This window comes from Lepidochelys olivacea (assembly GCF_965140295.1).
Source record: "Lepidochelys olivacea isolate rLepOli2 genome assembly, chromosome: 23".
Lineage (NCBI taxonomy): Eukaryota > Metazoa > Chordata > Testudines > Cheloniidae > Lepidochelys > Lepidochelys olivacea.
The window spans coordinates 13062854-13301165 of NC_140433.1; the positions used below are offsets into that span (position 1 = coordinate 13062854).

At 60.5% G+C, this 238312-nt stretch overlaps 13 protein-coding genes across 25 annotated transcripts; 3 read left to right on the forward strand and 10 right to left on the reverse strand.

Annotated features, from left to right (window-relative positions):
- Positions 1-405: 405 nt before the first annotated feature.
- Positions 406-8959, forward strand: LOC311511732 (neuronal pentraxin-1-like; the record flags this gene model as incomplete). Its single annotated transcript, XM_084612573.1, has 5 exons — positions 406-957; positions 6600-6813; positions 7557-7804; positions 8043-8222; positions 8342-8959. The coding sequence occupies 5 exons, from the start codon at positions 406-408 to the stop codon at positions 8549-8551; spliced, it is 1404 nt and encodes a 467-aa protein (XP_084468699.1). The 3' UTR covers positions 8552-8959.
- A 1056-nt stretch (positions 8960-10015) lies between these two features.
- CYTH2 (cytohesin 2) lies at positions 10016-19848 on the reverse strand. The gene is made up of 12 exons (XM_084612581.1): positions 19716-19848; positions 18272-18419; positions 18000-18066; positions 17636-17754; positions 17276-17356; positions 16753-16865; positions 16352-16500; positions 16011-16122; positions 13688-13764; positions 13249-13320; positions 12001-12155; positions 10016-11670 (listed from the first exon to the last, which is right to left on the reverse strand). Exons 1-12 carry the CDS (start codon positions 19732-19734, stop codon positions 11583-11585), a joined length of 1200 nt encoding a protein of 399 aa, XP_084468707.1. The 5' UTR covers positions 19735-19848; the 3' UTR covers positions 10016-11582.
- A 4630-nt stretch (positions 19849-24478) lies between these two features.
- KCNJ14 (potassium inwardly rectifying channel subfamily J member 14) lies at positions 24479-32572 on the reverse strand. Of its 2 annotated transcripts, none has more exons than XM_084612580.1 (3): positions 32377-32572; positions 25620-26345; positions 24479-25059 (listed from the first exon to the last, which is right to left on the reverse strand). In XM_084612580.1, the coding sequence occupies exons 2-3, from the start codon at positions 26244-26246 to the stop codon at positions 24532-24534; spliced, it is 1155 nt and encodes a 384-aa protein (XP_084468706.1). In that variant the 5' UTR covers positions 26247-26345; positions 32377-32572; the 3' UTR covers positions 24479-24531. The 2 variants fall into 2 exon arrangements, with proteins under 2 accessions (XP_084468706.1, XP_084468705.1); XM_084612579.1 differs by lacking the exon at positions 32377-32572 and adding an exon at positions 32199-32368.
- A 5201-nt stretch (positions 32573-37773) lies between these two features.
- LOC311511762 (uncharacterized protein) lies at positions 37774-46416 on the reverse strand. The gene is made up of 6 exons (XM_084612615.1): positions 46262-46416; positions 39381-39499; positions 38875-38994; positions 38528-38555; positions 38252-38341; positions 37774-38077 (listed from the first exon to the last, which is right to left on the reverse strand). The coding sequence occupies exons 1-6, from the start codon at positions 46317-46319 to the stop codon at positions 38022-38024; spliced, it is 471 nt and encodes a 156-aa protein (XP_084468741.1). The 5' UTR covers positions 46320-46416; the 3' UTR covers positions 37774-38021.
- Positions 46417-46781: 365 nt separating this feature from the next.
- LAIR2 (leukocyte associated immunoglobulin like receptor 2) lies at positions 46782-56076 on the reverse strand (the record flags this gene model as incomplete). The annotated part of the gene is made up of 8 exons (XM_084612956.1): positions 55963-56076; positions 54350-54385; positions 53651-53935; positions 49368-49649; positions 48901-48987; positions 48618-48732; positions 47930-48122; positions 46782-46790 (listed from the first exon to the last, which is right to left on the reverse strand). Exons 1-8 carry the CDS (start codon positions 55994-55996, stop codon positions 46782-46784), a joined length of 1041 nt encoding a protein of 346 aa, XP_084469082.1. The 5' UTR covers positions 55997-56076.
- Positions 56077-58337: 2261 nt separating this feature from the next.
- LOC311511724 (alpha-1B-glycoprotein-like) lies at positions 58338-86460 on the reverse strand. The gene is made up of 16 exons (XM_084612545.1): positions 86317-86460; positions 85647-85930; positions 78702-78821; positions 73408-73443; positions 72330-72623; positions 71298-71582; positions 69870-70214; positions 65599-65634; positions 64301-64591; positions 62765-63055; positions 61109-61399; positions 60565-60672; positions 59970-59997; positions 59591-59640; positions 59026-59063; positions 58338-58797 (listed from the first exon to the last, which is right to left on the reverse strand). The coding sequence occupies exons 5-16, from the start codon at positions 72385-72387 to the stop codon at positions 58648-58650; spliced, it is 1971 nt and encodes a 656-aa protein (XP_084468671.1). The 5' UTR covers positions 72388-72623; positions 73408-73443; positions 78702-78821; positions 85647-85930; positions 86317-86460; the 3' UTR covers positions 58338-58647.
- Positions 86461-104697: 18237 nt separating this feature from the next.
- On the reverse strand, positions 104698-117234 carry LOC311511729 (leukocyte immunoglobulin-like receptor subfamily A member 2). 4 transcript variants are annotated; one of them, XM_084612569.1, is made up of 8 exons: positions 112436-112777; positions 111821-112099; positions 111099-111389; positions 109192-109476; positions 108312-108602; positions 107782-107844; positions 106286-106416; positions 104698-106194 (listed from the first exon to the last, which is right to left on the reverse strand). In XM_084612569.1, the coding sequence occupies exons 1-7, from the start codon at positions 112554-112556 to the stop codon at positions 106286-106288; spliced, it is 1461 nt and encodes a 486-aa protein (XP_084468695.1). In that variant the 5' UTR covers positions 112557-112777; the 3' UTR covers positions 104698-106194. The 4 variants fall into 4 exon arrangements, with proteins under 4 accessions (XP_084468695.1, XP_084468694.1, XP_084468693.1 ...); XM_084612568.1 differs by lacking the exons at positions 104698-106194; positions 106286-106416; positions 107782-107844 and adding exons at positions 113118-113801; positions 114484-117234 and having other exon boundaries at positions 107956-108602; positions 112436-112471; XM_084612567.1 differs by lacking the exons at positions 104698-106194; positions 106286-106416; positions 107782-107844 and adding an exon at positions 113118-117234 and having other exon boundaries at positions 107956-108602; positions 112436-112471.
- A 1558-nt stretch (positions 117235-118792) lies between these two features.
- On the forward strand, positions 118793-143464 carry TTYH1 (tweety family member 1). Of its 5 annotated transcripts, none has more exons than XM_084612335.1 (14): positions 118793-119061; positions 129164-129336; positions 132155-132266; positions 134545-134765; positions 135067-135162; positions 135600-135672; positions 137246-137321; positions 137439-137497; positions 138123-138215; positions 138309-138401; positions 138588-138730; positions 139197-139322; positions 141031-141109; positions 142231-143464. In XM_084612335.1, exons 1-14 carry the CDS (start codon positions 118936-118938, stop codon positions 142294-142296), a joined length of 1536 nt encoding a protein of 511 aa, XP_084468461.1. In that variant the 5' UTR covers positions 118793-118935; the 3' UTR covers positions 142297-143464. The 5 variants fall into 5 exon arrangements, with proteins under 5 accessions (XP_084468461.1, XP_084468464.1, XP_084468462.1 ...); XM_084612338.1 differs by having other exon boundaries at positions 139197-139245; XM_084612336.1 differs by having other exon boundaries at positions 137442-137497.
- Positions 143465-146047: 2583 nt separating this feature from the next.
- LENG8 (leukocyte receptor cluster member 8) lies at positions 146048-165984 on the forward strand. The gene is made up of 15 exons (XM_084612668.1): positions 146048-146491; positions 150468-150639; positions 151621-151731; positions 151978-152091; positions 152725-152971; positions 154228-154363; positions 156573-156758; positions 156979-157293; positions 157927-158061; positions 158403-158688; positions 160489-160590; positions 161529-161597; positions 161943-162072; positions 162555-162762; positions 164268-165984. The coding sequence occupies exons 1-15, from the start codon at positions 146451-146453 to the stop codon at positions 164428-164430; spliced, it is 2415 nt and encodes an 804-aa protein (XP_084468794.1). The 5' UTR covers positions 146048-146450; the 3' UTR covers positions 164431-165984.
- A 74-nt stretch (positions 165985-166058) lies between these two features.
- Positions 166059-169577, reverse strand: LENG9 (leukocyte receptor cluster member 9). Of its 2 annotated transcripts, none has more exons than XM_084612670.1 (2): positions 169254-169577; positions 166059-168679 (listed from the first exon to the last, which is right to left on the reverse strand). In XM_084612670.1, exon 2 carries the CDS (start codon positions 168658-168660, stop codon positions 167377-167379), a length of 1284 nt encoding a protein of 427 aa, XP_084468796.1. In that variant the 5' UTR covers positions 168661-168679; positions 169254-169577; the 3' UTR covers positions 166059-167376. The 2 variants fall into 2 exon arrangements, with proteins under 2 accessions (XP_084468796.1, XP_084468795.1); XM_084612669.1 differs by lacking the exon at positions 169254-169577 and adding an exon at positions 168906-169040.
- Positions 169578-170840: 1263 nt separating this feature from the next.
- Positions 170841-184899, reverse strand: CDC42EP5 (CDC42 effector protein 5). 4 transcript variants are annotated; one of them, XM_084612474.1, is made up of 3 exons: positions 184673-184899; positions 180060-180378; positions 170841-173445 (listed from the first exon to the last, which is right to left on the reverse strand). In XM_084612474.1, exon 3 carries the CDS (start codon positions 173443-173445, stop codon positions 172867-172869), a length of 579 nt encoding a protein of 192 aa, XP_084468600.1. In that variant the 5' UTR covers positions 180060-180378; positions 184673-184899; the 3' UTR covers positions 170841-172866. The 4 variants fall into 4 exon arrangements, with proteins under 4 accessions (XP_084468600.1, XP_084468599.1, XP_084468601.1 ...); XM_084612473.1 differs by lacking the exon at positions 184673-184899 and adding an exon at positions 183657-183784; XM_084612475.1 differs by lacking the exon at positions 184673-184899 and adding an exon at positions 183657-183775 and having other exon boundaries at positions 180060-180382.
- Positions 184900-188125: 3226 nt separating this feature from the next.
- EPS8L1 (EPS8 signaling adaptor L1) lies at positions 188126-208772 on the reverse strand. The gene is made up of 21 exons (XM_084612629.1): positions 208614-208772; positions 208092-208140; positions 207628-207662; positions 203323-203381; positions 202034-202186; positions 200386-200535; positions 199115-199197; positions 198413-198543; positions 198140-198183; positions 196496-196622; positions 196084-196172; positions 195664-195738; positions 194910-195058; positions 194219-194360; positions 193827-193855; positions 192633-192732; positions 191744-191893; positions 191069-191168; positions 190538-190700; positions 189590-189722; positions 188126-189317 (listed from the first exon to the last, which is right to left on the reverse strand). The coding sequence occupies exons 2-21, from the start codon at positions 208106-208108 to the stop codon at positions 189231-189233; spliced, it is 2016 nt and encodes a 671-aa protein (XP_084468755.1). The 5' UTR covers positions 208109-208140; positions 208614-208772; the 3' UTR covers positions 188126-189230.
- Positions 208773-214424: 5652 nt separating this feature from the next.
- Positions 214425-237049, reverse strand: PPP1R12C (protein phosphatase 1 regulatory subunit 12C; the record flags this gene model as incomplete). The annotated part of the gene is given in 24 exon segments (XM_084612282.1): positions 214425-216660; positions 216921-216971; positions 217170-217220; positions 218282-218386; positions 219410-219515; positions 219930-220015; positions 220348-220475; positions 221148-221238; positions 221710-221841; positions 222178-222268; positions 222632-222724; positions 223138-223223; positions 223803-223925; positions 224163-224339; positions 227544-227629; positions 227798-227937; positions 228836-228924; positions 229291-229365; positions 229588-229732; positions 231021-231180; positions 231264-231382; positions 232578-232708; positions 236775-237035; positions 237038-237049. Coding segments are annotated over 24 exon segments (2625 nt in total). The 3' UTR covers positions 214425-216573.
- Between the last annotated feature and the right edge of the window lie 1263 nt (positions 237050-238312).

Genomic DNA, 238312 nt, shown 5'->3' on the forward strand with positions numbered 1-238312 from the left:
GGGGGCTCATCCCCGCTGTCCCGGCGTGTCACTTCCCCTCCCTAAATCCCTCCCAGTTCGTTAGCATCCTTTGAGCTGCCAAAAGCCCCTGACCCCTGCCAGCTTGGCTGTAGGACGCCTGGGTCCCGTTGCCAGAGGCGGAGGGGTGGGGGGAGCTTTGCCACGACTCCTTAAGCCCATTAACCTGCCTGTCTAATTCCCCCGTCTCCGGGGAGACGGGCACCCTCCGCCCATCACCAGGGGATTTGGGAAATCAAGGCGGACGGGACAGTAGCGGGGGGGGGGTGGCGAGAAAAAGAAAAGTCCCAGCTGCTCGCCGAGCCAAGCGGCTGCGGGCACAGATCGTCCGGGCGCCTCCGTGGGAGGAAGGCTGGGGCGGTGGCGAGGGGTCCGGCGGGTGCCGGGATGCGGCTGGCCTGGGCTCTCCTCTGGGCCCTCTGCTGGGTGCCCGGCGGCAGGGGGGAGTATGCCCTGCCCAAATTCGTCTGCAGCCCCATGCCCCTGGAGCCGGAGACGGGCTGCCAGCAGGCCCCGCAGCCGCGGGCCGGGGGACACTGGGCGGGCACGCTGGAGGAGGCCAAAGAGACCATCCTGCACCTGCGGGAGACGGTGGTGCACCAGAAGGAGACCATCCTGGACCAGCGGGAGACGGTGCGGGAGCTGACGGCCAAGCTGAGCCGGTGCGAGGGCCGGGCGGGCGGGGAGCCCGGGCTGGATGGGCACGAGGACAACCTGAGCCACGGGCACCGGGAGGGGGCCGGCCGGGAGAACGAGTACCCCCACTTCGGGCACCGCGAGCACCCCGAGTCCCTGGGTGGTGCCGGGAGCGAGGCCGCCTTCCGCAAGGCCAGCGCCACCCCCAACACCATGGAGGACCCCCCCCGGGAGGTGCCCGCCGGCCCCCCCCAGCTGGAACGCATGCTGGAGTCGCTCAAGGAGAGGCTGGAGCACCTCCAGGTAAGGGGGGGATTGGCCCCCCCCAGCCAACAACCCCCCCGCTAACCCCCACCAACCCAACCCTCCCATCAACCCCCTCCTCGCTGACCCCCAGCCCCCCCACCATCGATCCCCCTCCTCACTGACCCCCGCCCCCAACCCTCTCATCCACCCCCCTCCTCACTGACCCCCAGGCCCCCCAACCCTCTCTTCAACCCTTCTCCTCACTGACCGCCAGCACCCCCAGCCATTGACTCCCCCTCCTCACTGACCCCCAGTCCCTCTCCCATTTACCCCCTCCTCCCAACCCTCCCATCAACCCCCCTCCTGACTGACCCCCAGCCCTCCTGACCACTCCCACTGACCCTCACTGACCCCCCAGCTCCCCCCACACCCCAACCACTGACCCCCATCCCCTTCCCATGGACCCATCCCACCTCTTTGCCTCCCCCTCTTACCTTCCCCAGCGACCCCAGGCCCTGCCTATTAACCTCTCCCCTTTGCCCACTGACCCCTATCATCTGCCCCCCCCCCACCAGTGCCCCCCCTCCACACCCTGGACTCATTCTAGGAGGGGCTGGAGCATCAGCAGATACTGTGGGGCCCCATTCACCCCACGCCCCAGCCACCTCCTCCCTAAATGCTGCAGTGGCTCAATGAGCAGCCCCCTCCCCCCCACCCTATCAGTCCCCAGCTGTCACCCCCATAACCTCCCTTCTCACCCTGCGGCAGGATCACCCCCTATGATAGGGTAGGGTCAGCCCCCTACCCCATCCCCCTGCATCCTTGGCCATTGCTTGCCCAGCCCCTCCCCCATTACCTCAGTTTACACCCCCCACCCCTTCCTCCATCTCAACCTCTCTTATCCCTCCCCCAATTAGGAACCTCATGGCCTGCTGCCCCCACCCCCCTGTGATCACTAGCCCCCACCCCCCTCCCAGAGCCAGAGATAGAACCCAGGAGTCCAGGCTCCCAGCCCCCTGCCTCCGGCTTTAACTAATTAAGTAGAAACAGCCCCCAAATCCGAGCCCGGAGGAATTACCTGATTGATCCTATTTCAAGACCATCTGCCAAGACCCCAGTTAAGACCCCTTTGCCCTTGAATTACTGGGACCGTTCTGGAAGACTAACGTATTCCATGGGGTCCTGGGATGCAGCCAGCCAGTCCCTGCCCTGGGGCCGGGTGGGAGCCGGCGCCCCCTAGAGGGGACGGGCCCCAAGCCCCGTTCCCCGCCCCCCCTGAGCCAGCCCACCTGCCCTGGAGCAAATCAGAGCTGGCGCCCCCAGAGGGCAAAGGCCCCATGCCCCATTCCTCAAGGCGCAAGAGACGGGAGTGGGGTCTAGTGGTTAGAGTCGTAGCTCCAAGGCCAGCAGGGACTGTTGTGGTCAGGTGGTCTGAACTCCTGCACAGCACAGGCCCGAGGCCGGCCCCCAGCTGTTCCCAGGGCCAGCGTTCAGAGGAACAGCCCAACGCTGCCGGTGAGGGAGAATCCACCGCCCGCCCGGCCCGTCGTCCCGCTGGTTAATGCCTCTCCCCGTGAGAAATGTGCACATTGTTTCCCGCGGGAATGTGTCTCGCTTCAACATCCAGCCCTGGGATCGGGCTCGACCTTCCTCTGCTACAGGGGAGAGTCCGTTACTGAATATTCGTGCCCCACGTAGAGGAAGGGCAGCTGGGAGTCAGGACTCCTGGGGTCTCTCCTTGGCTCTGGGAGGGGAGTAGGGTCTAAATGAGGATCAGGCTGCCTGCCCCCCAGCACCGTACAAAGGCTGCTCAGGGGGCATCAGTGGGTTTGGGGCACCTGCGTGGGAGGAGGGGGATGGATTAGCGGGAGCAGCTCGGGTCCCAGACGGAGCATTCAGCTAAATATAAACCCCCTTGGCTTCTTCCTTCCTGCTTGTCCCTTCTTAGCGCGTCTGGGAAACGTAAACAGCCTGGCTCGTGGGGGGTAGGGGTCAGATCCTCCCCCCCCATAACAGGGGTGTTGGGGGAGGAGATCAGGGCCTCAGCTGGGCACTGGGCCTAAATACCAGGCCAGGCGGGTCTGGGGGGGTCTCCCTTAATGTTGCGTCCAGCTGGGTTAGATCTCGGCTTGACGGCTCTGGCCGGCCTGCCCCCACAGCATGGTGGGAGGGGAGTGGGGCCTAGCGGAGGAGCTTCTCCCAAAATCAGGATTCTGAGGGAAAAAATAATGAAGCAAAGGCTGTGAGGGGAGAAAAAGCCTTGAGTTGCCTGTATAGCAAAGCTCGGCGCCTGGGTAACAACCAAGAGGCTTTGGCCTTGCTCGCATGTGGGTAATCTAGCTGGTATCACTGAAACCTGGTGGATGAAAGGGAAATCCACGCCACCAATGGCACGCCCTGTTTCCGCCTCAACACGGAAGGAAATGATCTACGCTTTGGGATCAATGGCCTAACAGATAAAGAACAAGAAGGGTTATTAGTTGGAGTCTGCTACAGGCCCCTCAAATCACACTAGGGACCAGAGTGAACAACAACTTATGCCCCCTATAATGTATAGGAACAAAAGCTGCATGATCACTGGGGCTTCAATTTGGGTAATATACTTTGGAGGCCATGTGCTGCCAACACAAAATCATTCTGGGAATTTCTCAACATCTTAGTTGACAATTTCCTATCTCAAATGCTGTAGCCACTGACATGGGGGAATTCTGGATAAAATTTCATCCTAACAGAGAATGAGGAACTGATCACGACATTAATGATGGCTCTGGTACAAGGGACCCAGGCTTTATGGTATTCATAATGTGCAAACAGAGTAAAGTCCAGAGTCCAAAGCTGAATATAATTATAAGCCAAATGAGCTGGAAGGAAGAATTTAATCAGAAAAATGTGAATGATCATTGGAAATTGCCTAAGAACACTAAATCAGAAGGCCAAAAACCACAGCTGAGAAAGAAGGCTGTGCTGGTTAACAACACAACCTTAGAGCGGAAGTGAAGGCAGATAGCGAGATTGATAGGTATAACAACTAGAAGATAGGGGAAGCTCATAGTAATCCATATAAATCAGAAGCAACGGGGAAGTTGATAGTAATGAATATAAATCAGAAGCAACGGGGAAGTTGATAGTAATGAATATAAATCAGAAGCAAAGGAGAAGCTGACAGTAATGAATATAAATCAGAAACTATGAATTGTAGAAAATTGATAAGGGAAGCAAAGAGACAGAAGTAGCTGTCTATGTCCAGCAGAGTTAGGTGCAAAAAGAAGGAAGGTTTTTTTAAGTATATTAAATATAAAAAGAATCCTGGCAATGGAATTGGTCCATTTCTAGATGGAAATGGTAGAATTATGAACAATAAAGCAGAAAAGGTAGAATTGTTCAACAAATATTTCTGTTGTGTATTTGAGGAAAAATAGATGATGGCCTATCATATGATACCATACTTTCCATTCCACTAGTATCTCAGGAGGATGGTAAACAGCAGCAACTACAGTTAGACTTTTAAAATCAGCAGGTCCAGATAACTTGCAACCAAGAGTTTTAAAAGAGCTAGCTGAGGTGCTCTCTGTGCCATTAATGTTGATTTCCAGTAAGTCTTGGAGCACTGGGAAAGTTGCATAAGACTGGAAGAAACCTAATGTGCCACTATTTAAAAAGCATAAAGCATATGACCCCGGGCAGTTCCAGGCCTGTCGATCTGACATCAATCCCTAGCAAGTTAATGGAGACAAGTATCAGAGGGGTAGCTATGTTAGTCTGGATCTGTAAAAGCGGCAAAGAGTCCTGTGGCACCTTATAGACTAATAGACATATTGGAGCATAAGCTTTTATGGGTGAATACCCACTTCGTCAGATGCATGTAGTGGAAATTTCCAGAGGCAGCTATAAATATGCAAGCAAGACTCAGGCGAGGGATAACGAGGTTAGTTCAATCAGGGAGGATGAGGCCCTCTTCTAGCAGTTGAGGTGTGAATACCAAGGGAGGAGAAACTGCTTTTGTAGTTGGCGAGCCAGTCACCGTCTTTGTTTAATCCTGATCTGATGGTGTCAAGTTAATGGAGTGACTGATACAAGACTCAATAAAGAATTGAAGGAGGGCAATGTACTTAAAGCCAATCAGCACGGGTTTATGGGAAATAGATCCTGTCAAACTGACTTGATCTCGCTTTTGGCTGAGACGACAAGTTTGGGTGCTAACGATAACCGAGTTGCTGTAATATACCGCCACTGCTGGGCGGCGTTTCGCGCGGGAGCACACGGCATTTTGATTAAAAACTCCAGACCGCTATAAACCAGCACGGCCCACACAGACGTGGACTAAAAACCGGCCAACGCTAGGTCTCAAAACATGACTGCAAACAGGGCGTCGCCATCGAGCGGGCGTGTTTCTACTGGAGTCCCGCAAGGATTGGCCCTGGTCCTGAGGCGAGTTAACGTTTTCGACCTGGAAGAAAATGTGAAATTGTCACTGGTGACTTTTACACAGGACACGACAGCTGAGGATGGGGGTTAACTTCGTAAAGGACAGGGCGCAGCTACAGAGCTGGCTGGATTACTTGGTAAACTGGCCGCAAGCAATGTGGGTTTTCACATGGCTCAATGTCCCTGTATCCATCTAGGAACAAATGCTGGCCGGACTCCCAGGATGGGGCAGGGGGCTCTCTTCTGGGAAGCAGGAACTCTGGAAAAGATTTGGGGGTGGGTCGTAGCAGCCAATCAGTTGAACCTGAGCTACCCTGTGTGATGCAAAGGTTAAAAGGGCTAATGGGAACCTGGGAAGCATCCCCAGGGGAATCTCGAGTAGGAGCAGAGAGGTGGTTTGGCCCTGGGGCGACGCTGCGGGGCTCCTGCATCCGGTTCTGGTGCCCCCCCGTCCAAGGAGAGCGTTGCTCGGTTGGCGAGGGGGCAGAGAAGAGCCACGGGGGTGATTAAAGGATTAGAAAACCCGCCTTAGAGCAAGAGGCGCCAGGAGTTCCAGCTATTTAGCTCGACAACGAGAAGGGGAAGGCGGGACTTGATCCCAATATGGAGGGGGAACAAATATTTAATAATGGGCTCTTCCATCTAGCTGAGGACCCGATCTGTTGGCTGGAGGTTGAACCAAGACCCAATTGGACTGGAAATAAGGTGACAGTGAGCGCCATTTACCCAGGAGCGTGGTGGTTTCTCCATCACGTCCACGTTTTCAGTCGAGCGGGGCAATTTCTCTGAAAGGTCTTCCCTAGGAATTATTGCAGGGCAGGTCTCTGGCCTGTATGATACAGGTCAGACTAGGTGAGCACACTGGCCCTTCCTGGCTTTGGGATTTATGACTCTATGATCCAGGAGGGTGGCAGGGGGTGGGATGCTGGGCTAGATGGGCCTATGGGGCTAATCCAGGGTAGCAGGGACGGGGCGGGATACCAGGGTAGATGGGCCCACGGGGCCGATCCAGGGTAGCAGGTATGGGTGGGATACCAAGGTGGATGGGCCCATGGGGCTGATCCAGAGTAGCAGGGATGGGGCGGGATACCAGGGTAGATGGGCCCACGGGGATGATCCAGGGTAGCAGGTATGGGTGGGATACCAAGGTAGATGAGCCCATGGGCTGATCCAGGGTAGCAGGGATGGGGCGGGATACCAAGGTAGATGGGCACCGAGAGGATGATGGGTCTTGCTCACAGTCCCCTCCTCCCACCCCCACCCCCACCCCCCAGCGCAGCCGCAACAGTTCCCTGTTCTCCATCTCCCTGCGTGACGCCCTGCAGAAGAAAATCAGCATTTTGGAGCATCAGATCCAAGAGAAACTCAACGCCACCAAGCACCATCACCACAGCCACGAGGAGCCGCACCATGGCCACGGGGAGCCGCACCACGGTCACGAGGAGCTGCGGTGGCACAAGAACAGGGTCCACGGGCCTCATGAGAAGGGTGAGGGGCAGGGTTGCAGGGGCATCGACAGATGGATAGCGGGTGGTGGTGGACATCAAAGGATCCAGACTGCAGCTGTGGATGGATGAATAGGACTCGCGGCAGGGATGGACGGGGGATAACGGAATAGACAGATGGGTGGAATTGTAGCTACAAAGCGAGATAGTTGCATGGATGGACTTATGGATGGCTGAATTGATAATTGAATGGATGGATGGAATCACTGATGGGTGAAGCTATGGATGGAGTGTTGAATGGATGGAGGAAATGGTACCTGGATGGATGGATGGAGCATTGAATGGGTGGATGAAATGGTACATGGATGGATGGATGGATGGAGGAAATGAGGGATGGATCAATGGATGGATGGAGGAAATGAGGGATGGGTCGATGGATGGAGCGTTGAATGGATGGATGAACTGGTACCTGGATGGATGGATGGAGCATTGAATGGGTGGATGAAATGATACATGGATGGATGGATGGATGGATGGAGGAAATGAGGGATGGATCAATGGATGGAGCACTGAATGCATGGATGAAATGGTACCTGGATAGATGGATGGATGGATGGATGGATGGATGAAATGAGGGCTGGCTACTTGAAGGAACAGCTGGAAGGAATGATGATTTGATGGATGTAGCAGTGCATGGGGAGATGGCTGACTGGCTATTGGCCAGAGTCCCCTCTCCCCCGGGGCTGGTTGTGTCTGGCCGCCCTGGCACTGACCTTGTCCCTCTAGGGCACAAGGCGGAGAAGCCAGACGAGGTTTTCCGTGTGGGCTTCCCCCTCCGCACCAACTACATGTACGTCAAGGTGAAGAGGACACTGCATCACGAGATCTTCGCCTTCACTGTCTGCCTCTGGCTCAAGTCCAGCTCGGCGCCTGGTGTTGGCACCCCCTTCTCCTACTCCGTGCCTGGCCAGGCCAACGAGCTGGTGCTCATTGAGTGGGGCAATAACCCCATGGAGCTGCTCATCAATGACAAGGTGTGGGGCTGGGGACTGCCATGGTCAGCAGAGGATGCGATGCTGCAGGGAGCTCAGCAGGGGGGCACTGGGCTGTGGGGCAGGGGGCGCTGGGCTGTAGGGAGCGGGACAGGGGGTTCAGCAGGGAGTGCTCGGCTGCAGGGAGCTGGGCGGGGGGGGGCTCCCATCGTGGGTGGGGTTGGTGGGGGAGAGGCAAGCACTGCCCTTAACCCTTTCCCCCCCACGCCCCAACCCCCAGGCTGCCACCTTGCCCCTGGCCATCCACGACGCCAAGTGGCATCACGTCTGCGTGACCTGGTCGACGCGGGACGGCGTCTGGGAGAGCTACCAGGACGGGGTGCGACGGGGCAGCGGCGAGAACCTGGCCCCCTGGCACCCCATCAAGCCAGGGGGCATCTTCATCCTGGGGCAGGAGCAGGTAAGAGACCCCCCCACACACCCCAGGGCGAGAGCATCCGCTCCAGGGTTAGCCCCCTTGTTGGGTGGCTTGTGCCCTCCCTAATCTACCCCTGGCCTCTCTGCTCTCCCCCTCCCCAGGACACGCTGGGCGGCCGGTTCGATGCCACGCAGGCCTTCATCGGGGAGCTGGCCGACTTCCACGTGTGGAGCCACGTCCTGGCGCCGGGCGAGGTCTACAGGCTGGCCACCTGCGCCGGCCACGCCCACGGGGACATTGTGGCCTGGGCTGAGGGCACCATGGAGCTGCACGGGGGGGTGGCCAAGCTGCCCTTCAATGCCTGCCACTGAGCCCTGGCCCACAGGGGGCTGGAGGCCCGGATGCCTGGGTTCTCTTCAGCTCAGGAAGAGGAGTGGGGGCGAGTGATGACAGCGGGGGAAGGACGGGGGGCTGGAAGCCAGGGCTCCTGGGTTCTATCCTTGCCTTTGGGAGAGAGGGGAGTGGAGTCTAGTTGTGTGAGGGGCTGGGAGGACGCCTGGGTTCTTTCCCCAAGTCTGGGAGAGGAGTGGGGTCTAGTGGTTAGAGCAGGGGGGCTGGGAGACCCCCTTCCTCTCCTGTTGTATATAGCTGTGGCTGTTGGCCTGCGGCTGGCGGTACATACGCGGTGTCCCGTGTTGCGTAGCTCGGCACTGTTTTATGTAGGATTCGATGCTATTTTCTTCCTCGGAAAGGACAGAATAAACCTGCCAAGGGAGCAGCAGCCGCCCCAGCGCTGTGAGTCAGTGCTTTGTCTGAGTGCGCCAAATACCCAACACGCCCCACCCCAGAAGTGGCCGCATCCCACCAGCGGGCAAGGGGTCCCCCAGTGTTCCCTCTACTTTTTTACCTCAATCTGCAGAATGAACTACAAAACTCATGTGGCAGGGGTGGGCCTGAAGGGTTTGGAGCATGGTGGGAGGCTCAGGGCTGGGGCAGAGGGTTGGAGTGTGTGGGGGGTGCAGGCTCTGGGGTGGGGCCAGGGATGAAGGGGTTGGGGTGCAGGAGGGAGCTCAGGGCTGGAGTGCTGCAGGCTCCAGGAGCGAGTTTAGGTGCAGGAGGGGGCTCCAGGCTGGAGCCGGGGGTTAGGTGGGGCATGAAGGCTCCAGTTGGGGGTGCAGGATTTGGGGTGGGGCCGGAGATGAGGGGTTTGGGGTATAGGAGGGGCCTCAGGGCTGGGGGTGTGTGAGGGCTCCAGGCTGGGGCAGGGGGTGTGAGGGCTCCAGCTGGGACTGCAGACTCTGTGGTGGGGCCAGGGATGAGGGATTTGGGGTGCAGGCTGCCCCAAGGAGAGAGGACTCCCCCCAGCCCTGTCTCGCCACAACAGCTGAGGGCCGGGGAGAGGCCCTTGAGAGTCTGCTGCCCGCGCAGCTTAGAGGGAACGTAGGTCCCTGGCTAAAGAGCCCCACGCCCCAGCACCCGGCCCCCGCCGCTGGCTAGAGGCAGGGGGGACGGACAGAGGTCAGCCAAGCTCACGGTGCCACGGGGTGCTCAAATCCTGCGCCAGAAGCCACCTGCATCATCCAGCCCCCCAGCTCAGTGTAACAGAACCCAGGAGTCCTGGCTCCCCGCCACCCCCTGCTCTAGCCACTAGGCCCCACTCCCCTCCCAGAGCCAGGATAGAACCCAGGAGTCCTGGCTCCCAGCCCCAAACAGAGTTTAAGCTGCTGCTGGTGCCAGGCCAGTTCGGTGCTCCTTCCCCATGCTGGCCCTGGGTGTTTGATGCCCTGAGTGGATACCCCCCCGCCCCCCCCCCAGACACCCAGCGGCCCCCTGGCTGTACTCAAGACTGTAGTGTTTTTATTCCGTTGAAAGTTGCATCCATTAAATCCTTAAATAACAATTACAAAAACCTGAACCCGCCCTGGAATCCCGTGGCAGGCCCGGGGCTGGCGCCTGCCCCTCTCTGTCCACACCAGCGCCTGGGGTGGGGTGAAATCCCCCTGCGTCGGGAGGAGGCAGCAAGTCCAGGGGGTCCCAGGTGTGGGAGGAGATGGGTCCCGCCGGCTTGGTCCTGTTGCCACGCGGTTGCCTCTGGGAGCCGACGATCCGGGGGTTCCTCCCAGGACGCCCTGCGGGGGCTGAGCCAGAAAGGTGGGGAGGGGGCCCAGGGATTGGTCCCGGTGCGGGGGCCCCACATCTGCTCCCGGCGGCGCCAGGCCAGGCTTTCCGACGGCGCCTCGCGCTCGTGGCAGGAGAGTAATCAGAAGGACGGGATTCCACAGCAGGCGAAAGCAAAGGGCTTTCAACCTCGGGGGGCGCTCCCCAGCCCCCTCCCAGTCCGTAGTGTACGTTCCTGGAGCCCAGAGGGGGTGCATGGAAATAGAGGGGCTCCAGATGGACCCCAAGCTCTAGAGCCAATAGTGTATACATGAGGGTAGGGGGGGCTACCCCCCGTTGGGGAGATTTAAAGATGAGCTGGTGAGGGGCAGGCCACGGGGCGGGCTAAAACTCCCCCTCCGCTAGCTGCCCCGAGGAGGGAAGAACTTCAGTTCCCCCTGCTGGCTGCCAGGGGGCGCTGCAGAGGGCCCGTCGGCATTGCCGGTGGGGGGAGGGGGGGAGGAATGCCCCCCACCCCATGCCTGGCATTGCTGGAATACGCGGGGGGGGGGGGGGGGGGGGGAAGACCCCAAAGACAGCAGCGCAGCTGCACCAGTGCACCATGGGACCCCGCTAGCCCCTGGTGCTGAGTGCCATGGTGGGAGCATAGCATGGGGGGGAAATTCCCAGCCAGCTGGAAGGGAAGGGGCGGCTGTCTCAGGGGTTGCTAGGCAAGAGCTTATTGCATCTCGGGGCTAATTAGTGTAGATAGGAGCTTGGCGTCAGCCAGTGAAAATCCAGAGACCCGTGAAGGAAAGTGCTGAGGATACGGAGTCAGGGCCAAACCGGAGTCACTCCTGTTTGCAGTGGGGGCAGGGCCAGATTCCAGAGTCCCTCCTAATTGCAATGGGGGCAGGGTCGGATTCTGATCTCGGCTCCCTCAGGGTGGATCTGGAGTCACTCCTGATCACAACCTGCTGCAAGGTCCTGAGCCCAGGGCATGGCAGAGGCCCCTGGCCCAGGCTGCAGCCCCCACGGGCGAGGAAGGGGTTGCTGGCCCATGGTACCCAGTGGCTCCTGGAGAGGGGCTGTATCCCAAAGTAGGGTCCCTGGGGGGAGTGGGGGTGGGGAAGACAGATCCGGCTGGCGGTGCACACAGATGCTGGGGGAGGGGAAGTCAGTGCTGCTCTGTCCGTCTGTCTGTCCGTGGCTGGGCCCCCCCGGCCCAGGGGGGTGTCAGTTTTAGAGGCGCCCAGGGAGGTGGGTTGGGGGGGCACGGAAAGGCAGCCTGCTGGCCAGCCCAGCTCACGCCTGCTCCTGTTTCTTCTTGACTGAGATGCGCTTCTTGCGGGCGGCCAGCATCTCGTAGAAGGGGTCCACGCTGACGGCAGCCCTGCGGGGAGCGGGGGGTCAGTGGGGGGCAGGGAATCTCGCTGCAGCCAGGTGCCTGCGAGGGGGAGGCTGAGACAGACCCCTGGGCTTGGGGGAGTCACACCATGGGGGCCGCACAGCCCCTCCACCCTTGCCGGGAACGCCCCTGCCCGCACATGCCCTGTCTCTCCCCCCCGCCACCAAATGGGATGGATCAGACTTCACCTGCCCCCCCCCATCACAAGCTGGAACCATCCACCCACAATACCCTGGGAGGGGGTTGGGAGCCAGGACCCCTGGGTTCTATCCCCAGCTCTGGGAGGGGGTGGGGGCAGGTGGGGGTGCTCCTCACTTGATGGATTTGATCCACTCGTCCTTCTCCTCCTGCGTGGGGGCCGAGATGCGATAGACCAGGTGGTTCCCTTCCACCACCCGTCCGTCGGCCTCCGTCTTGCAGGCCTTGATCAGCTGGCCCTTGTTGTTGGGAATGTACAGCTCAAAGCAGTTCTGGGGGGAACGGGGGCGGGGGGGGGAGACAGAATCAGCCATGGGCTCAGGTTGCGTCGATTCCCCCCCCCCCCCAGCCCCAGGAACGATTTGCCTCCCCCAACACACCCAGGGATGGGCTCAAGCTCTCAGCGGGCTCAGGCCACATCGGTGACACCCAGGGATGATTCCCCCCAACCCGCAGCGATGGGCTCAGGCTCTCGGCAAACTCAGGCAATGTCAAGTCATTTTTGCTTGAAATGAAAGGTTGGAGTTGAGAGCACAATGTGAGTGGAGCCTGATCTACAAGGGTCAAAAGCTGCAGGAATGGATGGAGGAAAGAAGGGGGATGCGGATGGAGGCGGGGGGTGCATGCATGGAGGGATGGATGGGGGGAAGGTGCGTAGGATGGACAGGGGGTGTATGAATGGATGGAGGGAGCGAGGGAAGGCGGGGAAGGTGTGTGGATGGATGGAGCGAGGAGGGAGGGATGGGGAAGATGCGTGGATGGATGGAGTGAAGGGTGTGGATGGATGGAGGGGTCAGGTGCGCAGATCGATGGGGGGAGGGAGGGATGGGTAGGATGCACGGATGGAGGGAGGAGGAAGATGCATGGATGGATGGAGCAAGGGAGGGAGGGATGGGGAAGACGTGTGGATGGATGGATGGAGGGGGCAGGTGCATGGATGGAGGGAGGAGGAAGATGCGTGGACGGATGGAGGGGGCGGGTGCGTGGATGGAGGGAGGGAGGGGGAAGATGCGTGGATGGATGGATGGAGGGATGAATGGAGGGGGCGGGGGCGTGGATGGATGGAGGGGGCGGGGGTGTGGATGGAGGGATGGAGGGGGAAGATGCGTGGATGGATGGATGGAGGGATGAATGGAGGGGGCGGGGGCGTGGATGGATGGAGCGGAGGAGGGATGGGGAAGATGCGCGGAGGGATGGAGGGGTGGATGTGGATGGATGGAGGGGGCGGCCGCGCGGATGGATAGACAGGAGGAGGAGGGCGGCCATGAAGGAGAGGATAAGGACAGGCTGACGAAGGACAGACAAGGTGAACATCGGGGGCAAGAAGGCCCTGAGGGGTGGGGGAGCACGGGGCGCTGCGCTCACCGGCTTGCGGGGGTCCTCCACCTCCCGGATGCTCAGGTTCTCCAGTGGGATGATCCCCCGCGGCTCCTTGTCCTGAGTGGGGAACAAAGCTGGAGTCAGGGGAGATGAGGAGCGGCCTGCGGGACTCCCTGCCACTGGCTATGGAGCTAAGTGGGGAGAGCCAGGGAGCCCCAGGCCCAGAAGGGCGAGTGGCAGAAGCCCCTGGGTTCCTGCAGGGGCTGTCTGTGGGGCCCAGCCCAACCCCATAGTGACTGGGGGCAGGGGGCTCACGCAAGGGGCAGGCGATTCCATCACTGACCACTAGGGGAGCACTTGGGTCTTCCTCTGAAGCCGGCAGCGCTGGGCATTGTCAGAAACCAGGTACCAAGGCGGGGGGGGGGGGGGGGGGGCCTTGTGGGCGGACCCCGTGGGGGCTGCTCCGGGGGGCTGGGGGGCTCACCGTGGTGTACTCGAAATAGTACAGGCAGTTGTCCGTCAGAATGAACCAGCGTCTTTTCCATGTTTTCACACGCCCGCCTGCAGGGGAAGCAGAGATTGGGGGCTCAGTGATGGGGGCTTCTGGGGGGGCAGCTATCGATCCTGTTGGGCCGGTCCACTCAGGGGCAGCGTGAGAAGAGGACCAGGCCTGCCCCAGGGCATGCTGGGATAGACACAGTACCCTCGCCTGGGCACATGGGGGGGAGGGGGGGGGACAATCTCAGGCATAAGACCCCACGCAGCTGCCCCTTGACTCCAAGCGGGTGACCCGCGGGGCGGAGGGAAGCCTGAGAAACTGTTGTCACTGGCAGAACTCTCCTCCCAGAGCTGGGGAGAGAACCCAGGAGTCCTGGCTCCCAGCCCCCGCCCCCCCGCTCTAACCACCAGGTCCCATTTGGGGGGACCCCGTGTGGCACGACTGTCCCTGAGACAATCCCTCATCCGGGACCTTTGCAACCTGTGCGGAGATTCCAGGGGGCTTCCAGCAACCCCCCTGCCCTCAAGGGGCCAGACCCGCCCCCCCGCACCCAGTTCCAACACTCCGGGGGGTCAGGTGTTGGGGCGAATCTCTACTGCGGTGATGCGGCCCTAACGGGGCGAGGCGCTATTTGGGGCTGGGATCCCCACCCCCCATTCCAGCAGCGGCTTCCCCCTCCGTTACCTACCTCCTGGGGAGGAACGGTGAGACCCGAGCACAAGTGGCATCAGCGGCGTGGGGGTGGGGGTGGGGGGGCCGTGGGGGGCGGGAAGGAAAACGGGGGAGGGAGAGAAAGAAAGAGGGGAGCGGGGGGAAGAGAAGAGAGAAGAGAGAGAAAGAGGAAAAATCAGTTATATCCATGTGAGGAGGAAAAAACACGGTCAAATAACACCCCTGCCGCAGGGATCAGCGCGGAGGGGGGGAATCTCGGGGAGGGGGGAGGGAATGTCCTTTTTGCTGGCTGTGGGGGGCCACAGGGGTTTGATACACAAAGCGAGGGAGTGGGGGGGCGGGGGGGGCTCTGTCCAGCTTTTCCCTGCGAGGGACAGCACCCATCGTCCCGGATGGCCATTCCCTGCCCCGGGGGCTGGGGATAAGATTAAATAGGACCCAGGAGTCCTGGAGCCCGGCGCTCACCTCTAACCCGCAGCTCTAACCACTAGCCCCCCACTATCCTCCCAGAGATGGGAGGGAACCCAGACGTCCTGGCTCCCAGCCCCCTGCTCTAACCACTAGCCCCCACTCCCTTCCCAGAGCGATGATGGAACCCAGGCGTCCTGATCCCCAGCCCCCTTCCTGGCTCCTGGGAGCTGATCCCTGCTCACCCCCCTCCCAATAGCTCTCTGCTGCCCCCTAGAGGCAGCAAGGGAGTCAGGCCTCAACCAAGGTCCATCCAGGTCTGTACCCACCTCCCTTCCCCATCACCCCCCATAGATCCCTCCGCCTACCCCCCCACCGCAGCAACCCTCCCAGTCTCCAGAACAACCCCACCCAGCTTTGGACACCTCCCCCTTACCCACCTGTGACCCCAATCCCCCCAAATCCAGCCTGTGCTTCTGACTGAGCTGCCATGGGGTCCGTGTGACCCCCATCCTGACCCCTCATGGCCCCGCTAGTCTGGGAGGCACCTGCGTTGAACCTGGGGGTGCTGTGAACTGGGATCCCAATGCCTTGGGGGTGGGGGGCTCCCCCTATAGCTGTGTAGCGCCCCCCCCGGAACACTCAACCCTGGGCGGGGGAATTGAGGGGCGGGGTGGTGCCCTCAAAGGCCCCGTGGGGAAGGAAGCAGAGTCAGACTCAGGTGGCCTAGGGGAGGCCCAGCGAGCGGGGCAGGGACAGACGGACACAGACAGGGGCCAACTGAAGGCTGGAGGGGTGGGGGAGGGGACCCAGGAGCCCTAGCTGAGGCCGGGGTAGGGGGCAGACCCAGGAGCCCTAGCCGGGGGAGATGGGGCGGCGGACCCAGGAACACGAGCCAAGGCCGGGAGGGAGCAGGCGGACCCAGGAGCCCTAGCCGAGGCTGGGGTCTGCGGCGGGGATGGACTCAGGAGTCCTAGCCGAGGCTTGGGAGGGGATGGATCCAGGAGCCCTAGCCGGGGTGGGGGGACGGACCCAGGCATCCTAGCCCGGGCTGGGCGGGGTTGGGGGGCGGGTATTATTCCTGGAGCTGCGGAAGGAAGGTCGGTGCTTTGAGGACACAGCGGGAGGTCGGTGGGACACAGAGAGAGGAGAGCGCAGAGGCATGCAGAGATCGCGGGGGTGGGGATGGGGAGTGTAGAGGTTCGGGGAGGGGGGTCCCTGCTCTCACCCAGCTTCAGCAGCCAGCCCTCCCGGTCTGGATTGAAGAACGTGTGGGTCAGGTCGTTCCCATCGTCCTCCGGGATCTTGAACGGCTCGTTCCGGATGCTGTCGTACAGGTTCTGGGGGGGGGAAGGGGGTGGAGTCAAAAGAGGCCACGCCCCACTCAAGGGGTGCGGTCAGAATAAGGCCATACCCCCAACGACAACAGTCAGAGCCCATACCCCTTTTCCTGAGGGGTGGAGTAAGACAAGCTACACCCCGTCCTCACCAGCAGGCCAGACCCATGGGCCCATGTACCCCAGTATCCCGCCCCCCGGATCAGACCCCTGCCCGGTATCCTGCCCTCACCCGCAGCAGCTCCTCGGGCAGGTCGCCCCCGTCGTTGATGCCCCGGTTCATGGTGATGAATCTCTCCACCGTGGGTTTGTCTCGCACGTTGGGGTTGTGCAGACTGGTGTTCAGCATGATGACGGCGAAGGAGAGCACGTAGCAGGTGTCTGGGGGAGGAAGGGGGGACGGTAGGAGGAATGCACCCACTAGACCCCACCCTCGTCCCAGAACAGGGAGAGAACCCAGGCGTCCTGGCTCCTAGCCCTCCCCTCACTCTAACCACTAGCCCCCACTCCCCTCCCTGAGCTGGCGAGAGAACCCAGGCGTCCTGGCTATGAGCCTCCCCCTGCTCTAACCATTACGCCCTACCCCCTTCCCTGGGTTGGGGAGAGAACCCAGGCGTCCGGGCCCCGCAGTACCTGTGGACTGGAAGACGCCGGGGTTGCAGAGACAGTAACGCTGGGCGAAGGCCTCCATCATGCGGTCGATCTTCTGGGCCTCCCCGGGCAGGCGGAAGCTCCATAGGAACTGCCTGGGGGGGGGGGCACGTAAGTAGGGGACCCGCACCAGCCTCCCCACCCCTGGGATAAAGGGGAGGGTGAGCTGCCCCCCGAGCCCCCTCCCCCCGATCCCGCTCTGCCCCCAAACCTTCCCACCCTCCCCCTCCACATCCCCCTCCCCCAGCCCCCCGATCCCGCTCTGCCCCCAAACCTTCCCACCCTCCCCCTCCACATCCCCCTCCCCCAGCCCCCTGATCCCGCTCTGCCCCCAAACCTTCCCACCCTCCCCCTCCACATCCCCCTCCCCCAGCCCCCTGATCCCTCTCTGCCCCCAAACCTTCCCACCCTCCCCCTCCACATCCCCCTCCCCCAGCCCCCTGATCCCTCTCTGCCCCCAAACCTTCCCATCTTCCCCCTCCACATCCCCGCCCCCCCAGCTCACCGCAGCGCCTGCACCAGGTTGAGGTCAGTGAACTCGTGCAGGTCGACGAAGGCATGCAGCACCGCGATGTTAAAGTCCTCCCTGCGGGGGGCGGGGCCGGGGTCAGAGGCGAAATACCCTCCCCCACCCCGGTCTGTCCCCCTCCCCATGAGACAGAACTCCCAGAGCTCCCATCCCTGGCGGAGCCCAATGGCTGCAGCCCCTACCCACAGGCCCGCACCCCCCCGGCTAGTCCCTGATGCCCCCCCCACAGCTAGTCCCCAATGGCTCCACCCCCGCCCATCTCCCCCCGGCTAGTCCCCAATGGCCCCAGCCCTTCCCTTCTCACCCAGCTAGCCCCCGATGGTCCCGCCCCCTCACCTCTCCCCCAGGTAGTCCCCGATGGCCGTCTTGTTGAGCCCCTCCCCCTTGTAGAGGAACCGGGCGATCTCCTCCGGCGTGTTGTGCAGCAGCTCATTCTCCACCAGGAACTGGATGCCCTGTGCCGAGGACCGAGCGAGTGGAGTCAGGTGCCTGACCGCACCCCTTGGCTCCCAGCCCCCCGCCCCAGCCATCACCTCCTCTTCCACCGGGGAAACTGATGCACACGGAGGGAAAGGGACGAGACATATAGCTCAGGAGTCCTGGCTCCCAGCCCCCACTGCTTTGCCCACTGGCCCCCACTCCCCTCCCAGAGCTGGGATAGAACCCAGGTGTCCTAGCTCCCAGCCCCCTCCCCTCTTACCTTTTTAGGATCCATGTTGAATTTCTTGCGGCCCATCCCTATCTTCCGGTTCCTCTGAAGGGTTTTGCTGTGGGTTGGATGGAGAAAAACCACAGGATTCAGCACTTGGAATAGCCCCAGCAGCGTACAAGACCATGGTGGGGCAGGGGCTTGGTATACAGGGGCCCAACGCTGAGATGCAACCCTTCTGGGGTGGGACATGGGGGCTGGGTATACGGGGATCCCTCGCCCAGCGCTGGGACACAGCTCCTCAGGATCAGCACATTCATTACCTGCCCTCATTCGCCTCCAGACCTTCCACCTCATTCATGGCCTCGCTCAGCTCATCCCGCAGCCGCTGGATTTCCACCAGCAGCTCTTGTTTCCGCCGCCGGATGTTCTCCAGCTCCAGCCGCTCCTCGGGGGTCAGGTCCGGGGGCACTGGGATGGAAATCAGAGGTTAGCCTGAGGCAGGAACCCCCTGTTCTAGGAGCGAGGGAGGAAGCGGGATGCATGTGAGTGTTTCTTGAATTTCATGTGACACCTGCAGGGTGAGGTGGGCAGAGGGGCTGTTTATACAGGGATCCCCTGCCCAGTGCAGAGACGCAGCTGCCATAGGGGGCAGATGGGGGGCATGGCCAGGGTGCCCTGCACTGCAGCTATTTCCTGCCCCTGCAGGGCCCATAGAGAGCGGTATTTTTACCAACATGGTTAGACCAGCACAAAATCTGTGCAAGTTCCAGGCCTTAGCTGTGGCAGGAGGCTGAGAGCTCAGGTTTAGTTGCCTTCCGATGTGACGTCCCAGGGCCTTCCAGGATACCAGCCCCGTCCCATTGTTTATTTGCAGTGCAGGACCACTGCAAGCCCCAGCCCCGGACCCCACGGCGCCAGGAGCTGTACACGGGTATGTATTATTTGGATCCTGTCGGCCCCTGGGAGCTCCAGCCCCGGATCAGGCCCCACGGCGCCAGGAGCTGTACAGGGGTATGTATTAGTTGGATGCTGTCAGCCAGGGGTTGTACAAACACAGAACAAAGCCCCCTGCCCCAAGGAGCTTCCAATTCATAAATGCTGCTAACAATCCGGGGGGCGGGCGAAGGACAAGGCCGGGGGGTGGGCAGGTGGGGAGCAAGTGGTAATGGTTCAGTCCGACACCACCCTCCCCATAGGGGAATAAATGGTTCAGCCCAACCCTTTCCTCCCCACCTCCCCCCAAAAGGGAGCCCACTCTCCATTATGAGCATTAATACAACCCAGCTCCTCCATGAGCAAGAGAATGGTATCGCCCAAACACCGGGAATGGTTCAGCCCAACCCCCCTCTTCATTTCCGGAATGGCACAGCCCAACCCTCTCCTCATTCCCCCTCTGGGAGGGAATGGTTGAGCCCAACCCCCTCCTCAACCCCTCCCGCTCTCCATTATGGGAAGCAATGGTACAGCTCACGCCCCATAAGGAAAAGAATGGCACAGTCCAGCCCTACACTGTAAGGGGGCAAGCTACCCATTCGGGGTGGGAATGGTTCAGGCCACCCTTCCCCCCCCATTAAGGGGAGGAATGGTACAGCCCTGCCACCTCCCGACCAGCAAGAGAATGGTGCAGCCCAAACACCCCTACAAAGGCGGGAATGGTTCGGTTCAGCCCAACCCAGCCCCGCCCCCCCGACAGCCAGCCGTGAATGGGCGGGGCCCCGCAATAGTATGGCCCGCCCCGAGAGTGGTACAGTCCCAGGCCCCTACCATAGACTCCGTCCTCCATGGCGCCCGCACCGGCCGCCGGGGCTGCTCCGGCCCCTCGGCTCGTCCCGTCTCTCCTGCCGCGGCGGCGGCTGCTTCCTCCTCCCGCAGCCGCCCGGCCCGGCACTGAGGAGAACGTCCCGCCTCCTTCCCCAGAACCAACCAATGGGGGAGCGGAATGCCAAGAAACCCGACCCCTGCCCGCTGGGGACAACCAATGGGAGGAGGCAACTCCCGTCTGAACCCGTCAGCTTGTAAGAATGATAGATAGAACAACCAATGGACTCCAGAGGTTTGGTTAAACTCCGCCCCACTTCCAAGATTGAGATGTAGATTGACCAATGAGACCCCGCAACGAGTTCAACAGCCTGCCCTATTAGTAATTGACATTCAGACCGGCCAATCAATGCCTAAGATCTAACAGGCTCACCCCCTTGGTTAGATCGACAGCTCAAGCAGCCAATGGGAGTCCGAATAGTCATAATTCACTCACTTTGGCTGTCAATCACTATAAATGACAGACAAGCCAGCCAACAGAAGATCGAATCAGCCATTCCTTGGCCTCCGCCCCTAACAGTGTCCAGATGACAGATTTGAAAGAGAACAATCTGTTACTAAGGGCCTACTGGGGCCTTGGCCGTTGCTAAGGGCCTATCTTTATGAATAATTAATCAGTGTATCGTGAATATTAATGATCCCTTATTAATATTCAGCGTACAGGTGGCATGAGCCCTGCCCCCCCGACCATCCAGGGACCCCGTCACCAGGGCAACCCGGTGTCCCCCTTGCGCCCCCCCGGGCCCGGCCCCCCCGGCTACACGGACAGAGACAGACCCCCCCCGTGACACCCCATAACTCCCCTCTGCCCCATAGACACCCCCAGGGACACCCCCATAGCCCCCCTCTGCCCCATAGAAACCCCCAGGGACACCCCCAGTGACACCCCCTCCCCCACAAACACCCCCAGTGACACCCCCGTAGTCGCCCCCTCTGCCCCATAGACACCCCCAGGGACACCCCCAGTGACACCCCCTCCCCCACAAACACCCCCAGTGACACCCCCATAGCCCCCCTCTGCCCCATAGACACCCCCAGTGACACCCCCTCCCACCTCCTCCCCCTCTGCTCCATAAACACCCCCCGTGACACCCCCATAGCCGCCCCTCTGCCCCATAGACACCCCCAGTGACACCCCCATAGCCTCCCCCTCTGCCCCATAGACACCCCCAGTGACACCCCCAGTGACACCCCCTCTGCCCCATAGATACCCCCAGTGACACCCCCTCCCACCTCCTCCCCCTCTGCTCCATACACCCCCCCGTGACACCCCCAAGCCCCTCTGCCCCATAGACACCCCCAGTGACACCCCCATAGCCTCCCCCTCTGCCCCATAGACACCCCCAGTGACACCCCCTCTGCCCCATAGACACCCCCAGTGACACCCCCTCCCACCTCCTCCCCCTCTGCTCCATACACCCCCGTGACACCCCCATAGCCGCCCCTCTGCCCCATAGACACCCCCAGTGACACCCCCATAGCCTCCCCCTCTGCCCCATAGACACCCCCAGTGACACTCCCAGTGACACCCCCTCTGCCCCATAGACACCCCCAATGACACCCCCATAGCCTACCCCTCTGCCCCATAGACACCCCCAGTGACACCCCCTCCCACCTCCTCCCCCTCTGCTCCATACACCCCCCGTGACACCCCCATAGCCGCCCCTCTGCCCCATAGACACCCCCAGTGACACCCCCTCTGCTCCATAGACACCCCCAGTGACACCCCCACAGCCTCCCCCTCTGCCCCATAGACACCCCCAGTGACACCCCCTCCCACCTCCTCCCCCTCTGCTCCATACACCCCCCGTGACACCCCCATAGCCGCCCCTCTGCCCCATAGACACCGCCAGTGACACCCCCTCTGCCCGATAGACACCCCCAGTGACACTCCCATAGCTGCCCCCCCGCCCCATAGACACCCCAGTGAAACCCCAGTGACATCCCCTCCCCCATAGTCACCCCCATAGCCACCCCCTCCTCCATCCTCCACCCCATAGACACCCCCATCTCTGACCCATAGACACACCCCCAATAACACCCCCTCCCTCCTCTGCCCCATAGCCACTCCCTCTGCCCCATAGACACCCCCTCCCTCCTCCACCCTCTCTGTCCCATAGAAACCCCCATAGCCACAGTCTCCCTCCTCCACCCCATAGCCACCCCCTCTTCCCCATAGCCAGCCCCATAACCACCCCCTCCTCCCTTCTCCACCCCGTCTGCCCCGTAGACACACCCCCATGGACAGTCCCATAGACAGCCCTGCCATGTGCCCGTGAGGCCACCAGGGGGCGATCTGATCTCACTTGCGGGGGTCTCTGCGGGCTCCAAGGGGACCAGCCGGGAACCTAGCTTAGATCCAGGGGCCCCGTCTACCCCCTGGGCTGGGAAAATGGGGGTGAACCCCCCACAGCTGCAGCTGTCTGTCCCTGGGCTATTCTGAGAAATGGCTATTTTGTGGGGGGAGGCAGAGCTCCCAGGGGTCTGAAATGACTCGGGGCTGGGGGGGGGGGGCGGGGAGGACCACTGGCAGAGCTTTGGGGTGGGGAAGGGCTGGCCTAGAGGGGGGCTGTGGATCGGGAGTGAGGGGCACCTCCAGGGCTGGGGGGGTGGGACTAGCGGGGGGCTGGGGGTCGGCAGTGACGGGCTCCGGCAGAGCTGGAGGGGTGGCCTAGCGGGGGGCTGTGGGTGGGATTGAGGGGCACCGGCAGAGCTGGGGGGGCCTAGCGGGGGGCTGTGGGTCGGGAGTGAAGGGCACTGGCAGGGGCAGCTGGCAGCATCTGGCTGGCAGCCTGTGCCCCCATCGCCCTGCCAAGCCCCGTGTCCCTGATGACGAGGGAAGGACCAGGCTGGATGCCCAGGGATGGAATTAGCAGCTGGGGCTGGGGGGGGCTGGGGGAACAGCTGGCCGTGTCACCCCCCCCCACACACACACTAATCCCCATCTCTGATCTCCTGCCCTCGGGCTCAGGAGGGGGGAGGGCTGGATTTGGACCGGGCCCCTTTCCCCGGGGTCACCCCTTGTTGCGGGGTGGGCCCGATCAGACAGTGCCGCCCCTCCCCCCATCCCATGACCCAAGATTAGGGGCACTCGAGGGGTTATTTTGGGCCTGCCCCTTATCGCCCGGACAAGGTGTGAGAGAGATGCCCGCGGCAGCGCCGGGCAGGGGCTGGAGTGGGTGCTGAGCACCGAGGTCCCCACACCCTGCCCCATGGATAGCCCAGGCTGGGGGAGGGGGATTGGCCCGGGCTGGGGGGACGGCGGGGGGGGGGTGGAAGGAGCCAGGCTGGGCGGTGTTAATAGGGCGCACTCTCCCCGGCTCGGGGGCCGGGATTAGTGATTGAAACTCTGTCAGCTTTAGCTGAGCTCCCAGACCTCCTCCAGCTTCCCTGAAACCCTCCATCAGCCCTCCCTGCATCCCTCCATCATCCCTCCTTCCCTCTCTCCCTCTCTCCATCATCCCTGCGTCCCTCCCTCCATCCCTCTATCAAACCTCTCTCCATCCATCATCCCTCCATCCCTCTGTCATCCCTCCATCATCCCTCCATCCCTCTGTCCATTATCCCTCTATCATTCCTCCCTCCCTCCCTTTATCATCCCTCTATCATCCCTCCATCCCTCCGTCCATCCCTCTATCATCTCTCCATCCCCCCTCCATCCTGTCTGTCATCCCTCCTCCATCCCTCAACTCTCTCCAAACTTTCCATCACCCGCCCCGCCCCCCCCCCCGCCGGGAATCTCTATTTCTAGTAAATGGGTTCTGCTGCTGGTTATTTTGGGCATCTGAGTCCTGGCCAGGAACCACCTGAACAGCCCCCGCCCGCCCGCTGCAGGGCTGGGGAGAGTGGGGGTCCCTGGGGTGGGGCTTCCAGGGGGGCAGCGTTGGCTGACAGGGGAATGCAGGGGGGCAGCGTTGGATGACAGGGTTTGGGGAGTCCCTGGGGGGTAGCATTGGCTGATGGGATGGAGGGATCCCCGGGGGGCAGCATTAGCTGACGGGGTGGGGAGGGTCCGGGGGGGGCAGTGACACCCACCAAACCCCATTCACCACCCAATAATCAGACGGAGCCAATTTCCCTCTCCAAATCCTCTTTATTTCTGTGTCACCAGTTGTCGCTTTGGGGCCATGTGGGGGGACAGACAGGTGGACGGACAGACAGGCGGAGTCAGGATCTGCCCAGTCAAGCTGGGGCTGCTCCTTCCATCCCAGCCCCAACAACCAGCCCCCAACGTCTGCCCCTCCAGCCCCCCAGGAACGGACCCCCCCCAACAAACACCACCCGGGAACTGACCCCTCCCACACCCCAAGGAACTGACTCCCCCAAAACCCAGCTCGCCAGGAACAACCTCCCGCCCAACAACCAGGCCCCCAGGACCTTCCCAAAACCCAGCCCCGAGAAACTGCCCCCCAACACCCAGCCCCCTAGGAATGGACCCCCCAACAACCAACCCCGGGAACTGCCTCCCCAGCCCCCCAAGAACTGAACCCCCCTGACACCCAGCCCCCCAGGAACTGCCTCCCAGCCCCCCACCAAGAACTGACCCCCAATAGCACCCAGGAGCCAACCTCCAACCCCCAAGGGAACTGCCCCCCAGCCCTTCCAACACCCAGAAACTGACTCCCCCAACCTCGCCTCCCCCCCAGGAACTGACCCCCAACCCCAACCTCGCCTCCCCCCCAGGAACTAACCCCCAACCCCTCCCCATCCAGCCCCACGGAGCGGCGCCCAACGAGCCCCCTTCCCCGCAGGGGCCGTCCCATCACATCTCCGTGGCCCTGTGGCCGCCCGTGGCCCCGTCCTCCTCCTCCTCCTCCTCCGGCTGCTGCTCGCGCAGGGCCAGCTCGTTGACGTAGCAGAAGGAGATGCGGGGGGCGCCGGCGGGGCCGGGGCTCTGCTGCCCCAGCTCCCGGGCGCTGCAGCGGGGGGTGCCGGGCACCGGGTAGGTGCGGTGGAAGTGGTGGAAGTCGACCTGGTAGCGCCCGCGGTGGCAACGGGCCAGGACGGGGGCGAAGCAGTGGCCCCAGAGCAGCTCGCCGGGCAGGTAGGAGGTGCGGCACTGCGTGGTCATGGCTGTGGCCTCCACCATGCCTTCCAGGATGGCCACCAGCTCGAAGTCGGCCCGGGCCAGCTGGGCCGGCCCCAGCCCGTAGAAGGGGCTGGTGTCGTCGATCCGGTGCACCACGGTGAGGGGCGAGACCAGGAAGAGGCGGTCGGTGCCGCTGTCGAAGCCCACGTCCACGTCCCGCTGGTCCAGGGGCAGGAACTCGCCCTCGGGGGTCACGCGGGGCTGCGGGGTGGCGACGGGGCGGGGGGGTTAGTGATGGGACGGAAGCGGGGAGACCCACCCCCCACCCTGTCAGCTCCCCGTCCTCGGCCACTGGAGCCGTATCCCTGCCCGCTTCGGCCCCCTGACCCCACTCCTCTCCCAGAGCCGGGGAGAGAACCCAGGAGTCCTGGCTCCCAGCCCCCTACCACTCCAACCACTAGACCCCACTCCCCTCTCAGAGCCGGGGAGAGAACCCAGGAGTCCTGGCTCCCAGCCCCCTCCCGCTCCAACCACTAGACCCCACTCCCCTCTCAGAGCTGGGGAGAGAACCCTGGCGTCCTGGCTCCCAGCCCCCTCCTGCTCTAACCACTAGACCCCACTCCCCTCCCAGAGCCGGGGAGAGAACCCAGGAGTCCTGGCTCCCAGCCCCCTCCCGCTCCAACCACTAGACCCCACTCCCCTCCCAGAGCTGGGGAGAGAACCCAGGAGTCCCGGCTCCCAGCCCCGCCCCCCGGCTCTAACCACTAGGCCCCACTCCCCTCCCCGAGCCCTCGCCCCCCCCCGCGCCCGCCGGCCCCCACCTGCAGCAGCTGGGCGCGGACGTGGGCCTCCACCAGGTGGCTGTGGCGCAGGTTGGCCACGCGCCACATGAGGCAGAGCTCGCCGTCTCGCAGGGCCACCACGGCGCAGCGGCTGAACAGCAGCGTCTGGTTGCGCTTCTTGGGCCTGGCCACCTTGGCCACGACGGCCCCCAGCAGGAAGGCATCCAGCAGGCAGCCGGCCACGCACTGCAGCCCCACAGCCAGCACGGCCGCCGGGCACGCCTCGGTCACGCTGCGCGAGCCGTAGCCAATGGAGGTCTGGGTTTCCAGCGAGAGCAGGAAGGCGCCCAGCAGGCCGGTGACCTGGGTGAAGCAGGGCGGGCGCGGGGCGGGCGCGGGGCCCAGGTCGCCGTGCAGGGCGGCCACCAGCCAGAAGGCCAGGCCGAAGAGCAGCCAGGAGAGCACGAAGGCCAGGGAGAAGAGCAGGGCCAGCCAGCGCCAGCGGGCGTCCACGCAGGTGGTGAACAGGTCGCCCAGGTACCGCTGGCTCCTCTCCCCCAGGTTGACGAACTCCACATTGCAGTGCCCGTCCTTCCTCACGAAGCGGCTGCGGCGGGGGGGCCCCCCGTCCTCCTCCTCCTCCTCCCGCAGGGGCTCCGGCCCCATGGCCCGGGAGGCCCCCCCCGCCCCGGCTCGGTGCCTCGGCGGGCGCGGGGCGGTTAGCGGGAGACGGCAGCTCGGGGCGGCCCCGGGGTCCTGCCCAGCCTGGAGGGGGCGGGGGAGAGAGAGATGGAGGGGCAGGGTTGAGGAGAGGGGGGTCGTGGGGCTCTGGGGGGGGATGGCAGGTGGCCAGGGCAGGGGTGTGACATGGGGCACGGTGCCCCGCTCTCCCGGATCAGCCCCATCTATCCCGGTATCCTGCCTGCCAGACCCATGGGCCCATCTACCCCGGTATCCTGCCCCATCGCTGCCCCCCTGGATCAGTCCTCTGGGCCCATCTACCGCAGTGTCCTGCCCCCTCCGTGCCCCCTGGATTAGATCCACGGGGTCATCTATCCCGATATCCCACCCCATCCCTGCCCCCCTGGATCAGCCACACAGGCCCATCTGCCCTGGTATCCTGCCCCCCTGAATCTGGTCCATGGGCCCATCTACCCCAGTATCCCGCCCCTTCCCTTGTCTAAGAGGGAATCAACAGACAGAGCCAGGGAGAGAGGTGTGGGGTGGGCTTAAACAGGAGTTTGCGGGTGCACAGAATAGTCCCTGGGGGGTTCTGAGAGCTGTGGAGGGAAAGAGGCCCCAGAAAAGGGAGGGGTTTTGAGAGACACCCCCCGCCCCAGGACCCCATGCTCAGGTCTGGCTTCCTAGGGTGTGTCTTCCCACAAAAGGCAAATTTATCCCCACCATCGCCATCACTAAGCAGGGACATGGTTCAGTATAACGTCCCCATTCTCCACAAGGGGAAACTGAGGCAGGGATTTGCCTAACACCATACAGCAAGGGAGCCAGAAGTGTCCTGGCTCCCAGCCACACCCCCCCTCCACTGTCCTAACCCCACTCCCCTCCCCAAGCTAGAGGTCAGGCCCAGGATATGACTCTGCAATGAGAATTTGGCAGGGGAGAGGGGCGGACACGTGTCTAGAGACCCCCCGCCCCCCCAGCAGGGACCTGGAATTGCCCTGAGCCATTCCCCCGATCCCACAGCCGCCACCACCCCGTCCCGTCCCCCACACTAGCTTTCGCGCAGCAGAGGGGAGGGGGAGGGTTGTAAGTGGCATTTCACAACAAAGTCAGTATCTAATCTCTGGCAAGGGATCCAGCCCCTGCCAGCCCCCTCCCCCAGTCAGTCAGTCCCCTGCCCTGGGGTCAGTGCCCCCTAGAGGAGAAAGGCCCCATGCCCCATTCCCTGCCCCCTGAGCCAGCCAGTCCCTGCCCTGGGGCCGGTACCCCCTATTGGGGAACATAAGAACGGCTATACTGGGTCAGACCAAAGGTCCATCTAGCCCAGTATCCTTTCTGATGACAGTGGCCAATGCCAGGTGCCCCAGAGTGAATGAACAGAACAGGGAATCATCAAGTGATCCATCCCCTGTCACCCATTCCCAGCTTCTGGCAAACAGAGGCTAGGGACACCATCCCTGCCCAGCCTGGCTAATAGCCATTGATGGACCCATCCTCCATGAACTTATCTAGCTCTTTATTGAACCCTGTTACAGTCTTGACCTTCACAACATCCTGTGGCAAGGAGTTCCACAGGTTGACTGTGTGTTGTGTTAAGAAATACTTTCTTTTGTTTGTTTTAAACCTGCTGCCTATTCATTTCATTGGGTGACCCCTAGTTCTCGTGTTACGAGAAGGAGTAAATAACACTTCCTCATTTACTTTCTCTACATCCGTCGTGATTTTATAGACCTCAATCATATCCCCCCTTAGTCGTCTCATTTCCAAGCTGAAAAGTCCCAGTCTTATTAATCTCTCCTCATTTGAAAGCCATTCCAGACCCCTTATCATTTTTGTTGCCCTTCTCTGAACCTTTTCCAATTCCAAAATATCTTTTTTGAGATGGGGCGACCACATCTGTACGCAGTATTCAAGGTGTGGGCGTACCATGGATTTACATAGAGACGATATGAGATTTTCTGTCTTATCATCTAGCCCTTTCTTGATGATTCCCAACACTCTGTTCACTTCTTTGACAGCTGCTGCACATTGAGTGGATGATTTCAGAGAACTCTCCACAATGACTCCATCATCTGGACCCATGGAAAAGAAGCCCTTGAGGAATTCCACCATGATTTCAACAATTTCCATCCCACCATCGACCTCAGCCTGGACCAGTCCACACAAGAGATCCACTTCCTGGACACTTCTGTGCTAATAAGCAATGGTCACGTAAACACCACCCTGTACCGAAAACCTACTGACCGCTATGCCTACCTACATGCCTCCAGCTTCCATCCAGGACACACCACATGATCCATTGTCTACAGCCAAGCTCTACGATACAACTGCATTTGCTCCAACCTCTCAGACAGAGACAAACACCTACAAGATCTCTATCAAGCGTTCTTAAAACTACAATACCCACCTGCTGAAGTGAAAAAAACAGATTGACAGAGCCAGAAGAGTTCCCAGAAGTCACCTACTACAGGACAGGCCCAACAAAAAAAATAACAGAACGCCACTAGCCGTCACCTTCAGCCCCCAACTAAAACCTCTCCAGCGCATCATCAAAGATTTACAACCTATCCTGAAGGATGACCCATCACTCTCACAGATCTTGGGGGACAGGCCAGTCCTCGCTTACAGGCAGCCCCCCAACCTGAAGCAAATACTCACCAGCAACCAGACACCACACAACAAAAACACTAACCCAGGAACCTAGCCTTTCAACAAAGCCCGATGCCAGCTCTGTCCACATATTTATTCACGTAACACCATCATAGGACCTAAGCACATCAGCCACGCCATCAGGGGCTCTTTCACCTGCACATCTACCAATGTGATATAGGCCATCATGTGCCAGCAATGCCCCTCTGCCATGTGCATTGGTCAAACTGGACAGTCTCTATGCAAAGGAATAAATGGACACACATCTGACATCAGGAATCATAACATTCAAAAACCAGTCGGAGAACACTTCAACCTCCCTGGCCACTCAGTAACAGACTTAAAGGTGGCAATTTTGCAACAGAAAAGCTTCAAAAACAGACTCCAAAGAGAAACTGCTGAGCTTGAATTAATATGCAAACGAGAGCCCATTAACTTGGGTTTGAATAGAGACTGGGAGTGGCTGGGTCATTACACATATTGACTCTATTTCCCCATGTTAAGTGTCCTCACACCTTCTTGTCAACTGTCTAAATGGGCCATCTTGATTATCACTACAAACGTTTTTTTCTCCTGCTGATAATAGCTTCTCTTAATTAATTAGCCTCTTACTCCACCTTTTCATGTTCTCTGTGTGTATATATCTATCTTCTGACTATATGTTCCATTCTATGCATCTGATGAAGTGGGTTCTAGCCCACGAAAGTTTATGCCCAAATAAATGTTAGTCTGTAAGATGCCAGAAGTACTCCTCGTTCTTTTTGCTGATACAGATGCAGCCGCTGAAGTGGGCTGTAGCTCATGAAAGCTCATGCTCAAATAAATTTGTTCGTCTGTAAGGTGCCAAAAGTCCTTTTCTTTTTGTGGATACAGACTAACACGGCTGCTACTCTGAAACCTTTCTTGAGGGGTAACAGGTAATTTAGACCCCATCATTTTTATATGCATAGTTGGAATTAAGCTTTCCAACGAGCATTACTTTGCATTGATCAACATGGAATTTCATCTGCTGGTTTGTTGCCCAGTCACCCAGTTTCGGGAGATCCCTTTGTAGCTCTTCGCCGTCCGCCTGCGACTTAACTCTCTTCAGTAGTTTTGTATCATCTGCAAATTTTGCCACCTCACTGTTTACCCCTTTTTCCATGGGGTCCCCCCTGTCCCATTCCCCACCCCTCTGAGGCAGCCGGTCCCCTCCTTGGCCCCCACATCGAGTTTAATCTGGCTAAACTTTCTCCCTGGGCCCATCATCCCCCACCCCCCCAGCTCCCAGGCCAGGGCTGAGCGCCCCATAGGTGGGGGGAGGGCAGGAGGGATGGAGCAGGGGCCAGTCTATGTCCCCCCACCCACTGCAGGAGCTTGTGGCCTGAAGCAACGGCTCTGATCAGCCGCCCCGAGTGACCAGGGCAGGGCACCTCCCCCTGGCCAGCCCAGATCTGATGGGTGAGCAAGAGGGGAGCACTTACGCTGGCATGGCTGAGGAAGGTGGGGTGCCCAGAGCCTCTGGCGTGGGGAGGGGGGACCCTGGTGTGGGAGAACAGGAGGGGGGCTGGGCATGGCGAGCACCAGCCTCACGGGCCCATCTACCTGGTACCCCACCCCCTCTCCTGGCCCCCTGGGATCAGCCCCATTGGCCCATCCACCCTGGTACTCCGCCTCCCAGGGACCCTTCTAGCCTGGGATCCCTGCCAGTGGGGCTGACCCCCCCCCGCCCCGCCAGGCCCCATAACCCCCGCAGTGCTGGGGAATTGGTTACGTGAGCAGTCCCCAGATAAGCCGGGCAAGTGCCCCGCGCCCCACAGCAAACGAGAACCCCACAGAGTCTCTGCTGGTCTGAGCTGGGGGGAGCCTTTCCCTGCCCCACATGTGGTGGCTGCTGGGACTGTGAGGGGCTGGGCAAGGAGCAACTGGCACTGCAGCACCCCCTCACAGCCCCCCCCGCCCCTCTCATTCAGCCAGCGCCCCCCCAGAACTGCCGCGGAGGGGCGGGGGCGGGGCAGTGCCGGGAGCGGCCTCCAGGCTCTGTCCTTGAGCTGCCGGCTGAAGGACATTTAGCGAAACCAGGCCGGTCCCTGCCGGATCTAGGAGGCCCTGCCCGGCGCAGTGGGGGGTCGCGTCACGGGAGGGAGGCCCCAGGCCCCTGCCCCATCTTGAGGCTGGGGGCAGCAGCACGTTGGTGGCCACACTAAATTGGTGGTTGTATCCCCTTCCCCTGCCCCCCTGCTGGCACCCCATTGGCCTCCTGTTCCCTTCTCCCCACGGGGATCCCTCCCATTGGCCCCCAACCCCCAGCCTGCCCAGTGGATCCCTCTCCCCCCCCACCCTCATTGGCTCCCAATCCCTGCTCCCCCATTGTCCATCCACACCCCCACCCCCCACCTCAGCCATCCATCTATCTCCATCCACCCCTCATCCATCTATCCCTACACACCCCTCATCCATCTATCCCCATCCACCCTCATCCATCTATCCCCACACACCCCTCATCCATCTATCCCCATCCACCCCTCATCCATCTATCCCCACACACCCCTCATCCATCTATCCACATCCACCCTCATCCATCTATCCCCACACACCCCTCATCCATCTATCCCCATCCACCCTCATCCATCTATCCCCACACACCCCTCATCCATCTATCCCTATCCACCCCCATCCATCTATCTCCATCCATCCCCATCCATCTATCCCCATCCACCCCTCATCCATCAAGCCCCATACTCCTCTGTCGAGCTAGCTATAAAACCTTCCTCCCATCAAAAACCTATAGTCCATCCATCCCCCCACATCTCCCATATCCATCCGTCCCCACACACCTCATCCATAGATCCATCCACCCTCCCCACACATCTTCTACCTCTCCATCCATACATCCATCCCCCAGACCTGATCCATCCGTCCCCCTCCACACCTCATCTGTCCATCCATCCATCCATCCCCCACATCTCCCATATCCATCCACCCCCACACAACCCTCTAGCTCTCCATCCATCCATCTGCCACACCTCATCCATCCATCTATCCATCCATCTATCCATCATCCCCCACACACCTCAACCATCCATCCATCCATCCTCCACACACCTCATCCGTCCATCCATCCCCCACACCTCTCCATCCACCCCCACATACCTCATCCATACATCCATCCACCCTCCCCACAAACTCCTTCTAGTTCCCCATCCATCCTTCCCCCAGACCTCATCCATCCATCCCCCCACACCGCTCCCTCTAGCCATCCATCCATCCCCACACACCCCTGTGTCCATCTCTCTTGGGCATTTATACCTGCCTGGTCCCTGGTGGTCTCCTTGTCATCCCCAGTGGGGACGGCTCCGATCCTGCCCCACGCCCTGGGGCAGCGATGGACCTGGCAGGGGCACGGGGGGTCAGGACACCCGATGGAGTGGAACCAGCCCCAGTGCCCCTGTCTCTACCACAGGCTCCCCAGCCAGGATCCCCTCACCTGTCCGAGATCAGACTTCCCTTCATCTCTCCGCTGGTGCTGATCCCTTCCCTTCTTTCTTGCTCTCCCTCCTTCCCCCCCTTTCCCCTTTCCTTGCTTTTCTCTCACTCCTTCCAGAGACTTTCTCGCTCCCTTCTTCTTGTTGAAGTCGGATGGTCTGGCTGGGTCTTGCTCTCTATCGCTGTGTCACACTCACTCGTTCCTCCCCCCGCCCCCCACCCCCCCCCACACACGTGGGAGTTGCAGACACTTGGCCCCTGGCCCGGCCCTGGGATGAGCTCGCTAAGCTGGGGGGTGGAAGGGTGCGGCTGGGTGGGGGGGGGAAGAGAGGGAAGCTGCCAAGTCCCACCCCCAGCTTGAGCAGGATTGGCCACGCCAGCTGCCAGTCTGCATCTGGAATCTGGTTGTAGGGTCGCTAGAGTGAGTGAATGTGTCAGAAGAAAGAAAGAAAGAAAGAAAGAAAGAAAGAAAGAAAGAAAGAAAGAAAGAAAGAAAATAAATTCCTCCTTCCCTTCCAACCTTTATCACTTCTTTCTTTCCATCCCTAGCTCTTTTTTTGTTCTTTTCCTATCCCCAATTTATCTTTCTTTCTTTCTTTCTTTCTTTCTTTCTTTCTTTCTTTCTTTCTTTCTTTCTTTCTTTCTTTCTTTCTTTCTTTCGCTCTCTGCTGCTCTGGCTGCCCGGCTGAGAGCAAAAGGCGAATCAATGGATGGAAAGTGCTCCCAGGGGACGGGCTGCATCCTGCGTCGGCTAAACGTCCCAGGCCCCGCTCACTCCTCGGATCGATGAATCGCGGCCCACGCCCTGCCTGGCGCCGAGAGGCTTCTGGGGTGGGGCGTGGGGGCTGGGTATCCAGGGACCCCTCGCCCGGCACTGAGATGCGGCCCCCTCTGGGGTGGGGCGCGGCGGCTGGGTATCCGGGGACCCCTCGCCCAGCACTGAGATGCGGCCCCCTCTGGGGTGGGGCGCGGGGGCTGGGTATCCAGGGACCCCTCGCCCAGCGCTGAGATGCAGCCCCCTCTGGGGTGGGGTGCGGGGGCTGGGTATCCGGGGACCCCTAGCCCGGCACTGAGATGCGGCCCCCTCTGGGGTGTGATGCGGGGGCTGGGTATCCGGGGACCCCTCGCCCGGCACTGAGATGCGGCCCCCTCTGGGGTGGGGCGCGGGGGCTGGGTATCCGGGGACCCCTCGCCCGGCACTGAGATGCGGCCCCCTCTGGGGTGGGGCGCGGGGGCTGGGTATCCGGGGACCCCTCGCCCGGCGCTGAGATGCGGCCCCCTCTGGGGTGGAGCATGGGGGAATACTGGGGCCAATAAACGCTCCCCTCTCTTTTTCTCTCTTTCTCTGACCCTCACGCTTTGACTCCCGCCGGAGCCAGGCCTGCAGCTCTGCAGGGGGCCCGGGGTGGCCCAAACCTGCTCCCGAGACCCAGGCAGTGCAAGGCCCTAAGTCTCTGCCCTGGGTTGTGCCCGGAGCCCTGCGGTCAGCAGGCGGCTGTCTCCCTCCTGTGGGCAGATGGGGGATTGGCAGCCACCTGGGTGGGCAGCTTCCCCCTTCTCCTCCCTGCGCCCCATTTCCTAAGGGGAGGGGGCGGGGGTTAATTTCCCCCCCTTGCAGAGTGGGGGCTCATAGGAGTTGTAGTTTTAGTCTGGGGGGGGGGTGGGCTGAATTAGAGTCCGGCTTCCTTGTGAACCCACAGCCCCACACCCATAGAGCCCCCCCCACACCCATACAGCCCCCTCCCCATGCCCATACATCTTCCCAGGGAGTGGATCTGGACAGGCTGCTAGGAGATGGCTGGGGGGACCCTACAATAACAAACCGGCATGTGTGTATCCCCCTGTCTCCAAGAGACCCTACAATGACAAAACAGTCTGTACAATCCCTTGCTCCCAAGAGAACCTGCAATAACAAAGCAGCCCGTGGGAGACCCTACAATAACAACCCAAAAGCTCCAAACCCCCCGCAATAAGAAACCATTCTGTACACAAACCTAGGCTCCTGAAAGACCCTACAATAACAAACCAAACTGTGAGCAACTCCCGTGCTTCTGAGTGACCCTACAATAACAAATCGGTCTGGGAGCAAGTCCAGTGTCTCTGAGAGACCCTACAATAACAAATCGGTCTGGGAGCAAGTCCAGTGTCTCTGAGTGACCCTACAATAACAAATCGGTCTGGGAGCAAGTCCAGTGTCTCTGAGAGACCCTACAATAACAAATCGGTCTGGGAGCAAGTCCAGTGTCTCTGAGAGACCCTACAATAACAAATCGGTCTGGGAGCAAGTCCAGTGTCTCTGAGTGACCCTACAATAACAAATCGGTCTGGGAGCAAGTCCAGTGTCTCTGAGTGATCCTACAATAACAAATCGGTCTGGGAGCAAGTCCAGTGTCTCTGAGAGACCCTACAATAACAAATCGGTCTGGGAGCAAGTCCAGTGTCTCTGAGAGACCCTACAATAACAAATCGGTCTGGGAGCAAGTCCAGTGCTCTGAGAGACCCTACAATAACAGACCAGAGTGCACAACCAAGAGCCCATGGGAACCCCTGCCAAAATACAGTGTCAATGCAATCCAGCGACTTGGTTTGGTTTCAAGCATCCGGCCATTTTATTATGAGCACCACAGATGAGCGTTGCAACGGCACCGTATTATGCAGCCACAAAGTCATGTGCAGGCGAAGACAATGCTTGCGAAGCGCTGGCCGAGAAAGGGTGAACTACATCGCTGTGGGGGGAGGGGGCTCAGAGGTGCCCCGGTTAATCCTTATTTACCCTTCCCACCAACAGGAGGAGAGGGGCGGCATTCCAGGAACTCAGAAGGCGGCAGGTTTCAAGCGGAGTCACTGGGGCGTGGCATGCGCCTGGCCTGCGGAACTCACCGCCACATGATATAGCCGAGGTGCCAGAGCTTAGCAGGATTCCAGCGAGGAGCCGGCATTTATTACGAGTATCCACGTGTTGCCATAGCGCCCGGGAGACCCCAGCCACGGAGCGGGACCCCCTTTTGCGGGGCACGATACAGACGCTGAGCTATTTATATGGGCCCCGAACACCTCCCGAGTTCCACCCATCGGAGCTGCGAGGCAGCTGTAAGTCATGAGAGAGAGGAACAAACTCCCCCCCTCCCCCCCAGGGCAGGTTACCCCCTCATCCGCCACGAGGTGTGGGTGGCCGCCCCTGAGGGGGCCGCCCCTTGACACTGCCAGAGACGGGCTACCAGATGCGATGGGCCCCCGGGCTGGCCAGCGAGACTTACTGGCGATCCAACACAGGGGTAGGGTTTGTAACCGGGTTTGGGGGGGGCCCTGTTCCGCTGGGTGTTGCACAGACACCCCAAAATGAGGTCAGCACCCCCCCATGAGATCATGCCAGGTGTGCACTGACCCCCCCCACCCCTCGCTTGACCGAGAGCGGGCCCCCATCCTGCGCTGACCGCCCCCCAGTGAGAGACAGTCCCCGCCTGGGGAGCTCACGGACGGACGATTCTCCCCATTATACAGAGGGGAAAACTGAGACACGGGGCTATGAAGCGACTTTCCCAAGGCAACACAGGAAATCTGTGGCCCAGCCAGGAAGGGCAGAGCAGACCCCACCTCGCCCAGGGATGGCTCAATGCCGGCCCCAAAATACCAGGGTATCAGGGTCACGCCTGGATCCAAGATCACGGGGCAACCCTATCATTAGTCATAATTATTATTCATTATTAATTAATTCATTAACCTGGGCCTCCACAGTGCTGGGGGCTGAGACGCAGCTGCCTTTGGGGACTAGGTATACAGGGACCCCCTCGCCTGACACTGAGATGCGTCCACCCCTGAGGTGGGGCATCGGGGCTGTTTATACTCACTTTCACGCTGAACTTCCAGTGGGACTAGAACCCACAACTCCCCCTCTGCTGCTAAAGAACCTCCTGGAGGATCCCCGCCTGCTCCTGGCAGTGCAGGGCCAATGACACACAACAGGCAGTGCCGAGGGTGTCCAGCAGGGGGCATCCACGCCCCTCCAGCTGGTCCCCCCTCATGGCACTCCAGTGCATCACAGGGCAATGGAGCCAGGTCTAGCATAGTGTGGGGGCGTCGCCCCCCTGTGGTAAGTGAGGGTTGGGCTGCTCCCATGCGGACATCACCAGATGCAGCTGCTGGTGCTTCAGACCCACAAGTTTGGGGTGGGGGGTCACCTCCTGCTGCTGCTAGTACATCTGTGATGTGGGGTGGGGGACAGGCCGCCCCCTTCTGCCCCCCTCCCCCGGCGGACCAGGGTTTTAAACTCTTTTAATATATGAATTAAAATGGATATAAAATAATATTAAAATTCTGTCTAAGGGGCTGCAGGGACTCAGGGTGGGCCACAGAGTCACACAGCAGGTTGAGTGGAGTCCTGGCTCCCATCCCTGCCCTGCCCTAACCATTAGACCCCACTCCCCTCCCAGAGTCAGGGACAGAACCCAGGAGTCCTGGCTCCCAGCCCCATGGCCTATCCACAGGACCACTCGGCTCCTCTATTAATGAAACATACGTGTGTCTGACCCTCCCTTCAAATCTCCAGCTTTTTGACCCAGCCCCATCCAGTGGCAGGGAGTTCTGCAGGTTAATTCCATGTTGCCGTGAAATGCTAATTACTGGCTCTGGGCCCAGCCATCTGCCTGCTCAGGCAGTGGTAGCTCAGCAGGGAAAAGGCCGCCCGGATGCCTGGGTTCTGTGCCGGGGCAGGGGGGTATATAGACCCCCATCTGCAGCCTCCACACTGCATGGGGAGAGAGGGGGGAATGAGATTGAGCCCCAAAGGGTTGAGGGGCTGCTGCCCTTGTGCCACCTGCAGCCTGCAGTACCCTCTGCTGCCACACGAGGGCACCACGTGGCAGGGACAAGGGTGCGCAGGTGTCATGCCGGAGGGGTGGGGGGGCGATGCTCCACGTCCCGGCACCTTCACTGGGCCGGGGCCCAGAGCTGGGGGAAGGGAGAGAGGAAAGGGTGGGTTCAGAACATCCCTGAGACATGCCAACATGCTTAGAACACGCCTAAAACATGTGAACATTTCCCCCCTCCCCTCAACCATTCCAGGCAGGCCATCGACCCAAAACCCCTGCGGCATCTTTGGCTGCGTCCCCACAGGCCCGGGGGTCAGGGCTCGGGCTCGGGCTCGGTCCAGCTGTCCTGGGCTCTGCACCATCACTCAGACAATCAGCACAGCTGGGGACGTGGGGGCGGGCAGGGCTGGGCTAGCAGGGGGCTGCGGGTCGGGGGTGTGGGGCACTGGTGGAGCTGGGGGAGGGGGGAAGCTGGGGGCTGGGCTAGCAGGGGGCTGCGGGTCAGGGGTGTGGGGCACCAGTGGAGCTGGGGGAGGGGGGAAGTTGGGGGCTGGGCTTGCAGGGGGCTGTGGGTTGGGGGTGAGGGGCACCGGTGGAGCTGTGGGAGGGGGGAAGCCTGGGGCTGGGCTAGCAGGGGGCTGTGGGTGAGCGGTGAGGGGCACCGGTGGAGCTGTGGGAGGGAGGAAGCCGGGGGCTGGGCTTGCAGGGGGCTGTGGGTCGGGGGTGAGGGGCACTGGTGGGGCTGTGGGAGGGGGGAAGCCGGGGGCTGGGCTGGCAGGGGGCTGTGGGTCGGGGGTGAGGGGCACCGGTGGGGCTGAGTTCTGTTCTGCAGACTCAGCTAGGAGAGGAGATAACGGGTCAGCAGAGAAATCAGGAGGGTTGCCCCGAATCCACCTGCAACATAAAGACACCATGGGAGAGGAAAACATTACTGCTCTCGCCCTCTTCCCCTCCCCGAGCCGGGGAGAGAACCCAGGAGTCCTGGCTCCCAGCCCCCCCTGCGCTCACCACTAGCCCCCACTGGCTCTGGGCTCCGAGCTGAGTCAGCTGCTGCTCTGAGCCACCTACCTGAGTTGCCGGGGGGTTGTCTCCAGGCGCTGCTGGGGTCAGAGCGCTGCCCGTCACTCTGGTTCCTGACCAGGAGGTTCCCAGGACTAGCTGTAGGTGAAAAGCAAGCGTGTGAGAGAGGCCCCATTTGGACAGGGTCAATCCTCCGGTCATTCAGCAGGGGGCGCTCTCTCCCGGGCTGGCCCCAATTCCCCAGGGGGGCGCTGGGCTACAGGGGGAGGAAACAACCAGGAACCACTGGGACAAATTCAAAGAGCTAAACCAAGTGAGGCTCACCTGTGTAGTGCGTCCTTCTCTCCTTACCCTGGGGAACAAGGAGAATATAATCAGGATTGACATCCCCGCCCGCTCTAACCACTAGTCCCCACTCCCCTCCCAGAGCCAGGGAGAGAACCCAGGAGTTCTGGCTCCTAGCGCCCCCCCCCCCCACCACCACTTGTCCACACTCCCCTCCCAGAGCCAGGGAGCGAACCCAGGAGTCCTGGCTCCTAGCCCCCCCCCACTCTAAACACTAGTCCCCATTCCCCTCCCAGAGCCAGGGAGCGAACCCAGGAGTCCTGACTCCCAGCTCTAACCCACTACAGCTTCCCCATTTTCTATCTGCTGCCCCCCATCCCCCTCACCGTTGCGTCGAACACAAGCAGGGTGAGATTCATGCAGCTTGTCACAGAGATTCCCCATTCGCCCACGTCCAGCACGGAGGGGAGATGCTGGCTGGGCGGGTAGGTGGCGATCGTCGTGTTCTGGGGGGGCAGAGATGGACCCAGTCAGTGATCAGGGACCTGCCTCCCTCTACATGTCGTGGCCACGTCCCCGTGGACAATGGGCTGCCGTTCATGACCTCTCCCTGGAGTCAACGGGGAATCGCTCTCCTCTGGTTGAGGTCTGGGGGGCTCTGACACACAGCTGGGCAGTTCTGGATCCATCCAGTAGGGGGCAGCAGGGACACACACACACAGAGACACACAAACACAGACACTCTTTTGTCCCATGTTAGATGCTGCTGCCCCATGCTCCACCCCAGAGACAGCTGCATCTCAGCACCGGGTGAAGGGTTCCCGTATAACCCACCCCTGCCACACCCCAGAGAGGCCGCGGCTCATCAGCTTCGTGCTCCGGAAAAGCTCACCCCATACACCCATTGCATCTTCCTGTCTCCTTCCCCGGCGTCCGGCGGGAGGTCGATCCGGTGCGAGGGAGCGCCGGCCTCGCATGGGTAGCTGCGCGTCTCCTCCTGGACCGTAGCCACTGCAAGGGCGAAGAAGCCCAGGCGTCGTGGGGGGGCCCTCAAAAGCGATCATGCAGCAGGGAAAGGGGTAAGAAAGCAGGCCAGGGCGCCCCCAGGGACGAGCAGCCAATGGGCATCTCTCCTGATGACTCCCCGGGCGATGCTCTGGACCTGCTCCCCATGAAGCCAGGCAGGACTCTGGGGAAGTCTCCTCTCTGGGAGCAGCCTGTCTGCAGGACACACAGCTCACCCGGCTCCACCTTCCTGGGTCTGACCTCGGAGCATTCAGCCTCCTCTGCCCCTCCGTGCGCTTCCCCCAGCGAGTCCACCCAGGCGGGGTCCTGGGGAAGCCAGAGGGTCCTGCCCCCCAACTTCGCAGTCGGACGTGACTCTCAGCCAGCCAGTAAAAGAGAAGGTTTATTAGACCACAGGGACATGGTCTAACACAGAGCTTGTGGGTGCAGAGAACAGGACCCCTCAGCTGGGTCCATTTTGGGGGGGCAGTGAGCCAGACAACCACGTCTGCCCTTCACTCCATGTCCCCAGCCAGCCCCAAACTGAAATTCCCTCCAGCCCCTCCTCCTCTGGGCTTTGTTCCTTTCCCAGGGCCAGGAGGTCACCTGATTCCTTTGTTCTCCAACCCTTTAGCTCTCACCTTGCAGTGGGGAAGGGCCCAGGCCATCAGTTGCCAAGAAACAGGGTGTCGGCCATTCTCTGTGTCCAGACCCCTGCACACACCTGCCCTCTAGGGCTCTGCAAAGATCATACACCCTTACCCCACCCCCTAGATACTTAAAAACTGCATAGGGGAAACTGAGGCACCCCCACACTATTCAGAGGAAACATTAAGAACAGTCCCACTCGTCACATCTCTCCCTCCTTCGAGATCGAACTGAGCAGGGTCACTTTAGCCAGTGACCTGGGGAAGTTCGAAGCCACCAACGTTCCCATGGATGCCCCAGCACCTCTCCCATTCCTTGGTAGGAGTTACACTAGGCCCTTCCAGTTTCACGCCCTCCCTTAGGTCGGGGGTGGTCGATAGCGCTCGCAGGCCACATGTGGGAAGGTTTATGTGGCCCGTGCCCTTTGGCCACCCCAAAACCCCAGGGGGTCAAACTGGGATAGGGTTTTCTCCCCAACAAGCTGGCCAAACACAGCCACCTGGTTATAGGACTGTTTAACTTTCTTAACTGCTTTCACTCCATCTGAGACCTTCTCAAAGCTATCCACACTGGATCTTTCAACAGGAAAGTCAGTGGATCCATTCACAACAGAAAATTTCTGGCTGTTAGGAACTGAAACTTTCTTGATTAAATCACTTTCACACCCTTCAGTTGCAGTAAACTGCTTGCAAAGACTCCATGAGGATTCCTTTCCCTAGGGCTTTTCTATGCAACAATTCACCCCCCCCCCCCCCAGAAATTCTGCTCTTACCCTCTTCACCTAGGGCTTCCTCTAGAGGGACACTTTCCTGAGCAACAACAGACTCTTTCTGGGTCTCCCTTACATCCAGAATTACCTCTGGCCCATCCGGCGGATTCCTACACAATCCCCCTTCAGGCAAATTTACAGACTTTTAGATAAAATGTCAGAAGCATTCTCCTTCCCTTTGCCACACACAAGTTCAGGAATCTTTTCCTTCTTGCTACAGGTTTCCACACCCTCAGTAGGTAACACAATCACATCACCTTCATGCTCTCTTTGTGCCCTTGCTAGGATCTCACCCTGATCAGACAGAGTTGCTGCACCCTTTCCAACAACACATTAGCAACAGGCAAAATACAAGCACCTGAATTATCTGGTCTCTGGGGTTTTACATAGACCCTAACTGGATGCGACCTAGTTACAGGGCCATTCTCCGAAGCAGACACAAACTTAGGACCCTTCCCTTCCTGGGCTTTAGCTGAATCCAGAACCAGCTCTGAGACAACTGCACGACCCTCGACCATCACAGGCTGAAAGGCCCCTTCTGTCTGCTCCACAGACCAAGAAGAGCCGGACACACTTTCTTCTTTACCAGACACCGAGCTTGGGATCTCATTCCCCTTGTCCCAGCACACAAGGCTGGTCGCAGACAACTGCTTGGAGATCAGGGTAGCTCCCTCCATAGGCAAGTCAATACCCCTGACAGACACAGGCACGTTTCCTTCACTGTCCCAATTCTCCACCCAGCTAACAGGTCAGGTATGGTCCAGGGACACTCATCTTCCACTCTCCTCGCCTTCCCACCCTGCTGACTAGACACAGCCATCAGCTCACAAGGCTGCCTAGGCTCATCCAGACTTTCCTTACCGAGCACCTTGCCACTCCCCACAGATCCCCTGCCCTGCCTGTGTCTCCCCCCACTCAGCTGGGGTCTCAGCTCCCTCTGTGCTCAGCGCTGCCCTTGCTGTCCCAGTGGGGGTAGGCAGCGAGCTCGCTGCTTTCCTCACTGCATCAGAGCCAGCCTGAGCCCCCTCTCTGGTGTACAAGGGGGGCGGGGAGCCCCAGGGGTCTGGTTACAGGCAGGCAGGTAGCCTGAGCCTAGCAGCTCCTCCCTGCTGCCAGCCAGGTCATCTGCATTTTCACCGACCATTTCCCAGTCCCCCAATTGGTTCCCTGGATTCAAATTCAAACCCTCGGCTGTTACAGGAGCAGGGCCTGGATCCTGTCCCAAAGAGACACAGTCACCCCACAACAGGGTCTCACAGCTGGTGTCCTGGAGCACCCCAACAACCAGCCAGCCCCACCCCTCCTGGGTCTGCACAGGGATCTGGGCCATACGCAGGGCGAGGGGCTTCATCCCTGGGACCCTCACCCAGCTCACCCAGCCCCTCAGCCTCTGAGGCTGCACCACCCGGGGCCTGACACCAGTTCTCTCTGTCCCAGGATCTCACCACCCCAGGAATGTCTCCCCACTGACCATCACCTTCTGCTCCCACTGGGGGTCCGAGGGGCCTGGCCCCAGGAGACTCCCACACAGACATATAGGTTGGCGTCAGGAGTGGGAGCCTGTCCACCTCCCCACCCATCTGGCTGATGGAGTCGATGGCCTTGGGACCCAGCAAGGGAGCTAGACACCGGGGCTTTTCCGCAGGGTCCCCCTGGTTCAAATCTCCAGCCTGCTCAAAGGCAGTGAGGTGGCATCCACATCCCCCCCTCCTTAACCAGGGGCAGCAATTTAGTCTCGAGGTTCCCTGCGGAACTGGCCCCCCGGGGTCTATCCCCACTCACCCCGGGGAGGTCCCCTAGGCCTCTCCGCTCCCCCACCGCCAGTTCATGCTGCTGCTGCTTCTGCAGCTCTTTCTCGGGCTCTCGCTGTCTCTCACAGTCCTCTTGCTCTCTCGGACTCAGGTCCAATCCCGTCCGTCTCCGATCCCCCGATGGGGAACCCAATCGTGAAGACCCTCGTCTGGTCAGGGACAGGAGTCTTGGGGGTGCCTGGCTCCCACTCCAGCTGCTCCCAGATCCTGCGATAGCCCCATTTGGGGTCAGGAATCTGCTCCTTAGAGCGGTCATCCTCCTCCAGCTGCACGATTAACTGTGCTTTGGTGAACTTTCCAACGCTCAACCCTCTCTTTCTGCACAGGGTTACAATGTCCTTCTTAAGGAGACGGTGACAGGCCGTCACTCCGCTCTTCCCAAGTTGTTGTGGACTCACAGGCCTGGGTGTCTCAGCTCCCCACAGTTTCCAGGTAGAACCCCTCGTGTGCCAGCCCTTCTCGAGGTCACCACCTCTTTGCCAGGGTCGAGCGGCAGACTCCTCCGCCCCTGGGACCGCTCGCTGCAATACCCCGGGGGACCCTGTTACTGCAAAAGTCCTTCTCTGTCCCAGGGCCAAGCTGCAGGCTCCTCCGCCCCTGAGACTGCTCACCGCAGTCCCCAGGGGGACCCCATTACTGCACAGTCCTTCTCGCTGGTCACACACTCCCAGGGGTTAACCGCTCCCTGAAACCGCTCCTCTCTGAGCCTTCAGCACGCCTGGTCCTCGTCAATCCCCCTTCGTTTTACTGCTCCCCAGTCACTTACTGCAGGAAGCGCCATCCGCGGGGTGCAGTACATCCCACCGCTGCCACCAGTTGTCACGGAGTCCCCGGGCGATGCTCTGGACCTGCTCCCCATGAAGCCAGGCAGGACTCTGGGGAAGTCTCCTTTCTGTGAGCAGCCTGTCTTCAGGACACACAGCTCACCCGGCTCCACCTTCCTGGCTCTGACCTCGGAGCATTCAGCATCCTCTGCCTCCCCATGCGCTTCCCCCAGCGAGTCCGCCCAGGCGGGGTCCTGGGGAAGCCAGAGGGTCCTGCCCCCCAACTCCGCAGTCAGTCGTGATTCTCAGCCAGCCAGTAAAACAGAGGTTTATTAGACGACAGGAACATGGTCTAACACAGAGCTTGTAGGTGCAGAGAACAGGACCCCTCAGCTGGGTCCACTTTGGGGGGCAGTGAGCCAGACAACCCCGTCTGCCCTTCACTCCATATCCCAGGCAGCCCCAATCTGAAACTCCCTCCAGCCCCTCCTCCTCTGGGCTTTGTTACCTGATTCCTTTGTTCTCCAACCCTTTAGCTCTCACCTTGCAGTGGGGAAGGGCCCAGGCCATCAGTTGCCAGGAAACAGGGTGTCGGCCATTCTCTGTGTCCAGCCCCCTGCACACACCTGCCCTCTAGGGCTCTGCAATGATCATACACCCTTACCCCACCCCCTAGATACTTAAGAACTGCATAGGGGAAACTGAGGCACCCCCACACTATTCAGAGGAAACATTAAGAACAGTCCTGCTTCATCACACCCCCCCCCCCCGTTCAGCTGGCATTTCATTGGCTGCGTGCACGGTCACAGGGCAAGCGGTGGGAGGGGGTGGGAGCATGCACCAGGCCCGAGCAAAACCTTGTGCACAAGAGAGAATGTGTGCAAAAGCCGGGGGGAGGAGGCTGCGCAGAGTGTCCCTCCCAGCTCTGCCAGTGCCCCTCACTCCCGACCCGCAGACCCCTGCCAGCCCAGCTCTGACCCCCTCACCAGCCCTGTCGGTGCCCCTCACTCCCTACCCGCAGCCCTCTGTTCGCCCAGCCCTGGGCTCCCCTGTTGAGTGTGCGGACGTGCGAGTGGGCGCACGTGGGTGCCTAGCTCTGCAGGGCCCTGGCCCGACATCCGGGTGCCGAGGCCGGGGAAGGGGGGAGAAGCAGCCGAGCAGCTGTGGGTTGGCTGGGTGCAGGGTGGGACACTGCCCGTCTAATCCGAGGCCCCTCATGTGTGTTTCCGTGACACAGACACGCCCGGGGCCCAGGGCTCAGCTCTGGGGCTCTGCTCCGAGCTGCACTTTCAAACCGCCCGCAGGATTTGCATGAGGTGTTGCAGAATGAATCACTTTCCTCTGCCAGGCTGAGCCCTGGGCACCCCAGAACAGGGGCAGGGAGGGAGAGCTCCCCGAAATACATGCACCCCGAGCCAGCCAGTCCCTGCCCTGGGGCCAGGTGGGAGCTGGCACCCCCTAGAGGGGACAGGCCCCGTGCCCCATTCCCTGCCCCCCTGAGCCAGCCAGTCCCTGCCCTGGGGCCAGGTGGGAGCCGGCGCCCCCTAGAGGGGACAGGCCCCGTGCCCCATTCCCTGCCCCCCTGAGCCAGCCAGTCCCTGCCCTGGGGCCAGGTGGGAGCCGGCGCCCCCTAGAGGGGACAGGCCCCGTGCCCCATTCCCTGCCCCCCTGAGCCAGCCAGTCCCTGCCCTGGGGCCGGGTGGGAGCCGGCACCCCCTAGAGGGGACAGGCCCCATGCCCCATTCCCTGCCCCCCTGAGCCAGCCAGTCCCTGCCCTGGGGCCGGGTGGGAGCCAGAAAGGCCCCGGATCCCATTCCCCAGAGGCTCCTTCAGCCCCCAGGGTGGGGGTCGGTGATAGTTCCTCCCACGCACTCTGGGGTGGGGGCGGGGGAAGGAGTTACGGGGAGCAGAGACGGGGCTGCAGAGGGGCAGGTTGCAAGTCCCGCAGCAGGAAGGGGGGCGCTGCACCCAGGTCTGGGGTGGCGCACCCAGCTGGCTGCAAGGGGCTGAGGCTGAGCAGTGCACAAGCCGGCTGCCAGCTACAGGCAAGGCCCTGGGACATGTTCAGACTTGAACTGATCATGACCCTGACATCCCACAGGCCCGGCCCCACCCACCTGCTCCAGAGCTGGGGATGGAACCCAGGAGTCCTGGCTCCCAGCCCCCCCCGCCCTCTACCCGCTAGACCCCACTCCCCTCCCAGAGCCGGGGATAGAACCCCGGCGTCCTGGACCCCACCCCACCCCCGCTCTAACCACTAGACCCCACTCCCCCCAGAGCCGGGGATAGAACCCAGGCGTCCTGGACCCCACCCCACCCCCGCTGTAACCACTAGACCCCACTCCCCCCAGAGCCGGGGATAGAATCCCGGCGTCCTGGACCCCACCCCACACCCGCTCTAACCACTAGACCCCACTCCCCCCAGAGCCGGGGATAGAACCCAGGCATCCTGGACCCCACCCCACCCCCGCTGTAACCACTAGACCCCACTCCCCCCAGAGCCGGGGATAGAATCCCGGCGTCCTGGACCCCACCCCACACCCGCTCTAACCACTAGACCCCACTCCCCCCAGAGCCGGGGATAGAACCCAGGCGTCCTGGACCCCACCCCACCCCCGCTGTAACCACTAGACCCCACTCCCCCCAGAGCCGGGAATAGAACCCAGGCGTCCTGGCTCCCTAGGACTCCACCCAGCATCCTCTTTGACGGAGACCCCACATCCACTGGGGGCTGCACCTTCCCCCCTCCCGCAGGTCTGGCAGGGCTGGTGCTTACCCCTGGTCACGCCTGAGCAACCCAGAACCACCAGCCACAACAGCGTCGTGGGCCCCATGGTCCCCCAGCGCGGTGGGGCCCGGTGGCGGATTTCGGGGGGGCTCAGGGGGTTTCCTGCTCTGCTTGCAAGAGCTGGGAATCAATGCGAGGGGCGACCTCTCGCAGCTAAGCACAGATTAGACTTACTTCCCCGTCCCGTGATGATTTACATCACATACGCAGGCTGGAAATTGCATCACTTTCCCCCCCCCCCGGGGCGGGGGGCCAAGTCCAGGCCTGCCTAGAGGAGCAGGCGGGGCCCGGCTTGGCTCCTGGCACTTACAAAACATAAACCACGGTTCAGGAAAAGGGGAAACTGAGGCACAGGGGTGAGCTATTTATCCACTCCCAGAGCTGGGAATAGAACCCAGAAGTCCTGACTTGCCCCTCCCCGAACCACTAGCCCCCACTCCTCTTCCAGAGCTGGGGAGAGAACCCAGGAGTCCGGCAGAAGTGCTCCCTCGTCCGTCAGTTCTGTTTATTAGTGAGGCTGAAGAGGTGAGAGACAGAGTCCAGGGACGGCGCAGGATCCTTGCTGGTCGGCCAAGCAGGGGGTTTAACGGAGGCTGCTCGGTATTAACGTCCCCTCCTGTCGAGAGACCCCGGGGGCAGCCACTCTGGGCTGGAGGCAAGTACTAGAGCTAGGTGAGCCCGTGGGTCTGACTTGTGGGGCAGGGGCGGGGGTGGGGAGTGGGGTGGGGATACCAGGCTGGATGGGCCCATGGATCTGATCTGGGGGGGCGGGGATACGGGTGTGGATGGGCCCATGGATCTGATCTAGAGGGGCAGGGATGGGGGTGGGGAGTTGGGCAGGGATACTGGTGTGGATGGGCTCATGGATCTGATCTGGGGGGGCGGGGACGGGGGTGGGGAGTGGGGTGGGGATACCGGTGTGGATGGGCCCGTGGATCTGATCTGGGGGGGTGGGGACAGGGGTGGGGAGTGGGGCGGGGATACCAGTGTGGATGCACCCATGGATCTGATCTGGGGGGGCAGGGATGGGGGTGGGGAGTGGGGCGGGGATACCAGTGTGGATGAGCCCATGGATCTGATCTGGGGGGGCGGGGATGGGGGTGGGGAGTGGGGCGGGGATACCAGTGTGGATGAGCCCATGGATCTGATCTGGGGGGGCGGGAACGGGGGTGGGGAGTGGGGTGGGGATACCAGGCTGGATGGGCCCATGGATCTGATCTGGGGGGGCGGGGATACGGGTGTGGATGGGCCCATGGATCTGATCTAGAGGGGCAGGGATGGAGGTGGGGAGTTGGGCAGGGATACTGGTGTGGATGGGCTCATGGATCTGATCTGGGGGGGCGGGGACGGGGGTGGGGAGTGGGATGGGGATACCGGTGTGGATGGGCCCGTGGATCTGATCTGGGGGGGTGGGGACGGGGGTGGGGAGTGGGGCGGGGATACCAGTGTGGATGCACCCATGGATCTGATCTGGGGGGGCGGGGATGGGGGTGGGGAGTGGGGCGGGGATACCAGTGTGGATGAGCCCATGGATCTGATCTGGGGGGGCGGGGACGGGGGTGGGGAGTGGGGCGGGGATACTGGTGTGGATGGGCCCATGGATCTGATCTGAGGGGGCAGGGGCGGGGGTGGGGGTGGGGAGTGGGGTGCGGATACCAGGCTGGATGGGCCCGTGGGTCCGATAGCCTCCACCCGTCCCCCCTGGTGTGTGTGTCCTGCTATCCCTGTCCCCAGTGACCGGGCAGGAATTTGGGGGGGCTGCAGGTCCAACACAAGCGTCTCCGTCTGTCCCTTGGGCTGCCGGCTCTGCTCCCTGCTGGGCCGTGGGGGGGTCAGCGGGTGGGGGGTCCTGGGGACGAAGCCCAGAAGTCTCCTCAGCAACAGGGGTCTTTAGCCACCACCCCCATCACCCCAACCCCCCAGGGCCCTGCCTGCCCCCACCCCCGTCCATCGACTCCCCCAGGTTGCCCACCAGACACCCCCCCATTCCAGCCCCTCCCCTCCGGGTGGGGGTGTGGGGGAGGCCTGGTCCCATGGCCTGGGGTGCCCCGCAGGACACCGGGGTTCAATCCCAGTCTCTTGCTCTCCGGAGCCTGGCGCTGGGTCTCTGGAGCCCGCCCAGGTCTGGCTCCTGGTTCCCTCGGGTGGGAGCCATGCGCCGGCTGGGCCCGATCCTGGTTTGACCCCGATACCAGCCTCCCCAGGGGAGATGGCCCTATCCAGGGCTCAAGGGCTCAAGGTGCCGTCTGGGGGATCAGTGGGGTCACCCCCCCACCCCCAGGGACACAGCAGTGAGGTGAGGGGAGCCCCCCATGTGCAAGGTCATCTCGTCTTGAGTCCTCACCTCTTCCAGCTGTACGCGGCTTCGGCCAGAATCAGCACCAGGGCCAGCAGGACCCCGACGGCCAGGGACAGACGGACGATGGCAAACGGGGTATAATCCTGACTTGGGGGGGCCCCTAGAGGGAGGACAGGGGCAGGAGGTGAATGCACCATGCTGGGCGGGGGGGGTTGTGTCCCCCCAACTCCCTATGGGAGAGATGGGCCGTCCCCCCCCAATAACGTCTCTCCCCCCACCCAAATCTATAGAGAGCCAGTTTGATCTGCCAGCCCAGAGACCCCCGTACCTGGCCGCGTGCTACCCAGGCAGGTGGGAGCCAGCGTGACTCCAGGCTGAGTCGGGTCGGATCCCCCTGTGGGGCCAGAACCAGCATCTGTCAGGGATGAGGCGGGTTAGGGGGAGAAACAGCAACACCCCCCCCCCCCGCCGCCTGTCACTGTCATTCTCAGTGGGGGAGAGTCCGGGGGAGGGATTTTAGTGCCTGGCAATGGTGCCAGCTGGGCATCCCCTGGATCCTGACTGCCTTGTGCATCCCCAGAGCTGGGGCGTCCCCCTACGGCTCTGCAGCTCTCCCAGGGGCAGGGATCCCCCCACCCTCCGCCCCGAACCTCCAGCAGCTGGGAACCCCCCAGTGACGCTGCTGGGACGCCGGGCTCAGGGCAGGGCCTGGCTCTGAGCGTCCCCTCGGTGCAGAGCCCCCCCCCGAGGGTCGGGCTGGGGGTGGGAACGGAGATGCCGAACCGGGCCCCTCACCTGCTACCACCAGCTCCACGGGGTCGCTGCAGGGGGAGCTGACGGGCGGCTCCCCCAGGCTCTCGTAGCTGCAGGTGTAGGTGCCCCCGTCCTCCCGCCGGACGTTGGGGATGTGGAATTCGGCTGTCAAGCCGGCCGGCTCCGTGTGCCACCGCGCGACCCCCGCCCGGTACATCTTGAACCGCATGCCCAGCCGGGGCCCGTGGCAGGAGATGGAGACGCCCGTCCCCGGCGCGATCTCCCCGCTGGGGCTGAGGGAGATGGAGGGCTTGGAGAAGTGCACTGGGTTCAGGGAACGAGAGAGAATCGGCATCAGACCCCACGTTTGCGGGGACCCTATAGCCTCGTCCCAGCCCACCTGACCTGCCATCGTCGGGGCGACGTCCTTGCAGAGCCCTAGAGGGCAGGTGCGTGCAAGGGGCTGGACACAGAGAATGGAGGGAGAGATGTGACGAGTGGGACTGTTCTTAATGTTTCCTCTGAATAGTGTGGGGGTGCCTCAGTTTCCCCTGTGCAGTTCTTAAGTATCTAGGGGGTGGGGTAAGGGTGTATGATCTTTGCAGAGCCCTAGAGGGCAGGTGTGTGCAGGGGGCTGGACACAGAGAATGGCCGACACCCTGTTTCTTGGCAACTGATGGCCTGGGCCCTTCCCCACTGCAAGGTGAGAGCTGAAGGGCTGGAGAACAAAGGAATCAGGTGACCTCCTGGCCCAGGAAAGGGACAAAGCCCAGAGGATGGGGGGCTGGAGGGAGTTTCAGTTGGGGGCTGGCTGGGGACATGGAGTGAAGGGCAGACGTGGTTGTCTGGCTCACTGCCCCCCAAAATGGACCCAGCTGAGGGGTCCCATTCTCTGCACCCACAAGCTCTGTGTTAGATCATGTTCCTGTCGTCTAATAAACCTTCTGTGTTACTGGCTGGCTGAGAGTCACGTCTGGCTGCGGAGTCGGGGGGCAGGACCCTCTGGCCCCCCCAGGACCCCACCTGGGCGGACTCGCTGGGGGAAGCGCCCGGAGGGGCAGAGGAGGCTGAATGCTCCGGGGTCAGCCCCAGGAAGGTGGAGCCGGGGGAGCTGTGTGCCCTGCAGACAGGCTGCTCCCGGAGAGGAGACTTCCCCAGAGTCCGGCCTGGCTGCGTGGGGAGCAGATCCAGAGCATCGCCCAGGGACTCCATGACAGCTCCGTCCCTAGCTATTCTGGGGCCCTATGCAGCCCCCCCGGGGGGGGGGGGTCTGGCAGGCCTCTGCGGGGCGGAGCTGGGGGGCTGCACTTCCAGCCACCAGTGAGAGCAGGCCCGGACCTGCTGCCGAGCTCAGGAGAGTGGGGGTGGAGCAGGGGTCGGGAAGGGGCAGGGGCGGGGCTTTGGGGAAGGGGTGGGGTGGGGGCGGGGCTGGGGCAGAGCAGGGGTGGAGCAGGGGCGGGGCTTTGGGGAAGGGGTGGAGTGGGAGCAGGGCAGGGGCGGAGCAGGGGCGGGGCTTTGGGGCCGGGGGAGTGGGGGCAGGGCTGGGGTGGAGCAGGGGCAGGGAAGAGGCAGGGACTGAGCTTTGGGGAAGGGGCGGGGTGGGGCGGGGCAGGAAGAGGCAGGGTGGGCGGAGCAGGCTGGGGCTTTGGGGAAGGGGCGGGGTGGGGCGGGGCAGGAAGAGGCAGGGTGGGCGGAGCAGGCTGGGGCTTTGGGGAAGGGGTGGAGCGGGGCGCTGGGGGGGGAGCAGAGCAGGGACGGGGGCCCTGGGGAAGAGGCGAGGCCGGGCCCGGAGCACCAGGCCGCTGCGCAAGGCACCAGGAAATGTGGTGCCCACATTTCCTGGGGCCCCCGCAGCTGCGCGCTTTGCGTGTGGGCAGCGAGGGCCCCGGCGAGAGGCTTCCCCTCAGGCCGCCCACTTCCCTGGGTCTTGTCTCGCAGACGGGACGCCCGAGGCGCAGACAACGTGACGTTTATTGGGGTTACTTTCCAAGCCAGCTTATTCTGAAGCCCTTCACACCCGTCGGGCTGATCTCAATTCGCTGAGAGAATCTGTTCCCCCGCGCCCCCTCCCCGGCCCCCACGCCGCAGAGCGTTTCCCCCGCGCTCCCTCCCCGGCTCCCACGCCGCAGAGCGTTTACCCCGCGCCCCCTCCCCGGCTCCCACGCCGCAGAGCGTTTACCCCGCGCCCCCTCCCCGGCTCCCGCGCCGCAGAGCGTTTACCCCGCGCCCCCTCCCCGGCTCCCGCGCCGCAGAGCGTTTACCCCGCGCCCCCTCCCCGGCTCCCGCGCCGCAGAGCGTTTATCCCGCGCCCCCTCCCCGGCTCCCGCGCCGCAGAGCGTTTACCCCGCGCCCCCCTCCCCGGCTCCCGCGCCGCAGAGCGTTTACCCCGCGCCCCCCTCCCCAGCTCCCGCGCCGCAGAGCGTTTATCCCGCGCCCCCCTCCCCGGCTCCCGCGCCGCAGAGCGTTTACCCCGCGCCCCCTCCCCGGCTCCCGCGCCGCAGAGCGTTTACCCCGCGCTCCCTCCCTGGCTCCCACGCCGCAGAGCGTTTACCCCGCGCTCCCTCCCTGGCTCCCACGCTGCAGAGCCTTTACTCCGCGCCCCCTTCCTGGCTCCCACGCCGCAGAGCCTTGCCGGTGTCCCTGCTCCCCCTTTCCTGTTCCCATCCCCGACCCCCATCAAACATGATTCCATGTTTGACCCCAGTTGATATCGTAATATTCTCAGCTGCACCTTAACTCACCTTGTACTGAAATTTAACTAACCAATCCTAACATTGTAACATAGTCCTCTAACCAATTAGATCCCACAGCCCTAATCAACTGACACCTAGCAAAATTAATTACCTAGCAGACAGAAACCATTAGAGAACCAGACAGATGAACAATAGGAAAGTGTTTCAGAGGTTTTCTCTCCCCCTACCCCACTCTCCTGCTGGTAATAGCTCATCTTAAGTGCTCACCCTCCTTACAATGTGTATGGTAAACATCCATTTTTGCATGGTCTGTGTGTATATAAATCTCCTCACTGTATTTTTCACTTTATGCATCCGATGAAGCGAGCTGTAGCTCACGAAAGCTCATGCTCAAATAAATTGGTTGGTCTCTAAGGTGCCCCAAGTCCTCCTTTTCTAATAGGAAAGCCGGGGCCATGAAGATAAAACAGTACAGGAAAGAGGATTTCACAACCCCAGCCATTGAGAAGTGATTTCTGGCCAGACAGGATGCTGGCAAACTAACAGGTTTCAGAGCGGCAGCCGTGTTCGTCTGTATCCGCACAAGGAACCGGAGGACTTGGGGCACCTCAGAGACTAACAAATTTATTAGAGCATAAGCTTTCGTGGGCTACAGCTGCATCCGATGAAGTGGGCTGTAGCTCACGAAAGCTTACGCTCCGCTAAATTTGTTAGTCTCTAAGGTGCCCCAAGTCCTCTGGTTCTTTTAAAGTTTTCTTTAACCGTCTTTATCCGGTGGTGACGGGCACTATGAGGGCAGGCTCGTCTTCCTGACAGCCCAGTGGCACCTTATTTCAGTGTGACTGGTTTGGGATGTGAGGAGGTGACCGCTCGCTTCCCGGCTTATGGCTGCCCGTGCTGCCTAGCCAGAGGCCTCAGCCCAAGATCCAGGCCTCAGGCAGTCCTAGTGAGAGACGATCCATACACAGGCAGACCGTGATTTTGATTCTTTGTTTTATATCTATACCTAGCTAACTGATCAAAAATACACCTAAATTCTGAAAGTATCAGCCTGAATATCCATATCCTAACACCCGTGTCCATTAATTTGGAATAAACTAGGGAAATAAAATAATTTTAAAAATTGTACGTTCGCACGCGATATATTTTGCAATGGAAGAAAGAAATACGTTTTACATGAACGGTTTCATACGTTTTTGAAATCCAACGTGTGTCTCCTTCATTAAAACCAGTTTGACAACATTCGGAAAGGAAATGAACGGTTTTTGAAAGACAGTTTTCGCAAGGCTTTCCTAAACTCTGAAACCGAATAAATAATTCGACTAAAAGCGGCGATAAAACCTTCTTGTTACAAACGAGCGCACGTTGTATTTGAAAATATCACGCCACAAGTGTAATATGGGAAGTGGGGTCAAATGGGTTAGAGCAGAGGGGGCTGGGAGCCAGGATTCCTGGTTCTCTCCCCAGCTCTGGAAGGGGAGTGGGGTCCAGTAGTTAAAGCAGGGGGGCTCGGCGCCCGGACTCCTGGGTTCTCTCCACAGCTCTGGAAGGGGAGTGGGGTGTAGTGGTTAGAGCGGGGGGGGGCACAGACCCAGGACTCCTGGTACTAGGCTATAGCAGACACCCCCTCACCTGCTACCACCAGCTCCACGGGGTCGCTGCAGGGGGAGCTGACGGGCGGCTCCCCCAGGCTCTCGTAGCTGCAGGTGTAGGTGCCCCCGTCCTCCCGCCGGACGTTGGGGATGTGGAATTCGGCTGTCAAGCCGGCCGGCTCCGTGTGCCACCGCGCGACCCCCGCCCGGTACATCTTGAACCGCATGCCCAGCCGGGGCCCGTGGCAGGAGATGGAGACGTCCGTCCCCGGCGCGATCTCCCCGCTGGGGCTGAGGGAGATGGAGGGCTTGGAGTAGGGGGATTCTGCAGAGGGGAGGGATAGCTCAGTGGTTTGAGCATTGGCCTGCTAAACCCAGGGTTGTGAGTTCAATCCTTGAGGGGGCCATTTAGGGATCTGGGGCAGAAATTGGGGATTGGTCCTGCTTTGAGCAGGAGGTTGGACTAGATACCTCCTGAGGTCCCTTCCAACCCTGATATTCTATGATTCTATGGACACAGGCTGTGAGGCAGAGCGGCCCCTGGAGGGGACAGGTCCCATTCCCCACCCCCCTGAGCCAGCCAGCCCCGGCCCTGGGGCCCACTGCCTGACCATCATCCCCTAACCTCCAATCTACCCCTCCATCCTGTTGCCCCTTTCTTCTGAGACAGGGTGTCCCACCCCTCATCATATCTCCCAGACCCCTCCTTGGACAAAGCTAGTTTCTGCAGGCGACTCACGAGCAGCAGCAAATGGGAGGCGGGTCCAGATGACACCTGTAATGAGAAGTGGGTGTTTGATGTGGGGGACGGGAGACGCGGGGACGACGACGATGAGATCACATCCTACCCAGCCCCGTGTGACATCATCGGGGCCAGAGTCATGTGCCAGCCCATGGTAGTTCGCAGCCATTGCTGGCCAGAGTTTGCAGCCAGCCTGCATCAGATGTGGGTCGCTACCATGGGTGTTAACTCTGAACCCTAATGATGATGCACCAAATGCTGCGGCTGGCAGCTATTTCCCTGGGGAAAGCAAGAGTTTTAACCCTTGCTCCACTGTGCACCTGCAGCCTGAGGGGGATGCAGAATCTGGGAATCTAGCCCCGGATGCCGGGGTCCGTGCACGAGCTAGGGCTCTCGCTGGGGAATTTGCACCCCACTAGCTGAGGAATCAGGGGTCCGGCTGTTGACTGAGGGTTGCTGTGCCTAGCCCACAATCCACAGGGCTTTGGGTGTGGGCCGGAGAGGGGACGGGGGCCACCGTGGGAAGAGTTGCCCAGCTGGCGGGGGGGAGGCGGTGCTGGGAGGCAGATTCCAACCTGGGGGCATAGACTAGGTTGTTGCGGGGGAAGCGGGGGCAGGACACTGCTTGTGCAATAGGGAGCCACCGCCGGTCTCATGCTGCCAACTTCCCCAAGCGCTGGGGGAAGGGACAGTCCAGCAGGCCCCCCCATGTCTGCCCTACCCAGGCACTGTCCTATGGGGGCAGCTAACACAAGGGGCTGGTGGTTGGGGCAGGGTGTGAAGGAGGACAGGGTCTGGTTGTGGGGGGCAGGGTGTGTGTTGGGAGCTGTGGGGGGAGGACCGGGGCTGGTTGGGGGGCAGGGTGTGTGTTGGGGGCTGTGGGGAGAGGACCGGGGCTGGTTGGGGGGGCAGGGTGTGTGTTGGGGCTGTGTGGGGGGAGGACAGGGGCTGGTTGGGGGGGCAGGGTGTGTGTTGGGGGCTGTGGGGGGAGGACCGGGGCTGGTTGGGGGGCAGGGTGTGTGTTGGGGCTGTGTGGGGGGAGGACAGGGTCTGGTTGTGGGGGGCAGGGTGTGTGTTGGGAGCTGTGGGGGGAGGACCGGGGCTGGTTGGGGGGCAGGGTGTGTGTTGGGGCTGTGTGGGGGGAGGACAGGGGCTGGTTGGGGGGGCAGGGTGTGTGTTGGGGGCTGTGTGGGGGGAGGACAGGGGCTGGTTGTGGGGGGCAGGGTGTGTGTTGGGCCTGTGTGGGGGGAGGACAGGGGCTGGTTGGGGGGGCAGGGTGTTTGTTGGGGCTGTGTGGGGGGAGGACAGGGTCTGGTTGTGGGGGGCAGGGTGTGTGTTGGGGCTGTGTGGGGGGAGGACAGGGACTGGTTGTGGGGGCAAGGTGTGTGTTGGGAGGCTGTGGGGGGGGGAGGACCGCGGCTGGTTGTGGGGGGGCAGGCTGTGTGTGGGTTAGGGGACTCTCCCTGGCTCCCTGCTCGCCATGGGGACCTACCAAGGACTCAGGGAGTCTGAGCCAACCCTGTCCCACCCCCTTGGGGAGGGGAGAAGAGCCCCAAGGGGGGCGCAGGGAGGGGAGAAGAGCCCCGAGGGGGGCGCAGGGACCCACTCACCCAGAGCGAGGAGCAGGGCAGGAGAGGGGCCCATGGCGCTGGGGCCCCAGAGGAGCAAGCGGCACCTGGGGAGCGACGCACGGTGCGACTGACTCTGGGGAGGAAGTGTCCGGCTCGGTGTCTCAACAGGAAAAACTTTTCCTGGGGCTTCCCACCACCCACAGTCTGGGTTTCACAAGAGCCTCCAGGCGAAGACCGCATGGCAGGGACTGGCTGGCTCAAGGGGGTGGGGGAAGGGGGCACGGGGCGTTTCCCCTCTCGGGGGTGTCAGCTCTGATCTGGCCCCCAGGCAGGGACTAGCAGGATCAGGGGGGCTCTTTAAGCAGGAGTTAAGGGAAACTGAGGCAACAGGGAGACAGACGATTTCAGAGCGCCCAGGGGCAGGCGGTCATGGGTCAGACGCGTCGCTCCAGGCCGATCTGTGGGTCCAGAGGCTGAAGGGGCCAAGATCTCAGGAGTGGGGGGCATCTCATGCAGGGGCCAGAATCTCAGGGTAGGGGGAGCATCTCATGGATTCACCAAGGGAAGGTCATGCCTGACTAATCTAATTGCCTTTTATGATGAGATTACTGGTTCTGTGGATGAAGGGAAAGCAGTGGATGTATTGTTTCTTGACTTTAGCAAAGCTTTTGACACGGTCTCCCACAGTATTCTTGTCAGCAAGTTAAAGAAGTACAGGCTGGATGAATGCACTATAAGGTGGGTAGAAAGCTGGCTAGATTGTCGGGCTCAACGGGTAGTGATCAATAGCTCCATGTCTAGTTGGCAGCCGGTGTCAAGTGGAGTGCCCCAAGGGTCGGTCCTGGGGCCGGTTTTGTTCAGTATCTTCATAAATGATCTGGAGGATGGTGTGGATTGCACTCTCAGCAAATTTGCGGATGATACTAAACTGGGAGGAGTGGTAGATACGCTGGAGGGCAGGGATAGGATACAGAAGGACCTAGACAAATTGGAGGATTGGGCCAAAAGAAATCTGATGAGGTTCAATAAGGATAAGTGCAGGGTCCTGCACTTAGGACGGACGAACCCAATGCACCGCTACAGACTAGGGACCGAATGGCTCGGCAGCAGTTCTGCGGAAAAGGACCTAGGGGTGACAGTGGACGAGAAGCTGGATATGAGTCAGCAGTGTGCCCTTGTTGCCAAGAAGGCCAATGGCATTTTGGGATGTATAAGTAGGGGCATAGCGAGCAGATGGAGGGACGTGATCGTTCCCCTCTATTCGACATTGGTGAGGCCTCATCTGGAGTACTGTGTCCAGTTTTGGGCCCCACACTACAAGAAGGATGTGGATAAATTGGAGAGAGTCCAGCGAAGGGCAACAAAAATGATTAGGGGTCTGGAATACATGAGTTATGAGGAGAGGCTGAGGGAGCTGGGATTGTTTAGCCTGCAGAAGAGAAGAATGAGGGGGGATTTGATAGCTGCTTTCAACTACCTGAAAGGGGGTTCCAAAGAGGATGGCTCTAGACTGTTCTCAATGGTAGCAGATGACAGAACGAGGAGTAATGGTCTCAAGTTGCAGTGGGGGAGGTTTAGATTGGATATTAGGAAAAACTTTTTCACTAGGAGGGTGGTGAAACACTGGAATGCGTTACCTAGGGAGGTGGTGGAATCTCCTTCCTTAGAAGTTTTTAAGGTCAGGCTTGACAAAGCCCTGGCTGGGATGATTTAACTGGGAATTGGTCCTGCTTCGAGCAGGGAGTGGGACTAGATACCTCCTGAGGTCCCTTCCAACCCTGATATTCTATGATTCTATGATTCATGCAGGGGCCAGTATGGGGGAGCTGAGGGGACATTTTCCTCCGCACACGGCTGAATGGCAGCAAAGCTTCGTTCAGTGGAAAACAGCCCCCACCCCCCCGGGCCCCCTGCAGGGGGGATGCAGAACTGCCCTGCTCTGTGTCCTAGCAGCCGCACTGCTTCCCACAAGTGGTGATTCCCACGTCACCCAAGGGGCCCTTCCGGGGAAGTCGCAAGGGGGGGATTAGCTGTGGGGCTCTCCATGTGCCCACGTTATCTGGCCCAGGGTCCCGAGGAGGGGAACATCGGGGTCACAGGGTGATGCCCCCCCAATCTCTCGTACAGGCTTCCCCTTTCCCCCCACCCGGCTCACGGCGATGGATCCCCCAGCACAGTGGGGAAGGGACGACCCCATGGAGGGGATGTAAACAGCCAGCGCCAATTGGTCACAGGCATCAGACCCCTCTGCAGCTTTGTCCAGAGTCAGGCCGCGAACCATGGCGTCCTGGCCAATTGACGCCCTTCCCCAGAATGGCTGCAACCCAGCGCGGGGTGATGGGTCCAGGTATAACCAGCCCCTGCGCACCCCCCATCTCCCCCAGGTGTTACACACATTCCCGGCACAGGGGGGCTGTGGGGTGCCCAGGTTGGGCTGGTTTGTGGTTCTGTCTTTATTACAAATCTGGAAATTAACAGGATGCAAAATAACATAAAATCTGTCTCAATGTGTCCCCAACCCCTCCCAGTGCTGAGCCCCCCACACTTGCCCCCCACACGTGCGTCTGGGTGGGGCAGGGGGACAGCAGCTCAGTGGGATGGGGCCGCAGCAGGGGGAGGGCAGGGTCCCCCCTAAATCTTCCCTGGAAGCAGAGTTCTCGGGGCAGGTGCTGCAGGGGGGGTGAGTCTGTTGTCCCCTGGGGGCCCCATGGCTGCGGGGGGCTCTCACTGCAGGGCCCCCTGGCTCACGTTGATTGCGGCGTACATGCTGGGCTGGGCGGGCTCGGGGGCTGGGGCCAGAGCCCCCCGCTTGGTCTGCAGTGCCTGGCCGTCCAGCTTGGCGTAGGTGACTTCGTCAGCGCCGGGGTCGGGCTCCTGGGACACACAAAGCACAGGGTACACACACAGACAGACAGACACACACACACCCCCCATGGGGATCCCGTAAGCCCACCCCCCTCCCAGCAGCCCAACCCCCACCCCAAACCACCGAGTGTGCCAGGAAAGGTGTATGTGTGTGGGGGGGGGCTGTGAGGGGGCTGCTGGGGCCCATGTGGGGCAAGGTTGGGGGTCAGGCCCCATGGGGGAACAGGGGACACTTACCAGGGTCTGCGGCTCTTTCCCCTCGTCGATAGAGGCGTCTGCAGAACAGAGACACCCGCTGAGCTGCACCCCCGGACGGCCCAGAGCAGGACCCCACACCCAGCTCTGACCCCCCCAACCCAGCCAGGGGGTTCAGAGACCGGCACAGCCACCCCTCCCCCCAACCCACAGCATGGGCCATGGTCATTAGCCCCGAGTGACAGAGAGGAAAACTGAGTCACAAAGATGTCGAGGGGGTTACAGCGGGGGCTGGGGGCTGGGAGTCAGAAGGCCTGGGTTCTCGCCCTGGCTCAGGAGGAGAGTGGGGTCTAGACTAGTGGTTAGAGCAGGGGGCTGGGAGCCAGGAGTGGACGGGGAACTAGAGCGGGAAGGGAGGGTGGCCCCAGGGAGATCCTGGGAGTCCAACACTCTCAGCTGACACCGGCTACCTCTGGGACCCCCTCCTTAGTTCCGCCCAGCAGCAGCTGTAAATCAGACCCTGCCCCATATGGGTGGAGCCCCCACAAGCCCCGTCCCTCCCTGGGGTCCTGCCCCACCCTGGTACCCCCTTGGGTGTGTTACTCACAGACGGGGCCTTGCTGAGCCGATGCCTTTAATGCCCCCATAGGGCTGGTGCTAAAAGAGAAAATCCCCTTGTAAATGTCATATCCCCCCACCCGCGGGGAGATTCCTCAACACATCCAGAGAGCGCCCCCAGGCTGCCTCACACTGAACCCAGTTCCCTGAGCCCCCCTTGCCCCAACCACCAGACCCCACCCCACCCCGCCTTAACCACTAGACTCCACTCCCCTCCCAGAGGCAGATACAGAACCCAGGATTTCTGGTCACCGCCCACTCCCGGCTCTAACCACTAGCCCCACTCCCCTCTCTCAGCCGAGGAGAGAACCCAGGAGTCCTGTGACCCAGGCAAATGGATCCGGAGCGGGAGGGGCCGGAGTTCCTACCTGCTGGGTCTCGGTGCGGCTCCTTTTCCTGCCGAGGGACACAAACAAGAAACCTCCATGAGCCGATCGGGATCCCCCGGTCTCAGTGCCTGGCCACTCACCCCCCACAGGGCAGCAGGGATGGAGGGTCTGGGGGGGTCCCCTCTGCTGCTGGGGCTGAGCCTGGATCCCTGCTGGGCTGAGCTGGACCAGCAGGGGGCAGCGTAACACTGTAGCATGTGCCGGGGGGAGGGGCAGATTAACTCGCGGGGCGGGGGGGGGCAGGAAGGGGGCCTTTCCTGTTCCCAATCCTCCCTCTTTAGTGACTCGTGATAACGAACCTGATCCAGGCCGGTTGGCTCCTCTGTCATCCCAGGTACCGGAGAGGCATGGTGCCGGCAGCTCGTTATACGGGGACCCCACGCCCGGCGCTGAGATGCGGCCACCTCTGGGGTGGGACAGCTGCGGTGTACAGGGGTTACACACGCAACAGTGCCCTCTGCTGCGCCCCCCTGCTCCTGGGCTTTCCCGGCACAGTCCCCCATCCAAGCCGTGACCCCATCCCGCCCTGCTTAGCAGCAGGTTTAACCCTTCCCTCGCTGGGCGGGGCACTTACTGGCTCGGGTTTTTCTGAAGCAGACGAAGGCCACAAGGAGGAGGAGGAGGAGGACAGCGGCTGCCGCGCTCACCCCGGCGATGATGGGCGAAGTCAACAACTCTGTTCCTGCGGGAATAGAACCAGGGTCCGTCAGGGCTGGGGGAGGGGCTGAAATAGTGCCTCAGTGGTCGCCCCACCCCCACCCCGCAACTCAGCATCGATTGTCAGGGTCATTCTGGGTGCGGAGAGGGAGATTGTTTGTGGCTGGGGCCGGTGCCGGCTGGGCAGCCCCTGAGCCCCAACTCCTCTGTGCGTCCCCAGAGCAGGGGCAGCCCGGGGAAGCATCCCCTGGCAAAAGCCCCCTGCTCTGCAGCTCCCCCTGGGAGCAGGGATCCCCCCTCCCTCAGCCTTGAACCTCCAGCAGCTGCTCCCCAGCCAGATGTCCCCACCTCTGAGCCCAGGGCAGAGCCTGGCTCCGAGCACGTCCCATCAGTGCGGAGTCCCCCCGAGGATCCGGCTGGGGGTGGGGCTGGGAGCGGGGACACTGAGCCGGGCCCCTCACCTGCTACCACGAGCTCCACGGGGTGGCTGGGCTGCGAGGAGACGAAGGGCTCTGACCAGGGCCGGTAGCTGCAGCCGTAGCTCCCTCCGTGCTGCCGGCCCACGGTGGGGATGCGGAACTCGGCCCCGTCCCCAGCAGGGTCCATGTGTCGCGGCGGGTTCAGGTCTCCAGCCTTGTGCAGGAAGAACCTCACGTCCCGGCGCTGCCCCCGACACCGGATGGTGACGTCTGCCCCTGGGGCGGTGACCCCAGTGGGGCTCAGAGAGATGGAGGGTCTGGGTAAGCTGGGATCTGCGCACGGGAGACAGGCTGTGAGAGTCAAGCCCCCCAGGGCGCCGGGTGCACACGCGAGTGGCTAGTCCTGCCCGGCCACGGCTCCATTGCTATTTTCAGCTCCATCAGAGCTAGCCCGGCTGCCGCCCGCCGGCCCCCCGCTGCAGGGCAGACACCCCACAACAGCCCACAGCTCTGGGGTGACCCTGGGGGGACGGCTCCCTGCCTCCGGCCTGGCCTCAATCAGGGCCACGCTCGTCTGGGCAGGGGACAGAACTTCCTCCGGTGCCGGACCCAGGGTGCAGGACGAGCTCTCCCAGCACCCAGGGACCCCCCAAACCTCCCCTTGTATAAGTACTTGTATAAGTAGGGGCATAGCAAGCAGATCGAGGGACGTGATCGTTCCCCTCTATTCGACATTGGTGAGGCCTCATCTGGAGTACTGTGCCCAGTTTTGGGCCCCACACTTCAAGAAGGATGTGGATAAATTGGAGAGAGTCCAGCGAAGGGCAACAAAAATGATGAGGGGACTGGAATACATGAGTTATGAGGAGAGGCTGAGGGAGCTGGGATTGTTTAGCCTGCAGAAGAGAAGAATGAGGGGGGATTTGATAGCTGCTTTCAACTACCTGAAAGGGGGGTCCAGAGAGGATGGCTCTAGACTGTTCTCAATGGTAGCAGATGACAGGACAAGGAGTAATGGTCTCAAGTTGCAGTGGGGAAGGTTTAGATTGGATATTAGGAAAAACTTTTTCACTAGGAGGGTGGTGAAACACTGGAATGCGTTACCTAGGGAGGTGGTGGAATCTCCTTCCTTAGAAGTTTTTAAGGTCAGGCTTGACAAAGCCCTGGCTGGGATGATTTAACTGGGAATTGGTCCCGCTTCAAGCAGGGGGTTGGACTAGATGACCTTCAGGGGTCCCTTCCAACCCTGATATTCTATGATTCTATGATTCCCCACCTCTGGCTCCAAGGCCAGGCGCCCTCCTCCGGCCGGCCTGCTCCCTTGTCGACCCGGGTCAGCGTAGCCATTGACCCCCCCAAACCGACCCTCTGCGGTGGGCACAGACCTGCCCCAGGGAGAGGACGAGAGAGAATGACCCACCCGTGACAGCCGGGGCCCCGTCGCTTAACGCTCGACTGGCAGGAGCCCCGACACCGCGGTGACCAGGGCAGCGTCAGACCATGTGCAGGGTAGGAGGCTGCTCTCCCCTAGCTGGGAACCCCCCAGTGACTCCGTCCCCGCTCCCCGGCCGGGCGTCCCCTCTGCTGGGCCCAGGGCTCAGGGCAGAGCCTGGCTCTGAGTGGTTCATTGGCGTGGAGCCCCCAAGTATCCAGCTGGGTGTGGGGCTGGCAGCGGGGACACTGAGCCGGGCCCCTCACCTGCTACCACCAGCTGCACGGGGTGGCTGGGCTGCGAGGAGACGAAGGGCTCTGACTGGGGCCGGTAGCTGCAGCCGTAGCTCCCTCCGTGCTGCCGGCCCACGGTGGGGATGCGGAACTCGGCCCCGTCCCCAGCAGGGTCCATGTGTCGTGGCGGGTTCAGGTCTCCAGCCTTGTACAGGAAGAACCTCACGTCCCGGCTCTGCCCCCGACACCGGATGGTGACGTCTGCCCCTGGGGCGGTGACCCCAGTGGGGCTCAGAGAGATGGAGGGTCTGGGCAGGCTGGGATCTGCGCACGGGAGACAGGCTGTGAGAGTCAAGCCCCCCAGGGCGCCGGGTGCACATGCGAGCGGCTAGTCCGGCCCGGCCACGGCTCCATTGCTATTTTCAGCTCCATCAGAGCTAGCCCGGCTGCCGCCCGCCGGCCCCCCGCTGCAGGGCAGACACCCCACAACAGCCCACAGCTCTGGGGTGACCCCGGGGTGATGGCTCCCTGCCTCCGGCCCGGCCACAATCAGGGCCACGCTCGTCTGGGCAGGGGACAGAACTTCGTCCGGGGCCGGACCCAGGGTGCAGGACGAGCTCCCCCAGCACCCAGGGGCCCCCCAAACCTCCCCACCTCTGGCTCCAAGGCCAGGCGCCCTCCTCCGGCCGGCCTCCTCCCTTATTGACCCGGGGCAGCGCGGCCATTGACCCCCCCAAACCGACCCTCTGCGGTGGGCACAGACCTGCCCCGGGGAGGGGACGAGAGAGAACGACCCGCCCGTGACAGCCGGGGCCCCGTCGCTTAACGCTCGACTGGCAGGAGCCCCCACACCGCGGTGACCAGGGCAGTGTCAGACCATGTGCAGGGTAGGAGGCTGGTCCCCCCTGGCTGGGAACCCCCCAGTGACTCCGTCCCCGCTCCCCGGCCGGGCGTCCCCTCTGCTGGGCCCAGGGCTCAGGGCAGAGCCTGGCTCTGAGTGGTTCATTGGCGTGGAGCCCCCAAGTATCCAGCTGGGTGTGGGGCTGGCAGCGGGGACACTGAGCCGGGCCCCTCACCTGCTACCACCAGCTCCACGGGGTGGCTGGGCTCCACCCAGGTCTTCGGATCTGAGTCGGGGGGATAATAGCAGGTGTAGCTGCCTCCCTCTGCCTGGCTTACTTTGGGGATGGGAAATGTGACCCCTGCCCTCACCCCGGCCCCCTCCCCGCTGGGGCTCAGGGAGATGGAGAGTTTGGGGGAGCTGAGATCTGGAGTGGGAGGGAGACGGGGCGTGAGACAGACCCCGGCACGGCCACTGCACCCCGTCCCCAGCATGGAGCTTCAGCGACGGGGCAGAGACAGGGTCAGGGTCTCCCCTGGGGTCCAGGCCACTAAGGCACCAGCCCAAGATCTCCTCCCTCCCCATCTTTGGGTGGCTGAGATCTCCTCCCCAACCCAACCTTCACTGGCTGGACGTCCCATCCGCTGGGCACCAGGGCTCGCTGAGACCCCCCCGGGGTTTGGCTGGGGGTGGGGCTGGGAGCCGAGGTGCTGGGCTGGGCCCCTCACCGGTTACAATGATCTGCACAGGGTCGCTGGGCTCCGAGTAGGCAGCTGATTCTGTTGTGTAGCTATAACGACAGGTATAGTTGCCCCCGTGTTTCCGTCTGGTGCTAGTGATGGGAAATTCAGCCTCAGAGCCAGCAGGGTCCATGTAATTCACATAGTTCTCCTTTCCAGCCTTGTAGAGGACGAACCTCATGCCCTGGCCCTGATGCCAACACCAGATGGTGACGTTTCCCCCCACGGGGATCACCCCACCGGAGCTGACGGAGATGGACGGTTTGGGGTAGGACCCCTCTGGATTCACAAACAAACAGGCAGTAAGTCGGGGTGACACAAACCGCGTCCGTCTGACACAGCAAGGGGGGAAGGAGATTTCCAGTCTCGGATTCCTTCAGTTCTCCAGGGTCAATTCAGCCCTGCCCCCGCTGCAGTCAGGAGTGACTCCGGACTGACCCCGGGGGCTGAGATCAGAATCACCCTCCTGTTTCTCTAACTTTGTAGCCCAGCGGCAGCTCTGCTGGGGTTGGGCTGAACATGGATTATTCTTTAAAATATTCTAAAAACCACATTTCCTCCAATTGTCCAGCAATGTGCTGTACACCGGGGGAGAGGAGGGAGGGGGTGCTTTCATGGGACACATTTGGGTCCTTTGAGCAAGAGGCTCCCAGAACAGGCCCCCCAAAAAAACATGTGTTTGCAAAATCCCCTGATTGTTCTAACATTTTCCGGCCCATCCCTGGGGCCCAAACTCCGGCTCTGCTCCGGCCCAAACCGCTCTCAGCCGCTGGGAGCTCTGCTCTGCCCGGTGCCGGGGGCCCCTTTGGGGACGGGATATTTCCAAAGCCATTCAGGGGACGTTCCGAACGCCAGGTCGGGCTGAGCCTGACCCACGAGCAAAGCGGTGACAGGTGCGTGTGCAGCAAGCCGAGGGTGAGACACAACAAGTGCCTTGCTCCAGTCCCGCTGTGTGTCCCCTTCTTACAGCCCTGCTCTGACTGACCCATTCCCCGGGGCTACGGCCAGCTCCCTGGGCACAGTTCGGGGGCGCTGTGGGGTGGCTGGTGCCTTCACTCTGTATTTCCTGGGGGGCAGAGCTTTGAGTGCAGGCAAATTCTCCCTGTGTGGTGCCCATCCCTGTAATGAGAGGGGTGAGGTCTCAGTCCCCACCTCTGGGTGTGGGAGGGAGCACAGGTCAGACAGGATCATCCCTTTAGGGGATCTTTGCCCCTCAACCCCGATCCACGTCCCTCATCATTAATGTGGAAATTCCCCCAGCTGCCCCATTCCCCAAAGATACTCACCTCCCGACACCCCACTCCGGCCGACCAGCCAGCAGCCTGGAAAGGAGACGGGCCATTAGGGACCAGATCCTAGAGTGACTGGATCCTACACCCTGGACTCAGATCCCCACATGGGCACACGCCAGGGTCTCGGATCCCCCTTCCCCCATGGGGAACTGTGACGCAGCAGGGAGGGGGGAGTGTTGCCCTGGGAATGTGGCAGGGGAGTTTCACTGGGGATGGGAGACCTGAGAGCCTGTCACCTGAGCCAGGAGGGGGAGGGGGAGGTAACACCTCTGCCCGGGAATGTGGACAGAGGCTACAGGATGGAGCCTGCAGGGGGGGGAAGGGGGTTTGGTTTCAGTTTGGGGCTGGGTGGAGGAACGCAGGGAACCCCAGGGCTGGGGTCTGAGCTCCCTGCTCCCCCAGAAGGACTGGACTGAGGGGTCCTGGTTGTACCCACAAGCTCTGTTGTGGACTGTGTTCCTGTTCTCCAATAAACCTTCCGCTTTACTGGCTGGCTGAGAGTCACAGTGAATCCCAGGAAGAGGGGTACAGGCCCCGGACTCCCCCACACTCCATGACAGGAACATACCCTGGTCTCAGATTCACCCTCCTGTGGGCACACGCCCTGGTCTCAGATACCCCCCCATAGGCACACACCCTGGGTGTGTCTGATACTCACCGAGGAAGAGGACGGTGAGAGCAGACGCCATGATGGGGCAGTGGGGGGCCCCTCAGCTCTCCCACAACACCCCACTGCTGAGCTCCACTGAGCCTGAGACCCGAGTGTGAGCGGAATGAGGAACTGCGCCGGGGGCTGCAGCCCCAGGAAGCCCGTGATGTGCTTGGCCCCTTTCTTCCCATCAGATGGTTCCTCTGCAATCTCCAGCCCAAATCTACCGCTGTCAGAGCAAAGCCAGCTCCCTGCAACACCCACCAAACCACATCCCCTCCTGCAGCTGCCTGGTCCCCCCCGCACCCCACATCACCTCCCAGCCCCACATGGGAGCTGCCCAGTCCGGGGACCAGCTGGGAACGGGGGAATCTCAAGTGGTGCCCAGGCTGCCCTGACCTTTTCCAACAGGCCCGTCTAGCCTCCCTGGAGCCGCAGATGAGAGCAGAGGAGGGATCCCCCCCACATACACACAGTGCCCCCCACGGAGTGACCCTCTCCCGTGGAGCAGGGCAGAGGTTCCTTCCTGACCAGGCTGGGGCCAGTGCCTGCCCTGGAGCATGAGGGTGGAGGGACCTGCCCAACCTCCCTTCCAGGTAGTGGCGCTGCAGACGGGACAGAGGGCTGGAAGTCTGGGGGGTGGTTTTGGGCCCCTGTGAGGTGGGGAGGGACGGATACATTTAGATCCTAAGTTGCTGAAGCAGCAGCTGAAAAATCCATGAAAAGGGGAAGTGTGTCCAGAGCCGGCGCTCACTTTCTTTTTCTGTTACTGCCACTGCCAGTGAAACTCAGCATCAACTTGATTCCCTGGCAGCGACCCTGTAATATACCCCGGCTCTGGGAGGGGACTGGGGTCTAGTGGTTAGAGCAGGAAGGGCGCAGCACTCCCCCACAAACAATCCCATCTCCCCTAGGTGTGACATACACTCCCGGCGCAGGGAGAGGGGGGCTGTGGCTACCTGGGGGGGCTGGTTTGTGGTTCAGTGTTTATTACAAATCTGGAGACTAACAGGATGCAAAATCACATAAAAGCTGCCTCAATGTGTCCCCTCCCTGTCCCGGTGCTGAGCCGTCCCCCAGGTCCCCAAATATTGTTCTGGGAGGGGAAGGGGGACAGCAGCTCAATGGGATGGGGCTGCAGCGGGGGGAGGGCAGCCTGGGGCATCCCCCCTAAATCTTCCCTAGAAGCAGGGTTCTCTGGGGCTGTCGCTGCAGGAGGGTAAGTCTGTTGCCCCCTGGGGTCTGGTGCCCCATGGCTACGGGGGGCTCTCACTGCGGGGTCCCCCAGCTCACATTGATCGCGGCGTACAGGCTGGGCTGGGCAGGCTCGTGGGCAAGGGCCGGGCTCCCCGGCTTGGCCTGCAGCACCGGGCCGTCCAGCTCGGCGTAAGTGAGTCCGTCGGCTGCAGGGTCGGGCTTCTGGGGCTGGGAGGGGAGAGAGTCACTGGGGCGTGTGTGAGTGTGTGTGAATCCACCAACACCCCAACACACCCACCCCTGCAACCATAGAAGATCAGGGTTGGAAGAGACCTCAGGAGGTTCTAATCCAACCCCCTGCTCAAAGCAGGAGCAACTAAATCATCCCAGCTGGGAGCCACCTTAAAAACCCTCGAAGGAAGGAGATTCCACCACCTCCCTAGGGAACCCCTTCCAGTGCCTCACTGCCCTCCTAGTGACATAGTTTTTGCTAATAAACTCCCCCCACCTTACCCTCAAAAATGCAATTTGAGGCGTTCAAAAAGAAAACCAACTGCCTTTTTTGCTTCGGGCGGTGCAGTTGCGTGCACCGCATGTCATGACGTTTCAGATTTGGAGCTCCATTCTGCAAGAGGGGTCAGCATCTCTCCAAAGCGGGCCTCTTGTGAAATAGCCTCGTACGGAAAGAATAAAGAGACAGAGAGGCCCTCCCGTCACAGACAAATAAATGAACATAAGAAATCTGCAGCTCACATGGCGGCTGAAAAAATTCAAGCCAGGGCTAAGAGAGAAACTCTTTTTCCTCTGACTGCTAAAAGCGAAGAAGCAGCATTTGAAACTACTGCTCGTGTATTCCGAAGAGCCGACTACATTGCCAAAACGAATCGACCCCACAGTGGCCACGAGAGCCTCACTGACCTGCAGCAAGTCAACGGATCGGAAATGGGGCATTTGTTGCATAGTAGAATAGTTTGTGTAGACATCATCAATCACGTAGCCACTGAAATGAAAAAGAGAATTGCCAACACAATCATCGACCATAAGGGGAAAAAGACAGTACTTGTCGACGAATCGGCTACTCTCGCTGGCAACTCGACTCTCATCATTTTTTGGAAACCCAGCAGAGATGGGATCATGAGGCCTCTTACGTTTCCTCCGGACTTGATCGAGCTCCAAGCGCAAGAGCAGCAGCCATTAAAGGGGAAGTCTTGAAATGCTTGCTGCATTGCGGGTTCACTAAAGAACTGTTATTGGAAGTGAGGGTCAGCTTTTGTGGTGACGGTGGAAATGTGACATTTGGAGTCAAAGCTGGTGTTGGAGAACTACGACAAACGGACTTTCCTAAAGTGATATTGTGGCATTGTCTCAACCACAGACTGGAACTTGCTGTTGATGAAGCTTGTTCAGACCCTGGGTCTGTGTTTGCAGCAGGCTTGAGTGTCTGGCTTAACAAGGCAGGGTTCTGGAGGCCCAACTGGCAGAGAAAAAGGGCTCAGAGGTACTTTCAGCACATCAGGGGACAGTCCCAAGGGGATCTCTGTGACTGAACCCATCACACCACTGTCAGGTTGGGAGCTGTTTCAGGGGAGGGAATCTCTGAGGCAGGAGTGTTTGGGAGCCGAGGGGTTTGTGTCGGCATCTCAGCACCCCACAGGGAAGCCACTTGTCCCCCGGGGAGATTCTCTTCCCTGCACAGCCAGATCCAGGATCTTGGAGGCACAGAGAGATGGCAGGTTAGAGGGGCCCGTGTTGGCCTGGGCCCAGCCCCTGGGGGGAGCAAGGAGCACAGAAGGGGGGGGTCATCTCACCTAGGGTGCCCCCCTCGGGCGGCTGTAATAGGCCTCTGCCAGGATCAACCACAGGACGAGCAGGACCAAGGCACCCAGCCCCAGGTGGGCAATGTTGGTGTAGGAGAAATACGTGGGGGGCTGATGCAGGGGGAAGGGAAGAGTCACTTGGTGGCTCGGACGGGGAGTTCAGCAGCTGGCTCTGCCCCAGGAGTGGAGCCCCCAACCCCCTGTCCAGCAGATCCGGCTCAGCCCCCCTCTTGGGGTTTCCCAGACACTGTGGCTCTGGGGCCTCCCTGGGGCTGGACCCCCAAAGGGGAGGCTGTGTCCTACTGCCCCAGGGGGCTAAGCCTCAGTTCCCCAGTGAAGGGGACTCCCAGGTGGACCAACTGCCCCCTGAAACACCGGGCACTCCAGCCCCGGGCCAGGGGATGGGGACAATCAGAGCCTCAGGGTCTTAGCCCCCAACAACAGGGAACCACCTCAGCTCCCTCTCCCCACAGAACCCCTCTGTCCACCCCCACAGGTACCTCTGCCCCAGCCTGTCTGCTGCGCAGTGAGCCCATCCCCAGGGTATCTTGGCTGCTGCCAAACACAGCCAGGCAGTGCGCGGGGGGAGGCTGGAACATCACCTGCTGCCCCCCACAGTTGGGCGGTGGCCAGGGCCCTGGGGACCAGGGCGCAGCCAGAGGCAGAACATCTATTCGGGGGAAGGTCAGGGGGTCCCCTGACACCCCAGAAGGGCTCTGTTCGGGGCCGGTAGCTGCAGCCGTAGCTCCCTCCGTGCTGCCGGCCCACGGTGGGGATGCGGAACTCGGCCCCGTCCCCAGCAGGGTCCATGTGTCGCGGCGGGTTCAGGTCTCCAGCCTTGTACAGGAAGAACCTCACGTCCCGGCTCTGCCCCCTGACACCGGATGGTGACGTCTGCCCCTGGGGCGGTGATCTCAGTGGGATGGAGGGTCTGGGTAAGATGGGATCTGCACACAGGAGACAGGCTGTGAGAGCCAGACCCAGGGACTCACCCAGCCCCAGTCTCCCCAGCCCGGGCAGATCCAGGGGTCCTGGACAGAGATTCTCTCCCAGATCCCAGAGTCCCCCTGACCCAGAATCCCGGCCCTGCAAGCTGCGCTCCCAGCCCCACAGACACCGAGCCTCAGCTCCCTCGTACTTGGGATCCTCATATGCCCGTGTCTGGCCCTGCCTCATTCCCTGAGTCCAGCCTGCCCTGAACACAGAGCGACTCACAAGCTTGTCTCTGGCGTCCGGCTCCGCAGAGCACATGCTCCACACAGGAAGGGAGTCAGCCCCCTGGGAGGCAGGAAGGGGTCTTTATCCCCATTCTACACAGAGGGAAACTGAGTCACAGACAGATTCACTTTCCTTCGTGAGCTCCCAGGGGCGGGGACTGTCTTTTCACTCTATGTTTATGCCGCGCCTGGCAAAATGGGGCCCTGATCATGGGGGGGGGGCCCCTACATGCGCCCCTAACACAAGGGATGCAGCACTATTGAGGCCAGCATTTGCAGAAATCTCCACTAACTGTGGGCGTCCCGGTTTGTGGGCACTCGGCCTGAGATCCCCCAAGATTGAGTCGTCCCCGTCCCCCCCCTCAAGGAAGGACACTTTTGAAAACTGTGATGTGCTCCCATCACACAGAGTCTGTGGCTGCGCCAGGAGCTGGGCCAGATCTCCTGGGTCCCAGCCCAGAGCCGTGTCCACCAAGCCCCCGCTTCTCCTGCAGCCCCTGCCTCATTCAGCCCCGGCTGGGGCCTGGAGAACAGAGGGGATGCCATCACGGGATTAAATAGCGACTCACGGTTCCTACGCACAAGGGGCAGCGTTAAAGTCGCCTCCCTGCCCCGAGCCTCCAGGGGCTGCTGCTCCTCCCTGGCTGGGGAACCCCCCAGTGACTCTGTCCCCGCTCCCCAGCCGGGCGTCCCCACTGCGGGGTCAGGGCTCAGGGCACAGCCTGGCTCTGAGGGTCCCATTGGCACTGAGCCCCCGTGAGGGTCGGGCTGGGGGTGGGGCTGGGAACGGGGACGCCGAGCCGGGCCCCTCACCTGTCACTGCCAGATCCACGGGGTCGCTGGGGGACGACACGGCGAACGGCTCCAATCTGTTCTGATAGGAGCAGCTGTATCTCCCGCCGTGCTCCCGGCTCACGTTGCTGATGAAAAACACAGCCCCAGACCCACTCGAATCCACAGCTGGGAAATGGCGTCCCTCTTTGTTCAGCACGAACCGCACGCCCTGGCGCTGCCCCCAACACCAGACGGACACGGCTCCCCCCAGGGAGACCCCCCCGCTGGGGCTCAGGGAGATGCTGGGTTTGGGGTAGCTGGGCTCTGCAGGGGGAAGCAGACAGGCCGTGAGACGCAGGCCCCGTCACCCAGTCCTGGGACCCGTCCTCACCACGCGGCCTCCGTGGGGGTCAGACCCGGCAGTCCTGGGGACGGGCTCCTGGATGCCTTTCCACAGGGGCCCAGAGTTTCCTCTGAGCCCTGGGCTAACAGCATGAGACACGGAGCAACCCCAGCCCCTGGGGGCCAGAGCTCTGCTCCCTAGCGGGTGACAGGCCAGTCCAGTCTCTAGGGTCCATTCACGCCCTGGCTTCTCTGCTGGGGGGGCTGGGAGCCAGGACTCCTGGGTTCTCTCCCCAGCTCTAGGAGGGGAATGGGGTCTAGTCAGTGAGAGCAGGGCAGATGGGGGCCAGGACTCCTGGGTTCTATGCTCAGTACCACCACTGACTTGTAGGGGACTGTGCAAGTCTCTACTATCCACTGAGGTTTATAACCTTCAGCTCCGCCCATCACCCCGTAACTGATGTGTTACCTGGAAAAAGCCCCCCTGCTCTGCAGCTCCCCCTGGAGGCAGGGATCCCCTCTTCCTCTGCCCCAGATCTCCAGTGGCTGCTTCTCCTCCCTGGCTGGGAACCCGCCAGTGACTCCATCCCCGGCTCCCCACGTCCGCTCTGCTGGGCCCAGGGCTCAGGGCAGAGCCTGGCTCTGAGCGTCCCATTGGTGCAGAGACCCTGAGGGTCTGGCTGGGTTTGGGGCTGGGAGCCGGGCCGCTGAGCCGGGCCCCTCCCTCACCTCCTACAATGATCTCAACGGGGTCGCTGGGATATGAGCAGCGATTCTGATCCGTCATGGAGCGATAGTCACAGGTGTAGGTCCCTCCATCTTCCCAGCCGACACTGGGGATGGGAAATTCAGCCACGGTCCCATCAGGCACCGTCTGCAGCTGCCGGTCAGGGTGTCCAGCTTTACGCAGAAAGAACTCCCAGCCCGGATATGAACCCTCACAGCGGATGGTGACGCTTCCCCCGAGCGCCACCACCCGGCTGGGGCTCACCCAGACAGTGGGTTTGAGAAATTCACGCCCTGCTTTCAAGAAGAGACAGGAGTCAAACAGGAGAGACACCCCATCCCCTCCTCCCCCCGGCCCCAATTCAGTCCATCCATCATTCAGCCTCTTTAGGAGTCTGCCCCTACCCGGGTTGGCACTGCCTGCCCATGGGGCTCGGGGGCAGGGGGTTCACCCTTTGTAGCTCAGGACCCGGCTGCATGAGAGATCACCTGCCACTCCAGCCCCACCCGAGGCCAGCCAGGGAGCCTGACCTGTGGGCCCCCTGGAACTCTGCCCCCAACCCCGGGGTTGGAAATACAGTCTGTGACCGTCAGGAGTCACACAAGACCCACCTTTCCCCAGGCCTTGGGAAGGGTGGGGGGGCTGGGCTGTGAGTGCAGGGGAGGGAGCTGTGGGGGGTGGATCTGGGGGCAGGGGTGGATCTGGGGGGTTCTCCCCCACGACTGCACTGACCATGAATGTTTTGGTTCCCCTGAGGGGATCTAGAGTCCACGGACGGGCGCTGTTAGTGTTTGTATGAGCTGAAATAAATCCACGTGTTGTCCCCCACAGCCTGTGGGGGCAGGACATTGAACCAGGGGATGGTTCCCGTCTGCTTCGTCAGACCCCGGGAGCCAGATTCTGCTTCTAGTGACTCCATGGGGTTGGAGGCGGGGTGCACAGAAGAACAGGGCTGGTTCTGAGCTGACAGGGGGAGTTTGGGTTGAGTTTTGGGGAAGGGCTCAGTTGTTCTTTTCCCCACCTCATGCATCCCCTCTCCCGTCCCTGGTGTTATCATCTTCCCCACAGACCAAAACTCACCTCCCCGCACCTCGCTGTGCCTGGCCAGCCAGCAGCCTGGAAAGCAAAGTGGAGTTAGGGGTCACATCCCAGAGAAAGTGGATCCTATACGTTGGTCCCAGATCCCCCACATGGGTATCCGCCCTCGTCTCAGATTCCCGCCCCCCCATAGACACACGCCCTGGTCTCAGATCCCCACCATGGGCACACGCTCTGGCTGTCTCCGATACTCACCGAGGAGGAGGAGCGTGAGAGCAGATGTCATAATGGGGCAGTGGGGGGCCCTTCAGGGCTGCCTCTTACACCCCGGTGTCCAGCTCCACTGAGCCTGAGGCCCGAGTGCGAGCGGAATGAGGAACTGCACCGCGGGCTGCAGCCCCAGGAAGCCCGTGATGCGCTTGGCCCCTTTCTTCCCATCAGATGGTTTCTCTGCAATTCCAGGCCAAATCTACCACGGTCAGAGCAAAGCCAGCTCCCTGCAACGCCCAGCAAACCACATCCCCTCCTACAGATGCCCGGTCCCGTCCCCCCATCACCTCCCAGCCCCACATGGGAACTGCCCCATATGGGAGCTGCCCCATCCGGGGACAAGCTGGGAAAGGAGCAATCTCAAGAGGTCAAGAGGTGCCCAGGCTCAGGCTGCCCTGACCATTTCCAACAGGCCCATCTAGCCTCCCTGGAGCAGCAGCTCAGAGCAGAGAAGGGATCCCCCCGACACACACACAGTGCCCCCCCCCCCGCCATGGAGTGACTCTCTCCCATGGAACGGGGCAGAGGTTCCTTCCTGACCCGGCTGGGCCCAGCGCCTGCCCTGAAGCATGAGGGTGGAGGGCCCTGGCCAACTTCCTTCCCAGGTTGTGTCGCTGCAGATGCTATTCTTAGCCAAGTGGTGTGAGACAGAGACAGAGATGGGACAGAGGGGCCGTGGGTTCTGGCCCTGGGGAGGGAGGGATAACTTTAGATCCTAAATTGCTAAAGAAGCCACTGAAAAATCCATGAAAAGGGGAAGTGTGTCCAGAGCCAGCGCTCACTTTCTGTTTCTGTTACTGCCAGTGAAACTCAGCATAAACCCGACTTCCCGGCAGCGACCCGGTAATATATCCCAGTTCTGGGAGGGCACTGGGGTATAGTGGTTAGAGCAGGAGGGGCCCACTGCCGCGTCCATCCCCCCTGAGCAATCCCATCTCCCCTAGGTGTGACACACTCCCAGCGCAGGGAGAAGGGGCTGGGGGCTACCTGGGGGGGGTCTGGTTTGTGGTTCCGTGTTTATTACAAATCTGGAAATTAACAGGGTGCAAAATAATATAAAAGCTACCTCAATGTGTCCCCTCCCACTCCCGGTGCTGAGCTCCTCCTGGCCCCCCACATGTGGGCCTAGGCAGGGCAAGGGGACAGCAGCTTGATGGGAAGGGGCTGCAGTGGGGGGAGGGCAGCGTTCCCCCTGAATCTTCCCTAGAGGCAGAGTTCTTTGGGGCTGGCACTGCAGGGGGGTGAGTCTGTCGCCCCCTGGGGGCCGGCGCCCCATGGCTGCGGGGGGCTCTCACTGTGGGGCCCCCGGCTCATGGCGTACACGTGGGGCTGGGTGGGCTCGGGGGCTGGGGACGGACCCCCCGCTTGGCTTGCAGCACCTGGCCGTCCAGCTCGGCGTAGGTGAGTCCCTGGACACTGGGGTCGGGCTCCTGGGGCTGGGAGGGGAGTCACTGAGGTATTCGTGTGTGTGCACCAACCCCCCCCCCCCGTCATAAATATAAAGGGGAGGGTAAACCCCTTTGAAATCCCTCCTGGTCAGAGGAAATCTCCTCTCACCTGTAAAGGGTTAAGAAGCTAAAGGTACCTGACCAAAATGACCAATGAGGAGACAAGATACTTTCAAAAGCTGGGAGGAGGGAGAGAAACAAAGGGTCTGTGTGTCTGTCTATATGCTGGTTTCTGCTGGGGATAGACCAGGAATGGAGTCTTAGAACTTTTAGTAAGTAATCTAGCTAGGTATGCGTTAGATTATGATTTCTTTAAATGGCTGAGAAAAGAATTGTGCTGAATAGAATAATTATTTCTGTCTGTGTATCTTTTTTGTAACTTAAGGTTTTGCCTAGAGGGGTTCTCTATGTTTTTGAATCTAATTACCCTGTAAGATATCTACCATCCTGATTTTACAGGGGGGATTTCTTTATTTCCATTTACTTCTATTTTTTTATTAAAAGTCGTCTTGTAAGAAAACTGAATGCTTTTTCATTGTTCTCAGATCCAAGGGTTTGGGTCTGTGGTCACCTATGCAAATTGGTGAGGCTTTTTATCCAACATTTCCCAGGAAAGGGGGGGTGCAAGTGTTGGGAGGATTGTTCATTGTCCTTAAGATCCAAGGGTCTGGGTCTGTAGTCACCTAGGCAAATTGGTGAGGCTTTTTACCAAACCTTGTCCAGGAAGTGGGGTGCAAGGTTTTGGGAAGTATTTTGGGGGGAAGGACGCGTCCAAACAGCTCTTCCCCAGTAACCAGTATTAGTTTGGTGGTGGTAGCGGCCAATCCAAGGACAAAGGGTGGAATATTTTGTACCTTGGGGAAGTTTTGACCTAAGCTGGTAAAGATAAGCTTAGGAGGTTTTTCATGCAGGTCCCCACATCTGTACCCGAGAGTTCAGAGTGGGGGAGGAACCTTGACACCCCCCAACACACACACACACACACTGCAATCCCAGCTGATGATCCCATAAGCCCACCCCCCTCCCAGCAGCCCAACCCCAAAGGGGGGGGAGGTTTCGATGTGAGGGGGTTCCTGGGGTCCATGTGGGTCAAAGTTGGGGTCAGGGGAACAGGAGACACTTAACCGGGGTCTGCGTCCGTTTCCCTTCGTGGATGGACAGAGACACCCGCTGAGCTGCGCCCCCGGCCGGCCCGGAGCAGGACCCCACACCCAGCTCTGACCCCTCTGTCCAGCCAGGGGGCTCAGAGATGGGCACAGCCACCCCTCCCCCACCCCACAGCAACGGAGACACAGAGATGGCAGCAGAGTCTAGGGGCTAGGGCGGGGGAGGGGGGCTGGGAGTCAGGACTCCTGGGTTCTCACCCTGGCTCTGGGAGGGGAGTGGGGTCTAGTGAGCCAGGAGTGGGTGGGGATTTCCTGCAGGTCACTGGCTGGGAAGGTCTGATGGAGAAGTGAAGGGGAGACACACAAAGCCCCGGGCCTGGGAAGGGAGAATGGGGGGGCACACAGAGGGAGTCCCTGAACTAGAGGGGGAGGGGAGGTGAGTGTCCCCCAGGGAGCAGATGGGGAGGGAGGCAAGAAGCTCAGCTGACACTAGCTACCTCTGGGACCTTCTCCTTAGTCCTGCCCAGCAGCAGCTGTCAATCAGGCCCTGCTCCATGTGGGTGGAGCCCCCACAAGCTCCACCCCTCCCCAGGGATCCTGCCCCACTGTTAGCCGACGGCCAAGGATGTTTGGTGAGGTGCCAGCTATGCCCGTTTATACCATCCGTGACTTTAACCGCTAGGACGCACTGTCCCTTTGCGGCGGGCAGCCCGGGCTAGGCTGACGGATGCCCCAAGGTCCTAACCACCCGTGACTTTAACTGCTAGAGCTCAGAGCTCCTTCGCAGCGGGCAGTCAATACTGACTGACAGGTGCCCCAAGAGTTTGCCCCGTGGAGGCGGCACAACTCAACGCTAGGCTCTTAGTACTCTCACCTAATGGCCAGGCTTTAGAGCCAAAACGGCTGAGGTTCTTTAATTGTGTTGGCTGCTTTACAGTAAACCAGAGAAAACAAGTCAGGCTTATGCATAAATGGTTACCAAAATTTATTAAGCTAGATTCTAATCATGTGGTTACAAAATTGCTAGTGCCTACTTATTTAAATGTAGAGATGTTACACACACAAACAAGTTACAAAACTGAAGCCACAATCCCAAAGAAAGAAAACAAAGTATAGAGCTCTATTTCAAAATATGTGTACACTGAGGAAGTGAGCTGTAGCTCACGAAAGCTCATGCTCTAATAAATTGGTTAGTCTCTAAGGTGCCACAAGTCCTCCTTTTCTTTTTACTAAAGATAGGAGATCAGGTGTGGGTGCTTCTTACCCTCCTTGCATCTCTCGATTCCAGTGGTGCCAAGCCAGGATCGGTCACTCAATTCCGCGGAAAGACAAATAAGGAACAAGGCGTAGGGACCCTCTTAGCTGCAGAAGCCTTGGGAGGCTGTCACTTATCTGACCAGCAGATAGATAGTGAAAAGCACTCAAAAATCATGGTGCTGTAGGTCCCCTACTTATACCTCTGTACTCCTTTATTCTCTTTCTCCTTTCTTATGCCAAATTGAGGCTGGTCTGTCGGGGTGACGCCAGCTTTCGCAAGAGTAGTTTACACTTGCAAAGGAGAGAAACAATAAGTGTCGACTACTGGACATTTCTTTTATCAGGGTAAATATTTTCCCACCTAGGATGTTGGTGTGTGTGCATCACGCTATTTAGTAGGGGCTAAGAGCCATGTCTGTCACAGGGCCTCTGCCTGCTGTGAGCTTAATCCTTGTATCTGTTCCCAGAGGCACATTGTAGCAGCACACCTGTGCTTTCACAGCTTCAAAGGCTGTGCTAGAATATATGTTAAGTGCCCTGTTCCTGCTTCCTCCTGTGTTTCCAGCAATGCTGGTCTGAGGGTGGGGGGGCTGGCTGTCTGGCTACACCTAGCTGATCACTGGTCCTGAGAACACCGGAGAGGAATGTCACAGACACAAACCAGAATCCCCCATGAGCTGATTGGGAACCCCTGGTACCAGCGCCCGGCCATCACCCCCTACAGGGCAGCAGGGATGAGGATACCTGGGGGTGTTCCCTCTGCGGCTGGTGCTGAGCCTGGATCCCTGCTGGGCTGGGCTGGACCAGCAGGGGGCAGCGCAACACCATAGCATGCACCAGGCAGGGGGCAGATTAACTCAGGAAGCTTTTCTTGTCCGCAGTCCTCCCTCGTTAGTGAGTCGTTATAAGGAACCTGATCCATAGGCCGGTGGCTCCCTTGGCATCCAAGGTACCTGAGAAGCATGGAGCCGGCGGCTCGTTATACAGGGACCCCTTGCCCAGTACTGAGATGCAGCCACCTCTGGGGTGGGGTGCGGGGGCTTGTTATATGGGGACCCCGCACCCAGCTCTGTCATGTGGCTATCTCTGGGATGGAACAGCTGTGTTTGTACAGGGATTACTCACACAGGGCCCCCTGCTGAGCCCCCACCCAGTTCGTTGGCTTTCCCGGCAAAGTCCCCCATCCAAGCCGTGACCCCATCCCACCCTGCTTAGCGGCAGGTTTAACCCTTCCCTCGCTGGGCAGAGCACTTACTGGCTCGGGTTTCTCTGAAGAAGACGAAGGCCACGAGGAAGAGGAGGCCGGCGGCTGCCACGCGCACCCCGGTGACGATGGGGCTGGTCAGACCTAGAGCTGCCGGCGATTCCGATCCACCTGGGAAAGAGCAGCAGGCCGTGAGTGCCGGGAGCGGCTGGTCTGTTCCCACCCCCAGCCCCTCCCACCCCAGGCAGCACCCAAGGGGCTGGGACTCCGCAGGGCAGAGGCAGCAGAAAATTCTATGGGGAGGATGTCAGGGGGCTCCAGGGCACCAAGTGGGGTCAGAGCAAGGAAGATTTGGGGGATTTGTAGAGCTAGGGGGCGCTGGGCTGCAGGGTGGGGGGCTCGGTAGGGGGCACTCTCCCGACCAGTCAGGGCTGGCCCGACTAGCGCAGCGCTATGGGGCACTGTCTGATGCAGCCTGGCTGTCATTTCCAGCCCCCCCTCCCCCAACAGTGCCATGGCACCGGCCAGGCCTGGCCGCACCGCCTCAGACCAACGGGCCCATCTAGCCTGGTATCCCGCCTCCCATACTGGTTGCTCCTGGCTGCTTTGCAGGGAGCTCCAGGGTACTGCTGTGACCACTGATGGGCCCAGCTGGCCCCAGAGGAAGCCTCCGGCTGCTCCTTTCGAGGCGGGTTCGTGTGTGAAGCAGGAGTCTTCGCTCCCCTCCCAGATCCATCGGTGCGGGAGATTCATTGGATTGATCATCAGGGTTATTTCCAGGGGGGAGGGGATGGATTTTCGTGGCTGGGGATGGTGCCAACTTGGCAGCCCCTGGGCCCCGACTCCTCTGTGTGTCCCCTGAGTGCGGGCAGCCCGGGGGAGCATCCCCCTGGGAAAAGCCCCCTGCTCTGCAGCTCCCCCTGGGGGCAGGGATCCCCCCTCCCTCTGCTCTGAATCTCCAGCGGCTGCTGCTGCCCCCAGGCTGGGGAACATACAAACACCCCACAGTGACTCCGTCCCTGCTCCCCGGCCGGGCTTCCCTGTGACAGAGTGGGAATTTGCTGTAAATAATTTGTACAAATACCATGTTTGCCTCAGTTTCTCCTCTATGTTGGATGGTTGTGACATTACGAGTGTAATATTAATATCTCATTGAAAGGTGACACAGGGCCAGAAAGAGTTAATTAACTCACAAACTGACATGACCCACGGCCGAACTTTAGAGACTGGTTCGGAAGAGATGTAAGGGAATAGAGTTTTGAAATGCCAGCCTGCATTGTTAGAGATGGAAGGGGAGATGTTTGCTCAGGTCTTGTGATGTGAGCAAACGAGTCTTGTCTATGGCTGTAGCTTTGATTCAAAGATCAAAAAAGGAATATTAACATTTAGGAAGACACTTGAGTGAAACAGTATTATTGTCTATATGTCTCTTTGAAGGTTGTGGTAACCTGTATCTGAACTGCTTAATGGATTCCCTCTGCTAATTACCCTATGTTAATTGCCATGACGTTTGGGAGAAGGAAAGTTAAGCCTACTGTTTTCTCAGGCCAAGAGGCTGCTGGAAATGTATAAAAACCCCCGGGGACACGATCCTTCTTCATCACAGATCTCCTTTGGGTTTCAAGAAGGGGAAACCCTAAGCCAGTGGTCCCCAGCATTTCTGTGGAAATAGCATATTCCTGTTCCCAGAAGGCTGTGGCGGGTGCCAGACACCCCGCCGCGGAAATGCGTTTCGGCGGGCGGCTCTCCTCGGTGACGGCATTTCGGCAGTGCGGTGTCCTGCGGGAGCGCACAATTGCCCCGGCAGGCACCATTTCACCCGCTGGCCCTGCCTTGGGGAATTGAGAACTGAGAGCCCCTGTCGCTGACTGGAGTCACCCTGAATATGGACATTGGCCTATAACCTATGGACGATTTCTAAAAGGACTTTTGGCAACTATAAACTCACCGTCTTTGCTATGTATCTGGACCTCAAGAAATTGAACTCAAATCTGTCTGTATATTGATCTTTCAACCAACGCTCTCTCTTTTCTTTTTTAATAAATTTTAGTTTAATTAATAAGAATTGGCTATAAGTGTGTATTTGGGGTAAGATCTAAGTTATCATTTGACCTGGGTCTGGGGCTTGGTCCTTTGGGATCAGGGAAACCTTTTTTCTTTTACTGGGGTCTTGGTTTTCATAATCAGACATCCCCATAACAAGTGGCACTGGAGGTGATACTGGGAAAGAGGATCTGGGCTATGGGCCCAGCTTTGGAGCAGCCTCTAGGAGCCCTCGTCAATGCGCCAGACTCCCTGGGGGTCTCACTCTTCCTTCAGGGCAAGCCCCATGGCTCCCCCGCCTCCTTAGGCTGGACCCCTGGGCCAGCAGCCCCCTGGCTTCCCGTCACGAGCGCTGTTCGCCAAGTCCCACTGAAGCAGACCCTGAGGGAGCCTGGTTACAATCTTGGGGAGCAACGCGCCCCTCTGCCAGCCTCTGCAGGGCACCCCGCTGCGCGGGCACACAGAAGGGGCTAGGAGGCCACTGCACCCACCACAGGAAGTCCTGGGTTTGCCCAGAGAGAAAAATGTTACATTCAGGTCCAGCCTGGCTCCCCAGAGCCCCAGCCAAGCGGTGCCCCCCTGTACCCCACTCTGTCCCTCTGCTCCCTCTTTGTTCAGGTTCCCCAGGCGAGCCCCTGCCTCCCACCCCTCCTCAGTCCTTGGCTGTCGGCTGGCTTCCTGCGAGGGCTGGGCCATCCATGGTCGTTAGTTGGCCGCAGATAGCAAATGTCCCGGAGATGGGCTTTGCCCTGGGGCTACCAAACCGGGAGCAAAGAGCCTTTGTTCGCGACCTAGTTAACCATTGTAAGGATGCTGCCCTTGGTGGGACACAACTGAGAGTACCAATTCAGGACACATTGCTTAGAGCAAGGGCAGTTACAGCCCAAGGCTCGGGTTCCTCTGCAAACCAAACCAGCCAAACAGAGAAGACTTCGGTTTTTCAGGTCTCGAATGTCTTTTCTCCTGTGAAATCTCCAATACTGTTTACAGGCATTAACAGGTCAACATTAGCATTACAAGGCCTTTTAACATAAGGTGTCTTCGTAGATATCACTTTCAACATGTTCATGGGATTTTCCAAAAGATTAGGCACATTGTACATTTTTACAGTTTTTGGTTATAGCAAACCATTAGTTCTAAAAATCACCATTAGCAATAACAACAAATCCATTAAAAAGGAGGACTTGTGGCACCTTAGAGACTAACCAATTTATCTGAGCATGAGCTTTCGTGAGCTACAGCTCACTTCCTCAGATGCATATCGTGGAAACTGCAGCAGGCTTTATATATACACAGAGAATATGAACCAATACCTCCTCCCACCCCACTGTCCTGCTGGTAATAGCTTATCTAAAGTGATCATCAGGTGGGCCATTTCCAGCACAAATCCAGGTTTTCTCACCCTCCACCCCCCCACACAAATTCACTCTCCTGCTGGTGATAGCCCATCCAAAGTGACAACTCTTTACACAATGTGCATGACAATCAAGTTGGGCTATTTCCTGCACAAATCCAGGTTTTCTCACATCCCCCCCACCCCCACACACACACAAACTCACTCTCCTGCTGGTAATAGCTCATCCAAACTGACCACTCTTCAAGTTTAAATCCAAGTTAAACCAGAACATCTGGGGGGGGGGGTTAGGAAAAAACAAGAGGAAACAGGCTACCTTGCATAATGACTTAGCCACTCCCAGTCTCTATTTAAGCCTAAATTAATAGTATCCAATTTGCAAATGAATTCCAATTCAGCAGTTTCTCGCTGGAGTCTGGATTTGAAGTTTTTTTGTTTTAAGATAGCGACCTTCATGTCTGTGATTGCATGACCAGAGAGATTGAAGTGTTCTCCGACTGGTTTATGAATGTTATAATTCTTGACATCTGATTTGTGTCCATTTAGTCTTTTACGTAGAGACTGTCCAGTTTGACCAATGTATATGGCAGAGGGGCATTGCTGGCACATGATGGCCTATATCACATTGGTGGATGTGCAGGTGAACGAGCCTCTGATAGTGTGGCTGATGTTATTAGGCCCTGTGATGGTGTCCCCTGAATAGATATGTGGGCACAATTGGCAACGGGCTTTGTTGCAAGGATAAGTTCCTGGGTTAGTGGTTCTGTTGTGTGGTATGTGGTTGTTGGTGAGTATTTGCTTCAGGTTGCGGGGCTGTCTGTAGGCAAGGACTGGCCTGTCTCCCAAGATTTGTGAGAGTGTTGGGTCATCCTTTAGGATAGGTTGTAGATCCTTAATAATGCGTTGGAGGGGTTTTAGTTGGGGGCTGAAGGTGACGGCTAGTGGCGTTCTGTTATTTTCTTTGTTAGGCCTGTCCTGTAGTAGGTGACTTCTGGGAACTCTTCTGGCTCTATCAATCTGTTTCTTTACTTCTGCAGGTGGGTATTGTAGTTGTAAGAAAGCTTGACAGAGATCGTGTAGGTGTTTGTCTCTGTCTGAGGGGTTGGAGCAAATGCGGTTGTATCGCAGAGCTTGGCTGTAGACGATGGATCGTGTGGTGTGGTCAGGGTGAAAGCTGGAGGCATGCAGGTAGGAATAGCGGTCAGTAGGTTTCCGGTATAGGGTGGTGTTTATGTGACCATTGTTTATTAGCACTGTAGTGTCCAGGAAGTGGATCTCTTGTGTGGACTGGACCAGGCTGAGGTTGGTGATGGGATGGAAATTGTTGAAATCATGGTGGAATTCCTCAAGGGCTTCTTTTCCATGGGTCCAGATGATGAAGATGTCATCAATATAGCGCAAGTAGAGTAGGGGCTTTAGGGGACGAGAGCTGAGGAAGCGTTGTTCTAAATCAGCCATAAAAATGTTGGCATACTGTGGGGCCATGCGGGTACCCATAGCAGTGCTGCTGATCTGAAGGTATACATTGTCCCCAAATGTGAAGTAGTTACGGGTAAGGACAACGTCACAAAGTTCAGCCACCAGGTTAGCCGTGACATTATCAGGGATAGTGTTCTTGACGGCTTGTAGTCCATCTTTGTGTGGAATGTTGGTGTAGAGGGCTTCTACATCCATAGTGGCCAGGATGGTGTTATCAGGAAGATCACCGATGGATTGAAGTTTCCTCAGGAAGTCAGTGGTGTCTCGAAGGTAGCTGGGAGTGCTGGTAGCGTAGGGCCTGAGGAGGGAGTCTACATAGCCAGACAATCCTGCTGTCAGGGTGCCAATGCCTGAGATGATGGGGCGCCCAGGATTTCCAGGTTTATGGATCTTGGGTAGTAGATAGAATATCCCAGGTCGGGGTTCCAGGGGTGTGTCTGTGCGGATTTGATCTTGTGCTTTTTCAGGAAGTTTCTTGAGCAAATGCTGTAGTTGCTTTTGGTAACTCTCAGTGGGATCAGAGGGTAATGGCTTGTAGAAACTCGTGTTGGAGAGCTGCCGAGCAGCCTCTTGTTCATATTCCGACCTATTCATGATGACAACAGCACCTCCTTTGTCAGCCTTTTTGATTATGATGTCAGAGTTGTTTCTGAGGCTGTGGATGGCATTGCGTTCCGCATGGCTGAGGTTATGGGGCAAGTGATGCTGCTTTAGATAAGCTATTACCAGCAGGACAGTGGGGTGGGAGGAGGTATTGTTTCATATTCTCTGTGTATATATAAAGCCTGCTGCAGTTTCCACGATATGCATCTGAGGAAGTGAGCTGTAGCTCACGAAAGCTCATGCTCTAATAAATTGGTTAGTCTCTAAGGTGCCACAAGTACTCCTTTTCTTTTTGCGAATACAGACTAACACGGCTGTTACTCTGAAACAAATCCATTGTCCATTTACAATTGTTTTTGTCATGCCACACCTTTGGCTTAATACCATTGGGGTTTGGGCCTTTTAGGGTTAACCTGTGGCTCCCCTTTGCGAAATTACGTTCTCTTTTTTTCTCCTTGTCCTGTAGGATCAAACCCGGATTTCTCTTGCTTAACAGAATTCACTGGCGGATTGGGCGTGCCTCTCTCTGCCATCAGCTATTCCCAAGTCTTTCTTCTTCCAGTCAGTCAGGTGATTTGCATCAACACAGACACTAGCTTTTAGATTCTCAGCTGCTACCAATTTGAATGCTGGACACTGTCTTAAAGAGTCTGAGCGTGAGCGTTTGCTTGCTCTCCCCTGCATCCTTAAACATTCAGCCCTACAGCTGTTCTGTACTGAAACACCAGTAACCAATTTATCTGAGCATAAGCTTTCGTGAGCTACAGCTCACTTCATCGGATGCAATTCATCGGAGCTGTACCTCACAAAAGCTTATGCTCAAATAAACTGGTTAGTCTCTAAGGTGCCTGTTAGCCGACGGCCAAGGATGTTTGGTGAGATGCCAGCTATGCCCGTTTATACCATCCGTGACTTTAACCGCTAGGACGCACTGTCCCTTCGCGGCGGGCAGCCCGGGCTAGGCTGACGGATGCCCCAAGGTCCTAACCACCCGTGACTTTAACTGCTAGAGCTCAGAGCTCCTTCGCAGCGGGCAGTCAATACTGACTGACAGGTGCCCCAATGGCAGCACTAAGAGCCTCTCCACACCCATGACTTTAACTGCTAGAGCTCAGAGCTCCTTCGCAGCGGGCAGCCAGGATTGACTGACAGGTGCCCCAAGAGTTTGCCCCGTGGAGGCGGCACAACTCAACGCTAGGCTCTTAGTACTCTCACCTAATGGCCAGGCTTTAGAGCCAAAACGGCTGAGGTTCTTTAATTGTGTTGGCTGCTTTACAGTAAACCAGAGAAAACAAGTCAGGCTTATGCACAAATGGTTACCAAAATTTATTAAGCTAGATTCTAATCATGTGGTTACAAAATTGCTAGTGCCTACTTATTTAAATGTAGAGATGTTACACACACAAACAAGTTACAAAACTGAAGCCACAATCCCAAAGAAAGAAAACAAAGTATAGAGCTCTATTTCAAAATATGTGTACACTAAAGATAGGAGATCAGGTGTGGGTGCTTCTTACCCTCCTTGCATCTCTCGATTCCAGCGGTGCCAAGCCAGGATCCGTCACTCAATCCCGCGGAAAGACAAATAAGGAACAAGGCGTAGGGACCTTCTTAGCTGCAGAAGCCTTGGGAGGCTGTCACTTATCTGACCAGCAGATAGATAGTGAAAAGCACTCAAAAATCATGGTGCTGTAGGTCCCCTACTTATACCTCTGTACTCCTTTATTCTCTTTCTCCTTTCTTCTGCCAAATTGAAGCTGGTCTGTCGGGGTGACGCCAGCTCTCGCAAGAGTAGTTTACACTTGCAAAGAAGAGAAACAATAAGTGTCGACTACTGGACATTTCTTTTATCAGGGTAAATATTTTCCCACCTAGGATGTTGGGGTGTGTGCATCACGCTATTTAGTAGGGGCTAAGAGCCATGTCTGTCACAGGGCCTCTGCCTGCTGTGAGCTTAATCCTTGTATCTGTTCCCAGAGGCACATTGCAGCAGCACACCTGTGCTTTTCACAGCTTCAAAGGCTGTGCTGGAATATATGTTAAGTGCCCTGTTCCGGCTTTCTTCTGTGTTTCCAGCAATGCTGGTCTGAGGCGGGGGGGGGGGGGGGGGGGCTGGCTGTCTGGCTACAGGTGCCTCCTTTTCTTTTTGCAAATACAGACTAACACGGCTGTTACTCTGAAACCTACCAGTAACCAAATCTGTCCTCAGACCCCGACGCACAGACTGCTCACTCAAAGAATCAGAATGGAGACATTCCGTTCTCAGCAACCTCGTCTCCCCAACAGACTGGTTAAGCACCACCACTTGGATATAGGGCTGTTCAACTTCCCTAACAATTTTCGTTCCATCTCAGAGCTGTTGGGGACACTGGGGCATGGCCACTAGGTAACTCGAGGGGATGGAAGACCACGAGTGTCGATGAAGCCCCCTCGCACTAGGCCCAGGTGACCTTGGCCCCCCCTCCCGCCTGGAGGAACTCGCAGCAGCTCTGTGCACTAGGCCCAAGTGTCCTTGGCCCCCCCCACCTGGAGGCACTCGCAGCAGCTCTGCGTACTAGGCCCAAGTGTCCTTGGCCCCCCCCCCCCGCCTGGAGGCACTCGCAGCAGTTATGCTGAGGATCTGCAACAATATGCTGCGGAGTCAGACTGCCTGAAACTAAGCAAGGCCACACAGGGCAGATATGGAAGAACAATGCTGAATAAAGCAGCTTTATGCATAGTTTAACAAATGATACAGAGAACCAGGGAACTAGCTGGGAACTGGATTGGCTGGCTATATGGATACTTGGGGCAGCTTGCTATTGCATAAGTATGCTGGGAAAAAGGATGTATAAAAGCCTGTGTAACTTCCTGCTCTGGGTACAGGATTTGAGATTCAAATCTCCCTGTACCTATTTGAAGCTTCAAATAAACTTTTCTGCTTCTCCACCCCGTTGTGATTATTGGGTGTAGCACACCGGGTAACGAACCACTCAAGCTGTTGTTCAGCCTCTCGGCACTGGGTGCCGGCAACAGAGCTATCCACACTGGATCTTTTCAAAGCAAAGTCAATGAATTCACTCTTAGCAGAAAAGTTCTGTGAAGGGTTAATGTCTAGCTATTCCACCTGGAAGCAGGCGGGGCACACCCTGACTGTTTCCTAGGAGCAATGCACACATTGCTCTGTCCAAGGACAAGGGCTAGATATGAACCCTGAGAACTTGATTGTTTGGACAGCAACTGTGGGAGGTTTCTTTAGCCTGGGCTCAAGGCCTGAGAACCAGGATTGTAGTAGATAGAGGATGGTAACTAAGCATATGACTCAACGTCATACATTCCTTTGGGTAGCAGTGTGTAATGCTTAGGGGGAGAAATATAATAAAAGGAGAAGGTGGAAGGCAGGGGGGGCAGAACAGCCCATCTCCGCTGACCAGCCTGTTTGCTTGCATAAAGCTGTGTTCTGTCTCATCACTGAACCGCAACAGTTCTGGCTATCAGGAACTGAAACTTCCTTGATTAAACCACTTCCACACCCTTCAGCTACAGCAAACTGCTTGCACAGATTACCATGAGGATTTCCTTCCCGAGGAGCTTCTCTAAGCAATAATTCACCCCTCACAGAAGTTCTGCCCTTACCGTCTTCACCTAGGGCTTGCTCTAAAGGAACACTTCCCTGAGCAACAACAGACTCTTTCTGGGTTTTACTTACATCCAGGATCATCTTTGGCTTATCAGGTGGATTCCTACACAATCCCCTTTCGGGCAAACTGCTAGATTTCATAGTCAAAGGGTCAGAAGCATTCTCCTTCCCTTTGCCACACACAAGCTTAGGAATCTTTTTCTTCTTGCTACAAGTTTCCAAACTATCAGTAGGTAACACAGTTAAATCACCTTTCTGCTCTCCTTGTGCCCTGGCTAGGAGATCGCCTTGATCGGACAGAGCTGATACACTAGCAACAGGCAAAATAGAAACACCAGAATTGTCTGGTCTCTGGGAAAGACACTAACTGGATGCAACCTAGTTACAGGGCCATTCTCCTGAGCAGACACAAACTTAGGACGCTTCCCTTCCTGGGCTTTAGCTGAATCCAGAACCAACTCTGAGACAACTGCAACCATCACGGGCTGAAAGGCACCTTCTGTCTGCTCCACAGACGAAAGAACTGTAGACACCTTCTCCTTTCCCAGACACCCAGCTTGGGATCTCCTTTCCCTTGTCCCCGCACACAGGGCTGTTCCCAGACAACTGCTTGGAGGCTGGGGTAGCTCCCTCCATAGGCAAGTCATTACCCCTTCAGACACAAGCACATTCCCTTCACTGTCACGATTCTCCTCACAGGTAACAGGTAAGGTATCGGGACACTGATCTTCCACTCTCCTCGCCTTCCAACCCTGCTGACTAGACACAGCCATCAGCTCACAAGGCTGCCTAGGCTCATCCAAACTTTCCTTCCCAGGCACATTGCGCCTCCCCACAGATCAACTGCTGCTCTTCTCACTACCCTGAGCTACTTCCAGCAAATCACAGTTACCCTTTTCAGGTTCCCTTTTATAAGCTGTACTCGCCAACAATCCATCATCTATCAAAAATCTACCCTTTTCTTCTTAGGGCTTTAACCTGATCATCCATTTTAATCTGCTCCAGAGAAACATTTTTCTGACCAATGGGATCTTTCTGTGCTTTATTTAATTCCAAATTCACTTCTGAGACATTAGACAGACATTCAGAAACTTCATTGACAGCCAAACAGCTCTTTCCCACAGACAAACCTTTGGAGAAACCCTCCCCAGGCAAATCACTGACCACAATAGACACAGGGTTTAAGATCATTCCCTTCCTGTGACTGGTTACCTGGACTGAACAAAGCTTTAATGTTTTCCCCAATCAAAAGATCCTTAGGCAATAACTTCCTTACACCAGCTACAACTTCATGTTTAGCACCATTTAGCACAGACAGCTGCAGCGGCACAGGAGCTAGCAAACAGAGCTGTAAACAGGGGCGTTTGAGTGGGAGTTTGAAAGGGGAGTTTGTCTTGTGGTGCTTGTGTGGGGTTCGGTTTTGCTGTGGGTGGTGGTGTTTTGGTGTGGTTTGTGTTTCCCAGATTAACAGGATTTAGGTGGGAAGGCTATGACAGATTCAGAGGTGGCAGTGGGAGTGACCCATGCAGCAGATGACACAATGAAGATGACGGGATGTGGAAGCTGTGGTATGTCCATGATCCTGGAGGGGGCACCTGGTAAGAGTTTTGTCTGCATGAAATGCCGCCTGATAGAGCTGATGGAGGAAAAGATCAGAGGTTTGGAGATGCAGGTGGAAAGTCTGGTAGAGTTTAGGAAGGGGTTTGAGCAGATTATGGAGCAAAGACATGAGGTATCTGAAGGGAAAAGCTCAGACTTGCAGATGGAAGCAGGACTAGGGAATTCTGAGGGGAGACTGGGTGAGGAAAGTGGTCAGTGGAAGCATGTGACTAAAAGAACTAGGCAGAGGAAAAGACGGGCTAGTGAAGGAGAAATAGAGCTTCAGAATAGGTTTGCAGAGTTGGAAAATGAAGAAGGGGCTCAGCAGGTAGTCACTGAAGGTGACAGGGCAAGGAAGAAGAGAAGAGCGGTTAGTCCTATAGGAAAAGGGGAAGAGTTAATGGAGATTACACCAAATATGAGCCCCAGGAGGATACAGGATGGGTTAAAAAGGATTACAAGGGAGAATGGGAATGGAAAAAACTTGCAGCCAGAGGGAACAGGGGATAGACTGGAGAATAGCACCGTCACTAGGAAAAGGCAGGTCTATGTGATTGGGGACTCTTTACTGAGAAGAATAGATAGGCCTGTAACCAGAGCTGATCCAGAAAATAGGAGGGTGTGCTGTCTTCCAGGTGCTAAGATACGGGATGTAGACCTGAGGTTGAAAAGGATTCTAAAGGGAGCGGGAAAGAATCCCCTAATTATCCTTCATGTGGGAACAAATGATACGGCTAGATTCTCGCTGGAAAGTATTAAGGGAGACTATGCTAGGCTGGGGAGGACGCTTAAGGAAATTGAGGCTCAGGTGATCTTTAGTGGGATTCTGCCTGTTCCTAGAGAAGGGCAACAAAGGTATGACAAGATTATGACTATCAATAGATGGCTTAGGCAGTGGTGCTATAAGGAGGGCTTTGGGATGTATGGCCATTGGGAGGCATTCATGGATAGAGGACAGTTCTCTCGGGATGGACTTCATCTGAGTAGGGAAGGAAATAGACTTCTAGGATGGAGGCTGGCACAACTGATTAAGAGAGCTTTAAACTAGGAATTTGGGGGAGATGGTTGGGAGATGTCCAGGTAATCTCCACGCCAGAATTTAGCATAGAGTGGAAAGAAAATGAAGTAAGAGTGGATACAGCTGTAGGTAGGAGGAAGGGCAGTGTAGATACAAGTCTAATAGGTTATACTGGTAGTAAAATAACCGTGCCTAATAGGGTACAGAACGTGAGTGAGGCCAAACAGCAAAAATTAAGATGTTTGTACACTAATGCAAGGAGCCTAGGTAACAAAATGGAGGAACTAGAGTTACTGGTGCAGGAAGTGAAACCAGATATTATAGGTATAACAGAGACCTGGTGGAATAGTCGTCATGACTGGGCTACAGGTATGGAAGGGTATGTGCTGTTTAGGAAAGACCGAAATAAAGGTAAAGGTGGTGGAGTAGCACTGTATATCAATGAGGAGATAGAATGTAAAGAAATAAGAAGCGATGAAATGGATATGACTGAGTCTGTCTGGGCAACAATTAAATTGGGGAAGAAAACTATTAGAGCCTCCCCTGGGATAGTGCTTGGGGTGTGCTATAGACCGCCGGGATCTAATTTGGATATGGATAGAGCCCTTTTTAATGTTTTTAATAAAGTAAATACTAATGGAAACTGTGTGATCATGGGAGACTTTAACTTCCCAGATATAGACTGGAGGACGAGTGCTAGTAATAATAATAGGGCTCAGATTTTCCTAGATGCGATAGCTGATGGATTCCTTCAGCAAGTAGTTGCTGAACCGACTAGAGGGGATGCCATTTTAGATTTGGTCTTGGTGAGTAATGAGGACCTCATAGAGGAAATGGTTGTAGGGGATAATCTTGGCTCAAGTGATCATGAGCTAATTCAGTTCAAACTGAATGGAAGGATTAACAAAAATAAATCTGCAACTAGGGTTTTTGATTTCAAAAGGGCTGACTTTCAAAAATTAAGGAAATTAGTTAGGGAAGTGGATTGGACTGAAGAATTTATGGGTTTAAAGGTAGAGGAGGCCTGGGATTATTTTAAATTAAAGCTGCAGAAGCTATCGGAAGCCTGCATCCCAAGAAAGGGGAAAAAATTCATAGGCAGGAGTTGTAGACCAAGCTGGATGAGCAAGCATCTTAGAGAGGTAATTAAGAAAAAGCAGAAAGCATATAGGGAGTGGAAGAAGGGAGGGATCAGTAAGGAAAGCTACCTTATTGAGGTCAGAATATGTAGGGATAAAGTGAGACAGGCTAAAAGTCAAGTAGAGTTGGACCTTGCAAAGGGAATTAAAACCAATAGTAAAAGGTTCTATAGTCATATAAATAGGAAGAAAACAAAGAAAGAAGAAGTGGGACCGCTAAAAACTGAGGATGGAGTGGAGGTCAAGGATAATCTAGGCATGGCCCAATATCTAAACAAATACTTTGCCTCAGTCTTTAATAAGACTAAAGAGGATCTTAGGGATAATGGTAGCATGATAAATGGGAATGAGGATATGGAGGTAGACATCACCATATCTGAGGTAGAAGCGAAACTCAAACAGCTTAATGGGACTAAATCGGGGGGCCCAGATAATCTTCATCCAAGAATATTAAAAGAATTGGCACAAGAAATTGCAAGCCCATTAGCAAGAATTTTTAATGAATCTGTAAACTCAGGGGTTGTACCGTATGATTGGAGAATTGCTAACATAGTTCCTATTTTTAAGAAAGGGAAAAAAAGTGATCCAAGTAATTATAGGCCTGTTAGTTTGACATCTGTAGTCTGCAAGGTCTTGGAAAAAATTTTGAAGGAGAAGGTAGTTAAGGACATTGAAGTCAATGGTAAATGGGACAAAATACAACATGGTTTTACAAAAGGTAGATCGTGCCAAACCAACCTGATCTCCTTCTTTGAGAGAGTAACAGATTTTTTAGATAAAGGAAACGCAGTGGATCTAATTTACTTAGATTTTAGTAAGGCGTTTGATACTGTGCCACATGGGGAATTATTAGTTAAATTGGATAAGATGGGCATCAATAGGAAAATTGAAAGGTGGATAGGGAATTGGTTAAAGGGGAGACTACAATGGGTCCTACTGAAAGGTGAACTGTCAAGTTGGAGGGAGGTTACCAGTGGAGTTCCTCAAGGATCAGTTTTGGGACCAATCTTATTTAATCTTTTTATTACTGACCTGGGCACAAAAAGTGGGAGTGTGCTAATAAAGTTTGCAGATGATACAAAGCTGGGAGGTATTGCTAATTTAGAGAAGGACAGGGATACCCTACAGGAGGATCTGGATGACCTTGTAAACTGGAGTAATAGGAATAGGATGAAATTTAATAGTGAGAAGTGTAAGGTCATGCATTTAGGGATTAATAACAAGAATTTTAGTTATAAGCTAGGGACGCATCAACTAGAAGTAACGGAGGAGGAAAAGGACCTTGGAGTATTGGTTGATCATAGGATGACTATGAGCTGCCAATGTGATATGGCTGTGAAAAAAGCTAATGTCGTCTTGGGATGCATCAGGAGAGGTATTTCCAGTAGGGATAAGGAGGTTTTAGTACCGTTATATAAGGCACTGGTGAGACCTCACCTGGAATACTGTGTGCAGTTCTGGTCTCCCATGTTTAAGAAGGATGAATTCAAACTGGAACAGGTACAGAGAAGGGCTACTAGGATGATCCGAGGAATGGAAAACTTGTCTTATGAAAGGAGACTCAGGGAGCTTGGCTTGTTTAGCCTAACTAAAAGAAGGTTGAGGGGAGATATGATTGCTCTCTATAAATATATCAGAGGGATAAATACCAGAGAGGGAGAGGAATTATTTAAACTCAGTACCAATGTGGACACAAGAACAAATGGATATAAACTGGCCACTAGGAAATTTAGATTAGAAATTAGACGAAGGTTTCTAACCATCAGAGGAGTGAAGTTTTGGAATAGCCTTCCGAGGGAAGTGGTGGGGGCAAAAGATCTATCTTGCTTTAAGATTAAACTCGATAAGTTTATGGAGGAGATGGTATGATGGGATAACATGGTTTTGGTAATTAAATATTCATGGTAAATAGGCCCAATGGCCTGTGATGGGTTTGTAGATGGGGTAAGATCCAAGTTACCCGGGAAAGAATTTTCTGTAGTATCTGGCTGATGAATCTTGCCCATATGCTCAGGGTTTAGCTGATCGCCATATTTGGGGTCGGGAAGGAATTTTCCTCCAGGGCAGATTGGAAGGCCCTGGAGGTTTTTCGCCTTCCTCTGTAGCATGGGGCACGGGTCACTTGCTGGAGGATTCTCTGCTCCTTGAGGTCTTCAAACTACAATTTGAGGACTTCAATAGCACAGATATAGGTGTGAGGTCTTTTTTAGGAGTGGTGGGTGAAATTCTGTGGCCTGCATTGTGCAGGAGGTCAGACTAGATGATCATAATGGTCCCTTCTGACCTAAATATCTATGAATCTATGAACCATTCCATTCAAGGTGGATTCTGGCTAAAGGCACGCTTACAGTAAACTCTAGAGGACTACAAAAAAGAAAAGTTTCAGAGTAACAGCCGTGTTAGTCTGTATTTGCAAAAAGAACAGGAGGACTTGTGGCACCTTAGAGACTAACCGATTTATTTGAGCATAAACTTGTGTGAGCTACAGCTCACTTCACCACTCACACTCTGATCTGGTAAGTAATCTTCCTCTTTGACAAGACCTGCTTTAACAAGAGCGACGTTAGAAGCTATAATTTGCCCTAAACAGCTTTTACCCTGGACTTTTACACTCTCTGTGAATTTTCCATTACCACTCCCATACATAGCACTGGCCCAATGTATGGGGTCACCTTCTATGAACTCCCAGTAACAGCATTTACATAAAAGGGGGCAGGCAGTGTTGGGGTACATTTGGCTACTCCCAGACAACTGCTCAGAGTTATGCGACAGACCAACATTGTTATAACCTGGACTATCAAGAGAATACAGTTTCTGCTGTTCTTCCCTTGCTTTTTTGACTTGGCGCCAAAGTCTGGCCACCTCCTGTTGCATTTGGTGAGTCTTCTGTTGCATCTGGCGTAGCCTCTCCTCAGCAGCCAGCAGCTCAATAGGCTCCCTACAAGCCCTTTCCTCTCTCTCAGCTTCTCTTTCCAGTTCAGCCATTCTTTTGCTTTTCCAGCAATCAAATGTCTGCTAGTTTCTGTTCATGCTCAAGTTGCAGTTAATTTGCTGCCTTTTGCGTTCTAATTGCTTCTGCAGCCCCTGTAGCATCAGGTGAGGACTGTGCTCCTGCCTCCTGATCACTGGCCGTTAACAGATCTTTCAGTTCTTGATTTGTAGATTTCTTTTTAAAGCTTATCCCCTTTTCTGAACACAAATCTTCCAGGGCTTTTTTGCCAAGGCTCTCATATGCTCTTTGCTCACCCGCTGTCACTGTTCTTTAACCAACCGAACTCTCACTACCAAAATTCAGATTTGGATAGCATGCTCTGGACCTGCTCCCCATGAAGCCAGGCAGGACTCTGGGGAAGTCTCCTTTCTGGGAGCAGCCTGTCTGCAGGACACACAGCTCACCCGGCTCCACCTTCCTGGGTCTGACCTCGGAGCATTCAGCCTCCTCTGCCCCTCCGTGTGTTTCCCACAACGAGTCCGCCCAGGCGGGGTCCTGGGGAAGCCAGAGGGTCCTGCCCCCCAACTCCGCAATCAGACGTGACTCTCAGCCAGCCAGTAACACAGAGATTTATTAGATGACAGGAACATGGTCTAAACCACAGCTTGTAGGTGCAGAGAACAGGACCCCTCAGCCGGGTCCATTTTGGGGGGCAGTGAGCCAGACAACCCCGTCTGCCCTTCACTCCATGTCCCCAGCCAGCCCCAAACTGAAACTCCCTCCAGCCCCTCCTCCTCTGGGCTCTGTCCCTTTCCCGGGCCAGGAGGTCACCTGATTCCTTTGTTCTCCAACCCTTTAGCTCTCACCTTGCAGGGGGAAGGGCCCAGGGCATCAGTTGCCAGGAAACAGGGTGTCGGCCATTCTCTGTGTCCAGACCCCTGCACACACCTGCCCTCTAGGGCTCTGCAAGGATCATACACCCTCACCCCACCACCTAGATCCTTAAGAACTGCCTAGGGGAAACTGAGGCACCCCCACACTATTCAGAGGAAACATTAAGAACAGTCCTACTTCGTCACAGTGGGCCTCTCCGCCCATCCCGCCCTTGCCCCCAATCAGTCCCCATGTCCCCTCAAATCCCCGTTATGTGCCCTCTCGACTTCCCCAACCTCAGCCTGTGTCCCCTCTTGCCTCCACCCACCCCACCCCACCCTCGGCCTGTCCCCCCAAACTCCCATACCCTGCTGCTCTTTGCAGAGGGTCTCACAGGCCCAGAGGGCTCAGGGGGGTTGGAAACTCTCCCTCGCCAGCGTCACACAGGCCAGGGGGGCTCCTTTCAAACTGAGCCCCTGGTTCTACTTGGCTCCTGGGCAAACCCTCAGCAGCAGCCGTTCAAAGGCAAAGCTTTCGGGTTAAACCCACGGACGAGGAATCAAACCCGGCCTGTCTATTGAAACAGGGGCTGAGTGACCGTGGCCAACAGCCGGAGTCAGACCGGCTCCAAGTCCCTGCTCCTTTGGGAGTCACCGGAGCAGAGCCGCTTGTTTCCAGAACAGCCGGGCTTTGCGGGGAGGGACCGGTTCATTTCACTCTCCGGACAGACGGGCAGGGCGGCCGCTGACCTCCTTGTAGGGCCCGGAGCTCTCCCCTAGGCGCCCCGTGGCGCAGGCTCCCCATCCCGCTGCCATTAGCCATTTCAGCCACCGCCAGACGGAGGCCCTGGAACAGCCCCTCCCCCAGCCCCACACCAAGCCGGGCCCATCCAGACCCCTGGGGGCCAGACGGATTCGGCAGCACTGCTCCTTCCGGCTCCGTCCTGATGACACAGCGTCACGTCAAGGTTACGGTGACCCCACAGCCCTTCCCCCACACTCGGGCAGCCAGGCTGGAGTGGGGGGCAGCTCTTGGTGGGGGGGGGGGTCTCCTCACCTAGCGTCTGCCCCACCTTCAGCCATTTACATCAGTCTGGGAAAGGGAAACAGCGCCAGATGGACCAATGGGGTTATCGTGAAGATACCAAAGAAAGGACCTCTCGGAGACTGTAATAACTGGCGTGGTATCACTCTTTGATCTGTGCCCAGCAAAGTAGTGTGTAAGACCATAGTCCAGCGTATGTCAGAGGTGGTTGATTGCGTTCTCAGAAAAGAGCAAGCTGGTTTTCGGAAAGGGCGTGGAGGCACAGACCAGATCTTCCCTCTACGAAACATAATAGACCTGCGCTTAGAATGGCAACGGCAACTCGACATGAGTTTCCCAGACGTTGAGAAGGCGTTTGATAGCATTCCCAGGGCCGCGGCGGGCGCATTCTGCGGGCCCATGGAATTCCTCTCTGTCTAATCAACGTCACCAAACACTTCTATTTCAACTTTACATGCCGTGCTGATGACAGTGAGCTCAGTTTTGAAGTCAAAACAGGAGTACGTTAGGGGTGTGCCATGTCTGCAATCCTCTTCAGCATTGCCATTGACTGGGTAATGCGGCGTACAACAGAAGACAGGCCAAGAGGCATTAAATGGACGCTCTTCTCATCCCTTGAGGACCTGGACTTCGCAGATGATCACAGACTCTATACCATATACAAGAAAAAACAACTCGACTCAACACATTTAGCCAACAAATTGGACTGAAAATCAACCGCAGTAAGACAGATCTCATGACCTTTAATACTGCCTCACTGTTACCGGTACGGAGAGAGGATTATGTTCTCACCAACGTAGAAACATTCACATACTTGGGCAGCACCATCAGCCAGGACATCCGGAACAAAATCAATAAAGCCTTCAGGAGCTTAAATACAGTCTGGAAATCATCCAAATACAACACCAAAACCAACCTCAAGATTTATCAGAGCTGCGTACTTTCAACACTGCTTTATAATGCAGAATGCTGGGGAATGAGAAAGTCTGACATGTCCAAACTGTCTTCATTCCATACGACCTGCCTCAGAGAAATCCTCTGTAACTTTTGGCCCAGAACAATCTCCAACCAAGATCTGTTGACACAGTGCAGCCAAGAGGGTCTGAGCACCGTCATTGCCAGGAGGCATTGGAGATGGATCGGCCATGCGCTTTGCATGGAAACTGATTCCATCACCAGAGTGGCAATAAGAGGGACACCTGAAGGCAATAGAGCGAGGCCTCCCGAAAACAACCTGGCGAAGAGCTGTGGAAGCCGAGCTGAAAGCCCTGGGGCACAGCTGGGGAACCATTGCAAGACTTGCCCGAAACAGACAGGAGTGGAGGAGCTTCGTTCTTGGCTGCCACGGGTGCAGTGCTGAGTTCTGGTCTCAGTCCTCCATGGTCAATACAAGGAGGTTGAACTGAGTTTTGAGGGGAAAGTTCTGGGGTCAGCTCCTCTTGTCCCCTCCCCCAACCTTAATACTAAAGTCTCCCCAGGCCCACAGATACTCACTTCCAGACACCCTAGTCTGCCTGGCGGCCAGCAGCCTGGAAAGGAGACGGCTCGTTTTGGGCCAGATCCCAGAGCAACTGGATCCTACACCCTGGTTTCAGACACACGCCCTGGTCTGATATCCTCCCCACCCCCAATGGACACACACCCTCGTCTCAGATCCCCCCCCCCCCCCATGGACACATGCCCTGGCTGTCTCCGATACTCACCGAGGTGAGAGCAGATGCCATGACTGGGCAGTGGGGGGCCCCTCCGCACTGCCGCCAACACCCCGGTGCCCAGCTCCACCCAGCCCCGAATAAGGAACTGAGCTGGTGGCTCCAGCTACGGGAAGCCGACGATGTCTAGTCTCTTCCTGCTTCTCTCACACCTTGTCTCTAATCTGCAGGTGAAATCTAGAAGAGCCAAAGCAAGCCGAGGTCCCTGCAAAACCCAGGAAACCCTGGGACCATCAGGCTGGACAAGCATCAAGCAGCTCCCAGCTTGTCTGTGTCCCTTTGGGGTGGGAGGTGTCATGGACTTCCAGATCGTGCCCACTCTTGGACCCGTGCGGTCCGTGGGGGGTGCCCCTTTCAGTGCGACGGCCCTTCTCGGGGGTCCACTCTCTTTCGGGTGTTAGGCCCCTCCACCTCCTGGAGCCGCACCTCTCGGAGCCTTAGCACACCTGTCTCTGCCGTGGACCCCCTTGGGGAGTCCCCTCGCTCTGGACTCCTGGGGCCTCCACCCCCCGAAGGGGACGATGCCCCCCTGTTTTCTAGATCGGAGCAACTCTCAGCCAGCGTCAAACAGGAGGGTTTATTGAGCATTGAACACAGCCCAGGAACTCTCAGGACCCTCAGGCCTGGCCTCCCTCTGCACAGCACATCCCAGTCTCCCCTGCATCCAGGTGGGCTCTGCCTGCCCCCTCTCTCCAGCCCCGAGACCCCCGCAAGTATCACCGTCCCCAAGCCTCGCCTCTGTCCATTGTCTTCTCTCCAGGTAAACAGGACACAGGGTCACCTGGGCCTCTTCTCCTCTTGTCTCCCCTCTTGCCCCTCTGGCTGGAACTGGCTGGTCAGGTCCCCAGGGTCCTCTCTTCGCAGCCCATTGTCCTCCCACTGGCCAGACCCGGCTGCGACTGAGCTGGGCTTCTGGGTCACCAGGCCATTGGTGGGGGTCCCACGTTCCCTCGCTGGTCCTCTGGAACAACAAACTCCCTCTCCCATCACCTTGTTAAACCGGTAACCCCCCCCCGGGAAACTGAGTTCCACTCCCTCTGCATGCAAACCGTAGGAAAACCAAGGGAAAAAAACCCATAGGAAACAAGGAAACCAGGAATCTCCCCCACTTCATCATAGGAAGACAGGTCACTCTTAATGTACCCTGCAGCCTGGGGGAAGGTGCACCCGGCTGGAAGCCAGGAGGCCACAGGATCTGATCTTTAGTCTTCGACTGACCACTATTTCCATGCAGATTCCCCTGCCGCTGCTTTATTGCATTCTGGGTTCAAACATGGCTGGTGAACCATGAAGGTAAAATTAGAATGTGATCACAAAATTAAAGGATGGCATTGTAATGGATGTGCACAAGGGGGCAGAGTTAAGGCTGTTCGGGAAACCTTAACTGTGGTTCTGGAGTGTTTGACTCTGCAGCCTTCCTGCTCAGCCTGCGAACCTGCCAACGTCTGACAGGTGCCGCAGCTCCATGTGAGGAGCGGGGCGATGGGGAAGTCCTGGGTTTGCTGCTTCTTGCACCATAATTGAGCGGTGATGACGGCTTTACACTGTAACACCTGGTTCTAAGGGTCTTTTCTTAGCATGTGAATTAAATAAACCACGTTCAAAAGAAAATCAGAAAAAGAGAAATTCCATTCCATGAACCCAGTGGGCCTGTGATGCGTTGCCCCCCACCCCCCGCTCTGAGGTACCACGTGATGTACTGGGGTACCACGGAGCCTGCCTCTTCCACCAGCCTGGCTCCCATACACTGTCCTCCTGAACCAGGCCCTCAAGCCTTCTCCAGCACACACGCAGATAGGGACACACCAGCTGCAGAAAGACACAGACACTGAAACCAGCTCGGCTTGGGAAGCCTTCAGCTCAGGAGTTGCCCAGCACTCAAGTGCACACCCCCTCTGGAGTGTAAACCCAAACTTGTACTGTCTTGTGCTGCACAGAGAACTGTACAGCGTAAGTGCATGAAATTCGCTCCCTCCAGCAATGGGGAGGGAGATCTGCACAGCGTTTTGCCCCCCGCCCCGTTAACAATTCCACAAACTGGTTTTAGAGAAAAAAAACACAAATTTAATAGCTACAAAAGACAGATTGTAAGTGATCATAAGGGATCGCCAACAGATCACCCAGCAAATAAAACCAAAGCGCAATATCAGCTTAGATACTAAAGAAACTGGTTATTAGCCGGAATTTCTCACCCTAAATGTTGTTTTAAGCAGATTGCAGAGTTTCTTGAAGGCAAACTGCATTGCTTGCAGTTTAAAACTCCAGGTATTCCTTTCATGGGCCAGACAACTTTTCCAGCCTGGTTTCAGTCCTTCTCTGCCCCCCCCCCCCCCGCCCCAATCTAAGAAAGAACATTTCTTAGATGTTCTCAGTAGTTATCTTGGGCGGGGATTCAGTGAAGAATGAACCCTGATGTCAAGGCTAATCCCCCACTGTGGCACTTCAAGTGCAGAAGTTGGGGGCCCGCAAGGATTCTAAAAATTAACACTGGCCACTCCAGGCTTGTATTAAACTCCCAAGGTCACAGCTTCTCTCTGACCTTGGCTGGGTAGATGCTGCCACCCCCCAAGTGCAGAACCCCTTTGAGAGCCCAGGAAGGGGCCTGTGGGAATTCCTCCCTGTGGGGCACCCTCAAGCCCTTTCACCCCAACTCCGGGGAAGAGCTGAGAAAGAAAAACAAAGGAGATCAGCGGTTGCCACCAGCTAATTAAAGAACATGGGCAGAACCCTCTTAGGACACACAAATCTGATCCGGTTCTTAAAGAAGGTAAATTTTATGAATAAAAAAAGAAAGAAAATACATGTGGGAACTGAGGCTATTGCTAGGTTTTAAAAGAAGCAGCTACAAGGATCGAGCCCCAAGAACAGCTCTCTGGAGGGGTCCAGCTTCAAGGTTACAAGCAAAACAAAAGCACCTGGTTAGCCCAGAGGAGTCCACAAGCCATGAAGAAATAAACAGGGGTAAACAGGGTGCCCCAAGTACTCCTTTTCTTTTTAGGGATAAACCTGATCTCGTTGTCCTCGACATTCCCTGGTCTACTCACATCTCTGGGGGTCCAGGCTAGTCGTTTCTCGGTATGATACAGGTGATTTTTCACGCCCGGTTTCAAGCCTCTTACAGCAGCGCTCTGCCCTGTCCGCCTCTGCCCGGAGAACCCCAGACAGAAAAAGGGGAAGTTTTCTCTCAATTTAAAGAGGTTCTGGCCTCCCAGTGGCTCTTTGGGCCAGGTGCCCCCTCACTTCCCTTTACCTGTGCAGAGCAATGAGACTCGTTAACAGGTAGGGCAATTAGAGAACGGCTACTAAGAGGGATTTTATAGCTTCTGGCTGGCTGGGTGTCCAGAAAAGGGAGCTCCCTGCCGCCCGCTTCATTTATCACACCTGATTATCTCACTTCCCAGCCTCAACTCGGTTTAACATATGGCGGGAACCCTTTGTTTTCCAGTGTGGTTCCCCCCACCCCAGTGGAAAATTACGGGTTTTCCATCATGGAGTCCAGGACCAGGTGAATTAATCCCATGACCCTGCAGGGTCAAAGCAGCCATGAGTCAGAGGTTGTTTGGAGCATCCCAGGAAACTTCTCAGGAAGGCGGGAGATTAGCATCTTCAAAGACCTGTTGTTCTCCCGAATGGTCCATTGACTGGTCCCCAGCTAGCCAGGCAGACTGGTTGCATTCTGTCTGGTGCGTGTTCCCCAGCTGCATACACTTTGGCAGTACAGATGTATAGACAATATTCCTAACTTTAGATACAAAATGATCCATGCATACAAATGGGATAATCCTAGTCACTAAATCATCACCTTTCCCATGATACCTCACAAGACCCATCTTTGCATGAAACACATCTTAGTTATGCTATAAGCATATTATAACAATGTTTCTATGAAGAATATGGGGTGTAGAGTCATAGGGTTGCCAGCCGGGAGGGACCCAGGGACCTTCTAATGCCCCCACAGGGACCCTGCCCCCAAGCTGGAGGAGACACTGTTATGGATTATGTGGCCAGGCCCCTGGAGAGGGACGTGACACAGGCTTTGTTTATATGCCACTGGCTAGCGGCAGGAGAAAGCTGGGGACCGGGAAGGTTTGATTCTGTTCCGGGCTCTGGGCAGGGAAGTGGGGTCTAGTGGTTAGAGGAGGGGGCTGGGAGCCAGGACTCCTCTTGTAACTGCTAAGAACTGAGCCCCTTCTGTTTGCAAGCCCGGGCTTCATGGGGACCAGGGTGCCCTTGGCTGGAGCCGGTGACAAAACAAACGGCCCGTTCTCCCCTGCAACCCGCCGGGCTGGGCAGACACCCTCCCACTGGCCGGACCCGGCTGTGACTCCTGAGCTGGGCCTCCCGGTCACCAGGTCACCAGTCGCTGGGGTCTCCAATCTCCAGGCTATTGGCCGGGGTCCCAAGTTCCTTCGCGGGTCCCGTGTACCAACCAACTCCCTCTCCCAGCACCTCGTGAAACCAGGGAAACTGAGTCCCACCCCCGCTGCATGCAAACCATTGGCAAAACCAAGAAAATCCCCCATAGGAAACAAGGGAAAACAAGTTTCAGAGTAAAGGAGGACTTGTGGCACCTTAGAGACGAACCAATTTATTTGAGCATAAGCTTTCGTGAGCTACAGCTCACTTCATCGGATGCATACTGTGGAAAATACAGAAGATGTTTGTTTTTATACACACAGATCATGAAAAAATGGGTGTTTATCACTACAAAAGGTTTTCTCTCCCCCCACTCCACTCTCCTGCTGGTAATAGCTTATGTAAAGTGATCACTCTCCTTACAATGTGTATGATAATCAAGGTGGGCCATTTCCAGCACAAATCCAGAGTTTAACAAGAACGTCTGAGGAGGGGGGCGTGGGGGTTAGGAAAACAAGGGGAAATAGGTTACCTTGCATAATGACTTAGCCACTCCCAGTCTCTATTTAAGCCTATATTAATTGTATCCAATTTGCAAATGAATTCCAATTCAGCAGTCTCTCGCTGGAGTCTGGATTTGAAGTTTTTCTGTTGTAATATCGCAACTTTCATGTCTGTAATCGCGTGACCAGAGAGATTGAAGTGTTCTCCGACTGGTTTATGAATGTTATCATTCTTGACATCTGATTTGTGTCCATTTATTCTTTTACGTAGAGACTGTCCAGTTTGACCAATGCACGTGGCAGAGGGGCATTGCTGGCACATGATGGCATATATCACATTGGTGGATGTGCAGGTGAACGAGCCTCTGATAGTGTGGCTGATGTGATTAGGCCCTGTGATGGTGTCCCCTGAATAGATATGTGGGCACAGTTGGCAACGGGCTTTGTTGCAAGGCTAGGTTCCTGGGTTAGTGGTTCTGTTGTGTGGTGTGTGGTTGCTGGTGAGTATTTGCTTCAGGTTGGGGGGCTGTCTGTAGGCAAGGACTGGCCTGTCTCCCAAGATTTGTGAGAGTGTTGGGTCATCCTTCAGGATAGGTTGTAGATCCTTGATAATGCGTTGGAGGGGTTTTAGTTGGGGGCTGAAGGTGACGGCTAGTGGCGTTCTGTTATTTCCTTTGTTAGGCCTGTCCTGTAGTAGGTGACTTCTGGGAACTCTTCTGGCTCTGTCAATCTGTTTCTTCACTTCTGCAGGTGGGTATTGTAGTTGTAAGAATGCTTGATAGAGATCTTGTAGGTGTTTGTCTCTGTCTGAGGGGCTGGAGCAAATGCAGTTGTATCGCAGAGCTTGGCTGTAGACGATGGATCGTGTGGTGTGGTCAGGGTGAAAGCTGGAGGCATGTAGGTAGGAATAGCGGTCAGTAGGTTTCCGGTATAGGGTGGTGTTTATGTGACCATCGTTTATTAGCACAGTAGTGTCCAGGAAGTGGATCTCTTGTGTGGACTGGACCAGGCTGAGGTTGATGGTGGGGTGGAAATTGGGGGGAGGAATAGCTCAGTGGTTTGAGCATTGGCCTGCTAAACCCAGGGTTGTGAGTTCAATCCTTGAGGGGGCCATTTAGGGATCTGGGGCAAAAATTGGGGATTGGTCCTGCTTCAAGCAGGGGGTTGGACTAGTTGACCTCCTGAGGTCCCTTCCAACCCTAACCTATGAGTCTATGAATTGTTGAAATCATGGTGGAATTCCTCAAGGGCTTCTTTTCCATGGGTCCAGATGATGAAGATGTCATCAATATAGCGCAAGTAGAGTAGGGGCGTTAGAACTCCCCCACTTTGTCACACCGCCCCCTCGCCTCCTGCAGTGCTCCCAGAGTGGCCATGCTGCCCCCTGGCTCAGACGGCCAATGACTCAGCCGGGGGGGGGGAATAATCCTGCCCCCCTGGGCTGCCTAGAGGGGCAAGGAGAGGGGGAGGGGTAAATGTGGCGTGGGGAGTCATTTTGGGGCAGGGACTGTGGGGCAGGCAGGGTGTGCGGGGGGAAACTGAGGACTTGGAGACAGAAAGGAAAATGGGGGACCCTGGGGCTAAGGGGGCTGGAGATGAGGGGAGGGGTGGGGGCCACTGAGAGGGGAGGTTGCTGGGGGTAGAAGTGGCAGCCCAGGGGGCACTTGGGTGCGCTGGCTCCCCCCTCCCTCCTCTGACCCCCCCAACAATCCTGCCCCCCAGCTATGACCTTCTGGGAGGAGCCTGTCTCCCCTCAAACTCCTGTCCCCCATCCAGCCCCTCTGCCCTTAACCCCGCTCCCGACATGCCCAATCTACTCCCCTCAAACTCCTGGCTCCCCCCAGCTGATTCCCCCCAAACACCTGCAATGGGGGCCCCCAGTGGGTCCTGTTGTGTTCATGGAGACACAATAAAGGGCCCAAGGTGCGAACACACCCCAGCCCCTGCCCCACACTGAACAGGGTTAAACACAGGCCGGGGCGGGGTCCAGAGCCCGCAGCCTGCTCCGCCCCACGGCAAACCCCCCAGTGACCCCTGGGACCGGCTGTGACAGACCCAGCAGAGCAGGAACCAGGGAGCCATGGCAGGCGCCGTGTGAAACGAGGGGTTTGTTCCGGCCCCGGCCCCGTTCGCTGGAGCGAGTCTCTAGCTGGAAAATCCCCCGGGTTTGGGCGTCTCCCCGCTGGCCCCGGAGACGCTAGCGACTGTCCTGGGGGGCAGAGGAGCCGGCGGAGCTGGGCTGGAGCCAGCGTCGCCGCGGCTGCTGTGAAAGTCCGACCCCGTTTCCTCCCGGGTTGGGGGTTCAGCCGGGGGAGGGGCGATGGCGTCGGGGTCCCTCTCTCCGGCCGCTCTGCTCAGGACGTCTCCGCGGAGCAGGGTCCGGAGGGCCCGGGGGCCCAGGAGACAGGGGGGTGGCAACTGGGAGGGCGAAGCGAGTCTCTTTCTTTAAGGCCCCAAAGGGAGTTGGGCGGCGCAGCCCGTCCCCGCAATATTTTATCCACCAATGAGGCCTCGTTTCTGACACCCCAATTTTGGGTCACAGATTTCTGCTCCCCCATTTCTCCAGTGTCCCAGGCAGGCCCCAGCCCGGCCCGTGGGGTCCGTCCGGCGGCCAGTCAGGTTGGATGAATCCCGTCCTTGTGTCTCGCCGACCTTCCCCCCAACGTTCATTCGTCCAGGTTCTCATGACACTGCCTGAACTTCTCACTCGCCTTCGTCGGCTGAACCCACCACGGGGGGACATTGGGAGGCTCCGGTATCATTTGATTTGGGGGGCAGGGGAGAGGGAAGCTCTGGGGGTTTGTACAATAGAAATGCAGGGCAGGGGAGGTCTAGGGAGAAAGGGGGAGAGAAAAGGGGCTGGGGGACCCCGCTGCAGAGAGAGGAGGGGGACGGACACCTGGGGGGCAGTCTGTGCGGTTATTCTAGTGCCAGGGTCAGACGCAACGTCCCCCCTCCCCACTGACAGCCCCAGGCAGAGACCGGCCCGGCTGGGCCAGCGAGTGGGACCCCGACGCCCTCCAGGGGCTGCTCCGTGGGGAGCCCGATGCGTCCAGCCATCTAGCTGGTGCCGCAGGGGCTGGTGCTCGCAGGCCCAGAAGTCCGGGGTTCAATCCTGGGGGGCAGCAGTCGGGTGGGGAGCAGTCTCGGGGGGACTCTTGAGCCAGGGGGTTTGGGGGCAGGGGGTTTGTGCCGGTGTCTAAGCCCCCCAAGGGGGAGCAGCTCGTCCCCCGGGGAGATTCTCTTCTCCGCACGGCCGGATCCGGGCTCCTGGGGGCACAGAGCGACAGCAGGTTAGAGGGGCCCCGTGCCACCCAGCCCCTGGGGGGAGCAAGGGGCCCAGAACAGGAGGTCACCTCACCTAGGGCGCCCCCCTTGGACGGCTGTAATAGGCCTCGGCCAGGATCAGCCCCAGGATGAGCAGGACCACGGCGCCCAGCCCCAGGCGGGTGATGTTGGTGTGGGTGAAATCCAGGCGCCCCGGGGGGGCTTCTGCGGGGGGAAGGGGAGAGTCACTCAGAGGCTCAGACGGGGAGATCAGCAGTTGGTGCTGCCCCAGGAGCAGAGCCCCCAACTCTCCTGTCTGGCAGGTCCAGCCCAGCCCCCCTCTGGGGGTCTCCCAGGGGCCACGGCTCTGGGGCCGGACCCCACTGGGGAGGCCGTCCTGCTGCCCCGGGGGGCCTGAGCCTCAGTTTCTCCGGTGAAGGGTGCACCCCCCACCTGGCACCCCTGTAGTGCCCCTCTGTCCACCCCCACAGGTACCTCTGTCCAGGCCTGTCTGCTGTGCAGTGAGCCCATCCCCGGGGTATCTCGACTGCTGACACACACAGCCAGACAGTGCATGTGGGGGGAGGCTGGGATATTGCCCGCTGTCCCCCATGTCCCGGCAGTGCCCAGGGCCCAGCCAGAGGCAGCAGAACATTTATTGGGGGGCAGGCCAGGGATCCCCTGAGAACCCAGTGCAGGAAGGACAAGGAGAGGGAATCCTGGGTAATGGTCACCCCTATTGCCAGGGGGACGTCATAGGGCCTAGGGAAGGGGGTTATAGCCCCAGCCCCCCTGCACTCAGCAGAGCCCAGCACCCCAGACTCTGCCCCGCCCCTGGGATCCCCCACAGCTTCCTGGCAGCTACCTGCAGGGCAGGAGGCTCTGGGGGAGCTGGGGGCCTGGCAATGGGGGAGGGGCAGTGGGGGCTGTCTCTCCATCCCCCCCATGTCAATTAGCACCTCCCTGTGGTGTCTGGGCCCCACCCACCCAGATTCACTGCCCCAGCCCCAGCCCCCGGGCACCGCAAGCCTGTTTCCAGGGCTGGTTCGATGGTGATTTCCCCCCAGCCCCGGGACCTGGCCCCACACTGCCTGGGTGGGTGGGAGTTGGCTCCACTCCTGGCTGGGTCGGGTCGGTTCCCCCTGCGGGACTAGAACCAGCATCTGTCGGGGTAGGGGGAGGGGATGAAACAGCAACTTAGGGATCACCCCACCCCCGACTCAGCCTCAGTCATCACCGTCAGTCCCGGCAGCGGGAGGGGGATTTTAGTGGCTGGAGAGTGGGGACCCCCCCTTCCCTCGCTGTATCAAACCGGCAGGCTCTAATTCCGACAGCCCAGACTTGCTCGGAGATCATCCGTGGGGGCTGGGAACCACACAGGATTCATCATTTCAGGTCCCATCAGCCCGTCTTTCCCAAGGACCCATATTCCCACCAACCCGTGGCCGTCACCCTCTATATAGAAGAATTGAACCCATCAGTTCTGTCCGCAGGGACCATCCTCCTCCAAACGGCCCAACTGGCCCCGTGGGCATCGGAGCGGGGAGCCCTGTTCCCTGGGGGGTGAATTGTTCCATTTCTCCGGCTCACCTTCTCCCTCCGGCTCCGTCATGGGGGGATCTGGCTGCTGGGGCCCAGCTGGGTCGGTTCCCTCTGTGGGATGAGAACAAGCATCTGCTGGGATGGGGGGGATGGAACCGAGAACCCAGGCCCGGGGGGGGGGGGGGGAAGCCGCGGAAACAGGGACACTGCTCCGCCCATGACCTGGCTTTTGTTACGGCTTTAATTGTCCGGGCGGATAGGGAGCAAATTCAGCACTGGGGCCAGTGCTGGCTGGGCAGCCCCAGGGCCCCCCACTCCTCTGTGCATCCCCAGAGCAGGGGCAGTCGACTCTGGGAAAGGCTCCCCCGCTTTGCAGCTCCCCCTGGGGGCAGGGATCCCCCCCTCCCTCAGCCCTGAACCTCCAGCAGCTGCTGCTCTCCCCTGGCTGGGAAACCCCCACAGTGGGTCCCAGGGCTCAGGGCAGAACCTGGCTCTGAGCCTCCCATCCACACAGAGACCCCCACAGAGGCTGGCTGGGTGTGGGGCTGGGAGCGGGGACACTGAGCTAGGCCCCTCACCTGCTACCACCAGCTCCACGGGGTCGCTGGGCTGCGACCAGACAGGTAGGTCTGATTTGGAGTAATAATAGCAGTGGTAATTCCCCCCATGTCTCCGGCTCACGTTGCGAATGGGAAACTCAGCCACGTTCCCGGCCGGCTCCATGTCCTGCAGCGCAGTTCGGTTTCCAACTTTGTGCAGAAGGAACCTCATGTTCTGGTGCGAACCCTGACACCGGATGGTCACGGCTCCCCCCAGGGCGACCCCCCCAGTGGGGCGCAGGGAGATGGAGGGTTTGGGGTATCTGAGCTCTGCAATGAGAAGGAGACAGGCCGTGAGACAGACCCCGGTACAGTCACTGCGCCCCATCCTTGCCACACGGTCCCAGAGATGGGACCCCTGGGAAAAAACCAAGCCAAAGGAATCTCTCTGAGATCCCAGAGATTCCTGGAAGCTATGCCCAAAACTGCCTAAAATCCAGAGCACCCCTCTGTACCCGAGTCTGGGAGCCAGGACTCTTGGGTTCTGTCCCCAGCCCCAGGGGGGTCTAGTGTTTCGATCGGGAGGGGGCTGGGAGTCAGAGGTGCTGAATATGGCACAGACAAAGACAAAAGATGAAGAAGGTTAATTATCCCCCATTCTTACAAGGGTAAATGGAGGCACAGGCAGGTTCAGTGACACCCCAAGGTCCCCTGGGGGCAGGGATTCCCCCTTCCTCATCCCCCTAGCTCCAGTGGCTGGGGAACCCCCCAGTGACTCTGTCCCGGCTCCCCAGCCAGGCACCCCCTCTGCTGGGCTCAGGGTAGAGCCTGGCTCTGAGGGTCTCATTGGCCCAGAGACCCCCTGGGGGTCTGGCTGGGTGTGGGTCTGGGAGTGGGGATGCCAAGCCAGATCTCTCACCTGCTACAACAATCTGCACGTAATCACTGGGATCCGACCAGTTGGGTGGCCCCGATCTGGAGCGAGATCGGCAGCTGTAGACCCCTGAGTCTTCCCACCTGGCACTGGGGATGGTGAATTCACCCCCGTCCCCAGCACCATCCAGCTTCCGGATTTGGACTCCATCTTTACACAGCAGTAACCTCCTGGCCTTGCACCGACACTGACAGTGGATGGTGACGGCTCCCCCCAGGGCGATCACCCCTCTGGGGCTGACGGAGATGGAGGGTCTGGGCGCAGGGAGCTCTGCATTCACACACAAACAGGAGTGAGATGGGGAGACACAAACCCCGCCCTGTGTGTCTATAACCTGCCCTTAGCGCCCAGCCCCAGGGACAGCGCCAGGGGTAACAGACACCTCACTGCATCCACAGTCTGTTTTTCCCAGGGCAATTCTGTGCATCTGTGGACATGCTAGGGTTGCCAGTTTTGGTTGGCTGTGTTCCTGGAGATTTCATCACATGACTTAATCTTGAATTAAAGGTTAATCTTTAATTCCGGCAAACTCCAGGCCAATCCTGGAGGGTTGGCAACCCTAGGATGTGCAGAATTCGTCCGTCTCTGCATCATTTTGTTTTTTCCCCGCAGAAAATACAGTCTGCCCCAGACGTGCTGCAGTTCCGCCCTTTGCCCACCAGAGGCCGCGGTGTCGCCAGAGCTGCCAGCAGCATGAACACAGCCCGCTGTTCTGGCGCCACAGCGGCCCCTGGTGGGCAGAGGCGGAACTGCAGCACTTCTGGGGCAGAATGTATTTTCTGTGGGGAAAAATATTCTCTGCCTGCCCGGGGCTGCAGAACCCCCCAGGAGGAGAAGTTCATCACAGCACCTGCCCGCAGAGCCAGGTTAGGGCAGAGAGGGGCACCCAGGGCTGCTGGGGGGGTCACAGACTGGGGCTCAGGAGTTAGTGGGGTGACAGCGTTGAGTCTGGGGATGGGGGAGGGGGCTGCAGGGACACATGGGGACGAGGGTTGCGGGGACAGGGGCTGAGGTGCCTGACTGAATGGGAAAGGCTTGAGGCCAGCCAGGGTCTGCATGGGGGAGGCTTCCCAGCTCCCTAACAATCCCCACCCCCCTAAAAAAACCAAACCTTCTCCCACCCACACCCAACCCCTTCCAGATTCACTCCTAGGCTCCTTCCCTCTCCCTCAGCTCCGCCATTACCCCTGACTCCCCCAGGCCTTTGCACGGCTTCTGGCAGGTGCAGGAAATACAGTTCTGTCGTGTGATTTAAACGAATAACTCAAAGTTCTGTGTTAATGTGGCTAGTGAGGACACTATTTGTCAAAAACAATTACCAGAATCCTTCTCTTTTTTTTCGGTCTGTGTTGTTACAGACACACTCGCTGACAGCTCTTTTGAAATAACTGACCAAAATAATTGAAACTGGCAGGATTATATTGTGTTATTTTGACAAATCAAATATGCAGCATTTCAGTGGATTTTCAAATATTGTGTGCAGAATTTTTAATTTTTTGGTGCAGAATTCCGCCAGGAGTGTACAGTTGTCCAGGCTGGTGGGAAGTGAATTCGGTACTGGGGACGGTGCTGGCTGGACATCCCCTGGGCCCCGACTTGTCTGTGCATCCCCAGAGCGTGGTCAGCCAGGGGGAGCATCCCCCTGGGAAAGGCCCCCTGCTCTGCAGCTTTCCCTGGAGGCAGGGATCCCCCCTCCCTCAGCCCCGAATCTCCAGTGGCTGCTGCTCTCCCCGGGCTGGGGAAACCCCCAGTGACTCTGTCCCCACTCCCCGGCCAGGCCTCTGCTGGGCCCAATGCAGAGACAGGCTCTGAGCATCTCACCAGGGCAAGACTCCCTGAGGGTCTGGCTGGGTGTGGGGCTGGGAGCGGGGAGGCTGAGTCGGGCCCCTCACCTGCTACCACCAGCTCCACGGGGTCACTGGGCTCCGACCAGACGGATGGGTCTGATTTGGTGCAATATCGGCAGCTGTAGGTCCCTGCGTCTCTCCGGCTCACGTTGCGAATGGAAAACTCGGCCATGTCCCCAGCCGGCTCCACGCCCTGTAGCGTGTTCGGGTTTCCAACTTTGTACAGAAGGAACCTCACGTTCTGGTGCCAACCCCGACACTGGATGGTCACGGCTCCCCCCAGGGCGACCCCCACGCTGGGGCGCAGGGAGATGGCGGGTTTGGGGTAGTAGGTCTCTGCAGAGAGAAGGAGACAGGCCGTGAGACAGACCCCGGCACAGTCACTGCACCCCGTCCTCCCTGCATGGTCCCAGAGACGGGGCTCCTGGGGGAAAACCCAGCCAGAGGAACCTCTCCAAGATCCCAGAGATTCCTGGGAGCTACACCTGAAACTTCCCTAGGATCGTCTATCTACTTAATGGGCCCCCCACCCCAGTGTCCCCCCTCCCCATCCCCGACCCTCCCATGGGCCCATCTAGCCAGTATCTCTCCTAGGATGAGTACACAGCAGCCAACAGTAGCTGCTGCATCTCTGGGCATCTCTGGGCATCTCCATCTGCTGGGCTCAGGGCGAAGCCTGGCTCTGAACGTCCCATCATGGTGGACACTCACCGAGGGTCTGACTGGGTGTGGGGCTGGGAGCAGGGTCGCCGAGCCGGGCCCCTCACCTGCAACCATGATCCGCACGATGTCACTGGCATACGACCAGTTGGGCGGCTCCCACATGGCATGGGATCGGCAGCTGTAGGCCCCTGCATCTTCCCACCTGGCGCTGGGGATGGTGAATTCGTCCCCATCGGCAGACAGGTCCCAGATTTCGATTCCATCTTTATCCAGAAATAACCTCCTGCCCCAACACCAACACTGACAGTGGATGGTGACGACTGCCCCCGGGGCAATCACCCCGCTGGGGCAGACGGAGATGGAGGGTCTGGACCAAAGGAATGCTGCGTTCACACACAAAGAGGAGTGAGATGGGGAGACCCAAACCCCTCCCCGTGTGTCTGTAACCTGCCCCTAGCGCCCAGCCCCAGGGACAGCACCAGGGGTAACAGAGACCTCACTGCATCCACAGGGAACCTGTGGGCTGAGTTCTAATCTCAGCCCCCGCGGGTCAATCCGGAGTCACCCCTGAGTGCACTCGGGACAGTCCCCATGGGGTTAATAACCGGAGTGAGTTTTGGGATGAAGATTCAGGGCTCAGATCCTCTTTATCGCTCCCCCACTCCCTCCCCAACTCCCATACTTAACACTAAAGTTTCCCCAGCCCCACAGATACTCACGTCCCGATATCCCGATCTGCCCGGCCAGCCAGCAGCCTGGAGAGGAAGACAGGTCATTAGGGACCAGATCCCAGGGCACCTGGATCCTACACCCTGGTCTCAGATCCCCCTCCCGCATCATGGACACATGACCTGGTCTCAGGTCTCCCCCCTCATGGGAACACGCCCTGGTCTCAGACCCCCACCCCCATGGGCACACACCCTCGTCTCAGATCCCCCCCATGGACTCACACCCTGGTCTCAGATCCCTACCATGGGAACACGCCCTGGTCTCAGACACCTCCCACAATGGGCACATGCTCTGGTCTCACATTCCCCCATATGGACATGCCCCTGGTCTCAGATCCCTGCCATGGGTGCAGGCCCTGGTCTCAGGCCCCCACCCCATGGGCACATGCCCTTGTCTCAGATCTCCTCCCCCCCGCGCCCTGGTCTCAGATCCTACCCCCATGGACACATGCCCTGGTCTCAGATCCCACCCCCCTGGAGACACGCCCTGGTCTCAGATCCCCCTGCCCCAATGGGCATATGCCCTGGTCTCAGATTCCCGCCATGGACAAACGCCCTGGTCTCAGACCCCCCCACCTCATGGGCATATGCTCTGGTCTCAGATCCCTCCCCCCAACACCCTGGTCTCAGATCCCCCCCATGGACACACACCCTGGCTGTCTCCGATACTCACCAAGAAGGAGGACGGTGAGAGCAGATGCCATGACAGGCGCAGGGAGGGGCCCCTCAGCTCTGCCACCAACACCCCAGTGCCCAGCTCCACCGAGCCCCAAATGAAGAACTCTACAGGAAGCCGGGGATGGCTCATCTCTTCCTGCATCCCTCCCACGTTGTCTCTAATCTGCCAGCTAAATCTACTGGAGCCAAAATAAGCAGCGGTCCCTGCAACGCCCAGGAAATCCTGGGGCTCTCAGCCTGGTCAAGTGTCACGTAATTCACAGCTTGTCCTTGTCTCTGTGGGGAGTGGGGACAGGTGACACTCAATGTACCCTGCAGCCTTGGGGAAGGTGCACTGGGCTGGGATCCAGGAGACCACGGGGTCTGGTCTTCAATCTTCCACCACAGATCCCTCCCGTCCCCCATTATTACATTCTGAGTTCAAGCGGCTGGAGACCCATGTAGGTAAAATTAATACGTGGTCATGCAATTAAAGGCTGGCGTCATAATGCATGTGCTCAAGGGGGCAGAGTTAAGGGTGTTCACAAAACCGTAACTGGCATTTCCTGGTGCTGGAGGGTTTGACTCTGAAGCCTTCCCTCTCAGTCTGCCAACCTGCCCACGTGAGACACGAGCCATGGCACCATGTGAGGCTCGTGCATTGAGAGAGTCTCTTCCCTGCATGGCCGGATCCAGGCTCCTGGGAGTGCAGAGAGATGGCGGGTTAGAGGGGCTCGCGTCGCCCTGGGCCCAGCCCCTAGGGGAATCAAGGAGCACAGAAGGGGGGGTCACCTCCCCTAGGGCACCCCCCTCAGGCGGCTGTGATAGGCCTCAGCCAGGATCAGCCCCAGGATGAGCAAGACCACGGCACTCAGCACCAGACGGGTGTTGCTGGCGTGGGTGAAATCCGGGCGCCCCGGGGGGGCTGCTGCAGGGGGAGGGGGAGAGTCACTCGGCGGCTAGGACGGGGAGATCAGCAGCTGGCTCTGCCCTGGGAGCGGAGTCCCCAACCCCCCCATCCGGCAGGTCCAGCCCAGCCCCCTCTGGGGGTCTCCCAGGTGCCGTGGCTCTGGGGCCTCCCCGGGGCTGGACCCCTCAGGGGAGGCTGCGTCCTGCTGCCCCGGGGGGCTGAGCCTCAGTTTCACCAGTGAAGGGGGGACCCGGGTGGTTGAACTGCCCCCCTGAGCCACGCAGCAGCCCTATGGGACCCCCCGTACACTCCCACAGGTATCTCTTCCCCAGCCTGTCTGCTGTGCAGTGAGCCCATCCCCGGGGTGTGTTGGCTCCTGCCAAGCCCAGCCAGCCAGTGCATGCGTGGGGAGGGTGGGACGTCACCCGCTGCCCCCCACATCCCATCAGTGCCCAAACAAAGCACCGTCAACCTGTGGAACTCCTTGCCAGAGGATGTTGTGAAGGCCAAGACCATAACAGGGTTCAAAAGAAAACTTGATAAGTTCATGGAGGATAGGTCCATCAATGGCTATTAGCCAGGATGGGCAGGGATGGTGTCCCTGGCCTCTGTTTGCCCGATGCTGGGAATGAGCGACAGGGGATGGCTCATTTGATGATAACCTGTTCTGTTTATTCCCTCTGGGACACCTGGCATTGGCCACTGTGGGGAGACAGGATACTGGGCTACACGGACCTTTGGTCTGACCCAGTCTGGCCGTTCTTATGTTCTTCTGATCTGTCAGATCTCCTGTCTAACCCAGACCATAGCTCTGTCCTGAATGAATCCCCCTCTGAACTCCAGCAGATCTTCAGAAAAACAGCCAACCTTGATTTAACAAGTGCCAGGGGGATCCAGTGGTTAATTCGCCTCCCAGTTAGAAATTGACCCCTTATTTCCAGTCTGAATGGGTCTAGCTTCAACTTCCAGCTGTTGGATGCAGTTAGACTCTCAAGGCATTGCCTTGCTAGCTACAGCAGGGAAAATTCTTGCCCGTATCCTCTTAAACTGATTACTTCCCTTGCTGAGGAAATATTGCCAGAATCTCATTGCGGTTTTAGACCATCCCACGGGACAAAGGACATGATCTTCATTGTCCGCCAAATCCAGGAAAAATCTCAGGAAGGGAAACCGCACCTGCCCATGGCTTTCATGGATTTGACAAAGGCCTTTGACTCTGTCAATCGCGAAGCCCTGTGGAAGCTTCTGGCCAGATTTGGCTGCCCTCCAATATTTATTAAGGTCCTAAGGCTTCTCCATGAGCAGATGCCTGCCACGGTTCTCTGTAATGGCCTTTCGTCATCAAAACTGGGGTCAAGAAGGATGTGTTGTTGCCCCAACCCTGTTTTCCATCTACTTAGCAGTAGATGGTCCTCGTTAAAGATCACCCACCCCCTCAATGGAGAAGACATTCAATACGGAATGGATGGGCGGCTCTTTAATTGAATTGACATTCAATACGGAATGGATGGGCGGCTCTTCCGCTCGAAGTCTAAAGTCTTCACGGCGTCCATGACTGATCTTCAGGACGCTGATGATTGTGTCATCCTAGCGTGTGCTGGGAATGACCTTCAGCCCACACTGGATTTTCTCGCACAAGCCTACGACTCTCCCTCACGACTGAGAAGACCAAAGTGCTCCAGCAAACCTGCTTCATGCCTGGCATGTGACCCACCCCAAATCGCCATCGAGGGTCAGACTCTGGAGACAGTCAAGCACTTTCGCTACCTCGGTCGCCCACTTTCTCAACACGCAAAAGATCAACCGTGAGATCCAGCTCCGGATCCAGCAGGCGAGTGCTTCCTTTGGGAAATTGCTCCGGCGTGTTTTCACGGACCGTGACCTGCAGCAGGACACCAAGATCCAGGTCTAGAAGGCACTTGTTCTTCTTACGCTCCTCTATGGAGGTGAAACCTGGATGACCTATTGACAGCACCTCCAGAGTTTGGAGGGGTACCAGCAACGATGCGTCTGGAAGATCCTTCGCATCAAGTGGCAAGATCGTCACACTAAAGCCAATGTCACCAGCACTGAAGCACTGATCCTCATGCACCAACTCCGCTGGGCTGGACATTGTGTGCAGATGCCAGACTCTTGCCTCTCAAAACAAGTCTGTCATGGAGTCCCCGGGCGATGCTCTGGAACTGCTCCCTACGAAGCCAGGCAGGACTCTGGGGCAGTCGCCTTTCTGGGAGCAGCCTGTCTGCAGGACACACAGCTCACACAGCTTCCACCTTCCTGGGTCTGACCTCGGAGCCTTCAGCCTCCTCTGCCCCTCCGTGCGCTTCCCACAGCGAGTCCACTCAGGCGGGGTCCTGGGGGGGCCAGAGGGTCCTGCCCCCCAACTCCGCAGTCAGACGTGACTCTCAGCCAGCCAGTAAAACAGAGGTTTATTAAATGACAGGAACATGGTATAACACAGAGCTTGCAGGTGCAGAGACGGGACGTATTTATTACAGGTGCAATCAGGGACGTATTTATTTATTTTTCCTAAAGTTAATCAAGTATTTTAGGAAAAAGTGTGAGAGCGGCCACTAGCGAGAGGTGGTGCACTCTGAGGCCACCCAAACATGTGTTGGGAGAGCCCCTGATTTAGAGCCTGGTTTCTGGAGGGGGGGGGTGTGGAGATTCGGAGAAAAGCGAAGTGACCTTAAATTTCAGCTTGGCTTGATTTGCAGCAGAACTGATGGGAAACCTACCTCGGCTGAGGTGAAATCTGCCCCAGCTCAGTGTGAGCAGATGCACTTTTGTCATGGGAAGTGGGGTCTAGTGGTTAGAGCAGCGGGGATGGGGACTAGGACTCCTGGGTTCTATCCCTGGCTATGGGGTCTAGTGGTTAGAGCAGGGGAGCTGGAAGCCAGGACTCCTGGGTTTTATCACTGCACCCAGCCCGTCAGACCTTTTAATCCAACCCTCAAGCTCCTGCCGGGGAGTGGGGTCGGGGGGGTTGCCCCACTCTGTGTGTGCTGTGGCTCTGCATGGCTCCCAGAAGCAGCAGCCAGGGGGCTCCACCTGATGCCCCCACCCCAAATGCTGCCCCTGCAGCTCCCATTGGCCGGGAACCGTGGCCAATGGGAGCTGCAGGGCCGGCACCTGCAGACGTGGCAGCGTGCAGAGTCACCTGGTCGTGCCTCCACTCAGGAGCCAGAGAGGGGACATGCCACTGCTTCCAGGAGCTGCTTGAGGTATGCGCCGCCCGGAGACTGCATCCCTGAGCCTTCCTGCACCCCAAACCCCTGCCCCAGCCCTGGTCCCCCTCACACCCTCCAAACCCCTTGATTCCAGCCCAGAGCACTCTCCTGCATCCCAAACCCCTTATTCCCAACCCCACCCCACAGCCCACATCCCCAGCTGGAGCCCTCTCCCCTCTGTACCCTAACCTCCTACCCTAGGCTGGAGCCCCCTCCCGCACACTGAATTTCTCATTTCTGGCCCCACCCCAGAGCCCGCACCCCCAGCTGGAGCCCTCATCCCATCCTGCACCCCAACCCCCAATTTTGTGAGCATTCATGGCCCGCCATACAATTGCCATACCCATATGTGACTCTCAAGCCAAAAAGGTTGTCCACCCTGGTCTAGTGGGTTGGGGTGGGGGAGGGGGGAACAATGGTGCTGGGGTTCAGGGGGACAAATTAAAACCTGACCCAAGCAAGCACTTTCCCCCGCAACACGTGATGGGCCTGCGGAACTCATTGCTACAGGATGTCACATAAGGCCAAGGACTTAGCAAATCCCAGGCTTCCAAAATGCCCCTTGGCCAGGACACTTATGTGAAGGACGACAGGGATTAGGGCAGCTGGTTTGCTGGGACAGCTGCCGCTTTCAAGAACTGGCCAGCCTGTTTCTTTGTGCTCCCCGCCCCCCAGGGTCGGTCGGTTTGTCTCCACCAGTCGCAGGGACCATCTTTTTGTTCCATGTCTGTACAGCGCCTGGCGCAGGGTGGCCCGGACCCGGCCCACCTAGGAGCAGATGCAAGTCAAGTATCAGTAATGAACGATAATAAGGAGCATGAAGGGGGGGCATGAGTATCTGGGAGAGGGTGGAGCAGCGAAGGGTTAATTTAAGAGTTAATTTAAAGGGTTAAAGGTTAAATTAAGGGTTAATTTAAAGGGTCCCCGTTATGGGAGGAGAGAGAGTGAACAGCTGAGGAATTATATCAGGCCACCACTAGGGGGTGCTGTTCCCGTCCCATACCCCGCACCCTCCAATGGGCTGGGACACGAAGGGTTAATTTAAAGCGACCCCCTGCCTCCCTCCCCTCCTCCTATGGGCTGATTTAATGACCAGCTAGGAAAGCTCCCGGATGTCACCACCAGGGGGCGCCGTATCCCCCAGGGGCTGGGCCGCGAAAGGTGAATTTAAAGGGATCCCCCAGGGACAGGGGTGGAGGGGAATATGTGGGCAGTTCCAGCATGTCACCACCAGGGGGCGCTGTATCCCCCCCCAGGGGCTGGGGAGCGAAGGGTTAATTTAAAGGGGTCCCCCAGGGACAGGGGTGGAGGGGAATATGTGGGTAGTTCCAGCATGTCACCACCAGGGGGCGCTGTATCCCCCCCCCCCGGGGCTGGGGAGCGAAGGGTTAATTTAAAGGGGTCCCCTAGGGACAGGGGTGGAGAGGGAGGGAAAGCTAGGAAGTTCCACGGCGTCACCACCAGGTGGCGCTGCCCCTCCCCCATAGCCCCCCCCCCCGCTCCCACTCTCCCCGCCTGCAAAATACCACCCCCCCACACACACCCCCCACGCCAAATCTCCGCTCGCTCACTCGCTCTCCAGCTCTCTGCCCACCCCGACCCCCCCCCGAGCCCCATGGGCGGCGCCAGCCAGTGAGCCAGGGGACCCAGGCGTCCGGCGAGAGGGTCCCCCGCACGCGCGCCCACGGGGTGCCATGGGGTCCCCCCAGGAGTACCAGGCGTCGTGGTGGGTTTACCTGCTCCACCAGGTGCCCCGCACCAATTTCCAGTTCGAGGCGGTGGAGAGCAGCTTCGCCCCCCAGGACAGGGAGTACCAGCAGGTAAGGGGGCCACGGGGGACAGGAAGACGGAGGTGCGGAGAGGGGGGGAAGAGATGGACAGAAACAGGCAAAAAGGCAGGGAGAGATGGAGAGAAAGAAAAGGGGAGAGAGAAAGAGAGAGATGCATGAAGCAGTGTGTGTGTTGGAGGAAGGGGATGGACAGAAGGAGGCAGGAGGGATGGAGAAGAGATGGATGGAGCAGTGTGTGTGTTGGAGGAAGGGGATGGACAGAAGGAGGCAGGAGGGATGGAGAAGAGATGGAGGGAGCAGTGTGTGTTGAAGGAAGGGGAATGGAGGGATGAAGAGGAGAGGTGGATGGAGCAGTGTGTGTGTGTTGGAGGAAGGGATGGATAGAAGGAGACAGGAGGGATGGAGGATGGATGGAGCAGTGTGTGTGTTGGAGGAAGGGGATGGACAGAAGGAAGCAGGAGGGATGGAGGAGAGATGGATGGAGCAGTGTGTGTGTGTTGGAGGAAGGGATGGATAGAAGGAGACAGGAGGGATGGAGGATGGATGGAGCAGTGTGTGTGTGTTGGAGGAAGGGATGGATAGAAGGAGACAGGAGGGATGGAGGATGGATGGATGGAGCAGTGTGTGTGTGTTGGAGGAAGGGATGGATAGAAGGAGACAGGAGGGATGGAGGATGGATGGAGCAGTGTGTGTGTTGGAGGAAGGGGATGGACAGAAGGAAGCAGGAGGGATGGAGGAGAGATGGATGGAGCAGTGTGTGTGTTGGAGGAAGGGGATGGACAGAAGGAGGCAGGAGGGATGGAGAAGAGATGGATGGAGCAGTGTGTGTGTTGGAGGAAGGGGATGGACAGAAGGAGGCAGGAGGGATGGAGGAGAGATGGATGGAGCAGTGTGTGTTGAAGGAAGGGGAATGGAGGGATGAAGAGGAGAGGTGGATGGAGCTGTGTGTGTGTTGGAGGAAGGGGATGGACAGAAGGAGAGAGGAGGGATGGAGAAGAGATGGAGGGAGCAGTGTGTGTGTGTTGGAGGAAGGGATGGATAGAAGGAAGCAGGAGGGATGGAGGAGAGATGGATGGAGCAGTGTGTGTGTGTTGGAGGAAGGGATGGATAGAAGGAGACAGGAGGGATGGAGGGATGAAGGGGAGAGATGGATGGAGCAGTGTGTGTGTTGGAGGAAGGGGATGGACAGAAGGAGAGAGGAGGGATGGAGAAGAGATGGAGGGAGCAGTGTGTGTGTGTTGGAGGAAGGGATGGATAGAAGGAAGCAGGAGGGATGGAGGAGAGATGGATGGAGCAGTGTGTGTGTGTTGGAGGAAGGGATGGATAGAAGGAGACAGGAGGGATGGAGGATGGATGGAGCAGTGTGTGTGTTGGAGGAAGGGGATGGACAGAAGGAAGCAGGAGGGATGGAGGAGAGATGGATGGAGCAGTGTGTGTGTGTTGGAGGAAGGGATGGATAGAAGGAGACAGGAGGGATGGAGGATGGATGGAGCAGTGTGTGTGTTGGAGGAAGGGGATGGACAGAAGGAGAGAGGAGGGATGGAGAAGAGATGGATGGAGCAGTGTGTGTTGAAGGAAGGGGAATGGAGGGATGAAGAGGAGAGATGGATGGAGCTGTGTGTGTGTTGGAGGAAGGGGATGGATAGAAAGAGACAGGAGGGATGGAGGGATGAAGGGGAGAGATGGATGGAGCAGTGTGTGTGTTGGAGGAAGGGATGGATAGAAGGAGACAGGAGGGATGGAGGATGGATGGAGCAGTGTGTGTGTTGGAGGAAGGGGATGGACAGAAGGAAGCAGGAGGGATGGAGGAGAGATGGATGGAGCAGTGTGTGTGTGTTGGAGGAAGGGATGGATAGAAGGAGACAGGAGGGATGGAGGATGGATGGAGCAGTGTGTGTGTTGGAGGAAGGGGATGGACAGAAGGAGAGAGGAGGGATGGAGAAGAGATGGATGGAGCAGTGTGTGTTGAAGGAAGGGGAATGGAGGGATGAAGAGGAGAGATGGATGGAGCTGTGTGTGTGTTGGAGGAAGGGGATGGATAGAAAGAGACTGGAGGGATGGAGGGATGGAGGAGAGATGGATGGAGCAGTTTGTGTTGAAGGAAGGGGGATGGATAGAAGGAGACAGGAGGGATGGAGGGGGAGAGGAGGGCAGGACACAGAAAGAGGAAAGAGATGGACCAAAGGAGGAAGAAAATGAGGGTGGGATGGGGACGGACAGACCGGAGCGATGGAGGGACCCGAAGGAGAGAAAGAGAGAGGAGGAGAGAGACCAGCAGCGTGAGGGAGGAAGAAGACTCGTGAGCCAGGCCTCCACGCAGGGACAGATCGGGGAGGGCGGGGGCAGAGGGAGTGCTGAGCCGGAAAGGGGGCACAGTGGAGGCAAGCAGGGGTGGAGGGGACATGTCTGTGTCCTGGGTCTGGCCTGGCAGTGGGGCCAACGGGGGTGGTGGGGGAGGTAATTGTCCGGGGTGGGGGTTTAATCTCTTGTTATGCTGGGAGCCCCCTGTTATGTGTACTGGGAGAGACTGTAGGGGGCGGGGGTCATACTCTACTTCAGAGGTCACCGTCCAGGGCCCCTCCAATGGGGGCAGCTCCTCCCCCTACAGTGGAGTGTGGGCCGTGGGGGGGGGGTCTGTCTGTCTGTCCCCAGAGCTATCTGTCTGTTCCCACTCACTCAGCTCTATCCATCCATCCATCCCATCCCTCTGTCTGCCTGGCCATCCATCCCCACACTCCTCTACCTCCATCCCCATCCCTCCATCCATCCCATCCCTCTGCCTGGCCATCCATCCCCACACTCCTCTACCTCCATCTCCATCCCTCCTTCCATCCCATCCCTCTGTCTGCCTGGCCATCCACCCCCACACTCGTCTACCTCCATCCCCATCCCTCCTTCCATCCCATCCCTCTGTCTGTCTGGCCATCCATCCCCACACTCCTCTACCTCCATCTCCATCCCTCCTTCCATCCCATCCCTCTGTCTGCCTGGCCATCCACCCCCACACTCCTCTACCTCCTTCTCCATCCCTCCTTCCATCCCATCCCTCTGTCTGCCTGGCCATCCATCCCCACACTCCTCTACCTCCATCTCCATCCCTCCATCCATCCCATCCCTCTGTCTGCCTGGCCATCCACCCCCACACTCGTCTACCTCCATCCCCATCCCTCCTTCCATCCCATCCCTCTGTCTGTCTGGCCATCCATCCCCACACTCCTCTACCTCCATCCCCATCCCTCCATCCATCCCATCCCTCTGTCTGCCTGGCCATCCATCCCCACACTCCTCTACCTCCATCCCCATCCCTCCTTCCATCCCATCCCTCTGTCTGTCTGGCCATCCACCCCCACACTCGTCTACCTCCATCCCCATCCCTCCTTCCATCCCATCCCTCTGTCTGCCTGGCCATCCACCCCCACACTCGTCTACCTCCATCCCCATCCCTCCTTCCATCCCATCCCTCTGTCTGTCTGGCCATCCATCCCCACACTCCTCTACCTCCATCCCCATCCCTCCTTCCATCCCATCCCTCTGTCTGCCTGGCCATCCATCCCCACACTCCTCTACCTCCATCCCCATCCCTCCATCCATCCCATCCCTCTGTCTGCCTGGCCATCCATCCCCACACTCCTCTACCTCCATCCCCATCCCTCCTTCCATCCCATCCCTCTGTCTGTCTGGCCATCGACCCCCACACTCCTCTACCTCCATCCCCATCCCTCCTTCCATCCCATCCCTCTGTCTGTCTGGCCACCCACCCCCACACTCCTCTACCTCCATCCCCATCCCTCCTTCCATCCCATCCCTCTGTCTGTCTGGCCATCGACCCCCACACTCCTCTACCTCCATCCCCATCCCTCCTTCCATCCCATCCCTCTGTCTGTCTGGCCACCCACCCCCACACTCCTCTACCTCCATCCCCATCCCTCCTTCCATCCCATCCCTCTGTCTGTCTGGCCACCCACCCCCACACTCCTCTACCTCCATCTCCATCCCTCCATCCATCCCATCCCTCTGTCTGCCTGGCCATCCACCCCCACACTCGTCTACCTCCATCCCCATCCCTCCTTCCATCCCATCCCTCTGTCTGTCTGGCCATCCATCCCCACACTCCTCTACCTCCATCCCCATCCCTCCATCCATCCCATCCCTCTGTCTGTCTGGCCATCCATCCCCACACTCCTCTACCTCCATCCCCATCCCTCCATCCATCCCATCCCTCTGTCTGTCTGGCCATCCACCCCCACACTCCTCTACCTCCATCCCCATCCCTCCTTCCATCCCATCCCTCTGTATGTCTGGCCATCCATCCCCACACTCCTCTACCTCCATCCCCATCCCTCCATCCATCCCATCCCTCTGTCTGTCTGGCCATCCACCCCCACACTCCTCTACCTCCATCCCCATCCCTCCTTCCATCCCATCCCTCTGTCTGTCTGGCCATCCATCCCCACACTCCTCTACCTCCATCCCCATCCCTCCATCCATCCCATCCCTCTGTCTGTCTGGCCATCCATCCCCACACTCCTCTACCTCCATCCCCATCCCTCCTTCCATCCCATCCCTCTGTCTGTCTGGCCATCCATCCCCACACTCCTCTACCTCCATCCCCATCCCTCCATCCATCCCATCCCTCTGTCTGTCTGGCCATCCATCCCCACACTCCTCTACCTCCATCCCCATCCCTCCTTCCATCCCATCCCTCTGTCTGTCTGGCCATCCACCCCCACACTCCTCTACCTCCATCCCCATCCCTCCATCCATCCCATCCCTCTGTCTGTCTGGCCATCCATCCCCACACTCCTCTACCTCCATCCCCATCCCTCCTTCCATCCCATCCCTCTGTCTGTCTGGCCATCCATCCCCACACTCCTCTACCTCCATCCCCATCCCTCCATCCATCCCATCCCTCTGTCTGTCTGGCCATCCATCCCCACACTCCTCTACCTCCATCCCCATCCCTCCTTCCATCCCATCCCTCTGTCTGTCTGGCCATCCACCCCCACACTCCTCTACCTCCATCCCCATCCCTCCATCCATCCCATCCCTCTGTCTGCCTCTGTCTGCCGTGGCGTTCTTAGACTTTCCTCGGAATCATCCGGGCGAGGGGCCTGAGCCAAAGTGGCCTGAAAGCCCGTCTTGGGGCTGGTCCTTGGAGGGTTTTAAGAACAAGTGGAACAAACGCCAGCCGGAGCTGATCTAAGTTGCGTTGGAGATGGAGTCATGACCCCTTAAGGTCTCTTCCGGCCCCACAGTTCTAGGATAACACGCAGAGAAATTGACCGGACGAGCGCGTACGAAATAAACCGATGCGTGGTGGACGTCCTAGAAGGACATCCCCACGCCTCATCTGAGCACACGTCACGTTCACCCCGGCTTTGAGCGCCGTTACCTGCAGTCGACTCACATTTTGCAGCCCCAAACAGACACAGTGGGAAATGCCCCTGTGAATGGGGGGGCTGCCCCACACTGTCTGAGAAAGGACCAGTTGCCCAGATAGTCCCACAGCTGAGGGGAATTAAGTGACCTGAGCGACCCATGATTGGGATGCTGCAGACCTTGGACACTGGTAAGAGGGTCTTCGAGCTGGATCCTGGAGTGAAGGGTGGGCCCAGGCTCCCCTGCCGGCCACTGGGTAAGGGACTTAGGCTGGGCTGTGGGATGGTTCATCCCATTTGACTTTGATACCCTGAGAGGGGGAAAGCGCGTCGTGAGCACGGAGGGCCAAGCCACGACGAGGGAGCACTCCAAGTCGCAGAGAGAGAGAGGCTGCGGTGTGCACGACCAAGCGACGGAAGGGGGCATTGGACCTAGAAGGAACTAATTCCCAGAGCAGCCAAGAGGGGGCACCCTAACAGCGAGCGAGCCCCGTGACAGCCCTGACAAGGGCAGAGGATGAATTAGGGGAGTTGAGCCCAGGTGAGCCCAGAAGGTGATCCACCCCCCAAGGCTGTGGAGGAAGCCGGGGGATGATGCCCCCAAATCTGGTGATCGGTCAGACCCTGAGCATAGGAGCAAGATGTCACCAGCCAGGCTACTGGACCAAGCTGAACCAAAATATGGGCCCCTCTGATTGTGGTATAAACGTGTCCTCACACAGGGAGCCACCCCCACATAGCGACAGCACATCCAACCTGGTTCTGGAATAGCATCTCCATGTAGACTCGAGGCACTCACTTGATTGGGCCCAGCTAAAAGGGGTCACTTTTCCGCGGCCTGGAAATCCAGGAAGGGCACAGAGTGCAGTCCTCTGCTATAGCTCCATCTTCAAACCACTTAGGCTGATCCAGATGGTTAGAAACTTTCTTCTAATTTCCAGCCTCAGTTTATCCATGCCCATTTGTTCTTGAGCCAGGCACTGTTCTTCTCCCTCCCTGCTGTTTGCCCCCCTGAAAGCAATCGGATCCCCTCCCAGCCTCCATTGTAAGCTAAACATGCCAAACTCTTTGAGTTTCTTCTCATAAAATCGACTGTCCAGTCTCCGGATCATCCCAGCAACTGATCCAGTTTGGGTTCCTGGTTCTTGCCACTGAGAGGCCAGAATTAGACATGGCATCCCAGAAAAGCTAAAGTGAGAACAATCCAGAGGAGAAATATCTACAGTGCAAACTTTTTACCAGTGCGGATAATGAACCATCGCAAGAGTCTCCTCTAGGGATGAAGTAGAGTCTCTAGTCCTTAGAGTCTGATCTACTGGATCTTTTCTTCCGTCACGTTAGTGCAAGCGAATTAACTCAACTGAGTCGAAACGCCTTCTCAGCGCTCCTTAAGACCCATCTTCAAAGACTTGTCTACACACAATCATGGTCCCACTATAACTCTTCTGGTCTAGCTAAGCCATCCTTTCCCTTGGAGGGGCTGCAGGAATACGGGTTGCTTATACTGCTATAGCTATTCCTGTCTGGGAAAGGGAATAAACTGTACGGGTATCAAGCAGCGTAGCCTAATGGAGAGTCCCAGACTGGGACTAAAGAGACCTTGTTCTGCTCGGGGACTTTGGTCAGGTCACTGCCTCAGTTAATGGGGATAATTACACTGACCTCCTTTGTCAGGTGCTTTGAGATCTACCAATGGGCTATTAAACCTCAGACTTCCGGCTTAAGCCAAGATCTTCGCTACAAGATTAGGATGGAAGCTACGTGGGTGCAGGTTCTTACACATCGGCGACCAGGAAGTTCTGAGACCTCCCTCTGGTAGGGAAAGACCGAGGTAGTTTGATTCCGACACTGACGGTGTACCCCAGATCTACAGCAAACGGCATTCCCGTGGGTGCAACATTGCCCATAGACGTGGCCTCTCTGAAAGTCTGCGTTGGCTGCTTTGAGAGTCAGACTGTCGGAGGCACTGCCCTAACTCACTGCCTTTATATCGCATTTAGGGCGTCCGTGGACAGACTCAAACAGAAGTAACAAAGTGTGAATTCAAAAAATAAAAGTAGCTGATCCAAAAGATCAAGAGGCAACTTGACTAGGACGTAGGACGTAGGAGGACCTTCCCGGGGGTGTGTGTGGGGGGGGCGTATCAGCTGCTCTTTGACCTGGTGGTGGCAGGCAGAGGACACAAGGGCTGGAAGCCAGACACCAGACACCGTCAGACTGGGAAGAAGGCACCAGGTTTGAACAGCGAGGGGGGAGTAACTCAGCTGAGTCAAAGCGCCTCGTTGGGACAAGCCACCAAGGGAAGTGGCGGAGTCTATCTCTCGATGGCCGATCGACCTCCTCCCAAGCCCCCCAACTGGGGGTTTGGCCCCATTGCCGCCGATGGAGCGAGGGCCGATTGACACCCCTCCTCTCCTGCCCAGCTGGGGGTCTGGCCCCATTGCCTCGGACTATTGACACCAGCTGGGGATTGATCTCTGGGCAGATTAAGGCCAAATCTGGCCTCCACCTGCACTCCTGCCCTGGGGATTACGAGATGCAAATATCAAAAGTACTGCTTCTTTTTTTTAAACAAAATGCAAATTAGCTGGGAATTAACGTGGGTCAGGAGTAGTCTGCGTAACGGGGGGGCAGCTTGTTTATGAGCTTTAATCCGGTCTATCCATCCCTCCCTCCCCCCACACTCCTCCATCCCTCTTTCCCTCTCCTGCATCTATCCCTCCCTCTCCACACTCCCCTCCATCCATCCCTCCCTCCCCCCACACCCCTCCATCCCTCCCCCAAACTCCTCCATCCATCCATCCACTCCCCTGCATCTATCCCTCCCTCCCCCCACACCCTCCTTCCCTCCCCCCACACTCCTCCATCCATCCATCCATCCATCCACTCCCCTGCATCTATCCCTCCCTGCCCCCACACTCCTCCATCCATCCATCCCGCCCCCCACACCCTTCCATCCCTCCTTCCCTCCCCTGCATCTATCCCTCCCTCTCCACATTCCCCTCCATCCATCCCTCCCTCCCCCACACTCCTCCATCCCTCCCTCCCCCCACACCCCTCCATCCATCCATCCACTCCCGTGCATCTATCCCTCCCTCCCCCCACACCCCTCCATCCCTCCCTCCCCCCACACTCCTCCATCCCTCCTTCCCTCCCCCCACACTCCTCCATCCATCCATCCACTCACCTCCATCCCTCCCTCCCTCCCTGCACTCCCCTCCATCCCTCCTTCCCTCCCCCCACACCCAGGGAGCCAGATTTCCTGGTGATTCCCTTGGCAGGCAGAACCAGGAGCCGAGCTCTGGATTCGCTGCTATGTAGGTCACCGGGGGCCCCCCGCGCGGCAGAGCCAGGCACGGGGCAGCCGCTCAGCCATCCGTCCCCCCCAGGCGCCCCTCCTGTCCCCACGCGGCCCTCCATCCCCACACACAGCCCCTATCCCTCCCTCCATCCCCACACACAGCCCCCCACCCCTCCCTGTCCCTCTCTCCCTCCCCACACACACCCATCCCCGTCACTCTATCCCTGCCCATCCATCCACCCCACGTGCCCCTCCGTCCCCACGCACCCCTCCCTCCATCCCCACACACAGCCCCCCATCCCTCCGCACACACAACCTCCCATCCCTCCCTCCCTCTATCCCTGCCCATCTGTCCCCCCAACGTGCCCCTTCGTCCCCACACACCCCTCCCTCTGTCCCCATGCGCCCCTCATCCCTCCCTCCATCCCCCCCCACACCCCTCCATCCCTCCCCATCCCTCCATCCCCATGCACCCCTTCATCCCCCCCACAGCCCCCCATCCCTCCCTCCATCCCCACACATGGCCCCATGGGCCTCTGCCTGCCCACCACCCCTGCCGCCGGCTGGAAACGGGCCACAGCCCCACGGGCCCCCACCTGCCCCCGCCACCTGCCGGGCCAAAGTAAACGGCACTGGGCTGTCTCTGCATCCCCATGCATGCTCCTCTGTCTGTCTGTCCATCCATCACGCCCCCCTCCCCGCCCCCGATACCCTCCGTGTCCGTCCCCACACGCCCATCACTGGACGGACAGGTATAGGGGAAGGATGGGTGGGTGGATGGAGGCTGCGTGGGGAGCGAGGGACAGACAGACAGACAGACAGACAGACAGACGAGCTGTATTTCTCTGACTGGCAAGCCCTGGCCGCCCTCCAGCAGAAGCAGGCTGTGAAATGTCTCTCAGCTCCCGCCGCCCCCGGCGCCCCCCCCGCCCCCTCCCCCGCATGCTGCCAGCTGCTGTGGGGTGGGGGCCTGGCCCACGCAGTTTCACTGGGGGCGGTTTCACCATCTAAGCCTGGAGCAAATTGAGAGCAGCTGTAATCTGCTGGGCCAGGCTTGTGTTTGCTTGGGGGGGGTCGGGGCGGGAGATTGGGGCTGGCTGGGAGGATAGCCACAGGGCCGGGCACCCTGGACATGCCCTCATCTGCCCCCTTTGGGCCCTGGGGGGCAGGGATCACCACAGGGCCAAGCACCTTCTCCTAGAAATATAGGCGAGAACCCAGGAGTCCTGGCTCCCAGCCCCCCTGCTCTAACCACTGGACCCCGCAACCCTCCCAGAGCCAGGGAGAGAACCCAGGAGTCCTGGCTCCCAGCCCCCCGGCTCTAACCACTGGACCCCGCACCCCTCCCAGAGCCGGGGAGAGAACCCAGGAGTCCTGGCTCCCAGGCCCTCCCACCCCCCACGCTCTAACCACTGTCTGTGGGTTGATCTGCGTCTGTCTGTCCGTCCCCCAGGCCCTGCTGCTCCTGGCCAGCGTGGCCGGGCTCTGCCTGGCGATCAGCCTGGGGCTGATCTGCGTCCACCTGATCCGGTTCTGCTGCTGCGACCCGGAGGACGAGGACGAGCCCAAGCCGCAGAGGGTTTGCTGCGTCACCTGGAGCTGCGTGGCCGCCATTGTCATCTGCTGGTGGGGACCCAGGGAAGGGGGGGGACACGGATGGGGCTGGGGGGTCAGAGCCCCCCCCAACCTGTGTGAGAAGGTGGGGGGACTGGGCAATGTCGGCTGAGGCCCCAACAAACTCGCTTCAGGAATGGTTCCAGCATGGGATGGGAGCCAGCGCACCCTAGAGGGAACAGGCCCCGGGCCCCATTCCCTGCCCCCCTGAACCAGCCAGTCCCTGCCCTGGGGCCAGGTGGGAGCCGGCACCCCCTATAGGGGACAGACCCCAAGCCCCATTCCCTGCCCCCCTGAGCCAGCCAGTCCCTGCCCTGGGGCCAGGTGGGAGCCGGCGCCCCCTAGAGGGGACAGGCCCCGGGCCCCATTCCCTGCCCCCCTGAGCCAGCCAGTCCCTGCCCTGGGGCCAGGTGGGAGCCAGCGCCCCCTAGAGGGGACAGGCCCCGAGCCCCACTCCCCGCCCCCCATTCTCTAAGCCTTTGCTAAGGAGGCTGCTGGGGTTGGTATCTGTCCTCCCCGCCCCGCAGCCTCCCTGGGTCCATCAGACTCCCCATTGTCCTGGCTTTGTTTGGCACTGGCTGTCAGTGCCCCCCCTCCCCGCCTGACCCCCAGCTACCATAAAGAGCTGCTTGTTTCCTGGCGCTATAGGAAACCAGGTCCCTTTTCTCCCCCTGGCCCCGGCCTGGGTCCCCCGGCTCCTTTGTCTCTTTGTTCCGCCATGGCCGTGCCCCCGCATGGTCCCCCCGGCCCCCCCATTCTTGCCAATCCCCGCCCCTTCACTGCCACACAGGGAGAAAAACAAAACTTCCCAGCTCCGGGCGCCAAGGCAGAAGGCCAAGTTCATGGGACAAAAACACAGTCAGTCCCCCTCCCGCACCAGAGCTGGGGATGGAACCCAGGAGTCCTGGCTCCCAGCCCCCCCCTGCTCTAACCACTAGACCCCACTCCCCTCCCAGAGCCGGGGAGAGAACCCAGGAGTCCTGGCTCCCAGCCCCCCCCCCGCTCTGACCACTAGCCCCCACTCCCCTCTCACTGTGGGGAATTTCACCAGACTCTCCATTCTCCGGGCTGGGTTATTGAGTCTCTCCTCCCCCATCCCAGCCCCATACCCCCCTCCCTGGGGGTCGCTGGCAGCCCCCTGAGAAGGAGCCAGGCTGGGGGGAGAAGGGCCCCATTGAGAGCCCAGCCCCAGGCCATTCAGAGAGCGGACAATGGGCCCCTCTGTGTGCCAGGGGCTGGCTGGGGGGCGGGAGCCCAACTCCCCTGGGCTCAGACCCAGGCCGGCTCCTGAGCAGCCGGGCCGCAGACAGGGAGGGCCCAAACCCCAGAGCACCCTGGTCCCATTGCTACGCCGAGGGGAGTGGGGTCTAGTGGTTAGAAGTAGCGGGGCTGGGAGCCAGGACGCCTGGGTTCTCTCCCTGCCCCTCTCCCACCCAGCTTGGCTCGGTGATGGGGAAAGAAACTGGCTCCGCCCCCCCCGCCCCCCCCCATGGCTCCTGCCCTGCAAGGAAGGGGCCTCATTAGCGTGACAATGGGGCTATGGAGGGGGCGGTTGCCATGGCAGCAGGATTTTGGGAGCCAGCCAGACAAATGTCACAGACAAATGGAATTGGGGGGGGTATGGGGGGAGATGGGAGGCATGGGGGGAAGGTACAAGGGGGAGGGCGATGGAAAGGTCCAGCAGGGGTTGGAGGGGGATGGGGACGGAGTGGTCGGGCGGGATGAGGGGTACGAGGGGGAGAGGATGGCAGGGTCTGGGGGTGAATGGGGGGGATGGAAGGGAATGGGGGGCATGAGGGGGTATGGGAAGTACCAGGGGGATAAGAGGGAGGGAGGTGGGGTTGGGAGGTACGAGGGGGATGGGTACAGAGGGGGTGGGGTTGGGAGGTATGGGGGGATGGAGGGGTCTGGGGGGATGGGAGGTACGAGGGAGATGAGGGGGAGGGAGGTGGAGTTGGGAGGTATGCGGGGGATGGGGACGGAGGGGGGTGGGGTTGGGAGGTATGGGGGGATGGAGGGGTCTGGGGGGTGTATGGGGGTGGGGTTGGGAGGTATGGGGAGATGGAGGGGTCTGGGCTGTATGGGGTGGGGTTGGGAGGTATGGGGGGATGGGAACAAAGGGGGGTGGGATTGGGAGGTATGGGGGGGATGGAGGGGTCTGGGGGGATGGGAGGTACGAGGGGGAGGGAGGGGGAGTTGGGAGTTATGGGGGGGATGGGAACAAAGGGGGGTGGGGTTGGGAGGTATGGGGGGGATGGAGGGGTCCGGGGGGTATGGGAGGTATGAGGGGGAGGGATAGGGAGTTGGGAGTTATGGGGGAGTGGGGTAGGGAGGGGTCCAGGAGAGTCCGTGGGGGGCTGATCACTGGCTGCTGCCCCAGAACTCGAGGGGTTTCTCCGGCAGGGCGCCCCTCTCATTATCTGCAGGGCTGTAATTACCCCACCCCCATTCTGATTGCTGGGGGGGGCGGATCTGGCTGTCAGGAGCCTGCTGCCTCCTGGGGGTGGGGGCCAGTGACAGCTGGATGGGCCTGTGGGTGTGATGTGGGGGCGGGATCCCAGGCTGGCAGGGCCCAGCTCCCCCCCTCCCGCTGCCCCCCTCCCCTCTGTGCTAAGAAGTTTATGGGTCTTCATCCGTCATCCTGGCCGTCGCCCCCCCCGTCCCCCCCCGCCTCCTCTCCCCAGCTGAACTCTGCCCCATGCCCGTCTCCCTGCCCCCACGCCTGGGGGGTGCCCGGGGCGGGGGGCTGGAGCGCCAGTGGGATGGGGCTGAGCTGGGGGGGTGGGACTCGTCCCCCCACCGGTGCTGACCCCCCTTGTGCCCCCCCCAGTGCAGGGATCGGCCTGGGCTTCTACGGGAACAGCGAGACCAACGACGGGGTCGGGCAGGTCACGGCCGCGCTGCTGGACGCCAACCTGACGCTGCAGAGCGCCGACGCGCTGGTGAGCCCCCCCAGGTCCCCCCTGTGCCCCCCACTGCCCTCCTACCTCCCCCTGTGCCCCCAGCCCCTAATGCCAACCTGACGCTGCAGAGCGCCGACGCGCTGGTGAGCCCCCCCGTGCCCCCCCAGGTCCCCCCTGTGCCCCCCACTGCCCTCCTACCTCCCCCTGTGCCCCCCACTGCCCTCATACCTCCCCCTGTGCCCCCAGCCCCTAATGCCAACCTGACGCTGCAGAGCGCCGACGCGCTGGTGAGCCCCCCCGTGCCCCCCCAGGTCCCCCCTGTGCCCCCCACTGCCCTCCTACCTCCCCCTGTGCTCCCCACTGCCCTCCTACCTCCCCCTGCGCCCCCAGCCCCTAATGCCAACCTGACGCTGCAGAGCGCCGACGTGCTGGTGAGCCCCCCCGTGCCCCCCCGGCCCCCCCTGTGCCCCCCACTGCCCTCCTACCTCCCCCTGCGCCCCCAGCCCCTAATGCCAACCTGACGCTGCAGAGCGCCGACGTGCTGGTGAGCCCCCCCAGGTCCCCCCTGTGCCCCCCACTGCCCTCCTACCTCCCCCTGTGCCCCCCACTGCCCTCGTACCTCCCCCTGTGCCCCCAGCCCCTAATGCCAACCTGACGCTGCAGAGCGCCGACGCGCTGGTGAGCCCCCCGTGCCCCCCCAGGTCCCCCCTGTGCCCCCCACTGCCCTCCTACCTCCCCCTGTGCCCCCCACTGCCCTCGTACCTCCCCCTGCGCCCCCAGCCCCTAATGCCAACCTGACGCTGCAGAGCGCCGACGTGCTGGTGAGCCCCCCCGTGCCCCCCCGGCCCCCCCTGTGCCCCCCACTGCCCTCCTACCTCCCCCTGCGCCCCCAGCCCCTAATGCCAACCTGACGCTGCAGAGCGCCGACGTGCTGGTGAGCCCCCCCAGGTCCCCCCTGTGCCCCCCACTGCCCTCCTACCTCCCCCTGTGCCCCCCACTGCCCTCGTACCTCCCCCTGTGCCCCCAGCCCCTAATGCCAACCTGACGCTGCAGAGCGCCGACGCGCTGGTGAGCCCCCCGTGCCCCCCCAGGTCCCCCCTGTGCCCCCCACTGCCCTCCTACCTCCCCCTGTGCCCCCCACTGCCCTCGTACCTCCCCCTGTGCCCCCAGCCCCTAATGCCAACCTGACGCTGCAGAGCGCCGACGTGCTGGTGAGCCCCCCCGTGCCCCCCCTGGCCCCCCCTGTGCCCCCCACTGCCCTCCTACCTCCCCCTGCGCCCCCAGCCCCTAATGCCAACCTGACGCTGCAGAGCGCCGACGCGCTGGTGAGCCCCCCCAGGTCCCCCCTGTGCCCCCCACTGCCCTCCTACCTCCCCCTGTGCCCCCCACTGCCCTCGTACCTCCCCCTGTGCCCCCAGCCCCTAATGCCAACCTGACGCTGCAGAGCGCCGACGCGCTGGTGAGCCCCCCCGTGCCCCCCCAGGTCCCCCCTGTGCCCCCCACTGCCCTCCTACCTCCCCCTGCGCCCCCAGCCCCTAATGCCAACCTGACGCTGCAGAGCGCCGACGTGCTGGTGAGCCCCCCCGTGCCCCCCCTGGCCCCCCCTGTGCCCCCCACTGCCCTCCTACCTCCCCCTGCGCCCCCAGCCCCTAATGCCAACCTGACGCTGCAGAGCGCCGACGCGCTGGTGAGCCCCCCCGTGCCCCCCCAGGTCCCCCCTGTGCCCCCCACTGCCCTCCTACCTCCCCCTGTGCCCCCCACTGCCCTCCTACCTCCCCCTGCGCCCCCCAGCACCAACCACCCGCTGCAAGGTGCGGACACACTGGTGAGGCCCCCGTGCCGCCTGCCCCCCGCCACTCCCCACAGCCCCCCAAAGCTCCCAGAGCCCCACTCCCCCCCGCCCCCGCTAGCTGCCCAGGGAGCGACTCCCCCACCCTGTGCTGCGCGGGGACCCTGCACACACGGGCAGGGGAAGTGTGTGAGGGGGCACATGGCAACACGCAGGCGTGGGGGTGGGTGACACCTCGCACACGCGTGTGGGGAGGCATGACGGTGGAACACGCGTCTGAGGGCAGGCGTTGATGGTGGCCCACGAGTGGGGGGCGGCGTGACCATAACGCACACGTGTGGGGGGAGGCAGGACGGTGGCCCACGTGTGTGGGGGAGGCTTGACCAGGACACACGCGTGTGGGGGGCGAGGCATGACACAGCACACGCCTGTGGGGGGAGGCGTGACTGTGACAAGCCACGTGGAGGGGAGGCGTGACGGTGACACACGCATGTGCCGGGCGCCTGACCCGGGCCCCTTCCCCCCCAGGTGCGCCGGACGCTGGGGCTGCTGTCGGGGGCCGTGGGGGGGGACCTGACGCGGCTGGAGGAGGAGCTGGTCCCCCGCACCGAGTTCGTGGCCGTCGTGCGCAACACGCGGCGCCAGGCCGAGGCCGTGGCCCAGATCCTGGCGGGTCTCCCGTTCTGGGGGGCCCTGGGGGGCAGCCCCAGCCAGCTGGCCCTCGGCCTGGCCTACCTGGAGGACTACAGGTGAGATCCGGGGGCGGGGGAGATGGGAGGGAACGGGGGGGTCCTGAGAGCTGCCTCCCCCCTCCAGGTGGCTGGCGGGGGGCAGGGGACGGAGGGGGCGGGGGGCTGGGCTCCCCCCTGCCCCCCAGGTGACTGGCGGGGGGCGGGGGAGGCAGGGGGGCTGGGCTGGCAGGGAGCGTGGGACGGAGGGGGCGGGGGGCTGGGCTCCCCCCTGGGCTCCCCCCTGCCCCCCAGGTGGCTGGCGGGGGGCGGGGGAGGCAGGGGGGCTGGGCTCACCCCTGGGCCCCCCCTCACCCCCCAGGTGGCTGGCCTATATCCTGCTGCTGCTGCTGGACCTGGCCATTGGCCTCTTCACCCTGCTGGGGCTGGCGAAGCAGATCAAGTGGCTGCTGGTCGTGTGAGTCGGGGGAGACCTGGGGGGGGGCGGGGGGCAGCTGCAGTCACTGGGACCCGATCCCCCCCTCACAGCCCCCATCTTCTATTTACCAGCCCCCTCCCCCCACATCTCCCCTCCTGCCCTGCCCCCCACTGTCCCCCATCTTCCCTTCACCATCCCCACAGCCCCCTCCCTCAACCCCCCCATCCCTCCACAACCCCCATTGTCCCACCTCCTCCCCCATCATGCCTCACAGCCCCCCTGCCTGGTGATGAGAGGGGAATGGGGTGCAGTGGTTAGAGCGGGGGTGGGGGCTGGGAGCCAGGACGCCTGGGTTCTCTCCCTGGCTCTGGGAGGGGGCAGGGGTGAGAGGCTGTTTCTCCCTGCCCCACAGGCTGGGGGAGGGGCTGAGTTGGGCCTTTCCCAGCTCCTGACTCCAGTGTCTCCCCTCCCCCCAGAATGACTGTGATGAGTTTCTTCGTTCTCATCCTGAGCTGGGGCTCCCTGGGGCTGGAGATGGCAGCAGCTGTGGTGAGTGAAGGGCTGGCGGGGGGCGGTTGTGGGTCTCAGCCCCGTTCTCGCCACACCAGGAGATCAGTGCCTCCTGGGGCTGCGGGTCAGGAGTGAGGGGCACCGGCAGTTACTCTGAATATTATCTCAGGAGGGGTATGCCATGAAAGGGTTAATCCTCCCCCGCACCCCATTAAAGATAACCAGGGCCAGGGCAATTAAATTATCTCACCTTAGAGAACCCAGGCTGCCCCCCACCCCCGCCCCAGCCCTGCTGGTGCCCCTCACTCCCGACCCACAGCCCCCTGCTAGTCCCACCCTCGGCTCCCCCCAGCCCTGCCGGTGCCCATCACTCCCAACCCACAGCCCCCTGCTAGTCCCACCCTCGGCTCCCCCCAGCCCTGCCCGAGCCCCTCGCTCCCGACCCGCAGCCCCCTGCTAGCCTGGCCCTGGGCTCCCTCCAGCCCTGCCCGAGCCCCTCACTCCCGACCCACAGCCCCCAGCTAGCCCAGCCCTGTCCCCCCCAGCCCTGCTGGTGCCCCTCACTCCCCACCCGCAGCCCCCTCCTAGCCTGGCCCTGCCCCCCCCAGCCCTGCCGGCGCCCCTCACTCCCCACCCACAGCCCCCTGCTAGTCCCACCCTGGGCTCCCCCCAGCCCTGCCGGTGCCCCTCACTCCCAACCCACAGCCCCCTGCTAGTCCCACCCTCGGCTCCCCCCAGCCCTGCCCGAGCCCCTCACTCCCGACGCACAGCCCCCTGCTAGTCCCACCCTCGGCTCCCCCCAGCCCTGCCCGAACCCCTCGCTCCCGACCCGCAGCCCCCTGCTAGCCCAGCCCTGGGCTCCCCCCAGCCCTGCCCGAGCCCCTCACTCCCGACCCACAGCCCCAGCTAGCCCAGCCCTGTCCCCCCCAGCCCTGCTGGTGCCCCTCACTCCCCACCCGCAGCCCCCTCCTAGCCCGGCCCTGCCCCCCCCAGCCCTGCCCGCGCCCCTCACTCCCCACCCGCAGCCCCCTGCTAGTCCCACCCTGGGCTCCCCCCAGCCCTGCCGGTGCCCCTCACTCCCAACCCACAGCCCCCTGCTAGTCCCACCCTCGGCTCCCCCCAGCCCTGCCCGAGCCCCTCACTCCCGACGCACAGCCCCCTGCTAGTCCCACCCTCGGCTCCCCCCAGCCCTGCCCGAACCCCTCGCTCCCGACCCGCAGCCCCCTGCTAGCCCAGCCCTGGGCTCCCCCCAGCCCTGCCCGAGCCCCTCACTCCCGACCCACAGCCCCAGCTAGCCCAGCCCTGTCCCCCCCAGCCCTGCTGGTGCCCCTCACTCCCCACCCGCAGCCCCCTCCTAGCCCGGCCCTGCCCCCCCCAGCCCTGCCGGCGCCCCTCACTCCCCACCCGCAGCCCCCTGCTAGCCTGGCCCTGGGCTCCCTCCAGCCCTGCCAGTGCCCCTCGCTCCCCACCCGCAGCCCCCTGCTAGTCCCACCCTCAGCTCCCCCCAGCCCTGCCGGTGCCCCTCACTCCCCACCCGCAGCCCCCTGCTAGCCCGGCCCTGGGCCCCTGGGCCCAGACCTGATTCTTAGCTGATTACTCCCGCACCCCGCAGGGACTCAGTGATTTCTGCTCTGACCCAGATGGCTTCGTCCTGAACCTGACCCAGGCCAAGACAGACCTTAACCCAGGTAGGCACTAGAGGCAGGAGGCCGGGCTAGATGGGCCCACGGGGCTGATGGGGGCGGGGGAGGGGAGACGAGACTAGAGGGGCCCATTATTAACCCCTTCCTTCTCCCCACCCCCAGCAGAAATCCTCCAGTACTATCTCGCCTGCAGGCTGGACGTCCCGAACCCCTTCCAACAGGTGAGACCCCAACAACTCACCCGTGAACTGAGCTGGCTGGGGCTCAGACTGGGCCGGGTGGGGGAGGGGCACACCAGCACCACCAGTAGGGAGGCCTGGGCTCTGGATTCTGGGGGCTGAGTGTGTGGGGGGAGCCCCAGGGCCGGGCTAGCAGGGGGCTGCGGGTCGGGAGTGAGGGGCACCGGCAGGGCTGGGGGGGGGCCCAGGGCCGGGCTAGCAGGGGGCTGTGGGTCGGGAGTGAGGGGCACCGGCAGGGCTGGGGGGAGCCCCAGGGCCGGGCTAGCAGGGGGCTGCGGGTCGGGAGTGAGGGGCACCGGCAGGGCTGGGGGGGAGCCCAGGGCCGGGCTAGCAGGGGGCTGTGGGTCGGGAGTGAGGGGCACCGGCAGGGCTGGGGGGGAGCCCAGGGCCGGGCTAGCAGGGGGCTGCGGGTCGGGAGTGAGGGGCACTGGCGGGGCTGGGGGAGGGGCTAAGGGGGGCCTCTACCTGAACCCACCACTAGAGGGCGCCAGACATGGTCGTGCAGCCGGTTTGCACCGTGGGCCGGGGCCGGAGCTGGGGCGGGGGGGAGGGAGCCGCACCCCCCCGCTCCCGTCTGCGCCCCCCAATCCCGCTCTCACCCCCCCAGAGGCTGACCATGTCGCAGCGGGCGCTGTCCAGCATCCACTCCCAGCTGCACGGCCTGGAGAGAGAAGCTATCCCACAGTTCCCCGCGGCAGAGGTCAGTGCAGGCTAGGGAGTAAAGCCAAGGGGGTGGGGGGACGGGCGGGGAGCCCGGACGCCTGGGTTCCATCCCTCTCTCTCCCTCCCCCAGAGGAACCTGGTGTCTGTGCAGGGCACCCTGAACACCACGGAAAGCAACTTCCACCAGCTGGTCGCGCTGCTCAACTGCCGGGGACTTCACAAGGTATCGGCTCCTGTCCCCCCGGGGGGGTCCTGCTGCCGGGCCCCCCTCTGGCAGCATTCCCCCCCCCCCGGCTATGGTAGCCCCCCCCCCCCAGCCATGGGAGCTCCCCCAGGCTCCGCCCCCCTGAGCTGTGGCAGCTCCCAGGCTCCGCCCCCCAGCGGGCCAGTGACGCCGTCTCTCCGCCAGGACTACGTGGACGCGCTCAAGGGGCTCTGTTATGACGGCATGGAGGGGCTGCTCTTCCTGCTGCTCTTCTCCCTCCTCTCGGCCCTCGCCTTCACCACAGCCGTCTGCAGCCTGCCCCGCGCCTGGGAGAGGTTCCAGAGCAGGTGGGCAGGGCCAGGTGCAGGGGGCGGGGCTTCTGAGGGGGTGGAGCCGAGCGGGCAGCAGGGGGTGGGGCGCAGCTGGGTATAGGGGGCGGGACATCTAGGGTGGGAGGGCGGTTCTGCTTGTGGTGGGTGGGGCCACTCACAGTGGGGGTGGGGCATCTGGGGTGGGGATGGTTGGGACAGGTGGGTGGAGCTTCTCAGAGTGGAGGGAGTGGGCGGGGCATCTGGGATGGGCGGGACTGCTAGCAGTGGGGGGCGGGGCCTGTTGTGGCAGCGCAGCAGGTTGCCGGGGGGGGGAAGGGGGAGGCGGGGGGTGTGGTTCTGGCAGGGGCGGGGCATCTGGCCAGGGGGCGGGAGCAGTCACGGCGGTGGGCAGGTATCTGGGGGGGACGGGCAGGGGGACATGTCATGTGGGGGGGGGCATCGCCAAGCAGCCCCCCGCCAACCCCCCCTCTCCGGCCGGCAGGGACGCGGCATATGAGGACACAGAGGACGACGACCCCTTCACCCCTCAGGCACGTAGCCCCCCGCCCCGCTCCAGCCTGCGCCTCTCGGCCCCACCCATTTCCAACGCCCCCGTCTCACAGTACATGTGAGTAGCCCCCATCCCCTCCCCCCCCCACGGACCGCAGCCGGGGGCTGGGCTGGGGGCCAGCGGGCGCTGGGCGTCCGTCCCTCGCTCCCCACCCCGTGTCTGTCTGTCCCACCTCACCGGCCGGCTGGCCCCGCTGTGGTTCTCCTTCCCCCTTGCACCCGTCTCTCCATTTGTTTGTCCACACCCCCGTCCGACCCCGTTACACCCCCGTCCCTCCATCCGTCCCTTTGACCATCCAGCCATCCACCCCCAGCTACCCCTCCCTCCGTTCCCTCTCTCCCTCATTCCCCTGTCGCTCTTCTCATCCATCCGTCCGTCCCCCCTCTCCCCGCCCCGCCCCGGCAACAGCTCCGTCTCGGCTGCGCCGGCATTCGCCAGACCCCAGCCTGCCTGGGACTTAGGGGTCAGGTGCCCCAGTGCTAAGCTGGGCCAGGTGCTGATGGGTGCCCCCTCCATATTACCCCCTGTCCTGCCTTGCTGGATGGGGGAAGGCAGTCCAGGGGACCCTCCCCAACCATCAGTGGGCTCTGCCCTCCCCTATGGGCCCCTCCAGCCAATCTCTGTCCCGTTCTGCAATTAAAGCTATCCCCCCGAGCCACCACTGGGGGGCACATGGCAACCGCCTCCCCCTCCTCCGCCCCCACCCACCCTCCCACACACACTGTCCGGTTGTTTCTGGATTCACTCTGCCCAGAGCTCGAAGGGTTACTTATAACAATACCAGCTAGTGGGGGATGGGCCTCTAGGACTGTTCAGACCAGATCAGACTCATGGGCCCATCTAGCCTGGTATCCCGGCTGCTGCCCTGGTTCAGATCCGTGGGCCCCTCTAGCCCGGTATCCCAGCTGCTGCCCTGCGACAGAGCCATGGGCCCATCTAGCCTGGTATCCCGGCTGCTGCCCTGGTTCAGATCCGTGGGCCCCTCTAGCCCGGTATCCCAGCTGCTGCCCTGCCACAGAGCCATGGGCCCATCTAGCCCGGTATCCCGGCTGCTGCCCTGGTTCAGAGCCATGGGCCCATCTAGCCCGGTATCCCGGCTGCTGCCCTGGTTCAGAGCCATGGGCCCATCTAGCCCGGTATCCCGGCTGCTGCCCTGGTTCAGATCCGTGGGCCCCTCTAGCCCGGTATCCCGGCTGCTGCCCTGGTTCAGAGCCATGGGCCCATCTAGCCCGGTATCCCGGCTGCTGCCCTGGTTCAGAGCCATGGGCCCATCTAGCCCCATATCCCGGCTGCTGCCCTGGTTCAGATCCGTGGGCCCCTCTAGCCCGGTATCCCGGCTGCTGCCCTGGTTCAGAGCCATGGGCCCATCTAGCCCGGTATCCCGGCTGCTGCCCTGGTTCAGAGCCATGGGCCCATCTAGCCCCGTATCCCGGCTGCTGCCCTGTGACTGAACGATGGGCTCCTCTAGCCTGGTATCCCGGCTGGCCTCTCTTAAATAGATTCCTGGCCCCAGTTAAACCAAGACATCCAGCTGTTTCTGTCTGCCCCCCTGCCCCACCCCCAATCACCAGTGGGCAGCCCTGGGTTCGACGACCGAGCCCATGGCACGGCCCTGCAGAGATTTGGGGGGGAGGAGGAAGCTGGGGGTAGAGTGATGTCACACACACCCCCAGTTCGGGGACCTGGCTCTCGGAGGGGGGGCAGGATTCTCCCCACCCCCACCCCCAGCCCTCCCAGCTAGCGCCTATCTCGCTCTCCTCGGCAGGAATCAAAGCGGTTTGTTCAGTGGCAGTCCTCGATATGATAGCGTGCCCCTCCTGGACCGGCACTCCCCGCCCCCCTCGGTAAGTCTCTCCCCTCCCCAGCCTGTGCCCCCACTCCCGGGGCGGCGGGAGGGATCCCCCCAGAGGACAACCTGGCACTGTGGGGCCGCTGTGCCCCCTTAACTCACTGGCCTGGGCTGTCTCACACAGTGTCACCCCAGTGACAAGCTGCGAACCCTCTGCAGGCACTGTGATCACTCAGCCAGCAGCATGGGCAGGTCCCCACACCCCAGCAACATGGCATGACAGCTCCCTGAACCTCTCAGAGAGGGACCCCAGCCAGTCGCCCCAGCCTGGCACCCCAGAAATACACCGTCTTCCACTGCTCGGGGACTCCCTCGGACGGTGCAAGCTGATTCATTAGTTTACCATTCCGGCAAAAGGGGAGTGGATCCACACTGGTTTGGGTAAAACATCAAACAGGTTTATTAACTCCAGCAAGACAGAGTGTCAGTGAGTCTTGGTAGCAGGCTCAGAGAACAGAGTCGCTTACCTAAGAAATAAAACTAGAAATGGCGTCTCAATTTAACCGTCTGAGCAAGATTTGAACCAAACAACCTCTCCCGCTAACAAGCCGCTCACTGCTCCTCACTACACAGGCCGGGTTCCCTTCCAGCCTGGGACCAGTCTCCCTAGCTCAAAGTCTTTGTCTTCTGGACAGTTTTCTGGGTGTGGAGATGGGAGAGGAGAGAGGCCAAGTGAGGATGTCACTGTCCCTTTTTTTATACTTTCTTCCAGCTGCTAGAAAGATTCTTGCCGGTGAGGCAGCCCCCATTGGTCGGGCAGTTCAAAAAAGAACTAGATAAGTTCCTGGAGGATCAGTCCATCAATGGCTATTGGCCAGGATGGGCAGGGATGGTGTCCCGAGCCTCCCCACCTCGGGGATTATCAGTAGCATACAGACAGCAAAACTTCCCACACAATGGGAGCACACACAAGCCAACAGGACATGCGTTCAAATGATGCCTCACAAGGCCTGCTTTGTACCAAACATCATAATCCCATCCCAGGGGTGAATGCTGGGGCTCCAGGAGGCTGCTTTGACAGACAGAAAGTCACATCGTCCCCTCCAGTCTATCCCCCACACCCCCATCTCTCTCTCATCTCTCACCCCCATCTCTCTCTCTCCCCCTCCCCCCCAGTACTCACCCAGCATGCAGGCATCTTACGTCGGCGCCAGCCAAGAGGAACCAGGCCCCCGATACTGAATGGACTTCCTGACCTAGAATCCGACCCACAGCCCCCACCCCTGACTAACACATGGACCAGCTGCCCTCTCCCCTCCCGCCAGGTGCTGCTGGGCCTGACAGAACCAAACAGGGGGGGAAGGAGACAGACCAGGGCTGCGCCCCCACCCCTCCACCCCCACCATGGCTACCTCCTGCTGACCTGTCCCTCGGTCTATCTGGGTTTGATGCCAGGGATCTGTGCCCCTGAGAAGGGGGAGGGGCTGAAGGAAGAGGGTTCCCCCATAAGAATCCCTGGGGGGAGAAAACAGGAGGAAAGCGAAAGAATGAATGGAGGAGTGAAAGAATGAGCCTGAGAGGGCAGAACAGGTGAATGGAGGAAGGAGAGAGTGTGAGAGTGAAAGGGAAGGAAAGAAGAAGTGAAAGAGTAGAGTGAATGGATGGCGGGGAAGAGTGAAGTGAAAGGGGAAAGAATGGAGAAATTAAAGAGATGAATGAATGAATGAGCAAAAAAAGAGTTGAAAGAATAGGAGAAGGAATGCGTGGAGAAAAGAAGGAAGAGGGAAAGAAGGAAGGAAAAAAGTGAAAAAAAGCAAAAAAACGGTGAAAGAAGGAGGGGGGAAAGAATGAAAGGCCAGAAAGAAGGAGCAAAAGGAGGAACGAGAGAGTGAACGGATGAATGAGTGGGAGAAGAACAAATGAGAGAAAAAGAAAAGAACTCAAAGCTTGCCTGAACTGCACAGGAGCGTGAAAGAGACAGAGGGAAGGAATGAAGTGTGAAAAAACAGAGCGAAAGAACGGGGGAAAGATAGACGAAAGATGGGGTGGGAAAAAAAAGAGTAAAGGAATGAAGGAGTGAAAAAGAACAAATGAAAAGGAGCCCATCAAAAAATGGGGGAACGAGAGAGCAAGGGGGAAGACAGAGAGAGCAGTGGCCAGACAGACAGACAAGTGAGCCTGGCCAGCCCTGGGGCCGGGCCAGCCCCAATTAACGTCTAACCCCCCCCCCCCCCCGCTGTAGGGGGCCAGCCCCCGGCCCCCGGGTTGTAGAACAGAGACCTGTAGGCAGAGGAGAGGTGACTGGCGTGACCTGGGGGGGGACCCCACCTGCCGTCCCAATTAGAGCCTCAGCCACTAACAAGCCTTCGATCCAGAGGAACGAGAAATAAAAGGGAAATTTTATTTTAAAGGGAGCTGCGTGTGCGCTTTGATTTGCCTCTCCTCTAGGGGGCGCCAACCCTGATCTGGCCCCCGGGTGGGGACTGGCTGGCTCAGGGGGGCAGGGAATGGGGCACGGGGCCTTTCCCCTCCATGGGGCGCTGGCTCCGATCTGGCCCCAGGTGAAATGAGTTCAGCCACTGTCCCCTGTCAGGCCAATCCATGTCATGACTGACACAAACGGGGCTCCAGAACCGAGGCCAAAGGGGCCCCAGAACCTGAATGCCCCTCTGCCCCCTAGTGGGGGCCGCCCTTGGGGTGGGAGCACGGGGAGGCTGGTCCCCACTGTTAACACTCCATAGCCCATGGCGGGAGGGGGAGGAGGGGGAAAGCTGGCATCTGGTTGGCCACTGTCAGACGCAGAAGCCCTAGCTTCCACCTCTTTCCCTCCCAGAGCTGGAGATAGAACCCAGGAGTCCTGGCTCCCAGCCTCCCCCACTCTCACCACTAGACCCTGCTCCCCTCTCAGAGCAGGGGATAGAACCCAGGAGTCCTGGCCACCCCTCCGAGCTCTCAGCACTAGACCCCTGTCACAGACTCCCAGGCCCCGTTCTCTCTCGGCTCTGTACGGCCCCTGGGAGAACCCCCTTCGGTGTGAGAGCCCCTTCCCCCGAGGGTCATCCTCATTCTCTGGGGTTAGGCCCTCGGGCTCCACCACCTCCTGGGGCTGCACCTCTGAGCCTCCAGCCCGCCTGGCTCTCTCCGTGAGCCCCATCGGGGAGGCCACTCGCTCTGGCCCCATAGCGCTGTCTACACCGAGGGTTAGGTGGGTGTAACTGCGTTGCTCCGGGGTGTGGATTTCCCCCCACCCTCCGAGTGATGAAGTTATACTGGTATCGGTCTGTAGCATAGACCTGGCCAGAGAAAAATGTTCCCGGCAGCTGTTTTTATTTCCTTCCAGAATTTCAAGCGGCTGGGACGAGCAGATTTGCAGGTCGCCTCTTCACGGGGCAATTAGCAACGTTTTTGTGTTGTGATGTCTGTGTTTCGCCAGCCTTGGTGATGGGCAGGGGCCGATCCCTGCAGCGGGCAGCGCCGTGGATCCAGAGCAAACCTTTTATTACAGCCAGGAAGCAAAAACTTGGAGAAAGAAATTCAAAGTGAGATTAACGCTGGCAGCAACTTGCATCAAGTCTAAACACGGTGTTATGAGCGTAGCACCCCGCTGAGCCCTCCCGACACCCCGGGGAGTGGGACGTTTCCAGCCATGAGTGTGGCAGTGCTCAGCTGAGGCCCAAAGCTTTGGGAAAGGCTGGCACCAGGTCAGCCACCATCACACGGAGGAGTCCTGGCTCCCACCTCCCTCCCAGAGCCAGGGAGAGAACCCAGGAGTCCTGGCTCCCAGCCCCCCCACCCCCGCTCTAACCACTAGACCCCAATCCCCTCCCAGAGCCAGGGAGAGAACCCAGGAGTCCTGGCTCCCAGCCCCACCCCCGCTCTAACCACTAGACCCCAATCCCCTCCCAGAGCCAGGGAGAGAACCCAGGAGTCCTGGCTCCCAGCCCCCTCCCCTCCCTGCTCTAACCACTAGACCCCACTCCCCCCCTCTGCCAGCGCTGAGGAGAGAACCCAGGCGACCCCTAGCTCGGAGCCCCTCCCCCATTTTCTTGCTTCCGCCTTTGAAGGGATATGTCCCTCCTACGCCACCATCCCTCCCCGGGCAACCACCCTCTTTGCTCTCATTGGCTGCTCCTGACGCGCCCCGCCTCTCCGCCCTGTTCGCCAATCTAACCCCAGCTCCTCCCTCCCGATTGGTCGAAAGGAGAGGAAAGGGGGCGGGGGAAGAGCCCTGCGTCGTGACGTCACCCCGCCGCCGCCGCTGAACTTCGGGCTCTCGCTCTCTTTCTCCACCTTCTCCGCGTGCGTCACGCTGCGTGCCGCGCGAGGCGCCCCGGAAGGACGCGAGCGGGCGGGGGAGAAAAAAAAAAAAAAAAAAAAAAACCAGGGGGCCGCCGCCGCCATCTTGAGAGCGCGGGACGGAGCCAGCGCGGCGCGCGAGACCCCCCCGGCGCCGCCCCTCCCCCGCAGCGCAGCGCGCGGCGCCCGGACGTCGGCGGCCGAGGCCGGGCCGGGAGCGGAGCCCGCGGCCTGAGGCGCGGCCCGAGGCCCAGGGGAGCCGGCGCGGGGCGGGCAGGGCCCTGGGTGCGGCCTCGGGGGCCCGGAGGTTTCGGGGGCCTAGCGGGGGGCTGTGGGGCGAGACGAGGCCCTTAAGGCCTTGGGGGCCGCTGTGAGGGGCCAGGCAGGGAGGGGGGGTCTCTGAGAGTCGGGGGGGGCTGAGGTGGGGGGTGCCAGGAGCCTGGGGGGGCCTGTGGGGGCCAGGCAGGGAGGGGGGGCTCTGAGAGTCGGGGGGGCTGAGGTGGGGGGTGCCAGGAGCCTGGGGGGGCCTGTGGGGGCCAGGCAGGGAGGGGGGGTCTCTGAGAGTTGGGGGGGGCTGAGGTGGGGGGTGCCAGGAGCCAGGGGGTCCTGTGGGGGCCAGGGAGGGGGGGGTATCTGAGAGGTGGGGGGGTGCCAGGAGCCAGGGGGCCTGGAGGAGCGGGGCAGGGAGGCTTGCAGGGGAATCAGGGGCTGGAGGCCCCGTCGCCAGGGGCTGAGGAACTAGCCGGGGGCGGGGGGGTCTGCACCCGTAAGAGGGCTGTGACTGAAGGGGGAGCTTTCTGACGCACACCCTGCCGGCTTCCCGACCTGAAGGGGCCTCGGTTTCCTGCCCTGGACAGTGGGGCTGGGCAGCCTGAGTTCCTGCCCTCCCACACCAGCGCCCAGCAGCCCGAGCCGGCCCCCCGCCGCCCATACGGCGCGAAGGGGTCGCCCCTGGATTCCTGCCCAAGGAGGCACCCGGAAGGCACAGACTTGAGGCTGCGAGAGAGGGGCACCACCCCAGGGTGCTGCGTTCTGTCTTCGGAGCTGGGTCCGGGAGCGACAGCTATAATCCCAGATTCCCCCCCTCCTCCAGCAACTGCATGATGGCGACCAACATAGGCGACCAGCGATCCTCTGAATGGTGATCATTGCATGTTGGGTGCTTGGGTGGGAACAGTAGAGGTTGCTCGTTAATACACTGCTGCTTCGTGTGCATGGTGTTGACGTATTTGCGGGGAAGGGGATTAGAGGAAACAGTGAAGTGTCTCTAGCAGTGACTGTCTTCATTTGACAGAAGCCCAGATTTATGGGCCTAAAGCAAACTAAGCTCCCCTTATTCTCCCAGGTTGCCACATGCCCTAGTTAGTTAGCCGGGCTGGATCGTCTTGTCACCAAATAGCTACAAAGAAATCTTCTATTTCAGAGCATGAGCTAGTGACTCAGAAGGGATAGGAATGGATCCTTGTTCTCTGTGTATTGTAGTGAGCCGGACACAGCGGCTGGCTGTGCTCCTTCCTCTGAAGCAAGAGCTAGTAACTGCGCACAGGATTGTCCTCGTCTTGTGTACTTATCATTTTAAAATGACTTGGAAGAGAATGTTGACTCTTTCAAGGCAAGAGTTACCATGGGCTATATGGGACCCTGACCCTGGTGGACCCTTTTTATACTGCAGCATAGAAAGGCCCATCTTTTCTCATGGCATTTGAAAATGGGGTGAAGAAATGCTGGAGGGAGGACTGGTGGGTTAAGCCACACAGATTTTGTACTGGTATAGCTGTTTCCATTAGGGGCACGATTGATATTGCTGAAATAGTTATGTCAGTATAAGCCTTAAAGTGGATGCAGCTACGCCAGTATAAAGGTATACCAGTATAGCTAATTTCCCTCATGTGGGCATGAGCTGTACCAGTATAAACACCTTGATAATTGTATCCACGCTGGGAAGATTAATGCATCGGCTTTAATTCTACTGGTATCAAAGTGGTCCAGCTTTTGTGTCTAAACAAGTCTTCTGCATCTTCATTATGTCAAGTGTGACTAGAGTAGATGGGTGAGCCCCTTTAAATGCTTCAGTAAGGTGAAACGTTTATTAGTACTGACAGTGTGGGGATAAAAATTCTGAGCACAAATCTGAAAGAGCCAATCAGAGTGACCAAGGAAGCCAGAAGCAAATTAATGGCCTCATCACTAAAGAGTGGCAGTAAAACCTTTTAAGTGGTCTGGGGATTTCACATAATTTTAGGGGGTGGTTTCTCTGTCAGAAACATTAAATGAAAGGCTTAGAAATACAGCACAAAACAGACCGCCTTAGTACGAGAACCTGTCAAATTAGTGTTAGTCAAATATGTTGTTTGGCTGACTTTGGTATTAAGCGTAACATTCGTGATTTGCATGGCTGGGTTTAGCACTGTGAAGTTCTGAGATCTAGTTCTGCAATGAATTCTCCGCAGGCAAAACCACTTGGCCCATGTGGGTCCTCTGTCAACTTTGTTGGGGGGCCCCACGCTGTGCTCATTGCAGGATGGGACCCTCCTGGAGTGGAAATGACCCACACATTTTCAGTTCCTTTCTAAAGGCCTCAAAACTATGTGTGAACCGTTTTGCTGCATGCCAGGGTGTTGTGGGTTTTAAAGGTTGTCCGGGATAGGAGGAAAACTGAGGGTGGTTTTTTTTTCTTGTTTTGTGATGTATAAAGAAATCTCTCCTTTACCATTAACTGTTTATTGGGGTTTACCTGTATTTGAGGGGGAGGCTTATGTGGTAGGCAAGGGAACCATAGCTTAGCAAACTTTTAAGGCCAGGAGGGACATTAAATCATCTAGTCTGACCTCCCATTTCACAGGCCATTGAATTTCCCCTAATTCCCCTTGTACTGATCCCAATAACTTTCATTTAACTAAGAAAGCATCTTTCAGAAAGGCATCCAGTCTTGATTTGATACCATTCAATTCAGCACAACCTGTGGGAGGTTGTTTTATTGGCCACTGACCCTTACTGTTACAAATTTGTGTTTCTAATTTGTTTGGCTTTAACTTCTAGCCACTGGGTCTTGTGCTGCATCATGATGTGGGTCAAAACCTTTTTTATGAAACCAAGAGAATGGTGCATTGGATAAAGATTCAAAGAGATCTTTTCTCCTGACCATCAGTTTTGAGTTAAATCAGTGTTGGAAAGAGAGTCTGACGATCTTCCCCTTCCCATTGGCTTAGAATCCTGCAAAGACTTAATTTTCCCCATGTCACCTTGGTACCGGTGATGTCATAATCCTGCTAGTTCTCCAGCTGGATGAATAGATATAAAGCACGATTTGATTCACCAAGTGGAAAGCCTCCATTTAAACCATCGATTTAAATCAACTTTTCCATTTGTACTTCAGTTATTTTCTAATGAAAAGTGTATTATCATTGGTTGATATAACCATTAAAATGTAGCACCTTTACAGTAGAGGTATATCTTTTTGCTATCTTTGGATGTACAGTGTATCTATATACACTTATTTAAACAATAATATAGCTTTATATTTTCAGATTATTAATTGTAAATTTTAGTATGTTGGAAAAAGGTGAATGAGCTATTGCTTAGTTATTACTATTGTGCCATATATTTAAAGTTTGACGTCAAAAGTTATTTGTTTTTCCCCCCAGATTCTTTCTTTATCTAGAAAAGCAGCTTTTAACTCAGTTTTTTGGTAGACGCTCATGGATTCAGCAATTTTATTTTTTAATTATTTAGGCCTAACATATCTCGTATTAAATTCAGATTTCCTTTTAAACAGGTTTATTTTTAAAAAGTAAACCTTATTAAAATTTAAATAATCAAAAAATCTGATTTCATAAAAATAATCTTTGATTTTTATCCAGTCAACCATAGAGTCTTCCAGGAACGAACTGGGTAGACAAGACATGAATTTCTACCATAAAACCTCTTAAACACTTCATTATAAGTAAAAGGAGACACAAAATTGGTATGAAATCTGATCCATTTAGGGGCATTCTACTCAGCTTCCTAAAATATCCTCTCCCTGGCCAAGCAAGATGACTTTGCATAGTTTTCTTCACAGTTCATTTGGGAGTTTTCTAAGACCTGGGGCTTGCCAGATATTGGACAACTGAAAATAAGCCATGTAATTTTGAAGTGGGAAGCATGCTTCTTTTATATTTTTTAGAGATTCCTTTTTTATTAAAAAAAAAAAAAACAAAAAACCTAAATTGACAGCTATTTGAAAGTCACTCAGAGGTTCAATGCATAGAAGTATTTCTGGCAGCAGGTGGATTAATGAGCAAAATGCAGGTGAGAAGGCCAGAGGTATAACACGCTGTAACGTTGCCCTCTGACTTACCTGTGAAGACGAAAGCTTGTTTGTGTCGTCATAAAGTCACTCCTAGGCATCTAGTGTAATAGTCCCAGTGAGACTGGTGTGGCTATCTGGGCATGTGCGCCTCTTTCACAGTAGGCCAGGTTCTCTTATGGAGAAGGGGACTGGCAGTAAGGGACAGAGCTAGCCACTTCTAAGTTTGACTCTGGATCTCATGCGTGAAGGCTTCTCCCCTCTGGCAGTTTGGTGATCTGTGTGAAATGAAGTATCTCAGTCTAGTTCCTAGTGGCCATATTGTGTTTGGCTGGGGGGGGTCATGGAGACATGACTCCCAGAGCAGGATGGACTTAGTGATTAGGGTTCCTTTCCCTCCTAGCCTCTCTGTGCCTCAGTTTCCCCTCTGTAGCAGGGGGATAATAGCCCTTCCCAGCCTCATAGGGCTGCTGTGGGGATCAATACATTAAGATTACAAGGTGCTTAGATACTACAGCGGGGAGGGGAGGGGAGGGTGGGGCAGATAAGCGTCATAGTGTGTCCTCATTAGTTACCATGTGTGAAGAGGAGACCCTAGAGTGGAGGAGGAGGGCACAGCGGCAGAGATGAGGTGTGTGCAGTACGGTGACTGCCAAGAGAATCACTGTATTTATCCTCTGGGTGGCACTCCTGCCTCCCTTCTGCTCTTAGCTTAAACTGCAGCTTGCTTTACCCTCGACTGCCTGGGGCTGACCCTTACCTGTGCAGCCAGGGCAGAGGGATTCCCAGGCTTCAGGCATAACTCTCATCTTTCTCTTGACACGTCCAGGGCTCCCCAGTACAATCTAGGGAACAGCACGGCCCGGGAAAACAGCATGGAGGGGCAGGCGCACGAGAACCCTGAGTGGGAGAAAGCCAGGCAGGCACTGGCTAGTATCAGCAAAGCCAACGCTGCCTCTGGGACCAACAAGGGCTCCAACAACGGACTGGCTAACACGCAGGTAGAATCATAGAATAGAATCATAGAATATCAGGGTTGGAAGGGACCTCGGGAGGTCATCTAGTCCAACCCCCTGCTCAAAGCAGGACCAATCCCCAATTTTTGACCCAAATGGCCCCCTCAAGGATTGAACCCACAACCCTGCAGGCCAATGCTCAAACCACTGAGCTATCCCTCCCCCCTAACAGGCCCCGCCGCTTTTCCATGGGGTTCTGGTCTCCTGGGAGCCAGCGTGTCGGGAGATCTTACCCTGCCCCAGCATCCAAGAGAAGGATCAAAGGTTTAATTTCCATGCCATTTCACTTGGTTCATTACATGACTTGGGCTGACGGTGTGACCTAGTCAGTAGAGCGCAGGACTGGAACTTGGGAGACCTGGCTTTTCTGGGTGAACCTGGGGAAGTCACGTACCCTCCAGTCCCCTTCCTCTGCCCGTCTTGTCCATTTAGAGCGTCAGACTCTCTAGAGCAGGGACTGTCTCGTATAGGGCCAGCCCCAAGCGCTGCAGAGGCCCCATCTGGTCCCACAAATCACCTCAGACCACTTGGGATGACTGCATTTTATACCTTGCTGATTGGACACCTTCGCTCTTCTTTATCTACGTGGCTACCGCCCTCAGGAGCCACAGCCATGGATCAGGGCCCTGTCGTGTGAGCTGCTGTACAAACCCAGAACAACAAGCCCCCCAGTGATCTTCCAGTCTGTCGACTGACCCAGTTGGATGGTGCCCACGCCCTGGTTTTAGACACCGTCGTCTGTCGACCGTGTCGTGTGTGTGCGCTTACTGTGCATGCTGGGGACCCCCTGGGTTGCTATCCCCTGCTGCCGCAGCAGCAGCTCATATCCAGAGGTCTGGTACCCGGTGCAGTGCATCCTGGGATAGCCAGTGGAGGACTAACTGCAGCCCTGCACGTGGCTAATGGGGTCCAGTCTGCCCGCCCTCGTCACTGCCTTTCCTGATGATCCCGTATGTTTCTCTGCAGTATGCGTCTCCGCAAGGCGACCCAAACGCCATGCAGCAGCAGCAACAACAGTATTACCAGTGGTACCAGCCGTACAGCTTCGGATACCCCTACAATTACTGTTACCCAATGGTGAGCGATCTAGCCCCGCCCTGTGTTTGTGACCTTTCAGGAGCCCTGGGTTCGAGCCCCAGCTCATCTCTTGCTAAGTGACTTAGCATCAGCTCATGAGAGGTGCTGGGTGGTGGGAGCTGACTTCAGGACATGTGGGGGGCATTTAATGTCTTGGGGGGGCGGGGGGGTTAGCCAGCATTTGTTCAACTCTTGCCAAGTGCTGTGTCCTGATGCGACTCTGTGGGGCTGGGCTCTTCTCTGCAGAACGTCTACCCAGGCTACAGCTTCCCCAACCAGTACGGGGTCACAGGGTCCTATTCCTCTTCATCAGCCCAGCAGCCGCAAGGTCCGGGCCAGCACCAAGGGAACATGAGCCAGGTAGGTCCTAATGTCCCAGCCCTCGCAGAGTGCTCAGGGGTCATGGTGCCCGAACTTCTGGACAGCGCTCGGTTCTTTCCTCCCGCCCGGGGCCAGGTGTCGCATCAGGATTGTGGCCTAGTGGTTAGAACAGGACTTTGAGCACCTGGGTTCTGTCCTTGGCTCAGAGGTGCAGTGTTCCCTGGGGGTTGGAGCAGGAGGTACTGGGAGTGAGAAATCACTGGATTCTGTTTGAAGCTCTTGGTGGGAGTGTTGTCTAGTTAAAGTGGGGGGCTGGGAGCCGGGACTCCTGGGTTCCCTCCCCAGCTCTGGGAAGTGGGCAGGATAGAGCACAGGGACTGGGTGTATGGCAGCAGACAAGAAACTGAGTTAGAGACTTTTCCTCTTGAGCCAGGGGCTTGTAACCCTTGGCCGCTCCCCAATTCTTAAGACAACAGGCTGAAAATTGCTGTTGGCCCAGTTTCCCCCTCCTTGCCCCGTGAAGGCCGTGGGGCTACACTGGTGTATCTGGGAGTGGGGATGGGCCAGTTTGTCTACACCTCTCCCCGTAATCTGCTTCTCACCGGGCCTTGAAACCTGTGCAGGACAGGCGTGTGCCACCCTCCACTGAGAGCGTCTTTCTCTCCCTTCCAGCCCCCGGTCCCTGGCATGGAGGAAGGTATGGCCTACCCCAACCAACAGCAGCAGATGGCCACCTCCACCCCCCCGCAGCCGCCTCCGCAGCATGGCAGCCACCCCGGGGGCACCATGGGCCAGCAGCAGGGTGGCTCGTCGGGGGGCCAGCACCTGCAGCAAAACTCGGGTGCCTCCTACAGCCAGCACGCCTACTCAGAGGGGCCCAAGCCCAAGAAGGGGCAGCCGCTGTGGAACCGCATGAAACGTGAGTCCTGGCCCTGGGTGCAAATGGCTGCTCCTGGGTACCGGGCCTGGGTGGGTGGGGGTATCAAAGGATTAGAGCAGGGGAAGCTGGGAGCCAGGACTCCTGGGTCATACCCCTGGGTCTGGTGGGTTAGAGCAGTGGGGAGGGGGCAGGAACAGAACCCAGAGCACTTTCCGGTGGCTAGGATGGGGAGCTAAGGCTTCTGGATTCTGTTCCCAGCTCTGGGCGATTCTTAGGCATTAAAGCAGGAAGGGGGGTGGAATGGGGGAGACTGGTGATCGGGCTCTCCTGGGCTCTACTTCGCTCTCCTCGGCCGAGTGGCTGGATGAGCTGGAGTGGGTCTCTCAGCACAGCTCCTTGGAAGTGACTGTAACTCGCCAGCCCCAAGCCTTGCATCTTCTCTGTGGCATCTGCATGCGCTCCTGACTCAGGTCAGCCGCTCATCCCCATTGGCAGCACAGAGCCAGCCCTGCTCTGGCAGCGGGAGCGGGACTGTATTTTGGCTCACGCAACATCCCAGCTGTTAATAATGTTCCTGTTGCTGACCCTTTACTGGTGGTGAGAGGTGAGAGTTGGGCCCCAGCGTAACTTTCAGAGCCCAGGTGAAGTTTGTGGCCCTGGTGATGAGGAAAAGCATCTCTTGACTTGTAAATGAGCGTGCTTGATTATAAATCAAGAGGTAGTAAACACAGAGCTGTTTACACAGCTCTTCAGAGCATAGCAGCAGTTTGTACTTGCTCCCCATCTGTCAAACGACAGTAATACCCCTTCCCACCTCATGGGGGCGTGCTCCGCAATGGAGACGTTCCTCTAAGGAGCATCAAGTGTATTAGGCTTCTGCCTTCTCTCTAGAGGCACTCATCTCCCCTCCTGTGAGAAGTCAGTATTGCTTGCCCTGTGTTTGCATGCAGTCGCTTCTAGGGTGGAGTGTGGGACTGGCTACACAGGGTCCCTCACCTAATGCAGAGATGAAGACACCTCTGGGATGGGATGTGGGGCTGTTTATACAGGGGTTTTACCATCAGCACAGCAAGACAACGTAGCAGTTCAGGACAGGAAGTGAAGAAGATTCTGTTTCCAAGTAAAATGAGAGAGATGGTGGATTGGCTTAAATCAAGTCCAACAGATGTTGGGGTCCCATGTATCTAGTTTTGGGGCTTGATCTCGAGTGAGTCCCTCAAACCCAAGGATTTAAAAATCTTGTAACTCACCTCCTGCTTCAAGCCATCCGGTAAACTTCTCTCTTGTCCCAGCAGAAGCCCCTGGAGCTGGTGGCCTGAAATTCAACATCCAGAAACGCCCCTTTGTGCTAACGAACCAGAACTTTGGGACCTCGGACCAGCACTGCAACTTCGGGCCACAGCAGAACTCAGAGAAACATCACAACCAAGGGTATGTGTCTCGCTCCCCTCCCAGTCAGTCAGTCATGCTCACAATGCCTAAGGGAAGTGGGATGGTCTACAAAGGGGGAAGCGACACAGGGCTGGGAGTGACAGCTGAGTTAGATTCCCAGCATTGCCCCTGAACTCCCTGTGGGCAAAATTTTCTCATAAAATCAGCTGTCTGCTCCCTGATTGTCCTAGCAGCCCTTCTCTGCCCGTCTGGCTTGGATTCCTCTTCCTTGAATTATTTCCAGAGAGTTCTCTGGTCTGTGTTAAAGAGATCCGACTAGGTGATCACCACGGTGCCTCCTGGCTTTGGAATCTATGGGGGGAAAAACCCATGGGTGCCCGAAATGGGACACAGGACTCCAGTTGGGGGCTTCCCAGTTCCTTGTCCAACAGGTCAATACTTCCCATTGTGACGGGTTGGACCCCCCTTCCAGGGTGCCACTTGATGTACTGGGGTCCCACTGGGCCCACCCGTTCCACCAGCCTGGCCTCACCCTGTCCTCCTGCGCACACGCATGTGGGTAGGGACACTCCCAGGTGTAGAATCACACACAGTCTGCAATCAGCTCTGCATGGGAAGACTCAGCTCAGGGAATTGCCCAGCACTCTGGTGCACACACCCTGTGCAGTGTAAACCCGAAATTATATTGTCTTGTGCTGTATAGAGATCTATGAATTGCACAATCCGGGTTTTAGAATAAACAAAAAAGTTTATTAACTAAAAAGAAAATTGTAAAAAGAAAAGGAGGACTTGTGGCACCTTAGAGACTAACCAACTTATTTGAGCATGAGCTTTCGTGAAGCTTTCCAATGAAGTGAGCTTTCCGATGAAGTGAGCTGTAGCTCATGAAAGCTCATGCTCAAATAAATTGGTTAGTCTCTAAGGTGCCACAAGTCCTCCTTTTCTTTTTGCGAATACAGACTAACACGGCTGTTACTCTGAAACCGGTAAATTGTAAGTGATTCTAATAGCTAGCAAACAGAACAAAGCAGATTTCCTCTAGCATTGGGGCATGGGTCACTTGCTGGAGGATTCTCTGCTCCTTGAAGTCTTTAAACCACGATTTGAGGACTTCAATAGCTCAGACATAGGTGAGAGGTTTTTTTGCAGGAGTGGTGGGTGAAATTCTGTGGCCTGTGTTGTGCAGGAGTTCAGACTAGATGATCATAATGGTCCCTTCAGACCTAAATATCTATGAATCTATAAGATTACTGAGCAAATAAACAAAACACGCAAACTAAGCTTAATACACGAAAGAATATTGGCTACAAATAATAATTTCTCACCCTAAATGTTGTTGTTTCAAGCAGTTTGCAGAGTTTCTTGCAGATAAACTGCATTGCTTGCAGCTTAAATCTCTAGGTATTCTTTTCACAGGCCAGACCTTTCTCGCCTGGGCTCAACCCCTGCTGCACCACCCCTCAGCTTAGTTCCTTTTTTTCTTCAGGTGTTTTCAGCAGTCTTCCTTCTTGGGCAGGGAGGCAATGGAGAAGAACCAAGATTAACTCACTTCCCAGCCTTAAATAGGATTTGCATATGGCAGGAATCCTTTGTTTCCCTGTTTGACCCCCATCCCCTCTTAATGGAAAAACACTAGAAGTCCAAGATGGAGCCTAGTACCAGGTGACATGATCACCTGACTCTGTAATGTCAAAGCAGCATCCCAGGAAACTTCTCTGGAAGACAAGAGATTAGTATCTTCAAAGTCCTATTGTCCTTCCTAATGGCCCATCCAGGTTTGCGTACTCTCTGGCAGGCATTCCCTGGGTTTACACACAGTTGTAATTGTTACATAGTCGGTATTCCTAACTTACACACAGTTGTAATTGTTACATAGTCGGTATTCCTAACTTCAGATACAGAAATGATCCATGCATACAAACAGGATAATCATATTCAGTAAATCATAGCCTTTCTCATGATACCTCACATGACCCATGTTGCATAGAACATACCTTAGTTATACTGTTTCCATATCATGACCATATCTTTATGAAGAATATGGGGCATCATGTCACACCCACACCTTCTGGAAACATCTAGCATGATCTACCCTAGTGTTGCCCCATCTTGGGATCTATAAGTCCCATCAGCTAGGAGCTGGTCTATGCCCTGGACCGCAGGAGTTTATCTCCCATCCCAAACCCCACTTCATTGGCTCACCTTGGGTCTCTAACGTCTGGCTTCTATTCTGGTCCTTCCCCTGCAGCTCGTCTGCCGGCAAACCAGAGGACTGGCCCCAGGACATGAAGGAGTACGTCCAGCGCTGCTTCACTGCCTGCGAGTCGGAGGAGGACAAGGACCGGACGGAGAAGCTGCTGAAAGAGGTGCTTCAAGCCAGGCTGCAAGACGGCACGGCCTACACCATCGACTGGAGCAGGGAGCCGCTGCCGGGGTGAGCCACGGTGCCAGCCGGGTGAGGGTCGGGGGGTGGAACAGTGCGGGGCTGGGAGCCAGGACTCCTGGGTTCTCCAGATACTGTCAGGAGTAGGCGCTGTTGGAAAAAGGGGTGATCTCGGCCCCCCAAGAGGCAGAGAGCTGAGGCTCCCTCAGCGAACACTAGCAACGCTCTGACCCCCAGCGGCCTCTCTTGTAACGTGTGCCCTCCCCTCCAGGCTGGGCAGGGACAGCACGGCCGAGAGCCCCAAGAAGAAGCGCTGGGAGATGTCTTCACTTCACGCTCCCCGGGGCCCCATGCCCTCCGTCCTGTCGCCGCAGCAGCAGCAGCAAAGGGGCAGCAGTGGGGGCAGCACGGTGGGCTCCCAGTCCCAGCGCGGGGGGGGCAGCGGGGCTGGCCGGGCCCGAGGGAACAGCTTCCCCACCAAATTTGGGAACCGCAACGTCTTCATGAAGGAGAACAGCTCGTCCTCCAGCGCTGGCTCCCGCTCCCGCTCGTCTTCTCGCTCGCCCAGCCGTCACTTCCGGCGCAGGTAGGGGACTGTGGGGCCGCACGGGGGCCCAGCCAGTCCTCGGGGAGTCATCACCAACCTGGGATACCTGAGGGCTGAGCCCCTCAGACAGCCCTAGCTAGGCCCCGAAGGTGTGATGTGATTAGAGACAGGATGAGACCCCGGGGGCTTGTCCTACCTGGCGTCCTGGCCCCCTCGTCCTCCCCCTTCCCCCAATCAGGCCCCTGGGCCTGTCTAGCCTGGTATTCCCCATCCCGGCCTTTTCTTGGATCAGACCAAGAGGCCTAGCCAAGCTGGTATCCCTGACGCCATGCTGGCTCAGCCCCTCGGGCCCCTCCAAGACACTTAGCTTTTAACCTGGTGGGTGGGGAGACAACACTGGAAATGGGACCCCAGTGTGATCGGCACGGTGACACCTGCCTGAGTCTGCGGAGAGCCTGAGCCGTTGCTCTGAGAGTGGGGGAGAAGTACCTGTGCATCCCAGTGCCTCTCCTGCTCAGGGGGAGCTCTCACCCCCCCCACGCAGGAGACTCGGGGCGGGGCGGGACAGCTGGGGAAGAGCCCTTGCTCCCTGCCTAATTTCAGGGGTGGGCTGGCTCTCGGGGCGGGGGGGCACCAGGATTGCTGTGTTCTAACCCTGCCTCTTTCGGGCAGCGATTCCCATTCGGACTCCGACAGCTCCTTCTCCGGCACCGATTGCCGTCTGGCCAGCCGCAGGAGCGCGCCGAAAAACCGCGGCCGAGGGGGGCACGTGGACCGGGGCCGCATGAGGGTGCAGAGGGGTAAAAGGTAACCCCGCTGCGTACCGGTCTTGGGCATGCCAGCCAGGAAGTGGTTAGGTGGGGAACTCTTGGGGGTCGGGACCAGCCTGGCTTAGCTTCAGGTTGGTCTGTGGCTTCGGAGTGCAAAGAAGCAGAGTTTGAGCCCAGATGGGGAACCAGGATTCCTGGGTTCTCCTGGGCTCTCGGTGGGGAATGGAGGCTAGCGGGTTAGAGCGAGGGCAGAGTGGGAGTCAGGACTCCTGGGTTCTATCCCAGTTCCTCCCACAGATTTGCCATGTGACCCTGGGCAAATCTGCTGCCCCCTCCACTTGGCTGCTGAGCTGGGCCTCCTGGCCACGTTCCTTTCAGGCATGACCAGGGCCCCTCCAAGCGCAACCGCAGGCGGAACGCCATGGACTACGAGGACCCCGAGAAGGAGTTCAAGAAGCAGCGGCGGGCAGCCCGCTTCCAGCATGGCCACTCCAAGAAGCTGCGCCTGGAGCCCCTCATCCTGTCCATCAATAGCCTGGACCCTGCTGGCTCGGAGAGCCTGGACTGGAATGAGCTGAAGATTATGGGCACCTGTCAGGAGATCACCAAGCACTACCTGCGGCTCACATGCGCCCCTGACCCCTCCACCGTCCGGCCTGTCTCGGTGAGTGCCGGGCAGCCTCCACTGGGGTTACTGTAGTGCCCCGGGGCAGGCCAGGGGCCCCAGATGGGATTGGAGAGGGGACCATAATGCTGGGAGCCGAGGGGGTGTCCCAGCTGAGATCACAGCTCCGAGGGTATCTGGTGATCCGGCAAGGCGAGGAGCCAATGCTCTGCCCCGTGAAAGCTGCTGGTGCCATCGTGCGCTAGTGGCTAGAGTCCAAGATGCCTTGGGGGGTGGGGGAGGGGAAGTCACTTCCCTGTTTCCTGCCTCAGTTTCCCCTCCCAGGCTTTGTCTGTGCCATACTCCAGCATGGGGACTCTGTCTAGGCAGCACCCCACATATGGAAGCTGGGCCTCTGGTCTCAACTTGGGCCTGTACTGCGTGATTGGGACCCCCAAATTTTGCATGGCATGTTTGCGTGTGGGAAGGGGGAGGCCTGCTGTAATAGTGAGCCCTGATCTGGGGTTGGGAGGAGCATAGGGGATGGGTTTATGTCGGAGGGGGTGCGACTATGTCTCAGGCCCTGGCAGGGTCGGTATGGGTTGGATCCTGGGGTTGGGGTCTGTGCAGGGTGAGGGTGGGCCCCGGATCTTGGTTGGGGTCTGGGCATGGGGGGCTGATCTTGGGTAGAGGTTGTTGTACCAATAAAATAAAAACCAGCAGGATCTTATTAAAGGGAAAAAGGCAAAATACCACATTTATTGTGAATACAGAAAGAATCATAGTAAGCATTTAGTTCTAGTTATAACATTCCATTCAATCTCCTATTTATTCACACATTCATTCATACAAACACACACACACAGGTTCTGCAAGGTTGTTATCATAGTTACCAGCCTTAGAGTTGCTCATGCCAAGCCACTGGCCAGGTGGCCTGGACATGAGGAGGGAGCAGGGCCTTGTCAGATGCTCATCTGATGCTCCTGGAAGTTGGTTTGCAGAATCAGACCCCAAAGTTCTCACTTTTTAGAGTCTATTTTTATAGGAATTTCTTCCTATGCCAGTCTATGGGAATTGCTTCATCATGCTGTTGCTGAATCAATCAGCAGATAGCACACTCCTGACGGCTCCAAGATGTTATCTTGTTCTTTGGTTCTCCCATTCTTGAGGCTGTTGGGTGGATTCCAGTCTGCCCTCCGGGGGGTCCTCTGGTTATTTCCACTTGACGCCTTCTTCAGCCGATGGACACTGGATTCTTAGGCTGGCACCTCCCTGATCATTCAGTTATTATCCACACCAAGCATCCATCCACATCCATCCTCTATCTCTATTTTAATCACAATTGTTAATACAACAAAAGGGCGGGGAGTCTCTGGGTGCTGTTTCTGTTGTTACAGAGTATTGCTTTGAGTCTCTCTCTCTGTGAATTGCTTTGAGAACAGACTCTGTCTTAGAATGTACTAACACAATTAGCAGCTTGCAAGTTTCACACACAGAGGGAGAGAAACAGCACCAAAAACCAAGAGACCTCTTAATTAGTGATACCCTGGAATTTAAACTCTGGGGAATCAAACTCATTTGTGATTTTAATACAGAACTTCTTTAATATGATCCAACAAGGTCTGGGCAGCCCCTGGCACTATGGTCATCACCCCCAAAGGCACACCCCTCCAAAGCAGCCATCAGCCTGCTCGTGGCCCGGGGGCCAGCCTGGCTTCGTGGCCTGCTGTCTCGTGAAGCGCTGGGGCTGGGCGCTTTGAGGCTCCGCTCCCCTCGTCCTGTCTAGCAAGGGCGCTGCTGTCCCCTGGGCGTTGCCGCTCTCGCGTGTCCCCTGCTCACCCAGGTGCTCTGCATTCCCAGGTGCTGAAGAAATCCCTGTCCATGGTGAAGTCGCACTGGAAGGAGAAGCAGGATTATGCCTTTGCTTGCGAGCAGATGAAATCGCTCCGGCAGGACCTCACGGTGAGCTGCCGGCCCCTCTCCCAGGAGGGGTCCCCAGGGAGTGGAGCTGCAAATACGGGTCTTGGCAGAGCCCTTTCCTCTGGGGGCTCCTCTGCGCGGGGAAACCGGTCGCTTTGGACACAGAATAGTGACTCCAGTCTTGGGTGTCTACGCGGGGTCACACTGGATCATTCTCCTGCTATAGCCGTGTTGATTAACTTCTCAATATAGACAAGCTCTAAATGGCTAGACATGGTGTGACTTGGGACTCCTGGGTTCTCTCCCCAGCTCTGGGAGGGGAGTGGGGTCTAGTGGTTAGAGCAGGGGGGCTGGGAGCCGGGACTCCTGGGTTCTCTCCCCAGCTCTGGGAGGGGAGTGGGGTCTAGTGGTTAGAGCAAAGGGGGCTGGGAGCCAGGACTCCTGGGTTCTCTATCCAACCGTACCATTCACTTGCTGTTTGACTTCAGTCAAAATTGGTGGCAGCTACAAGCAACTTCCTGTCTTGAGTCGGGGGAGGAATTCTCCCTTCCTAGACAGGAGGCTTTGTGCGTTGCTGTATCACTATATTCTGTGTACACAAACTCTTCCTCCCGGCCCTTGGATCCACCAGTGCTGACTCCTGGGCCGTGGGGTTAACTTCTCCTCGCTCTCCGGAGCTGCCCACCTCGCTGGCTTGCCCTGTTGGCACCCCTGGGGGGAGCAGCTAGTCAGAGCTCTTAAGATGGCAGCCGCTCCGTCGGCCGGGTTACTGGGAGCCCCAGAGATTCCCTTTTGGAGGCTCCCGACCTCTGCCACTCTCAGTACAGGAGAAGCGGCTCCATGGGACAGTCTGGTGGCAGGCCAGTCATCACTGGGGGAGGGGGTTGTGTTCGAATCCGACCTGGTAATGCAGGCTGTAGAGCGTCCCATGGGGATCCCTGCTTGTGTCTGGAGTAACCCCTCTCCCCTGCTCCATGCAGGTTCAGGGCATCCGCACGGAGTTCACGGTGGAGGTGTACGAAACCCATGCCCGGATAGCGCTGGAGAAGGTGAGGGGGGTGGGGTCTGGGTTGTCGCCTGCACGCTTGCTCTGTCGTTGGGGGTAGGTGTCAGGAGGCAGGGGCGGGATGTCTGTCCGCTGAGATAAAACCGGAGTGTTGAGGGCAACGTGGAATGGGCCTGGTGTAAGGGGGGCAAAAAAGGGCAAGTGGGCTTGAGCATCCAGTTGGACTCCTGGGTTCTATCCCTGACTTCGGGAGAGAAGTGGGGCCTAGTGGTTAGAGCAGTGGGGGGCTGGGAGCCAGGACTCCTGGGTTCTCTCCCCAGTCCGTTGTCAATGCGCCTTGGGTGAGTCGGGCTCTGGCCCGGTAACAGGAATTCCCGTCTCTCCCCAGGGAGATCATGAGGAATTCAACCAGTGCCAGACCCAGCTCAAGTCTCTCTATGCAGAGAACCTGCCGGGCAACGTGGGGGAGTTCACCGCCTACCGCATCCTCTATTACATCTTCACCAAGAACTCCGGAGGTGAGCGAGCTGGGCAGGCCCTGGCCGGGGACGGGATGGGGAGGCTCATGCAGTGTAAATATGCAGAGCCGCCACCTTGGCATAAGTCCTCCTTGGCTGCTGGCCCCACATTCCCTAACCATAGAGACCCTTCCCTAGAGTGGTGTCATCCCCCCACAGCTCAGCCCTTGGCTGCAGAGCAGGGCTGCCCAGCCTTCGGGTGGGGTCCCCCCCCCCTTGGCCCCAGAGTGCCTGCCTGTGTAAGTGCCACTCTGTCCATCACCCTGCTCCAGTCTGCCACTCTATGGTGAGCCCTGGAGGACTCCCCAGGGATTCTGAGCCATAGAGCCCACAGGGACGCCCAAGAGCCAATGAAAATGGCCATCCGAGATGGAGAGCCTCCCAGCCAGTACCAGGAGACCGCAACTGCTCTGCCCTGCCCCCAGGGCTGGGAACGGGCCTGTGGCCGGCCGCAATAACCGCCTGCCTCCCCTCCCCTGCAGACATCACCACGGAGCTGGCCTACCTGACCAAGGAGCTGAAGGCGGACCCCTGCGTGGCCCACGCCCTGGCCCTGCGCGCCGCTTGGGCCCTGTCCAACTACCACCGCTTCTTCAGGCTTTACCGCCAGGCGCCCTGCATGTCCGGCTACCTCATTGACAAGTTCGCCGAGCGGGAGAGGAAGGCGGCGCTCAAAGCCATGATCAAAACGTATGTCGGGTCGGGAGGGCGCCCCGCCCGCTAACCCCACCCCCTGCCTGGCGGCTGGGCTGTGGTGCCCCCTCGCTGGCTGAGCGCCGTCCTCCGGAGGCGCCTGGCGCCTCCCGTCCGAATTGGGGTAGAGATGTGGGTGCATCCAGTCACCTCTCCTCCGGTCGTCTCCCGGCTCGCTGTACGGCTGTGTCCGATTGGCCAACTAGGGCCAGGGTTAGGAAGGATCCCACGCTGGTAGGGGGGTGACCTAGGTCGGTGGGGAGAGGGGGGGTCGTCCATGATCTTAACCAGCTCCTCTGGTTCCGAGTAGCCGTCTCCCTCCGGTAGGTAAGTAGAACGCAGCCAGTAGTCAGGGACTCGTCTCTGCTCCGTGTCCAGATGCTGTGTAGCCCTTGGGTTGAAGCAGGGAGCTGGGACCGGCCTGGCTTGGGCTGAGGCAGGGGATTGTAGCCCGGCAGCGAATCTTCAGGGTGTGGGGGGCTTAATTCATGGGAGATCCAGGTTCGCACCTTGCCAAGCGGTGGCAGATCCAGGTGTCCTAGTGCCGTCGCCCCCAGACAGGACTAGTGGGGAGGGGTTCCCGTTACGTTGACAGTAGTAGCACCCAGGTCGGGATCAGGGTGGCGCCGTGGTGCTGGACGGGGGCACTTTTTTCTGGAGGTCAGATCTCCTGAAACCTTCTCCGTTCTGATTGGGAAAGCGCTGGGGTTTCCCTTCGGGGAGCGGGGGAGGCTCAGCTGGGCTCGGCTGCCCTCCCTCTCCAGCTGAGATTCACCGGGGCCAGGCTGCTGCCTAAAGTGGTGGAGGCGGGGGGGCCAGGCTGTTGTGGGTGGGACAAGGGCAAAGCTAGAGAGGGAGGAGGGTTGGGAGTGGCCTAAGTGGCCACACAGGGAGATTCTAGCAATCAGATCGGCCCCATGGCAGCTGCCTTCCCTGCTCTTGAAAGAAGGGACCTCGCGCTGCCCCTTACAGGCGTGGGGTGCATCCCCCCGAAGAGCATGGGTGCAGGGGGAGGGTGTGTCTGCTACCCACCGCTTGACCTGGGATGTGGATAGTTGCTGTCAGGGTGCAGGCTACTGAACTGACTGCAGGGATGGGTGGGAGCTAGTGGTTTGGGGCAGGCAGCTACCCGTGTGGGTTTGATCTTCGTTGCGGGGGTGCTGCCTGGGAGTCAGGTCGGGGAAGGACGTGGGGGGATCAGAGCTGCGGAGGGAGGAGTGTGTGTACAGGCTGTTCGGGAGTCAGGTCCGGGGGGAATGGCGGTGTGGGGTCAGATCTAATGGGGCAGGGTTTTGCGGGGGGGCAGATCTAGTGGGGTAGGTCGCTTGGGGTCAGGCCTGGGAGGCAGGGCATTGTGGGGGGCAGCTCTGAGGTGGAGGGGTGTACTGGCTAGATCCGTTAGGTGGCGGTTCAGTCTGTGCTTGTCCTAACCTGCCTCCTGCTGCGTTTTCCCCCCGTTCCTTGGTGGGTTTTGTTTATTTGTTTCGTTTTGTTTCCTTCAGTTTCCGCCCGGTGCTCCCCGTCTCCTACGTTCAGTCCGAGCTGGCCTTCGAGGCTGCGGAGGAGTGCCAGCTCTTCCTAGCCGCTCTGTCCCTGGTGTACACAGGCACCGACGCAACCAAGATTGACTGCAGGCAGAGCTTAGCAGTCCTGGCCAACTTCTAACCTACCCCCCACTCCTCCAAAGCCCCCCTCTAATCGCAACCAAAGGGTAATGGCGGCTTGGTGTGTGCCACAGGCCAGCCACCGGGGCATTCCCCCTTGCCTCCACGCACCTCCGCAGACGGAAGAGGGTAAGACGGCCGGCCGCTGGACAGCTCCTCCATGGCATGCTGGGCAGGGGCCCCGCGATGTTAACGCTTTTCTTTAGTCTCTTGCCAGCGGATCGTTCTCCAGGGGCGCTGGGGTGGGGAGGGTCAGGGAACGCAGCCTGTCCTCCACAGCAAAATGCCCTCACCTAGTGTGAATGCCAGCCCGTGCCACCTCAGTCTTCGGCTCGGCGCGCACATGCCCGTGTTCAAAGAACCGCCCTTACCCCTGCTGATCTGTGCAAATTGTGTCGGGAGAAATCAACTACAAAACGCAACACACTTTCCTTTCCTCCCGCCCGGAGCAATCAGAAGTGAACTCCGGAAGGAAAGAAAAACCCAGAGCTTAGCTGGGCTGCCTAGTTAAACGACCCTAGCCACAGGAAGCAAACGTCTAGAGCCGGCCGGTCTGGAAGTCTTTTCCAGAACTGTCTAGATCCTCCTGGCACTTTAAAAGCCAAGGAAACCATTTCCTCTGTGCAATGCTAATCTCTTCTTGGAAATGTGATTTCTCTGTGTATATTTCTCCAGGATGTGCTGTACAGAACCCCACCCTTCTATGATGTAAATAAGGAGAGAAATCCATTGTATTTTGTAAAGTATCTTTTCTACTTTTTTTAATGATAAACTTTAGCAGGTCGGGTTGTGATTTTTCTTTTGTTGACATTGTTGGGGTTTTTTTGTTTTTTTTTGTTTTTTTAAAGAGTAAATCCTTTGTTGGATGTTGTATATATTTCCACCTTGATCTGAAACTAACGTTGTCTCAGTTTTCTCTCTCTCTCTCACCCCTGCTTTTGAGCTTTTTGGCCAGCCTTCGAAAGAAAGCCAAACCAAAAAAAGGCGCACCTGGGCAAAAAGAGAAAACAAAGAGAGAGCCGAAAGCACAGTGGAGGAGAATGAAAGCCGAAAGATCGAGCCCTGATCGCCTAACCCCCCGCCTCAGAGACTGTTGCTTAGAGACATTGTAAGAATCGGGGGGACCTGACGTAGAGAGAGAGTGGAATTGGGGTGATGCAGACCACACAGCTGCCGGGAATTGGTCGTCCCTCCGCTAATGGATTCAACCAGTTGCCAGCAAATCTTCCAGTCACGTCTAAGTTTCACCGTTTCTGTGTCCTGGAGTTTTTTGTCTATGCTCAGTTTAGTTGATCTTTATTTATTATTTTCCCCCCCATTTCCTCAGTTTCTTTACAGGTAACTTGGTAATGATCCATTCCCTCCCCTTTCCCCATCCACAGTCTAATTGTCTTTTTTTTTTTTTTTTTCCCCTTTCTTTCTATAGTCTTTAGCATCTCATTCTCCTTCCAAGCCTTCCCCCTTCCTTTCTTTTTGTTGGACATATGTAACTTTCTGATGTGCACTCGACAGCATGAATAGCTGGATTTCAAATGCTCTCTTTTTTTCTTTCCAGAAACTCTCTTCCTTTTTTGAGGAGTATTTTTCTCGAAATTGAAAATTAATAAAAACGACAAACGTAGGAAGAAATGTTTTGGGCCACTGTCCTCTTTTTATTTTTTTGAGACTGGATCAGGGGATCCCATGTGGGAATTGGGATGCCGGCGTTTTCCCTAGTGCCTGTGACCTTGGGCAAATCGCTCCTGGCCAGATTTCCAAAGGGATTTAGATGCTGAAAGATGCAGACAGATGCCTAATGTGGCATAAAGTGGCCGGGCTTGCTTAACCTTCATAGTGCTAAGCTGGTTTGGAGAATCCCGCTGGACTCTCCGCATCTTTGGTCATCATTGAGTCTGAACTGTAGAAGACAAGCCCCTACCCCTGCTGTGAATGAATTCCTGCTTGAGCGAGAGCCGTTAGTCTAGTCCTTTGCTAGCACCAGCAAAGGCCGCAGATCGGCCCGTTCCTATCCGTAGCAAGAGGCTGGAACGGGTTAGATGCCAATTTCATCATCTGCACACGCTGACCAAAGACTGGTTCTAGCTCCAGTGATTGGAATTTAGAGAAAGGCACAGAGAGAGCTGCTTGGGAATGGGTGTTTCCTTGGTACGGGTTCACCCAGGCTGTTCCTGGTTGGGTATAAAGGGGAGGAAGCAGCTGGGAAATTTGCCGTTGATTGTAGAGAAAATTGCTTGAAAAGACACGTCCGTGTTGTGGGGCAAAATGATCCAAGAGCATCAAATTCTTCCCACCAACATGTGCAAACCCACAGGGGTGAGGGGAACAGACCGGGGCTCAACCCCCTGTCTTCCAGCTGCAGCAGCTGAGCTTGCTTGGGTGGGAGCCTGGGTTGCGGGACCCTTTGCCATGGAGCGAGCCAGCTGGCAAAGGACCCAGAGGCAGGAGCTCCCTGGGTTGTACAATGAGCTGGGCCCTGCATCTCAGCTAGGAACTCCCTCCTCAGAGGGAGGATGGGTGAATGACTTGGGGTTTAGGAAAGGGGGGAGATGCCAGGGAAGGGGATTATATGCATGGGGGCAAGGTGAATTGGGGAGCAGAGCTTGGGGCTAGAACCCAGGCGTCCTGGCTCCCAAATGTCCCTGCTCCTCTCTGAGCTGCAGATAGAACCCAGGAGTCCTGGCTCCCTACACCCCCACTATAATCACTCAGTCCCACTCCATGGAACCCAGGAGTCCGGCTCTCAGCCCTGCCTGCCCCCATAACTACTAGGCCCCATTCCCCTCCCTGCAGTGGGGACAGCCCAGGAGTCCAGCTCCCAGCTTTCATCTTGATGAGGGGACCTGAGAGAAGAGCTGCCCTCTCCTCAAGTTTTGATTTGGGGGGGTGGATAGAAGGGTCAGTAGGGCCCCAGCTCCTCTGGATTTGGGGAGGGGTGTAGGGCACCCCCTCAGTACAGATCCAGCTCCACAAGGGTGCTGTAAAATCCGTCCGTCCGTCTGCCCCTGCCCACCTGGCACAGACACAGCGATTCCACTGCCTGGGTCCCCAGCTCCTCCCCGGGGGGCTCTGCGGCCAGGCTCAGCTTCAGCTCCCCACCCGCCGGGATCTTGGCCACGGTGAGATGGAAGCAATCGTGGGCTGGGAGCGGGAAGATAGTCAGCCCCTTGCAGACAAATCCCTGCTCCAGGGCGTGGGCCAGCCCTGCCAGCTCCGGGCCTGGCGCGGGGGCAGCGTACAGCACCCGGCCCTGGAAGGTGCCCAGGCCCCGGAAGCGCAGGAGCGGGGCAGGCGGCAGGAGGCGCCGGTGCTCAGCCTGCAGCTCCCGCAGGGCGGTGACAGCCGCCTGCATCTCGCCAGCACCGTCCAGCCGGAGGAGGCAGAGGGTGAGGTGGAGGGTGGGCAGTGGGGTGCAGAACTCGGCCAAGCCGGGGTTGGCCTGGGTCAGGGCCTCCTGGAGCCGGGCCACCGAGCCCCGCAGCTCCGGGCTGGTGACGCGCACGGCCACGAAATGGGTGGGGCGTGGGGGCTGCGAGGCCACTGGGGGGCGGCTCAGGGCTCCTGGCTCAGCTTCGGCATCCTCATCCTCCTCTTCGCTCTCCGGAGCTACAGCTTCCTCTGGCACCCCGGCTCCACCGGCCGGCGAGCATCCCCCAGCTGAGCCACCGTCCCCCATTCCCACAGCCTGTTGGCCCCCGGCCTCTTCCTCCATCACCTCCAGGATGGTCCGGCCACCCCCGGTGGAGCCGAAGACGTCGTCCAGCCGGCTGGCTTTGTCCCACACTACGCGGCCGCGGTATTTGAAATACTGGATCCTGTGCTGGGGTATGGCCAGCACCTCCGGCCCAACCGAGGCCAGGTCCTCCCAGGAGAAGGCCGTGAAGGCGTCTTCCCGCACGCCGGAGAAGCGATCCAGGTGGCCCACGGTGAACGCGCCGGGCGGCAGCTGGCGGTCCCAGAGGATGCGGGAGACGACGTCCCCGGCTGTCTTCATGGGGGGCTTCTTGCTGGGGTGTTTGGGGGGCGGCTGGGGGGCGGCAGGCGGGGCGCCGGGGTGGGGGTTCCGGCAGCGGGCCCCAAAGCGGCAACTGCCCGCCAGGAAGAAGCGGCAGGTGGGGCTGAGCGTGGGGGCTGGATCTGTAACCCCCGGCCCATCGCACCCCGGTTCCGGGGCTCCCCCTGTGGGGTCGGCTGGGGGGGCAGCAGAATCTCCCGCAGCGGACAGGCCCTCCATTGCGTCAACAGAGTCCGGTCTGCAAGGCAAAGACAGAGTTAGCACAGGGGCCAGGGCCTTTCCCCTTTCTGGGGGGCAGGCCCCGATCTGGAACGGGACAAGGGGCCTTTCCCCTCTAGGGGGCACTGGCTTCTATCCGACCCCAGGGCAGGGGACTGGCTGGTTGAGGGTGGGCAAGGACTCCGGCCTGTCCCCACTGGGAGCAGGCTGCAGGGGCCGATCCTGCTGCATTGATCAGGAATTACCTGCCCCTGAGGAGCTGGGTGTCCCTGAGCCAGGCCTGCATGAGGATTTCCTGCTCTGGCCGCGCCCCTCCCAGCTGGGCCACTTGCCCAGGGCTATAAAGGGAGCTGCAAGGGCTGATGGGAAAGGCAGTGAAATTTTTATGGCTCTAAACCCCAGGCCTCCAGCAGGGGGCAAAGAGCAACCATGGTGAATGTGTAATTCGCTGATTAGCCCCGCCCAGAGCCAGCAAAGAAACCCAGGAGTCCTGGCTCCCAGCCCCACCCCTGCTCTTACCATTAGCCCCCACTCCCCTCCCAGAGCCAGGGAGAGAACCCAGGAGTCCTGGCTCTCCCCCGCAACACACTTACCACTGGACCCCGCTTCGCTCCCCGAGCCTGTCCTGGCTCCCAGGCCGAGAGCCGAGGGCTCTGCTTGTCACAGTCCAGGCCCTGTTACCAGCCCCGTCCTTGCCAACTTCCTTGACGACAATAATGTTCCCCTGCATAACTTGACTGTGGATGGGACGGGGCATCATTTGGACACTGAGATACGGCATAACCGTCCTTTAACCTTGTGTCTGAGCCATAATCCCACCCAGCGCGCAGGAGAGAACCCAGGAGTCCTGGCGCTCCGCCCTTCCCCTCTCTAACCACCAGACTCCACTCCCCTCCCAGAGCCAGGGAGAGAACCCAGGAGTCCTGGCGCTCAGCCCCCTCCCTGCTCTCACCACCAGACCCCACTCCCCTCCCAGAGCCAGGGAGAGAACCCAAGAGTCCTGGCGCTCAGCCCCCTCCCTGCTCTCACCACCAGACCCCACTCCCCTCCCAGAGCCAGGGAGAGAACCCAGGAGTCCTGGCTCCCCCTCCCCCAGGGAACTGCCCTGTGCCTCATTCCCCACCCCCACCCGAGCCAGCCATGCTGATGTTGCATCAGGCTCCCAGCTGCTCTGTTTCACTTGGGCACTTAGCTCCCTGTTCCTGGCAGGGCAGACCAGGCCTCCTGGACAATGTCACCCCACCCACCCCCACCCACAGCCCCGGCCCCAGATCTGTTTACAGTGGAAATCGCCCGGTGCCAGAAAATTCACAGAGCATGACTGGGAGCCCGGGGCACCACTGGGGGACGCTAACCCAGCCAGGGAGGGGAGTAGGGGGGAGGCTGGACAAGGTTTTGGGGCAGGGGGGCGTTAATGGTGAAGTCCTGGCTTCTGAATCCTGGTGGGCTGACAGGCCTGAGCCCCCTGCGGGAGGATTTACCCTTGGGCCCGGGGCGGGGGGACGACAGGGAAACAGGACCCTAATTCTCCGCTGGTCTGGGGCGGTGGGCAGCGGACAATGCCAGGGTAGCGCAGGGTAAGAGGGAGCGCATGTGGGGGGGGCATGGACAGAGGGGAGCTGGGGTGGGGCAGGGGGGAAGGATCAGGTAGAAGCAGGCCTGTGGGGTGTCTCAGGAGGAAAAGACAGACCCAAGCCAAGCGAGCTGGACAGACGTCTCTTGTCCGCCTGGCTCCGGCGAGGGTGGTGCACTGGGGATCCCTAGCTAGAAAGGTAGGGAAGCCAACGGTCTAAGGGCAGGGGGGTGAGATAGTGAAAGAGCTGGAGCGAGAACCCAGGAGTCCTGGCTCCCAGCCCCCCTGCTCTAACCCACCAGCCCCCACAGAGCTGGGGAGAGAACCCAGGCGTCCTGGCTCCCAGTCCCCCCTGTTCTAACCCACCAGCCCCCACTCCCCTCCCAGAGCCAGGGATGGAACCCAGGAGTCCTGGCTCTCACCCGTGCGCCCCACAGCTCTGAGAATATTTTCTTCCCACTCCCTATGTGGCCAGGACTGACCCCACTGTGTCCCCTCCTGGCTCCAGACAGCAGGTTACCCAGATTGTGGGGCTGGGGGGGAGGACTGGGGGGGGGGCGCTGTGGAATGGATTCCAGGGGCGAAGAGGCTCAAAAACAGGCCCAGCTCCGGACCGAAGGTCGCGCTTTAATGGTAAGAAACAAACATTTCTCTCTCCCCAGAAAGACTGGCTAGAGAGTGAACTCGAGGCAGGGCTGGGGGAGGGGAATGGACATTTATACACCGCGGGAGAGGGGGGCGACAATATACAGAGATATAAAAAAATATACGCAGAGATCCATCCTGCTATTTAACATGAGGGGTGGGCAGAGATACGGAGGGCCGGGGGCAGGCATTAAAGGCAGCGTGCCAGGCCTGGGGCTCGCAGCGGACACACCGAAGGACTGGGGTGAGGAGACCCAGGAATTAGCATAAGATCAGACCGTGACCTTGCCCCCCGTGGCAGTCTGGGGGTGGCTCTGGATGGAGCTCAGCTCAGCCTCCAGCCTTGCCCCCCCGCCCCACTCAGTGGCTGGGAGGCGGCTCATCCCTAGCACCCAGGTAGCAGCTTTCATCAGAGAAACCCAAGCCCTCCCTCCCCACACCTCCTCCTTGGGGCAGCACCATGAGCTCCACTTTAGAGGGGGAAACTGAGGCACGGACTGACCCATGGACTTGCCTGGTGACACACAGGGGATCAATGACAGAGCTGGGGATAGAACCCAGGAGTTCTGGCTCCCAGCCCCCACTGCCCTCACCCCTAGACCCCACTCCCCTCCTCCAGAGCCAGGGAGAGAACCCAGGAGTCCTGGCTCCCAGCCCCCTCTGCTCTAACCCATGAGACCCTAGGCCCTCCACCCCGGTGAATATAATCCATTAATGTCTCAAGTAACTTTCCTTCCATGTGGTGGGGAGCCCCAGGCATGAAATAGGGGGTGAGGGAGGAGGGAACTCAGGTCATTTTCACAGTGTTACCCAAATCACTTTTCTCATGGCTGATCCATGCCCCCCATCCATCCCAGTGCCCCTGCTCTTGTCCAAGTCCATCTCTTGTGAGCCCGGAGTCCAGATGGGGTGTGAGATGGATACACATAAAACCAACATCAAAGTGTCTCTCCTTTCAGTTCAGAAGTTCCTTCTCCCATTGGGACAGGGGAATGAGGGAGAGGATGGGGGACGCTGACTGACTGGTGGGTTATTTGGTCAATTGCTGAGATGATTGGTGGATTGATTGGTTGGTCAATTGGTTAATTGATTGTTCCACTGGTTGGTTGAGTGGTTGATTGGTGGCACGATTCTTGACTATTCCATTGATGGGTTGGCTATTCGATTGGTTGATCGTTGACCATTCCACGGACCAATCGTTTGGTTGATTGTTGACTGTTCCACTGGTCGGTTGACTGGTCGATTGGCAGATTGATTTGTGACTAGTCCGCTGATGGGTTGAAGGGTTGCTTGGTTGATTGTTGACTGTTCCATGGGTCAATTAGTTGGTACAAAACTTAGTTGGCAGGTCAATTGGTGGATTGATGGTTGATGGGTCCATTGGCCAATTGATGAGTTGGGCCGGGGGACGCGGGGGGCTGACTGTTGATAGCTCATTTTGTCAGCCAATGGGCCGATTGTTTTTTGGTGGTAGATTGATTGTTGATCAATTGACAGGTTGACTGACAAATGGATTGACAGGTGGGTTGGTGGATTGATTGAGGGGCTCATTAATAGATAGACGTATTGATGAGTTGACCAGTCAACGGATGGGTGGGTGGATTAGGATTCCAGAAATCCATACAGACAAGGAGGTGAAAATTAGGATAAAACACATTGGGCTTTCCATTGAAGGTAGGATCACCATCCTCAGAGAACCAGTACTGCCATGGGGAGGGGGCCAGCTGGGGGATAAGAATAAGTGAACAAAAGAAAAGAATGAAAGGAAGAAATGGTGGAAGAGGGGAAGGGAAAGAGAGCAGGAGCAAAAGAAAGAGAAGGGGGAAGAGCATGAAAGAAGGGTGAGGAAGAAGGAAAGAACAAGAGAACACATGCAAGGGAAGAGGGGGATGGCTGAAGCAGGGGGGGCGTGGATGAAGGGATGCGGGACCAGAAAGATGGATGGGTGGAGGGAATGGGGGGAATGGAAGGGAGCTGAGCCTCCTCTCCTATAGCCCAATCTCATCATCCAGCTCATCATCAAATGTGTATCCATGCCCGGAGCCTTCCTCCTCCTCCTTTTCTTCTTCCTCCTCATCCTCCTCCCCTACCTGGGGAGCCGCCCCATGGCCCAGCCCCTGTCCCCCCACCGGCCTCTCTGCCCTTACGTCCTCGCTCCGGGGCTGGTCCCCGCACTTGTCCATGACCCCCAACACCTCGTCCAGAATGGATGGCCCCAGATCCAACTCGAAGGAGAAGAGGGACTCGGCGTGTTGCAGTTCCCCCTCCCAGCCAGCGGGGTGCAAATCCGGGGCACCAGGGCCACCCCCCAAATCAGCCGGGCTGCCGGAGGACCCCGAGAGGCGGCTGGGGGACTGAGCCGGTGCCAAGGCCTCGGTGGTGGGGGGCAGCCCGTTGGCCTTGGGGCCCCCGTGGTTGCTGAGAAAGGAGGTGTCCCCGAAGGCGTCCCCGCCCCGGCCGACGTGCATGGTGTGCCGGAAATCCCCCAGCGGGGCGCTGATCATGTCCCGGCCGATGCGGGGCCTCTTCTTCGACTGGGAGATGGGGGACTGCTTCAGAATCGGCATCTGGGGGGCACACAGAGAGAGACATGGGGGTCAGGGAGACAGGATCCCACACCTCTAGGGGGCACCAGCTCCAATCCAGGACTGGCTGTCTCAAAGGGGGTGAGAAATGGGGCACGGGGCCTTTCCCCTCTAGGGGGCGCTGGCTCCCATCCGGCCCCAGGGTGGAGACTGGATGTCTCAGGGGGGCTGGGAATGGGTGACAGGAAAAGGGTTTCTCTCCTGCACCCCCATATCTTAGGATAAATAGGGGTCTCCCACTAAGGGTGTTGATCCCAGGCAAAATATCCCCCAACCTATGACATGGGATTATTTCAGAGGAGGTGGAAGGCAGGACTCCTGGGTTCTCTCCCCGGCCCTGGGAGGGGAGTGGGACCTAGTGGGTTAGAGCAGAAGGAGGCTGGGAGCCAGGACTCCTGGGTTCTCTCCCCGGCCCTGGGAGGAATGGCAGGGAGGATGTGGCTCTAGCCCAGGCCAGTGAGGATTGAGAGGGCCGGGATCGAGGGCTGGACAGCTGGGACTGTGGGGGGAGGAGATATTTCCTGTCCGGGGGAAGTGAAGTCAGTTTCCTCTGGCTGTTCTCCCTCCAGCCAGCTGGGAACCCTGGCTTTGTTCCAGATCAGAGCTGGCAGGGGGAGCTCACATTGGGGATGAGGAGAGCCCAGGTCGAGCAGGCAATGGGGGGTTCCAACTGGGGGCAGGGACAGCTGGGGGGGGGCAGGGGATTGGGGGGAGGCAGCTGGACAGGTTGCGGGTTGCTCTGATGTAGGGGGTGGCAGGAGAGGGCCAGATCAGATGGGGGGGAGTGGCTGGACAAGGAGGGGTACAGGGTGGCACAGAGGGGGAGCACTGGATGGACAAAGCAGCCCCCTCTATCAGAACAACAGCTGGAATCCAGAGCAGCTGGGCTGGGGTTCCCCACCCCCATGAATGGACAGGGAGACCCCTCTGTCTGTCTGGGACTGAGGGGGGGGGGTGTAATGGGGGGAAGGAAAGAGAGATGAAGGTGTGAGAGAGAGAGAAGAGAAGGAAAAGGGGGAAGGAGGCAGTGACTAGGGAAAAGAGGGGCTAGAAGGGGCCTTTCTGGATGGGGATACAGTGAGCGGGGGACGAGGAGCAGGGAACCCCCACCCCACCTGGTTCCCATGAGCCACCACCCCCTACCCCACCCCCAAGCCGCTCCCCTGGGGAAAGGAGTGGGGTGGGGAACCTGTCTGACCAGATTCCTGCTCCACCCCGCTGCCAGGGGACCCGGATCCAGGTTGAGCCCGGTGCCACAACAAACAAGGGGGCTGGGAGCCAGGATGCCTGGGTTCTCTCCCTGGCTGTGGAAGGGGAGTGGGGTCTAGTGGGTTGGAGCAGGAGGGGGCTGGGAGCCAGGACTCCTGGGTTCTCTCCCTGGCTGTGGAAGGGGAGTGGGTCTACTGGTTACAGCAGGGAGGGGGGGGTGTTGGGAGCCAGGACTCCTGGGTTCTCTCCCTGGCTGTGGGTGAGTCATGCTGGCAGTGGGATCCCAGCAGGCAGCAGCTGGGAGGGGATCTAATGGGTAGGGTTGATTTAGGCTTCTGGGGAACAATGATTCTGCTGGCGGGGGCAGGGCAGGTTTGGGTCCAGCCCCATCCCCAACAAGCGGGAACAAGAGGTACAACCAGTCCCTGGGAGCCGAGTCAGCAGGGCTGGGAGGCACGGGACAGAACCCAGGAGTCCTGGCTCCCAGTCCCCCTCCTCCACTCTAACCAATAGACCCCAGACCCCTCCAAGAGCAAAGGAGTGAACCCAGGAGTCCTGGCTCCCAGCTGCCCCCCCCCCCCAACCCCCGCCCACCGCTCCCCTCCCAGAGCCACCTCTAGCTCAGAGATTCCCTTCAATGCCCCCCATTGCCCCCCCCCCACGACAGTGCCTAGCAGCCCAGTCATGAGCCTGGCCCCCGCAGTGCTGGGTATGGAACGTTACTAGGTGTATTACGGTAGCGCCTGGGAGCCCCAGCTCTGGATCCCCATTGCGCTAGGTCCTGCACACTGTTAGGTGTATTACGGTAGCACCTAGGCGCTCCAGCTCTCAAGCGTGACCTCATTGTGCAAGGTGCCGTGTGTTGTTCATTAGGCGAATGATAGTCGCACCAGAGCCCCCCCCGGCATGGCCCCACGGTGCCAGGCCCTGTACCTTTTATTGCTATTAGGGGTATCGTGGTAGCCCCAAGGCACTGCCCCCCTCTAGCCCCACCAGCTATGCGAGAGGGGGCAGTGCCTTGGGGCTACCATAATTTCATTGCTATTAGGTGCATTACAGTAGCCCCTGGGTGCCCCAGGCGCCAGGTGCTGTACATTTCATTGCTATTAGGTGCATTACGGTAGCCCCCAAGCACCAGATGCTGTACATTTTATTGCGATTAGGTGTATTACGGTAGCCCCTGGGGCGCCAGGTGCTGTACATTTAACTGCTTTTAGGTGTATTACGGTAGCCTCCTGGGCGCCGGGCACTGCACAGACCCAGAACAAAGAGCCCATCCCTGCCCCAAGGAGGCGATGGACGGACAGAAGAACGGGGGTGGGTGCACATGGCGAGGCCCCATCAGCCAGCGTGACGGGCAGGGCGCTCAGCGCCAGGACCCAGGAGAGACCTGACAGCTGCGGCTCCAGGGGTGTTTACGGGGAGCATCTCCCCAGGGTGTGGGGCAGCCGGGGAGCACCCAGGGGCAGCTTGCCCATTACCCAGCAGGCAACAGCAACAGGGACCCCAGGCCCCTCAGAGAGGGATGGGGAGAGGATCAGGTGGGCGGACACCATGGAGAAGGGGAAGCCAGCAGCGGGACGCAGAGAGGGGACGATGGGACCAAAGCAACAGGCTCGGGGAACGCTGCTGGAACGGGTCTCGGCTGGCACGAGGCACAGCCCGGGCGAAGGAAGATGCAAGAATCGGGGTGCGAGAGGCGGAGAGTTTGTGTGCGGATGGATGAGAAGGGCCTTGGCCTAGAGATGTCCAGCCCGTGGGTCTAAGGCAGGGGTGGACAAACGACGGTTTACAGGCCGGATCTGGCCCGCCAGTCGTTTTAATCCAGCCCTCGAGCTCCTGCTGGGGAGCGGGGTTGGGGGCTGCTCCTAGCGGCTCCTGGAAGCTGCGGCACGTCCCTCCTCCGGCTCCTATGCTTAGGGGCAGCCAGGGGGCTCCACTCTGCCTGATGCCCCCGCCCTAAGCGCCGCCCCTGCAGCTCCCATTCGCCGGAAACCACGGCCAATGGGAGCTGCAGGGGCAGCGCCTGCGGCCAGGGCAGCATGCAGACCACCTGGCCGCGCCTCCACGTAAGAGCCAAAGGGGGGACATGCCACAGCTTCCAGGAGCCACTTGAGATAAGCACCGCCTGGAGCCTGCATCCCTGAGCCACCCTCCCGTGCCCCAAACCCCTGCCCCAGCCCTGATCCCCCTCCTGCCCTCTGAAGCCCTCTGTCCCAGCCCGGAGCGCCCTGCTGCACCCAAAACCCCTCGTCCCCAGCCCCACCCCAGAGCCTGCACCCCCCAGCTGGAGCCCTCCCCTGCCCTCCGCCTCAGCGCAGAGCCCCCTCCCGCACCCTGAACTCTGCATTTCTGGCCCTACCCTGGAGCCCTCACCCCCTCCCACACCCCAACCCCAATGTCGTGAGCATTCATGGCCCGCCGTACAATTGCTATACCCAGATGTGGCCCTTGGGCCAAAAAGTTTGCCCACCCTGCTCTAATGGTTAGAGCGGGGGGGGGCAGGGAGCCAGGACTCAGCTCTGGGAGGGGAAGTGGGTCTGGTGGGTTAGAAGGGGAGGCTGGGAACCAGGACTCCTGGGTTCTCTCTGCGATCATCTGCTCTGACCTCTTGTGTCACACATCGAAGGGCCCTGAGCGGATGCCTGTTCACTGTAGAGCCGAACCCTTGGGAAGTTGCCCCAACGGGTCATTTTCCTCCCCCTTAAAAAAAAAAAAAATCGGCCCCTCGTTTCCCATCGGGAATCGTTGAGCTTCAACTCCCAGCCGTTGGTTCTGCTTAGCCCTCGGGCCGCTAGCCGCCTGGGCCAGGCCTCAGGACGCGGGCCGAACAGCTCGGCGAGGTTTCGGCCCGCAGACTGAGAGAGAGGCCCAAGCGACACCCATGTTACGGGCCAGGCGAGACGGGTCGTGGTTGCAGCCACAGAGAGGAGGAAGGGTGGTGGACTGGGTGAGGTGGGGGGGAAGATTAGGAACTCAGCAGGAGCTGACGGCTGGACATCCACGAGGAGACGAGGCGGGGACGGAGGGAGACAGCTCTGCGGGAGACCCGACACCGAAGGGGCTAATGGGATCCCGGGCTGTGTCCCCAGGGGAACCTCGAGTGCGAGCAGAGAGGGGATTTCACCTCTGGATCTGGCCCCGGGGCGACGCTGTCGGGACCCCCAATTCAAGGAGGACGTCGATCAATTGGAGACGGGTCAGAGAAGAGTCACGCAGACGATTGGAGGGTTACAAAACCTGCCTGGGCGTGAGAGACGCCAGAAGCCCACCACTTTAGCTGAGCAGAGAGAAGGTCCAGGGGGGACTTGATCCCGGGCTATCGGTACCGACGTGGGGGACGAATATTTACTAACGGGCTCCTCAGTGGAGCAGAGGGAGATCAGACCCAACCCCATGCCTGGAAGCTGAAGCGAGACAAACCCAGCCTGGGAACACGGCAGAAGTTTTTCCACGCTGAGGGGACTTAACTGTCGGGATAATTAACCAAGAGACGCGGTGGATTCTCCTCCAGCCTCTCAAAGACCTGACCTGGATCAGCCAGGACTGAATTCGGGGCAGCGCCATGGGCTGGGTTCTCCCGGCACTCTGCGAGCCGCTCGCAACGGGCCCTGTCTGGCCATGGGATCTAGGAGAGTGGAGAAGAGGCCGCTGGGCTGTGGATGAGCTGGCCTAGAGATGAGGGAGATGAGAGGCGACCGAGGACGGAGTCTTGGGGAACCTGCCCCCAAAAACTGGAGGGGGCCAGTGGGAGGATCCTCCAAAGGAAACACTGAAGGAGCAATTAGAGAGGAAGGAAGAGAACCAGGAGAGGCCAACTAGAATAGAACCCAGGTGTCCTAGCTCCCAGCCCGCCCCTGCCACTCTGACCACTAGACCCCACTCCCCTCCCACAGCCAGGGATGGAACCCAGGAGTCCTGGCTCCCAGCTCCCCGCCCCCGCTCCAACCACTAGACCCCACTCCCCTCCCAGAGCTGGGGGTGGGACCCAGGAGTTCTGAATCACCCACCATCTGGCCCCTTAGCAATGAGATTATAGCTTCTCCCATGGGATTTTCATGTTTCCATCAGAGAAAGTCTATCAGATGAAGTGTGGTCTACTGACATGAAGGCAGGGGCTGGGAGCCAGGACTCCTGGGTTCTATCCCTGGCTCTGGGAGGGGAGTGGGGTCTAGTGGTCAGAGTGGCGGGGGTGGGGTGGGAGCCAGGACTCCTGGGTTCTATCCCTGGCTCTGGGAGGGGAGTGGGGTCTAGTGGTCAGAGTGGCGGGGGTGGGGTGGGAGCCAGGACTCCTGGGTTCTATCCCTGGCTCTGGGAGGGGAGTGGGGTCTAGTGGTCAGAGTAGCGGGGGTGGGGTGGGAGCCAGGACTCCTGGGTTTTACTGCAGTCTCCCAATGACTCTGTCCGGGACCAAGAGGTGTAAGGCCCCCTTCTCCTTGTTTTAGGCTGGTACCAGTAGCACCTTGTCTCAGGGTTGGAGCCCCTGCTAGTGAGGGCTGTTTGCTTAAAGCTCCCACCCCCACCCTGGCCTTAAAATCCAAACAATGGTCAGGTCTCCTGGCCTGCCTCTAATCTTATCCAACCCCCTGCAGATTGGAGGGATGAGCCCTCCCTGGGGTTGGGCAAGACATATAGGATTATAGCACATCCACAGAACCCACTCCCAGTCCAGGGCTGTGGAGAGAACCCAGGTGTCCTGGCTCCCAGTCCCTGCTGCTCTAACCCATTGGATCCCCCTCCCCGAGCCAGGGAGAGAACCCAGGCATCCTGGCTCCCAGTACCCCACCCCAGCTCTAACCTGCTAGACCCCACTCCCCTCCCAGATCCAGGGAAAGAACCAAGGAGTCCTGGCTCCCCGACCCCACTGCTCTAACCCACTAGACCCCACTCTTCTCCCAGAGCCAAGGAACCCAGGAGTCCTGGCTCCCCGACCCCACTGCTCTAACCCACTAGACCCCACTCCCCTCCCAGAGCCAAGGAACCCAGGAGTTCTAGCTCCCAGCCGCCCTGCTCTAATCCACTATACCCCCTGCCCCAAAGCCAGGGATAGAACCCAGGTGTCCTGGCTCCCTGCCCCCCCTGCTCTAACCACTAGACCCCACTCCCCTCCCAGAACCAGGGAGAGAACCCAGGAGTCCTGGCTCCCAGTCTTCCCTCACGTGCTCTAACCACCAGCTTCCACTCCCCTCCCTGACACAGAACCCAGTAATCCTGCCTCCCGTTTGCCCCAACCCCACACGCCCAAATTTCCCGCACGGCGGCTCTTCCTTTACCTCGACCCACTGGCTCGGTGATCTCAAAGCATCCGCTATCCCCTCCGCCGTCATGGAGCCGGATCCCCTCTGAGGCCGCCGAAAAGAACCCGGAAAAAAAATTCCTTTACTCACCCTGTACGAATCCCAAGTCCGGAGATCAATGAGTCACGCACAGAGCAAGCCAGAGTCTCCGTCTTCCTGTTTTGTAATCCAGAAATGGAGCTCGCTTTCCCGAGGCCAATTCCACCGCCACCCAAGCCCGCGTGGGTCCGGGGTTTCGCTCTCTATCCGGTCATTTCTCCGCACCCCGATGCAAACGCGCCAAAACTCTCGGGGGTGGCCGGCGAGTGGCGGCCTTTCATTTGCTCCCCGGCGTCCTTCGCCCTTTTTTCTCGTCCACTCGGGGTTTCTCTCCTCCCTCTGGGGCGGTGGCGGCTGGATCTTTATTCACCTGGCTCCAAAAACGAGAGGCATAAATAAGCTGGGGGGGGAAAACCTACCCACGCCGCTCATCCAAATGTACACACAGCGCCCGCCTCCGCTTCAGACCCCAGGCCGCGGGCTTTGCCGGGAAAGTCGAGATCCAGAAGTCAAAGCAAATATTATCCCATGGGACGGCGGGGGGAGGGGGGGGAGAGAAACCTGCACAGGCCAATTTATAAAGTTCATTGCATTCCTGAACTTCCGGGAGGTGCGAGTGCCGATCGGCTCGGGCCGGCTCTGTTTGCAGACAGGGCCGGCGAGCAGCTAGGGGGCTAGGCACAGAACAACTTGACGGTGGGGTCTATTGAAAAACGAAGCCGCGCCCAGCGGGGTGCGGAGGGGAAGGCAAGCGGTGGGATCTATTTTATAATACGGGGATGGCAGAGCGAGCGGTTCCTAGCGGGGCGGGATGGATGGATCAGGGGAGGGAGGGAGGGAGCAGTGTGTAGGGGGATAGACAGCTGCGGGGGGGGGGGGGTGTATGGAGAGATAGAGGGGTGTGGATGGGGATGGACGGATAGGGGTTGTATATGTGGGGATGGAGGAAATAGATTTAGATAATTTAAAAGTAATTATTCCCGACTGATCTGAAAACGACTTTAAGTTACGGCACTTATTTAAAAATATGTGGATAGATAGAGGGGGTTGATGAGGATAGATAGATGGATGAATGGATAGATAGAGGGGGTTGATGAGGATAGATAGATAGAGGGGGTGGACAGGAATGGATAGACAGAGGGGGGTTGATGGGGATGGATAGATGGATGGATGGATAGATAGAGGGGGTTGATGGGGATGGATAGATGGATGGATGGATAGATAGAGGGGGTTGATGGGGATGGATAGATAGAGGGGGTGTGGGGATGGATAGATGGACGGATAGATAGAGGGGGTGGACAGGAATGGATAGACAGAGGGGGGTTGATGGGGATGGATAGATAAATAGATAGATAATGTTTGACCGCGCTCCACAAGGACCAGGAAATGCAGAAACTGACAGAAGTCCCCAGGACGGGAATGGGGAAGGCACGGGGCAGTTGGCACAGGCCCAGGGGAGGGCTGGACGGAGCAGTCAGCCGCGGCAGCGGGCGCATGTGAAGTTCCTCGAGGGTTAACGCCGCCAGCGGATGGCTAAGAAACACCGTCACCAGCTGCCCGCTCCAAGGGATAAAATAAAAGAGTCGGGATCAAATTAACTCGGAGACCCAGTTACAGCGTCAGTAACCAGTCAAGGGACAGAATCAAGGTTGCTCAGATAAAGCAAAGCAAATTGCTGCCTAGCTTAATTGTAAGCACATCATGCCCGCTGCATGACAGGCAGGGGCCTATGACGCCCCCAGCACAAGGAAGGCCCCCGCTTGTGGTCAGGGTCTGGGCAGCGGCCCGGTGCGACGGGAGTCTTGGTTTGGGTCGCTAAGCGGAACTGGGACACGAGGAATCATCCTAAAACCAGACCAAAGCCAGCCGAAAAAACAGTAAAATCACAAATCACGCGCACAGCCAAACGGCAAACGAGTCTGATGGCAAGTAAGTTATAAAGCAAACTAGGAAAGAAGTCAGAAGTTTCACGGCAAAGCCAACAATGGCAAGCTAGCACGTAAACAGGAAATTAGCAGGAAAGTTATATAGGAAAGCAGCCACTTTGCAAATAGCTCATGGAGCAAATAAATAAGTTATACAGCAAAGCAGCAAACAAACAACTCATTTGCCAGTTTGCGACAGAATCTGTTACTTCGTTGCTCTTTTGCTAATACGTTAATAATCATAACAAATAATTCACATGTTCCTTATTTCCTAGATTGCTCGATATTTGCTGAACGACGGTTTTGCTGTGTAATCGACTAGCCGATTCGCTAGGTATGGGCTAGCTTGCGGTCTGATTTCTTGGCTCTAAGACTCATTGGCTAGATTGGTTTCAGAGGAGCCGCCGTGTTAGTCTGTATCCGCAAAAAAGAACAGGGGACTTGTTGCACCTTAGAGCCCAACCAATTTATTTGAGCCTCAGCTTTCCCCGAGCTCCAGCTCACTTCCTCGGACGCACTGGCTGGATTACAGCATAGCAAACACATCATACAGCAAGTTCGCAAATGAAGTATATAGCGAAAGAGCGACCATATTCTGTGGCCACTAAAAGCTATCGCAAATGAATAGCGAGAGAAGAAAGGAAAGGACCTGGCGAAGGGGGAAAGCAAATCCGAAGGCAGCCCATAAATGACAGGGCCAGACCACCAGAAAGCCGGCAGCTAATACCCGCATGACTGGGCTACTGTTATCAAATAATAAACCAGCTCCCGCCCACACCTGTGTGACAACAGCGGGCGCCTGCCTGGCATCTCACGGCCAGATGGGCAGGTTTCGAACATGCTTAGAACATGCCCGGGACCGTGTGACCCAGGGCAGGGTGGGGACCCAACAGGGGCCCCGCCTAGACCATGGCAGGGCCAGGGCAGCTGAGTCTGGGATGGGGCTCCTGCATCCCTTCCCCCACCCCACACGTGTGCCCTCACCCCACACATGCGTGTGTGTGTCCCCAGTGCGCCCGCCCCCCGCCCACCAAATCTTCCCCAATGTCTCCTCTCTCTTTCCACCCAAGTTTTCACCTCCTGCCTCAGTGAGCTGAAGGAATATTTCCCCTTCCCCCCAGCTGTGCCCCACCCCCCAGATCTCCCACGCCTGCCTCCCACCTCTCAGATCCCCCACTCCCGCCCCCCCAGCTAGGATGCCCCCAGCTGCCAATCCCCCCTACCCTCAGACCCCCAGCTGCTTCCCCAATCCTGCCCCCACCCGCAGATCCCTCTCTGCTGTCTCCCATTCACTAGATCCCCCCCAGCTGCCCCTCCTACCACCATCCCCAGATCTTCCCAGCTGCCCCCAACCCCATCCTTCCCCAGTTGCCTCCCTCCTTCCCCTCACTTCACAGATCCCTCCAACTGTCCCCACCCCAGATCCCCCACACTCAGACCCCCAGCTCTCCCCACCCTCAGCCCCCCAGCAGCCCCCACCCCAGATCCCCCACGCTCAGCCCCCCAGCTCTCCCCACCCTCAGCCCCCCAGCAGCCCCCCACCCCAGATCCCCCAAGCTCAGACCCCCAGTTTCCCCACCCTCAGCCCCCCAGCAGCCCCCCACCCCTCTCCACCCCAGATCCCTCACTCTCAGACCTCCAGCTCCCCCCAATCCTGAGCCCACACCCCAGCTGCCCTTACCGTCAGCCCCTTGGCAGCTCCCCCACCCCAACTGCCCCCCACCTCGAGCAGCAACGTGCATCCGCAGTGGGGCGCTGGCCCGGCAGGGCGGCCCCCTCCGCTCCGCTCCGCTGGGGTCCCGCAGCGCAAGGGGCGAGAAAGTCGGCGCCTGGCTCAGAAAAAAAACCTCTCTCCTGTCAAGGGTTAAAGGGGCGGGGCCCCTCCCAGGCCCCGCCCCCTTCTCCAACTCTCTTCTTAAAGAGACAGACAGAGGCTCGAGGCTGGGTTTTTTTAAGTGAGAAGTTCGGGGGTGGGGGGGAATTACCGCCCCCCTTTCCCGGGCAAAGGTTGTGTGAAGGAAGGAACGGGAAAGGGGAAGGATGGGGAGGTGGGAGGAAATGGTGGGAATCCCAGACCAGGGGGTGCCCCCCCGCGCCCCGCCCCAAGCTGGAATTTCCTGAAAGGGGGGGCAGGGGGGCGTCCCAGCCAGTAACAACTTCCAGACCCCGTGTGAGCCACGGGGGGGGGAAGGGGGAGTGGGAGGAAGAGGGGGGGGTGTATAGGGATAGATAGATAGATAGATTAGATGGAGAGGGATAGATAGAGGGGGTGGTGGGGGCGGATGGGGATGGATAGCTGCGGGGGGGAGGGAAATAGCGAGAGGGGGTGGATGGGGATGGGGGGGCGGAGGGGGGTCGATAGCTGGGGGGGAGGGAGATAGCTAGAGGGGGGTGGATGGATAGATGGGAAGGGAGATAGCTGGAGGGGGAAGGGGGCGGATGGGGGATGGATAGATAGATAGATTAGATGGAGGGGGATAGCTAGAGGGGGGGCGGGGGCAGAGGGGGGTAGATAGCTGGGGGGAGGGAGGTAGCTAGAGTGGGGCGGATGGGAATGGAGGGGGTGGCGGGGGCGGAGGGGGGTAGATAGCTGGGGGGGGAGGGAGATAGCTGGGGGGGGCGGATGGGGATGGAGGCGGGGGCGGGGGGGGGGGAAGACCGATCTCTCTAGCCGGTCCCCCACCACCCGGCCTCCCCCACCCCCGCCGCCCGCGGAAGGGGCCGGAGTCCTTGCGGCACCTTCCAGGCGAACATTCAGCGGTCGCGGCCCCGCTCCGGGGGCTCGGACCCCGGCTCTCCCCCCGGCCACAGGGCTCACGGTCCAGCCGCTCAGCGGCCCGGGCGGACAGCGGGCCCACAGCCCGAGCCCTGGCAGGGGAGTGGGGTCTAGTGGGGAGAGCGGCGGGGAGCCGGGACTCCTGGGTTCTCGGCTGGGCGGGGTCTAGTGGGGAGAGCAGCGGGGAGCCGGGACTCCTGGGTTCTCGCTGGGCGGGGTCTAGTGTTTGCGGGGGGGGAACGGGGGGGACATTTCTCCTTTTCCCATCGCAGCGGCTCTGGATCCCGCGGCAGGAAATGCAGCGGGGCCGGGAGAGGGGGGAGGCGCCGGGTCCGCCCGGCTCCCTGCCGCCAGCATCTTACGAGGCGGGGGGGGGGCTGGTAATTAACCCCTGCGAGCCAGGGAAGGACCAGAGACGGGCCGGGGGGGATCTGGTGCCCAGCTCTGTCAACGCAGGTAACAGCCTTACTACTGCTGCTGCTGCTGCCAGCGCAACCAGCCTGTCCTGCTCCAGCACTGGGGGACGCCCTTCCTCCGGCGGGGGTTCGGGTCTCACTGCCCCCATACGAGGGATCACCGAGATACACAGCCGCTCCCAGCCCCTCCCCCTCCTTAATGCCCAGGTGTCAGCCAGACCCGCCCCCCCAGACAGTCACACCTTGGGGGGAGGGACCCAGACGGGGTGGGGTTATTGTTTAGTTAATTAAGATAAAGTGGGTGAGATACCCACCCCCCTCCTCACTACATTAGGCTTCCAGGGTTAGTGGTCAGGGTGGGGGCTGGGAGCCAGGACGCCTGGGTTTTCTCCCCGGCTCTGGGAGGGGAGTGGGGTCTAGTGGTTAGATCAGGGGGAGGCGCCAGGACGCCTGGGTTCTCTCCCCGGCTCTGGGAGGGGAGTGGGGTCTAGTGGTTAGATCAGGGGGAGGCGCCAGGACGCCTGGGTTCTCTCCCCGGCTCTGGGAGGGGAGCAGCGTCCAGCAATCCAGCGGACACCCAGCTGGGGAGGGGGCCGGAGCCTGCGATCTGGCCCCCTGTGGACTCGGCCGCATCCTGCCGATAAGCGAACAGCTGGAGTTCATTTCCGGACCAGGGCGGCCCCCTCCCCCCCATTCTGTCCCTCCCCCTTCCCGCCCAGGGTACGTGGCCCTGGCGATGATTTGGGGAGGGGGCGGGGGCAGCATAGACCAGGTTGTGAAAGAGACGCCAGAGCACAGAAGCCGCCAAGCTCCGGGGGCTGCCCAGGATTGGGACCTGCCCCCCCAGCCCCATTCCTGGGGGGGGGGGAATTGAGACAGGGAGGGGAAGTGGGGGGGTGCGGGATGGCTGGAGGATTGATAACTCCTCATCTTCTGTTTCATGCCCCCCCCGGAGACAAGGGAAACCAGCATTCCCTGTGAGCGAGGGGTCCCTGTATACCCAGCCCCTGCGCCCCACCCCAGAGCCAGCTGCATCTCAGTGCCGGGCCAGGGGTCCCCATATAACTAGCGCTCCTGGCGAGGGCCAGAGCTCTCTCCTGGCTAGCCCCTCGCTCCCAGGCGAAGGGCAGCAGTGGTTTAGCCTGGTTCTTTGGCAGCAGCCTCAGTTGTTTGTTTACACACCCCCGCCCTCCCAAAAAGAGAAACAGATCAGTAGCTTTTTGCTTCTGGCACACGGTTCCCTAGCACCAGAGCCCAGCCCCCGTTCTAACCACTGGACCCCCCCTCCCCTCCCCTCCCAGAGCTGGGGGGAGAACCCAGGAGTCCTGGCTCCCAGCCTCTGCCCACACCACCCCACGCCCTCATGCAGGCCACCAGCACCCCAAGTTGGCCCAATCGCCCAGGCCTGGCGCCAGCTCAGTAGGGCAGGCTGGAGATTGTTCCAGACTTGGGGGATCAGCTCCAGGGGCCTGAGGCTCTGGTGTGGGGGGCAGGGCCAGGGGGGCAGGAGAAGGGGCAAGGAAGGTACCTCTGTGCCCTTGGATTTCCCCTGCCCAGCTCAGCCACCTCCTGCCTCTGAATCATCAGCGCAGGCCCAGCCAGGGCTGGAGAGACTCACTCCTGTTCCTCACCCTCTCCCCTGCCCCCCGCAGCCCTGCCGGTGCCCCTCACTCCCGACCCGCAGCCCCCTGCTAGCCCAGCCCTGGGCTCCCCCAGCCCTGCCGGTGCCCCTCACTCCCGACCCTCAGCCCCCTGCTAGCTAGGCCCTGGGCTGCCCCCAGCCCTGCCAGTGTGACAGTGGAGGGAGATTGAATGAGAGAAGGAGAAGAACGAAGAAAACAGGAAGGAATCCTAGGGTCGGAAGAGATAGAAAAATAATGGAGGGAAAGAAGAAAAGAAAGAAACAGGGAGAGACTATTTCCCAGAATGCCCTGCAGCAGCTCTGTGGTTCAACCCCCCTCCCTCCCAGGCCAGGGCATCCCATCAGGAATGAGAGGAATCTGCTTTTTAAACATCCGGCCTAGGGCTGGTCCCTGCTCTAACCATTACACCCCCTTCCCCTCCCAGAGCCGGGGAGAGAACCCAGGAGTCCTGGCTCCCAGCTCCCCCTGCTCTAGCCACTAGAGACCACTCCCCTCCCAGAGCCGGGGAGAGGACCCAGGAGTCCTGTTGATGTGTGTAACTACAACTGGGGCAGAGAATCAGCAGCCAGAAAATGAGCTTGAGACACGACACCTGCTGTCCAGTTTGAAGAACCCTCCAATACTGGCTGGGCGAGGCAGGGACTGGGGTGCCGGCTCCCATCCGGCCCCAGGGCAGGGATTGGCTGGCTCAGGGGGCAGGGAATGGGGCCCGGCGCCTTTCCCCTCCAGGGGGCGCCGACTCCCATCCAGCCCCAGGACAGGGATTGGCTGGCTCGGGGCATGGGACCTTTCCCCTCTAGGGGGCGCCGGCTCCCATCTGGCCCCAGGACAGAGACTGGCTGGGAGAGGCAGGGAATTGGGCCCGGGGCCTTTCCCCTCCAGGGGGCGCCAACTCCCATCCAGTCCCAGTACAGGTATTGGCTGGCTCGGGGGGGGGGGGGGGGGAATGGGACCTTTCCCCTCTAGGGGGTGCCGGCTCCCATCCTGCCCCAGGGCAGGGACTGGCTGGCTCAGGGGGGCAGGGAATGGGGTGCAGGACCTTTCCCCTCTAGGGGACGCCGGCTCCCATCCTGCCCCAGGGCGGGGTCTGGCTGGCTCAGGGGGGCAGGGAATGGGGTGCAGGGACTTTCCCCTCCAGGGGGCGCCGGCTCCCATCCAGCCCCAGGGCGGGGACTGGCTGGCTCAGGGGGGCTGGGAATGGGGCTTTTCCCCTCTAGGGGGCACCGGCTCCCCCCCAGCGCCAGGGCGGGGACTGGCTGGCTCAGGGGGCAGGGAACGGGGCTGTTCCCCTCTCGGCACAGTGTCGGCCCCGCTCTCAGGCTGACGTGCCCCATAACTCAGACCACACACGAGCCTCCCCGTTGCACCATGTTTTATTCACACAAGAGAAATGCTACCCAGATTCATCGCCCCGTATAAATATTGCACTTGTGAAAAGGCCCCGCAGGGTCAACATTTCCCACGATTCATTGCTTCCCCCCCCAGCAAGGAGCCGAGCGGCCCCAAAGGGCACATAGAGGTGTGGAATTGGGCCTTCCAACCGCATCACGGTGCCCAGCGGGCTGCATCTGAACGTGTATGTCTCCCCTCTGTCAGCCTCTCTCTCGAAAACGGCTGAACCAATTCGCCCCGAACACCCCCCACCCAACCCCACCTGCTGCAGAGATGGAGCCTGGGAAATGTCAACCCTGGCAGCTATGGTTTGGCTGAATTATAAGCAGCCCCCCCAAAAAGGGGGCTGGGAATGGAAACTGTTAAGCAACCTTAGGGCTGGCGGCTCTGCAGCTAAGGCTGGGGAGTCATACCATTTAGGTGGAAATGGGGGGAGGATTGTGGAGAATAGGGTACATACCAACTGAGACAAAACATGGGTGGTGGTAGTGAAGGTTGTACCATGGGGGGGGGAAAATTGGGGGGAGACAATGGGAGGGACGTACCACTTGGGTGTTGGAGATTATACCATGGGGGGGGGGGGCTGTGCAGACTGCGGGGGCTGTACCACTTGGGTAGAAATGTGGGGGGGTTGGAGTATAGGAGTTGTACCACTTAGGGGGGACCGGAGGGGGGATTCTGGACAAGGAAGGTTATGACCATTTGGGAGGGGCAAGGGAGGGGGCTACATTTTAACGTTTGCCCCCTTTCTTAAATAAATAGTGGAAGTAAAAAAAACAACAACAAAGAGGTGCCCAGAGGTAGGAAACTGGAATGAGCAGCACAAATGCGCTGCGGGCCGTTCCGTTAAGAGGCATGGTAGCCCCAATGGAGCGGGTGGTAGCCAAGAAATCTATGCCCCTGCCAAGGTCCTTAGCGTGTCTAGTTTGGGGAGACACCCTCGCAGACAGTTGGGGAGGGTGTCTGTGAGCCTGGGGTGGGTGAGTCCGGTGGGCCAGGCCCCCCCAAGCAGCACCCTCGCCAGTAGGGGGAGCTCTGCCAGCTCGGGGGGCACCGTGTCCTTGGCTTCCTCATGAGCAGGAGACTTCTGTTTCGCCTTCCAATTTCCTCTTCCGTTTCTCCATCACAGCTTCCAGTTCGGAGGTTTTCCTAAAGTCCTGGAAGGGCAAAGGCTGCATTAGTCACGGCCCTAAATACCCACGGCCCCCTCCCCGAGCCGGGAGAGAACCCAGGAGTCCTGGCTCCCAGTCCCCGCCCTGCTCTAACCACTAGACCCCAGTCCCCTCCCAGAGCTGGGCAGAGAACCCAGGAGTCCTGGCTCCCGGCTCCCCGCTGCTCTAACCACTAGACCCCAGTCCCCTCCCCAAGCCAGAAAGAGAACCCAGGAGTCCTGGCGGGGGGGCAGGTGGGAGGGGGCAGATCGTGGTACCTCCAGCATGGCCTTGTGTACGGTGACCTGGCTGTAGACTCTGGCTCCTTCCTCGGGGCTGACGGCCTGGAACTCGGCCTTGGACAGCGAGAAGAGCTGAGACCCATTTAGCACCCCCAGGGTGCTCACCGTCCTGCGGGGGCAGAGGGAGCAGTCAGGCCCATTGCACCACAGAGCCCCCTCCCACTGATACCCCCCCTTCCCAGCGCTGCGAGCTTCCCCCAGCAGTGCCCCCAGCCAGTGACCCTCCCAGTGCTGCGAGCTTCCTCCCCAGCAGTGTCCCCAGACATGATGCTGGTGGACAAGGAGGCAAAAGTAACTTTAAACAGCACCACACATCCGCCCCTCAGGTGCCACGTGATTGGTTAATGCCCCCTCATCCTCTTTTCTGATTGGTTCAATTAGTTATTAGCATCTTTTTGCCGCTTCCCTGGTGGCCCAATTAAATTCGATCATGAAGGATTCCACGGGAAGGTACCACCCAATCGCGGCTCACCTGGGCTCCAGCCGACCAATCGCAGGTGGCGGTTGTGAGCCGCCACCCATCAAGGAGCAGCCAGAGGACAAGTGGGCTCCTCCAGCAGGGAAGAACCAGCCAATCAGAGCGGAGAGGAAAGTTGCTTCAAGCAATCATGGGGCGGGGTGTTTGTGAGTTCCACGAGCCAATCAGAAGCCATGAGGCTCCAGACCAACCAATCAGAGGAGAGAGAAAGGATGCGTCTGACAGCCGCAATGTCACAGCCCTTCCCCCCAACCAATCAGAAGCCAGGAGCTGCCGAGCCAGCCAATCAGAGTGGAGATAGGCAAGCAGAGGCTGGCAGGATGCCCCCATCAATCAGAAACCAGGAGGTGCCAAGCCAGCCAATGGGGAAGCAGAGACGTATCAAGCTAGCCAATCAGGGCGCGCCCATGTGCCCGCGCCCATCCCAGGGCCCGACGCCCACTCACAGGGGCTCGAATCCCTTGGCCTCCAGCCAGGCCTGGACCTGGCCGGGCTGGGAGTCGTGGTCCAGCGGCACGGCCGTGTCCGGAGCCCGCTGCACCCGGAAGGGCTTGGCGGGGCTGCCCCGGCCGGCCGCCAGGCGCCGCAGCAGCTCCTCGTTCAGCCGCTCTGCGGGACAGAGCCGCCCGTTACCCAGCATGCACCGGGAGAGGCCACCCACCCAGGGGGCGGGGCCTGGGGAGCCCCCCGGGATAACCCCCCTCCTCCCCAACCAGAGGGGGCGGGGCTTGGGGACCCCCTCTGGGGTAGCCCCCCCCCGTCCTCCCCACACGCAGGGGGGCAGGCTCTCCCATAGGGCACACACCTCCTCCCCCCTCATATGAAGGGCGGGGTCACCATGGGGAAGCTATGAGGGGGAGGCAGGAGATCTCCATGGGGATGCTCTCCCCTCCTCCCCACACACACACACAAGGGGCAGGTCCTGGGGTCTCCATGGGGTACTGCCCCTCTCCCCTCACATATAGGGGGCTCCTTACCTCTCTCATTGGGGTCTAGGCCAAGCCCCTCGCAGCCGTTGCACTGGGTCCCGTTCAGGGCCGAGACCTTTTTCTTCGGAGCTGGCAGGCCTGGGGGGCCCTAGTCAGGATCGGAGGCAGGGGGAAGAAAGATTAGTGCCCCATAGCCCCGCCCCCCTGAGCCAGCCAGTCCCCCACCCTGGGGCCAGGTGGGAGCCAGCACCCCGTAAAGGGGACAGGCCCCGCGCCCCACTCCCTGCCCCCCTGAGCCAGCCAGTCCCCACCCTGGGGCCAGGTGGGAGCCAGCATCCCCGTAAAGGGGACAGGCCCCGAGCCCCACTCCCTGCCCTCCTGAGCCAGCCAGTCCCCACCCTGGGGCTGGGTGGGAGCCGGCACCCCTTAGAGGGGAAAGGCCCCGCGCCCCACTCCCTGCCCCCCTGAGCCAGCCAGTCCCCGCCCTGGAGCTGGGTGGGAGCCGGCGCCCCCTAGAGGGGATAGGCCCCGCGCCCCACTCCCTGCCCCCCTGAGCCAGCCAGTCCCCACCCTCAGGCTGAGTGGGAGCCGGCACCCCTAGAGGGGACAGGGCGCGAGCTCCATTCCCCGCCCCCCTGAGCCAGCCAGTCCCCGCCCTCAGGCTGGGTGGGAGCCAGCGCCCCCGAGAGGTCGAATTCTCCACTCCTGTATTGCTGGGCTCACAGGGGCTCGGGCCTGGCCGGGGCTGTTGAGCAGGTTGCCCGGGCCGCAGTTCTGGGGGCCCGGGAGGGGGCTGAGGATGTTGAAGGGGACGTAGCCTTGCTGGCCGGAGCGGTTCTGAACCTTCCACCACTTCCTGGAGTTGTCCAGCACCTGGAGGGAGAGACGCTGAGCCACGGGCACAGTCCCGGCCAGGGCGGGGAGGTGTGCCCCAGCGCTGTGAGCTTCCCCCCAGCAGTGCCCCCAGCCAGGGACCCCTGATGTTGTGCACTTCCCCCCAGCAGGGCCCCGGTGCTATGAGCTTCCCCCCAGCAGTGCCCCCAGCTGGGGATCCCTGATGCTGCAAACTTCCCCCCAGCAGTGGCCCAGTGCTGCAAGCTTCCCCCCAAACAGTGCCCTGGCACTGTGAGCTTTTCCCCAGCAGTGTCCCCAGCCAGGGATCCCTGATGCTGCGCACTTCTCCCAGCAGTGCCCTCGTGCTGTGAGCTTCCCCCCAGTGGTGCCCCCAGCCGGGGACACCTGATGTTGTGCACTTCCCCCCAGCAGTGCCCCCAGCTGGGGATCCCTGATGTTGCGCACTTCCCCCCAGCAGTGCCCCCAGCTGGGGATCCCTGATGCTGCAAACTTCCCCCCAGCAGTGGCCCAGTGCTGCAAGCTTCCCCCCAAACAGTGCCCTGGCACTGTGAGCTTTTCCCCAGCAGTGCCCCCAGCCAGGGATCCCTGATGCTGCGCACTTCTCCCAGCAGTGCCCCGGTGCTGTGAGCTTCCCCCCCAGTGGTGCCTCCAGCCGGGGACCCCTGATGTTGTGCACTTCCCCCCCCAGCAGTGCCTCGGTGCTGCAAGCTTCCCCACAGCAGTGGCCCTAGCTAGGGAAACCCACAGACAGACTCACCTCCAGAACCTCCCCCTGCGGGACAGACAGCTCGTTGCTGTTCCTGGCTACAAAGTCGTATTTGCAGCTCACCAGCCCGCATTCTTCTGTTTGTCTATGGCTGGGGGGAGAGGGGAAGAAAACTGGGTCAGGGGGAGTGGGGTCTAGTGGTTAGAGCAAGGGGGGCTGGGAGCCAGGACTCCTGGGTTCTCTCCTCAGCTCAGAGTGGGATTGTCCCTTATTCCCCTGCGCCCCCCAGGGTACAGAACCCCCCCCCCCCGCCGTACACATGCTGCGAAGTCAAAGCGGCTGCACCGTGCCAGGGCCCGAGGGATCGCATCCCGCAGTGCAGGGGGGGACCAGGCAGGGGCACCCCCAGCAGCCAAGCCCATGCAGGGATCAGGGGGAAGGAGGGAGAAAGGTCTATGCCCCCCCCAAGTCTTCCGCCCCACTCCCTACCTTGGCTGGGCTGCTGGGGGGGGTGGGGCGCTGGCAGGACGGGCTCTCTCTCCTCCGATGTCTTCCTGTTTCGTTCCCTCCTTCCTCTCTATCCCCATCAAGTGGCCCCCCGCTATGACATCTGGGGCAGCCCTCCCCAGCCTATGCCCCCCCGGTGTGCCCCCTTCCCAGTCACCAGCCCCTCACTGAGACCTAGGGTCCTATGTGCCTCCCCACTCCCCTGCCCCCCCAATATCTAAGTCCCTCCCTGCCCCCCAACCAAACCCTAACCCCCTACCTATCTCACCCCCTCCACTGCCCCCTCCCTCACCCCATCCATCTAACCCCTCCAGCCTGAATCCCCTCCCTCCCCATAACCACCTTACACCCCCAAGCCAGCCCCCCAACCCTCTCTGCCCCCCAGCCTCCCTCCCACCCCCTAACCTTTCCCCGCCCCCCTCACCACCGAACCCACCTGCCCCCCCCCCACACATACAGACAAAGAGAAACAAAGAGAGAAAACAAAGAAAAGGCCTTTTTAGGTTCCTCAGCTCAAATGCCCCCCCTCAGACCCCCCCAACCTCAGCTCCTTCCTCCCTATCCCCCTCCCACTCTGGGACATCCCCCCAACCTCCCTGCGCCGAGCCCCTTCCCCCCACAGACTTCTCTGAGCCCCAGCACCCCACTCCCACTTGCCCCCCATGCAAGGGGGTAGGGACAGCTTTGAGGGACTGGGGCAGTGTGCGGGGGGGGGGCACGGGCTGGGGAGATACGTACCCTTTGGCTTCAATTGGAGGAGCCGATTGCTGCAGAAAGAAGGGGGGGTGGAGTGAGTGGGGGGGGAGCGACCTCCCTGCTGTAACCCCCTGTACCCCACTGCACCCCCCAGCCCTCTGCCCCCACCTCCCACCCTCTGATCTCTCTTGCACCCATTTCCTAGTCACCCCCTCCCCCCACTGTGCCCCCCAATCCTCACCCTTCCCCCCGACCAGCACCCTCCCTCCACACCCCACATTCCTGCTCCCATCCCCCCAACCACCCCGCATTTATAAGCCCCTTCCCTTCCCCCCCACACACACCTGCCTCCTCCCCACCCTATCCTTTCCCTCACCCCACACTCCCCTCTGCCCTCATCGGATGAGGGGTCGCCTCTCTCCCACGTCAGTCACCTGTGCCCGGCGCGCTTCATGCCGGTGCTGGGTCTCCACTGGATCCTCCCAGGGCTGCCCGTCGGGGCCCCGGGGCAGCGGTGCCCAGCCGCGTTGGAAGGTCGGGGTGTACGGGGCGGCGTAGTCCGCGGGGAACTCCACCCTGTGGGGAGAGACAGACCCACGGATGGCTGGAACCAGGGCGACCTCCGGGAATGGTGGGCAGAAATCAATGGGCAGAAATGGAGCGGGGGGGTTTGAAAATCATGGAACCCGAGGCAACCATCATGGGTGGGGGAAAAAAAAATAATCACAGAATCCAGGGCGAAAATCACGGCTCTGTGGGCAACAATCACGGGTGGAAACCCTGGGCAAACGGTGGAATCATGGGGGGGCGGAAATCGCGGAATTGTGGGGGAGAAATCAAGGAATGACGGGCAACAATCATGGGTGAAAAATCGCTGAACCGTGGGTGAAAATGAAGGAACCTTGGGCAACAATCATGGGTGAAAATCACAGACTCGTGGGTGGCAAATCAGGGGCAAATCAGTGGAATCACGGAGGGGGGGTGGGAATCAAGGAACCTGGGGCAGAGCCCAGGCCTGGCAGAGTCGGGTTCAATCACGGGCAGAGACCATGGAGAACCAAAAGCAGCGCCCCAGCTCTGCCCCCCCCCCCGCCCGGCCCACTAGCCCCAGGGTGAGCGAAGTACCGGGGCCGGGTCCAGTTGTCACCCAGCGAGCCCCACAGCTCGGCCTTCTGGGCCCCCAGGCAGCCCCGCAGCAGGGTGACGGCCTCCCGGGTCAGCATGGGGGAGCGGATCTCGCTGGCAAACTCTGGCCCCCCCGACGACTCCACCACCTCGGGGCGGGGGGAGGGAACAGGGAGAGGTGAGAGAGACCCCCGCATCCCAGGCCCCCCTTGACCAGGGTCAGCAAGAGACTCCCCACTGGGATACATAGCCATAGCTCTGCCCCTTCCAGCCTCCCGCTATCTCCCCTTCCGTCCCCTGCAGACCCCCAGATCCCCACCCCCACCCCCCAGCCCTTCCAAGGAGACACCAACTGCCCCCCCTCCAGCCACACCCCTCCTGGAGCTGCCCCCCCCCACCTGGGATCCCTCCCTTACCCCCCCAGCTCCCCCCATGGTGGGATCCCTCCCCCAATCCTCCTACACTCAGATCCCCACAACTCCAGACCCTGTGGTCCCCTCCCCTCCTACCCCGCCCCAGCTCAGAGCCCCCAAACACCCAGCTGGGATCCCATCTTCTCCCCAACCCTTCCAGTCCCGCCCCTGGCCACTTCAGATCCCCCCAGGCTCCCCCCAAGTCAGGGTCATTCCCCCCAATCCCAGCTCCCGCAGGTCCCTCCCTTCCCCCCGCCCAACCCCAGCACTGGCAATTCCAAGCCCCACAGCTGGGGCTATGGCAGCCCCCCGACACTTCTGCCCTCCAACCCCCCAGTCACCATTTTCAGGGGGCCAAACAGGAAGTGAACCAGCTCCTCCGAAGTGGGATTCAAGATGTTTGACTGGAGTCTTGCCTGGGGAGAGGGGGAGGGAGAGAGACCCCCCCACTCTGGTCAGTGAACCCCACAAATTCCAGACAGGGAGGGGGAGGGAGAGTGACCGGACTCCTGGGTTCTTTCACTAGGGAGATGGGTCCAGTGGTTAGAGCAGGGGGGGCTGGGAGCCAGGACTCCTGGGTTCTACGCCTGGTTCTGGGAGGGGAGTGGGCATTAGTCGATTAGAATGGGGGGAAGGAACGCTAGGAGCCAGGACTCCTGGGTCCCATCCCCGGCTCGGGGGAGGGGGGGGCGCAAATGGGGGCCCCCGTTGCGGGGGGGGAGATACAGGGCCGCGTTTCCCCCTCCCCAGCAGTCACTCACCAGGAGGCTGAAGGAATATTTCATCTTGGCCAGGGTGTCCTCGAACTCTTCCATGGTGGGTGGCCTGGCCCGCAGGGTCAGCAGCCCCTCTGCACGGGGAGGAAAGGGTTAACCCGGCGCTGGGGGGAGGGGGAAAGGGGTGTCCGAGGGGGGCTGCGGAGGAAGGTGGGAGGAAGCTCAGCCCTAGGGCATCCCCTGCAACGGGCAATTCCAAGTAGGGGGGTGTATTGGTGGGGCAGACAGGGGAGATCTCGGGGGACAGAGGGGTCTCTCTCTCACCCCCAGCTCCTGGCAGCGCCCCTTGGCATGGACGGTTCCCAGTGGCGGGTGTATGGGGGGCAGGAGGGGGGTGGGGGGAAACAGGAGGTCTCGGGGGGGGGTGGCAGACGAGGGGGGTCTCGGGGTCTCTCACCCCCCGGCTGGCGGCGACGCCCCCTACTGGACTGCTTCAGTTGCTCCAGGACCCGGGAGGCCTCTGCCGATTTCTGCAGTTTGGCCATGAAAGCTTCGATGTCGTCGAAGACCCGGTTCAACAGCTCCTGGGGGGGGGAACGGGGGGCTGAGGGTGAGCGGAGGGGGCCCCTCTGCGCAGCCCCCAGAACCCCCACGCCCAAGTCCCTGCCAGCTCAGGGGGCAGGGCTGCAGCAGATCGTCCCCCCCGCCCCCCCACCAGGGGATGGGGTGAACATGAAACCTCAGCCCCACCTCATCCCTCACCCCTGCAATCTCCTCTCCCCCTACTGGCCCCCAGCCCCCTGACACCCCATCCCTTGTACCCTAACCCCCCAAGCCATGCCTGACTAATCTAATCGCCTTTTATGATGAGATTACTGGTTCTGTGGATGAAGGGAAAGCAGTGGATGTATTGTTCCTTGACTTTAGCAAAGCTTTTGACACGGTCTCCCACAGTATTCTTGTCAGCAAGTTAAGGAAGTATGGGCTGGATGAATGCACTATAAGGTGGATAGAAAGCTGGCTAGATTGTCGGGCTCAACGGGTAGTGATCAATGGCTCCATGTCTAGTTGGCAGCCGGTGTCAAGTGGAGTGCCCCAAGGGTCGGTCCTGGGGCCGGTTTTGTTCAGTATCTTCATAAATGATCTGGAGGATGGTGTGGATTGCACTCTCAGCAAATTTGCGGATGATACTAAACTGGGAGGAGTGGTAGATACGCTGGAGGGCAGGGATAGGATACAGAGGGACCTAGACAAATTGGAGGATTGGGCCAAAAGAAATCTGATGAGGTTCAATAAGGATAAGTGCAGGGTCCTGCACTTAGGACGGACGAACCCAATGCACCGCTACAGACTAGGGACCGAATGGCTCGGCAGCAGTTCTGCGGAAAAGGACCTAGGGGTGACAGTGGACGAGAAGCTGGATAAGAGTCAGCAGTGTGCCCTTGTTGCCAAGAAGGCCAATGGCATTTTGGGATGTATAAGTAGGGGCATAGCGAGCAGATCGAGGGACGTGATCGTCCCCCTCTATTCGACATTGGTGAGGCCTCATCTGGAGTACTGTGTCCAGTTTTGGGCCCCACACTACAAGAAGGATGTGGATAAATTGGAGAGAGTCCAGGGAAGGGCAACAAAAATGATTAGGGGACTGGAACACATGACTTATGAGGAGAGGCTGAGGGAGCTGGGATTGTTTAGCCTGCAGAAGAGAAGAATGAGGGGGGATTTGATAGCTGCTTTCAACTACCTGAAAGGGGGGTCCAAAGAGGATGGCTCTAGACTGTTCTCAATGGTAGCAGATGACAGAACGAGGAGTAATGGTCTCAAGTTGCAGTGGGGAAGGTTTAGGTTGGATATCAGGAAAAACTTTTTCACTATGAGGGTGGTGAAACACTGGAATGCGTTACCTAGGGAGGTGGTTGAATCTCCTTCCTTAGAGGTTTTTAAGGTCAGGCTTGACAAAGCCCTGGCTGGGATGATTTAACTGGGAATTGGTCCTGCTTCGAGCAGGGGGTTGGACTAGATGACCTTCAGGGGTCCCTTCCAACCCTGATATTCTATGATTCTATGAAGCCCCCAAATCCCGCCCCCCAGCCCAACTCACCACATCACACTCAATCCGCAGCACGCCTGGGTCCGGGGGGTCAGCTGGGGGCAGAAAGGACAGGGGGTCAGGACTCCTGGGTTCTCCCCAGGCTCGGGGAGGGGAGTGGGGGCTAGTGGTTAGAGCAGGGGGGAGGGGAGCCTGGACTCCTGGGTTCTCCCCCAGCTCGGGGGGGGTGGGGGGAGAGTGGGGTCTAGTGGTTGGGTGGGGGCTGGGAGCCAGGACTCCTGGGTTCTCTCCCTGGCTCTGCCCCCACCCCCCCAACACACACACCTGCATCTCTCTGACTCTGCGCCTCCATCTCATTCGGGGTGATCACCACCTTCCTGGGGGGGGTTGGGGGCCGGGAGCCTGTCCCCTCCGGGACCGGTGGTGCCCCGTTCTGCATCTTCTCCTGGTTCTCTCTGCGAAAGATATGGGGTGCGGATTGATGGGCGGGGATGGGAGACACCCAAAAATATACCTGAGCCCCCACCCCTCAGAAAGACATCCCCTGGCTCCCCAGTCTGCCCCATCACCCCCAGCCTAGAGGGGGTCCCCCTACACCCCTCTAGTCCCATCTCTCCTGGAGGCTGCCCCTGTCACCCCCCCTTCCTCTTTCTCCCCTCCCCCCAACTTCCAGCAGCCCATGTGGGGGTCCCCCTTTCACCCCCTCTGGACCCCCCCCGTAACCCCACGCCTATTTGCTCCTCCTCATGTCTCTGAGTGGCCTCCCCATAACCTCACCGCTCTGGTCCACCCCATGACCCCCACCCACTGTGGAGTCCCTCCTTTATTTTAGCCACCCCAGAACTCCTCCAATGACTCCCCACATCGGGCTTCCACTTCACCCCAAGGTCCCCCGTACATCCTGCATCCAGGCCAGAGCATCTGCACCCCACATCCCGCCCCAATATGGCCCCCCCACACTTCCTGGGGTTCCCCCCAATGCACCCGCCCAGCCAAAGTCCCCCAAACTCCAGGGTCATGCCCCACCTGAGCGCCTCTTTCCTCTGAGTGTTGCTCCCCGATTTGAAGTCCAGCAGAGCACTGTTAATGTCGTCCCGGATCGGCTCCGCCTGCGGGGTGGGAGGAACCGTACAGGTCAGATACCGGGGTAGATGGGCCCATGAGTTTGTCCTGAGGGGGGTGGGATACCAGCGTAGACAGGTCTACGGGTCTGATCCAGGGGGTAGGGAGGGGGGCGGGATACCAGGGTAGATGGGCCCGTGGGTCTGATCCAAGGGGTGGGGGAGGCAGGATAGCGGGAACCCTCTTGTGTGGGTCCGTGCCAGCTAGATCAGAACACCCCGCTTTTGCAACCTGCTACCCAGCATGCCTCGGGGTGGCCGGCCCCCTTGGCATGGGGACTGGAGGAGACACAACAGCATTTTCCACTCTGGGGAAAAGAGCCCCACCTTCCCCCAGAGCCAGACCCCCACTTCCCCACTAGAGGGAGGGGCCAACAGCTGTCAATCCTCCATGGGGAGGCGGGACTTCCTGGAATGCATCCAAGGCCCTTTGAAGCTGATTGGCTAATGCAGCAGAGAAATCCCTCCCATTGGAAGACGGGACTTCCTGCATTGGACACTACAGTCCTAAGAAGTTGATTGGCTGCTGCCACATGGGAGTCCCGTCCCCCTCCCAAAAGGCGGGACTTGCTGCAATGTCCTGGCTCAAGAAGTTGATTGGCTGACGCTGCCTGGAAGTTCCTCACACTGGCTGGAAGGCGGGACTTTTCGCAGTGGAGATTGTGGCTCTGGAAGTTGATTGGCTGATGCCGCATGGCAGTCCCTCCCATCAGAAGGCGGGACTTCCTGCCATGTGGGAGCCACATCCTGATTGGCCCATGAAGGCTTGTCCCTAGGGGCAGTGGTGGGGCCCGGGGGCATGATGCAAAAAGGGGTGGAGCTATCACTGCCCAGGGCTGTTCAAAGGCAACCCAGGAGTCCGGGTGAATGCCAGGGCAGCAAAAAAGGGGGTGGGGCTAGTGATGTCACCATATAGGCGGGACCAGTGGATCCCAGTGCCCTATAAAGGCAGCGGGCGCATGGTGGGAGCATCCCCAGAGGAGGAACCCAGGAGTCCAGCTGCAAAGGGGTGGGGCCAATGCGTTCAAGTGAAAAGGGCGGGGCTAGTTATGTCAACCAAAGAGGGAGGACCCAGTGGCACTTAAAGAGGCAGGACCCCCTGGGCAGACCAGGAACCCAGGCGTTCGGGCGAGGGTCCCTCCCTCCCCCCCGCAGTCCCCGAGGGCGGCTCCTCACCCCGATGTGCGTGCACTGGAAGAAGTGGGCGTCGGGCTGGGTCTGCTGGGGCTCCTGGCACACGAGGAGCAGCAGGGAGCGGGCGCGGGCGCTGGGCAGCACGGCCTCGCAGCGCAGGACCCCCGCCAGCCCGTAGTTCTCCAGCTCCTCCTGCGGGGGGCGACAGAGTCACGGCCGGCCCGGCACCCCCAGAAACACCCCCGGACCCAGCGCCCCCAGACCCAGCCCCCCCGCCAGCCCGTAGTTCTCCAGCTCCTCCTGCGGGGGGCGACAGAGTCACGGCCGGCCCGGCACCCCCAGAAACACCCCCGGACCCAGCGCCCCCAGCCCCAGCCCCCCCGCCAGCCCGTAGTTCTCCAGCTCCTCCTGCGGGGGGCGACAGAGTCACGGCCGGCCCGGCACCCCCAGAAACACCCCCGGACCCAGCGCCCCCAGACCCAGCCCCCCCGCCAGCCCGTAGTTCTCCAGCTCCTCCTGCGGGGGGCGACAGAGTCACGGCCGGCCCGGCACCCCCAGAAACACCCCCGGACCCAGCGCCCCCAGCCCCAGCCCCCCCGCCAGCCCGTAGTTCTCCAGCTCCTCCTGCGGGGGGCGACAGAGTCACGGCCGGCCCGGCGCCCCCAGAAACACCCCCGGACCCAGCGCCCCCAGCCCCAGCCCCCCCGCCAGCCCGTAGTTCTCCAGCTCCTCCTGCGGGGGGCGACAGAGTCACGGCCGGCCCGGCACCCCCAGAAACACCCCCGGACCCAGCGCCCCCAGACCCAGCCCCCCCGCCAGCCCGTAGTTCTCCAGCTCCTCCTGCGGGGGGCGACAGAGTCACGGCCGGCCCGGCACCCCCAGAAACACCCCCGGACCCAGCGCCCCCAGCCCCAGCCCCCCCGCCAGCCCGTAGTTCTCCAGCTCCTCCTGCGGGGGGCGACAGAGTCACGGCCGGCCCGGCGCCCCCAGAAACACCCCCGGACCCAGCGCCCCCAGCCCCAGCCCCCCCGCCAGCCCGTAGTTCTCCAGCTCCTCCTGCGGGGGGCGACAGAGTCACGGCCGGCCCGGCGCCCCCAGAAACACCCCCGGACCCAGCGCCCCCAGACCCAGCCCCCCCGCCAGCCCGTAGTTCTCCAGCTCCTCCTGCGGGGGGCGACAGAGTCACGGCCGGCCCGGCACCCCCAGAAACACCCCCGGACCCAGCGCCCCCAGACCCAGCCCCCCCGCCAGCCCGTAGTTCTCCAGCTCCTCCTGCGGGGGGCGACAGAGTCACGGCCGGCCCGGCACCCCCAGAAACACCCCCGGACCCAGCGCCCCCAGACCCAGCCCCCCCGCCAGCCCGTAGTTCTCCAGCTCCTCCTGCGGGGGGCGACAGAGTCACGGCCGGCCCGGCACCCCCAGAAACACCCCCGGACCCAGCGCCCCCAGACCCAGCCCCCCCGCCAGCCCGTAGTTCTCCAGCTCCTCCTGCGGGGGGCGACAGAGTCACGGACGGCCCGGCGCCCCCAGAAACACCCCCGGACCCAGCGCCCCCAGACCCAGCCCCCCCGCCAGCCCGTAGTTCTCCAGCTCCTCCTGCGGGGGGCGACAGAGTCACGGCCGGCCCGGCGCCCCCAGACCTGCCCCCGGACCCAGCTCCCCCTGGCCCAGCCCCCCCACACTCACATACCTTGGAGTGGACGTCGAGCAGCCTGATGGCCGACCCAGTGACCTGCAGCAGCATCTCCTGGGCCCAGACCTGGGCCTGGGCCTCCATGGCGGCCACTCTGCGCACGGCGTCCTCCAGCTCCGCCGCCTCCCCCACCGGGAACGTCACCAGGTGCTGGGGGGGGCAGGGGGTGAGCCCAGAGCCGCCCCCATGCAGCCCCCGGGCCCAACGCCCCCTAGGCAGCCCCCCCGATCCCCACAGCCCCCCCAGGCTCCCAACACCCCTCTCTCCAGACCCCCCCACCAATCCCCACAGCCCACAGACCCCCCAGGCTCCCAACACCCCTCTCTCCAGACCCCCCCACCAATCCCCACAGCCCACAGCCCCCCAGGCTCCCAACACCCTTCTCCCCAGGCTCAACGCCCCCTAGGCAGCCCCCCCGATCCCCACAGCCCTCCCAGGCTCCCAACACCCCTCTCTCCAGACCCCCCCACCAATCCCCACAGCCCACAGACCCCCCAGGCTCCCAACACCCCTCTCTCCAGACCCCCCCACCAATCCCCACAGCCCACAGACCCCCCAGGCTCCCAATACCCCTCTCTCCAGCCCCCCGGGCCCAACGCCCCCTAGGCAGCCCCTCCCCCTGATCCCCACAGAACCCCCAGGCTCCCAACACCCCTCTCCCCAGCCCCCCGGGCCCAACGCCCCCTAGGCAGTCCCCCCCGATCCCCACAGCCCACAGCCCCCCCAGGCTCCCAACACCCTTCTCCCCAGGCTCAACGCCCCCTAGGCAGCCCCCCCGATCCCCACAGCCCCCCCAGGCTCCCAACACCCCTCTCTCCAGACCCCCCCACCAATCCCCACAGCCCACAGACCCCCCAGGCTCCCAATACCCCTCTCTCCAGCCCCCCTGGCCCAACGCCCCCTAGGCAGCCCCTCCCCCCGATCCCCACAGAACCCCCAGGCTCCCAACACCCCTCTCCCCAGCCCCCCGGGCCCAACGCCCCCTAGGCAGTTCCCCCTCCACACCTCCCAGACCCCCAACACACTCCCATGCAGCCCCAGCTGCACCCAGCCCCGAAGCCCCTTTCCTCCAAACAAACCTTAACACCCCCCCCAGGACTGCCCCCTGCGGCCCTTAACACCCCCCTTTGGGGCCCTGCCCCATCCCCCCCCCCACCAGACAGCCAGTTCCCACCCTGGGGCCAGATCGGGGCTGGGGCCCCCTAGTTACCCTCTCCCTAGTGGGGCCCGTGTGACCCCCAACCCTTGCTCCCCCCCAAACTGCACCCCCAGAGCCCCAGGCTCACGTTGACGGTGTATTGGGAGACGTCAGCCATAATGAAGTTGGAATATTTCTTCCTTTGCTCTGTGAAAAGAGATGGGGAAATTATAAAGGGGGCCTGGGGCCCGGGGCCTGGCCCCTCTAGGGTGGGGACTGGCTGGCTCAGGGGGGGCGGCGAATGGGGCACGGGGCTTTTCCCCTCTAGGGGGTGCCGTCTCCCATCCTGCCCGAGGGCGGGGTCTGGCTGGCTCAGGGGGGCAGGGAATGGGGTGCAGGGCCTTTCCCCTCTAGGGGGCGCCGGCTCCCATCCTGCCCCAGGGCAGGGACTGGCTGGCTCAGGGGGGCAGGGAATGGGGTGCAGGGCCTTTCCCCTCTAGGGGATGCCGGCTCCCATCCTGCCCCAGGGCAGGGACTGGCTGGCTCAGGGGGGCAGGGAATGGGGTGCAGGGCCTTTCCCCTCTAGGGGGTGCCGGCTCCCATCCTGCCCCAGGGCGGGGTCTGGCTGGCTCAGGGGGGCAGGGAATGGGGTGCAGGGCCTTTCCCCTCTAGGGGGTGCCGTCTCCCATCCTGCCCGAGGGCGGGGTCTGGCTGGCTCAGGGGGGCAGGGAATGGGGTGCAGGGCCTTTCCCCTCTAGGGGGTGCCGGCTCCCATCCTGCCCCAGGGCGGGGACTGGCTGGCTCAGGGGGGCAGGGAATGGGGTGCAGGGCCTTTCCCCTCTAGGGGGTGCCGGCTCCCATCCTGCCCCAGGGCGGGGTCTGGCTGGCTCAGGGGGGCAGGGAATGGGGTGCAGGGCCTTTCCCCTCTAGGGGGCGCCGGCTCCCATCCTGCCCCAGGGCAGGGACTGGCTGGCTCAGGGGGGCAGGGAATGGGGTGCAGGGCCTTTCCCCTCTAGGGGGTGCCGGCTCCCATCCTGCCCCAGGGCGGGGACTGGCTGGCTCAGGGGGGCAGGGAATGGGGTGCAGGGCCTTTCCCCTCTAGGGGGTGCCGGCTCCCATCCTGCCCCAGGGCGGGGACTGGCTGGCTCAGGGGGGCAGGGAATGGGGTGCAGGGCCTTTCCCCTCTAGGGGGCGCCGGCTCCCGTCGGGCCCCAGGGCAGGGAGTGACTTTCCCAGCATGCCCTGGGGAAACCAGTTTGGTGGCTGCAGCTGGGGATTAGCAGGACCCCCCCACCGCCCTTTGGCTCCAACCTGGGCCTCCCTCTCGGTTTCTCTTTCGGTTTCCCTCCTTGGGCGGGGTCGGGGGGGGCAGGTCCTGGTGCTCAGACCAGAGGAGAAGGCGGGGAGGGGGGCGGGGGGGGTTGAAGCCCTTTATTTCCTTTTGGACTTTTGCCAGGTCGGCCTCCGGACTGCGCCACCCCGAGTCCCGGCGGAAACGCAGCGACTGCAGCCAGCGGGGTCGGCATGAAACCCGACAGTAACACTGCGGCCCAGCAGAGACCCTACAATAACACCGCCCCGTGGGCGCCCCCCACACCCAGCCCAGAGACCCTACAATAACACCGCCCCGTGGGCGCCCCCCCCCGCCCAGCCCAGAGACCCTACAATAACACCGCCCCGTGGGCGCCCCCCACACCCAGCCCAGAGACCCTACAATAACACCGCCCCGTGGGCGCCCCCCCCCGCCCAGCCCAGAGACCCTACAATAACACCGCCCCGTGGACGCCCCCCACACCCAGCCCAGAGACCCCACAATAACACCGCCCCATGGACGCCCCCCCCGCCCAGCACAGAGACCCTACAATAACAACGCCCCGTGGACGTCCCCCACACCCAGCCCAGAGACCCTACAATAACACCGCCCCGTGGGCGCCCCCCACACCCAGCCCAGAGACCCTACAATAACACCGCCCCGTGGGCGCCCCCCACACCGAGCCCAGAGACCCTACAATAACACCGCCCCGTGGGCGCCCCCCACACCCAGCCCAGAGACCCTACAATAACACCGCCCCGTGGACGCCCCCCACACCCAGCCCAGAGACCCTACAATAACACCGCCCCGTGGGCGCCCCCCACACCCAGCCCAGAGACCCTACAATAACACCGCCCCATGGACGCCCCCCCCCCGCCCAGCCCAGAGACCCTACAATAACACCGCCCCATGGACGCCCCCCACACCCAGCCCAGAGACCCCACAATAACACCGCCCCATGGACGCCCCCCCCGCCCAGCACAGAGACCCTACAATAACAACGCCCCGTGGACGTCCCCCACACCCAGCCCAGAGACCCTACAATAACACCGCCCCGTGGGCGCCCCCCACACCCAGCCCAGAGACCCTACAATAACACCGCCCCGTGGGCGCCCCCCACACCGAGCCCAGAGACCCTACAATAACACCGCCCCGTGGGCGCCCCCCACACCCAGCCCAGAGACCCTACAATAACACCGCCCCGTGGACGCCCCCCCCCCCGCCCAGCCCAGAGACCCTACAATAACACCGCCCCGTGGACGCGCCCCCCCGCCCAGCCCAGAGACCCTACAATAACAACGCCCGGTGGGCGCCCCCCCCGCCCAGCCCAGAGACCCTACAATAACACCGCCCCGTGGGCGCCCCCCACACCGAGCCCAGAGACCCTACAATAACACCGCCCCGTGGACGCCCCCCACACCCAGCCCAGAGACCCTACAATAACACCGCCCCGTGGGCGCCCCCCACACCGAGCCCAGAGACCCTACAATAACACCGCCCCGTGGGCGCCCCCCACACCCAGCCCAGAGACCCTACAATAACACCGCCCCGTGGACGCCCCCCCCCGCCCAGCCCAGAGACCCTACAATAACACCGCCCCGTGGACGCCCCACCCCGCCCAGCCCAGAGACCCTACAATAACAACGCCCCGTGGACGCCCCCCCCGCCCAGCCCAGAGACCCTACAATAACAACGCCCCGTGGACGTCCCCCACACCCAGCCCAGAGACCCTACAATAACACCGCCCCGTGGACGTCCCCCACACCCAGCCCAGAGACCCTACAATAACACCGCCCCATGGGCGCCCCCCACACCCAGCCCAGAGACCCTACAATAACACCGCCCCGTGGGCGCCCCCCACACCCAGCCCAGAGACCCTACAATAACACCGCCCCGTGGACGCCCCCCGCACCCAGCCCAGAGACCCTACAATAACACCGCCCCGTGGGCGCCCCCCACACCGAGCCCAGAGACCCTACAATAACACCGCCCCGTGGACGCCCCCCCCCGCCCAGCCCAGAGACCCTACAATAACACCGCCCCGTGGACGCCCCCCCCCGCCCAGCCCAGAGACCCTACAATAACACCGCCCCGTGGGCGCCCCCCCAGCCCAGCCCAGAGACCCTACAATAACAGCGCCCCGTGGACGCCCCCCACACCCAGCCCAGAGACCCCACAATAACACCGCCCCATGGACGCCCCCCCCGCCCAGCACAGAGACCCTACAATAACAACGCCCCGTGGACGTCCCCCACACCCAGCCCAGAGACCCTACAATAACACCGCCCCATGGACGTCCCCCACACCCAGCCCAGAGACCCTACAATAACACCGCCCCGTGGGCGCCCCCCCCCGCCCAGCACAGAGACCCTACAATAACACCGCCCCGTGGGCCCCCCCCCCGCCCAGCCCAGAGACCCTACAATAACAACGCCCCGTGGGCGCCCCCCCCGCCCAGCCCAGAGACCCTACAATAACACCGCCCCGTGGGCGCCCCCCACACCCAGCCCAGAGACCCTACAATAACACCGCCCCGTGGGCGCCCCCCACACCGAGCCCAGAGACCCTACAATAACAACGCCCCGTGGACGCCCCCCCCGCCCAGCACAGAGACCCTACAATAACACCGCCCCGTGGGCGCCCCCCCCCGCCCAGCCCAGAGACCCTACAATAACACCGCCCCGTGGACGCCCCCCCCCGCCCAGCCCAGAGACCCTACAATAACAGCGCCCCGTGGACGCCCCCCACACCCAGCCCAGAGACCCTACAATAACACCGCCCCGTGGACGCCCCCCCGCCCAGCCCAGAGACCCTACAATAACACCGCCCCGTGGACGCCCCCCCCGCCCAGCACAGAGACCCTACAATAACAGCGCCCCGTGGACGCCCCCCACACCCAGCCCAGAGACCCTACAATAACACCGCCCCGTGGGCGCCCCCCACGCCCAGCCCAGAGACCCTACAATAACACCGCCCCATGGACGCCCCCCCGCCCAGCCCAGAGACCCTACGACAACACAGCAGCACCCCAAAGACCTGCGAGAGACCCTACAATAATAACGCAGCCCAGCTGCTCTCGCCCCATCCCCCAGTCCTCCCCTTGCCCCCCCAGTCTGTGCGCACCCCCCACCAGAGACTCACCATAGATCTCCCTGGCACTGGGCTTGGAGACCTCGCTGCGGGAAGGGGGAAGGAGAAAGAGAAAATTAAACAACAGGAGAACAGAGCCAGATTGCTGGGGTCCCGCTCCCGCCCAAGAGTCAGGGAGAGAACCCAGGAGTCCTGGCTCCCAATCCCCCTCTGCTCCAACCACTAGCACCCCCCCCCTTCCACAGCCAGGGGGAGAACCCAGGAGTCCTGGCTCCCAATCCCCCCTGCTCTAACCACTAGTCCCCCCTCCCCTTCCACAGCCAGGGGGAGAACCCAGGAGTCCTGGCTCCCAATCCCCCCTGCTCTAACCACTAGTCCCCCCTCCCCTTCCACAGCCAGGGGGAGAACCCAGGAGTCCTGGCTCCCAATCCCCCCTGCTCTAACCACTAGTCCCCCCTCCCCTTCCACAGCCAGGGGGAGAACCCAGGAGTCCTGGCTCCCCACCACGTACTCACCTGCCCGAGGAGCTCATGGTGTTGACAGAATCCACAATTCACACTTCACCTTGGAAGTTCAAAGACAGGGAGAGAAGCATTCACAGAGTCTGGGGGTGGCACCCTCCCCCCTGCAGAGCCGGGGAGAGAACCCAGGAGTCCTGGCTCCCAGCCTCCCTCTGCTCTAACCCCTGGCCCCCACTCCCTTCCGAGAGCTGGGAGAGAACCCAGGAGTCCTGGCTCCCAGCCTCCCTCTGCTCTAACCCCTGGCCCCCACTCCCTTCCCAGAGCTGGGAGAGAACCCAGGCGTCCGGAACGGGCCAGCCTCTCCCTCGCGTCACGCCTCCCGTGTTTCGCCCCACGCGGAACTGGTCCATTTATCAAGGGTGTGGGAACAGACTATTTCCCTCCACCCGCAACCCGCATCCATGGGGAGGAGCCCCACGCCCCAAGGGGGGTGTGACTGTCCCCTCAGCCCACATGCCCCCCCATCCCTGGGGGGCTGGGCTCACCCCCTCTAGTCTATGCCCCCACCACACTTACCCGATCTCTCGCCGGCTATTCAGACGTTGCCCGGCCAGGGGTGGGAGAAAGAGGCATCTCAAGTGTGTTGGGGGGAGATGCTGACAACGGGGGGGGGACACCCCTCAGTCCCACCAGATCCGGCTCTTCGGTGTCCAGGGAACCGTCCGTTCCCCTCTGACACCTGGGCACAGGTGTGTGGCGCGATCCCCAGCAGCCGCGCCCGCAGCATACCTGGGCAGGTAACCATGGGCCCCACCCCCCGGCCTTCCACCCCCTTGTCCCCACGCCAGCTGCTCAACCAGCTGTGAAGACGCAAAAGAATTCCCCCTCAGCCCTGGGCGGGGGCGGGGTGGGGGCCAGGAGCCAGGACTCCTGGGTTCTCTCCCTGGCTCTGGGCAGGGAGTGGGGTCTAGTGGTTAGAGCAGGGGGGCTAGGAGCCAGGACTCCTGGGTTCTCTCCCTGGCTCTGGGCAGGGAGTGGGGTCTAGTGGTTAGAGCAGGGGGGCTGGGAGCCAGGACTCCTGGGTTCTCTCCCTGGCTCTGGGCGGGGAGTGGGGTCTAGTGGTTAGAGCAGGGGGGCTAGGAGCCAGGACTCCTGGGTTCTCTCCCTGGCTCTGGGCGGGGAGCGGGGTCTAGTGGTCAGAGCAGGGGGTTCGTGGCTCTGGCACAGAGTAACAGCTGCAGTGATGGGGCTAGACCAGCCTCTGGTGTATCTCCCTGGCCGAGCCGGAACCGAGAGCTGGGTGCGTCCCGCACAGGGGCACGGAGCAGGAAATACCGGCCCAGCAGGTCAATTGCCACGGCCGGCGGTGCAGCTGCCTCTGGGGTGGGGCAGAGGGGCTGTTTATACAGGGACCCCTGGCCTAGTAGTGACTGCCACAGGAGTGAGCCCCCACCCTGCTCCCAGCAGCCCACCACCCCCTGCCGACCCCCCGCCCCACTCCCCACAGCCCAGCGCCCCCCACTGACCCCCTGCCCCACTCCCTGCAGCCCAGTGCCCCCTGCTGACCCCTCGCCCCGCTCCCCGCAGCCGGGGTCAGAGTGACCAGGCAGTTCCCGGCTGGGACTGGTTGAACCAGGATCGAATTCCCAGGAGCCGGACCCGGGGAGAACAATGGAGGGAAACGGGAGCCCAGCCCAGCCTGGGGGGAAACCGACCTGGCCCAGAGCGACCCACTGGTCACAGAGACAGACTCTGGGGAGGGTGGGGGGGTGAGCCAGGACGTCTGGGTTCTTGCCTGGCACTGGGAGGGGAGTGGGGTCTAGTGGTTGGGGCGGGGGTCCAGGACTCCTAGGTTCTCTCCTCAGTTCCCTGCCTGGCCCAGTGCGCCTCCCTATCCCATCTTTGCTTTGGTGGGCCCAGGGAGGGAGGCCCAGTTCTGCTCCGCTCCCCATCCCCGGGCCTGAGCCTGGCCTGTATTAACCTTTTCACTCCCCCACCTCCCCGCCCCAGTTTGCTGCAGAGGGCCCCCCCAGGTGGCCATTAACCCCACAGCCAGGACTCCTGGGTTCTCTCCCAGCTCTGATATCGGAGCGGGGTGGAGTCAAGTGGTTTTGGAGCAGAGGGTGGGGCTGGGAGCCAGGACGCCTGGGTTCTCTGGCTGGCTCTGGGAGGGGAGTGGGGTCTAGCGGGCAAGAGCAGTGGGGGCTGGGTGTCAGGACGCCTGGGTTCTACACTGTTGTCTTGCAGAGGGACTGCTTCAGCTCAGTCTGTGACTCCTAAGAGCCGGGTGGGGGAAGGAGCCAGAACGGGCTCGGTGGCAAAGGTGGCCGAAGGGCGGGTCTGGCTGGCTCGGGAGTTTACATCCAGGTGTGGCAGGTTCAAGGCTACGTCAGCTGGAGCTGACCTGGGTGAGGAGCCAGGGTGTGTTTGTTCTGGGGGCCTGGGCACAGTTTTAGCAACACCTTTGGACAGGGAGCCTACTCACTGTGGTGGCAGGGAGCCAGGACTCCTGGTTTCTCTCCCAGCGCTGGCAGGGGAATGGGGTCTCGTGGTTAGAGCAGGAGGGGGCTGGGAGCCAGGACTCCTGGGTTCTCTCCCTGGCTCTGGAAGGGGAGTGGGGTCTAGTGGTTAGAGCAGGAGGCGGCTGGGAGCCAGGACTCCTAGGTTCTCTCCCTGGCTCTGGAAGGGGAGTGGGGTCTTGTGGTGAGAGCAGGGGAGCTGGGAGCCAGGACACCTGGGTTCTCTCCCTGGCTCTGGAAGGGGAGTGGGGTCTTGTGGTTAGAGTAGGGGAGCTGGGAGCCAGGACTCCGGGGTTCTCTCCCGGCTCTAGGAGGGGAACAGATGGGAGCCAGGGCTCCTGGGTGTGACGGTGGCCAACCAGGTGCCAGCTTTTCCCAAGGCTTTAGGCCTCAGTTGAGCACTGACCCATTCACTGCTCGAAACCCGGCTGTTTCCCCTGGGCCTTGGCCCGGTTAAGGTGGGTCCTGGACTTATCCCAGCGCGTTTAGACTCTACAAAATGCCCGTCTCCCCTGCTGGCTCCGGGCTACCTCTGTGTCCGCTCCCGCCCTGGGTTCTGAAACCGGCCTGCCGGGGAGCGAACGTCACCTGCCCACACCCGTGAATTCACACGTCCCAGCAGCTGCACGCCGGTACCCCGCCACACCCAGGCCCAGGCTACGTGCAAGCGGGCTCGGCCCCCGGGCTGCAATTTGGGAAGAAAGCCGTAAAAGCCGAGGGCCCGAAAACGGCCGATCCTTCGCTCGCTGCTCTTCGGACTCTCGCGGGAGCCAGACGCCGAGACCCCCCCGCGTCCCCCTGACGGACGCTCAGCGCTGCCCCCTTGCTGCGAGACTGTCCCCTTTGGGAACCACGGACGTAGGCAGTGGGGTGGACACGTCGCCGGCTTGAAGCAGCCGATACTCCTTTCCTTGTCCTCGTTACATCCGCAGGGAGTTTGCGAGCGGCCGGGCCGCCCGCGCTGGCTTCGCGTCAAACCGCCCCGGGCTCAGGGCCTGATCTCTTGGGACAGGGAGCAACCTGAATATTTTATGCTGGTTGGGGCAAGTGACTGTGGATCACTTAGTCCAGCTTGCCCAGGTGGCCAGCCAGGCCAGAGTATCCCTGGGGATGGCTGGGTCCTTCGTAGTTAATTCGCCCTTGGTATTGGGTGGGGGGAGTCGAAGCCTAAGAGACACCCCTGGGTTTGGGGGTTTCTGCCCCACTTCTTGGCCCTGGCCGGCCTGAGCCTCTTGGTGCCCAGCCTCCCTCGCTTCAGACTCAAGTCTGGAACCACTCGATGTTCATTCCTTTCAGCGCCGGTTTCTCCACAGCCCGGCAGGCCAAGGGGGGACATTTCCTTAGCGGAGCACGTAAACTCGCCGGGGCTGGGGCAGGCTCCGTGTCCTGTGTTTGGTCAGTGCCCAGCACGATCCGGGAGCAAGACCAGGACTGTTGTATCACACCGAACAACATCCAGCTGGCGGGGAGCTACTGCCCTACTCCACTTACAATAATCAGGGGTGTGGAAGGGCGTCCGTATGAGGAGAGATTGGTAAGACGGGGACTTTTCAGCTTGGAAAAGAGATGCCTTAGGGGGGATACGACAGAGGTCTATCATAATGTGCGTGTAGAAAGTAAATCAGGGCGTGTTTTTTACACCTCATAACACAAGAACTAGGGGTCACCCAATGAAATTAACAGGCAGCAGGTTTAAAACAAACAAAAGGAAGTTTCTTCACACAACGCACAGTCAACCTGTGGAACTCCTCGCTGGAAGATGTTGCAAAGGCCAAGACTATAACAGGGTTCAAAAAAGCACTAGATAAGTTCATGGAGGATGGGTCCATCGATGGCTATTAGCCAGGCTGGGCAGGGATGGTGTCCGGAGCCTCTGTTTGCCAGAAGCTGGGAATGGATGACGGGATGGATCATGTGATGATTCCCTGTCCTGTTCGTTCCTGTGGGGCACCTGGCATTGGCCACTGTCGGCAGACAGGATACCGGGCTGGATGGACCTTTGATCTGACTCACTCTGGCCGTTCCCATGTGCACCTATGAAGTGCTGGGTGCAGAGGAAAGCCATGAAATTCCAGGGCTGCAGAGGGCACCTGCAGGAGGCAAAGGGTTTAGTTGACCCAAGAGGCGATTTTATACCATGTGTAAACACTTGTGTGTGTGGGGAGGAATATCCCGGCTCCAAGGGCTCTTCCACCTCGCCGTGAAAAGGAGGGCCCGGCCCTGGCCCAACTCCAAGTCAGGCACTGGTTTTGCGTAGCACCTGGCTGCCCCGCCGGTGGACTCAGAGCCAGACCGGGGGCCTGCCCCGGGGGGGAGAGACATTTGTCAGACTTGCCTGCTGCTGCGAGAAGTTGCTGTGATGCGTTTATGAGCCTGCCCCGTGCCTCAGTTTCCCTCTCGGCTTTGCACGGTGGTTAACGCAGCGGTGGAAAGGCAGCCAGCCGGCACACACATGGGGCGTGTGCGTGACGCCTGGGAGCAACAAAGAATGAGGTGGCCCCCCTACAACCTGACCAAGTGGAGCCGCCGGGGGGAGGAAAGGGGTAAAGGCCCAGCCCCTGGGGAGCCATGAGAAATTTCAGGGGGCCATATGGGGGCGTAACAGTCCTAGAAACGTCAGGCCAGGAGGGAGCACGATGGGGGGGGGATGCGCCAAGGCAGGGCCCCGTAAACCCGTATCCTCCCGACAGGCGCGGGTCCAACCGGTTCTTAAAACCCTCCAGCGCCGGGGACGCCAGGCCGGCTGGGCCAGAACGTCGGTCCGAGTATCGCCCTGGCGGCAAACTCCTGCTTCCTCCTTCTCCGCCCTCGGCTGGACGCGGGGAACAACTGTCCTTCTGCCAACCTGAGAGCCCCGCCGGCCGTTCCCACCTCCACCCCTCAGCCTCCTCCAGCTCCGGGCCCGACTCTTTCAACCGGTCGGCCGAGCGCGGCTCGGGGGCGCGTCGGTTTTTCCGGGGAGACACCAGCAGCCGTCACTTGCACCAGCGAAAGAATACTGCCAAGGGGTCGGGGACATTTCCCGAGAGGCGGAGATCTGGCTTTGAATCGTAACAGAGCTTTCAGCCACCCCCCATTCACACCCCACCCCCCGGACTCCTGGGTTCTCTCCCCAGAGCTGGGCGGAGAGTGGGGTTTAGTGGTTAGAGCAGGGCCTGGGAGCCAGGACCCCAGGGTTCTTTCCCCAGATCTGGGAGAGGAGTGGGGTCTAGTGATTAGAGCAGGGGGGCTGGGAGCCAGGACTCCTGGGTTCTCTCCCTGGCTTGGGGGAGTGGGGACTGGTAGATTAAGATGGGGTGGGGACCAGAATGGCCTCTGGCATGTGGCTATGTCCGTCTCTTAGCCCAGCAGTGCCTGCCGCTCCAGTGCCCACGGGCACTCCTCCATGCCCCTGCGGGTCCTTGGGGGGCGCGCTCGGAGCAGCCCCACGCCAATCCCCACTGTGTCCCCCATATCTTCGAAGTGGTGGGCGCTGAGGAACAGACTCATTTCAAAGGCCCCAGTGTCAGACCCCCAAACTGGAGTAAAGAAGCAGCCTGATTTGAGAGACTCATTGGGCTTGTGCTAGTCCCCCGCATGGAAGCCCCCCGACTGGGCCCAGAGACCCTTTCGGGGTCTGTGATCTCTGGGGTGCTTTCGCCCTGAATAACCAGGCGGGGCCACGGGCAAGCCGGCTGGGCCTGCGTGGCCCTGGCTGCGGAAATCCGCCCACCCCAGCAGTCTCTGAAGGAAGCCACAGAGGGGCGCAGCACCCCCAGGACCTGCATCACCCCATTATTCACACATCCAGCCCCCGCCCCGGTTAACCGAGCCCCTTAAAAAAACACGCCAGCAGGGAGCGGGGCGGGCTTTAAAATATTTTTTTTTTTTTTTTTACGGTTTCATTTTTGTAAGATTTTTTTTCTATCCCTGTGCTTTAAAGATCTGCAGCCTGGCTGCTAAAATAAACAAATACAATATATAGAATTTCCTTTGCCGTATTGCACACGTCGTATCTTTCAGGGAGGGGGGGGAGGGCGCCGTATAGAAAATACTTTCCTTTATATACAGATATGTTCACAGGGGTGTCGTGGGCGGGGGAGAGCGGTTGCCTGGCATATAAATGGGGGGGACCCCTCTGCAAACTTCATGGGGATTTTCATTTTGCTGAGGGATGGGCGGGGGGGGGAGATGGTTGCACAGCCTGGAAAATTTGTGGATGCCGGTTGAATCTGGGGGCGTGTTTTTTGCTGAGGGGGGAAATCAGTTGCATGGCACAGAATTTAAGGGTCCCCCCGGTATTGGGGGGGGATTTTGAACTGAGGGAGAGGGTAATGGCATGGAAATTTGAGGTTCCCCTACAAATTTCAGGGGGACATTTCAGCAGGAGGCGTAGTATGGCACAGAAAACTGTGTGTGTGGGGGGACATTTTCCAGGAGACCATGCTCTGGGGCCAAACGGGGACAAAGCCATTTTGCATGGCAGGTTTTAAAGGGAGTCTGAACCCTGCTTTTTTTGCACTTGCATCTGTCCAAACCACCCCCACCCCCTTTTCAAGGGGTGGACAAGCAGCGTTTGGGGCCCATTAAAGAAGGGAGCAGAAAACTGGGATCTGACCCCCCCCACATACACACGGCACATTTTGGGGGAGGCTGAAGCAGCGCCTTGGTTCTGAGATCCAGGCCCCCCCACACACACACACTTGGGGGGGCAGCAGATCTGCAATGCCCTTTGTCTTACCTGAACCCATAATCCTGGGGGCACCCCCAGCTGGGTTTGCGATAGACAGGAGTTTGGCAAAGCCAGGAACCCCCATTCATTCCCTATGTGTCCAGGGGGGACATTGGGGAGCACCCCCCGACTTTGGTCATGTAGTTATTGGGTGCCTGCTCCCCCAAATCTCCAGTGGAAGAAGCCCTTAGGAGGAAGAATTGGGGGGCACCCCCATTCCCCGCCATCCACATGTTTTGGCCCAGATACTGCAAGGGGGGAAGGGGGGCAGGGACTCCAAAGTCCCGCCCCCTTTTAACACCAAGATTCCGAGGGGGTGGAGCCAAGGCAGGAATGCAGGTCAGTACAGTAGATGGGCCCCCCTCCTTTGGACCCAAGTAGCGCACACTGGAGATGCCCCAATGGGGCTGTTTATTCGGGGGTCACCCTGAATCCCCCTGCTGGGTTCCTCTGGGGGCTGACCCTATAGTAGCTCTCCCCGGAACCCCCCATTTGTCCCCAAGGGCACCCCAATACTGGCATAGCCCCCCTTCCCGCTGCCCCCCACCCTCCCGTGTGCCAGCCCCCCCACTTACTGGCACCTGGGGGGCATGGCACAGTGCGCCCATGGGGCAGGCAGGTGAGAGATCCTTGGCAGCTCCTTGGCATCCATGGGGGGGGCACCGTGGGGCAGAATCAAAGCTGCCGGTTGGCAAGGGAGTTAATGTTCTGGGATTTGTTTAGCTGGGGTGGGGGGGAATTGAAGGGACCTTAAAAAGTGGGGGTGGGGGTCTTACAGTACCCCCATCTCCGCTAAGATCCCCACGATCAAATGGGGGGGGCGGGCCATTATTTTGGCTTCTAACTGGAGATTACTGGGGTTAAGGTTAGGGTTAGGACTAGGGGAGGGGGGCAGGCAGGAATCTGCCCCCCCTCCCGCCCCCAGCTACTGACAACAAGCATCACTTAACGAGTAGCAGGAATTGTAAAGAGCCACAAATAATAAATATTTGTCCCAGGGCTGGAGGCTGGATTTTGTTGTTGGGTTTTTTGGGGGTGGGGGTGTGTGTGTTGGTCTGATTATCAGGGGCTCAGACACCCCTCCACCAGTGGAAAGATTTTTGGGGGAGATCAGCGAGGCCCCTGTTTTGAGGGGGAGGCCTAAGGGGTGTGGTCCTGCTGTGGGGGGGAAGGGGCTTATTCTGGTCCATAGACTCTCCCCTCGCATGGCACCTTGGCGGGGGAGCTGGTCTGGAGTGTGGGGGGGCTCCCTGACGGTTGGAAGGGGCTGGCCCGGAAAGCAGGGCGACTCCCTGCCCTGGGGGCATCACTTGGAGAGTTTGCTGATGACCCGGATCAAAGCCGCGTTCTCGTCTTTCAGGCGCTGGTTATCGGCCTTCAGGTCCGAGAGAGCCTGGGGGAGAGGACGGGGGTTAGCATCTGATCAGCCCTCTGGGCCCATCTGCTCCTTTCCCTTCCCCCAGATCAGCCCCGGTATCCCGTCTTCTCCTTTCCCTTCCCCTGGATAAGCCCCCCAGGCCCATCTGCCCCGGTATCCCGTCTGCTCCTTTCCCTTCCCCCAGATCAACCCCACGGGCTCATCTGCCCCGGTGTCCTGCCTCCCCCCCCTCGCCGCACACCGGGGCCCATCCAGTCAGGTGCTGAGCCGATTACCTTCAGCTCCTCCTCCAGCTCCGCTGCCTTCCGCTCCAAGGCCCGGCGCTCCTGGGGGGCCGGAGAGAGGGGGTGAGTGCATGGAGGTAACAGCCTCAGCTGGGGCTGAGGCAGGGCACCTCACCCCCCGAGGCTCGGAGGGTGGACTCCTCACCGGGAGCAGAGTGAAGACCTGAGCTGGGGTGGGGGTGGGGATGGGGGGCAGCATCCTGGGGGCACGGTGCCTCCCACAGCAGGGCAGGTACTTACAAATCTCTCCAGCTCCAGCCGTGCTGGCCGCTCGGCAAAGCGCTCCTGTCTCTGCCAACGAGACCAAGCACAGGGTGTGAGACGGCGCCCTCTGGAGGGAAACGCCGCATGCCCAATTGCCCCGCCCCAGCCCCAGCCAGTCCCCTGCCCCGGGGCCAGATCCAGGGGCCTGCTATACGGAGGATCCACCTTAAATTCCCCCCTCCCGCAATAAGTGGCCAAACGGCTGGTGACTCAGAGCAAAAGCAGCTGGCTGGAGAGGGACCAGCCCAGCCCAGCGCCCTGGGTCAATATTTGCTCAGCTTCTCTGGGCAGCGGGTGTAACTGCAGGGGGCTGCCAGCAGGGGGAGCTGTGTGGGGGCCATGAGACATTGGACACTGATGCCCAGCTCCCCACCCCATCTCTCCATGGCAACCCAGCGCCCCCTAGCGCCGCCCCGGGGCCAGCCCTGCCTGCCGGGGGGGGGGGGGGGAGGGAGCGCCCCCTAGCGCCGCCCCGGGGCCAGCCCTGCCTGCCGGGGGGGGGGGGAGGGAGCGCCCCCTAGCGCCGCCCCGGGGCCAGCCCTGCCTGCCGGGGGGGGGGGGGGGGGGAGGGGAGGGAGCGCCCCCTAGCGCCGCCCCGGGGCCAGCCCTGCCTGCCGGGGGGAGGGGGGGAGGGAGCGCCCCCTAGCGCCGCCCCGGGGCCAGCCCTGCCTGCCGGGGGGGGGGGGGGGGGGAGGGAGCGCCCCCTAGTGCCGCCCCGGGGCTAGCCCTGCCTGCCAGGGCCGGGGGAGGGGGAGGGGGGAGAGCGCCCCCTGCTGAGCTCACCAGGGTTTTCCATCCAGGTCTCTCCTCCCAGCCTGATTTTGCCCCCTCCCCCCCCCCGACCGGGGGCAGTCAGAAAGAGACGCCCCCACGTTGCCTGGAACTTCCTCGTCCCCCACAATGCCCTGGGACACAAGGCTGCCGCCCTCCTGTCGCTAGCTATCCCAGAATCCTTTGCAGTGCCAGGCTGCGTGGTCACCCCTTGCAGTGGGCCCTTCCCTCCCCAGCAGGCGGTGGGGCAGAGGGGCTGGGAGCTCCCCCCCGGTGCCCACAGTGTTACCCCAGCCCTGGCGCCCCGCCCCTCTCACCTGGGTCGCCCGCTCCAGCTCCAGCTTGATCTGCGTCAACTTCAGCTGCGACTCCTGCAGCTGCTCCTGCAGCTTCTCGTTCTCCACCTGCAGATCTTCATAGAGCTGGGAGGGGTGGGGGGGAAGAGCACAGAGCTGAGCACAGAACCCAGGAGTCCTGGCTCCCAGCCCTCCCCCCTGCTCGAACCACTAGACCCCCCCTCTACTCCCCCCCCAGATAAAGAGAGAACCCAGGAGTCCTGGCTCTCTCCCCGGCCCCGCTCTAACCACCAGACCCCACTCCCCTCTCAGAGCCAGGGACAGAACCCAGGAGTCCTGGCTCTCTGCCCGGCCCCGCTCTAACCACCAGACCCCACTCCCCTCTCAGAGCCAGGGACAGAACCCAGGAGTCCTGGCTCTCTGCCCGGCCCCGCTCTAACCACCAGACCCCACTCCCCTCTCAGAGCCAGGGACAGAACCCAGGAGTCCTGGCTCTCTCCCCGGCCCCGCTCTAACCACCAGACCCCACTCCCCTCTCAGAGCCAGGGACAGAACCCAGGAGTCCTGGCTCTCTCCCCGGCCCCGCTCTAACCACCAGACCCCACTCCCCTCTCAGAGCCAGGGACAGAACCCAGGAGTCCTGGCTCTCTGCCCGGCCCCGCTCTAACCACCAGACCCTACTCCCCTCTCAGAGCCAGGGACAGAACCCAGGAGTCCTGGCTCTCTCCCCGGCCCCGCTCTAACCACCAGACCCCACTCCCCTCTCAGAGCCAGGGACAGAACCCAGGAGTCCTGGCTCTCTGCCCGGCCCCGCTCTAACCACCAGACCCCACTCCCCTCTCAGAGCCAGGGACAGAACCCAGGAGTCCTGGCTCTCTGCCCGGCCCCGCTCTAACCACCAGACCCCACTCCCCTCTCAGAGCCAGGGACAGAACCCAGGAGTCCTGGCTCTCTGCCCCTGCCTTAACCACTAGAGCCCACACCCCTCCCAGAGCAGGGGAGAGAACCCAGGAGTCCTGCCCCCCGGCCCCATCCCACTCTAACCACTAGCCATCCCAGCGCTTGGGTGAAGGCGTGGTTTGGAGGGGCAGAAGCCCCAGCACGAGGGGGTGGGGTTCAGGGTGCTGGGAGGTTCGGCCCCTGCCCCACCTTTTTGTATTCACGCTCGTCCCCGGCGCTGCCCATGCTACTGAGCCTGGCGCAGCCGTACGCATCCGTCCGGTGGGGCAGGAGGCTGTTCAAGTGGTCGGACGTGCTGGTGAGACAGACAGACAGACACCACCCTGTTACTGCGGGAATCCCCACCTCTGCGCCCTCCCAGGCCCTCGTCGGGCACCGCGATGCAGCCATGGGGTGGGATGTTTGAAACACACCCGTTCTATAACGCCCCCTGCTGAGCTCTCTGCCCTGCTCCCTGCAGCCCAGTGCCCCCTAGGACATGGGGGGTGGGGGGGGCCCAGCTTGCCAGGGGAGAGCGCCCCCTGCTGAGCCCCTGCCGCTCAGCAGCCCCTCGTGCCACCCTGGGGCATTGGGGCCAGCCCTGCCTGCCAGGGGAGAGTGTGCCCCCCCCCTCCCCCGCGCCGTAGAGGTCTCCCTTCCAGGGCTGAACCCCCTCACCCCCACTTAGTGTCTCTCAGGACCCCGTGGCAATGCTGGGGCCGGCTGGTACCTGGATCCCCCGGAGCCCCTGGCCTGAAGGTATCTGGATCCCGGGGTGCTGTCGTTCAGCTGCTCCGACTCCTCCGTCTCGTCGCCCTAGAGAGAGACGGGGAGGGGGGGGGAGGAGGGTTTAACAGACGCACCCCAGGAAGCACGCCCCCGCCCCTCCGGATCCTGCTGGACCAGCTATGAGCCCCCCATAACCACCTACGTGTAATCCCAGCCCCCCTCTTCCCCCCACAATTCCCCCCCCCAGAGTCCCAGCCCCAACATCCTTCCCTTCACTCCACTGCCCCCCCCGTGGAATTCCAGCCCCCCTCCTCGCTCTGTTATTACCCCCTAGTGGGGCCATACCCAGATCTCCCCACCCCCACCAGTAAAGTGGCCCAGCTGCCCTGCCCGCCCGGAGCCTGGCCCCCTCCGCTCACCTCTGCGTTCTGCAACATGCCCGTGGAGCGTCGTTCCCGCCGGCCTTTCCGGCGGTCCCGCACGGCCAGCCGGTTCCGCAGCTCGGCCTCCGCCTCGGAGCTCAGCCCCGGCTCCTCTGGCTCCGGCGCTGCGGCAAAGATGGGGCGGGTGAGGGGCAGGGACCGGCGCCCCCCCCAGACCCCCGCGGCACCCGCCTCAGCCTCTTTGCCGGTTTGTTAATTTCACCCGGCAACAGGCGACCCGGGAGCGGAACAAGCCACAAGGGGTTAATTCAGCTGCTGCATGGGATGTCTAGCCAGAGCCGGGATGGAACCCAGGAGTCCTGGCTCCCAGCACCCCCCCGCTCTAACCACTAGACCCCACTCCCCTCCCAAAGCCAGGGAGGGAACCCAGGAGTCCTGACTCCCAGCCCCCGCCCTGCTCTAACCCGCTAGACCTCACTCCCCTCCCAAAGCCGGGGAGAGAACCCAGGAGTCCTGGCTCCGAGCCCCCCCCCCCCCCCCCCTGCACACCAGAGCACACAAGGGGTAGAACATGTTGCTGCGCTGCCCTCTGCTGGCCACCTCCTGGGACTGCAGGCAGGTGCTGGCTGGAGGATCTATGAGGGGCAGTAGCATGAATCTGCCCCCACATTTCCCCGAGGCTGGGCTGGACCCCAGAGGGCAGAACCCTCCCCTCCCCCCGGCCCCACCCACAGAGCAGGCTGCCTGGCTACTGAGGCAGGATCCCAAGGGGACGAGACGGGGTGTGGGGGTGTCAGCACCAGAGGCTGGGGGGCCCAGCAGGGGGTCAGCCTCACCTCTCCGTGCCTGAGAGTTCACCATGATGGGACTGACAGGGTACACCGAGGAGCCCTCGGGGTTGGCTGCGCGGCATTGTCTGGCCGAGTCCTACGGAGGGGGGATAATGACCCATGGACGTGGGGTGTCTGCTGGACAAGGCCCGGGGGAGGGGAGGGGGCGCGAGTTCGGTGGGGGTGGGGAAGACAGACTGACAACCCCCCTCCTGGGTAACAGACTCAGCCTCAGAAAGCTGGGATCCCCCCAGATCAGACCCACAGGCCCGTATACCCCAGTATCTCGCCTCCTCTGGACCAGACCCACAGGCCCATCTACCCCGGTATCCCGCCTCCCCCAGACCAGACCCATCTACCCCGGTATCCCACCTCCCCGGGACGAGACCCCCGGGCCCTACTACCCCACCCTCTCCCTGCCCCCTGCTCCCCTGTCAATGAGACCCCCGGGCCCATGAACTCACTGAAGCCCTTCACACAAACCCAGCTCCACTACCCGACTGCAGCGCCTGGAGGCAGGGAGTCCTGCAGGTTAACAACCCAGCTGCTGCTTGGCCCCTGCCCTCACCGTGGTATCCAGCGGCTGCTCCCCTTCTCGGCCCTGCTTCTCGTCCTCCCCGATTCGCTGCTCGGTGGCCCTGGCGTCCCCGGATCGGCCAATGGTCTTCTCGGCCTCCTTCAAGTCTGTGAGGGTGACACCCTGGGAGGGGAGCAGGTGGGTCAAGGAGGGGCGTGACCAGGCCTGGCACCCCTGGGGGGAGCAGCATCGCTGGCCAGGGCGGCAGTAACCCCCGCAGGAAGGGAAATGAGCTACAGCACCCCCAGGAGGTGGAGTACAGTCACTGCACCCACAACACACGGGGGAAGGGACCGGCCCAAAGTCAGCCACAGAGCTGGGGAGAGAACCCAGGAGTCCAGGCTCCCAGCCCCCGTGCGGCTCCAACCCACTTGATCCCCCCTCCTCTCCCAGAGCCGGGGAGAGAACCCAGGAGTCCTGGCTCCCAGCCCCCCTGCTCTAACTACTTGGTGGAAGTACCTGGGTGGATCGCCGGGACTGCCTCATGAGACGTGACCGGGCTTTGCGCTGTGATTCTGACTCCTCATCCCTCACGGGGGTCTGATATGATCTGGTTGGGGGGGGGGAAGGGGGCAGATAGTGAGACCGGCAGGACCAGGGTCCCCTCGCCCAACGTTGGGACACAGCCCCCCTTTGGGGTTGGGCGTGGGAGCTGGGTATACAGGGACCCAGAGCCCAGATGCGGCCCCTCTGGGCCGGGGCAGCAATTTCACAGCAACAGCAGTTGTCGAGCCTGGTCTCTCCCAACCACCCTCGTGGCCCCCCCGCACTAGTCGCGCTCACAGCCAAGGTAGGACCCAGGAGTCCTGGCTCAGTGGGGTGTTACAGGAGAGGTTTACCCCTGCAGACACCATGCTAGTACCCCCTGAAGGTAGAGCTCCATCACCCCCACGCCCCTCTGGCTGCCCCCTACCTTCGACGGTCGCGGGGGTCTGTGCTGGAAGCGGGGAGCTGGTTGGGGGCAGGACCCACATCGATTTTCATCTGCAGGCCATCTTCCAAGCTCCTACAGTGAGGTCACAAGAAGAGGGAGTGTCGGACAGAGTGTGCCGAGCTACCAGACACACCGCAACTTTGGTAAACCCCACTCCCCTCCCGGAGCCAGGGCGAGAAACCAGGAGTCCTGGCTCCCAGCCCCCCTGCACTAAACACTAGACCCCACTCCCCTCCCAGAGATGGGGAGAGAACCCAGGAGTCCTGGCTCCCCGCCCCCAACCACTAGACCCCCCTCCCCTCCCAGAGCCGGGGCTGCGAACCCAGGAGTCCTGCTTTCCAGGGCCCCCTGCTCTAACCAGTAGACCCCACTCCCCTCCCAAAGCCGGGGCTGAGAACCCAGGAGTCCTGCTTTCCAGGGTCCCCTGCTCTAACCACTGGACCCCACTCCCCTCTCCGAGCCGGGACACCACCCAGGTGACTCACGCTCTGCTTGGCTCTGCGTCAGGCAGGGTGAAGATGCGCCGGGTGGGCGTCGGCGGGACCCGGGCCAGGCGCGGCGGCTCCTTGCTCTGGCAGGGAAGCAGAAAAAGGGCCCGTGAATGTCTCGCCTAAAGCAGGGCACTCAGGGCTACCCCGGCCTTCAGCCAGGAGGGGGCGCTGCCCAGAGAACAGCTCGATACCCTCTGGGAGGCAGGGTGTCAGTCCCTGCTGCAGCAAATGGAGTGGAGGGGGAAGGGAAAAGAATGGGGTATAGTGGTGGTGGGAGGGGGGGCAGGCTGGGAACCAGGACTCCTGGGTTCCATCCCAGCTGTGGGGGTCTAGCAGTTAAAGCACAGAGAGTCATGAATCAGGAAAATTAAGGAGCAAGAAACAGACCAGGGCGGGGGGCAGAGTTAAGGGGAAAATGCAGGCCTGGAGAACAGACTTCGGGATTGAGGGATCCCTGCCTGATGCTCCAGGATGGGGATCCCAGCCCCCAAGACACCCTATGGTGCCCCCCACCGTCCCCAGGGGAGAAGGGCAGCTCCAACTAAGCACCTAACAGCGGAAGGCGTCCCAGAATGCACCAGGACACTGCTGACATGGGCAAATAAGCAGGTGGGCGGGAGAGGAATAAGACCACTCCCCCTATGGGCGGAGCCTCCTACCAGGTCACCTGATGAACTCCCTTCCTCCCGACTGGCTAGCTCTGAGGCTACGCTCTTATTGGCTAACCCCGGGCCAATCAAAGTCCTGTTCCACTTCTGTAGGATTTCCCAGATGTCCTGTGGCTGAGGCAGGAGGGAAAGCAGGAGACAGTTAGTGGGAGAGATAGACAGACAGACAGGCGCGAGAAGTCTCAAAGGCCCACTTTGCATTGTGGGAAAACACCTGCCCTCCCAGAATCCTCTCTGCTGTGGCATTTACCGCAGCGAGAAAGGGAGGGGTCTGTGTTTCAGTGCCCCCTTGGCTAGAGTGTCGGGGTCGGGTGCCCCGCATGGCTACAGGGTTCCCCCCTACCCCCTCACCTTCTCCTCTGTGTCCAGCCTGGGGCTGGACGCCGAGCGCTTGATCCTGCCCTCCTTGGGGGGCCCTTCGTCCAGCCGGGCATCCTGCAGCACCCCGAAGCTGCCCGTCTTCCGCAGCCCCGCCCTCCAGGCGGGCGCCGACGAATCCTCTGTTGTGGTGGGGCGGCCTCCAGAGAACTGGGGATGGGTGGGAATGGGGGACGAGAAAAATGGGGAGGGGAATTGGGGGGGGGAGAAGGGGGTGGAGTCAGGATGGGTGGAGGGAGCTGAACCTGGGGTCAGGGGGTCGCGGAAGGGGATCGAAAGGCAGCGGACATGCTACGCCGGTGGGCGCGGTCTGCTTCATGACACCCCCCCAATCCCACATGACCCCCATGCACCCCCTATCCTCTCTACCCCCCACCGACAGACACCCCATTCTCCCCCCACCCACTGATCCCCCCACTTGACCCCTCCTCACCCCACTCCCCCCCAAATCCCCATTGAAACCGACATGCACCACCCCACACTCCCCCTCACATTCGCCACCTCCATCCCACGAAGCTGAGGTGGGGTGGGGGGTGTCATTAATTAACCCTCCCCCCCGACTCTCAATTTCCCCCCACAACGCACTGGCCTTCGATCGCCTTGCGTGCAAGGCTACAGGTAAGAAGCAGGGTGGGGGCGCTCGGGGGCAGGTGGAGATACCTTCCCCCCCCTCTGTCCCCTCATCACATAGGGGGAGGAAGGCAGGTATCCCTCCCCAATCTGCCTCCCGCCCCCACCATTATATGGGGACAGAACTTAAAAGAGGGATCTCTAGTCAATTTCAGAACGCAAGGGGATTGGGCTAGAAATTAACCGGAGTGGGAAAGGGGGTAGCATCCCCCCAGAAGGGGGGCACCTGCCCGCCATGCACACCCGGGCGTGGGGGGAAGATGCCCACCTGCCTCATGGGTTTCCCCTTGCTGCGTGCCCCATTCCCCATCCCCAAGCCAACCAGGCCCTGGGGACAGATTGAAGCCGGCGCCCCCTAGTGGGGAAAAAGTGATCCGTTATCGCGTCTCCAGAGCTATTCCCTTTCCAGCCAAGGGGACGTCCGTCCTCTCAGCAAGTGTCCCCCCGGAAGGGGCCCTGCCCACCTAGTGTATCTCAGAACCGCTGCCTGTGTAAGGTGGTTTCGAATGGCTGGCGGGACCCCTGCTATGACACCCGCAAACCCTCCCCGTACGCAGGGCCATGGGAACAGGATCGGAGCCCGAATCAGAAAAGCAAACTCAATATCCCGCCGCGCGGTGGGAACCGTCTGGGTCCGATCAAGGGTCTCAAACAAGCGTTAAACCCAGAGGGAGGCTCCCACAGAAGGGGTGACGCGATCGCACGCCGTCGGGGACGAGAGACCAGGCTAGATGCGGGGTTGGGGGAGGAAGGGGTATTTGAACCCCGGTCTCTCACAAAGCAAGGACAGCAGAACGCCAAGCCAGGTATCCCTGCAGAACTAGGACTTCTGGCTTTTAGACAGTGCACTGCGGACCCCCCTGGCTCAAACAGATACCAAGATACTGGCTGAAAACCAAGCGGCAACTGGCCGGGCAGAGCCAGCAGTAATCGGAATGACGGGATTTTGATGTCAGACACGTCATTAGAAGCCAGGGTACATGGGCCCCGAGCCAGGGAGCCTCTCTGCCCCATGGCACCTAGCAACCAGGCAAACCAAAGGTACTGCGGGGCAGGGGGGGCTTTCCCAAGCCATCAAAGTTCTGGAGCGTCGCTGAGATCAAACGGGAGCAGGTCAGAGTTAAAAACAACACAGTGGAGGGTATGGTGCGCTGGAGCGGGGCGTGGAGACGGAGAGGGAGAAAAGGATCCGAGAGGCAGGTCTGGCCTCCACGCAGCTCCAGTGACTCATCTTCTCTCCTCCCCCAGAGCTGGGAATGGAACCCAGTAGTCCTGACTCCCCCATCCCCCTCCACTCTAACCAATAGACTCCGCGCTCCTCCCTCAGCGGGGGAGAGAATCCAGGAGTCCTGGCTCCCAGCCCTCCCCGGTCTAACCACTAGCCCCCACTCCCCCTAGAGCTAGGGAGAGAAGCCAGGAGAACTGGTGCCCAGTCCACCCAGCTCTGACTCACTAGATCCCACTCCAACCAGTCAATCCCTGCTTCTCTAGAAGACACCAGAATGGAGGAGGCTGCTGGGAGATGCCTAGAACCAGAGACACCCCCCGCCCCCCCCACCTCTGCCAAGGCCCCTTGATCCCCCACCCTCTGTGTCCCCCAGCCTGGGGCCCTGTGATCCTATGAACATCAAGTAGAGTCAGCCAGCTGAGCCTGGCCAACTCGTGACACCGCTGGAGGGCCAGAGCCCCCCCGGCCCCCTCCGCGCTGCAGGCCTCGGGAAAGGGAGAAGAGGCTCTCCTGCTGGGGGGAGGGCAGGGGGGAGTGTCGGGTCACTCACTGTGGCTTTTTCGCCCCCCTGCGGGACCAGGACGATGCCCGTTTTGCGTAGGCTTTGGCGCCAAAGTGCTGGCCCCAGGGTGTCCAGGGCGGGCAGGGTGGGAGGGGGACAGGCCAACGGGGACTGATGGCATATAAAGGAGAAGGCGAGGGGGCCATGGGGTGGGCAGGATCCAAGCAGTAGAAAGACAAATATGGGGTGCGGGCAGGGGAGAAATACAGGGCAGAGATAGGAGAGAGTCTAGATGTGGCCAGATTGGAGGGGCAGGACCAGAACAGTGAGGGGGTGGGGCTGGGGCCCCTAGATCGTGGTGACAAGGGGCTGGAGGGAAAGATCCTGCCCCATTGCCGGCTGGTCAGTTTCAGTGCCCCCCTCAATGGTAAGAGGTGAGGAAGGAGGGTGGATTGTAGGGTTTGGGCCCCACCCCCTTGGGTGTAATTAGCGAATCACAGAACGAGCAGGACAGGAGTAGAGAATCAGCATACAAGGGCAGGGGAACGTCAGTGTCAAGGGGGCATGCTGGGACCAAGATCCAGTTCACATGGGGCAGGGTCTATCCACATGGGGGGGCATTAGACTGGGGAGAGAACCCAGGCATCCTGGCTCCCAGCCCTCCCTGCTCTAACTACTAGACCCCACTCCCCATACAGAGCAGGGGGATAGAACCCAGGAGTCCTGGCTCCCAGCCCCCGCCCCCCATTCAAAACCCACTAGACCAGAGTATTATGACTAAGCTGAGAACTTGGCTGTACTGGGCGGGGAGAGGGACCTTTCCATGGAGGGGGAGGAGTCCGTCCGTGAAGCTGCCCCCCCCCCCCCCCGCAAGGGCCCTCTAGCCACACCCCCACAAGGGAACTCAGCCACCAGAAGGAGTCAGCACCCCTCAGGCCCCTCGCAATCCAGCCCCGGGGAGTGGGTGAGGGGGGGTGTGATGGAGGCGACTCACCTTAGGCCCTGCAGGCACGGCCAAAACGGGGGGCAGGGTGACCCCGTTCAAGCCGCTGCTCTCCTGTGGGAGGGGCTTCGTGGTCTCTGTGGGGAGAACGGAGGAGCTGGGGTGACACAGGGACCTGGCATCGCCCCTCCCCCACATTCAGCCCCATGCAGCCCGGCACCTCTCCCCACAATGTACCCCATGGGCCCAGCATCCCCCTCCCGGCTCAGCCCCAGGCCCCGCCCCAGCTCACTAGCCCCGCCTACCGGTGGGTTTCTCCGGCTCCTCCCCCTCGGAGGCGGAGCTGTTCTCCTCGTCCGGGACGATGGGGCCCAGAGTCTTGCGCTCCTTGGACTGGTCCTGCACCGAGATCTTCTCCCGGCTGCTCATGCGGCACACGGAGCTCCTGGGGGGGGGAACGGGGGCGGGAGGGGGGTCAGCAGGGGCGGGGCCCGTTAGGCACCCTGCCAGCAACTGAGCAAGGGGCCGTACCCCACCCACCTGACTGGGCGGCAGCAGGGAGCTCAAAGTGAGCCCCCAGACTCCTGTGGTGCCGGTGACCCCACTCCCGACCCGCAGCCCCCTGCCAGCCCAGCCCCCCTCAGCCCCGCCGGTGCCCCTCACTCCCGACCCGCAGCCCCCTGCCAGCCCAGCCCCGCCGGTGCCCCTCACTCCCGACCCGCAGCCCCCTGCCAGCCCAGCCCTGCCCCCCTCAGCCCCGCCGGTGCCCCTCACTCCCGACCCGCAGCCCCCTGCCAGCCCAGCCCTGCCCCCCTCAGCCCCGCCGGTGCCCCTCACTCCCGACCCGCAGCCCCCTGCTAGCCGAGCCCTGCCCCCCTCAGCCCTGCCGGTGCCCCTCACTCCCAACCCGCAGCCCCCTGCCAGCCCAGCCCTGCCGGTGCCCCTCACTCCCGACCCGCAGCCCCCTGCCAGCCCAGCCCTGCCCCCCTCAGCCCCGCCGGTGCCCCTCACTCCCGACCCGCAGCCCCCTGCCAGCCCAGCCCCCCTCAGCCCCGCCGGTGCCCCTCACTCCCGACCCGCAGCCCCCTGCCAGCCCAGCCCTGCCCCCCTCAGCCCCGCCGGTGCCCCTCATTCCCGACCCGCAGCCCCCTGCCAGCCCAGCCCCCCTCAGCCCCGCCGGTGCCCCTCACTCCCGACCCGCAGCCCCCTGCCAGCCCAGCCCTGCCCCCCTCAGCCCTGCCGGTGCCCCTCACTCCCGACCCGCAGCCCCCTGCCAGCCCAGCCCTGCCCCCCTCAGCCCTGCCGGTGCCCCTCACTCCCGACCCGCAGCCTCCCGCACTCACCGCCTGTGCTTGGCGCTGTACACTGGCTGCTGCTCAGCACTGGTATCGATCACCGCCTGCTTCAGGTGAGCTTCCTTCTTGCTGCGCAGCTGGGGAGGGAAGGGAGGGAGGGTCGCTGTATTCCTGGGGACCCCCCCCGAAATCCCCACCAGGCGGGGAGGATGCTGGGAGATCCAGTGGGGTTAGGGCCAGGTGTCACTGGACAGCTGGGGGAGAGCAGCAGTGGGGCGGCGACAGCCCCTCATTATGGCTGCCCCTTTACCTGGCTGAGTGGGGGTCTTGACCCCCTCTCAGGCCCCTGGAGCAGTATCCCTGCCCGGGGTTAACCCTTTCTTGCCTTGCTGCCGAGTGGACAGGCAGGGCCAACCAGTGCTGCCCCGATCTGAGGGGGGAGGGGCGCAGGAGTAGTGGGGGGGGGAGAACAGGGCTAGGGGTGGGGGAAACCCCTAACTCACATCCTCCTGCTTCTTCTGCAGCTCCTCCAGCAGGCCGAGTGTGTCCTCGTCGGCCAGGTCACATGGGCGCTGGCCCTGGTGGGGAGCAAGGGGGCAGTGGTTGAGAGGGGCCCCAGGCCTCCATCTGTCGTCCCCCCGCCCCCAAACTTTGCTTACCCTCCTGGCCTCCACCCCAGCAGCAGCTGCTCACTTCCAGGCCTTCCCCACCCCCCCACTTCCCTTCCCATCACCCCTAAGGCGCCAGGGCTGCTGTGATCCAGTAGATCCTGTCCCTTCCCTTCTGCCCCACCCCCTCACCACATTATTGAGGGTGTCCATGTCGCACAGATGCTCCACCAGCAGGCGACAGGCTTCTTCCACCCCCCAGTGGGCCGCCGCGTGCAGGGGGGTCCAGCCGTCCTTGTCCCGCACGTTGGGGTCATAGCCAGCCTGCAGGAGCAGCCTACGCAGTGGGGGAGAGAGAAGTCAGGACGCCTGGGTTCTCTCCCTGGCATGGGGAGGGGAGCAGGGTCAAGTGGTTAGAGCAGGGGGACTGGGAGCCAGGACTCCTGGGTTCTCTCTCTGGCTCGGGGAGGGGAGTGGGATCTGGTGGTTACAGCAGGGGGGCTGGGAGCCAGGACTCCTCCTTTCTAACCCCACCAATCTTGGGCAAGCCACTTCCCCTCCGTGCCTCGGTTTCCCCAGCTGTAAACATGGCCCACACCTGTCACGAAGGACCAGAGCATGGGGTAAGGGGGCTGGGATATGAATGGCTGCTCCCAACCCACAGCTGCGTCCCCAGGATGCCTCACACACTGCTTGGGGGAGGGGGGCTGGGTGGCTATTAACTGGCCCTGGGAGTCAAGTTGGGGGCGGATCCAAACATGCTGACTCCGCTCCCCCAGAGGGACTGGGAGCCCCTCTGACCTGCCAAGCTGGTCGGACTGGGAGGGGCAGCACACACCCTCGGGGGCTGGGCGGGAGGGACTCAGCAGCCAACGCAGCTCCCATGAGCTTCGGGGGGGGGGAGCTCCCCCAGTCCAGCCCAGTGGGGGCGGGAGCTGCAAGGAGAGCAGGGAGCCCAACGAACTCCACCAGCCCGTTCATCAGTGACGCCCAAGGGCGAGAAGGAAACTTGCAGCATGCACCCACAGCACTGCCTGAAACGAACCAGAGGGGAATGGCTGGGACAAGGGGCCTTTCCCCTCTAGGGGGCGCCGGCTCCCACCTGGCCCCAAGGCGGGGACTGGCTGGCTCAGGGGGGCGGGGAATGGGGCAGGGGACCTTTCCCTTCTCGGGGGCGTTGGCTCCCATCCAGCCCCAGGACAGACATTTGCTGACTCGGGGGGCAGGGAATGGGGCCTGGGGTCTTTCCCCTCTAGTGGGCGCCGGCTCCCACCTGGCCCCAAGGCGGGGACTGGCTGGCTCAGGGGGGCGGGGAATGGGGCAGGGGACCTTTCCCTTCTCGGGGGCGTTGGCTCCCATCCAGCCCCAGGACAGGCATTTGCTGACTCGGGGGGCAGGGAATGGGGCCTGGGGCCTTTCCCCTCTAGGGGGCACCGGCTCCCACCCGGCCCCAGGGTGGAGACAGGCTGGCTCAGGGGGGTGGGGAATGGGGCACGGGACCTGGCCCCACTAGGGGGCGCTGGCTCCCATCCGGCCCCAGGGCAGGGACTTGCTGAGGGGGCAGCGAAGGGGGCCTGGGGCCTTTCCCCTCTAGGGGGCGCCAGCTCCCATCCGGCCCCTCTCACCTCATGACCTCGATGTAGCCCTTGGCGGCAGCCACGTGCAGGGCGCTGGCTCCGGTCTTGGGGTGCCGCGTGTCGTCGATGCGGCCGGCGTTCAGCCACTGACGCGTGTCCTGCAGCATCAGCTCCTCCTCCTCCCGCTTGGCGGCCGCCACGTCCACCCCTGCGGGGACAGGCCGGGCGTGAGGGCGGGGCCTGGTGCCCTGGGGCCCCGCCCCCCTCCCGCGGCCCCGCCCCTCCCCACACCTCGCTTGGCGATCTCCTCCCGCAGCAGGGCCTCCATGCCGTCGTCCTCAGCGATATCCAGGGGAATCTCCCCGTCGCTGTTCACCGCCGCCACCTGAGCGCCGTGGGCCAGCAGGTACCTGGGGACAGGCGAGAGCATCGGACCGGTGGAGCCCCCTAGGGCCACGGGGCAGCCCCACCCCTCCCCTGACCCGACCCCTTTGCGGTAACAAGGCTGCAGGTGGACCCGGCACTGAGCCCCTGGCTTTGGAGTGGGCTGCAGGTCGCCAGCTTCCGCCCCCCGAGAGCTTCCCTAGTTGGAGCGGGGGCCCATCAGAAGGCGCCTGTCCCACCTGTGGGAAAGAGCAAGAAATTGATGGGGGGGGGCATGGGGATGGGCACAGGGGAGCAATGAGCGGGACAGCAGGGAGGGGGTGCTCACAGCAGTGGGGGTAGGTTGTTCAGGGTGGGGTGGGGATGGGAGCTGGGGGGAGATCAGAGCAGGTGGGGAGTTTGGAACTGGGCGGGGGGAGTTTGGAGCAGAAGGGGGGAGCTTAGGTCTCTACGGCCCACAGGGGGCGGGGGAGAGATTACGTGGCACGTGACCAGGGATTAGCACCATGTGACAGGGATTACGGGGCGTAGGGGGGATTGGGGTCAATGTGTGGCCGGGATCCCAGCGACTGACCTATGGGACTAGCAGCGTGGGCAGGCAGGAGAGGAGAGACCCATCGGCCCACAGGGCGCGTCTGTTCCTTATGCCCAGAGTCCCCCACCCTGCTGCAGCCCGTCCCACCCCCCGCCGGGGGGGCACCCATATGGGACTCACCCTGCACTTGCCCAGCCAGTGTGGGGTCCCTCCTGCACCCCACCATCAGACACATGCACCCATGGAGCCCGGTTCTCCCCCCTACCCCGCACAGATCCAACCTCTGAGCACGTCCAGCCCAGTGTGAATTCAGGGGGTTGTGACTGGGGGCCTGTGGGTCTGACCGGGGAGCAGGCAGGACACCAAGGTAGATGGGCCCATGGGGCTGATCCGGGGAGAGGGTGGAGCCAGGATAGCGGGGTAGATGGGCCCGTGGGGCTGATCCACGGGCAGGGTGGGGGCGGGATACCAGGGTAGATGGGCCTGTGGCTCTGATCCAGGGGCAGGGAGGGATACCGGGGTAGATGGGCCCATGAGGCTGATCTGGGGGCAGGGAGGAGGCAGGATACTGGGGTAGATGGGCCCATGGGGCTGATCCGGGGGCAGAGAGGAGGCAGAATACTGGGGTAGATGGGCCCATGGGGCTGACTGCACCTGGCCATGCCCCACACACCCTGCCCACTCACTGGGCGATCTCCTTGTAGCCGCAGGAGGCAGCAACATGCAGGGGCGTCCAGCCCTCATTGTCCGCCTGGTTCACGTTGGCTCCGTTCTCCACCAGGAACTGCACCACCTCCAGGTTCTCATCGATGCAGGCCTGGGGGAAGGGGCGGGGGGAGGCAGGGGTCAGAGACTGAGCAGATCCAGCCCCCCTGCTCTACCCACTAGACCCCACTCCCCACACAGAGCAGTAGATAGAACCCAGGAGTCCTGGCACGCAGCCCTTGCCATTCCACATTCCCTCACGCATCCATCTGTTTGGCCCTAGGCCAAAGCAGCCCTGGGACTGGACTGAGACAGGACAGGTTAACCGGGCCCTGCAGCCCCTGGGACGTGGAGGGAGGGACGGGACGTGGGATCCGGAATCAGCCCTGGCTCCCAAAGCGCGGCCAGAAATAGCTGGGGGGGGGGGGGAGGGTTTCGCCTGGCAGAGGCGCTGCCCTCACCAGCCCTGAGCGCCGGGCGCTTGAGCAAGGCGGGAGCGAGGGACACCTGCAATGCTGGAGGGGGCCGGGGGAGCTCAGGTCCAGAACAAGAGGAGTGGGGCCCCCCTGCCGGTGCCCCTCACTCCTGACCCGCAGCTCCCTGCTACCCAGCCCTGGGCTCCCCCAAAGCCCCGCTGGTGCCCCTCAATCCCAACCCATGGCCTCCTGCTGTCCCAGCCCTGAGCTCCCCCCGACAGCTCCGCCGGTGCCCTCACTCCCGCCCCAGGGCCATGAAGACAGAGAACTCCCAACTTCATCCCCGGTGGGCTCTGTGCAGTGCCTGGGGACCACCCACCAGCTTGGTACGCAGCCAAGGAGCGGGGGAATTCAGGGGGACCCGGGTGAAGCCAGGCAGCAGATACGGGGGAGAGGGGGACGCCCAGCGGAGGGACCAAGCAGCAAGAACCCTCAGTTCTATGGGGCTGAAATCGCAGGTGGTGCTTTGGCCGGGCACCAGCGGCTTTCACCGTCCTGTGAGGCTGGGGAAGGGGCACAGACCGCCCAGCGCAGGGGGATTCCCCCAAAACCCCTTCGCCAGGGAGCTGAACCCTGAGCAGCCTCCGGGGATCTGGAGCCAATTTCAATTCACCTGCAGCCCTTTCATTAGCAAACCGAGTCCCGGAAGAAGTTGCCTGAATGGAAGATTGGGGTGGGGGGCGGGGAAGCATGTGGACCCCTCAGCTCCATGGGCCCACCCAGAATGCCCTGGGGTGGAAGGATATGGGGCACCCCAGATTCATGACTTTAGGAGATGGGTACCCCACTCCGATGGGAAGATGGTAACAGGTTGCTGGGGCAAATGGGACCCAACGCTGCCCCAGGCATGGGCACCGGGAGACCCCAAAATTCACTCTCACATGGGCACGGGCCCCAGAATTCACACTCATTGGGGTGCGTAACCTCATGGGGGGGCAGGCTGGGCTGCACTGTTGAATTCACACCTCTGCCTCTCCCACCTAACAGCCCCCTCCTGTGCTCCCCCGCACACCTCCCCCGCAGCTCTGGCCCCCTGCCCCCACTCACTGAACACCCCCCCTCCCCCCAGTTCTCTTCCCTGGCTTCACCCCTATTGCAGGGTTCGGGGTGGGACTGGGCAAAGCGCCGTGCAGGGAGATCTGCAACGGGGGTTGAGCTGAGGGGGGCTCCCCCTGAGTGGGGACAGGCCCCGCACCCCATTCAGTCCCCCGGGTCAGCCACCCCCTGAGGCAGAAGCTGTCAGCCGCCAGCCCTGCTGGGAGGAGCTGGGGGCGGAGGGAGGCCGGGGTCCAGGGAAGGAAGCCAAGGCCGTCAGGGGAATGAAGTCATGGAAAGTCGGGGCGGGGGACGGACAGAGGGGGAGCTGGGAGCTTCCCTGATGAGAAACCCAGAAAAGGACTGGAACCGACTGGAGCCTAAAATAACCTCCCAGACAGGCCCTGGCATAGGGATGGGCTGGATCCTGGGGGCTGAGGGGGGGGCAGAGCTAGGGCACAGGTGAATGGAGACAGCCCCACCCCCTGTACACTTCTACAGGCCCTGCCAATGGGTCACTCCTCTACAGCCCCCCCAGGATCACAGCTGTGCGGGGCAGCCAACGGCTGGGCTAGCAGGGGGCTGCGGGTGCAGGGGTGAGGAGCAGGGCGGGGGGTACCGGCAGGGCTGTTCAGCTGGAGCTCACCGTGGCTGGTGGTGGGGCGTGGTGCTCTGACAGGGCGGCCAGCAAACCCCGGAGCTGCTGGCCTGTACCAAGCTCTGTTGCCCGGGCGCAGGTTGTGGGCCACAACAGGGCACCAGGCTGAGGCCTCCCCAACTCATTGCACAGCCAGGGACAAGTGAGATGGGAACAACCCAGGGCCGGATGGGGGCTCTGTCGCTGCCCATCTCCCCGCAGGCCAGAATCGGGGCCTCCCGTTGTGCTAGGTTCTGCACAGACCCCTCCGCCTCGGCCAGGATTGGGGGTGTCCCCACACGCAGGGCACTGCACAGACCCCACTGGGGCTGGGAGTTTGCTGTCGGGCTGGCCACTGCCCTGAAAAGCCTGTAGGTTGGGATGGGGGGGAGCCCAGGGCCGGGCTAGCAGGGGGCTACGGGTCGGGAGCGAGGGGCTCGGGCAGGGCTGGGGGGAGCCCAGGGCCGGGCTAGCAGGGGGCTACGGGTCGGGAGCGAGGGGCTCGGGCAGGGCTGGGGGGAGCCCAGGGCCGGGCTAGCAGGGGGCTACGGGTCGGGAGCGAGGGGCTCGGGCAGGGCTGGGGGGAGCCCAGGGCCGGGCTAGCAGGGGGCTACGGGTCGGGAGCGAGGGGCTCGGGCAGGGCTGGGGGGAGCCCAGGGCCGGGCTAGCAGGGGGCTGCGCATCAGGAGCGAGGGGCTCGGGCCGGGCTCCTCACTCCAGTCCACCCCTCCCCCAGGAGCCCCACAGAGGATGGTGGATCGGAGACTGGTGGGTCACTTCCCCTGCATTCAACGTAAGGGGGCTGGGTGCCAGGACTCCTGGGTTCTCTCCCGGCTCTGGGAAGACAGCCAAGTCTAATTCCAGAGAGTCCCTGCACTGCAAAGTGCTACTGGGGGCTGAGGCTGTTTTCCGCACTGGGCCCCCTCCCCCCGCCTGGAATAGAACCCAGGCGTCCTGCTCCTTTTCCTGCCCCCACCCCCTGCCGGGCCCCAAGGAGCAGGTGCTGCCCTGCGGCCGACAGCTGGAGACAGCCCCTGCCCCCGACACCTCTCTGGGGACAGAGCGACCCCCAGCTCCCCTCACTGCTCTGCCGCTGTCCCCAGCCACCCCCTGCAGCCTCCCCCACCTCCTGTGCTGATCCACCCCCGCAACTGCCCCCTTGCCCTGCCTACCCCCTGCACCTGCCCAGGGACTGCCCCTCCCCCAGCTTCCCTCCGCACTACCCCCGCCCCCACCCTGCAGATCCCCCCCCCCGTGGGCCTGTACCCGCCCCCCATGTCCCCTTCCCCAGCATTTCTCACAGCGCCACTGACCTGCCCCCCGCTCCCCTCCCCCCTGAGACCTGCCCCCCCACCCCACTGACCTGCCCCAGCTCCCCTCCCCCCTGCCCCCCGCTCCCCTCCCCCCTCAGACCTGCCCCCCGCTCCCCTCCCCCCTGAGACCTGCCCCCCCACCCCACTGACCTGCCCCAGCTCCCCTCCCCCCTGAGACCTGCCCCCTCCCCCCTCAGACCTGCCCCCCGCTCCCCTCCCCCCTCAGACCTGCCCCCCCACCCCACTGACCTGCCCCCCGCTCCCCTCCCCCCTCAGACCTGCCCCCCCACCCCACTGACCTGCCCCCCGCTCCCCTCCCCCCTCAGACCTGCCCCCCCACCCCACTGAGACCTGCCCCCCGCTCCCCTCCCCCCTCAGACCTGCCCCCCCACCCCACTGACCTGCCCCCCGCTCCCCTCCCCCCTCAGACCTGCCCCCCCACCCCACTGACCTGCCCCCCGCTCCCCTCCCCCCTCAGACCTGCCCCCCCCACCCCACTGACCTGCCCCCCGCTCCCCTCCCCCCTGAGACCTGCCCCCCCCACCCCACTGACCTGCCCCCCGCTCCCCTCCCCCCTGAGACCTGCCCCCCCACCCCACTGACCTGCCCCCCGCTCCCCTCCCCCCTCAGACCTGCCCCCCGCTCCCCTCCCCCCTCAGACCTGCCCCCCGCTCCCCTCCCCCCTCAGACCTGCCCCCTGACCCGCCCCGCCCCCACCTGGTGCAGGGCGCTGATCCCGTCCGCGTTGGTGCCGTTGACCAGGCCGGGCACGGGCCGCTCCCCGCCGGGCCCCCCCCGCAGCATGGCCCGGGCCTCGCCCAGCTCCCCCCCCGCGCAGGCGGCCAGGAACTCGGCGGCGCGCTCGAAGCGCACGGCCCGGGCGCGGGGCGGCCGCGGGGGGCAGGGCGGGGCCGGCGCCGCCTCCCACTGCCGGAGCTGCTCGCGCCGCCGCTCGCGGGCCGCCGCCGCCGCCGCGCCCCGTCCGCCGCCATCTTCCCGGCGCGGCCCCGCCGGCTTCCGCTCGGGCCGGGACCCGCCCTCTCCTGCCGACTTCCGTACCCCGCCCCCTCCCGCCTTCCGCTCGGGCCGGGCCCTGCCCCCTCCTGCCGGCTTCCGTACCCCGCCCCCTCCCGCCTTCCGCTCGGGCCGGGCCCTGCCCCTTCCTGCCGGCTTCCGTACCCCGCCTTCCGCTCGGGCCGGGCCCCGCCCCTTCCTGCCGGCTTCCGTACCCCGCCCCCTCCCGCCTTCCGCTCGGGCCGGGCCCCGCCCCTTCCTGCCGGCTTCCGTACCCCGCCTTCCGCTCGGGTCGGGCCCCGCCCCCTCCTGCCGGCTTCCGTACCCCGCCCCCTCCCGCTCGGGCCCGGACCCACCCCCTCCTGCCGGCTTCCGTACCCCGCCCCCTCCCCCCTTCCCCTCGGGCCGGAACCCGCCCCCTCCCACCTTCCGCTCGGGCCGGGCCCTGCCCCCTCCTGCCGGCTTCCGTACCCCGCCTTCCGCTCGGGTCGGGCCCCGCCCCCTCCTGCCGGCTTCCGTACCCCGCCCCCTCCCCCCTTCCGCTCGGCCCGGAACCCGCCCCCTCCCACCTTCCGCTCGGGCCGGAACCCGCCCCTCCTGCCGCTTCCGTCCAGTCCTGGCCCCGCCCCCTCGCCGGTTTCCGTAGGGGCTCATGGGAAATGGAGTCTGGGGAATTCCCCCCCGGCAGCGGTTCCCCCGGGGGAGCCTGGCCCCGCCCCTGTTCTCGGACCCCTCCCCTCGGGGCGCCCGTTGTGGGCGGGGCGTGGGGGAGTCCCGCCCCCCACTCACAGCCTCGGGGTGTCATTCTCCAGCCGCCCTCCCCCCCCCCCACAAAGCACTCGGAGGCGGCGCCTGTGCGGGCGGGAGGCCGGTTTATTGCCCGGGCGGCGGGAGGCACCAGGCCCACGCGGGGGGGACAGGGGGAGGCCCCCCCGGCTGATGGGCTGCGGGGGACGCGCGGGGGGGGAGGTCTCCACGTGGGGGGCGGGGGGGGCCGAGGCTGCTCCGTCTCCGGGCTCATTTCCAGCGGCCGCCCAGGCGGCCCTTGGGGGCCCCCTTCTTGCTGCGAAGAGAACCGGGGAGGGGGCGGGTGAGAAAAGGCGTCAGCAGCGCCCCCGATCCCCGCCCCGCTCCCCCCCCGGGGCCCCTCCCCCGGGGCCCAGCCCGGCCTCAACCCCCCCCCCCCGGCCAGCTGGGCTCGGCATCCGCCCCGCGCTGCCCCCCTCCCCCGCCCGCCCGGG

Bases quoted from the DNA above. Each gene is read 5' to 3' on its own strand.
- CYTH2 (XM_084612581.1), bottom strand. The intron at 17,357-17,635 runs GTGAGGGGGCGG...CGCCCCCCGCAG, and splicing joins GGGGACTACCTGGGGGAGAG to GGAGGACTTTAACATCGCGG. The intron at 16,501-16,752 runs GTACTGCGGGGC...TTCCTCCCCCAG, and splicing joins CGGCGTCTTCCAGTCCACAG to ACACCTGCTACGTGCTCTCC.
- KCNJ14 (XM_084612579.1), bottom strand. From the start codon at position 32,228: ATGACAAGGAGACCACCAGGGACCAGGCAG. The intron at 26,346-32,198 runs GTATAAATGCCC...CGCCCCCTCCAG, and splicing joins GACCACCAGGGACCAGGCAG to GCTGGGCAGGACCCCGGGGC. The intron at 25,060-25,619 runs GTGGGGGCCGGC...GCCACCCCGCAG, and splicing joins TCCGCGCCCAGCTGCTGCAG to CCCCGCGTGACCCCCGAGGG.
- LOC311511762 (XM_084612615.1), bottom strand. From the start codon at position 46,319: ATGGGGCCCACGACGCTGTTGTGGCTGGTGGTTCTGGGTTGCTCAGGC. The intron at 38,995-39,380 runs GTGAGCTTTTCC...CTGCCCCCCCAG, and splicing joins AGATGCAATGGGTGTATGGG to AACACGACGATCGCCACCTA. The intron at 38,556-38,874 runs GTGAGGGGGATG...CTTGTTCCCCAG, and splicing joins TGCTTGTGTTCGACGCAACG to GGTAAGGAGAGAAGGACGCA.
- LOC311511724 (XM_084612545.1), bottom strand. From the start codon at position 72,387: ATGACGGATCAGAATCGCTGCTCATATCCCAGCGACCCCGTTGAGATC. The intron at 70,215-71,297 runs GTGAGGGGCCCG...TCCTGTGTGCAG, and splicing joins CGTGGATCTGGCAGTGACAG to ATCCCATCTTACCCAGACCC. The intron at 60,673-61,108 runs GTGAGGGGCCCG...CTATTCCCGCAG, and splicing joins CGTGGAGCTCGTGGTAGCAG to GAACAGAGTTGTTGACTTCG.
- LOC311511729 (XM_084612566.1), bottom strand. From the start codon at position 112,556: ATGATGCGGGAGGGGGATCTGAGACCAGGGTGTAGGATCCAGGTGCCC. The intron at 112,100-112,435 runs GTGAGTATCTGT...GTGTGAACGCAG, and splicing joins GCAGATCGGGATATCGGGAC to CATTCCTTTGGTCCAGACCC. The intron at 108,603-109,191 runs GTGAGAGATCTG...TTCTCATTGCAG, and splicing joins CGTGCAGATTGTTGTAGCAG to AGCTCAGATACCCCAAACCC.
- TTYH1 (XM_084612335.1), top strand. From the start codon at position 118,936: ATGGGGTCCCCCCAGGAGTACCAGGCGTCGTGGTGGGTTTACCTGCTC. The intron at 129,337-132,154 runs GTGGGGACCCAG...TGCCCCCCCCAG, and splicing joins GCCGCCATTGTCATCTGCTG to TGCAGGGATCGGCCTGGGCT. The intron at 139,323-141,030 runs GTGAGTAGCCCC...TCTCCTCGGCAG, and splicing joins GCCCCCGTCTCACAGTACAT to GAATCAAAGCGGTTTGTTCA.
- LENG8 (XM_084612668.1), top strand. From the start codon at position 146,451: ATGATGGCGACCAACATAGGCGACCAGCGATCCTCTGAATG. The intron at 151,732-151,977 runs GTGAGCGATCTA...TCTTCTCTGCAG, and splicing joins ACAATTACTGTTACCCAATG to AACGTCTACCCAGGCTACAG. The intron at 162,763-164,267 runs GTATGTCGGGTC...TGTTTCCTTCAG, and splicing joins CTCAAAGCCATGATCAAAAC to TTTCCGCCCGGTGCTCCCCG.
- LENG9 (XM_084612669.1), bottom strand. From the start codon at position 168,946: ATGCAGGCCTGGCTCAGGGACACCCAGCTCCTCAGGGGCAG. The intron at 168,680-168,905 runs GTAATTCCTGAT...TTTGCCTTGCAG, and splicing joins ACCCAGCTCCTCAGGGGCAG to ACCGGACTCTGTTGACGCAA.
- CDC42EP5 (XM_084612472.1), bottom strand. From the start codon at position 179,999: ATGACGGCGGAGGGGATAGCGGATGCTTTGAGATCACCGAGCCAGTGG. The intron at 173,446-179,945 runs GTAAAGGAAGAG...TGTGCCCCCCAG, and splicing joins CACCGAGCCAGTGGGTCGAG to ATGCCGATTCTGAAGCAGTC.
- EPS8L1 (XM_084612629.1), bottom strand. The intron at 196,623-198,139 runs GTGAGTTGGGCT...TCCCCCCCCCAG, and splicing joins TGCGGATTGAGTGTGATGTG to GAGCTGTTGAACCGGGTCTT. The intron at 194,361-194,909 runs GTACTTCGCTCA...CTCTCCCCACAG, and splicing joins GACAACTGGACCCGGCCCCG to GGTGGAGTTCCCCGCGGACT.